Genomic DNA, 204,852 nt, shown 5'->3' with positions numbered 1-204,852 from the left:
CAGATTCTTTACCACTGCAACACGTGGAATCCCTAAAACACATGAAAAACGTTTCAATCCATGCATTCGTTAAGATATTTTTTAAATGCTTATTAATTAACTTTGGAGGATGTTAAAGAACCAAGGCATTATTTTGAAAACTGATACAGAAATTCTATACCCTAATAATCACGTTTAGATATATACCCAAGAAAAATTCTGGATATATGTAACAGGAGACATTCACAGGAATGTTCTGAACAACATTGTTTATAATAGCAATAAACTGACAACCCAAATGGCCACCCTCAGGAGGAATAAATGAAAAACTGTGATATGTTTGCAGAATAGTACACAGTAGTAAAAAATTGAATGAACTATGAAACAGATGAATATTGGTAATGTGTTGAGTGAAAAATGTAAATAACAAAGGACAACAAATAATACCATACTCTCTTACAGTTCAAAACTAAGCAAAAACAAACATCATGTACATATAATTTTTTTTCTTAAAATTTTTTTTATTTAGAAAAATCAAAGGAACAACAAATACAGAATTGTGGATGATGGCACCCTAGACACTGGGATAAGGAGGAGATGAACAGGTGAGGAGCAGGTGGGTAGATGTAAGTTCTGATGCTTTTCCATCCAGCCTCTTGAGTTTTGCAGTGGGTGCACTGGAACTCCTATTAATCTGAAAGGTATACATATCTAAATTTTAAAAGGAGGACCATGCTAGCATCAATGATGATTGTGTCATTAATCAAAGATTATAATTAATCCACTCTTTCTTCCTGACGACTGCCTCCTCAGAAAAAGTAAGGTGCCTTTTCTAATCCGGGGCAGCCACATGAGAAACCGAAATGAGTGGGAGGGGTGGTAACTGTTTTCACTTTTCTCTTCCTGTTTTTTTTGAGCCTGGGAAAGCAAGTCAGAATTTCCAATCTTTTCCAATTCCCACACGATTCCCTAATTTAGAACGAACTTAGAGAAAATAAAAAGCCTTCCTGCATCTGGGGAAGACTGCCGCCAGCCGTGGAGCATCCTCACTGTGGGATGAAAAATCCTCCCGGGGGCGGTGTGTGCTCCAGCCCGACCCCCAACCCGCTCGTACTTGCTTGTACGGGGTTAAACCTTGGGGGACGATACCCTCGGCGAAGAGTCACAGGACGGTTAATCAGTGGAAATGCTTTGAGAAACTCTTGGACCCCAGCAGGAAGCCCTGGGAGGAGGGCCGGGTAAGGGAGTTCAAACGGAACAGAGGTATCAAGCTGCAGAGACAAGCTCCAGAGATTTACCCCTGGGTGACTACCCCTGTCCACCCACTGCCCCCGAGGGTCGGCAGTGTGGATGATCTTAAACCGACGAGCCTGCGGGTACTGCGCGAGCGGACGCGGCGCGGAGCCTCTGATCACGCTAACGTGCAGCAGGCTCCGCGAAGGCCACGATCCGAGTACTGCCAGGTGGGGAGGTCCAGGCCACTTCTCTTTTTCCTCGTTGCATCCAGACTGGGGTGGACGGGAAATTAAAAAGTGCTTATGCGGCAATAACCATCAAGAAGCACTTTTATTGACTAGGAAACCTTGAAGAGTTGAGCCACCTGGCCTTTGCGGGCGAAGCAGGCCGGAGCCTTTCCCTACGCGGGGCGGGCGGTCGAAGCCCGGCAGCCCTGGCTTGGCTCCAGACCGGCTCGGGGTGACATCACCAAACTCCTCCGATCGGCGGGAGGTGGCCCCCGAAATCCCCTAAAAACATAGTGAGTAATCGCAGGCCCCGCCCTCCAGGCGGGGCCCAGACTCGGGAGCGAGCCGAGCTGCCCCGCCAGCCCCCGGAGCGGCCTCCAGGCGAGCTGCCTGTCGGTGCCCCGCGTGGCGCGCACTAGCTCCGGGTCGCCGGCAGCGGCGGCGCAAGCAGGCTGTCCACCCTGCACGCGGCCTGTCTATCCTCCGCGCGGCGCGCGTTCGCCCCTGAATCTCTCCCGGTGGCGGCGGCACCCGCGGCGCAGACGAGGGCGACGGAGTCGCATCGCGCAGGCGCGGTCGGATTCCCGGCAGTGACGCGGCGGCGGGCGCGCGCGGCGCATTTCCGCCTCTGGCGAATGGCTCGACAGTAGCGCGCGCCGCGGGCCCAGCTGCGACCCCGGCCCCGCCCCCGGGACCCCGGCCATGGACGGTGAGGGCGCCCCCTGACCCCGCGGGGTGGCGGCGCTGGGGCCGCGGGGACCGCGGCGGGAGGCCCCTCGCCGCCTTCCGACCCTTCGTACGCAGATGGGCGCTGCGCAGGGAGCGGCCGGCCGGATGGTGGCGCGGGGCGGGGCGGGCATCGGGGGGTCTGACTCAGTTTCCCCCTGGGTGTGGGGTGTTGGGGGGAGCGTTGACTCAGTTTCCCCCCGGGACCCGGGGTGGGGGGGCTTGGGCAGTTCCAACTTAGTTTCCTTGTTAGAGGAGAACGTATCTGACTCAGTTTCCTCTAGGGATGGAGGGGGTGCCCTCCCTTAGTGTAACTTAAAACAGAAAAGGCCGTGACTCAGTTTCCCCTGGTGGAGGGAGGCGGCCATCCCTGGTTTCCCTCAGGAAAAGGGTGCTTCTGGCTCCATTACCCACGCCCCTAGTTTCCCTGAAGGTTCCAGGTAGCAGGCCCTGACTGAGTGTCCTGGAGAAGGAGCCTGGCTCCCTCTCACCTCCGGGAAGCAGGCCTTCCCTGATGAGGACAGGATGTGGGCTCCTGCTGACCCTTGTCTCCCTCTCCTTTCAGACCTCTTCCCCCTCATCTTCCCCGCAGGTAAGTGGACCATCCTTTCTCAGTGGGTCGGGAGGAGCTCCCCAGGGTCAGGGGCGATGGGGTCAGCTGGCTGATGGGCCTGGCCCGCATGTCCCCTGCAGAGCCGGCGCAGGCCTCTGGCCCCTATGTGGAGATCATCGAGCAGCCCAAGCAGCGGGGCATGCGCTTCCGCTACAAGTGCGAGGGCCGCTCAGCTGGCAGCATCCCTGGAGAGAGGAGCACGGACACCACCAAGACCCACCCCACTATCAAGGTCAGCAGAGCCCCAGGGCGGGGGACCCAGAGTCAATAAGGCTGGGACTTGCTTTCAGCCCCCACCCCCCACCCCCCATCCCGAAATCTGTGTCTGGGAGTTGGGTCTGGAATTCCAGCCCTCTAGGGTGCTCTCTGTACTTTGGACAGATCAATGGCTACACAGGGCCAGGGACAGTCCGCATCTCCCTGGTCACCAAGGACCCCCCTCACCGGCCTCACCCCCACGAGCTAGTGGGGAAAGACTGCCGGGATGGCTTCTATGAGGCTGAGCTCTGCCCGGACCGCTGCATCCACAGGTGAGCTTCTTAGGGGTGGCAGGGGGTGGTAGAAGGTGGTGATGAGATGGGAATCAGAAAAGCAGGCAGTTATATTGCTGTTACAATGTTAATCGTTTCTGGACAGAGGGCAGAATTCCTCACTGCTTGCTCCCTCCCCAGCTTTGAAAGCTGATTCTTTTGTTTTGAAATTGCCTGTGTGTCTCCTCTCTCTAGTGGATAGGAGGAGCTCCATGTGAGCTCTGTGGCAAAGGTGTGGGTCCCTAATCACCTCTGAACCCCTAACTCCTGTGGCTGGAGTGTCACATCTCTTCTAGTCAGAATGAAAGCCATTGAACCAACGGTCTTCCCTGAAGGTTATGTACTGGTTGACAGAGGCAGACCATAAATAAATGTACAAATAACTGAACAAGATACTGTTAGAAAGTCATCATTTCAGTGATGAAAATGAAGCAGTAATAGGTTGGAAGAATAGCCTGAGGTGGGAGAGGCGAAGGAGCTGGTCCCATTCCTTTGCACTGGGAGGTCAGAAAGGCTTCTCCAAAGTAAGACCTAAATGTGAGAAAGTAGAGAAGCACGGAAGGGACATGCCCAGCAGAATGAACAGGTGCAAAAGGCTTTGAAATACGAATGAGTGTCATGTCTTTAGAGAGGGTAAAAGAAAGCCCTGGGGCAGAGGGTAGGGAGCTGGCAGGGACTGTGGCTGGGGCCAGGTGGCAGGGCGCAGGGCCTTGTCAGCCAAAGTAAGGAGTGGCTTTCACCATGGCACAGTTGGGTGGGGTGGCATTCAAGGGGGTTAAGAACGGTATGATCACCTGGTGAGTGGGTGGGGGATAAGGGGCAGAATGGGCAAGGCAGGAGGGCCCAGACTCTGCTGGAGACAGTGGAGCTTATGCCTGGGGGGACCTCAGCTTTCAGAACCTGGGGATCCAGTGTGTAAAGAAGCGGGACCTGGAGCAGGCCATCAGCCAGCGCATCCAGACCAACAACAACCCCTTCCAAGGTGAGGGCAGCGACGGCGGAGGCCTGGGCCTGCCTGGAGCACCTCCAGCTGCTGTACGCTTCTGAGGCCACCTTCCCCTCACGTGTCCCTCACCGGCCAAGACGCAGTGCCCGTTCAGTACATACGCCTGTTCAGTACATTTTACCATTGGAGAAACAGACGAGAGCGGGGACATAGGGGACAGGACATCCAGGGTCACAGGTGGAGTCAGTGATGGGTCTAGAACCTTCCCACCGCCCTCCTCTAGGACTCCTGCTTTTCACACACCTTCCAACAGCCCTCCCAGCCCAGAGCTACCCGCACACCCTGCTCCGCCCCAGCTCCATCCCTGGCCCTGGCCCTGGCTCTCCTGACCATCGGTTTTTCTGACAGTTCCCATAGAAGAGCAGCGCGGGGACTACGACCTGAATGCTGTCCGGCTCTGCTTCCAGGTGACAGTGCGGGACCCAGCAGGCAGGCCCCTCCGCCTGGCGCCTGTCCTCTCTCACCCCATCTTTGACAACCGTGAGTGGTCAGGGAGCCGCAGGAAGGGGAGAGGGGTGGGCCTGTGAGGAGGAAGGGAGAGGTGGGGAAGCGTGACCTGCAAGAGTCGCTCTGACTTCGTCCAGTCATCCAGCGTATCAGTCATCCCCTCTGTGCCCAGCGCTGTGCTGCCCAAAGAGACGAGGCAGAGGAGACGCAGAGCTGCCCTTGAGGTGCAGCGTCCAGGCTGGCAGGGAGTCAGATGGCAGACAGGCATTTCCAGCCCATGATGAGAGGTTGCTGCGCCCAGAACTGTACTGATGACTCCAGGAAATGAACTTCCAGGAACGAGATAATGTCAGAAACTAAGAATTCAATGAGGAAAGCTCACAGGAAGCTTACAGATGGATTGGGCTGACGTTGGTCAACTGCAGTTGTAAAGTAGCCAGTAGGATACGTGAAAATAAAAAGGCTTTGGGGCCCCAAGGCCGGAAAACCAGGATGAACCAGTGTGTGGGGGGTTGGGGGGCTCAGGAGGGAAGGATTCATTGCCAAGGCGGGTATGAATGGGTCTTGGATACTGCCTGGGTCAGGTGGAGAAACAGCAGTTGTGATTGCTTTGGTTCTCACAGGACTGTATGCTTCGTGAGGGCAGAGACGTTTACCTTTTGTGTGTGGTTATGTTCTTCAGGCCTAGAGCAGAGCTGGGCACGGAGTAGGTGCTGGTAGATAGAGAGTTGCTGAATTGGTTGGTGTGAGGAGCCAATGGGAATGGTTGAACCTTGGCTGCAGAGGTGTAGTCAGCAAACTCTGGACAACCTTGACCCTAGGCTGGGCAGGAGCCTTCTTTTCCTGCAGGTCAGCCCAGGAGACCGCCGGTGGTTTAGAGATTCCTTCCTTATTCCCACACCCTCAGGCGCCCCCAACACCGCCGAGCTCAAGATCTGCCGGGTGAATCGGAACTCTGGGAGCTGCCTCGGCGGGGATGAGATCTTCCTGCTGTGTGACAAGGTGCAGAAAGGTACACAGCCAGAACGAGGGCTGGACCTAGGAGCAGGAGGCGAGGGGCAAGGCTAAGCAGACACACTAAGTATTAGGGAGCTGGTTTAAGCACTGCCCCCAACTCCTTGGGGACAGCAGGGCCGTGCGTCTCTAGAGGCAAGTATCGGCAGTTGCAGGGGGTGGTGGGCTGGGGGAGCTGAGCACCCATGCGGCCGCCCTGTCTCCTGCAGAGGACATCGAGGTGTATTTCACGGGGCCAGGCTGGGAGGCCCGAGGCTCGTTTTCACAAGCTGACGTGCACCGGCAAGTGGCCATCGTGTTCCGGACGCCGCCCTACGCGGACCCCGGCCTGCAGGCCCCTGTGCGCGTCTCCATGCAGCTGCGGCGGCCTTCCGATCGCGAGCTCAGCGAGCCCATGGAATTCCAGTACTTGCCAGACACAGGTACCCAGCTGGGCAGGGCAGCAGTAGGGCTGTGGGCTCCAGCCAGTGGGAGTGAGGCCGGGCTGGATGACACAGCTGTAGGTGAAGGTCAGAAGCTGGGGTTGGGCAGAGATTTCCATAATAATCAGAGTCTTCTCACCTCATTTAATAGTGATGCCCAAGACTTACTGAGCTCTTGTGACGTGTGGCCCTATTCCAGGCATATCAGTGAATTACCTGATTTTATTCTCTTATGAACCTTTTGAGGTGGGAGATAGCATCTAACTTGCCTGAGGTCACATAGCTAGTGAGTTATAGACCCAGACCTCATTTGAACCCAGGCCGTCTGGCCCAGGGACCTGTTGCCGCACTGTATCTGTACTTATCACCACCACACAGCCATGGTGTGGTCAGGGCTTTCGGGCATCTGCTCAAATAGGAGCAGCCAAAGTGATCCTTTATCTGAAGCCTGTCATCCAGCCTGAAAGTGTGTCCTGCCCTGGGACCTGTCTTAACAGTCTGGAAAACAAGGCCTGAAACGGCCATCAGTTCATTCCACCAGATGAGGACTGAGTGTCCACTTGGCACCAGGCTCTGCGCCAGGTATTCTCAATCCAAAGATGGATAAGACATGTTCCCTGCCCTTTGGGAGCTCGGTCACATGAGGAAGAGACACATGCAAAGCAGAGCCTGCGTTACAGAATGACACGCGAAGCAGCGAGGTGTGTGCAGAATACTGTGGGAACTGGAACCGGCTGCGTGGAGGAGGTAGCATTTAGGTTGGAGAAAGACCCAGAAGCATTCTCTAGGCGGGTGGAGCGGAAGGGCAGGGAGCGGGCACAGCACATTTGGGGACAGCTTTGTGGCAGGAGTTCACATCGTCGGGCAGTGAGCGGCCCTGGCAGAAGGACCTTGAAGGCTGGACTCGCGTTCATCTGGGGTCATATCCTAAGGCCTCGGGAGCCACCAAAGGTTTCTGAACAGAGAAGTGATGTGAGCAGGTCTGGAAGCAGCCAGCAGAGGATCTGAGGGGGGGACACAAGGTGGGGAGGTTTTGGAAGATGTTCCAGTCGTTCCAGGAGAGAGGGTGCTGTGTGAACCTCACAGACGGAACGCACGAGACCGTCTCACCCACCGCCGGCCTCCGAGACCCTGAGCCCCACGGGCCCTTTGTGTCCTCCTGGGGACCTGTGCTCTAGCTGCTGCCTCTGCTCGGAACGCTTGGCCCCCAGATCTTCACGTGGTGGGCTCACACCAGTGCTTCCCTGGACCCCTAAACTAGATTCCTTGACCTTACTTGGGTGCTGTTGCGTCACCCTGGGCCGCCTCCTCAGAGCTCCTGTCGCTTGTGTCAGTGCCCCTCTGTCACTTGGATGTCACAGCTTTGGGGAAAATGAACCTTGTCTGCTTACTCAGGGCCATACCTCCCGTGGCTCGAATGGAGCCTGGCATGCAAGTGCTTGGTGAATGTGTGTCTACAGGGTGAATGGTGGGGAGTGAGAAAGAGGAAGCTGCTGAGGACGTGTCCAAGGTTTGGGAACAGGGCAAAAGAGGTAGGGCGGGAACACCGAAGGGGAGAGAACCAGGGTCAGGTGTTTGAGGTGAGACGGTGAGGTTCGCTTTGGGCTCTTGACGTCGAGTGCTTTGGGCTTATCCAAGTGCTACAGTAGTTAGAGAGTTCGGAAAGCTCCAGACTAAACTTGGAAACCATCAGACAGAAGGTTAAGAGTCTGTTGAAGTCTTAAGCCAGCCTGTCGTGCCCGGGCTGCCCCAGAGAGCAGAGCGCACAGCACCAGGCCTGGTCAGGGCTGGACGGGAGCAGGGACATCAGCGGTGCAGGTGAGAGAAGCCTGAGGTGGGACCCTGCGACAGCTCCTGGCCCCTGACTTGGGGTCACCTGTTTGGCCTTTGGAGGGCAGATTCAGCTAATGGAGGTCTTCTCAAAAAAGTCATGGTGTTCTTATAATTGTGGAGTGTCACAGAGTTGTGCAGCTCTTCTCATTGGCTGAGGTTTAGAGAAAGGGTCTTGGAAAAGTTTGTCCTCTCGCCTACCTCCCGAGGGTCCTTTGGGAGCTTTGGGGGTCCACTGGTACAAGCAGGACCCACTTCCCTCCGTTACTTTCCCAGACGATCGTCACCGGATTGAGGAGAAGCGCAAAAGGACATACGAGACCTTCAAGAGCATCATGAAAAAGAGCCCTTTCAATGGTAAGAGGGGGTGGCGGGAGAATCAGAGAGCAGTGGGCAGGGAGGGGACCCTAGACACCAAGAACTGACCCAGCCTTCACCCCACAGGACCCACCGACCCCCGGCCTCCGACCCGGCGCATCGCTGTGCCTAACCGTGGCTCAGCCTCCATCCCCAAGCCAGGTGAGGATTTCCTTAAGGTCATCACACTGGAACTGTAGGCTCAAATCTGTTCCACCCATGGCTTCGACACCTCTTGGAGGGAGTCGAGCAGTCTCACCAGCAGGTGTCTGAAACCTGCGCTGTTGGGCTCCTGTTTCCCAGGGCCTGAGCCTTGGTGGCCTAAGATCAGAGCCAGCTGGGAAGCGGTGAAGATGCCGATTCCCGGGCCCCTCACAGACCTGGGGAATCAGAGGCTTGGGAGGTGTGCCCCAAGAACCAGCACCCTCCTGGGGATGAGAACCCCTGTGGTGTTGGTTAAACCCACATTGAATGCCTTGAGATGCAGAAGTTTCAAAAATTCAGTCTCTGCTCTCAGTTCTCCATTGAAGTGGGGCAACCAAACAGTCCCCTCTGAAGTAGCAAACAGCAACCTGTAATGCATGTGCTGCTACGTCTCAGAGGAAGAGGAAGAGGCACTGCTCCCTGCCAGCTGCTCGGGCACAAGGTTGTGCCCACTCTGAAAGCATCCTTTTCTCTGAAGGCTGTGAGAGCTTTGTGGGCCAGGGTAGACAGGCAGGGCTCCATGGAGGTGAGCCTGGAACTGGGCCCTACAGGGGAGGCCAGATTGGCTAAGAAGAGGGAGTAGGTTGCCGGCGGTGACACCACAGGGAAGGGCTGAGCCTCAGCACTTGAGGCAGCGGCTGGGGCACAGAGGATGGGGGGGCGAGGCTTTCTCTGACCCCTGCCTCTCTGTTTCTCTTCTCCAGCTCCCCAGCCCTATTCCTTTACGCCATCTCTCAGCACCATCAACTTTGAGGAGTTTTCCCCCATGGTCTTTTCTTCTGGGCAGATCCCAAGCCAGACCTCGGCCTTGGCACCAGCCCCCACCCCGGTCCTGACCCAGACCCAAGTCCTGGCCCCAGCCCCGGCCCCAGCCCCAGGCATGTCATCAACCCTGGCCCAGGCCCTAGCCCCAGGCCTGGCTCAGGCTGTGACCCCGCCTGCCCCCAAGACCAACCAGACCGGGGAAGGGACACTGACAGAGGCCCTGCTGCAGCTGCAGTTTGATACCGATGAAGACCTGGGGGCTCTGCTTGGCAACAACACTGACCCTGCCGTGTTCACAGACCTGGCATCTGTCGACAACTCTGAGTTTCAGCAGTTGCTGAACCAGGGTGTACCCATGGGCCCCCACACAGCTGAGCCCATGCTGATGGAGTACCCTGAGGCTATAACTCGCCTGGTGACAGGGTCCCAAAGGCCCCCTGACCCAGCTCCCACTCCCCTGGGGCCCCCTGGGCTCACCAATGGCCTCCTCTCGGGGGATGAAGACTTCTCCTCCATCGCAGACGTGGACTTCTCAGCCCTTCTGAGTCAGATCAGCTCCTAAAGGGGTGACACCTGCCTTGCCCAGAACAGTGGGTTAGCAAGGGATTGAAGCCCTCCCAAAGCACACAATGACGGATTCTGGGAGGGTGTGCTCCAGTTGCCCCCAGCTGCTTTGGGTGATGTCTTCCTGGGGTGGGGGGGAGGGTGCATTTTATTCTTTTATTGGCAGTATGTATCTCTCTCTCTTTTTGGAGGTGCTTAAGCAGAAGCATTAACTTCTCTGGAAAGGGGAGAGCTGGGAAGAGCTCTTCCATCCCTTATCCTGATGTTCGGCTCCAGGCTCTACAGAAAAATTCTGGGGTCCCCCAACCTCACCCTCCAGCATCTAGTACTCTCCTAGAGAGATGGGCAGGCTGGAGCTATGGCCTTGGAGGCCACAAAGCCTTATTACAAGTGTCTTCCTCAAATCATAGATTCATTTATACCTTGAGGCAAAATAATCCCCGTTATGTGCCCGTCTCTGGTGCGGCATTCTTTGTGCCTAACTACCAGCCTTTGAGGGCCTGGCCTTCCCCGCCCGCGGAGGTCTCTGCCAGCTCTTCCCTTGCTGGGCTGTGGTTGGAGGGGACTGGTGGGGCAGTATTGGCCTTCTCCAGGTTCCAGGGAGGTTCTCTGAGACTGCTCTGTTCCTCCTTTTCTCAAGTGCCTTAATGATAGGGCAAGCTGTTCAGAGTCGGGGAGAGCAGGCTGGCTGCTCTCCAGTCAAGAGGCTCAGTTTTTACTGAAGAATCAAAGCATTTATAGACTATTGCTTTTTCTACTCTGAACTAATAAATTTGTTGCCATGCTGGCTAGAGATTTGTCTTCTTTGAGCACACTCTTTCCTGGTCATTTCAGGCTGGATGTTGGTGATACAGAGTTGGAGGGACACATTTGCTGGAGGAATACATTGCCACTGGGGAGCTTGCAGTCCGCGGACATCCGTGGACACTCCTAGCTACCAGCCAGTGAATGACAGCAGGCGGCTGTGTGGGGGCGAGGGGAGGTCCTAGCCTAGCGAGAGCCCGGTTGGACCCAGGAGTTGTGGGGATGGAGTATTTTCAGGAAGGGCTTCACAAAGGCCATGCTAGCTTCAGGTCTATACAGAGGGGCTAGCCAGCATTTATAGGTAAGCGGGATAAGAGACGATGTTGGAAAGATTAGATGGGTCAGTCTGTAAAAGATGAAGAGGCTCCGCTAAGAGGTTTGGATTTCATCTCTTAAGTGGTTGGGGAGGGAGGTGCCAGGTGAAGGTCTGTCCTTTCATACCCTGCCCTGGGAGGACCAAGGAAATCTTAAATCCTAAGCCGCCTCCTCTCCACCACCGCGCACGGCCCAGGAGTCCTGAACAAAAATCAAGCCATGGCCCAAGGGCTAGAGCCGGACATCCTTCCGTTTTGTCCCGACGCACGCGCAGTAAAGCAGTCAGCCACCGGCCCTAGATAAGCGAGGGCCTGCCTTCCCGAGTGCGCAAGCGCACAGATAGCTTTCTACAACGGGGCGGCCAGGCAGTGCGCTTCGGAAAAAGCCCATCCTGAGGCCGATGGCGTCGCAGGGTTGCGGGAGGGTGAAGGCAGGAGCACTCAGGTATCAGTGAGACGTTGCTGCAAATCTAGCGAGTCCCCTGGGAACACAGGAGGCCCAGGGTGCAGGTTCCTATGGCGTCTACGAGAAAAGATGCCAGCTGGCGGCGGAATGTTGGGGAACCGGAAAGCATCTAGCGACTCGTGCTGCTCTGCGGCGTTTCTGTCGGGGGGCGGGGTCTGAAGCAGGTGTGCCACCCTGGGGCCTGGCCCAGCGGTACTTACGCCCGAGGGGCGGTGCGTGCGGAGGTGAGGTTTGCAGCTGCTGCGCTGCGGGCGGGGCCAGGGCGAGCGCCGGGAAGGACCTGGCGGGGTGGGAAGACTCCTCGCCGGAGGAAACTGATGGCCGAAACTGCCCGCAGTGTCGCCAATTAGTGAGTTCGGGTCCTCCACCTCAGGCTGTGCCTCGCTCTTCTCGGCTTCCCCAGTGTCCTGAAGTGACCTCCCGCGCTCCCCCGAAAACCCTCTCCTGGCCCTTCCCACACTCCCTGAGTGACCTCATCATGACCATGGCTCACCAGTCCCAAATCCTTGTCTCCAGCTCAGACTTCTCTCTCCTATGCGCCCGCACTCTGGACATCTCACCCTGACATCCCTCAGGTCTTTCAAAATCTCGGTGCTCCAAGGGACCCGGCCTGCCCTTTCCCCGCAGTCATGGCCTTACCAGCCTCCAGGGCTCCAGTTGGAAACCTGGCCACCACCGTGGATTCTGCACCTTCTCCCCTAGCAACTCGAGTTCACTTCCTCACTTGGTCCTGGCAGATGTGCCCGGTTATCCCCACCCCCACGGCCATTCCTTAGTTTAAGCAGCCACCTTGCCCACTGGGGCTGCAACTACAGCCACTTCCCTGGCCATATCTTCCCTGTAGGGCTCTGACACCCAAATCTCATCACCCTCCCTTTGAACATCTACCCACCACATCACCAGACCCCCGTTTTCTGCAGACTCACAGCCAGAGAGTAACCAGAGCCCTCCACCCTGCCTGTGAGGGATCCTCACTACAGTCCACCAGGTGAGAGCTGGGACCCAGTGCTGGGAACCCCAGTGCCCCCATTCACAGCCCTTTCTGATTCAGCTCCATCCTCCTCGACCCTGGGTCCCTGCAAAAGCCAGTTCCAGTACAGTAGGCCCCCAACTGGTCCTACCCAGGATACCCTTGACTTCTCTATCTTGTGAACAGGACAGTGAACCTCTGCAACTCACATTACCTCCTCCTGATCCCCTGACCCTGTTTCTCATAGCCTGGCTCATCCTGCCAAAGCCTAAGTCGGTGGCTTGGGTCTCAGCAGGGCTGGACAAGGCATGTGATGCTAGGCAAGTCAGTGCCCTGTCTGGGCCTCAGGTCCTGAAAACAAAGTTTAGACACAATCCAAGTTTGGACCCGCTGATGGACCTGCCACTCATGGGAAAGAGCCCAGCCTGGTGAGGAACAAGGTGTCAGAGGCTGGTGAGGAGGAAAGTGAGTTGGAGACATGGAAACATCTCCCAGGCAGCTAAGGCAGAGAAGCTCCTACCTCTGGAACTGGGCCCTGCAAGATCTGGCCAGGTGACAGGAGTGCCAGGCTTGGGGGCTCAGTGTCTGCAGAGGAGAGGACTTCCTGTACTGGGGTCAGGGCCTTTAAAGGGGGGCATGGCCAGCAGCTTCCTTCCCCTGCCCAGCAGGTCCACGCTCTGCCTCTGATCTCAGCCCCTCGGGTTTGGTTGCAGGGAAAGGGTCTGGCTCCTACAGTTAAGCAGAATCGGTACAGAGTGTGGCGACTTGCTTCCCAACAGACCAAGTAAATGTTTGTGGGACAGAAAACAAGGAATGGCCTAGTCTCAGAGAACCCCCCAGTTTGTGGCAGCCCAACTCTGAACCAATGTCCCCAGGGCTTCCCTAACCAGTCCCGGGAGCTTGGCCGGAGCCTATGGGAGCAAAACCCCTTCCCCCATCACGTCGTGAACACCTGTGTAGACACAAAGAGCAGTGGCTTCTTTATTCCCTGAAGTCCCCTTTTCTCCACAGAATATTTACAAATGGGTGGGGTGAGGGCAACTGTGTCACCGAATAACGGGCCGGGGAGTGGGGCAGTGCTAAGACGCGCCTCGCGCAGGGAGAGTTCCTGAGGAGGGCCCAGTTTGTGCGGCCCAGGGGCCCTGAGCAGCCGGGCAGTTCCAGCAAATGGGCAGCCAGGCTGAGGCCTGCCTGACGGCTCAGGCCAGGTCGGTGGCCAGGGAGCCCAGCTGCTTGGAGGCCAAGAGCAGGCGGGTGGCCGCACTCTCCGACTCGGCCTGCAGCCGCCGGTTGTTGTGCCGCAGGCTCCGCACCTCCTCCTCCAGGGCCGCCCTGTCTGCCTTCTCCTGAGGGGGCGAGAGTTGGGGGAGGCAGGAGTCAGGGTGGCTGGGCCCCCAGCCCCGCTCCCAGGGCACCCCTGTGAGTCCCCGCGACCCGCGGCCGCCATGTCACCTTCTGCAGGTCATCCTGCAGCTTCCTGAGCATGGACTCCAGGTGAGAGACCTTCTCAGACAGGCTCCTGGGTTCTGGCCTGGGAACATGGAAGTCAGGATTCAGGGGGACCGGGGCTGGGGGTGGCACCACGGGCTGGTACCCAGACCCACCCGTGTGAGAGGGGCCCAACCCCCATCTTCTGACTCAGGTGTAGAGCTTCCCTCTAATGCGTGGGCATGAACACTGGGCATAGGGTGAGGGGTAGGTCGGTGGGAGGCTTACTCAGCATCAGACTTCGGAGTTCCCTTGGCATCTCCGCGCTCGGGGATGGGCTGTCCTGTGGGGACCGAGGGACCGTCCGGGCACGTAAAGCGAGAGCGCCCCACTCTGGCTCCCGCGCCCCTGATTCCCACCCCCTACCCCCGGAGCACCCTGGTGGCCTCACCCTCCCGGGAGAGCGACTCCAGGATGGTGTTGCAAGTGGAGGCGATCTCCGAGATGGACTGCCACTCGTCTTCCAGGGTCTCGCTGCCCGCCTCAGACATGACTGTGGGCAGCGGGGCTGGGCTCAGCCAGGGAAGCGCAGGCCAGGCCCCCTCCCACTCTGCTCCTAGACCCCCACACCACCCTTGCTCCAGACTCACTTTTGCTGATAGAGTTCCTCAGAGACAAGGTTCGTGGCAAAAAGGAGGCCCTCAGCTCTGGGGCCGGTTCGTCCTTGTCCTCAAAGCCACCGGGGCTGCCTGGCCCGTCCTGGGGGGCGGAAGTGGGTATAGATGGGGGATGCCCATCATGACCACTGTGCCCACCCCTGCTTGTGGGGCTCCAGAGCCTTGCTTCTGCTCACCTGAGTGGGGGGTGTCTCCCTACCCTCACTGGGTGCTGCCGGCTTGGCTGTGGTGGCGAGGAGGAGGTCTGGGGTGGTGTTGGGCAGGACCGGGGCCTCATCGGACAGGGAGCTGCGAGGGCAGGGACGGCTCAGCACTGGGAGCTGTGCCCGCCTGTGGCCCCTGCTTGCAGAGGCCTCCTGGGGTGCAGGAGAGGGGAGGCTGAGGGGGTACCTGCTGGGTGACGGCGGGTTCTGGCTGTGCAGGAACTCGGTCCTCTCCTCCGCCAGGTCCCCAGGCCCTGGAGGACTACCGCTGTCATTCAGGCACACTTGCAGCAGCTGCTTCGTGTCGGGCAGTAGGGCCTCGGCGGGGGCCTCATCCTGCACCGGCTCTGCAGCCCCCCGCCGGCTAGGCTCCTGCAGAGACAGTGTGTACAGCTCCGAGAAGCTCCTGCGGGGGGAAGAGGGGGTCAGGCGGAGTGTCCAGCACCACCAGCCCCACTCCCAGCTGTGCCGGAGGCTCGCTTCCAGGAGGAAAGCACTCCCAGCTGTCTAACAACAGTGAAAGAAGTCTGCCTGGCTGCTGGCCATTGTTCCCGCGGGCATGTGTGTCCGTGTGTGACACCGCTTCAGTCATGTCTGCCTCTTTGAAACCCCATGGGCTGTAGCCCACCAGGCTCCTCTGTCCATGGGACCTCAGTTCAAATCACAGGGTTGCCCGCGTGTATCCTGAGTACATCACTCTGTATGTCAACTTCTCCAACTGTGAAATGGAGATGATACTGCTGATCTCCTGGCTTGCTGTGAGGGTTTAAATAACATGGGAAAACCACTCAGCGTAGAGATCCACAAAGTACTGCCTGGGCACAAATCCAGCCTCTTGGCTTTTTTTCTGTTTTAGCAGATGTGCCTGTTTCTGGAGTACTGAATACTAAGGATAGGTTTTTACGATCTTAAATGGTTGGGGGAAAAAACACAGAATGTATCAATGGCATGTGAAAGTCATATCAAATTCAAACGTCCGAGTCCACACTCATCATTTATGTGACATCTGTGGATGCTTTTGAGCACCTGTGAGAGAGTTGAGCACCTGCAGCAGGGACCAGATAGCCCAGAAAACCTGAAATATTTTCTGTCTTTCTCTTTACAGGAGAAGCCAGCATGTCCGTACTTTAAAGTAACAGGTAGTCAGTCAATAGTGTGTGTGAGGATGTCTTTGAGAAAGCTAGGGGGGCGCTGCACTACGATCTTTCCCGCAGTGAAGACAGTGCTTAGTTGGCTTCCTTCTACCCATAAGGAACGTGCCGTTCAGAGAAATTAAATAAGGGACGTGGGGTTCTCTAAGGGAAAAGCCTCCACACAAGGTTCCTGTTGCCAGTGGGACACAGTAAGCATAAGCTAAGCGACGCGGTGGCCAAGCTGCCCGGTCCTCCCACCGCCCTGCGTCCCGGCGCCCTGACCTGCGGGGCCGGCCGCTGTCGTCGGGGGGCAGGACGGTGACGCAGACCTTGGGCGCCGAGCGCAGCAGCTGGGCAGCGGCCTCGGGGCAGAGGCTGGGCAGAGTCTGGCCGCACACGCGCAGCAGGCGCGCCCCAGGCCGCAGCCCCGTCGTCTCGGCGAACGTGAAGCGCTCCACGTGCGTGATGAAGCCGGCGGCGTCCACCTCGAAGCCCAGGCGGCCTTGGCCGTCGCGAGGCAGTGCCAGCTCGCGGGTCTCGCAGCCCCGACTCACCAGCTGGGGCGGGGCGGGGCAGGGCGTGAGCGGCGCTGCGCGCGGCCCCAGCGCCAGCCCCGGGACGTCCCAGGTCACACGGACCCTTTCCCACTCCCAGCCCATCCCCCGGGGAGGGCATTAGCAACCACTCCGCGGAAGAGGGCCTGGGGACCCCCAGTTCCAGCTCTACCAGACTCCCGGACTGGGTGTGCCCCCGCCACTCCGACTCTCCCTTTCGCAGGAGAGGCGGCGGAAACGAGGGGTCCCAAAGCAGGCTCCTCCCTGCCGCGCCCCGAACTTAATCCCGCGCCTCACCTGCAGGCGCGCCACGACCTCGCCAACGGCTTGGCCAGGGGGCCCGTCGAACCGCAGCGTGATCGCCTCCCCGCGGCCGTAGTACAGGTCGAGCCGCTGCTCGGAGAAGGTCCAGGCCAGCACGTCGCGACAGGAGCAGTTGAAGACTACCCGGCCATCGCGCGGCGCCACCAATACCAGCGCCTCGGCCGAGATGCCCAGCAGGCAGGGCACCTCGGCGCCGTCGGAACTGCCTGCCTCGGCTCCGGCCGCGCCCCGCGCCCCAGGCGCCGCGCGCACGCCCCACACCAGCGCGCCTGCCGCCTGCAGCTCAGCGCCTGAGCCCCGGGGGGCTGCCCGCCGTCTCCCGCCCAGGGAAGGCAGGCCGAAGCGCGACGCCGAGTCCAGCGACGTGGTGGTCACCTCGTTGGTGGCCAGGTCCTGCAGGTACTGCTGCCGTGTGCGCGTGGCCATGGCGTGGAACTGGCGTGCGTGGCCCGCCGCCTGTTCGCCATTGAGCGCCTTGGCCAGCAGGAGGGCCCGGAAGTCGGCGTTGGCCGCGAAGGGACCTCCGCCAGGCGGCAGAGCTGGCCCGAAGGCCGGCGTGTCCTGGGTGCGGCTCACGGCCACCCTATGGGGAGGGAGGCCATAGTCAGGGGCAAAAGGAAGGTCCAAGAAGAGGCACCGTTGGCAGAACTGGAACCCTGGGGTGCCCACCTGTAGGAGGTGTGCGGAGTGCAGGGCGCCTCCGCCCGTACCACTAGGAATATGTGCTGGAAGTGTGAGCGGATGGTGGTGGGGCAGAAGGGCTTGCTGCCTGGTTCCTGGAACACGATGGTCACAATGTCGTTGCCGATGTGGCGCTTCCGCAGGAGCTGGGGGTTAGGAGGAGGGGCATGTGAGCAGGGCTTCCCCATGTCCCTGCTCATTCAAGCCAGGCAGCGCCTGGGCACCCGTGGCCCCCACCGGCCCCCCCAGTGCAGGCCTGAGATGTCTGTCTTTGGGGAGTCACACTAGCTTGGAGGGAGAAGCTGGGGGTCAGCAGAGCTCAGGCCAAGGTCCCCGCAGCACCCCTCCCTGGTTCCCCAGAGCCCCCGTCACACCTGCTGCTGGTTATTGGGGGTGTACGGCAGCATCGTGGATACGTGGAACATGATCTCATGGTCCTGGTACGTGGTGTAGAGGGAGTGCGTGCCTGTGGAATCCGCTGTGGCCGGGGAGTTGGGGACACCGCGGGAAAGCAAGGGGAATCTGGGTGGCTTGGACCTGTCGTCCCTGCCCACAGGCTGGAGCCTCTGTCCTCCCCAGCCAGCAGGTGGACAACTCCTTCCCACCACCAGCCAAGGTCTAGGCCACGGGCTCCAAGGGCCTCAGCCTTGACTACTCCCCTTTCCCCTCCCCCCCACCACTCCCTCCCACCACAGGATCCAGCCTGGGGTTGGGATGCTGAGACAGAATGAAGACAGAAATGAGAAACCATCTGCTAAGAGAGGCAGGGGCGGATGTCCCAGGAGAGGAGAGATGTTGGCCTAGGCACCAGCATGTGCGGAGCAGCTGAGAGAGGAAGGCAGGAGGTCACCTCCCAGGAACCCCGGGACCTTTCCAACACAACAGGCTGGGGCTGGGCTGGGGCTGTGTTTGGTGGGAGGAAGTGGTGCCCACAAACCCCCATGGCCCAGCTCCGGCAGTAGGGCACCAGGGCTTTGGGGGACAGTCCCAGCCCCTCCTCCCAGCCTTCGCAACCCCTGATGCACATCCTCAGCCTACCCGGAAAACTCTCCACCCCCGGCCCCAGCCCTAGGACAAGATGGGACAGAAAAGTGAGCCGGCAGCTAGTTCTTGGCAAGGCAGCCTGCCCTTCAGCATGGGTCTCCGCCCACCCCACCCCACCCCACCCTGACCCCCTGGGCCTCACTTTTGGTGTCCAGCTGGGCCCGGTAGCTCTCAAAGCCTTTGAGCCGCACCACGTCGCCCAGCAGGGTGAGAAACTGCATGAAGGCGGGTCCTGCCTCCTGGTTGTTGTACATCTCCTCCTCTGAGCCCTGGCCCGCCCGGCAGTACAGGATGCCCACCTTGCGCTGGAAGCTCAGCTGCGGGGGGAGGGCACAGGCGGAAGGCTCAGGCCTCCATCTCCCAGCAACACCCCGGGGGGCCTGGGGCATGGACGGGACACTGGCCTGGGGGTGGGACTGCCTCTGCCCTCTCTAAGCCATGACCCTATCAAGTGGGTTCGGTCTCTCCTGCTCTGGGCGCTCAGGAGGGCAGAGGAGGGCAAGGTGGGAAGGAACCGAGAGGTGGCATGAGACCACAGAGGACGTGGTTCACGGAAAGGACCCTGCACAGAAGGTGCTCGATCCCAATCAGCGTCCACACAGTCATCCTCCTTAGCCCAAGGCCAGCCTGTCTTCCCCTCCCTGGAGTCCCAGGCACCTCGACCGCAGCCTCTGGAGCCCCGCACCACCTCTCACCCTCTGCTCCCAGCTCCTCTGGCTCCTTTGCATCTGGGCTTAACTGTGCACAGCTCAGGGCGCCCTGCCACCGTGCCAACGAGCCCAGGGCCCTCCAGCTCCTGCCTCCCTTCTTCACAGTAAGCCTGTCTACACCCACAGTCCCCACTTTCATCCCTCCTAACCCCTAGAGCCCCACACTTCCACCCCAACTTTTAAACCCTGAGCCCCTCTTAACAACCACAGGCATGGCCTCACCCTGGCATGCTCTCACCCTAGTTGGCACTTGGGACAACAGGAACTTCACTTGGCCTGTGACCCCAGGGACCACCCACTTCGTGTCCGGGCCTCTTCTCCACTCCTGCTCTTTGCCCTCGGTGGCCAAAGCAGCCGTCTCCACGGACGACACTCCCATCTTGGCCTCCAGCACAGCCCCTTTCCCGGCTGCAGCTGCATGGATGTCCTTCTAGCACCTGGCACCTCACCTCCTCCCTGTGACTCTTCCCTCCCAACCATCCTCCAGGGTCCCTGGCTCCACAAAAATACCACTCTCAGGGGCCAAGAAGGAGGGGAATCTCACAACACCCCCACCAGCCACTCTGTCCCTGGACTACCGCCTCTTCACCTCTGCCATCGTCACCACCAGGCCTGGCTTGGACAACTGCAACCACCTTCAGCCTGGCCTCCAGTCCAGCCACCACACTGCAGCCAGAGGGCTGCTTGACCTCTCAGATCTTCCACGGCTTCACAGTGCCCTCGGGACCAAAGGCCAGCCTTTGCCACCCTGTCCCCACTAGCTCCACTCCAGCCACACTGAATGCCCACAGGGTCCTGATGCAACAGTTCTTAGTCTCTAAGCTTCACCCACGTTGTTCCTTCTGCCCAGAACATGCCTGCCCTTCCTGGTTTGAGCTCTTGCATTTCCTCCATGATGCTAACCTCCTGGCCAAGGAAGGCAATCAGCCCCACCCTGGTGTCCCACAGAGCCCTCAGCATCCCCCTTTCACTATTATCCTGCTCATCATTATCCATGATTCTCTGTGGGTCTCTCCCCTACCTGGCTGTGAGCTACTTGAGGACAGAACCTGGTCTAGACAAGTCTCCAGCATCCAGTCTGGAGCCTGGTACCAAGGGATGAGGAAATGTTTGTTCAGTGACTGACATTGAATGACCAAGGAGGAAAGTCAGGGCCAGTGGGTAGTAACTTTCGGCACAGGGGAGGGAAGGACTTCCAGCTGGCTTGGGTGGGCCCACAGTGGAAGGAGCAAGCACCCCAAACTAGCAGGAGACCCAGCAGGGCCTTGCAGGGCAAACTGACAAAGAATGAGAGGGACTTGCAAGAAGAGGGAGTGGCGATCAGACAGTGCTCCTCAGCTGACAGGCACATGGGAATTATCTCGGGATCTCTTCACGTGCAGGGCCTGAGTCAGTAGGTCTGGGTTAGGACCCAGAACCTGCCTTTCTAACAAGCCCCCAGGTGATGTGGATGCTGCTGTTCCTGAGAGGCAAGGTTCCAGATGATCTCTCATGCCCTCCTTTTGAAAAGCTAGCTCTTCTGGGGTCCCCGTCCAGCTCAAGATCAGGGTCAAGGCTGGGTGGCTGGGAGCTGGGCAGACTTGATTCAGACTAGGTTGAGCTCTAGGACAAGGGTATGCCCTGCCCACTCACCACTTGCTCGTCCAGCGTGAGGTCAAGGCTGGGTGGCTGGGAGCTGGGCAGACTGGGTTCAGACCAGGTCTAGCTCTAGGACAGGGGTGCCCTGCCCACTCACCACTTGCTCGTCCAGCGTGAGCAGCGTGCGAGGCACCTTGGGTGAAGCTGAGCCCAGGCGCAGGCAGGTGGGGCTCAGCCGCGGGGCCACATGCTCTAGAAGCTTCCTCGGGGACAGGCCTCGGGGGGGCCCTGGCGGCAGCGCGTCCTCTGAGATGGTGCCTCGGAGGGTCCGGAGCTAAGGATGGGATGTAGGGGCGCTCAGGATACATGCAGGCAGCTCCAGAGGCAGTCCGCGGCCTGGCTCCCATGACCCCGGCCCACCTGCGTGGTCCGCACGATGATGCGGTAGCTGTGCAGAGTGCCCCCTCCGCTGCTGTCCTTCTCCTCCCGCCGCAGGCTCACTGCCACCGGGCCCAGCGCCTCGTCCAGGCCAAAGAAGTTCTGGTGTTCTGCCGGGAGCAGGAGGCAGATGATCAGCCTCGCCCCTCAGCAGTCCCACACTCGCTCAACCACACCCATCACCAAGTCCCCCTCCCAGGTCCCATCACACTAGCTCAGATCATCCCCTCCTCAGCCCCGCCCACCTTTTACCAAGCCAAATCCTGACTTCTGTCCCACCTATTATATGCTTGGGCCCTAAGCCTTGCCCGTATATCTCGCCCCAGATCCAGAGGGCCATGCCTCCCTGCTCCAAAGCCTAGATAGATCCTGCATGGCCTTGCCCAGCATGCCCATATTCTTCCCCAGAATATCCGGGGCTCTCCCGTGTGAACACTGATGATGACAAGGTGCCCAGGTGCAGGGGTTCAGGTTTCAGCTCCCAGCAATAGCCCTAGGAAATCTCTCCCCAGCCCAGAGGAGTACGAACCCGACAGAGGCAGAGGAACATGTCTGGGTGTGAGGGGAGGCCTGGCTTGGCTGCAAGGAGGTGGTTACAGCTGGGCAGCCTTGACCCAGAGACAAAGCCTGACGTTTAACACAGCCAGGGACTCGACAGAGAGGAGAGCGCGCTGCAGGTGACCCTTACCTTTGCCATAGAAGTACTTGCGGTAGTAGCCGGCGCCCAGGTCTGCGTGCTCCAAGCTGTAGGCGGAGGTCCGGTTCTGCGGCTCCTCCAAGACGGACACGGCCGCGTTGGGCAGTGACGGGGGCACAGGTGGAGACACTGGCCCCCCCAGGCCCAGCTCGCCTTCGCCCCCGAGCTCGCTCACAAAGCCAGGCGCCTCGAGCAGCAAGTCCGAGCTAGCAGTCTGGTCCTGAGCCGCGGCGGGGGTCCCAGAGCTGGCCTCCGCCTGCGCCCCTGGTCCCCGGGGCCTTGGAGACCAGTCAAAGAGCAGGCTCTGCACGTCATAGTGGGCGAAGCAGCGCGGCTCAGGCACCGGCGGGAACTCAGGCTCCGGCTCCTCCGCCGGCAGCCCCAACAGTGCCAGCGGGTCGGAGAAGAATCGGGCCGGGGGCGCGGCGGGGCGGCTGGCCTCCTCGTGGCTGTGGGCGCGGGCACGAGGGCTGGCCGGCGTCGGGGGCCTAGCCTCGCCTGCATCGCTGCCGCTGCGCACGAGCGGGCCCCGGGTCGGCCTGGGCTCGAAGGTGTGCGGCGTCAGCGGGGGCCGGGCCGGCTGGCGCAGCTTGCGGGCGAAGAGGTCATCAGTGGGCGCAGGGGCCGGGCCCCGCCGAGGGCTCCCCACGCCGCCGCCGGCCCACATGGGCGCGCCTCGGACCTGGGGACCTGGCTCTCCGGGTGCCGGGCCGCATTGGCGGGCGCGGGTGGTTGGTGCCCAGCCGGCAGGCCGGTTCCTGCCCTGAGGGAAGAGTGGGCTGCTGAGAGGGGCCTGGGGAGAAAACAGGAACCCAGCCCCCAGCCTGGTCCTCCCCACGCGGGTTGGCTTCCGGCCCCCTCCGCGACCATCAAAGCCGCTTCCGCTTTCCTGGCCACTTCCTCGTCTGCCTGGGGCTGAGGTTTCAGCCCCCTCCTCCAGCTCAGCACAGGGCAGGGCCAGGGGCTGGGCTGTGGCTACCTTGGCCCTGAGGGTCTGGGAGCCCCGGGCCGCCCTGGGGCCACCAGGGGTCCCCAGCTCCCACTCACACACCTTGGCTGTGGTCTGGGCCCAGGGTGAGGGTCCCCACCAAGACCTGGCCCAACCAGACAGATGATTTGTCTCCGCTGGGACGGGAAACCCATGGGGCCACTGGTGTCTGGGTCCTGCCCACTTGACAAAGGGAGGACGTCCTGTCCCCAGAGACCTTCCTCCCTGCTCCTCCCACTTCCTCCAGGATCCCAGAGGAACTAAGCACCCAGCGGCTGGGTCTCAATGCCCTGGCCCTCAATGCCTCGATACCTGAAGGACGAAGGGGTTCCCAGGGGGCAGTGGCAGGTCAGCAGGGACAGCAGGAGGACTTCCTTCAGTGCAGGAAGTGGCCCCAGCTCTGGGCCCAGCCCCCTGCCCGGCCCCACATCCTGAGGAAGGTGCTGGGGTCACACCAGCTCAGTCATGGGACCTCGGTCACCCCAACCTGATGGACGGGTCTGGGCTCACCCTCCTGCAGGCTTCTGTGGCCCTGCCTGGGGGGAAGGGAGGGAGTCTTGGTGACCAGGCCCCTCTGCTGGAACTGGGACCTATGGGGACTTCGGCCTACCTGGCCACATTGAGGCTGACAGGGCATTCTGAACCCCACATGACAATCAAACCGAGGTCCCCATAAGGGACTGCTCTTGCCCAGGGCAACTCTGTATCAGCTAGGATCTGAACCTGGGCCTGTCAGTCTGCAGGGCCTAAGCAATGCTGTACTTCCCCACTCCGAGCTCTGTGTGAGTAGGTGTGGGGCAGGTGGGGGGCTGGGCTAAGGCTTGAGTTCTCACAGGATGTACGAGTGAGACACCGAAGGCCCCAGGGACCTGCTAAGTGCGGAAACGTGTCGAGACCAGGGGCAGGTGTAAAAGAAGGGTGGTGTGAGAACGTGAGGCGGCCACCCTCAGATGAACCCAGGATGGAGTGGGTGGCTGGGGCAGGGCTGTGGGTGACCCACTCGGGGTGCAGGCACCTGCTGGCGGGTTTTCATGCGTCAGCTAGGGCTGCCTGGGGCTGGGCTGGGAGGGGGTGGGGGCACACGCTCTGCACCCCTCAGCTAGAGCTCTAGAACCAAGCAAGGGCAGGCCTCCAAGAGCTCAGAGTACCTCCTCCCTTAGCTTCTTCTAGGACAAAGTTCTTGACACTGACCCTGAACCTCTGTTCTCTCATCTCCAAAATGGGGTTAATTAACCCTTCCTGTCCCTTCCCAACCCTGCCAGGAGATTGCAAGCAAAGGGAAGTGAGCGAAGCTGGCCATGTGTTAAGCGTATGGTGGCAGATGCAGGCCCTGGCTCCATGGGCCAAGCTCTGGGGCCTGGGCTGTGGGGTGTGTGTGTGTGTGTGTGTGTGTGTGTGTGAAGTGTGTGTGATGAGGTGGGAGGGGACACGAGGCAGGGGTCTGTGCAGGCCCCCGCTCCGTGCAGGTCGAGCTCTGTGTATGTGTGTGTGAACAGCTGGGGGCTGCTTCTTGCTCTGGCTCAGCAATGGCTGGGCTCTGGCCCTGCCTTGAGGGGTGTTCTTGGGCTCTGCCCCCCACCCAGCAGCTTCACACAGGGTCCATTGAGGCCAGGACATTCCTTGCGGCCTGTGTCACTGGCGAGGAGGGGGCCGGCCCGCTCCCACAGATCCGGAAGGCCTGGCTGCCCCAGGAGGAGGCTCTGGACGCTTCCCAGCACATCTGGAGGTCATGACCCCATTTCTACTGCCAGGGGGCGCAACAGATGTTTCCTCCCAGGCCAGGCGCGGGACTGGGGGGCGGTGTGCAAAAGCTGGGTCGGAGGCCGCCCCGAGAGAAGGGGAGCCCCAGAACAGGGGGTGCCCGGCACACAGCCAGCACACAGCCAGCAGGCAGTCGGACAGTCGCCAGCTCCTCTGAGAGGAGCCGGTAACCGCCGCATCCACTCACTCACCCGCCACAGGCCAGGCCGGGCTGTCCACGCAAAGGAGGTGGGGGCGGCACCAGTCAGAGGCAGGGGACTGGACGTGCTGATGTGGGACTAGAGCCCAGTGGGAGGTTGGGAGGGTGCAGGCGGCGAACTCGGCGAGGACCCCCTACCACCCACACACCACCCTGGCTGACCGGCAGGCCACCTCCTCCCCTGTCCCGCCCGACTCAGTGCCGCCGCTCCCCCGCTCCCGCCAGTACCTCTGGGGCTCCCGCCCGGCCGCCTCCTCCGGCGCTGGGGTCCCGCTGCCTGCTCTCCAGCGGCGGCTCCCGGCGCCGGCTCCGCCTGGGGGCGGGGCCACGCCGGGGGCGGGGCCGGGGAGGAGGGGCGGGGCCGGCCCGGGAGTCCTCCGCGGCGGGAAGCGCTGCGGGAGGGGGACTCGAGGCCTGGCCGCCGTCAGCGCGGAGCGCAGGCGGAGCGCCTGCCCTGAGCCATGCCCGGCCCGGCAAGCTGTTTAACTGTGGGGCTTCCAGCCCTTGGTCGAGAAACCGGAACAAGTGTACCGGCCTTCCAAACCAACTTGGGGGCTAGACCGGGACGCCTAGTGTTGGGCTGCAGCCTGGGCACAGAGACCAAGTGCTCAGGGAATGCCACTATTCATGAGTACTTGTAAGCGCTGCTCTACACATGCAGTCTCGTGTATTCTTAAAAGCCCTTAGGTGTCATCTCTTATTTACAACTGGAGAAACTGAGGCTCAGAGAAAGGCTCTGGCAAGGGTCAGACTGATAATTGCAGGAACGTGCCATTGGAGCTAGAAATCTTTGAACGTTTTGGCGTGAGAAACAGAACTGCACACTTAAGGTCAAAGTTTAAAAAGGGAACAGGCTTGTGGCAAAGAGGATCCAGTCCTACTTGAGTCCCACGCTGGTCTAACCTTGACCTCAGAGCCCAGCCCCACATCCTTCATCCCTCTCTGCTCATCTACCCTGACTTGACTACCTGCTCCACCCTCCACCCAAACACCCCCAGATAGAAGAAACTGCCAACCAAAATCAAAAATAGTGTTATTAATTCTGGTGTCTCCGAAGCACGAAAAAAAAAAAAGAAAAAAAAAGAAAAAGAACCCCCCCTTTCCCACATTTCAGCCCCAAGTCCAAGGCCAAAGGGCCACCCCAGCAGGCAGTGCAGGCCGAGGGGCCAAGTCAGTCCTGGCCATGGGCTTGAAGCGGGACCAGCCCATGGGTTTGGCTCTTAGGGCCCGACTGGGATGCTGCCTGCCTCAGTTTGGGGAGCCCAGGCCGTGGACTAGAGATGAGAGATCAGGGGTCAAGGTCAGAGGTCTGGGCTATTCAGTTCCGGTGCTCTGGCTAAGGCAGCCAGAGGTCAGGGTTCACATGTGGAAGCCAAAGCCACTCGGTTCTGTGGTCCAGCAGAAAGGGCCAGAGGCCAGGGGTCCAAGTTCCCAAATACAAGACTGAGGCCCAGAGGGCGCCAGGCCACTCAGTACTGATGCTCCAGCAGGGGCTGAGCTGCCGGGCTCTCTCGCTCCTCTGCAGGAGCAGGCCAGTCGCCCAGGGCCCCGGTGGGCGTGCCAGTCTCAGGAGCACTGCTGTCCAAGCAAGGAATGTCCTGCACTGTTCTGGGGGGTGAGGCTTCAGTGCTGATGTCCGGGCTGAGGCTGAGGTCTAGAGGCGCCTGAGGGAAGGGAGACAGGTTGGTGGTGGGAGAGCAGACCTGAGCTGCCCAGACCTGACCCCGCTGGAAGAACCTTACCTGAGATTTGGGGGTGGTTCCTTTAGGGCTCCCTGAGGCTGGCTCCCCCTCGGATCCCCCTAGTCCCTTCCGACCCCCCAGGCTCCACTTCCCACTGGGACCCTCAGAACTTAGGAGACCAGGGCCAGGGGGCCTTGAGGGCCTGGGACCCTCAGGGAGAGCCGGTGAAGCGGGGGATGGTCCAGGGAGCCGAGGGGGTGGCCACTGCAGGAGAGGAGGGGGGCGCCCATCACCAGAGCCACTCAAGGAGGGCCTCGGGCCCCAGGCAGGGCCTGGTGGGAGGGGCTGGTCCCCAGCGCCTGTGGGAGACAGATAACAGGGCAGACTTCAGTCGCTAGGCTGCCCTTCCCACTCACGGGCTTAACCGGGCCTTGCCTGCTCACCTGCTGTGTTCTCAGGTGTGGGTTGTGCCAAGGGGGGGTTATTGCTGAGGGAGGTCAAGCCCCCACCTCCGCCACAGTCCGAGTCATCCACGTTCCCGCCGCTGTTGCAGCCGGCACCACAGCCCTTGTGAAGCCTGGGTGAGGGGAAATGGAGACGACGTTGGTGGGAGGAGGAGGGTGCAATGCCCTCACAAGCACAAATCCCCAACCCAAGGCACCTAACATCTCAGATCCTAGTCCTATTTCTAAAAGATTCTGCCATCTACTTTACAGGGTGGTTTTTTTTTTTTTAAGGTTACATTGTGAGGCATGTGGGATCTTAGTTCCTTGCGGTGGAAACATAGTCTTACCCACTGGACAACCAGGGAAGCCCCTATAGAGTTTTTAAAGGTGGCATCATCGATGGTGCTTCAGGCTAAAGGCCACCTTCAGCTCTGGCTGAGAGGGCGGGGTGTGCAGTTGGGTCAGCTTGGGGTTCACCCCTGGCTCCGGCGCTTCCTTAGTCAGACCCCGGAGGGCACCACTTCCTCTCTGTGAACCTCTGCTTCCTCCCCTGTGACCCCGGAGGTGGGGGTCAGAGCTCACCTCTCCCAGCTGCGCAGAAGCCAGTGGGCGATGGCGCCCAGGCTGACGGGGCCGCCCCACAGCGCCCGCAGCTGAGGGTGGCTGCCGGCCAGCGAGGTGGTGAGGGGAGACACGTAGATGGGGTAGCCCAGCGGCTGGTCGCAGGAGGAGTTGATCATGTTGCGGAGCGCCTGCTTGGCGTTCTGGATGCTGCCGCGCTCGGGGTTGCGGTTGCGCAGGAACACCAGCTCCTGCTGCTGCCCGGCCCAGAGGCCGCGCACACACTCGCGGTTCACCTGCGGGGGCCACACGTGTGGGAGAGGGTCAGGAGGCCTCAGCGGGAAGCGGGCGGGAGGGGTGAGCAGCCGGCCCCACCTTGATGACGCGGAAGCTGAGATGGCGCCGGTTGAGCATGATGATCTTGTACTCGTCCGAGGCGTCGTCCAGGACGTGGCGCAGCGCCAGCAGCGAGGGCGTGTTGCTGAGGATGGCACTGCGCCAGGCCGGGTCGCCCTCGTGCGAGATGACCAGCCGCTCCTCGTTGGCCGCGATGGCGTCATACAGGGCGGCTGGCTCCTCATACTCGTCTGGGGATGTGAAGTGGTCCTGCGGGGAGGACGGGAGGGCCGAGGTGGGCTGCCCCTGCCCTGGGCGGCGGGTTCACTGCCTGTCCGCCCTGCCTGGGCACACCTCTGCCTACCTGGTGAAGCTTGAGGGCCATGCGAACCCCGGGCGCCACCACGCGGTGAAGCAGGTCCATGTCGGCAAAGACCCACTCGTCCCGCGGGGACGTGATCCGGAAGTCCCCCTTAAACAGGGCATGCAGGCCGTAGAGGAAGGGCTCCAAGCTGGAGAGGAGGAGGGGGTGAATGCACCGGGCGCGCTGGGGCTCCTCAGCGCTGGCTGTGTGTGTAGGGGTCGGAGGGCAGCCTGCTCTTCACACTGGGCCTGTTTCCCCATCTTGACAAGGAGGTCAGTCCCTGCCCGTGTCCCTCACAGGGCGAAGGTGAGAGGCAGGCGAGGTCCCATGGGGAGAGGAGCCGCACCAAAGGAAGGACTGATGTGGCCCTGGGGGCTGCAGCCAGAGGCCCAGAGCTTGTCAGGAGGTAGAGGAGGGGAGGGCCACAGGCTGGGCTGGGCACTCACCTGGCAGACATGCTGTGCGAGGCGGTCCCCAGGGCCCGGCGGCCCAGCACACACAGGCCAAAACACAGCGTGACCAGCGGCGAGTTCCAATCCTGGTCCACAGGCTGCGGCACAAGGACCCCCGTCCCCAGAGCCCAGCTCAGACCTGGCACAGGGAACCTGGGGCAGGGACTGGGGCCCAGGCCAAGGGAGGCTGAGAATGAGAAGAACCCGCACGGGGAGAGGGGAGGCCGAGGGGGAGAGGGCAGCCCCAGGGTGCTGGTGGCCAGACCTGGCTGCGCCGGGAGGCACAGTACTGGATCCACTCCAGGTGCACGGCGCAGAAGGAGGGCAGCGAGAGGCCGGAGAGGCGAAGGTCATAGTCCTCGTCCACGCTCAGAGAGAAGGTGGGGTCGGAGTCAGCATAGCCAGGTGCCCGCACAGGACGCAGGGCCGTTGCAATGCCTTCGTGGCTCAGCCAGGCCTCCAGCTTTGGAGAGCGGCTCACGTAGTAGATGATACTCTGCGAGGAGAGGGCAGGGGTCAGTCACTGGGGGCACGCCCTCGCCCTGGCCACTAGGAGAGATAGCGTCAGGGTACAGAGACTTCTCCCTGTGAGTTCCCTGGTGGTCCAATGGTTAGGACTCTGCGCTTTCACCGCAGAGGTCCTGGGTTTGATCTCTGGTTGGGGAACTAAGATCTCTCAAGCTATGTGGCCTAACCAAAAAAAAAAGAACCTTCTGCTTTAGACTGCGCTGAAGTCAGCTTCCCAGGACACCCATCCCCTCTCCCATCTCAGCTCCCTGAAGCCACACAGGCCTGTCTGCTCCTTCTCTCAGTCAGGGAAGAGGAAGGGGAAGGGGAAAGCCGACAGGAAGCACCCCTCCTTACGGAGCATCCACTAGAGAGTGCTGCCTGTGGCAGGTGCTCAGGTCACGGGTCCTTCAAGATAGCATGAGTGTGATCACAGGACTTCCCCTCAAAAAAAAGAGGCACAGCATCTGTACCCAAGCCAGGGGCTCCTCGACCCCTTAAGAGAATCTGCTGGGGACTTCAGTGGTTAAGAATCCGCCTTGCAGTACAGGGGACGTGGGTTCCATCTTTGGCTGGGGAACTAAGATCCCACACGCCGCAGGGCAACTAAGCCCACATGCCACAACTAATGAGCCCGTGTACAGCCAGAGAAGCTGCATGCCGCAACGAGGACCCCTCGAGCTGCAACTAAGACCTGACTCGGCCAAGGAAATAATAAAATACGTATTTAAAAAAGAGAGATCCTGCTGGTTTCTAAGCAGGGGCGTGGGCGAATGGAGAAGAGCCTTTGGACAGTATGCGGCTGGTACAGACACGATGGATGGGCGGTCTAAGGCTGACAGTTGGCAGCCAGTCAGGTTGCTGCCCTGGATGGAGCCAAGGCAGGATGGCCTTCTGCCTGGGGGAGGGGTGGGGAACCCAGAGCTGCAGAGGCTGGTACAGCTGGCTGTGAACAGGGGGCATCTCGGCAATAGGAGTCCAGCAGCATGGTAGGACGTGAGGGGCCAAGAACCTGGGCAAAATGGCCACAGTATAAGCTCTTCCCTAGGAGTGAGTGAGGGCATGGGAAAAAACATCTGAGAAGGTAGTTTCTCTGACAAGTGACACAGAGGGGCCATCCACTGGCAGCAAGGGTCAGCTGGGGGACACAGGACCGCCCAAGAGAGAACCTCAGGTGAGCAGGCTCTGAGGACTCCAACAAGCCGCCCACCCCTTCTGGGCCCACGACACGCCTCAGGGCGGATGCTAAGAGAGCACGAGGGGACCTGATCGTGACCCCTAGTCACCCCACTCCTGTAGTGCCCTCCTCATTCCTGCCACCTCACAGAACTGCAAGAATCTCTATTTCTCAAAGAGCTAAACAAAGGCAAAGAAAGCGACATTGCAGGCATCCCAGAACCCAGCCCAGGGCTCCCTTGGGACCCCACACTGTGCCTCCCCAGCCCCCTGCCCCACAACAGGTCTTGACCCCTCAGGCCTGGCTTGGAGGGCCCAGGTTAAGACAGGGAGGCCCAGCCTGGGCCTAGCCAAGCTCCGGCACTTCCTCCTGATGCTGGGGCCTCAGGCAAAGCACTTTCCACATCTAAGGCAGCAGCATGTCTCCTGCAAGGCGTGGTGGGCTTCACCGGCTCAGGAGACGTGCCTGGCAGAGCCCACCCCTTGGCACGCACCACTGCTTGGCAGCTGCTCCTAAAACTGTTAATCCCGCCACAGTTAGCGTCACTGTCCCTGTGCTGGTGGGGCGGGGCTGCTGGTCTGGAAGGTGGTCGTCAGCGATGCCCCTCCCAGGACCGAAGCCCAGAGAGAAGATCTGTGTACGTGCTGCCCACTGGCCCCCAGTACTCACCACCCCACGGGAGCCTCCTGGAGGCGGTGACAGAGGGCCCCCACCCTAGGCCCCCAACGGGCAGAGTCACAGGGCCTCAGAGACCCGCTATCTGGCAGTGACTCTTTGGAAGATGCTTCCACTCTCTGAGGCCCCAGCTTCCCTTGGGCAGAGCAGGCTCCCGGAGACTCCGAAGGTGGCCTTCGGGAAGCTCCTGCCCAGCGAGCCCTGAGTGTGGGGCCCCGGCCACCCAGCCCCACCCTCCTACCCTGACGTAGTAGGTGACGAGGATCTTGCGGAGGTCGAACACCTGCAGCATGGACGCGGCGTTGTTATCGCTGATGCTGTAGCCCTCCAGCACGTACTTGCTGGCCGTCACCTCCCAGGCCAGCCAGCGCTGCCCGAAAGCCGCATTGAAGGACAGGACCCTCGGCAGGTGGCCTGGCTCACAGCAGCAGCAGCCCTCGTCCTCCTCCACGCCCTCGGTGATGGCCTCCACCTCCCGCTGCTGGCAGTATGTACCTGCGGAGACGGGGGGCCAGTCAGGGGACTCGAACCCATCCCCGCCTGCCTCCTCCCCAGAGTGCCCAGGCCCCTCCCCTGGAGGCGACGGGAGCCACCAGCACTTAGTGAACGGATGAACAAACGAGCCCCTTTCTCCTCCTAACTCCCAGTGGCCGTGGTGGGGTGGGACTGGGGTGGCGGTGACAGGACAGACAGGGCCAGATCCCTCACTTATAGACGCAAAGACCGAAGCTCAGGCTCGCGCGGCTCTGAGCTGTGCTTCGAGCCTCTCTGCGCTCAGGGCCTCTTCTGAAGCTGGAACCTGCCAGGTGCATCCTTCCTGAGGGCCAGGGGCTGGCTCACTCCCCAGGGCTTATGCGTGGGCCCCAACCTGGGCCATGCCTGAGTCCACAGAGCAGGCCAGCAGGAGCCCCAGGCCGGAGCTTCCACCAGAGCAGCCTGTTCGCTACAGACCTGCCACAGTCAGGGCAGGGCCAGGGCTGGGCCAAAGAAAGCCTGCCGCCTCGATGCTCAGACTAGGAATCCCAGGCCGTGGGGCCCGTGACGGAGAGTGCCTTGCTCAAGGGCCCCAGCAAACCGGGGTAGAGCAGGGTTAGGGTCCGGCCCTCACACACTGACAGAGGTGGCACCCTCCGCTCACCCCGGAACTCGAGGCCACGCAGCTGGAAGGTGACGAGGCCGTTGCCAACCTCGATGAGGTGGACCAGGGCGTTGAGGTAGTCGGAGGCCAGGACGAAGCAGTCGCCGGGGCCATAGTTGCCCCAGCGGCCCAGCACCAGGTCCCCACACAGTGTGTGCTGCAGCGAGCGGGTCAAGTGCTCGTAGAAGATCGAGTTGAGGTTGTTGTCATCAGCGCCTGGGACCCAGGATGGACGGACAGATGGACATGACAAGTGAGCAAGGCTCCCTCCCCAGGGCGGCCCTGCCCCAAAGCCCCCGATGGCTGGGTACACACCGGGGTTCCGGTCCAGCTGAGTGACCAGGCGGGTGTTGGAATGATCCACGCGTTTAGTGCTGTTCAGAGACAGGGTGACACACAGGTGGCCGAGAGGGCAAGGCTGCCCCAGGCTCAGGTGACAGTTCCCGCCACCCTCCACCACGCCCCTCTGGGCTTGCACCCCGTTCCATGACAGGGGGAGGTTAAGGTTCACGGATGTGAAGGGACTCCCCCAGGAGCACCACACAGCCAGGAAGCCCAGGGTGTGAGCCCCAGGCCTCGGTCTGGCTCAAGCTGTGTTCCTGTGGATCAGCCACCTCAGTGAAGCCCACAGTGCCGTTCCCCACAGCCCAGCCTCCAATCTCCATCTGATCTCCTGGTAACCTGCCCCATTCCACCCGCTCCCCACCAGTCCCCCTCAGGGTCCCACAGGGGATCCGCCTCCTCTCCAGCCCAGGAGACTCACTTGTAGTCACGCTCCCAGAACTTGAGGGGCCGGGCGTAGGACATGATGAAGACAGCGCTGCCCAGCAGTGGGTTGAGAGGCGTGGAAAAGAGTGCCGAGAGCAGGGCCTGAACGAACAGCATGGCCGAGTCTGGGCACGAGTCAAGGAGGTGGCGGGCACGCAGGACCCTCCCCAGCCTCCCTCATGACCCTTCCACCCCTGCCAGCCCGCCTGGAGCCCCCCCATCCGGGCGACAGCCCTCCCTGCACACTCCCAACCGGGCTGCAAGCAGCAGGCTGGGTACGTGGCACGGCAAACGGCTGGGCAAAAGCGTGGAAAGCTGAGCCCCAGGTGATCTGCCAGGGCGCGATGTAGGTCAGCACGAAACGCAACTTGTACAGCAGGTCCCACAGCTGCAGGGGTGGAGGGGAGAAGGTGAGAGATACACAGACTGCTCACAGAGAAGGGGGCCCACCAAGTGCCCACTCAGACCCCTGGGACTTCCGACACCATTAGCAACCCCAGACAAAGCACCCAAGGGGACATTAGCTATTTAATTCATATGATCGTCCTGGGAGCCTCCTATCACTGTCCCACTTCCCAGATGGGAAAACTGAGGTTCAGACGAGGTAGAACAGATACATGATTTGCTCAGGTTATGCCACTCTTGGTGATGCAGCTGTGATACCAAAAGTTAAGAGATAGTCACAGGCCCTGCCCTCAGAGGGGGACACAGTCTTGATCTCCACCATCCTGGGCCAGGCCAGAAACCAGACCAGAATGCTCACGGGAGTGAGATGAAAGCTCAGGCCTGTGCCAGGGTCCCCCGTGGGCACCACTGCAGGCCTCCAGTACAGAGCCAGGGAACAGGCCTTTGTTCAAGTCCCGGCTGACCACCAGCTCTCCAGGAAACCTGAGGCAAATCACTTATGCTCTCTAAACCTCAGCCTGCTCACTGCCCTACGAGGAACTGCTGCCAAGGCCCTCAGAGGAGATACCACGGGACTGGGGTGGGTCTTCCGCACCAAGGCAGGAGAGGCCTGCCCCCAGGGCTGCAGTGCGGCCCCCAGCTCACCTTGCTGCAGAGCAGGGACATGAGGAAGTAGTCGAGCAGGAAGCCCTGGGAGAGGCGCGGGTAGTCGAAGTGAAAGAGCAAGACGGTGAAGGCCAAGGTCAGGTACTGCTGGGGCGGGCAGCAGAAAGCCGAGCGCAGCAGCTTCAGCCCAGCCACGGTCATGAGCAGCGCCCGGCAGCTATGGGCAAGAGGCAGGCTTTAGGGGCCGGGCGGTGGGGGTGGGGGCCCGCCCCTTGCAGGCCCCGGCCTGGGCTCTGCTGGGCAGGGCCCGGCTCTTCTGGGCCAGCAACCTTCATCTCTGCTCCCTGAAGAGGTCACTAACCCCCTCAACTTCAGGTGTACTGGAGGGACATGTCTGCTCCTGAGGAGGCAGGTACTTCACTGGAAAGGGTGTCAGGAGCTGGGGGCCTACTTAAGCTTGCTGGCCAAGGGGACTCAGTTTCCTCCTGGGTTACTCATGCAGGTAGGTGGTGGGATGACCAGGGGGCTGGTGGTCCTCACTAGAGGCAGAACTTGTCTGGGTGGCTGACGACCGTGTGAGCGTCCACCGTGAGGGCGTTGAGCACCACGGCCGGGTAGATGAGGTACTTCTCCACGCACTGCAGGCCTGCATACAGCTTCTCAAACCACATCACCTGGGCAGCACCTGCAACCATGGGCAAGGAGGTGGGACTGCTGAGCTCCGGGCCCTCCACATCTCCTCCTGCTGCTGCAAGGGGGGCAGGTGTGCTCTCCGCAGGGAGCTGGCAGGAGGGCAGAGCCTAGAATGTGGGGGTGCACAATTCTGGGCCCCTAGAATTTCCGAGCAGCTGGGGGTGTTGATCTTCAGCAAATCAAATGAGTGCGATGAGGCCCAGGCAGGGCGTGTTGGGGGCTCAGGGCAGGTGCTCTGCCCATTCGGCTGTCTGAAATAAAGGGTGATGACAACACCCCTGGTGTCCACCGGAGTCAGGACAGGTTGGGTGAGGCCCAAGTTCACAGTGACCCTCAGTCACAGGGACCTTTGGACCGGGCCCGTCACTGGCTCAAGGTGACGTAGCCACATGGAGATGCTGGCCCAGTAAACAAGATCCTTCACTGTCTAAGAAAAACAAGCACACAGACCTTCGCACCACAAATCCAGGTATTTAAATACAAGCGCCAAGGAGTCTGTGTTGCACAATTCATTGTGCACTGCACTGGTCTAGTTCATTAAGAACCAGTCTGTATTTCTCAACAACACCTCCTGGAGTTCTACTTCTATCTCGTCAGGGTCCACAAGGCGGGCAGGGAAAGGGCAGAGCAGGCAGGGCGAGAGTGAGGCAGGGGCTGAGGGTGGCACATGAGAGGGTACAGAGGGCAGTGAAGGGGCCGCAGGGCCCATGCCATCGCAGACAGGGTGGTGTGGACAGAGGCTGCCCCCTGCTGGCACCCTGAGCTGAGAGGTCCGAGCTCGTAAAGGCAGGTCGGTGGAGGGCCCCAGACTGGCCGGAGGCACTCACCTCGCACTTCGTACTGGCTGTACTCCAGCGGCTTCAGTACGGGCTGCGACAGGCAGAACCAGGGCAGCTGCTTGCGGAGCTGCGGCAGCAGGTAATGTGTGAAGAAGCCTACGGCCCCCGCCAGTGCGTACAACACAAAACCTAGCACGGACTGCAAGGAGGAGGGGAGACTCAGCCACGGGCCGCCCGGCACACAGCAACCAGGGCCCGAGAAGGATGTGAGGCCACGGCCGCCTGGCCCTCGGGGCATGTGCGCTCTGGCAAAGACCTGGGCGAGAGGACTGGCCTGTGCCCCACAAACCTTTAGGGCAATGAAGACGGTGCTGGCGCTGATGGCAAAGGTGAGCACGGCGATCACCACACACATCACCAGGTCGGAATGGAGGACCTCACGCTGCAGGGTCGGGAAACACCAGCGTGGGTGCCGCTGCCACCGGTGGCTGAACACACCCTTCCCCACAAGACTGGACTCCGAGACTTCGGGCGCTTACCACTGACTGGCGCATCTTTTCTGGCAGTGGGTCTGGGGGCTCAGCACGGGCGGTCTCCAAGCTCCGCTCCTCCAGCTCAGGGAAGAGCTTGCTCCGGACCAGAGACCTGGGGGGTCGGGCCGTGAGAAGAGTCAGGGGCCTGGGTCTGGGAGGCTGCCCCTCCTCCCACAGGCCCTGGGGTCAGGTGTTGACAGGCACATGTGCAGACCCCGCCCCTCAACCCTTGCCAGGCACAGACACACACAGACAGTCCGCGCAGGCACCCACCAGAGCACGGTGGGGTCGCTGCTCTGCCGGCTCAGGTGGTAGGACAGCGCGACCAGGAGGCCACAGAAGACGGAGAAGATGACAGGGACGTGCTGCTCCGGCCAAGGGCTCTGGAGAGGGAGCCCGTGCCAGTCAGGGCTGCGGGCGCCCCCACCCGGGGCAGAGGCCACTGCGGGCACAACTCACAGCCCCATCTCGCAGCCCCCCGCTCTGGACACCTCCTGGCCCCTCCCAAGTCATCCCTACCTTGATGGCCCCGAGGCAGAAGCCGTAGAGCAGGGCGGCGGCCAGCAGGCTGCGGGAAAGGCTGAAGACGGCTGTCAAGGGGCTGGTGGCAGCTGCGAGGCGAGCGGAGGCAAGTAAAGCCCAGAGCCCACCCACCAGCCCCTGCGGCACTGCCCCTGCTGCCCCTCAACTTCCAGGGGCTAACCTCCCCTGGACTCGGGGCCCAGCCCACTGTTCTCTGCTCCCCCAGCCCAGAGAGGCCTGCAGGGCCTCTTGCATTCTCTGGTTTAAACCACTTGCCTGGGGAGGAGACGGGAGGGGTGGGGAAGGGAAGGGAAGAGATGGGCTCTTAGAATCTTCCATGTAGACCCGGAAAAGCCTCAGGGAAGTGCTAGACCCATAGTTGTATACCCTCATAGCCTCAGACCCACAGGCCTGCACGTCCTCCTTACCCAGGAGCCCTGCCCTGGGCGCCATACCTGTGCCCCCAAAGCCGTGCATGTCTATCTGCTCCAGCAGGTACATGAGGCAGGTGTTCACCTGGGGCAAGAGGCCCAGGAGAAAGACGAACGGGAAGCACAAGGTGAACACTGGCAGGGAGGGGAAGCGGTGGCCCGGTCAGTCTGCCGGCTGCACCCCGGCCCACCCTTAGGGCCTTGCTCCCCCCCACCCCCTTGCAACCTCAACCCTACCCGGCCTTACCAGTGGCCACATCACGGGCACAAAAGAAGAAGGAGGCGGAGAACAGCGTGAGGCCATAGAGGGAGACGGGAGGGAAGGGCTGTGCGGAGCCCAAGGCGTCCAGCAGCCAGATGAGCAGACAGCAGATGCAGAAGTAGACGGGCCGGCTGTACGCAATGACCCAGTTGTGGCCCTGGGGAGAGGGCCTGTGAGGCGTCGCACCTCCCTCACTGAACGCCCTACTCACGAACACATGCTCACGTGCCCCGGGCCCGGCCCTGGGTCCAAGAGAGCTTGGCAGGGTCGGGGCAGAAGGATCAGGGGTCTGGGGGCAACAGGGAATGGTGAGGGTCGCAGGCCCGGGCCTCATGGGAGACACACTCCGCTGTACTCACGTGCATGGGAGAGGCGGCATCTGGCTGCACGCTCTGGAAGAGACAGGAGCTACATGGTGACGAGAGCCTCACCCACGGGAGGGTCAGAGGCCTGGGACCTGTTCAATTCCACTTCTGGGGCGTTATGAGGGACCAGGGCAGGACTCCCCCTTCAACTGTCCTGAGCCTCAGTTCCTTCATTTGTTGGATGGGGGATGATGGTGAACAGGGGACCTGAAGCATCTTATCTGCTTTCTAGCTCGACCCCCTCAAGAGGGGTCGTGGGAGGAGGGGGAGGAGACCCCGGAAGCCAGGCCTGACCTTCAGCAGGGAATACTGGCAGGAGGCGATGACCAGGCAGAACTGGAAGACCCAGATGTCCGTGAAGAAGCCCTTGAGCAGCAGCAGGTAGCCCAGGAAGGCGACGAGGCTGCTCAGGCCGACGCCGAGGATGTTCTCCAGCAGCCCGCGCGTCCTGGAGAGACCGCCGGGTCAGAGCACGCCTACCTCCTCCCGTACTGGCGGGGCAAGGGATTAGGGGGTGGGGGTGGGGGACAGGATCCAGCCACAAAGACCCACATCCAGGCTGGCGCCCATGCCAGCCATCATCTTGAGTATCTGGAGCTATAACCTTGGGCAGGGCCAGGCTGCACCTGCTCCAGGAAGCCAGCCAACCGCTACCCTGCACCCAACCCCAGGCTCTGTCCCCTCTAGACCCAGAGACCTCAGGGGCCACCACCCTGGGATCTGGCCGATCTGCCTCCCGCTTCCCCAAAGCACCGCTCACAGTGCTGGGAGAAATCCAGAGCGCAGGAAGCCACCCAGACAACAAACGTCACCTGCCTTTCTGGGCCTCAGTTTCCTCCCAGAAAAAAAGGAGAGCTGAGACAGATGATTTGCTGGCTTTTTAGGCTATATAGGATTCAATTTAATTGAATCTAACACAGAAGCAGATAAAAAAAATAGAAACACACTATGTAGAAGCCATGTCTCCCTCCAGCAAAATTTTGAGAGAAGAATGACCAGAGCACCCCCAACTAGGCCAACCATTTGCCCCTAGAAGAACCTGAAGCAATCCCACTGCAAATTCCAACCCTCCACGCGCCCTCAGTGACCCAGCGGTTAGGCTCTCTGTGGCCGTGACGGCCTCCACACGTTCCCAGAGTCTGGAAGCCCTGGGGCCAGGAATGACAGAGGACTGGGAGCTGAGGGGCTGAGTGCTCACCGGTCCAGCAGTGCCAGCAGGGCGAGCCGCTCGTAGCGCACAGAGGTCCAGCGGCCAGGAAGAAGCCAGTACTTGTAACTGTGCTGGGCCCGGGGTGGCGCCTCCTCCATTAGCGTCTGCTCCTGGGATTCGTGCAGGGAGTCCTGGTCCAGTAGGTCAAACTGCGGTCCCCACGGCCGCGGCCATCAGCCCCGCCCTCCCACCACAGTGGTCCACGCCACCCCCTGGCACACACTGGCCATCAGCCCTGTCCCCCACCACCGCGGTCCACGCCACCCCCTGGCACACATTGGCCATCAGCTCTGATCCACTCCCGTCCATGCCACCCCCTGGCACACACGAGCTGGTCTACACAGAAAGTCCTTACCATCTAGCAGCCCCACAGCCTGCCCTGACCCTCCACCCCAGGGCCTGCTTCTTTCTCCAGCTTCCCAAGATATGGCTCAATGGCTGTGGGAGCTGCCAAGGGCCAGGGTTACCAGTTCCTGTGTCTGTCTTCCCCACTCAGGAGGCATCTCTGGCCCCTTTCTGGGGTCGGTGAAATCCACCTTAGCATTCGGGAGCCAGTAAAAATGCCACCCTTTGCCCAGACGTGGCCATCAGGGTCACTTCGACCACTCTACCCTGGAGCACAAGGAGGCCTGGCCCTGAGGGCAGGCCTGGGTGCCAATGCCACTGCTGTGAGGCCCTGGGCTGCCTGCTTAACCTCTCTGGGCTTGTGGGTTTTTAAGTCAACAAGTGTTTACGCGATGCATCCATAAACCTATCCTGTGCCAGACTCCAGGCACACAAGGACAGCCACCACAGCACAGCCCCGCCTCTGGAGGAGCCCTCGCCCACGTGAGGACTGCACTGCTCTCCCACGGGACGGGGAAGGAGAACAGGCACATCCGGAAGGGGCACACGCAGCTTCTGGGTGCTGCCCTTGGTCTCTCAGTGGCCCTGGCTGCATGGGCACTACTCTCACGATTGTTCTTTAAGCTCTGAATCTGTGCCTTACACAATCCTAGTATTTTTGTCACTTCCTGACTGATTACATAAGTTGTTGTCCACACCAGGACACTTTCAGGAACAAGAAGAGGTGCTCTTACTAACCCTACTAAAACGGACAAACTCAACCAGCATGCCTCAAGCGACCCATCGCCACTGTCCAGTGATCTCAGCTGTCCCCTTTGCGGGTGCCACTGCACCCTCCCCGCTAACTGCGGGCCCTGCCCAGGTAACGAAGCTATTCCAGACACGTTTACTGAGTAAATAAATAAGCAACTTGAGTCCTTCATGTTCTGTGCACCCTGTGCTGGCCATCAAAGGTCAAGACAGCCACCTTAGGGCCCCTGGAGCCCTCACTCGGAACCACCTGGCCCTCCTGGGGCCCGCGCAAGCGCTTGGTGCTCTGCATCCCCCACCCCTTCCTGCAGGTCCTTCCCCAATGCTGGCTTCTCACCTCCGGGATCTCCAGGGGCACTCGGCGCACCTGCATGCCCTGTAGGACGACGGGCCGCGGCTGCAGCAGGTTCAGGCCGCCGGTGGCCTCTGGGACGTCAGCTGAATGGAAGCTGGAGGAATGCGAGTGGCGGTCCCTGTGGGAACAGCAGAGGTGAGGGTTGGGGCTGTGGGCGAGCCCAGGAATGAAACAGGGTTGAGGCCAAGGCCAGGCCACGACTGGGGGCCTGAGGGGGCTACTCGAGTACCCAGAAGATGTAGAGGGGTGTCAAGAGGAGACAGGTCACAGAGGGCCTCCCTCCCAGACCCTAGGCATCCAAGAAGGCCCTGGAGCCTCGTGCTTGGAAGTCCTGTGGAGCCAGGGAACCAAGGGATCCCTACAGGCTTGCCCCTCTCCCCTCCATGCCCCTCGCTGCCGCCCACCCTCCTCTCCTCCTGGAGGTCTGAGCTACCTCCTGGAGGCCTTTGCTCCTGCCCAAAGAAGGAAGGGAGAAAACCCCCCAGAAATGACAGCCCACTAGCCACAGGGCTGGGAGAGCCTGAGCTTGGAGACTCACCAGGCTCCATTGGCTGCCTGCTCCCCCTGCTGCCCCACGGGGTTCTCATAGCCACCTCCAGCCAGGCCAAAGGTGTAGGAACGCCGCACACCTGGAGCACAGACAGGTGTGGGACACAAGGCAGCCTGTCAGGGACAGGAGCACTGAAGCCCAACCCACCTGAGAAAAACCCTGTGCTGGGTTCTCCAGATGGCAGCCCAGTCCCGGGGCACCAAGGGTGTAATTTCAGGGACGATGACTCTCAGTGAGGGGGGAGAGGCTGGGCCACAGGCTTGGCCACTGGACGCAGGGAGGGGCTCACCGCTCTCGTCGTAGAAGTAGTGCACGGCACCCTCGGAGGTGTCATCGAAGGTGCAGGCCTCGTGCACGTTGGCGCCGGCCCGGGTGAGCAGCAGCGAGGAGGCGAAGTGCAGGGCCGAGGGCAGTGTCAGAGCCCGGGAGTGGGAGGCCGCACGGCCCCGCTGAGCCTCCTGCAGGCTGCTGGGGAGGGGGCAGCCCACGGGCTGTCAGCAGCACTCAGAGCCAGCAGGCCCCCACCCCCCAACCCCAGGCAGCCAGCTGGTGCTCACCTGGGGGGTGAGCCCATGACCGAGGCTGGGGGGGTGGGGTTGCTGCCGGCGTTGTGCCGCCTCCGGATGGCCTGTGCCCGCCTCACGTTGCTTGAGTGGTCCCGCTTGCCAGTCTCCTCGGCACCTGTCCAGAAAGAGGGTCCCCCCCCACCCGAGTGTAAGTGACAAGGAAGTGGACAGAGCCTGGGGGCGGGTGGCAGGGAGATGCAGGTGCTCCTGTGTGAAGCTAAAGATCAGACCTAGTCCAACCATATCCTGGCTCTGTGACCCTGCCAGGTGACCTAACCACTTGGGCCACAATTTCTAAATCTGGGAATAAGGACATGACTTGTTCTGCTCTGCTGGTGGCCCAGGAGAATGAGCATGGCTACAGAGAGACCTCGAAGAAAAGGGGCTCAAGTGCTAACTTTAGGACTGGAGCCAGGTATCTGAGGTCTCTGCCTTAAAGGCCTCCTCTCTGCTCAGCCCTGCTTATCTGAAGCGCCAGCAGACGACCGTCACCAGACAGTCGTGTTCATGTCCACCTGCTGCCGGAGGCTGAGCAGGCCCCCCTCCAGCTGCCCCTTGCCTTGACCCCCGCCCCTCCCCAGCCGGCACTCACCTCCCCCCAGCGCACCTTCCTCCCGCAGCTCCCCGCGCCAGCCAGGCTGGTTGGCAGCAGGTCCCCTGCGGGCCTCGGCGGCCAGCACAGCGGGCTCAGCGGCAGCCAGCTCCACCCCTGCCTGGGCCTCCAGCTCAGCCTTGGAGCCGGCCGGGGGACCCCGCAGGGCATCCCCCCCTGCCCCATCCATGCTCAGCACGCGGGCGTGCGTTTTGGCGCTGGCAGTACTAGGCGTCCGCTGGGTCCCATAGGGCCGCTTGGGGGGCACAGCCATCCCCTCCTCAGCCCCGTGGGGGGCCCGTCGTTTCCGGGCTCCCCCAGCGGCCCCCCGAGAACTCGCGGGGGAATAGCAAGAAGTGGAAGAGGAGCTGTCGGTGCTGTAGCGGCGCTGGGACCGGAGGCTGGAGGCTGGGCTCAGTTCACTGCCCTCGCTGGTGTCGTCATCCTCGAAGAAGCCCCGGCCTTCCAGCAGCGGCCGCCGAGGGGCCCGGCCTGTGGCGGGGGAGTGTCTCCGCACAGGCGGCCGCCGTTTGCTGGGCCGGAGCAGCGCCAAGTCCTTGGGCCGCACAACCAGGAGAGGCTCGGCCGGGCCCGGTGGCGTCCCCGCTCCTACGACTGTGTCAAAGGAGCGCAGCGTGTCATCTGAGGGGACTCCGGCATCAGGGGAGGCGGGCAGCTCTGCCTCCGAGGGGGGGTCTGTATCGCTGCCCTCTGGGGCTTGCCCTCCAGGGGGGCTGTCCAGGTGGGTAGAATTGGTCTTCTCACTCTTGAAGCTGCTCAACGTCTCCCTGTCAGTGCCACTGAAGCAGGAATCTGAGGAGCCAGCTTTCTGGGGTGTGGGGTCCCCTGAGCCCCGCCGGTCCAGGGGCTGGTAGCCGCCTGCTCCCCGGCGCTGTTCCCGTCGACTGCTGGTCCTCACCAGGGCCCGCTCGGGCCGGGTCAGGGTCAGGAAGCTCTTGCTAAGCTCCTGGCTGAGGCTGCCCTTCAGGAGGGGGCTCATGGGAGTGTCAGCCACACTGCCGCCACTCCACGGGGCTCCGTCTCCAGCCAGGGGAGAACGTTCTGAGGAGTCCGTGCTGGGGAGAGAAGGGTCCGGGGCGGCCCCTGGAGGCGTCTGGGGAAGATCTCCAACTGTCAAAAGAGAAGAAGACACAGGACTAGAAAAAGGTGTTCTATATCAAGAACTGATGGCTGAGAGAGTGCTATGGCCCCAAGTTCTGAAAGCCCAGAGGGGCGGGACACTGAAGTCCTATCTCAGAGAACTAAGAGAGCCCCAGGAAGCAAAGGTTAGGGTGACTCAAAGACATGGCAGCTAGATTTCTCCCCAAGCCCTTGCCAATCATGCCCACTCACTCAGCTTCTCCTGTGAGCTTAGCTTCAGCATCTCTCGATCGGCCGAGGTCACGATCACGTTGTTGCTGCCCTGCTCCCGCACCAGCTCCTTGATGTCTACAAGCACAGCCCCAAACGCATTAGCAGTACCTCGAGGCATCGATGTGCCAGGCCCCCGTTCTGCACCGCCACCTCAGTTCTCAACAGCAGCCACCTACCTCTGAGGGGCCCAGAGTCCTCTATCCGGGGCAGCAACTCCTGAGCAGGTAAGAGAAAAGTTTGAAGGGGCCAAGAGGGCAAAAAAGTAGGTGTAGGACATACCCACATGGGGGACAGGCTCCCAGGAGAGGAGTAAGGCAGGCTGAGGGCCGGGACCACTCACCGAGACCTGGTTGAAGCCAAACACGGAATGCTGAGAGCTACAGCGCACGGGGGGTGTGGAACTCACTTTTCGAAATACGGTCATTTCCACTCCAGGGTCTCTAGCAGTGCACAGAAACATCAGCTTCAAGCTAACCTTCCCTCTTCACACAGCACCTCTCCCACCATCCCCATCACGCCTCCCTCCACGTTGATTCCCCTGACAAATCCAGAGCCAATCAAGGAATATTCAACCGCTCTTGGAGGCAATGTTCCCTAAGCCCCTTCTCCATCCTCCAATGCCAAGGCCCAAGCACCAGGAACCCTCCATTTCCAGCACAGGCCCTGCCTTGCCCACCTGGGCAGATTGCTGTCCCCCTGGGCAGGCTCTTCCTCTGGTTCCCCCATGGTAGAGTTGCGCTTCTCCACAATCTCGCCCTGGTCGAACATAGCATGCAGCCGATAGTTCACAGTCTTGATGGTAGCGAAGATGACAGCCACCACAAGGCAGTACACACCAGCCACCATCAAGCTGGGGGGCAGGACCTGGAGGCGGCAGCAAGTCAGGTCCTTCTTCACAGAGCCCTGCTCCCACAAGGGGTGGACCTGCCACCGCCATCAAGATTAGGATTCACAAGTTCACAAGAAGACTTCCTGGCCCCTGCATACAACCAGTACGAAGACCCTGCCTTTACTTAACTAACTGGACAGAGATTAAGTGAGGGGCTCAAGGTCACCCTGGCCAGAAAATTCTGGCCTCTCCTCCACACACTCTGAACTCTGCTTTGAGTCCCCTTCCCACAGCCCGGAGTCCCTGTCAGTTTGCACCCCTCGGTGACATCTGCCCTCCCTTTCCCCGGCGGGAGTTACAGGTGGCGGCAGCGTCTCACCATGTACAGCAAGAAAGGGAAGGTGAGCAGGAAGATCCAGACATAGAGGTGGAAGCAGTTGGAAAAGGTGCTCTGGTGCGGGTCGAAGAACCAACCGCCGGTGAGCGAGGCCCACACCCCCTGGCGTAGGATCTGCAATACCTGCGACCCCATGGCCCCGCCGCTGCTGCGCGCGCCCTCCTCCCGGGACCCTCATGGGGGCGGCCCCTGGCCCATGCCCCGCCTGGCGCCCGAGGGCCCCGGGGCCCGGCCTCGCGCTCACGCCATGGTCTCCCCCAACGGGGGAGAGAGATCGGAGGGGCGAGGGTACGAGCAGGGGGCGGGGCCGGCCCGGAAGTCAGCGGTGTGAGACCCAGGCGCGGGGGTGGAGCCGCATCAGAGGCTGGGTCCTGGCCCCCACTCCCGCCCCAGAACTGCTCCCGAGCGCCGGGTCGGCAGGCAGGCGCGGGGCACGGGCCGGGCACCCGTCGGCGGCATCCAGAGGTGGGCGTGGGGTGGGGACTCCGGGGGTGCAGCGACGGCTCCCTCGGTTCCGGCCCGGGGAAAGCCCCGGGACCCTGAGGTCCACTTCCGGGGTCACAGGTCACTCGCTTTGGGCTCCGCGCTCGCCCCGCTTCTGCGGGAGCCGGCCCAACGGGGAGGCCGGAAGAAGGAGCCGCGAGCCGCCAACCTGCAGTGACGCATGCGCCCAAGGAGCCAAGTTGGGACCCGGAAAAGGAAAACCTGGAGGCTTGAATGCGCAAGCGCAGGGAGGTGGTAGAGCGATAAGAAGCGGGGACCTACGGGCTTGCGCAGAGTCCGGGTCTAAGAGAAGGGACGGGTCGAAAGGCAAAACCCCTTGGGCGCATGCGCACACCTGAAAGTTGCCAGCCTAGCGGAGACTACTGGGCGGAACCCAAGGGATAGTTGAGTTGCCATCGAGTAACGGCGGAGTTAATTGGCGCAAAACTCTCCCAGTGAGTTACAAGAGGCGGGGAAAAGGATGGAGGCGTGGACCTGCCTGAACTAAAGCTACAGTTCGGCGCTACGGGGGCACACCCCCCCTCTAGGTCCAACCTATTCAGTGCGAGACCTCAGACGTCATGAGTGGCTTCTACTTCCGGGTCAGAGCTCATACTTAAGATTGTAGAGAGCGATCCTTCAAAAAGGCAGAAATAGTCGAAGTAGGATAGCGTCGTTTTTCTTAAAGTGACAGGCTCAAGGCAATCAAGGGGTCAATCCTGCGGTTGCGAGCGCGGTTTCGGTATTCTGAATTCAGTCACTGCGCACATTTCAGGACCACAGTCTCAGGTTTCCTCCCCTTCACGGGGAAGAGGCATGACTAAGTGGTTTCCCAGGTGAGGGAAAGGAGGACCTGACAACTCGTTCCAAGAGCTCGAGGTGCAGCCAGTTCCGTCCTCCTCGTCTTAACCCGCCCCCCCACCGCCGCCCATCCCACTAGGTCTGCAAAGCTGAGCTTCTGGCCCCATTTTCAGATGCAAAGCGAATGAGGCACAGAGAGGATGGATCACACAGCCCTGCAGCATCGGGGCCAAGACGAAACTCGGGTTTGTCCCCTTCCCAAGCCAGGTTCTTTGCCCGAGTTTTCCTGATGCGGATGTAGAGGGGAGAGATGGCCCGTTGTTAGCAGAAACCAACTCGACCCTGAACCTGCTGTCATGGGAGGTGGGGGCTACCCTTCCCCTCCGTCGGCCTCTCATTGCCCGCCTACCCAGGAACTCCCCGGCCCAGTCGCCCCGCAGCCTCTGGGAGGGGAGCGGTGCTACCCGCCCGCGTCATCTGATGCTGTTTCCTGCGGGAGGGAGAACAGCGGAAAAAAGTGAAACTCCACCCTCCACCTCTGCCTCCCGCCCCCGGGGCCAAAGTACAAAGGGAGGAGGAAGAAGGGAACGGGGTTGGAGCCCTCGGGTCGAGAGAGCCCAGCCAGGAAGAGACAGCTAGCCGCAGCAAGAGACACTCCAGCCACCCCCTTCGCAAGGAGACCCAACCAGAGTCCAGGCGCTGCCCCTTGCTGGCCCAGCTTACACTTCGCGGGGTGCTGGAGCCAGGCTCCCAGGACTGCTCCAGACTGAGGGACGCCAGGGCCCCTCTTTGCTGGCCATGGTGAGACGCCGGAGGCCCCGGGGGCTCACCCCCCAAGCCTGACCACACTGCCCTGGGTGGCCTTCCTCCGGAAGCCCGAGATGCAGGGGGCCGGGAGGCGACACTCCTGGATCCCCAGAGAGGCGTGGGTCTGGGGCTGAGGGCCAGGGCCCGGATGCCCAGGTTCCGGGACTAGGGCCTCGACGGTCAGCAGGGGTGGGGACCAGGGGCACCCAGGGAAGGTCCCCCACACCCACCAACGCCAGCTCCCAGCCATGGAGCCCTTGAAGAACCTCTTCCTCAAGAGCCCACTGGGGTCATGGAACAGCAGTGGCAGTGGGGGCGGTGGGGGCGGCGGCGGAGGCTGGCCAGAGGGGTCCCCGAAGGCGGCAGCTTATGCTAACCCTGTGTGGACAGCCCTGTTTGACTACGAGCCCAGCGGGCAGGATGAGCTGGCCCTGCGGAAGGGCGACCGTGTGGAGGTGCTATCCCGGGATGCAGCTATCTCAGGCGATGAGGGCTGGTGGGCGGGCCAGGTGGGTGGCCAGGTGGGCATCTTTCCGTCCAACTATGTGTCTCGGGGCGGCGGTCCGCCCCCCTGCGAGATGGCCAGCTTCCAGGAGCTGCGGCTGGAGGAGGTGATTGGCATCGGTGGCTTTGGCAAGGTCTACCGGGGCAGCTGGAGAGGCGAGCTGGTGGCTGTGAAAGCTGCTCGCCAGGACCCCGATGAAGACATCAGCGTGACGGCTGAGAGCGTGCGACAGGAGGCCCGTCTTTTCGCCATGCTGGCGCACCCCAACATCATTGCCCTAAAGGCCGTGTGCCTGGAGGAGCCCAACCTGTGCCTGGTGATGGAGTACGCTGCCGGTGGGCCCCTCAGCCGTGCCCTGGCTGGCCGGCGTGTGCCCCCCCATGTGCTCGTCAACTGGGCCGTGCAAATTGCCCGTGGGATGCACTACCTGCACTGCGAGGCCCTGGTGCCTGTCATCCACCGAGACCTCAAGTCCAACAACAGTGAGTTTTGGGGAGCGTGGTTGGAGGGTGGCATGGCCTGAGCGCACATCTACTGCCAGCTCGCAGCTGAGCCTACCTGGGGATCTACTAGAGACAGGAGCTACTGTTCTAGGAGCATCTCAGATGACCAGGGGTGCCCCTGGGCTCACAATAGCCCCAAAGCAAGAGTCCCAGGCACCCAAGAGTCCTTTACGCCCCAGCCCCAGGAAGAGGCCTTTACCCCAGCTCACAGGTGCCAAGTTAAAAAATTGGAATCTCTCAGAACTGTAAGCAACCTGCCTACCATGGCCACTATGTCAAGGAAGGGCATGCTGGATCCTTGCACCCCTCATCTTCAGGGAGCGCCCACTTGTCCTGCAGGTGCCTCCTGTCTCCTCCGCTTGTGGTGGGCAGCTCCTCCAGAATAGACATCTCAAAGGGAAAAGCCCCTCCCCTCCTCCCCACCCCGCGGTGGTCAAAGCTGGGGTCAGTGATGGAATTCTAACCCCACTCCTTTCCCTGGCTGCACTCTCTCTAGCTGGTTATTTCAACTCAGAGTATCGATTTCACTCTGTAAAAAGGGAGTGATTGGGAGGATGAAAGGGCTTAATCGTTGGGCACCCAATGCCCGGCATGCGGTGGGTTGTCAGCCATGGGTGTGGACATTTGAAGGCTGGATTGCCAGGAGGGCTTTGCCTGGAATCAGCACTTGGAGTGGGCGTGGCAGGGCTAAGAAGACTTGAGGCACTCTATCTCCAGCCATTTCGGGTCTACGCACGGCCTAGCATGGGCCCGAGACAAGCAAGTGACAGATTCACAGGGCTTCCTGAAGCAGGCAAGCTTCACACCTGGCCCAGAGCAGGGCATGTTCAGAGAGACACCCAGTTGGATGTCCTGGCAGGGCCTGATGAGAGCAAAGTCGAGGAGGCAGCACCCAGCACGGTAGTAGGGATGTGGGTGGGCCTGCTGGGGCCCAAGGTGCAGACCGAAGAGCAAGAGGAAGGGCCGGCAGGACCACTGGAGAGCCACGGGTGGCCTGTGGAGGGGTGAGCATGGATACTTTGAGCCTCCCGGCCTGGGCTGACCATGGATCAGAGGCTTGTGGGGAGCAGAACACCAGGGCCCAGTGATACCCAAGTCCTTTCCTGGGCCGGAGGGGCCTCAGGAGGTCTGCCAGCCACCCCACCCACTCCTCTCATCCACAATACGGTGCAGGTCCCAGCGCTCAGCTGCGCTGCTGAGCCCCAGCCATCTAGGGACCCTCACTCCCTGCCCCAGCCTGAGGGGGATTCCCCGAAGGCCTGGGGGGAGGGGACTCCCGTCTACTGTTTTTCCTCCAGTTTTCTTTCCAGAAAAAATGGAACAATAGCCCAGGCCCCTGCTCCCCACCCTCCCCACCGCTTCCTGCGTTTCCTGCTGCCCCTGAGCCGGCTTCCTGCCCCTGCTCCAGCCTCTGCTCTCTCCCCAGCCCAGCTGCCTGCAGGGGAGGAAAGAGTTGGGGGTGGGGGGGTTTGTGGGAGAGGAAGGAGCCAGGGATGGCACCCCCACTACCCCCAGTTCCCTGCTTTCACCCTGAGTCTGGGTGGTGGTGAAGGGCAGGCAGGGTGCCCTTAGCCTCCCTGAGCCTGGGCTCCCACCTCACAGACCCCAGTTCTAGGCCCGGGGTGCTGTCTGTGGCATTGTGGTGGGGGGGAGTCCCTGGGCTGGGGGGGCTCAGGCAGGAAACAATGGCGTGATTTTCCTGGACAATGGGGGCCTTGTGAGGAAGCCTGGAGGGGAGAGGAGGGGGAATTCTCCAGGCCCACGAGTCACAGGACTGACCAGCCAGTCCGGCCTGGGCCTGACCTCCCCCAGTTCTCCCCCAAAGGACTCCCCCCTCCATTGGAGACCTGGGCCAGGCCTCCCAGAAAGGAGAAGTAGGGACCATGGGAGGGAAGCGGAAGAGGTGTGAGCTGCTGAGGCCACTCCCGGGCTCCCCAGAGGCAGTCTAGGGAGGGGGCTGGGGGCCAGGTCCCTTTTCAGGGCCAGGGAGCCCTAACCTAAGGGGGTGCTGGGAGGGGGATCTCTAGCCCCTTCTCTGAGTGACCCCTGATCACCCCATCCCCAAGGTCTATATCAGACACCAGAAGAGCAGCTTGGGTTGGAACAAATTCAAGGCCATTGGAGAAAAGCAGGGCTCATGGAGGGGAGGCTAAGGCTTCACAGGTGTGAGGTCAAGCTGGGGACGGGGTTGGCAGAAAAGTCACCAGTACAAAGGAGTCCTGAGACTCTGAGTGGGTTGCCACCCCTGTCTGGGCTTCAGATGATCTGATTGAAAAAAGGAGGCTGGCCTCCCAGCTTGAGATACTGGTGCAGAAAGTGCTTTACCAGCCCGTGAGGTACCACAGGTGGCTAGAGACCTGACCAAGAAGTAGCAGGGGTTGGTCTTCAAGAGGATGGGTTGGTCCTGGCACCAGAGGAAGTGGGAGTCCCTCCCCAACCCCAGCACATGGACCCCTTTTCCTGGTCCCTCTCCAGCCACCCGCCCCAGCCTGCTGCGATTCTTCTTTGAAACGGATATTCACAGAGCTTACTAAATGGTCTGGTTCTGAGACTCTAGCAGCCAGGCCAGAGGCTGTTGTGAAGCTGCAAATAAGATGTGGTAGCGGATGGAGAGGAGAGTCAACTTGAGATTCACGGCAGCATCTTTGGAACAACTGTCAGATCCTTGTGTGAAAGCTTTAAAAAGGGTGATCTTGTTTAATACTCATGATAACCCTCTGACTTTTGTTGTCATCCTCAGCTTTAACTGTTCAGGAGTCAGCCCCAGTTTAGATCAGAGGAGAGGATAGGTTGCAGGACCATTCTCTGAATTTGGAGACAAGGCAGGAAGATTTGCCAGGCACAGTGGGAGAATGTAGGTGGTTGTTGAGGGCATGGAGACCAGGTAGGGTGACAGCTGGGCAGCTGGACCCACTTCTGAATGAGGGCTCCACATACGGGAGATGCCAGTGAGGAGGGAGCAGCTGGCACCTGGGAGAGGCCAGGACAGCCTGGAGGCAGTAGGCCGACATCAAGGGGAGGCCAGTCTCCGAGAAACACCGGCATTGAAAAGGCTAAGGGTGGGGAGGCCTGAAGGAAACAGCACAAGCAGCCAGAGGCCCTGGGAGCCAAGGACAGCAGGGAGGGGCTGAGTAGCAGTGCCAGATGCCCCCATGAGGCCCAGGGAGCTTGGCCAGCAGCAGGATCAGGAGTTGTGGCTTTAGGCCTAAACAAGTGAATACCCTGGTTGTGCCACCTCCTCTGAGAAGTCTTCCCTGACTCACCTGTACAAGGTGCCTGTCTCCTCTAACCCAACCCCAGAACCCTGCGCTGTCCCCTCCGTGGCACTGTCACCCTGGGCAGGATTGCTGAGAGGTGTGCCCTGAAATGGCAACCGACTCCAGTATTCTTGCGTGGAGAATCCCAGGGACGTAGGAGCCTGGTGGGCTGCCGTCTATGGGGTCGCACAGAGTCGGACACGACTGAAGCGACTTAGCAGCAGCAGCAGTGCCCTGAAAGGATATGTGTTCAGAAATGTCGTTGGCTTGGATGTCCCTTTTGTACAAAACAGTTGACTATGACCAGAAAAGTAGAGAGTCTGCTTCAGACCCTCGAATATTCTCTAACTTTGCCTTCCATTTTTTCTTTTAAAACCTCTCTCCTTTGAGCTATGCTTGTCCTGGTGAGACATTTGCAAGTTGTTGGCTTTCCTGTGTATACAGGGTATGGTGGTCCCATGAGGGACAAAGCCAGGAACCCTTGCCGTGTCCATCCACTCCTACATTTGTCCCAAACTCCTTTCTAGTCAACAACCACCCTTAGACCCCTTCGTCTCTCATCACATCTAGCCACATCAGTGGATATCTTTTGGAATCTTTCTCTCTTCTGGAAATGGCGGTGCTAGCCACAGTGGGACATGGGCACCAGGGGTCTATAGTGCCCGCTGGGCTTCCTTTCTCACCAGGCAGTTCCCTCCTGCTCCCCACCCCCAGGGAGGTTCTAAATCACACTCTTGCCTCGACAAAATGGCAACACACAGGTTTCTTTTGAAATCAAAGTCACGAATGCTGAGAGGCTGCCATATGGCCTATTTCTGTTCTGTGCAGGGTTAGGGGAAAGTTAGAACACTGGCTTTGGAACCACGCATACCAGGCTGTGGGTGATACCTGCTTTGTTTGCTTATGACCTTGGTTAAATCAAATTGTTGCTCAGTTTCCTCTTCTGCAAAATGAGGATAATGATGTCTTTGTTATTGCTGTTTAGTCACTAAGTTGTGTCTAACCCTCTGCAACCCCAAGGATTAGAGCCTCCAGGCTCCTCTGTCCATGGGATTGAACCCCCACCATCACCTAGCTGAAGCCAACTCCTCACTCTGGTCTCAGCTTAAATGGTACTTCCTCTGGAAAATCTTCCCAAATCTTGCAATTTACTTATTTACTTATTGGCTGAGCCAAGGGCATGTGGGATCGTAGTTCCCTGACCACGGATCAAACCTGTTTCCCCTGCAGTGGAAGTACAGAGTCCTAATTACTGAAGTGAAGTGAACTGTTAGTCGCTAAATCGTGCCTGACCCTCTGCAACGCCAAGGACTGGAGCCCACCAGGCTCCTCTGTCCATAGGATTTTCCAGGCAAGAATACTGGAGTGGGTTGCCATTTCCTTCTCCAGGGGATCTTCTCAACCCAGGGATTGAACCTGTGTCTCCTGCACTGGCAGGTGAATTCTTTACCACTGAGCCACCAGGGAATCCCATGATGTTTACCTTACAGATTTGTGTATGTGTGTGTGTGTGCTAACACTGAGTATAAATGCCTAACCTCTAGGAGCCCCTTGGTAAATATGTCCCAGCCTTGTGTTTATTGTCTCATTCTATCCCAACCCCAGATACGAGCTCTGGCAAGGTTGAGACCAAGTCACCTCACTGCCCCCATTACCTAGCCAGGGTGTCCGTCAGATGACAGTTTGCTCCCAGCTCCTCCCCTGTCCCCACCCCCTGAGCCTGGAACCACAGTCCAGCCTCTCTTCCCCAGTTCTGCTGCTGCAGCCCATTGAAGGTGACGACATGGAGCACAAGACCCTGAAGATCACGGACTTCGGTCTGGCCCGTGAGTGGCACAAAACCACGCAAATGAGTGCTGCGGGCACCTATGCCTGGATGGCTCCTGAGGTTATCAAGGCTTCCACCTTCTCCAAAGGCAGCGATGTCTGGAGGTGCGGCTGGGTGGAGTCTAGACAGATATGGGGTCGTGGGGGTGGGAGAGGTGGCAGCCAAAATCTAGGGCTGGATGGATAAGCAGAGGCCAAGGGAAGGACACAGACCACTTAGCTCTTGGTTGCTTTGGGGTGAAATGGCAATGAATGAGTCGAGGCGGGAACCCAGACCCTTTGTCTCACCCACAGCTTTGGGGTCCTGCTGTGGGAACTGCTGACCGGGGAGGTACCCTATCGTGGCATCGACTGCCTTGCTGTAGCCTATGGTGTGGCCGTGAACAAGCTCACACTGCCCATTCCATCCACCTGCCCGGAGCCCTTCGCACAGCTTATGGCTGGTAAGGGGATGGGGCAGGAGGGTGAAGGGTAGAGCTCCTTGGCCCAATAGGACATCCACTCACAGACCCCTTCCCCTGTCCCCCCCACCCCCGTCCCCACTCCGTTTCCCTAGACTGCTGGGCGCAGGACCCCCACCGCAGGCCCGACTTCGCCTCCATCCTTCAGCAGTTGGAGGCGCTGGAGGCACAGGTGCTACGGGAAATGCCGCGGGACTCCTTCCATTCCATGCAGGAAGGCTGGAAGCGCGAGATCCAAGGCCTCTTCGACGAGCTGCGGGCCAAAGAAAAGGTGGGAGGAGTCGCGGTCCCAGGGGTGGAAGGAGACACCGGGAAGGGACGTCTCACGGAGAGTGGGGATGAGCGCCTGGGACCGTACCCGCCTGACGCCACCACCTTCGCTGTCCTGGGCACAGGAACTACTGAGCCGCGAGGAGGAGCTGACCCGCGCGGCGCGTGAGCAGCGCTCACAGGCAGAGCAGCTGCGGCGGCGCGAGCACCTGCTGGCTCAGTGGGAGCTGGAGGTGTTTGAGCGTGAGTTGACGCTGTTACTGCAGCAAGTCGACCGCGAGCGGCCGCACGTTCGCCGCCGACGCGGAACCTTCAAGCGCAGCAAACTCCGCGCGCGCGACGGCGGGGAGCGTATCAGCATGCCCCTCGGTAAGGGGTGGGGCCCCAGCGCGCCGCCCGCCATTGGCTTCGCGGGCGGTGGGGCGGGGCCAGGCGGGTGGCTGACCGCGCTGGGATTGGTCTAGGGCGTCGGTGGGTGGGCCTGTGAGCGGAGGCTGCAAGGGGTGGGATCGGGAGTGTGTTTTTGTCTGTGGGCGGGTTCTGGCGGGAATATTTGCATGTCGGCCTGGGAGTGGCTGCGGCCGGGAAGGGGCGGGGCTCATGAATGTTCTGGGAAGGCCGAGGGCACGGGGTGGGCTCTCTCCGACTTCGCTGCGCTTGCCGGGGTTGGGGATTTCCTTAATCCAGGATCTCAGGAAGCCAGTGAGGCCGGCCCCAGTCACCTAGCCTCCGTGCTAGGCCGGGTTCCAGCACTGCCTGCGTGGCCTCGGCGCTGCCGAGGGGCCCTGCGGGTTAGGATCCTGTCTCTCCTTCACCACAAACGTGCACTCTGCTTCTCTCCCCCCAACCCTAGACTTCAAACACCGCATCACCGTGCAGGCCTCGCCTGGCTTGGACAGGAGGAGGAACGTCTTCGAGGTCGGGGCTGGGGACTCTCCCACCTTTCCCCGGTTCCGGGCCATCCAGTGTAAGCAGCTTCTCCTCTTGCCCACGTCCTTCTCCCCAGATCTCACCCTTTCGTCAAACCTTATCCTTGGAAGTGGATCCCTTGCGCTGCCTCCTCCTCTTCCTCCCTGCTCCCAGGTTCCCTCCCCATCCATCTAAACTGATATCTAAGTTCCCCAAGCAGCAGTCGTTTTACAACTTGTTTTTTTCTAGCAATTGTATGATGCTATGTGCCATTCACTTTCCTAAGTGCTTTGCTAATTATTAGGGTGTCCTCGGTGGCTCAGAGCATAAAAAGAATCTGCCCATAATGCAGGAGACCCAGGTTTGATCCCTGAATTGGGAAGATCCAAGAAGGGAATTGGAGAAGGTATTGGCAACCCACTCCAGTACTCTTGCCTGGAAAATCCCATGGATGGAGGAACCTGTTAGGCTGCAGTCCATGGGGTCGCTAGGAGTTGGACACGACTGAGCGACTTCACTTTCACTTTTCACTTTCATGCATTGGAGAAGGAAATGGCAACCCACTCCAGTGTTCTTGCCTGGAGAATCCCAGGGACGGGGGAGCCTGGTGGGCTGCCGTCTATGGGGTCACACCGAGTTGAACACGACTAAAGCGACTTAGCAGCAGCAGCAGCAAGAAGGGAATGGCAACCCACTCCAGTATTCTCCCTTGAAGAATCCCATGGACAGAGGAGCCTGATAGGCTACCATGGGGTCACAAAGAGTCAGACACGACTGAGTGACTAACAGTTGCTAATATTAATTCCTCACAGTGACCCTGTGAGGTAGATGTCTTTATTATTACCTAGGTTTTACTGATGAGAAAAGTGACAGAAGTAACTACTAATACTGCATAGCTGATAAGTGGCAGGGTCAGAATTCAGACCCAGTCTGCTGCAGTGTCTGTGCTAACTCCTAAGCAGCAAATGCCAGCTGAAGGACTAGAAGAGATGCCCCACTGCCAGTCTCAGGACCCACACTCACCTACCCCACCCCAGTTTGTGCAATTTCTCTGTAAGCCCAAAGCTTACCATGGGAATGGGATGGGGCCCAGCCTGACTATCCGCTCCCCATCCTCCAAGAAGTTGCCCCTGGAGCCCAGTTCTTACGATGGGAGGACAAGGATCAGGGTCCTTGGTCTTGACTCAGACTCCTTCGGTTCCCCCCCTCACCCTACCCACCACAGTGGAGCCTGCAGAGCCAGGGCAGGCATGGGGCCGACAGTCCCCAAGACGTCTAGAGGACTCAAGCAATGGAGAGCGCCGAGCATGCTGGGCCTGGGGTCCCAGCTCCCCCAAGCCTGGAGAAGCCCAGAACGGGAGGTGAGTGCCTGACTGCCACCTACCCAGCAGCTCCTGCCTCCCAGCAGTCCTGAGATTCACGAAGCACAACTCCGCTTCTCATTCCCTCACCAGGAGAAGGTCCCGCATGGATGAAGCCACGTGGTACCTGGATTCAGATGACTCATCCCCCCTAGGATCTCCTTCCACACCCCCAATGCTCAATGGTGAGTGGCCTTGTCTGCCCCCAGCCAACTGTTGCTGCACTCCTATGGGTACTATGGCAAGGCAGGCCATTGCTAGAACCCAGGTCTGACCTATAAGCCCACAACTGATGGAGATCCCACCTAGGCCTCAGGGGGCCCAGAGTGGGCCCATTGTGCAGGGCTGGCCTCCATCAGCTGCTGTGCCCTCAGCAAGCTCTAGGGAGCAAAGGAAGACAAGAAACAGTGGCCCCTGTTTGGGACCCAAAGGAAGTTGGGTGCAGAGAAGGGAAGGAAATTGTGCATGTGGGGGGGAGTTAGAAAAGCGGCTACTGCACTGTGCTTCTCAGAGTCCTTTCTGGGGAGCTTGGAGGTGGAAAAGAGGATAAGAAAGCTGAACGGGTGGGCATCCAGGGCCCCCTCACTGCATCTGGGGCAGTTCTGGGCTCTTCTGTTTTCCATAATGGCAACAGCACTTGCTGTGTATCAGGTATTTCATCCAAGCAACAACCCCATGAGGGATTATTATACCCATCTGAGGCTCTGAGACATAAAGTAATCTATCTAAGTCCCCCAGCTAAGGATCTGAACCCAGGAAAATGTTGACACTCATGCTCATAGTGAGCCTCCCCAGAAGCTTTCACTTAAAGAAGGGGTTTCTCACCTGCAAGCTACTTGGGAAGCTAGGGGATCAGCAGAAAGCAGGGATCCTGGGTCAGAGGGGCATGGCTCATCTAAGCACTGCCCAGCATTGGCAGGGACTAGAAAGTTGCAGCCTCTCTTGCCCAAGGGTCCCTTTACAGCCCCCAGCTGAACCTGCTTCTCAAAGTCAGAATATAGGACCCAGCTGTCATCAGACCAGAGTCCCATTCAGCAAACAAGTTAGACTCACTCCTCTCACCCCACCCAATGCATCACCTCCACCATTACCTAAGCTAGGATTCACAGTAATAACAACAGCAAACATTTATTGGGTCCCTCCTGTGTGCCATTTTATAGAGGAGAAAACTGAGGCACAGACAGGTAAAGTGATTTGAAGTAGGACGCACAGCAGAACAGGGATTTGAGCCCAGGGCTTCCCTGGTGGCTCAGCTGGTAAAGAATCCACCTGCAGTGCGGGAGACCTGGGTTCGATCCCTGGGTTGGGGAAGTCCCCTGGAGACGGGAAAGGCTACCCACTCCAGTATTCTGGCCTGGAGAATTGTATAGTCCATGGAGTCGCAGAACTTTCACTGACTCCAGAGGCAGGGCCCTGGACCCCCATCTGCCATGCCATTTCTTGCTCCAGCAGTTGCATTGCCCCAAGCAGGCTGTGCTACAGGGACTGAACTGAGAATTGGAAGGCCAAGGGGGCTGCTTGGAGTCACCTGCTCTAGAATGCCCCAGGCCAGAAAGTTCAATGAAGAACATGAGGTCCTGTCAAGCTGGATGTGCAGGCCGAAGCAGCCCCTGACCATGGTCTACAGATCCCTTCAGATCCCTTTGGCCTTATCTTCCCTGGGCTCCCAGGAGCAGGGACCTCATCTTTCTCCAGCTTGCCCCCTTACCTGAAAGGGTATCCCTTGTCCCAGCCCAGCTGCTGGCTGAGCATCTGTTTGCACCTGTGCAAGCCCTCAGCCAGCTGTCTTGCCCCACCCACAAGTGAGTGATCTTGACCTCCCAACCACCTACAGAGTCAAAAACCTAGCTAAGAATCAAAGATGTCCCTGAGAGATTGTCCCAGGTGTTAGCCACACCACTGGGGAGTCCCATCTCCCACCCCTTGTCCCTGCCTGGGTGTGCTGGCCCCTGGGGAACTGGTTGTAACGGATTGGTGGGCACGGTCTGCCAGCAACTGCCCCATGAAGCTTTTGCCCTGGAGCCACCAACTACCACATGGCCATGTCCTTTCCATGAGGCCCTGTAGAAGTGATTTCACCTTCATCTCTGAGTCAAGAATGGTTTTTCTGCTTTATCCGTAACAACAGGGTTGCCACCTCTTACTGCCAGGGAGTTCAGAGGTAAATTAAAATTATTGCCAAGTTACCTGGAGCAAGTTTCTGACTTCTGTGAATCTCAGTTTCTCAGGATATCAACCTCAGTAACTTCTTTCCATTCTTAGTTGGTGTGCTGATCTCCAGCGTCACTTTGTTCCATTTTTCTTGCTTGTTTTAAACATGTTTTTCCCCTGTTCTGTTTTAAACTCACTGTAAATGATCAGTTTCCTCACCTGTAAAGTGGGGAACAGCAATCACCTTATGTGGTTGTCACAGGGATTCTAAGAATGGATTCTTCCATCAAACATGTACTGACACATAATGAGCCAGGCATCATCATGCTAGAGATCAGCAGTGCCTTGACCTCTGGGCGGGCCTAGTCTGGTGGAGGAGGCAGGCTCAGAAATAAACAAGTACAGTAGAGAGTAGCATGTGGCTGGCTGAAGGACTGTACAAGGCATAGCATGAGCAAGAACTACATAGGTTAATGGGGGATTCTGAAAAAGCTTCTATTTTGTTTTTTAAACTTTTTTTTTGGTTGCACTGGTCATCATCGTGGCACACGGGCTTCTCTCATTGTGTGCAGGCTTAGTCGACCCACAGCATGTGGGACCTTAGTTCCTCCGCCGGGATCAAACCCCCATCCCCTACATTGGAAGGCAAATTCTTAACCACTGGACCACCAGGGAAGTCCCTGGCAAAGCTTCTACAAGAGGAAAAGTTCTTGTTTTCCTCTGCATTCTATTGCTTCACTTCTGACACCATATGTGTGGAGCTTTTCCCACACCGGCCAATTCTGGGCCACCAGCTGGAAGTCCTACAATCCAATCCAGTTCTGACACCGTCTACCTGGAATTAGCGTCAGACCCCACAGGTTAAGGGTTCAGGATCACAAGACTGTTCCTCTATACTGCAGACACCAGTTGTAAGTCCAGGTTGTCACCTGTGCTCCTCTCCAACCAGCTCTACATCTGAGGTTCCCACGACCCCCCTCCTCAGATTTGATAATTTCCTTGAAGAGGTCATAGAACTCAGGAAAACCATCTACTTCCTAGACTACCAGATTATTATAAAGGATACAGGTCAAGGACATACAGATGGAAGACATGTGGAGGGCAGGGTATGTGGGAGGGGCACACAGCTTCCATGCCCCCTCTAGGCACACACCTCTGCTGGTTCACCAACCCAGAAGTTCTCCAAACCCTTTGGGTTTTTATGGAGGCTTCATTACGTGGATGTGATTGATTAATCATTGGCCATTGGTGACAGGAGTCAATCTCCAGCCCCTCTCTTACCCTGATGCAAGCAGAAGTTGAAAGTTCCAACCCTCTAATCACACAGTTCGTTCCCCTGGCAGACCCCATCCTCCAACAATGACCGCATCAGGGACTTCCCTTGTGGTCCAGTGGTTAAGACTCCATGCTCCTAATGCAGGGGTTATAAGTTTGATCCCTGATCAGGTAACCAAGATCCCTCATGCTGCACAAGGCTGCCAAAATAAAAAGACATCAATATGAACCCAGATATGGAAATTCCAAGGGTTTGGGGAGTTCTGTACCAGGAATGAGATGAAAGCCAAATATGTACTTTTTTATAAACCACTGTCACAGCTTCATAGAAGCTGTGATCTCTCAGCTGGGTCTTAAATGTTAAGTAAGGGACTACTGAGCGCGAGGTGGGAAAGGTGTGCTGAGTGAAGGGAACAGTGTGTGTGTGCAACCGTGGGGCTCACCAGACCTAAGGAAGAGGAATCCTGGTTGGAATTCACTGAAGGAGTTGAGAGCCAGGGACTCACAGGCCTGAAACAGCAGGCTGGGGCCAGTTCAGGAAGGATCTGGAAGTTGGGGGTGGGGGGGAGGTTTAAGCAGAGACTTGTCTTTAGCAGGTTTGCATTTTAGAAGGCAGTGGCCACTGCAGGGGTGGGGTTGGGTAGGAGATAAGAGAGAGATGGGGTGGAGGTGGGGGGTGGAATTCCCTGGCTTTCTGGTGGTTAGGACTTCATGTTCTCACTGTTGAGGGCGTGAGTTAAATCCCTGGTGGGGGAACTAAGATCGCACAGGCCTTGGGGCCGAGCCAAAAAAGAAAGAGATGAGGTAAGAAGGGTTGTGGCTGAGGACCGACCCCAAGCAAAGTCCTGGTTCACTGCAGAAGCTCACGTTTTTCCCAGCTTTGCATTCCTTCCTCTGGACCCCCACCCACTGCTCCACGCCAGGCAGGCCCAAGGAAGACAGAGAGACCCTGAAAGCCCAAGCAAGGAGCTTAGGCTTTTTTCTAGCAGCCGTAGAGAGCCATGGCAGGTTCTAGAGCTGAGGAGGACTTGCCAAAATTGGGGTTTGTGGGGGGCCATCACAGGCTGCCCTACCTCCTCAATGACTGGTTCTCCAGACCCACCCATTTGGTCTAGAATGGAGTCAGATTAACCCTAGGCCCACAGGTTAGGACATATGTCCTTTAATCCAGGGCAGGGTAGCCTTAGCTAAGCCTGGGAACCCCTGGGGCATGAGGCTCAGACAATGTAATGCCCCTAAATCACTCAGCTCAGGCCTGACAAAAACAACTGACCTCTCCGAGCCTTGATTTCCTCATTTCTGGAATAGAGACAGTGTTGTATCCCTTTAGAGCTGTTGTGTACATTGGAATTGGCCTGTGTGCCTTATACAGGTTACCACTGGAGGCCAGAGCAGGCAAGTAGAAGGACCAGGGCTGCCCAACCAGGGAGGAGATGGGCACCGCACAGGTCCCAGCTGTGACTCTGGCCCCTGTGGATATCTTCTGCTGCCCATTGAGGGCACTGAGGCCAGCCCTGCTCTGGCTTGAGCTTGCTTCTTGGTGGACCCCCGGCCTTCCCTCCAGCCAGCCCTCCTTTCATGGGCCCCAGGGCACCTGGCTTAGCTCCTGCTGCTTTCAAAGGTTGCACTGCCCTCCTCCACCCCCAACACTTCTGAAAAGCCAGAATGGGGATGCCAAGGGAGGACTTGGACTGGGGGAGTCAGGGGAGCAGAAGTCAGCCCTTGCTCCAGGGCCGCCGGAAGTCGGCCTAACCTGTGTACCCGCCGCCAGGTAACCTCCCGAGGCCGAGCCCGGAGCCCGAGGAGCCCCGGCGGCCGGGCCCGACCGAACGCGGCAGTGGCTCCGGGACGCCCAAGCTGATCCAACGCGCGCTGTTGCGCGGCACCGCCCTGCTCGCCTCGCTGGGCCTCGGCCGGGACCTGCAACCCCCGGGGGGCTCGGGCCGAGAGCGCGTGGAGCAGCCCTCGCCAACACGGCCCCGCTCGTCGCTGCCCACCCCGTCCCCAACCGAGCCGCCCCCCTCCCCGCTCATCCGCTTCTCCTCCGAGACGCCCGAAACCCCAGCCTCCCCACTGAGCCCCGACGCCTCTGGCCCGCCCGCCCCCGCGCCGCCCCTGCTGCTGGAGCTGGGTGTCCCCGCTGCGGGGCAGCCCTCAGCCAAGAGCCGCCGGCGGGAAGAGGAGAGACGCGGTAAGCGGCCTACTGCCTGGTGACGGGGGAGGAGGGGCTGGTGGGGACCCGCAGGGCAGTGAGCAGGGCTGCAGCTGTCTGCTGGACCTCCAGCTGCGCCCTCCGGGTGTGGGGAGCTGAGTTCTATGTTCAGCCATCGGGGCGGGCCAGGCCGGTTGTGAAATAATAGAAGTAATAAGGACCTCCCTAGTAAACTCCCTGGTGGCTCAGACGGTAACGCGTCTGCCCGCAATGCGGGAGACCCAGATGCGGGAGACCCAGGTTCGATTCCCGAGTCGGGAAGATCCTCTGGAGAAGCTTCTGACAATCCACTCCAGCACCCTTGCCTAGAAAATCCCTTGGACGGAGGAGCCTGATAGGCTACAGTCCATGGGGTCGCAAAGAGTCGGACTTGACTGAGCGATGTCACTTCTTAGCAAACTCCTACTGGCTGTTTACCTGGGCCAGGTACTATTTCTAGTCTTTTAGAAAGGTCGCTTCATTCAATTCTGATAACAGTGCTATGAACTAGGCACTCCGGTTAGACCCATTTTTTGGTTGACATGTAAGGCACAGAGAGATGAAGGGACTCAAACTAATCAGCTGCTGAGCTGGGTTGATCAAGACCTGCTCCCGAGGCTTCCTCACTCTTAACTGCTAAATCGCAGCACCATAGAGCAGGAAGGGTTATGGAAGTCTTGAATCCCAGAGCTCACTGCCATGAGCAAACTGAGGCCCAGAGCAGGGCAGTTCCCCCTGGGAACACCCAGGAGCTGGTGACTGCCTGACCTGGGCCCCCTCCCCTTCGTCGAATAGCCAGTGCCGTCTCACCACCGCCGGGGATATCACGCTCTGCTCCTGGCACCCCAGGGACCCCGCGCTCACCGCCTCTGGGCCTCATCAGTCGACCTCGGCCCTCACCCCTCCGCAGCCGCATCGACCCGTGGAGCTTTGTGTCCGCTGGGCCACGGCCTTCACCCCTGCCCTCGCCACAGCCTGCGCCCCGACGGGCACCCTGGACCTTGTTCCCAGACTCAGACCCTTTCTGGGACTCTCCGCCTGCCAACCCCTTCCGAGGGGCCCCTCAGGACTGCAGGGTGCAGACCAAAGACGTGGGTGCCCAGGCCCCGTGGGCACCAGAGGCAGGGCCCTGAGCAGGCCGGCTGCTCGCCCACCGCCCTGGAGGAGCCTCAGCATACACTGGAATAGGAGCCAGGCCAGTCTCTCCAGCTGCCTTGGTCTCGCCCAGGGACGCCGCCCCCTCTGGGGGTCAGGAACACTACACTGCACAGGAAGCCTTCACACTGGATGGGGGGCCTGCACCCCACACACACACCTGCAACGGGTGGGTCCCCCGACTTACCCGCCCCACTGGGGCCCGACACTGTACCCAGCTGGTTGGGAGGACCAGGGCCTGTCTCAGGGAATTGCCCCCCAGGGGCGGTGCAGGGAAGCGGGGAGGTGCAGGGGAGAGGGGCCAGCCTTAGCTGTCACCAGCACTTTTGACCAAATCCTACTACTGTGTCCCCTGCCCCTGGGCTTAGTGCCTGGGCCCCCCTGCCCTGGGGGTCATCTGGGGCCAGGGCTCTCCGGGTGCCTTCCTGCTGCCCTGGCCAGGGCTGGGGCCATGGCCTCAGGATCCAATGAAGCCAAATAAACTCCCCAAGCTGTCTCCCCAAGCACAGCCTGTCAGTGTTCTTGGAGATAACTGGGGGATCCAGACCATCCCATGACCCTGGTGACCTCAGGCCCCCAGCAGAATGGCAGGTGGCCTGGGCCAAGGTTGGGATCCTCTGGACCGCATCTCTCTCCCGGGATCAAGTTCAGTTGATCATCAGGTGTTACAAGGCCCTTCTTAGCCTCCCTGACATCCACACAGTTGGGCCTTACTTGCCTGTTCCCACCCTGGCCGGGCCTTTCCCATCATTTCAAGCGACTGTTTGCCCTGATTGTTCCTGTTGCGGGGTGGTCCCCACTTATCCTCAGGGCCCACAACAACACCACCTCCCCTGGGGCCCCTTCCTGGCCATGCTGCACCCACTCCAGGCAGCTTGCTGAACTCAGGAGCCCACAGTTCTCTGGGCAGCATCTTAGGGGTTTGTCCAGGGTTTGTTTTTATCCTGAGGCCTGGACACAGAAGAGGGTCATCCACCCTGACACCTGGCTCCACTCACAGGTCTCTTAAGAAGGCATGGGGGTTCTGCAGATCACCCCTCCCATGCCACGCCCTAGGACAGGGGCTCCTGGGCTCATCCCCCAGTGGTTTGTGGGAGTCGTGGTCCAGGCTCCCTCTCCCCCTCCCCTTTGCACCCCACCGCATCCAGGTCTACTGTGTTCAGCAGGGCGGGGACTTGGGAGAGCACAAAAGTTTCTCAGGAAGGATTGGGAATGGCGGAAGCCTCACCTCTCCAGAGCGCCCAGCGTCCTCCACACCTGTACTGCCCGCCCCATCCCAAGTCCCACCATCCCTCTTCCCATTCTTCTGCCCAGGCCACCACCTTCTCATCTGGGGTACCTGCCGTAGCCCTGTCCATAGGTCCCCATTTTTCTCACCACCCAACCTCCTTCCCACCTGGCCTGGCCTCTTCTCTTCCCCAGCTGAACTGTCGCTCTCCGAAGGGAGCTTTTCAGGCGAAGTTCCCCTCCCCCAGAACGCTCTCCCATCATCCAGGGCGTTTCCTTCAGGGATTTTATGACAATGTGAACTCGCCCTGCCTTCTTGCAAACAGGTTTCTCCTGGGAACACTGGGAGGGCAGGGACCTGCCTCTGTCCTCTCCTCTAGGGTCCTCAGGGTCTGGGGACCTGCTGACCAGTGAATGGGGTCTGTGACTGGGTGAGCTCACATGAACCACCACTGTGGGAGGGGGAACTGGTCAATCGCCTTGCCTTCACCTGATCCTGACCGCCCACCACTCAACCACCCAGCTTTGGGGACCTGGGTGGGAAACTTGTTGCTCCCAGAAACAGAGGAATGACCCAGCTCCCTCCCAAGCCTGAGCCACCTCCTCACCTCCCCTCCTGGCCCCACTCACCCCAGCTCCATCCCAGGCTTCCTTCCCTCTCCAGCCACCCACACAGCCCCTCCCCCTAGCCCCACCCTGCCCAGCCCCTCCCAGGTGCCTGTGGTGGAGAGTTGGCTCCCAGGGCACCTCTGACGGACTCCGGTGGCATACCATGGGGGCTCTAAGGCCCTGGGCCCGATACGGGCTACTGGCTGTGGCCCACCTGCTGGTCCTGGGCCTTGGGGCCACAGTGCTCCAGGCCCTGGAGGGGCCTCCAGCCCTTCGGCTCCAGGCCAACCTCAGGGCCGAGCTGGCCACCTTTCAGGCAGAGTTTGGGGCCTGCCTGCCAGCTGGGGCGCTGGAAGAGCTGCTGGGCACCGCCCTGGTAGCCCAGGCCCATGGGGTTTCCAGCCTGGGCAATGGCTCCGAGGCCAGGAACTGGGATCTGCCCTCAGCCCTGCTCTTCACCGCCAGCCTCCTCACCACCACGGGTAAGGCGGCCGGTGGGGCGGCAGGAAGGCGCTCTCAAGGCGGTCCCTACCCAGGGTTCCTGAGGGTGCAGCCCTCCCCCAGCCCCAAACTGCTAGACAGAACCCAGGCCTCATTAGGCCTGTCATCAGGGCTGGGGCTCCCCCCACCAACACACCCCAACTGGTGCCTCAACTTCAGGTGCCAGGGAGGCGTGGCCTTCTCAGCCCCACCCCCAGGCAGCTGTGAGACCCAGGGGAGGTGCCCAGACCCCACTGGCCTGAGGCGACACTGGGGAGCCTGTGCGGTGGGATGGATTCTTGGATGGAGGGAAATGGAGTGAACCCAGGGACCACCAACCCAGGAGGAGTGTGGGGGGAGGATGTTAGCTAATGAGATGTTAGCCCAGGCAAGAGGGCACAGAGACAGACATGAAGAAATTCCTGGGAGAGGAAACAAGTGTGAGGGCCCAGAGCCCAGGAAGTGGGGGTGGGGGGTGGGAGTGCGGTGTTTGCCCTGTGAAGTGTGTGAAATTCATTTATTTATCTAGGCTGCACTGGGTCTTAGTTGCAACACCCAGGAGGATCTTGGATCTTCATCCTGGTATCTTTAGTTGTGGCACGTGGGGTCTGGTTCCCTGACCAGGGATTGAACCCGGCCTCCTGCATTGGGATCACAGAGTCTTAGTCATCAGACCACGAATGAAGTCCTGAATATTTTTTGAAGTCCCATTTTCCACCTTCTTTTGGAGAAACTTGTAAACCTACTTGCGCTGAGCCAGAAGCCCCTGTTGGAGAACAGGGCCCGCCCTTGGGACAGTGTGCGTGCTCTCCAGCCCACCTCTGTCCCCACCACTCCCTTTTGGCTCACTTCTGACTCCTCGAGGCATCTGTGTTTTACAGCCCTGGACCAGCTGATCCTGTTCCCCCAGCAGGCCCTGATCTTTCACCTGCCCTGCCATTGCACATGCCTTTCCACCCTTGAAAAGCACACTGCCTCTTTTGCAACCCTCCATATCTGGTGTCTTGACTGATTTTCCTGCCCACCTCCCATCTGAACCTGAGGAGACTTAGGTTCCAGCACAGGGCCTGGCACCCAGGGTAACTTGATATGCCTTTGGGGAATGAATGAAAGACTGGGTAACATTTCACCTGGTGAACTGGGAAGTGTGGATCAAAGACAGACTGAGGAATCTCTCAGGTCAGGCTGCCTCGGGGTAGGACGGCAGCTCTCAGAATTACCCCAGCTACAAGAGGCCTGAGGGGATTCTTCTCTTTTCATCCTTTCATGTTCCAGAATGTAAAAGAGTGATCCAGAGAGGTTCAGGGACTTGACCAAGACCCCCAGTGAACAAGGGGAAGAGCCCACAGAGAACAGGCCCTGAATAGTTCTGGCTGTGTTGGCCACCAGAGGGCAGCCTTCTGCAGGGGCGAGGCTCGGGGAAACGGGAACCAGCAGCCCCACCAGGGTCTTCATTACCCGTGGCTCTCTCCTCTCCAGGTTACGGCCACATGGCTCCGCTATCAACTGGTGGAAAGGCCTTCTGTGTGGCCTATGCGGCCCTGGGGCTGCCGGCCTCCTTAGCCCTTGTGGCTGCCCTGCGCCACTGCCTGGTGCCTCTGCTCAGCCGCCCCGGGGCCTGGGTAGCCACCTGCTGGCAGCTGACGCCGCCCAGGGCTGCGCTGCTGCAGGCAGTTGCACTGGGCCTGCTAGTGGTTGGCGTCTTCGTGCTGCTTCCAGCACTGGTGCTGTGGGGTGTGCAGGGCAACTGCAGCCTGCTGGAGGCCATCTACTTCTGCTTCAGCTCCCTCAGCACCATCGGCCTGGGGGACCTGCTGCCGGGCCGCGGCAGTGGCCTGCATCCGGTGCTTTACCACCTCTGCCAGTTTGCGCTTCTGGGTGAGTCCGGCTGCTAAGGAGGATGGGGTAGAGGGGAGGAGAGGCGGGAAGAAGATCCTGGACTACAACTCCCATAAGCCCCCGGGGGAGGCTGAGCCTCACAGGTTGGAAGGCCCCTGCCCCAGGGCATGGTGCAGAGCCTTAATTGGCAGTGGGAAGAGAATTGTGTGGGTGGGAGGTGGGTGGGAGCATAAGAGCTGCCCTAGTAACCTCCCCTCCCCAGGTTACTTGCTCCTGGGGCTCCTGGCCATGCTGCTGACTGTGGAGACCTTCTCGGAGCTGCCCCAGGTCCGTGCCATGGTGAAGTTCTTCGGGTCCAGCGGCCCTGTGAACGCTGAGGACGAAGGTGCCATCCTAGGCCAGGACGAACTGGCTCTGAGCACCATGCCACCCTCAGCAGCGGCCCCAGCACAGGCCCCAGCTTGCTGACAGGTGTCGGACATGGAACTGCGCTCCTTTCAGGTGGAGAAGCCTGAGGAGCCCTAGGGAGTGGCTGGGGAAGGATCCGGAGGAGGGAAGGGAAGGCATGGATGTGAGAACCTCGGGAAATAATGTGTTAATAAAAAAAACAGGTAACAGAGCCAGCTGTTCTCGTCTCTTCTGTCGAAACGGGACTTCCCTACAGCCATCAACAACCCAAACTCCATCATCCTTTAAAGGCAGAGGTCAGGCCTCTGGTCCCGCCTCGGCTGGCATCCGAAAACCTCCCCATTCCTGCACAGTCCCAGTGAGGATCGCAGACCGCCTTATCGGCCGAGGCCCCACCCCCTTCCGTCTATTGAAAGCCCCGGTCACCATGAGAAAGCCCAGGCGCCCTGGCGTGGCCTTTTCCAACTTTATTGCTCGCGAGGAACAGGAAGGGGGGCGGGGTGTTGAGCGCGGCAGATCACCAGCCGTCCCTCCCACCCCCTGGAGCTCGCCGGCCGGATCCGGCCATCGGGTACGGGCTCCGGGTGGGCACGCCTGGGACCCTCAGTCCACCACGAGCACACACGCACACTCACTCACACGGACTAATAAATACGGCCCGGACGGCGCGGCCGCCCAGCCAGCCGCCCTTGTCCGTCGGGGCCCGAAAGGCTGCGCTTCCTTTCCCGGTAAAGGGTCACGGCGGCCCCTACTGGTCGCGTCGGGTCCGGTCCTCCCGAGCGCAGGCCCAAAGCGGCGATCCGGCGCGGCGGCGAGAAAGGCTGCGGTCTGGGCGGACCGGGAGGGACGAAGGCGTCTGGGCCCGCGTGGCCTCAGCTCAGCACGCAGCGTTCACGCCGGCTCAGCTGCCGGCTCAGCTTGCGGCGCCGCTGCTCCAGGCCGCGCTCCAGGCGCTCATCCTCCTCCAGGGCGCTGGGAGGGAACGGGTTCCGGTCAGCCCCAGCGGCGTCAGGGCCCACATGCTGGCCGCCGCCCGGGGCCCAGACCGAGCAGTCCTCCTTGACCTCCCCCACAGCGCCTCCCCAGCTCCCGGGGCATCCCGGCCCCACTCACGTCCGCTCCTTCTGGTCCAGGTTCCGGACCAGCTCGTCTCTCTGGTTCACCAGCGACACCAGCTCCTCCAGCAAGAGTTGCTCTCGGCGCTGCTGCGCAGCCGTTTTCAGCCAGTCTGCGAGCAGAGGAGGCTGAGGGTCAGGAGGCGCCTGCCCATGTCCCGTCCTGGTCCCCGGTCCTACGGTCCCATCTCCCACCTTCAATGGCCAGCATCGCCCGTAGCTCCCGGCTCAGCAGCTCAAATCTCCGCTCCAAGTCCTGCTCTTCGATGCTGGGGGGTGGGGTGCCAGGTCAGGGAAAGGGGAATGGCCGGGAGTGTCCAGGGTTCTGACCACTCCCTGGCCCCCACCCCACCTCACCATCAGTTCCCACAAAGCCATAGGCAGGCAGAGCTATACCCCAGTCCCCACTTGGAATTATCGCCTTCGTTTCTGTTTTTTTTTAAGCGACATATAGGATCTTAGTTCCCCCATCAGGGATATGGAACCTGCACACCTTAGAGGAAGCAGGGAGTCTTAACCACTGGACGGCCAGGGAAGTAACTCTTCTGTTTCACTGTTCCCCATCATATAGTCTCCTCCCCCCACCCCACCCCTTTTTAAAAAATAAGAAACAACTCAGGATTGTTTGGATGAATATTATTCATAAATGGCAAATATTAGACTAAAATTTATTCTGAAAAATGACCCAAGATGCAAAAAGGAGGCAAAACCACCTTCACCATGCAGGACTATAAAGGCAATGATGCCCAGGGAATTGCTTCTGACCCCACTCAGGAACTCGGCTCAGCTGTCTCTAGGCCTCAGTGTTCCTTACTGTAAAGGAATGGGGTCAAACTGGGGCGCTCAGCACTGACCTGCCAGTTTTCTTTGGGCCTCGATTTTCTCATTCATAAAAATAATACCAATTTAAGAAGTATACACTTTACACAGGAAATTATGAAAAAACATTAAGATGGCTGAGCTATTTCTCAAAAAAAAAAAAAAAAAAGGAAGGAAAGAAACCACAACTTTGTGGAAAGAAAAAAGCAGTGAAGAGTCTAATCAAGGTAATTAAGTTTGCATTTGCTCTGCCCAGGTAACACTAGTGGTAAAAAATCCCTCCTGTCAACGCAGAAGACGTAAAACACATGGGTTCACTCCCTGGATCAGGAAGAACCCCTGGAGCAGGGCATGGCAACCCACTCCAGTATTCTTGCCTGGAGAATCCCATGGACAGAGGAGCCTGGCGGGCTTCAGTCCATGGGGTCAAAAAGAGTCAAACAGGACTGAAGCAACTTAGCACGCACACACTGCTCTGCCAGCCCTGGGTGGGCAGAGGCAGGGCCTGAATGGGGAGGACCAGCACTCACAGCAGCTGCAGCTGGTCCTGCCTCCGGATGAGAGCGTTCTTCTTGTTGACCAGAGTGAACCACTCTTGGATCAGTACCTCCTCCTGCAGCCTGTTGGTACCTGAATCAGGCCAGGACAGTCACCAGGCCGGCCCCTGACCCCTATGTCAGGAGCAGGGAGGTGGCGGCAGGGGGTGGGGTGGGGGGTTGGGGCGTGGTTTCCCTTGAATATCCCAGAAACCAGAGCTGTGTGCCTCCAGCAAGCTGCTTCCAGGCTGCAGCCTCAGTGTGCCCAGCTGTAAATGGGGATGGTGACCCCAGCCTCCATCCTCCCAACTCCTCCCAGGGTCAGAAAGAGCTGCAGAGCGGGCCAGATGCGGTGGCACGTGCTGGCAAGTAGACTCTGGACGCCTGTCCCACCTGACTCCATGAGGCTCCTTAGCTGCTTCTCCACCTCGGCTGCCCGCCCATCTATCTGCCTCTGTTCCTGTTCCAAGGCTTGAAGCTCCGCGCACACGTACTGACTTGTGTCCTGGAACCGTTGCTGGGGTGCAAAGCAGGAGCAAGGGACAGGGTGGGTTTGGCCCAAGCCCTGCCTAGGAAACCCACCCATCAGCTCCTCCCACTCCCACTTCCCACCCATCACTCCTCCCTCCTTACCAGCCCAGCATCCTCCCCTGGGCTTGGGGGCGGTTCTTCCGCCGGAGGAGTCCCACCTGCAGAGAGAGACCAGGCTGAGGGACCCCACAACTGACAGCTGCCCCCAGAGGGGCCCCAGCTCAGGATCTGTGAGCTGGCTGAGTTGAGCTGAGTCACCACCCCTTCAAAGCTACTCACCAGAGGGCTGCTGTGGGGCTGAGGCTGCAGGAAGGCCAGGGGCAGGGCTGGGGTCAGGACTTGTGCCTTCCTGTGGAGGAAGAGGCCAGTAAGGGCTTGGAGGGGCTCCCCTGACAGCAGGCCCAGGGGCCAGCCAGAGCCCCACTCACATGGGGAGGGGGGACCTCCCTGCCCCAGCAGCTTCTCAGTCCAGCATGCACAGAACCCCACCTCCACCCCTTCTGGAGAAGCGCCTCCTGGAGCAAAGGCTGTGGCCTTCACCACCCCGGGCCCTGTGGTCAGGCCAGTCCACTCCCGCTGGCCGAGCCTCCTAGTCCCCGTTCCTGGGGCCCCACAGGGCTTTTGTGAGTCGGAGGTGAAAGGCTGTGAGGGGCGCAGCTGGGGCCTCTCCTTCCCCCTCCCGCCCCCTCCTCCGTGGAGCTGTCTCAGGCCTCCTCAGACTCCGTCACCTAGCGCCAGCATCTCCGATCATGGCCGGGGCCCCACACAGGCTGAACGTGGCCATCATGAGCCACTGCCTCCAACTCCCGGCCAAAACAGGTTCCTCTCCCACCTTCTCAATCCCCACACCTGAAGGATGTGTCACATGACCGTCAGTACAGAACAGGCGGCAGGACCGACCGATTTTAGCCCGGAAGGGCAGCTGGCCCCTCAGGTGCCCTGCCCCAGCAACTTTCTGGCACTGTCAGCCCTGGGGGCCCCCAACTTTCAGCTCAGCTGATAGCCTGGCCCCCTCAAGGGCTCCTGCTCTGGCCACCTTTCCAAGTCACAAGGTGAGGAGAAAGCGCCGAGCCACCCCGCTGTCCACCCGACCCGGCACCTCTCTGAGACGCAGCCCTGGAAGTGCCCTGCTCAGGGGACATCCTCTCTGGCCTGGGCAGGTGGCAGCCTCCTTACCAGCCGCCCCCTCCCTGCCACATGCCCCGCCTGCTGACTTTACCCTCAGGCCACAGCTGAGGGGGCTCTCCCTAAACCTTCACCCCGATAGTGTCAGTCTCCTCACTCGCCTTCTCAGTCCCCAGTCTCACTGCCAAGGCCCGTTGGCAGTTCCAACAGTAACTCCTACTGCCCCGAACCCCATCCGGACGCCATGCGCCAGCCCCAGGGGTGGACTTTCACTTCCCCAAATCGTTTCCTCAGTCTGGAGCACCCTCTCTCTTGAGCGGCTGGATGTCAACTCACCCTTCATGACCCAGCTCAGCCCCACCTCCTCCAGAGGCTCCTTCACCCGCCTTCTTCCTCCCTCCCTGACTTTCATGCCTCCTGAAGCCTCCTCAAACCCCAGCACAGCCCCCAGGGCCTCTCCCATTACACCTCCAACGCCACTCCCACCCCACCATGGCTGCTGGCTACTCCTGTCTCCTTAGGCAGAGGCTGGGGTCAGGAGGACACACTCAGGGCACAGCACGTAACAGTAATGGCAGGCTGTGCATCAAGCATCTGTGTGTTGGATGCTGTGGGTGCCCTGACTCATTTCATCTTCCCATCAGCACTGTGAGGCAGGGACCCTTACCTTCCCCATTTTACAGATGAGGAAACTAAGGGTCAGAGATGACACTCAAACAGGGCCTGGCTTGGGCCCCACTGTCTAATCCAACAGTCTGTTCCCAAGCTTGGCCACCAATTTGCTGTCTGCCTCTGGGCCAGTCATACCCACCTGGCCTGTTTGTGTCCTTGTCCGTAAAGGACATACAAGCCCCGGGGGGTTGCAGGGCTCCAGACATGCATGTGAGGAAAAAACACAGTTCCCCCCCTTTTTTTGACAACACCCTGCAGTGGTTCCTTAAAACCACTTTGCAAAAAAACGTTCATGTCTTTGCTTCTCATCTTCAGGAAAAGAGCACAGAGATGTGGCTTGTCCAAGGTCACGCAGCCAGTGCAGACTGCTGGGCCCAGTAGAGGGCGCCATTGGAGAGTTCCGTCTCAGTGGACCTGGGGGTTCACACCCAGAACTGACTCCCTTTACACTTCACATCCCTGAGCCTCGACATTCCTACTTGCAAAACGGGGTAACATTGCCCCCCCAGAAGGGGCACTGTAGGAGTCGATGAGGAGTTGATGATGTGCAGGCAGGGCAGGCCAGGCAGGAAGCAAGTGCTCAACCAACAGGGCAGGCAGAGGCGGGCAAGTGGAGAAACCCCAACCTCAGCAGCAACTGAGCTTACTCACAGCTGCTCTGATGGGAATTCCAGCACTTCCTCACGTCTGCAAATTCCCCTTTCTGCAGTCTCCTGTGTGGCCCCCTCCTCCAGAAAGCCCTTGCAGAGCCACACCAGAGGCACTCGGGCCTCCTGGCTTCAGCCTCGCCCCAGCTTCAAGCTGCCTGACTTCATCCTATCCAGGGGCAGGCCCTTCCTCCTCTACAGCATACACAGGGTGGGGGATGGGAGTGGCCAAGAAGGAAGCGGGCCCCTGCAGCCCCAAATATCTCCTGTGGGACAAGGGCTGGAGGGGGGGCCTGGCTTGGAAGGACCAGACACTGGGACTTGGGCCCAGAAAAATCGAGCTTTCCTTTTTTCTTTTTCCACTGCTCATGGATGTGTATTTTAATAAGAATAATTGTGTCCAAATACAACAGGAGTTTTTCATCTCTCAAGTACAATGTAACAGAGCCTTCCCTTTTAAGATATAAAGAGCCATTGACGCACATTGAGGGGGCTTTGGCCACAGGCCAACACAGCCCAGGATAGCTGTCCAGCACAGCTCCTCTGGGTGTCTCTGATGCTGTCCCTGTTTCTCATACATAGGGTCAATGCTGCACCTCCGACCCCACACTCAGGGCTCCTGCTCTCCAGGCCAGCCTCATCACTGCCCACGGGAGGTGACCCTACAGGAGGTGACCTTATGGGAGGTGACCGGCAGTTCCCTAAGTAAGACCCAAGCTTTCCTGCAACCACACGTTTACTTGTGAGGTCCCACCTGTTGAGAACCACCCCTCGGATTCTTCACCTGGGAAAAACTGCCCATTTTATTAGCCTGGCTCAAGTGGCTGCTTCTTCCAAAAAGTCTTTCCCAGTTTGTTCCCTCTTTTCCTTAGAACTCAGGGGTCATCCCTGGGCAGCTGAAGGCTTGAAGCAGCCTGACAGAGCTAGCCCTGCTGTCCAGGTTGGTGCTGCTGGAGAGTCCAGGGCTTGGACGTTGGCAGCTGTGAGTCCCTGAGCAAACCCTTGACCCCTCTGGAATAGTCTCCCTTTTAGCATAGTGACCACAAGACTCCCTGGTGGCTCAGTTGGTAAAGAATCCTCCTGCAAGGCAGGAGACCTGGGTTCCATCCCTGAGTTGAGAAGATCCCCTGGAGAAGGGAATGGCAACCCACTCCAGCAATCTTGCCTGGGAAATCTCGGACAGAGGAGTCTGGCAGGTTACAGTCCATGGGGTAACAAACAGAGTCAAACACAACTGAGCAACTAAACCACCACTGCAAGACACCCTGGGAAGCTGACCTGAGACCTGCAAGGGATGGGGGGAACATGGGCACCCACCAGGGTCTCCCATCTCCAACTTTCCCTCATCAGAAAAGAGAGGAAACTGGTCTCCAGCGCTGGAGTTAAAGATCCAAGTCGGAGAGTCTTGGAGCAGGGAGGCCCTGGAGAGCTCCCTTGAGCACAGAAACCCTGTTCCCAGCTTACAGGGAGGTGGTGGGCACCTCCAGCCAAAGAAAGGCCCCAGCCCACTTGACAGTTGATGAAGAGCCTGCGCTGAGTGCTGACTCCCGGAGCCTTCTGGGAACTTCCTATTACAGCCTGACTCCACTGAGTGCCAGCCCAAGGCTGGCAGCAAAAGCCAGCGGCTCCGGGCCGGGCGGGCCTTGGGCACGGGCGCACCTGTTGAGGAGCTCGCAGGGGACTCCTCCGTGGCACCGGTGCCTCGGCGTCCAGCAGAGGCCGGTCACCCCTCACCCCCGCGCCGCCTCGCTCTTCCGACCCCGCGCCGACGGAGGTCACTCACCGCCGCCGCTCCAGCCGCTCCCGAGTCGGGCTCGTCCCCGGAGAAGGAGCTGCTGTTCCGGAGCCGCGAACGCCTCTTCTTCAGCAGGTCCGCGTCGCGCACATGCGAGAAGGAGCCGTGCGCGCGGGGCGGGGGCACCGGCCCGGCCTCCGCGTTGACCGACGGCCGCCGCAGCCTCACGCCGCCCGCGGCGCCCGGGGCCCCTACCCCGTTCACCAGCCCCTCTGCCGGGGGCACGGACGCCCGGGCTCCAGGGCCGTCGGCCGGGGCCTCGGCGGAGCGCGCCTCCTGGGCGGCTACGGCCCCGCGGTCCTTGGAGGCCGCCTCGGGGGCCGCCCCGTCCACGCGGGTCGCGGCCTCCTGGGGCTGCTGGGGCGCCTCGGCCCGGTGCTCGCGCAGCCGCTGCGCCAGGCCCCCGGTGTCCAGGTCGTCGGGCGGGCTCGGCTGGGCGCTGGCCACGCGGTACGTGCCTGCGCCGCCGCCGCCCTCCAGCTGCACCAGCTGCAGCTCCTGCCCCGTGCAGAAGGCACGGATCTGGCACAGGTAGGTCATGACGATCAGCTTGTCGGGCACCGACAGCAGCACCATGTCCGCCGGCTCCAGCAGCCGCGACACGCCCAGGGCCGCGAAGCCATCGAAGGCCTAGGGAGCATGCCGGAGGGTTACCCAGCGACGCGGCTGCCCCGCCCCGGCCCGCCGCGGGGGTCCCCGCGACTGGCACGCCCGGGTTTGCCCGCAGCGCCCTCGCCCTCCTATTGGGAGAAATCTAGCAACAGGATCCGCCCCCGCGTTACCCAGCAACAGCACACCAAAAGGGTGGTTTCAGGGAAAACCATCTGGTGGAAATATGCTTTAAAAAAAAACATAACTAAACTCAGAAAAACGAACAGTTTAAAGACCAAAAGGGTAATAAGTGGCAGAACCTCCAAAAGCCAGTGCTGGGGGCCTGAAGCCCACAGATTACTCTCCTACACACAGATAGGATCCCAGATCTCAGCTTGGGCCTGGCCGGGGACCCTTCTTCCCTCCAAGCACCAGCCCTGCCCCTTCTCACCTGCTTGTTGTTCTGTTTGATGTTCAGGGGGTCAAGGGAGGCAAAGTCTCTGCAGGGAGAGCACTGATCAGAGGCTGGATTCCTACCACCCTCCCCTCCTCTGCAGGCTTCCCCATTCACTGCCACCCCCTCCAGCCGCTCACATCTTGTCTGGGTAGAATCGGTGCAGGATGGCACAGAAGGCCAAACCGTTGCGCCAGGACGTGGTGAAGTTGGTGACGCGCACGCCGCGGTAGCCGGCAGTGACTTCCTGGCACCACTCCAGCAGGGACTGGCTGAAGCTGACCTGGGCAGGTGGTGCCTGGGGACACAGGGATGGGCTCAGGGAATGCGGACGTGGGACCTGCACCCTCTGCCCCTTGGACACAAAACAGCACCAGCTCTGGGTCTGCAGGAGTCACCGCACACCACTGGCCAGGGCCTTAGCATCAGGCAAAGGGTTTCCAGCTCCAGGGTTATCTATCAAGGTCACCTAAAAGGTCAGTGGCCCCCAGGCAAGAACAGAAGTCACCAGCAGGCACACCTCCAGGTCAGCCCAGAAAATCAGCTTTGGCGGGGGTGGGGGTCCTACTCCATGCAGCCCAGGGAAGACAGGGTTGGGGAGCCAGGGCATCCTGAGAGGGGAGGAGGCGAGGGGCTCCTGGGAGCTGAGCCCCTGTCCCACCCCACCCCAGTCGGCCAGGTGGGTCCATGCAGAGCCGCCGTTCGCTCAGCCCAGGTTAGTGGGAAGCAGCAGACTGGGCCCTCGGCAGCCCCCATCCCTACCTGGCTGCCCGGCAGCCTCCTGTCCTCTTCAGGCTCCTCTGGGGAAGAGGCCCCGGAGGGCCTGGACACCCCAGCCCCTGCCCCACTGGCCACCTGCACCTCCATCAGGCTGGCCTCTGGGAGGTTTCCCTCAGCTTCTTTTCCCTTCTCGGCTCCTGAGACCCCAGCCTCTGCTTCCTGGCCCTCAAAAATACCAGATGGGTTCTCTGAAGCCCCTGAAACTTCCATCTCTGCTTCCCTGGCCCCCCAAACCCCAGACTTGGCCTCTGAAACCCCCCAAATCCCAGTCTCCGCCTCCTGGCCCCTTGAAACTGTAGTTTCTGCCTCTGTTCCCTGGGATTCTAAAACTTCATGCTTTACAACTGGGACCCCTAAAGCCTCATATTTGAGGGTCTCCCCAAGTCCAGTCTCTGCCTCCTGGACCCCGGAAGTCCGAGCCTTTCCCTTCTCAGCCTCTAAAACTGTAGTTTCTCTCTGTTGACTCCCTAGTCCCTCAGCCTCTGCCATTCCAGCCTCTGACCCTGAGAACCCTGAATCTCCCACCTCTGTCTCCTGGGTCCTCAATGTCTCAGTCTCCATCTCTGGGGCCCCTGAGCCCCCTACCTCTGTCTCCTGGATCCTCAGGGTCTCAGTCTCCAACTCTGGGGCCCCTGAGCACCCTACCTCTGTCTCCTGGATCCTCAGGGTCTCAGTCTCCATCTCTGGGGCCCCTGAGCACCCTACCTCTGTCTCCTGGATCCTCAGGGTCTCAGTCTCCATCTCTGGGGCCCCTGAGCCCCGTACCTCTGTCTCCTGGATCCTCAGGGTCTCAGTCTCCATCTCTGGGGCCCCTGAGCCCCCTACCTCTGTCTCCTGGGTCTTCAATGTCTCAGTCTCCATCTCTGGGGCCCCTGAGCCCCCTACCTCTGTCTCCTGGATCCTCAGGGTCTCAGTCTCCATCTCTGGGGCCCCTGAGCCCCTTACCTCTGTCTCCTGGGTCCTCAGGGTCTCAGTCTCCATCTCTGGGGCCCCTGAACCCCCAGCTTCGATCTCCTGGATCTCCAGTATCTCAGCTTTTGCTACCTCAGTCTCTGTCCCTGGGACCCCTGAACTCCCTACCTCTGTCTCCTGGCTCCCTGTTATCTTGGATTTTATCTCTGAGACCCCTGAACACCCCAATTCTGTGTCCTGGGCCCCAAGTATTTCAGACTCTGCTGTCTCAGTTTCCCTTCTCAGTATCCCTGAGCACCCAGATATCTCCTGGGTCCCTAACATCTTAGTTTCCAACATCCCAGTCTTTGTCCCCAGAACTCCTGAACCCCCAGCCTCTGTTTCCTGGGTCCCCAGTGCCTTACACTCTGCCATCCCACCCTCTGTCCCTGAGGCCCCTGAAATGCTTACCACTGTTTTCTGGGTCCCTAGATCCTCAGACTCTGCCATCTCAGCAGCCTCTGACTCTAGGACCCCCGATCTCACTGCCTCTGTCTCCTGGGTCCCCAAGGTCTTTGCTTCTGCTGCCTCAGACACTATCTCTGGGGACCCTGAGATCTCCTGGGTCCCCAATAACTCTAACTCTGCCACCCCAGGCTCTGTTCCCAAGACCCTCAAATCCCCAGTTTCTACCTCCCAGACCCTCAGATCCCTGGACATCACCCCTTGTTCAGCTGCTGGTGGGGCCCCCTGGTACCAGCTCACCTGGGGCCCAGCGCTTGGTGCTCCAGCAGAGGGCCCCTGCTCCAGGCCTGTCCCCCCAACACCAGAGGTTCCGCCCCTCACCTCTGCACACTCTCTCTCCTGGCCTGCAGAAGCCCTGGCCACCTTGAGGTCACCAAGATGCCCGGAATGCCCCACAGGCTCTGCTGGTGTTGGGCTCAGGACTCTGGGAGCTTCATCCCTGGTCTTGACCCCTGTCCTCCCCTGAGAGCCCCTTGGAGGAGCCTCGGGAGTCCCCTTGAATCTTGCCTCAGATGTCACCTCTGTGGCCTCTGGTCCCTTAGTGTCCACAGGTTTCACCTTTGATCTCTGCTCCGCATCCACGTGACCGATCTCTAAACTCTCTTCAGCCTCCCCAGCTCTGACCACTGACCTCTGACTGTTCACCTCTCTGACTCCTGGCCTATGCTCAGTGTCCACCCCACTAGCCTCTGCCCTGTCTCCAGCGCCCCCCTCCTCAACCTTGGGTTTCTGCCCTTCCAAAGAGTTGCTGGAGTCTCTGTTCTCAATGCCTGGGCCCAGCCCAGCTCCCTGGGCCTCTGTCCCTTCCTGAGGGCTTGCCCGCGCCTGGGACTCCACAGCAGAATCCATTCCTGCTGGGGGAGCCCCGGAGGCTTTGGGGGCCTCATCCTCTCCTTGGTGGACTGGGGGCCAGGGGGCATCAGAGCCTTTCTGGAGCTGAGGGGCTGGAGTGGGGGCCACGTCCTGGCCTGGCTGTCTTGAGGGCCTGTGGAGAGAGCAGAGAAGGATGCACTGCAGGAGCTCAGTTGTCCCCCACCCCAGCTCCCCTCCCCACCTACCAGACTCCTGGACCCTGGAAAGGCACGGTGGCGCGGGGTGTACAACTTCTGAAGAGCAGACGGGGGAGAGGGGCTGGAGCTGATTCCAAAGCTCACCTTGTCTCTGGCAGGGTTCCGGGGGGCCTTGGGGCCTTGAGCCCCACCTGGCCCCCTGCTACAGTAGCTGGTTCTGAGCCCTGGCCCCGGGAGGCCCTGGCTGGGGGCGCAGGGGCACTCACAGGGGCTGGGCTGGTATCCTCAGCACTAGAAGGGCTGGCAGCTGCAGGGAGGAGGAAGGGAGAGGATGCTGAGGCTTGGGACCTGGGACTGGAAGTCACAGTCCCCCTGCCCCGGGCCCGCCCCAACCCCAGCCTGGGCCTCACCTGCCTGCCGGGGCTGCAATCGGCCCTCTTCCTCCTCCTCACAAAGTGTCTTCAGCTCCCGAGGGGTCTCTGGGGGTGGGGTGTTGGGGGGGCACGGTCAGCACCAGGAAGGGCCCTGCAGGTCTGACCCGCCCCCTTCCCCCAACTAGAATGCTGGGCCTACCTGGGAAATGCCCCAGCCTCAGGGCACCGCCCCGGCCTAGGAGAAGAGACAGGCCCACAGATGCAGAGAAAAAGAGAGAAATGGACAGACAGAAAAAAAAAAAAAAGCCTTAACAACCAAAAGAGAGGGACGAGGTTGTGTGGTGAGGGGTGGAAAGCCCAGACCGCAGCCCCTCTCTGTGCTTTGGGCCCAGCTGTCTCCCAGCAGGTTTGTGGGCAGGTGCACACTCAGGGCGAGAAGAGGGCAGGGGCACGGCGGCGGGGGGCACTGCGAACCCATCTTGCAGGACACTCAGGGCTGCTGGGCAGGCTGGGAGCCCTGGCAGCAGTGAGCTCCCTCCACTGGCCCTGCCCCAAAACAGCAAGAGGATTTTTGGCCTGGGTGATCCCCCACCCTCTCGAGGTCTTGGTGATCTCAACCTCCAGCTGGGAGCCCACCTGGCTGGGGCACACGTGCCCGTGCCTCCAGGGCTCCTGGGCCATTGGCCTCCTCCTCGTCGCTCTCGGCAAAGTCATCCAAGTTGCCCACGTCACTAGGTTTCATGCTCATGAGGCTCGCAAGGCTCTGCATGTCATCATCCCTGCGAATCGGAGACCAGGGATGAGGGCTGGCGTCAGAGGTTGTGGACTAGGACCCAGGAGGGCGGGCAGGCACTCACGTGGCACGGCCCTCCCGCAGCAGCACCCCGGACAGAGTGAGGCTTAGCTCGGCCTGTACCACCTTCACCGACTTGGGCTTCAGCCGCAGCCGCAGCGGGACCTGGGTAGGCACAGGCCCTGCGTGGCGGGCCAGGTCCACCTCGGCCGTGGCCAGCACCTTCCGCTGCCCCTTGGACTCCTGGAGGCAGGGGAAGGAGCATCAGTGCTGCCCCGGAGTCCCCAAGACCCCAGGTTCCCGCCCACCCCAGCCACTCACATTCTCAATGATGAACGTCCACTCTTTGGCCTCATACTGATCCACATGGGGGTCCTGCGGAGGAGGGGCACCAGTGAGTACAGGGGCTGCTGGGTTGGGGGCAGGACAGGGAGGAGAGCCTGCGCTAGTTCAGGAGGAGGTGTTTGTTTGGGGCCTTCAGAAAGGCTGGCCTCTCCTGGCAGGTATGTGCTGCAGCTCCTGATCCCAGCTCTCCCTCACGTGGTAGGTAAGTGCCACCTCCTCCAAGGAGACTTCCTGGGCCACTCAGGCTGGGTAGGCCCCCTGCCATGATTCTCAGTCTCGCCCTCTGTTCTTTTCTATTTGGATGGATAATCCATCTCCCGTGGCCCCTGGGGTTGCAATCGCCCGCTCACTGCCCCTCTGTGCAGGAGGGCTAGAGACTCACCCGGTACAGGGTCACAGAGATGTCCACATTCTCAGGTACCATCCACACCACGGTGCCCCGGTATGGGTTCTGGATGCCTGGCTGCCAGCTGTGGGCCTACAGGAGCCATTTGAGTCCTCCCTCCATCCTAATGCTCCCCTTCACCCCTTGTCCTCGTCTCCAACCTTGACCCCATCTTTTTCTCTCTTCGATAGATTTTGATCTGAATCCAACTCCAGTCCCCCAACAGCCCTCCCCCACTCGCCCCATCCCCCAACTGGCCCCACCCCCAATCTGGACCCCCAGCTGACATCCTCCCCACCTTGGAGCAGATGCGTCGGTTTCGCCGGGTCCACACTACCACCAGCTTATCCGGTTGCCTGGGAGGTGAGGGGCGGGGAGAGGGGGCCACTCAGTCAGGCCCACCCAGCCTCTCCATCTCTTCCACAGTCTTCCTTCTGCCCGCATCCCCCTCCCCCAGGACAGGGGCTGAACAGCCCCCTTATCTGGGGCCACAAGGAGCAGGGTGGGGCTGCCAAGGCAGGGTGAGGCCTGGGCCAGAGGGCAAAGGCCTGTGGGTTGACAAGGATTATGAAGAAAGTCATACAGAGAGACAGGCACATACAGGGACAAAGACAGCCACCTAACAAGGACCTGCAAGACACAGACTCTGAGACAGCGGAAGAGACAAACTTGGAGTAAAAGGGGTCCATTCACTCACAAATATCTGTAGAGTGCACACTATAACCCCAGTCCACGCCAAGGAGAGGCTAGACCCTGCTGGAGCAGGAAATGGGTCGTGTGAGGGTCTGGAGAAGGTAGGCTCCAGGCAGAGGGGACGGCAAGTGCCAGGGTCTGAGGATGGGGGTAGGTGTAGGGTCGGGTAGGGGGGCAGAGGCTGGGAAACAGAGAGGCATAGGGTCAGCTTGTCATTGGATACCCTCCCAGGACCTTCCACGCCCAGCCCTTCTCTTTGCAGGGACCCCCATTCCCACAAGGGAAATCAGGGAGGACTTCTAGAAGGTGACATCTAAGCTGAACAGCATAAGCTGGGGCAGAGGCAAAGAGATGCGGGGAGACAGAGACAGAGCCAGAGGAGAGAGTCACCAGGCACGTGGCTGGGCCTGGGATGGAGGGGCCGAGTGCTGCCCAAGAGGGTGGGGAGGGCTCAGGGGTCATCAGGCAGAGGGGGCAACACAAGAGCCCTCCGTGCCTGCACCCAGTCCCGTGCCAGGACGCTCAGGTTCACCCAGCTCACAGCCCCTCTGGAGGCTGAGCCAGGATAACTGGTTCTCCAGTCATCTTCCAGGGGATGCTGAGACCAGAGAGGTTAGGGGCCGGGCAAGGGCACACACCTGAGTCTAGTGCCCCTCCTGGACCCGACACTGCAGGCAACGGCCAAGGGCAGCCATGGGGCCTTCCCAGAAAGGGGAAGCCGACTGTGGGAGCCTGGGGAGGGCGGGGCCTGGTCGGGCAGCCTGACTCAGGTGGGGCACACCCTCCCGGGGAGCTGTGACCCGGGCAGGGGCAGCTTCCTAGCCGGGGCTCCAGGCAAGAAAGTCCAGGAGGCCCTGCCCGCCCGTTGTGACTCAGACACGTTGACACTGCCCACACCCTCAGCCAGCTCTCTGCCATAATGCCCAGCATCCCCCTGGCTTCACCCAGGATGCTGGGGCAGAAGACAGAAGCCACAGGTCAGAGTTCAAGTCCCAGCCCGGTGCTGTGTTACCTCAGCCAGCTCCTGGGCCTTTCTGGGCCTCACTGAATGGTGTGAACCACACTCTGGCTGGCCCAGTCAAGATCAGGGATATGACAGCTGCCCAAGGGACCCCAGGCCTCCTGCTCACTCCCCTCCCTTTGGACCCTCTAGTCCCTTCCTGTCCCTCCTCTTGGGAGCCTAAATTTAGCCCCGCCTGGCGGGTGAGGCCCCCACAGCTGTGCTCTAATCCAGCCAAGGGAAGCTGACACCAAGGAGCACGTATATTTAGGGTGTGACGCAGGGGCCCGGGCAGCTGCGGGTGGGGGCATGTGAACCAGACGCCCCCAGGCCCTTTGGTAGTCCAGGTCAGGGTCCTGCATCCCCTGACACATCTCCCCCCACCCCACCACCTTGCCTTCTCCAGGCTCTCTCCTCTGGGACCCACAACTTCCTAAACCCTCGGGCCCCTTTAAGCTGCTGCCTGCCTCCCTCCTCATCACTCCCAGCGCTCAGTTTCCCCTTTTAAGGATATTATGGAGATGAGTCCAGCCGCCCAGGGCCCACTACAGCTGAAGGGGCGGGTGGTTCCTCTGGTTCTACAAACAGGCAGGGGAGGAGGGGGCAGCATCCTTGTTCTGAGCTGTACTGAGGTCATGGAGTTGGTTGTCCCAGGCCCTCCACCCACGGATCTGAAAACTTGACCCCTTTTCTGATGTTCCACCTTGAACCACTCCTCTGGCCAGAAATATGAGGCCTCCCTTCACCCAGCTCTGAGCGCAGCTGAGAAAAGTGTGGGCCCACACAGATCCTCAGGCCTGGAACTCCTGACCTCCACTCCCCAAAGGCTGCCCACAGTCCCCCAACTCTGGGGATCCCCCAGAGTCGCCAGGGCCCTTCTCTGTGTCTGGGTCCCCAGGGCCCTGGCTGGAGTGGGCGGTCTCTTTGGCCATTGAACGGAGGTCAGGGTTCTCAGGCCCCCGGATGGGGTCCCAGCCAGTCTGGGGAGTCCCCCAGGCTTCCCTCCCACTCACCATTTCTTGGTGCACTCCACTACCAGCTCGTGGTAACAGGCCACAAACTGGAATTTGGCGGCCCGCTTGCCCACGCGCTGCAAGCGCTTCCACACCGAGGTCATGGCCCCGCCGCCTCCGCCGCCCGCTCCTCAGACCCGGGACTCCCGCTAGTCCGCGACCGCTGGCCCGGCCCAGGTCCCCATGGCCTCCAGGATCCTATCGGCGCCGCCCGCCCCGTCCGTGCGGAGGGGTCCAAGGCGCAGGATCAGGGGCCGCTCTTTCCGCCGCCGCCGCCGCGGGGGCCCGCCGGTGATCTGGCCGCCTCGGCGGGGTCGTCTGGGGCGCGTCGGGTCGCTGGAGCGCTGAGCGGCGAGCGCGCCGTTTCCTGGAGCCGCACCCCCGTCGGAAGGCGGGCGGGGCTCCGGCGGGAGGCGGGGGCCGGGGCGGGAGCGCGGGGGCGGGGGCGGGGCGGCCCGGCTTCCGGGGCCTCGCGCGGGAGGGAGAGCGGGGTCTAGGGGGACGTCTAGACCGCAGCGTCCGCCTGTTGCGAGCCGAGGCGGTGAGGAGGCGCGGGTAGGGTAAGGGGGCGCGCGGGCCGGGGCAGGGGGCCACCAGCAATTGGTGCCGCCCGCGAAAGCGCTGCCCGGCCGCCTCCCTTCCTGCCCGCAGCCCTGCGAGGTACGTACTGGTGGCCCCATTTCACAGGCTGGGGAAATAGAGACCAGAAAGGAGAAGAGACGTGAAGGGTCTCAGTGCGCTGAGCCAGAGCCAGCTGGGGAGAGACTCCTGTTGCGACCCACGTGTTAACCAGAGGAGGAAGGAGCAGGGTCAGGGGCCAACCCCAGTGGCCCTATGGTGAGCAGCACCCACTTGCCAGCCTCCAGACCTGGCTCTCCAGCTGTCAAGTGGGAAAGCAGTCCCAACACCCCCCAAGCAGCTGACCTCCACAAGTGTGTGACCTTGGGCAAAGTACCAACGCTCTGAGCCTCAGTTTTTATCTCTGCAAAATAGGGATAATTATAGTTGCACCTTTTACAACATCACTGAGAATGAAACCTTGGAAAGCATTTAGTGTGGAACCTGCCTCTTTTTTGCCAGGTCTTACTAAATGAAATCCGTTATCGTGGAGAGTAAAAGTGTGTGTTTACTCTCCCTCCCCTGGAAAGCCTGCCTCGGGGCGTTAACCGCTGCATTCACACCTAGATTAGAGCCCTTATCGCCAGCCTGCCTGCTGGGTCATGAACCGCTGCAGGTGTCAGGCCGAGTTAGGAGACAGCCGTAGAGCAGCACACTGGCCTGTTCCCTCTCTCTGTCAGTGCAAACGCTCTGCTAGGTTTGTGAATGGACAGAAGCCTGGTCCTTGATAAATGCTCGGTCTGAACAGGACGTCTGACTGCCAGGAGTGTCAGCTGAGTTCTCTTCAGGGCGCAAATGACTGTGCAGCGGACGTGGGGACAGGCAGCCAGCCGGTAAGCCTAACTGCGCAACTTCGAGGTCCTCTGTTCTTTGTTTCAGGAAGTTGTGGGGTATTGTGTGCGCGAAAGCCTTAGCACCCACCACTCGCAAATGTGCAGACTTAACTGGGGGACGAGGTAAAGAAGCTGACACCCCGGTTTAGCTGCAAGACCCAGCCTCGTGGCTCTCCACTGTAAAAGAAAGCCTTTTACGTACAACTCTAAAGGTCTCAGGTGCTGTAGAGGGGGAGCCAGGCAGAGAATGGGGGTGTTTGGCCGCTGGGAATATGTCTCAGGCATCGAAACCCAGAGCCCCATCACCCCTCCAGGGCTTGCCTGGACTCTAGGGGGGCCTCGGGCACTGAGGTTCCATCCCTTTCTGCCTCTGCAACTCTTTCCTCCCGCCCATTGGTCACTCGTTCCCGGCCCTTCCAGGAGGCGCTTTCCCCTCTCACGCCTAGGGCCCCTCGGTCCGGCCCGCCTGCCCGGGCCCACCCATTTCCTGTGCCGCTTCAACTCCGCCCCAACTTGGGGTGGAAAGTTTCTCTCCTCGAGATGGGCGGCTGCTTCTCCTTCCTTCCCGGCCGGCCAGGAAAGCCCGAAGCGAGTGGGTAGGCTGGTTGGGCTCCAGGCCTCCAGCCAGAGAGGGGAAGTGACTCGCCCGCAATCACACAACCGCGAGACCACGCCAAGCCAGCTTGGAACGATGGGCTGGCAACTCTGCCCGGGGAGCGACGTTTCGCACCCGGCCGCAGCCGAGCCTCTTCCAACTCGGGTCTCGGGCGCCACCCGCTGGCGGAGCGCGGGGCAGCACCTGTCAGAATCACCGCTATCTTCCCGCCCCAGAGCCAAGCAGTCAGAACACACCAATGCTGAGACAGTATTTATTTATCTATGAGCCAAAGAGGCTGACCCCTAAACTTAAATATCCAGCACGGAGCCTTGGCCGTCCTGACCTTGGATGGTGCAGGAATGGGTCCTGGAGAGCCCCTGTCTAGGGCAGTGGAACCCAGGGGCCAGAGGTGGGATGCCCCTGAGCCAGCAGCTGCCAACAGCAGCGAAGGTGAAGAGACAGGAGCCAGGCCACTCAATCCCAGTCCCAGAGATGCCAAGGGAAGTGCTTTGGACCCCACTGCCAGACTGAAGGTCAGCCACGCTGGAGGTCCCACAGGTGGGACAAGTGGAGGAGCAGTGCCATGGGCAGAGGCTATAGCCCAGGTACCCGCCCCAGTGCCAGCTAACCCAAGACACGAGAGGGTAGGCAGCTTTGCCTCCATGGGGCCCAGACCTTGCCCTCCTGTGAGGTGAGGTGGTATGGGGGAAAGCAGGCACTATAGTCTGAGTACTTGCTGAGGGGTGAGTTTCTGAGCCTTTTTCATGGGTGCATGCCCCCACCCTCCCAGCTCTCAGAGGCTGATGTGGAAGGCATCCTGCAGCCACTGGTCCCGGACATTGTGTGTCTGGGGCACAGTGAGGGGTGGCGGGTCTGGGGGCAGGCTAGCATCTGGAGGCTCCTCGTCATCAGACAGGCCAGCGTCGGGTGGGTAGGAGCTGTCTGAGTGCAGGGAGGACGACAGGTCCTGGCACAGGCTCAAGTCTTGGCACAGGTGCTTATAGTCCTGGATCGACTCATACAGGCCCCACAGCTGGCACAGCAGGGACATGTCCAGCTGCCGCAGGCCCACCTGCAAAAGACTGAAAGTGGGCTGGGGTTGCAGTGCCAGCCACCCCTCCGCCCAAGCCAATCTTCCCAAGCACAGGTTTCTGTGGACAGCTTTGAATCTTTAGGCAAGTCAGTAACCCTTATCTGCAAGACAGGGACAAGACAGCAGAATGGAAAGAAATAACACTAGTAAAGCATTTAAAAATACATGGTAACTATTGCCAATAAACATAGCTATAATTATTACCGTATCCCCTCTGACCCAGCTGGCTTCTGTCGTTCCTCTAGACCCAGACCGCGTTGCCTGTGGACCCCACCCCGCCTGCGCCTGGACTCTCTAGCTTGGTGGCTGCCCCGTCGCCCCCCAACGCCTAGCTGACCGAGGCCCAGCTACTCACCATTTCCTTGCGCAGCGCCGCTAGCGCCGAGTCGAGGTTGACAGGGCGACGCGAGCCAGGAGGACCCGCAGCAGTTCCCGCGTTGGCGGCGCCGGTGGCTTGGCGGGGCCCGTCCGGGACGCGGGCGGCTCGGCTCAGCTCATCGTGGATGCGGCTGCGCTGACTGTAGACGCGCTCTAGCTCCCTCCACGAGCCCCCGCTCGCGTTGAGAAGACCGCTGAGGCCGCGCGGTAACGGCGGGAGACCAGCCAGGGCGCAGCCCGCGCCGCTCGGCGCCTCGGCAGAGGGCAGCCCATTCATGGCCGGGCGGGTACCAGAGGATGATGCCGCCTCTTTTCTCCAACGCTCCGCCCGGGCCGCCGCCCGCAGGCCCGGTACCCCGTGGCCCCGCCAGCAGAGCCCAGCCGCCGCCCGCAGGCCGTGCTTTGTTCCCACCCGGACTCCTCCGACTCCGCCCCTGCCCCACCCCCTCCGCGTGGGCGGGGCCTGTCTTAAAAGGGCAACGGCTCTGTGCGACCACGTTGCCCCAGGAGACCAGAGAAAAGGGAATTGGCCACCGATAGAAGGGAAGCAGGTAAAAAGGAGGAGGGAAGAGGTTAAAAGCGGAGGGTGCGGTTCCTCCCCCTCCCCAACACTGTTTATTCTGGCCAATTACAACTCTCAAGGAAAAGGATCTAAAAGGGGTGGGGTGTGGTCAGGAGACAGGTTAAGACCATCCTTGATCCCTACCTGACTACATCCTGTCAGTATCTGAGTACCTGGTCTGGGCCTGAGGTGGGACAGGATGATGGTGTCTGGATGCTTGGGGGAAGAAAGGGAAGCTACCGAGGGGACTGGAACCCCAAATCTCTCTCAAGGGTGGGGAACAGCGCTGGATGGCTGGGGAGGTTCCAGGATTCCTTCAGAGATCCAGGCCTCCTGTTTCTGCTTTTGAGGTTGGGGCCTCCTCACCAGAAAAAAAAAAAAAAAAAAAAATAGCACATAGTCCTCTGCCACCTCATCCTTTGAGTGGGGATACTGAGCAGAAACAAGCCCCACTCATTTCTCAGGGCATCAAGGAAACCAGACTGTGATACCATGAAAGACCAAAAGTAGGGAAAAGACGAGTGGAGCTGGGACTTGCATGCACACTCAGAACCAAAAAAAGAACAAACCACACAAGAGGAACAGCTGTTTTTCTACAGGGTTTTTCTCAGGAGGGGTTTTTTAGTGTTGCAGCTGCTGCAGACTACGCAGGGCTTCAGCACACGCCCGGATAAGGCTACACAGCTGGATGCTAGTCTCCAGGGAGGTGCTAGAGCCCAGCTCAGCTGAGGCCCAGGTCAGCTTCTGCAGGAGAGCCTCCTGTGTGCAGGCCACCACATCTGCATTTGGAAGCACAGCAGGAGGGGGTGGCCCCTGGACTGCCTTAAGCCCTGCCGCAGCTCCCTCACAGTGTTCCGGACGGGGTACTGGGGGCTGAGGGGCAGGCCGAGAGCTCAAGGGGGGCTCCGAGGCAGAGGCCAGCTGGTGCTCCCGAGCTTGGGAGAGGGCAGCCTGCGCATTCAGAGCTAAAAAAGGAGAAAGCCAGTGGAATGATCAGGATATACCTGGCCCCACCTCAGCCCTGAGACACTTCCCTACCCTTCACTGTTCTGTACTTGAGATGTATTCCCTGCCCCAGTATAAGGGAACACATCCATTTTCTTTTTTGTATCAGAGGTATTTACGCCCTTGCTCAAACAGCATAAGGCCTTCTCTCATCAGAACTATGCCTAATAAGCTCAGGCTCTGGTGTCTGGCACACAGTAGGTGCTTAGTGCTCTTACTGAATGAATGGTCCTTTCTAGGAGAAAGGAGAACGCAACTCACCCTTGCCCCACCCACAAATACCACTCTCACCTCCCAACTACTGTTCCTGAGCCTCTATCACTAAGCACCCTCGACCCCTCACCCGGGTTATCTTTATCCACGTCTGAGTCGAGCTCCTGACAAGCCACGCAGTAGATTTTCCGCTGTTTGTCTTGGAGTAGGATCGTCTAGGGCCCAGAAAGCACAGGGAGCAGGGGTGAGACGGGCGATGGGGTTCAGAGGGGAGAGATGGGGAAAGGGCCGTGTGGCCTGGTCCGCGGCCCCATACTGGATCCCACGTCCCGAGTTATCTCCTCACCCCGCAGTCAGCGCAGGTCTCGCCCAGCATGCGGTAACCACGAAGCAGGTAGTCGCCCATGAGCCGGGAAATGCGATCCTGTCGCTCCCGCCGCGCTTGCAGCACCTTCGTCTCCGCTTCGGTCGGGGGCTCCCAGGAGAAGTCGTCAACTTCTGGGGGAAGAGAGGCACAAGGGGCCGGAAGGTCTTGCTGAAGCAAGGTGCCGCCCGAACCGCGAAGCCACAGGCCCCCGCAATCCATGTCCTCACCAGCGCCGTTTAGGGCCATGTTGCCGTTGTCGCCGCTAGACTCACCGGAAGTGACGCACAAGCAGCGCGCCTTCTGCTTGCCCCGCCTTTCCCTGTCGGGCCGAGAGTGAGGGCGGAAATGACGCTCTCTCTGCTCTTCTGACGTCGAGATGCCCAGAGTGGGGCGTGTCTGCTGCAGTCTGGACCCTGTCCCACTGGCACGCCCCTCGGTGGGATTCTGTGGACAAAAACTTTTCGACTGGCTGGGCGTCAGGAGGGGCGTCTCCGTGATAATGCCACTCAGGTCTCTGGACCCGAAAGTGACAGTACAGGGTCTCTTTTCCCGCCGCAGTTGGAGGAGATCGCTTGGCTTGAGAAATCTCCGCTGGCCTCCGCCTCCCTGGTGTTTTCCTTTCCGCACTGGCAGGATCCGGGACAGGCGGGGCGGTTGGCATCATCACAACACCACTCTTGATAATAACAAACGGCCCCTTCCGCGTGCGTGGAGCCTCCTCGGGCCTCACTCGTTCGCCATTCAACTAGGAAAGCAGGCCAGGCAACGAAAGTTCTCCCCGTCAGTTGTTCAGTCTCCAAGTCGTGTCCGACTCTTTAGGACTCCAGGGACTGCAGCACGCTAGGCTCCCCTGTCCTTCACTATCTCCCAGAGTTTTCTGAAACTCATGTCCATTGAGTCAGTGATGCCGTCCAACCATCTCATGCTCTGTTGCCCGCTTCTCCTTTTGCCTTCAATATTTTCCCGGCGTCAGGGTCTTTTCGAATGAGTCGACTTTTCGCATCAGGTGGCCGAAGTATTGGAGCTTCAGCATCATTTCTTCCAATGAATATTCAGGGCTGATTTCCTTTAGGATTAAATGGTTTGATCTCCTTGCTGTCCAAAGGACCACAGTTCAAAAGCATCAATTCCGCCCTTAGCCTTTTTTATGGTCCAACTCTCATATCCCTACGTAACTATGGGAAAACCATAGCTTTGACTATACATACGGACCTTTGTCTGCAAAGTCTATACCTTTCAGCTTATTTCAAGACCCCTCCCCTTCTGCATGTTCGGTGTTTCAGTGTGCCCACCCCACCACCCCCTCCATCCCCATGCAAAGGCCTGGGACTGATGCAAAGTCAGCACCTAAGCAGGTTTTTCTATTTTGTTGAAGTTGGCGCGCTCAAAAAGCCAGCTGATGGAGGTGGGGGTCGGGTGGGGTGGTGGTGGCAATCGCTGTGCTGGGCATGTGCTGTTTCGATCCCAGCCGCATGCTGGAGAGTAGGGGTGAGGGGTTTGTTATGCATGCCTGTGACCCTTATGGGGGTTCCCAGGTGGTGAAGTGGTAAAGAATCTTCAGGCAACACAGGGGAGAGTGGATTCGATCTCTGCTGCCTCTGCTGCTAAGTCGTTTCAGTTGTGTCTGACTCAGTGAGACCCCATAGACGGCAGCCCACCAGGCTCCCCCGTCCCTGGGATTCTTCAGGCAAGAACACTGGAGTGGGTTGCCATTTCCTTCTCCAATGCATGAAAGTGAAAAATGAAAGTCAAGTTGCTCAGTCGTGTCCAGCTCCATGGACTATATAGCCTACCAGGCTCCTCCGTCCATGGGAGTTTCCAGGCAAGAGTATTGGAGTGGGGTGCCATTGCCTTCTCCAGGATTCGGTCTCTAGGTGGGGTAAATCCCCTAAAGGAGGAAATGACAATCCACTCCAGGATTCTTGCCTGAAAAATCCCATGGGCAGAAGAGCCTGGTAAACTACAACCTGTGGGGTCGCAAAGAATCAGACATGACTGAGCACGCACATGACCGTCATGCTCTTCTTGAGTGGATTGCTGTTAAAATAACTTGGGCTTCCTAAACATTGGCCCCAGTGGGGTTTTTGTTTGGTTTCTCCTCTCTTTTTTACCCCATACACATTCTCTACCTTAGTAGGTTTGGAGAAGCCAGGTGGAGCAGGCAGCAGTCCCCCCGACGTGCAGCCTGCAGGCCCTCAAGGCTGTATTCCAGGGAAGTGGAGGCACAAGGACTTAGATTCCCACTTCAGCAGTCTGTCTCAGACTGGCAGAACGTGCTTTCATAGTTTTACCTGCAGCTAGTATGGCCTCCTTGTGGCCCCATCTTCCTCCTACAGAGACTCCCTGGACCTTCCATTTTTGGACACTTGCTGCCTCCTGCTTCCTTGGAGGGCCCTGGGTCTCGAGTCACTCTGTCCAACTACCAGCAGGCTCTTGGGAGCAGTGTATTTGACGCAGGACCCGACGCCAGGTTGGCTCTGCCAAACTGACTAGAGGGCCTCCTGGGCTCTAGCCCACATGCGCAGTCCCTCCAGGTCCTTGCTGTCTTCAGCTCTCAGCTCCTCCTTACCCCCAGGTTCCTCGATGCATCCTTCTGTGTCATCATAATGACCGATATCCACTTGACAGCTTATCCTACCAGGCCTCAACTAAGACCCTTACATTCATCTTCCCATTTACTCCCTTTAATTTATTCCTCATGACAACTCCTCTCTCCTGGGTGGGGTTGAGGAGTAGAAACAGCTCACAGAAATTCACTACTGCTATGGACAAAAACAAATAGATGAACCACTAGAACTTTGCTGGCTCACTTGGGAGATGAGGGGTAGGGCAAGTGATGCTTGGTAAGATAGCTGGGCCATCTTACAGCTCAGCCCTCTCTACAGGCTATCTGCCAATCTTAAATCCATTCTGAGATGACAGCAAAAGCTCTCAGCCCCTCCATCCCCAGCCCGCACCCCACAGTGGGTCCTGGCTACTGTAAGGGAGCTTTGTCCCTCTTAGGAGAATTTCCTTGAGACAGACAAACTCCCATAGGAAACTAGAGATGAGGCAGTGATTACTGCTTGGGCTTGTATTGTTTGAGTTTATAGTACTGACTGCTACAGGTGACACAAAGAAATCTAGATAAATTCTTGTGATCAGCTCCCGCTAGAAAACTCTCCTAGTCCTTCTATTAAAACAAGGCAGAAATAACATGTTATTATGAGAGTGGGACAGAAATACCCACTATTAAGGCAGTCTCCTTTAAAAGAAAGATCACAGCTGTCAAGCCCAAGTCCTGACAGACATCTATAAAACACTCATGCCAACAACAGCAGAAGTCATATTCTTAAATATACTTGGAACATTCTCCAGGATAGACTGTAGGTTAGACCATAAAACAAGTCTTAATACATTTATTTTAAAAATTTGTTTATTCAGCTGTATTAGGTCTTAGTTGTGGCACATGGGATCTTTCATTGCAGCCCACAGACTCTCCAGTTGTGTGTGGCTTAGTTGCTCTGCAGCATGTGGGACCTTAGTCCCCTGACCAGGGATCAAACCTGAGCCCCCTGCACTGCAAGGCAGACTCTTATCCACTCGACCACCAGGGATGTCCCTGAAAACACTTTTTAAAAAGGGTTAAAATCATACAAAATATGTTCTCAGATCACACTGGAATGAAATTAGCAATCAATAACAAGGAAATTTGGGAAATTCACAAATATGTGGACATTAACACCCTCTTGAATAAGTAATGGGTCATAGAAGAAATCACACAGGAAGTTAGAAACTACTTTGAGATTAATGAAAACACAGTGTACCCAAACTTGTGAGCTAGAGCCACAGCAGTGCTTAGAGGTAAATTTATAGTTGTGTTACTTTTTTTCTTCTTTTTTTCTTTTGGCTGCACTGTAGGGCTCATATGATCTTAGTTCTCCAACCCAGGATTGAACCTCAAACCCGAGGCTTCAGCAATGAAAGCAGCAAGTCCTAACCACTGGTCCGCCAGGGAATTCCCTGTACATTCTTATATTTAAAAGAAAAAAAAGTCTCAAGTCAGTAACGTAATCTACTAACTTAAGAAACTAGAAAAAGTAGAGCAAACTAAATCCAAAGAAAACAGAAGGAAAGCTAGAAAAAAGATTCAGTTCAGTTCAGTCCCTCAGTCGTGTCCGACTCTTTGCGACCGCATGAATCGCAGCACGCCAGGCCTCCCTGTCCATCACCAACTCCCGGAGTTCACCCAGACTCACGTCCATCGAGTCAGTGATGCCATCCAGCCATCTCATCCTCTGTCGTCCCCTTCTCCTCCTGCCCCAAATCCCTCCCAGCATCAGAGTCTTTTCCAATGAGTCCACTCTTCGCATGAGGCGGCCAAAGTACCGGAGTTTCAGCTTTAGCATCATTCCTTCCAAAGAAATCCCAGGGCTGATCTCCTTCAGAATGGACTGGTTGGATCTCCTTGCAGTCCAAGGGACTCTCAAGAGTCTTCTCCAACACCACAGTTCAAAAGCATCAATTCTTCAGCGCTCAGCCTTCTTCACAGTCCAACTCTCACATCCATACATGACCACAGGAAAAACCGTAGCTTTGACTAGATGAACCTTTGTTGGCAAAGTAATGTCTCTATTTTTGAATATGCTATCTAGGTTGGTCATAACTTTCCTTCCAAGGAGTAAGCGTCTTTTAATTTCATGGCTGCAGTCACCATCTGCAGTGATTTTGGAGCCCCCAAAAATAAAGTCTGACACTGTTTCCTCTGTTTCCCCATCTATTTCCCATGAAGTAATGGGACCGGATGCCATGATCTTCGTTTTCTGAATGTTGAGCTCTAAGCAAAAGATTAGAGAAAATCAACTCACCTACAATTTAGTTCTTAAGAACAGGGGTCTCGACTCCCTGTCCACAGCCTGTTAGAAATCGGGCTGCACGGCCAAAGGTGAGCGGCAGGTGAGCCAGTGAAGCTTCATCTGTACTTACAGTGACTCCCCATCATTCCCATTACTGCCTGAGCTCCGGCTCCTGTCAGATCACTGGCAGTGTGACATTCTCATAGGAGCACGAAGCCTTCTATTAACTGCACATAGGAAGGATCTAGGCTGCTCACTCCTTATGAGAATCTAGTGCCTGATGATCTGAAGTGGAGCTGAGGTTGTGATGCTAGCATTGGGGATCAGCTGCAAATATAGATGATCATTGGCACAATAAATGTAATGCTCTTAAATCATCCCCAAACCACCTTACCCACCCCTGGCTGTGGAAAAATTGTCTTCCACAAAACTGGTTCCCAGTGCCAGAAAGGTTGGGGACCACTGCTTTAGAAGATCAACAAAATTGCCAAACCTTTAGCAAGAGTGACCAACTCAAGACCAGGTCAGCCAAATGGTGTGAACCTTTCAGCTCCAGCTGGAATGCAGTGTGGCTGTGGTTGCTGAGTCAAGGAGTCCCCAGACATGAAACAGATAATGTCACGATCCTGTTGCCTGTAGAGGGCTTTGGACCACAGTGTTCTCAGCTAGTTGTGGAAACAAGTCATGGCTGATCAAACCATCTAGATCACTTATGCAGATACCCCTGCTGAGGATCCATTCTCCGATGATATGACAGGAATCAAGCTGTGGATCGAGCCCGAAATGCCCAGATTGTCTCCACTTCTGCCCGGACCCATCGTCATACCAGATACAGCGGCATGTCCACCATCACAGGGTGGACACAAAGTGTAGGATTCTGTGCCTCTGATGCAGAGGCCACCACTTCATGCCAGATTTGTGATTCCAGCCAAAATTCTTCGTCCTGCGAAGAGGGAGTCTACAGTGTATAAGGCATTGTCCCTGCCCACTCCTGAGAGATTGAAGGCACCTTGACTCCTTCTTGGGGCTATGGATGGTGCTTCATAGTTTTTCAGTTTACAGTGGTACTGTTTCAGATCAATCAGTCAAGTTTGGTCACACCATTGTGGTTCTTGAGACTAATCCATGTAATGTTTTTGGCTTTCTGGACCAACTGAAGTCTAACAATGGTGTACCCTTCATCTCAAAAGCCACCCAACAATGGGCTGATAGTCTAGGTATCTGGCGGTCCTTCATTCTCCCTAATCATCCACAAGCATGAAGTACTGTTGAGTGTTCAAACAGCTCCTCAGAAATTAGCTCAAAGAGGTTTCTGGCTCCTCCTCCTGGTCCACATACCTCAGTACAGCGGTTTAGTCACTATGGGACCACCTCCTCTAGGCCATGTCCTTCATAATGATCAAGATGAGAGGGGTGGGGTTTACATAGACCAGCTTTGGAATTTTAGGGCTCACCGTTCACCATTCCTGGACATAATGCTTCTTTCTTTCCCTTAACAGAAACTCCAGGTCAGCGGGGTTGGTGAACGCTGGGTTAAAGTCCGGTCAGAAAGGGGCCTTGAGACTTCGCTGGTGGTCCAGTGATTAAGAATCCGCCTTCCAGTGTGGTTCGATACCTGCTCTGGGAACTAAGATCGAACATGCAAACTAACTTCACACGTTGCAGCTACAGAATCTGCACACTACAGCTAGAGAGAAGCCCGCGCACTGCAACGAAGAGCCCGCATGCTGTAAGGACAATCTCGTGTGCCATAACCAAGACCCCGTGCGGCCAAAAAATACACTTTAAAAACCAAAAATAAATAAAGGAGGGGACTGCGGGGATTCTCACTATATTATGGTTCAACCACCTTGATTCTCTTGTTTGGCTGACATGGGTCTAGATCATGAGAATCCCTAGAGGGCTTGGTGTGCACTTCCCTCTCCCCGTGAGTCCCCCTGACAGTGGCCCACATGTGGAGTGGTAGACATTGTGGGTCTCTGTATATTTTATAAAAATGTCCCGGTCCTTCTTGCACCCAATATTCCAGATGTAAAGTATAGGCAGGAGAGACTGCGGAAAAGGTGGCGCAGTCAAGGAGTCCCCAGACGTGAAACAGATAATGTCACAATCCTGCTGCCTGTAGAGGGCTTTGGACCGCAGTGTTCTCAGCTAATTGTGGAAACAAGTCATGGCTGATCTACTAGGGGAGTAGAGCATGCTGACTTTGTGACAGTGGAGGGAGAATAGCAAGCTTGGCACCTGGGGAGGGGATACCTCAGACCCTGGGAGAGAGGGGGAAGAAAGATACTAACATTCCTGTCTTTCTAAACCACCTGGAACCTTCTGCACTGAGGATAACATCTTGGTCAAACTCTTTCAAGTGGTTTAAATTTGACTGGTAGCTCTGCCATACTCCACTAGACAGTTCTGACCTTGACTTGACTGCCATTCTGCTTAACTTTACCAAGAGATAGGAAAGAGCAGGAGGTAGCCTCAGCTCTTCTTGTTGTTCAGTTGCTAAGTCGTGTCCAACTCTTTGCGACCCCATGGACTGCAGTGCACCAGGCTTCCCTGTCCTTCACCATCTCCTGGAGTTTGCTCAAACGCATGTTCATTGAGTCGGTGATGACATCCAACCATCTCATCCTGTCTCCCCCTTCTCCTCCTGCCCTCAAGTACTTCCCACATAAAATACCTGTCAACACCATCACCTCCAGATAAAGTCCCCAGGCCCAATCCTGTAGCCATCACCACTCAGTCATGCCATCAAGTGGATAAATGCCATCTGGCCGGTGGCCTAGACAAACAGGACTAACTGCCCTGAGCCAAGCCTTCCAAAAGAAAAGACTAGACTCAGTTATTTGAATTGGGCTGGGAGTCCTAAGGCCTACCAACCCGAGAGGAGGCACTGTCAACCTGGGACCCCCTGACTGATGTAGGTCCAACTGGGGGGCACCATGTTTCTTCCCAGAAGTACCATGTGTACCCTTGAGACTATATGGCTGATGTGGAAGTCATATATTAATGTGCCTCTCTCTAGAAAACAGTGATTTGAAATTTCTCCTTGACTTTAGCCTACTTGCAAATTAACATGTGAGCCTGCCACAGGTTCTTGCTTGCTAGCAGAAGACAGAAGACTCCTGGGGGTCAAAGACAAAGAACTGTCTCACTCATGACTGAAAGCATTAATCCAGGTACAGAGGATATATATATATATATGTGTGTGTGTGTGTGTGTGTATATATATATGTACACACACATATATATGTATATTTTTTTTCCCTCTAATACTTATTCGGGCTTCCCTGGTGGCTCAAATGGTAAAGAGTTTGCCTGCAATGCAGGAGACCTGGGCTCAATCCCTGGGTCACTAAGATCCCCTGGAGAAGGAAATGGCAACCCACTCCAGAATTCTTGCCTGGAGAACCCTATGGACAGAGGAGCCTAGTGGGCCACAGTCCATGGGATCAGGAAGAGTCAGACACGACTGAGCGACTACCACTCAATACTTACTTATTTGGCGGTGCCAGGTCTTAGCTGCAGCATTCTGATCTTCAGTCTTCACGGTGGCATGTGGGAATCTTAGTTGCAGCATGTGGGATCTAGTTCCCTGACCAGGGATTGAACCTGGGCCCCCTGCCTTGGGAGTGTGGAGTCTTAGCCACTGGACCACAAGCAAAGTCCTCCAGAAGATATATTAATTGCACAGATTCTGGCCTTCAGGGAAGAAGTCCGGAAGAAATCTATCATCCATAGCAACCTTGCTCGGTGAACTGAGTGAGACTGTCCTGAATGCCTTCTGGGCCAAGGTGGAAAGGGTAATGCAAAGAACTAAGGAGCGAGCCACCTGGCTTTCTGAGGTAGATCTATTGTTTTCTGGATTTGTTCAGCTGGGAAAGCATGGCTGAGGTCAGAAGTGCAAGTTGGCTTTATCCTGCTGCTTGCAGTCCTATTGATAGTAGCTTTAATTAAATGCTGTATGTGACAAATTGAACAGGCTTGGTCCTAGCTTCTGTCGATCAGATTTGCCAACAGAGTGGTGAACTCATGGGAAAATTCACCAAAAGCCAAGACAATGTAGAAATGGGGGGTGGATATTATTGTAACACAATTCTCCAGGGATCCTTTTGAGTTTATGCACGTTTTGCAAGACAGGCACTGACTGCCTTTGTCCCGGACTCTCTTCTTAAGGATGTTGTGAACAGCCATGAAAGACGGAGATAGATGTTCCCTCTAGAGCAAAGAGCACCCATTAGCAAAGACCTGGGAGGACTTCCCTGGTGGTTGAGTGGTTAAGAACCCACCTTGCAGTGCTGAGGACTCAGATGCAATCCCCGGTCAGGGAACTAAGACCCCACATGCCATAGAGCAGCTAAGCTCATGCCACACAGCTACTGAGCCTGCGCACTCCGGAGCCCATGTGCCACAACTAGAGAGTCTATGTGCCCCAGTGGAAGGTACCACATGATGCAATGAAGATCCTGCATACCGCAACTGAGACCCAAAAAGTAACCAAATACATAAAAATACAGAAACAAACAAACAAGAATTGTTAAAAAAAAAAAAAAAAACTTGAAAAAACAAAAAAGACATAAGTCCTTAAATTTAGGGCCTGCTCCCATACCACAATCCACTGCGTGCAGTCATCTACCCAGGCCACTGGCGCCATCCCACAGGACTTGGGGACCAGAAGACTGATGTCAATATGCTGATGATTGTGCTATTTACTATGCCATGAATAACGAGGTCCTTTGTCTCTGACCCAGGAATCTCCTGTCTTCTGCCAGCATCCACGAACCTGTGGCAGGCTCACTTGTATTTGCTGGTACGGTAGAACCGCAGACCCATCACAGTCCTTGACACGAGGAAAGCACACAGGTCTCAGGAGTGCTGGTGGTAAAGCCAATTCAGAGCAGGCACGGTGGGCAGCCCAGCTGTTTGGGAAGCAGTGGGACCCTTTCCTACCCTCTCGTGGCCAAGCCCAGCATTTGTCCTTTCTGTGGCACAGTGGGCATGGTAGTAGCTAGGCCTGACCCTGAGTGACAGCACACCCACCAGGGCACATACACACACGGCTCAGTTGTAAGCTCCTCAACTGCCGCATTTGATGGATCAGGTTCTCGTGCCAACAGGTGGCCTATGTTTTGTAGCCACGGCTCTGAGCATTGTAACTGGCGTTATTGTATCATCAGGCTAACAGGCGTCCAAAAGACGTTGACTTTTCTTCTTGTTTTTCACCGCAGTGTGAATTGGCCTGACATTTCCGGAGAAACAAGAAAGGGCTAGATGATACAGTAATAAAACTAATAATACTCGGACTTTCCTGGTGGTCCAGGGATTAAGAATCCACCTGCCAGTGCAGGGGACATGGATTTGATCCCTGGTCCAGGAAGATCCTGGGCCTCCCAGTGGCGCTAGTGGTAAAGAACCTGCCTGCCAGTGCAGGAGAAGTAAGAGACATGGGATCGATCCCTGGGTCGGGAAGATCCTCTGAAGAAGGGCATGGCAACCCACTCCATTCTTGCCTGGAGAATCCCATGGACAGAGGAGCCTGGCAGGCTACAGTTCATGGAGTCGCACAGAGTCAGACACGACTGAAGTGACTTAGCACACACGCACACCAGGAAGATCTCACGTGCTATGGGGCAACTAAGCTTGTGTATCACAACTACTGAGCCCAGGGTCTAGAGCCCGTGCTCCACAACAAGAGAAGCCACCTCAGTGAGAAGTCCACACACCAGAAGAAGGAGTAGTTCCAGTTCACTGCAACTAGCAAAAACCCGAGTGCAGCAATGAAGACCCAGTGCAGCAAAAAAGAAATAAATAATACATAAATAAAAATGTAAATATATATATAATTTAATTGAGTTAAGATGAATGAAATAGCCTAATAAAAAATAATAATACTCAACTTTTGGTGTATTTTTTTTCAAACACAACAGAAATTGTATTTCCACAATCCATGTGAGATTTCTGAACCTGTGCCAAAGAGGCAAGACCAGACCTTTTCTCTCAGGCCTGTAACTGACATGTAAATAAACACAAATGCAAGTCCAACATACACACTGTTGACAAGTAACTCCTAGTCCCTGTTTTAGTACCATCATCACAGGGGGATGCTCAAAGGGCAGTCGGTGTCAGCAGCCCCTCAGAGGAACTTCTGGTGTATTTTATCTTGGGGCCAGGCACTGTGCTAACAACTTGAATTACCCTCCTTTAAGCCTCAGGACAGCGCCGTGAATTGTGTCTTATCATCCCCAAAGTGCAGATGGAGAAGCTGAAGCCTGGACAGGTTAAGAGATTTCTTCACAATCACCCTGCTGGGAGGTGGCAGGGCTGGGCCTCCACCCAGGCCGCGCTTGTCTCAAGTCAGATTCTCCCCGGTGGACTTTTCCTGGATTCAGAAGGTGGAGACAAGGGGCGGGGCTGAAGATCCTCTGGCTGCTCAAGCATGAAGACAGATTCATTTCGTTTTCCAGTCCCATCTCTCATGCTCTTCATCACTATGGGGACACATCAGAAGGATTCAGGGACGGCCATCCCACATCACTTGGAGAGAGATGCTTCAGGGCAGAACTGTCCCCTCCAGGCCTCTGAAACTTCCAACCGTCACCTTTAGAACCTACCACCCCTAGAGCCGTTTCTTTCTTCAGAGCCTAGAGGCTTCCCAAAGACATTCAGAACTCAGGGAGGTGTCACAGAGCCTGACACACAGTCAGCCCTCTTTCAGAGGTATTCTCCCCGTCCTCCCAGGCAGCCAGCTCCCACCTGCAGCCCATTTTGGAGCCCAGTGTGTGCGCTCAGTTGTTTCAGTCGTGTCCAACTCTTTGCGACCCCATGGACCGCAGCCCACCAGGCTCCTCTGTCCATGGGATTTTCCCAGCAAGACCATTTTGGACCGCAGGCCCAGATAATAATGAAAAGAGCTAACATAGGGACTTCCCTGGTGGTCCAGTGGTTGAAACTCCACGTTCCCAATGCAGGGGGTCCGGGTTGGATTCCTAGTCAGGGAACTAGTTCCCACGTGCTGCAACTACGAGTTTTCATGCCAAAACTAAAAAAGATCCCACGTGCTGCAACTAAGACCTAGCGCAGCCAAATAAAAAAGAGTGTCTTTTTAGAAAGATAGAAAGAAAAGAAAAAAGGGGTAACATATACTGAGGGCTTACCGTGTGGCCAGCATCTACTGAGGGTTTCATGAATGTCGGCTGCTTTACTTCCTTGTCTGAAAATGAGGAAGGAGGCATAGAGAAGATGAAGAATTTTCCCAATGCTCACAGCAGGTATTCCAGAAAACTACTACTGTGGTATGCTGCCTCCTGAAACCTAACTTCCGTTAGGTGGCTGGGGCCACCCTGTCCAGCCAGTGTCCCTAAGGAAGCATCAGGAACCCTAGGTTTGAGTCCTGGTATGTCCGACTCTTTGTGACTCTATGGACTGCAGCCCACCAGGCCGCTCTGTCCATGGGATTCTCCAGGGAAGAATACTGGAGTGGGTTGCCATACCTTGCTCCAGGGGATCTTTCCGACCCAGGGATCGAACCCGCATCTCTTGTGTCTCCTGCATTGGCAGGCGGGTTCTTTACCACCAGTGCCTGGGAAGACCCAATAACGTAACCTTGGCCAAGTCCCTGCCATCTCTGGGCCTCAAGAACCTCTCTGCACAAAGGCGCCCTTCCCTGATGTTGTGGCAGACAGACCATTCCTCGGGCTGAAAGCCCCTTATTGCTCTCAGGGCCCCGCCCTCCTATTTGTAGACTGTCTGTGGGACTCCTCTCCTTCCTCCTCCCAGGAACGCCCTGTGGGTTTTGGATCAGGCCAGCCTACATTCAATCCCCACATCTTACTCGCCAGATGAGCCGAGTCTAACTGTTTCATCTTTCACAGCCTCGTGGTCTCAGTCCATCCAATCAGTCAACAAACATCAGTGCCCTTTGCCCGCCAGGTCACGATGTGCTAAGAGCTGGAGGCGAGGTTGTGCTTCCTAGGAGGGCGGTGAGATGGACAATATGTAATCAAACCCATAGAGAAGAATGCTTCAGGCTGTGAGGAGGACCAGCAGGAGATAAACACGGGATGTGACTCAAAGGGCTGGGGGTAGCTGTTTTAGAGAAATGCCTCCTGGAGGCAGGAACTAGAGACATGCAGGACTAGGTCCACGGGGAGGCACAGAGGACCTTGCAGGCCAGGTGAGCAGAGGGAAGCTGCTGGAGGTTTTGTAAACTGAGAAGGAGCTCAGTTGCAATTAGGTTTTTGTTTTTGCTTTTGGCCATGCCTTGCATTGTGTAGGATCTTAGTTCCCTGACCAGGGATTAAACCCGGCCTCCTGGGGTGGAAGTACGGAGTCTTTACCAGTGGGCTGCCAGGGAAGCCCTCTGAAATCAGTGTTTTTTTGGCTGTGCTGCGTCTTCACTGCAGCATGTGGGCTTCCCACACGGGCTCTAACTGCGTGGGCTTCAGTAGTTGTGGCTCTCAGGCTCAAGAGCACAGGCTCAGTAATCGTGGCCCACGGGCTTAGCTGCTCAGTGGCATGAGGAATCTTCCCAGGCCACAGATCGAAACTGTGTCCCCCGCATTGGCAGGTGGATCCTTTTTTTTTCTCCCCAGTCTGGATAAGATAGGAAGCCCACCAGACTCCTCTGCCCATCGGATTTTTCAGGCAAGAATACTGGAGTACAGGCAGGTGGAGTCTTAACCACTGGACCAGCAGGGAAGTCCTGGAATGAGGTTTTAAAAGGTGAGTCCTGTACCAGGTGGAGGAGGGATGGGACTAGGCAGCAATGGCAGTGTGGAGACCCATTAGGTGGCCGAAGTGATCCGCACTGAGCACAAAGGTCATGGCCTCTTTGGACTTATAGAAGAACTTCCATCTGGGAGACATGCTGGTAGACTCCAAGAACCTGGGCTGCCTGGGTGTGGTGACACAGGAGATGCAGACAGAAAAGGCGGACAAGCTACGGACACTCCCTGGTTGGGCCGTTGCAGTGAGCCCTGCGGATCCACTCTGCATCTGTGTCCTCCAGGCCTCATGCCCCGAGGCCAACCCTGCCTGCCCTGTGCCCTCCCCAGCCCCGCTGCCCACAGACTTCCTTTGGGGTTTGGCACCTGGGAGGCTGGGCTGGACAGGAGGAATATGATTTCCAGAGTTCCCTCCCTGCTGGCTGCAGGAGGACAGGTACTGTCAGTGTCTATAGAAAGCCGAGGCTCCCGAGGGCAGGCTCCCCCCACCCCGCACTTCAGCTCCAGCTTCTGCGCCTTCGGGCTTCGGTTAATGTTCATAACCCACGTGACAGTGCCGACTGCTTCCAGCTGGGCCCCTGATAAACTTAAGTGAAACTGAAAGTTGCTCAGTCATGTCCAACTCTTTGTGACCCCATGGACTGTAACAGTCCATGGCATTCTCCAGGCCAGAATAATGGAGTGGGTAGCCTTTCCCTTCTCCAGGGGATCTTCCCAACCCAGGGATCGAACCCAGGTCTCCCGCATTGCAAGTGGATTCTTTACCAACTGAGCTATCAGGGAAGCCCAAGAATACTGGAGTGGGTAGCCTATCCCTTCTCCAGCGGATCTTCCTGACCCAGGAATCAAACCGGGGTCTCCTGCATTGCAGGCAGATTCTTTACCAACTGAGCTATCAGGGAAGCCCTGATGAGCTTAAGGACTCTGGTAATGACAGTAAGTAAATGTATGGAGCACTCACTGCATGCCAAGCATGGGGCTGGGCGCTGGCCCTCATGGCTCCCAGTCACACAGCCCCCTCAGCGGTCCCGGAACAGAGGCTGCCTTACCTCCATCCTCCTGTCAGCAGCATTAGACACCCTTGGCCATGCTCTCCTCCCAAAACACTTGCTTCTCTGGGCTCTCCGACATCACACTCCTGGTTTTCTTCCCTCAGCTTCCTCCAGCTGCTCCTCTGAGTCACATCAGACTCTGCCTCCTCTCTCTGACCTGGGGGAGGAGACCTCCCTGTTTCTCCCTGACCCTCTTCTCCCCAGCGGAGCCCCTCCTTTCCCGTGGCTGTAAATGCCCGTGTGTGCTGAGGACACCAAGCCCATGTCTCCAGGGCAGGCATCCTGGCTGAGCTCCACATATCTGGATTGAGACGTCTCCACTTGGATGACACAAGCATCTCAAACTCTCAGTCATGTCCAATCTCAAACGCTCAGTCACGTCCAACTCTTTGTGAGCCCATGGACTGTAGCCTACCAGACTCCTCCATCCATGGGATTTTCCAGGCAAGAATACTGGAGCAGGTTGCCATTTCCTTCTCCAGGGGATCTTCCCGACTCAGGGATCGAACCCCGGTCTCCTGCATTGCAGGCAGACGCTTTACCATCTGAGCCACCAGGGAGGCTCTATCTCAAACTCAGCAAGTTGCAAACAGAACCCACACTCCTTTGTGGGTCTCCCTCTCCCCTGCCACACTCCTCACCCACCTGGGGGGCTCAGGCAGACACCTGGGAAGCATTCACACCACCTGCCTCTCCGGTACCCTCCACTTCACCTAGTCTCTGGATTCCACCCCCAAACACATCTCCACCACGTCCAGGTTGTATCATCTCTCCTGGGAAGATAGCAAGAACACCCTTCTTGTTCTGATACAGTTCCACTGCGATGAAAATAAAACTCAAGACTCCTCACCGTGGCCTCCCGCCTCCGCCTCCGGATGCTCTCTCTCTCTCTCTGCCTCCCCACCCTGTTGCTCCGCTGGCCATGTCTCAGCTCCTGGAAGAAATGAATCTTTTTCCTACCCCCAACCCCGGCATGACAGTGTCAACTGTCCCCTCCGAAATTCCCCTCAATCCCTCAGGCCTCCGACAGCCTTCCCCCCACGCTGGGCGGACTGTACACCCATTAACTCCTGCTCCTCCTCCAGCTCCTGGCTTAAAAGTCCCTTTGTCAGGGGGGCTTCCTGGACTTCAGGTCTCATCACTGCTCTGGCTCCCAGCTCCCTCTTCTTCTCTGTCTTAGCACCGACCTCTGGCACAGCCTCAGTCAGGTGTGAGTTGATCTGTCGCGTGTCTGTCTCCTCCAGGACAGAAGCTCCAGGAAAGCAGCGATTGGTTCTACCTGTTAACAAGTGCATGTTGGGGACTTCCCTGGGCCAGTTGTTAAGATTCCACGCTCCCAATGCGCAGGGCCTGAGTTTGATCCCTGGGCAGGGAACTAGACCCCACATGCTGCAACTCAAAGTTCCCTGCTGCAACTAGGACCCGGCGAAGCCTAATTAATTAGTTTTTTAAAAAGAGCATGCAAGAGGTTCCTTGTTTGTCGAATGACTAGATCCCCATTTTACAGGTCAAAAAACAGGCTCGGAGATGAGGACTCTAACCCTAGTCTGTTTATGCTGTGTTCCAAGGTGAGTCACATCTTACTGTAGGCAGAGGAGGGTCAGGTTCAGATGAGTATGAGGGAAAAATGACCAGAAAATGCTTAGCCCTATGCCTGGCAGGTGGTGAGCATCAGTACCACTCCCGGCCTCAATGTGTGACCAGAGACCCCCCTGAGGGAGTGTGGGGGCTGTCCATACTACATACCCTCCTATCTCCCCTGGGGACACGGGACTGCCCCGATCTTACTCCTCCAACACCTGTCTATCTGAACAGGGCCTGAGCCCACTGAGCAATTTGGGCAGGGGTCCACTAAAAAGTCTCCCTCGGTCACCCCAAATAAGCCCACCCTCAAAGTTAAAGCCATGAGTTACTTACACAGGTGTACCTCAAGTCACGTACCTGAACCCCCTTTCCTTCAGACTGCAACCCCTGTTCCCCCCGGAGAGAGGGTATCACCCTGTCTTGGCTGTGACCTGCTCCGGAGGTACCTTGGTCATACTCACCCCCTGCTGAGTTCTGTGAGTCAGAGACTGAATCGGGGGTCTCCCCTGGCCAGGTACCCAGTGATATGGCCTGGGCACCAGGCCACTGCAGCCCTCGAGGGCCTCCCTTCCAGACCAGTGGGCAGGCCTGGCTTCTCTCCAGCCTTGGCCCAACTCAGGGCCCTTCCCCAGTCCCTGCCAGCCCCTGCCCTGGGGCCCGGCTGTGCCCCTCCCCAGCCCCAGGCCCTCAGGCATCACTCCCCTCCTCCCGGCTGTTAGCCTGGGAAGGGGGCCAGGCCCTGAGCTCAGACCTTGGCGATTCCAGAGTGTCTGAGGCCCAGAGCCAGCCCAGCCAGCCCGTCCAGACAAGGCGGAGGGGCGGGGGCAGGGTGGGCACCGGGAAGCCATTTACTGGGGGTTGGCAGGCAAGCTGGATTTCAAACTTTGCTCTATCTACTCTTCTTCAGGACCCCAAGGACTTCTTCCTGGGACCCCCACTGAGGGCCTGGTGAAGGGGTACCCCCTCCTTGAGTCCTAGTGGGCAGCGGTGGACCGGTACTCATGAGAAGTGACTGAGGGGTGGTGAGACCCCCGCATGTGCAAAGGAGGCTGGGCCAGGGCTGGGAGCCCTGGGTTCCAGCCCCACCTGGCCTCCTACCCGCCGAGCAACCCCCGGGCCCGGCCCATCTTCCGCCTCCAGCCTCGGTTTCCCACTTGGATGCTGCGGGGCGGAGGTGGGCGCGGGCCTCCCGGCCCCGCCCGGAGGAATCCGGCGGGGCGGCCAGCGGTCCCAGGTGAGGGCTCGCTGGAGCGGGCCCAGCGCGGCGGCGGCGGGTTCCGGCGGGGCGGGCATCTGGGGCGGGGACCGCCCCCCCTAGCCTCCACCCGCCCGCACACCCTCGCTCCCCCAGGCGGCAGCGACGACGCTTTAAACAGAAAAAAATTGTCTCCCTGGCCCGGGGCCAGCGTCCCAGCCCCCCTCGCCGCCGCCGCGCCGCGCTCCAGCCAGGGAAAACAACTGCTCACTTCTCCCTGCGTCCGCCCCGCGCGCTCCCTGCTTCCCGGCGGCCGCGGGAGCCCAGCCCGGCCGGGGGAGGCGCGGAGCGGGCCGGCCGCCCGGCCTTCCTCTCCCCTCGCTCCTCCTCTCCACCTCAACTTGCTCCGGCCTCCTCGCTCCGGCCTCACGTTTGGGCCTCCGCAGGCCCCCGGCCCCGGCTCGTGGCTGGGCTCCTTCCCGGGGCGGTGGAAGTTTCTGGGCTCCCCGCGGTCCAGCCTCCATCTCTCTGCCTCTCACTGGGCCCGCGCCCGCGCCTGCAGTCCCCTCCCCGCGCGCTTCCTCCCATCCTGTCCCTCGCTGCCCTCTCTGCGCCTCTCCCGGGGCTCCCGGCTTGCTTATCCCCCTCGGGCGTCGGGACCATCGCCCCCGCCCGGGCGCGCCCCCCCGGGTCCTGCGGCCCCGGATGCCCGGGCCCCGTGGGGCTGCTGGCGGCCTGGCCCCTGAGATGCGCGGGGCGGGGGCGGCGGGGCTGCTGGCGCTGCTGCTGCTGCTGCTGGGCCCGGGCGGCGGGGCCGAGGGGGGGCCGGCGGGCGAGAGGGGCGCTGGCGGGGGCGGGGCGCTGGCCCGCGAGCGCTTCAAGGTGGTCTTTGCGCCGGTGATCTGCAAGCGGACCTGTCTCAAGGGCCAGTGTCGGGACAGTTGTCAGAAGGGCTCCAACATGACGCTCATCGGAGAGAACGGCCACAGCACCGACACGCTCACGGGCTCCGGCTTCCGCGTGGGTGAGGGCCGGGGGCGCGGGCGGGGGGCGCGGGGAAGGCCAGCTCCCGGAGCCCACGTGGGAGACATGGCAGCGGAGGCCTTGTGACCCTGGCGACCGTGGGTTCAGAGAGCGAACCGGAGGGCCGCGGGCCCCAGGGGCTTCAGGGGTCTTGGGAGGCTGGAGTGCTGCGGCCGGGGTTGGGAGGGCTGCGTGGAAGCCTGGACTTCACAGCTTCGGGTTGGGGTTGAGGCCTAAGGTGTGGGGTCATGCTGGTGCCCTGGATGGCACAGGCTTCTAGGAAAGTGCTGGGTTCTGAGAGGGAGTCGAGGTCGACAGGCAGGGGCTTTTGCGGGCATGCCAGCTGGCGCAGGTCTCAGAGAAGGGTTAAGTATTCCCCCTAGAAACAGACTCAGTGGAAGAAACAGGAAAAGTCTTTAAAAAATGTCTCAAGTAGGGCCTGCCAGCGGTAGACACCTGCATTCCCTGGGAGGAGGAGCCAAGCTCAGGCTGGGAGTGAGGGAATTAGTTACTGGCGAGGTCTTAGAGGGGAGGGGCATTGAGGCCTAACAAGTGGGGCGCAGGCCTGGAGGTAGGGGCTGGCTTGGATCCTCGGTCTCTCCTTTTCCTGATGCCCCATCTGTGCTTCCCCCAGAAGCTCTGAAGAGTTCTGCCTCAGAGTCTACCCCCAACTCCCCAAACCCTGAAAACTCCCCCTGGTCCTGGAGCCCACCCCTCTCCCAACATCGCTCTTCAAAGGGCCAGGCCTGGGGCTCAGCGCTCCTCCCCCAGGGCCCTGTGGGCCAGGCTGGGGGAGGTGTCCCAGCAGTAATTACCCTCCCGGACAGGGTAATTAGGCTAGGCCCACGATGGCACCAGCAAAACAGCCCCTCTCACACACTCCTATACTCACATAGCCACTACAGATCTGAGGAACCCCACAGATGTGGCTCACGCTTCTCATGAGATGTGTGCACGCGTGCTTGCACATGGCATACACGCAGGGGTATGCCCGGGCTTTGGGCTGGCACACTGGGCTCAAGTACAGGTTTCTTTGTGTTATCTTGGGTGCACGTCTGCAGTGACTATGGGAGTGTTTATGTAAGCCTGTGTTGGTGTCAGAATGAGTCTGTGCATGTGTGTGTGTGATGAGATGACTGTGCATGTGAGCGTCCCTGGGCCCGGCCTCCCAAGCCCCCGGCCATCCTGCCCAGGCTGCTGTCTCCATCCGTGCTGCCCACATCCCTCAGGCTCGGTGCCCAGGCCACAGTGGGCGGGTGTCACTGGGAGGTCACCCTCACCGCTGTGGGTGACTCACTGGGAGGCAGGAAGGAGAGGATCCTGCCTCCCCCAGCCCAGGACACACCCCTTCTGCCCTGAGAGTCTGGCCCCCAGAGGCCAAGCAGGATGGGCTGGGCTGGGCTGGGATGCTCATAGCCAGGCCCCGGTGGCCTTGCATGTGGGCCATCCCTCTGAGGCCCTCCAGGTGTCCAGGGGGCAGCACCCCTACTTCCCCATCCTGGCAAGTGAGGGCAGTCCTGGGGGAGGGCCCGGAGAGGGGCTGGGCTTGGTGCACGAGCGCAGGTCCCCAAGGCTGGATTTCAGATGTGAGTGTGTGACAGACAGACAGACATCCCATCAGCTCCCTGAATTCACTCCTTCATTCATTCCCCCAGCACCTCCTCTGGCACCCAGAGCTGAGGCAGAGGGTGGGTGGGATGTGAGGAAGGGCTCTCCTCCTGGGGGAGGGGCTGGAAGGATATGATGTGAATATGCACAGATGGGGACTAGGCTCTGAGTGGGCAGAAATGGCATGGGTCAAGGCAGGGAAGCAGAAGACGTGGCACATTTGTGGGAAACAGGAGATGAGTCCTGGAGCGTAGGGTGCACATGGAAAGAGCAGACGGGGATGGGCCGAAAGAAGGTTCCTTCTGGGCCACGGAGAGCAGGCAGGGAAGCTAGCTGGGAGCAGGGCTGTGACTGAGCCGGAGCTTTGCCCGAGGCAAGTTTCTCTGAGGGTGCTTGGGATGTGGACAGGCAGGGGAGGGGCAGGGGGCATGGGGAGGAGGGAAGATGGATTATGAGACATTACAGAGGCCAGAACTGGCTGGGGTGGGAGCAGGGGAGACTGGAGCCTCAAGACTCAGTTATGAATGACCGGGCAGGCAGGGATCCCAGTGGTGGTCCAAGGGCAAGAAGAGGTGGGGAGGCAGAATGCTGATTTCTGACAGGGTCCCCTGGGTGGAGTTGCTTAAGAGAGGTCCCAGCGGAGTACAGCTCAAGTTGGCAGCGGTGAGGTGCGGGCCCTGGGATGGCTGAACAGAGGGAGGGAGAGCCCAGAGAGGGCTGAGTCAGGGGAAGGACTGAGGGGCAAGGAGGAGGCACCAGATAGACTGGGTGTCCAGGAAAGGCCCAAGGGGAGGGAAAGGCTAGTCCATCACCATCATCAGCTGCTGCTGCTGCTTATTAAACACCCTCTGTGCACTAGCATTGTGCAGAGTTTTGGACAGGCCTTGCTTCATTTAATAGATGGGATCACCCTACAGATGAGGACACTGAGGCCTGGGAGGGGAAGTCAGTCGCTCAGGGTTATGCAGCTGGCACAGGGTCTCCTAGCTAGGATGCAAGTTCAAGATGCCAGTGGCCCCTAGGGTATAAGGATGTTGGGGGACCTAGAGGGTAGCATGTGTGTGTATCTGATGTGTTACTAAGGCCAGCTTCCCAGGGAGGACAGAACCAGTGGGTGGCTTGGAAGTAGGGAGGAGGGGAAGGAAGAGACAGGATGTGGGTGAGAGACTGGGTCTGGGCGCTGGCCACAGGGGTCTGCCTGGGCCCTGACCCACCTCTCTTCCCCAGTGGTGTGCCCCCTGCCCTGTATGAACGGCGGCCAGTGCTCCTCGCGAAACCAGTGCCTGTGTCCCCCGGACTTCACGGGTCGCTTCTGCCAGGTGCCGGCTGGAGGAGCTGGCGGAGGCGCTGGCGGCTCAGGCCCTGGGCTTGGCCGGGCCGGGGCCCTGTCCACGGGCGCGCTGCCGCCCCTGGCTCCAGAGGGCGAGTCTGTGGCCAGCAAGCACGCCATGTACGCGGTCCAGGTGATCGCCGATCCGCCAGGGCCCGGGGAGGGGCCTCCTGCCCAGCATGCGACCTTCCTGGTGCCCCTCGGGCCAGGACAGATCTCAGCGGAAGGTACCAGGCAACGGGCAGACCCCGGGAGGCCGAGGTGGGCGGGCACTGGCCGGGGTGGGCAGGACCCGGGCGGGGCCAGCCCTGGAGGATCTCCTCGCCGCCACCTGCCATCCGGCGCTGCGGGGCAGCCCTGAAGCCGCCGTGCCCCGCCCCCCAGTGCAGGCCCCGCCCCCCGTGGTGAATGTGCGCGTCCACCACCCGCCCGAGGCCTCAGTCCAAGTGCACCGCATTGAAGGACCCAACGCCGAGGGCCCGGCCCCCTCCCAGCACCTGCTGCCGCACCCCAAGCCCGCGCATCCCCGGCCACCCACCCAGAAGCCCCTGGGCCGTTGCTTCCAGGACACGCTGCCCAAGCAACCAGTGAGTGAACCCACAGACGCCTCTCAGGGCCGCCCTGTTCCAATCCACCGGGTTTGCTAAAAACTGGAGGGTGTCCTGTAGGTTGAGTGGGGGGAGGAGGAAAAGGGCCCGAGGAGGGAGGCCAGGTGAGGGCTGGGCAGCCTGTCACCCCTGTACACACTCCTCTCCCTAGTGTGGCAGCAACCCCCTCCCGGGCCTCACCAAGCAGGAAGACTGCTGCGGGAGCATCGGCACCGCTTGGGGCCAGAGCAAGTGCCACAAGTGCCCCCAGCTGCAGTGTGAGTGCCCTGGCTCGGTGAGATCTCTGCCCCTCCCCACGGGGCACACCCTCCCCCAGTCCCTCCCATCCCTGCAGCTGGATCCCACCCGAATCCCCTCAGTACCCCACTCCCCCACCCAGTGCGGTCCCTTCCCTCTCTGCAGCCCCTGTGTCCTCTCCTGCCATGCTCTCCTCTCTCCACAGACACAGGGGTGCAGAAGCCAGGGCCTGTACGTGGGGAGATGGGCACTGACTGCCCCCAGGGCTACAAGAGGCTCAACAGCACACACTGCCAGGGTATGGGCCAGTTGTCACTGGGGAGGGGGGGGCAGGGAGGAGGCGGGGCTGGGGTAGAATCCTGAGGTTCCTGGAGCAGGTGGCTGTCACCTTGTGGCCCCAGCCTGGAGGGACCAAACTCTCACTTATTACCGCAGACATCAATGAGTGCGCGATGCCAGGCATGTGTCGCCATGGTGACTGCCTCAACAACCCTGGTTCCTATCGCTGTGTCTGCCCACCTGGCCATAGTTTGGGCCCCTCCCGCACACAGTGCATTGGTGAGACTCGGGGGTCCTTGGAGGTCACCAAGTATGGGTGGAGGGTAAGGCTCCAAACAGTAAGGATCAGAGGTCACAGAGGTCAGAGTGGGGTCAAGGGTTGACTGCTAGAGGAGCAAGATCTAGAACAGATGGGGTCAGGGATCAGTGGGTTCAGGAGTTGCATGAGATCTGGAGTAAGAGGTCACATGGGGTCAGGGGTTATGAGAAGGCAGTGTCATATGAGACCAGGGGCTTGATGAGTGGGAGGGATCAAGTCTAGAGCAGCTAGAATCAGGGATCAATGGGTTCAGAGGTCACAGAAGTTTCAGGTATTACATGAGGTCAGAATAATACAGGTTTCAGGGGTCAAATGAATTCAGGGTCAGGGGCCACACGAGAATCAAGGCCTCCTGTGCCAGAGAGGTGAGGTCTGGAGCAGCTGGGAAGAGGGGCGTGGGCAGCGTTCAGGCCCAGATGCCCATGCCCATCACTGGCCCCTGCAGCAGACAAGCCGGAGGAGAAGAGCCTGTGTTTCCGCCTGGTGAGCCCTGAACACCAGTGCCAGCACCCCCTGACCACACGCCTCACCCGCCAACTCTGCTGCTGCAGTGTCGGCAAGGCCTGGGGGGCCAGGTGCCAGCGCTGCCCAGCTGATGGCACTGGTGAGCCAGGGGCCTTGGAGGCTGGGGGGCTGTCTGTGAGCCTGCTTCCCCAGGAAGGGCTCACTTGCCTGCCTCTTGCTCTGGCCACAGCTGCCTTCAAGGAGATCTGCCCAGCTGGGAAGGGGTACCACATCCTCACCTCCCACCAGACGCTCACCATTCAGGGCGAAAGTGACTTTTCCCTTTTCCTGCACCCCGATGGGCCACCCAAGCCCCAGCAGCTGCCCGAGAGCCCCAGCCGGGCACCACCACCTGAGGACACAGAGGAAGAGAGAGGTCTGGCCCGATCCCTCCTGTTTCCTGACAGTTGCAGAACCCCTAGGTCTGACACCTTGACCCTTGACTCACAGTTAGGACCTGAGTCTAACCTCTAGCTCCTGATCCCAGACTAGCACTGGCCCCCGGAGCTGACACTCTGACCCCTAACCAGTGTTGTAACTAAGCCCAGGATGTCACCCCTGAGCCACGGGATTTGATCATTTATTGCCCTCCAGGTTCAATCCTCTGACACCAGGACACTTTTGATTTCCAGATCAGGACACTAATGCAGCTCAAATGCTGCCTCTAGATCTGACCCTCTGACCCCTGACTCAGGGATTTGACCCTGGCTATAACCTCCCAAGCTGAGGACCTTGTCCAGCCATCGCTTCACTGACCTGTGATGAAAACATTCCCAGACATCAGGATCTAATCCTTGATGCTTGACCCAGAGACATGATCGTTGAACTCTTAGGGACTCTGACCACACATGTCCAACTGCCAATCCCAGACTTGACTCCCTTCTCCCAGCCCAACACTTAATGGCCCCATCTTCTTCCCTTCTAGGGGTGAGCACAGACTCAGTGAGTATGAGAACCCAGGTGGGAGGGGCGGGGAGGCCGAGGAGACACAGAGAGTTCACACTGCTGTCGCCCGCAGCCAGTGATTGAAGAGCAGTCAGCGCAGCAGAGCCACCCGACTGTCACCGTATCTCCTGCCCGGCCCTACCCGGGTGAGCTGGGCACTGTAGGGACCAGTCCTCAAGGGCTGTCACTGACGGGGAAGTTCACAGCTTAGGCACCAGGGGGCGGTGCAGCTGGGTGTGGAGTTGCCGGCCCCCTGACCTGCGGGGAGAGGGGCGGCTCTCTCAGCCTCCTCACCCGCTGATGGTCGTGTGCTGCTGCCCGCAGAGCTGATCTCCTGGCCCCCGCCGCCCCAGTTCCTGCCCGACTTGCCCCCGTCCCGCAGTGCGGTGGAAATCGCCCCTACTCAAGTCACAGGTAAGACCCGCCCACCTAGGTCACGCCCCAGGTAAGCCACGCCCCCAACTTAGGGTTTCTCCTCCCTCACCCCTTCCAATCCTTCCGGAGGGCTGACACCGTCAAGGGCGTACTGTATGCCAGACCCTGGGCTGGGGGCTGGGGAAGCCTCGGCGTGCAACACTCTGAGACGCCACTCTGCCCTCAGCTGATCCGGGTGGTGTGATGGTCAGGCCAGTCTGAAGGCATTCACAGTCAATGAATATTTATGGAGCACCTACTATGCGCAGGCACTGTTTAGGTGCTGGGGACACAGTAGTAAACAAAACAGACAAAAATTCCCTGTCCTTGTGGAATAGACAGACAGCAAACAGATCAATGAGTCCAAATCTAGTGTGTCTCATAAGGGCTGTGCAAAAGTAAATCAAAGAAGAAGGAAGGAAGTCTGGGTGTTGTGATCATATGTAGAATGGCGATGAGAGAAGCCTTTCTGAACACAGCTTTTAAGAGTGTTAGAAATTAACGACAAAATGTGGGAAAGAAATGGGCTAGCAGGTTGGGGAAAAGGACATTCCAGTTTGGGCAGAAGTTTGGGCAAAGGCATGGAAACATGAAACCCTGGTTTCATGGAGAAGAGAGAAACCACACATGGATCAGTGTTTCTGAACTAGGAGAGGGCCAGCTCAGGGAGCTTTAAGAGGCTTGGATTTGATCCCAAAGGCTGTGGGAAGTGTCTGCATGATTTGGGGCATCATAATAATTGCTAGCTATGGCTGAACAGTTGCCCTGGACCAGGCACTGACTGGAGATTTTTACATACTAAATACCATTTAACTTTCTTGTTCTCTGTGAAGTGGGCACGGTTAGCCTCATTTTCCAGATGAGAAAACTGAGGCTAAGAGAGGTTCAGTAGCTGATCCCAGGTCACACAGTTGAGCCGGATTCAAGCCCATGTCTGGTTGGACTCCAGCCACAAGGAAGCCACCAACCCAATTGAAAACTGGAGGCTAGATGAGCTCCTAGTGGAAGGTGGCTGCCCAGGAAATCTGCACAGGCTGGGATAACCCAGTGACAGCCTGGGGGCTGTGGGAATGTGGAGAAAGAGGCACTTGGGGACACTTATCAGAGGACGGGGTGTTAAGGAGACTAGGGAGAGTCACACTAAGCAGAGAGAACAGCCTGCAAGAGCCCACTGGCCAGGTGTGTTTGGGAGGGAGTGGAGTTCAGCCGCCAGGGCTGCCTGGGGCTTCCTGGGGCAGGGTTCAGGGGAGGGGCCACAAGGAGGAAGAGGTGGGAGGCAGGGAGTACTGTGAATCCTAGTAAAGAAGGTAAGGAGGTTTCCTGAGTCTGATCACCTGTTCCAGCCAGGGTTCCCAGGAAACTAGCTCCTGCCTGCCTTGAGAGGGGGAGGAAAACTTCTGGAATGGGGGGGAGGTGGGCAGGTCTCTAAGGCAAGGGGTGTTGGTTCGCTTGTCTGGAGGATATTGGTGTGATTGAGGCTACAGAGTTTGAGGTGTTGAGGTGACTGGAGTCAGAGTATAGTAAGTGGAGAGAGAAGTATCAAGGGTCCTAAACTTGAGGAGATGGGGATGCCAGGGACCTGAGATCATGGTTTGGGGCTACTTGGGGTTGTGATGTTGCGGTTATCTGTGATGGAGGTGTAGGGAATCCTAGGATGGGGGGCATGGCTGTACGGAGATCTGAACTCATAGTGCGACCAGGCTCAGTTATCGGCGTCGAGAGTGATGGGGTGTCCAGTTCTTCCCTGGGAATGTGGCAGAAAGTGACTGCTCCCTGCCTGCCCCCTCTGATCTGCCGCCCTTTTTCCCCGGGCGCCCCCCGCAGAGACGGACGAGTGCCGACTGAACCAGAACATCTGTGGCCACGGAGAGTGCGTCCCGGGACCCTCGGACTATTCCTGCCATTGCAATCCCGGCTACCGGTCGCATCCGCAGCACCGCTACTGCGTGGGTGAGCGTGGAGAGTGGGTGGCGCGGCGGCGGCCCTGGCTCCCGACCGTCGTGTGACGTCTCCCCACCCGCGCGCCCTTCTCAGACGTGAACGAATGCGAGGCGGAGCCTTGCGGCGCCGGGCGGGGCATCTGCATGAACACCGGCGGTTCCTACAACTGCCACTGCAACCGAGGCTACCGCCTGCACGTCGGCGCCGGGGGGCGCTCTTGCGTGGGTGAGCACGGAGTGGCCGGGGGCGTGGCCGGGGCCGGGGGTGGGCCCGGGGATCGGCGGACCCGAGGGGCTCTCCCGACCGCATGTCATCCCCTCCGCCGCCTTGCATTCCCCTCGCGCCCCCTTCCTCCCGCTCAGACCTGAACGAGTGCGCCAAGCCCCACCTGTGCGGCGACGGCGGCTTCTGCATCAACTTTCCGGGACACTACAAATGCAACTGCTACCCCGGCTACCGGCTTAAAGCCTCCAGACCGCCCGTGTGCGAAGGTGGGAAGGACCCATCCGGACCGACGCGGGTCCTCAGCGGTGCCTCGGCCTAGGGTGGGGGCGGAGGGCCTCACTCCCGTCTCTGCCCACCCCTGGGCCTCTCGGAGGTTTCAGACTGGAACCCAGAGGGCCCGCTTCGCCTGGTCGATCCGTGACAGAGGGAGGCCCTGCCGAGGCCCCTGAGCACCTGGCCGGCAACGTTGTCCCCAGACAAGTCTTCTTCCTTCCTACTGCGCAGACATCGACGAGTGCCGAGACCCTAGCACCTGCCCGGATAGCAAATGCGAGAACAAACCTGGGAGCTTCAAGTGCATTGCCTGTCTGCCAGGCTACCGCAGCCAGGGGGGCGGGGCCTGCCGCGGTGAGCGTGAGGCAGGGGCCCGGGTGGGGCGGGGCTTCGATCACAAGAGGGCGGGGCCCTTCGGGAGTTGCCCCGGTGATGGGGCGGGGCTATTGGCGTGGGAGTCGGCTCCAGAACCCGGCTTCCACCCCTCCCCCCAATTCTGGAAGGAGGGTCTCCCATCCCCTCACAGTACCTCGTCCAGTGGGGCGGGGTCCGAGGCGAGCCTTCTCCGCCGCAGATGTGAACGAGTGCGCTGAGGGCAACCCCTGCTCTCCGGGCTGGTGCGAGAACCTTCCGGGCTCTTTCCGCTGCACGTGCGCCCAGGGCTATGCGCCCGCGCAGGACGGCCGCAGTTGCCTGGGTGAGCGACAGCCCTCCCCGCCCTACGTCCCGCCACCTACTCGAGCGTCGAAGTTGGGGACCGGGTTACCCCATCTGTCGGCCGGGAGACAGCTAATTCGCAGGCACCTTCCCTTCACTGACCCACTCACTCACTTTCTCTGCAACCTGACGGAGGAGGGGGCCGCGGAATTTCTAGGTAGGAAGGATCTTAGGAGGCAAGGCTTGAAGCTGCGTTTGCAAAGCAGTTACTTGAATATGGAGTGGAAAAGATATTAAAAAAAGGGGGTGTCAGTAGTCCTCTCCCCCCACCGACAATAATGTTTCTTATGCATCAGGAGATGGGCTGAGGGGTAAGAGTCAGAGAAACTGGAGAACCATGGACACCGACTGTGGAGCGCAGGGCTGTCGGCCTCAATGGAGTCTGGGTGTTTCTGGGAAACCTCAGGGGGACTGGGAGAAGAGGAGGCGTGAGTTGTCTTAAAGGATCAACAGGAGTTAGCCAAGCACAGAAAGGAGAGAGGGAAGAGTGTGCCAGGCTCTGTGAACACCAGCACAGAGTGCACAGGGAAAGTAAGGTGTAAGTAGGGGGTGGGGCTGAGGCTGGCTGGTGAGGGGCAGGCCCCCACCTCCTGAAGGGCCCACCGAAGCCCTGCCCAGGAGGTTGAGCTTCACCCTGAAGGTATTAGGAGGCACCTGAAGCATTTTAAGGGGAAGAATGAATTTGCTATTTGTTCTAGAAAGTTCCCTGATGCCCATTGTGCAGAGGGACTGGAGGTCTGGGGGAGACTCAGGACAGAGACAGTGGTGGATGTGATAATAGTGGCCTCAAAGATGGTCATGAGACTATGTGATATTAGAGAAATATTAAAGCGAGTTACCTGGGCTTGTTAACTGGATGTCAAGGCGAAGGAGAGAGAGGAGTAAGGGGTCTCCAGGTTTCTAGTTTGGGTGACTCAGTGGGTGCTGTTCACTGGGATAGAGTCCCTGGGGTGAGGCGTGTTTGAGAAGGAAGACATTAAGTTTCCTGTTGGACAGTTGAGTGTGTGGTCCCTGTGGGTCTCTCAGCTGATGATTCCCACAGAGGACGGGCGGTATAGATTGGAAGCCTTGGGCCAGACACACCCACTTGCGACTGTGGGCTGTGGAGCCGTGGGGTGCACACTAGGGGAGCTGTGGAGCCTCGGGGTGCACACTAGGGGGAGCTGTGGAGCCTCGGGGTGTACACTAGGGGAGCTGTGGAGCCTCGGGGTGCACACTAGGGGAGCTGTGGAGCCTCGGGGTGCACACTAGGGGGAGCTGTGGAGCCTCGGGGTGTACACTAGGGGAGCTGTGGAGCCTCGGGGTGTACACTAGGGGGAGCTGTGGAACCTCCGGGTGCACACTAGGGGGAGCTGTGGAGCCATGGGGTGCACACTAGGGGAGCTGTGGAGCCTCAGGGTGCACACTAGGGGGAGCTGTGGAGCCTCGGGGTGCACACTAGGGGGAGCTGTGGAGCCTCGGGGTGTACACTAGGGGGAGCTGTGGAGCCTCGGGGTGTACACTAGGGGAGCTGTGGAGCCTCGGGGTGTACACTAGGGGAGCTGTGGAGCCTCAGGGTGCACACTAGGGGGAGCTGTGGAGCCTCGGGGTGTACACTAGGGGAGCTGTGGAGCCTCGGGGTGCACACTAGGGGGAGCTGTGGAACCTCCGGGTGCACACTAGGGGGAGCTGTGGCGCCTCGGGGTGCACACTAGGGGAGCTGTGGAGCCTCGGGGTGCACACTAGGGGGAGCTGTGGAGCCTCCGGGTGTACACTAGGGGGAGCTGTGGCGCCTCGGGGTGCACACTAGAAGGTGCTGTGGAGCCTTGGGGTGCACACTAGGGGCGCTGTGGAGCCGTGGGGTGCACACTAGGCGAGCTATGGAGCCGTGGGGTGCAGTCAAGGAGGGTGAGTCCAGTGAGCAGAGCATGGTGGACACTGCCAGGTCGGCAGAAGGCAGGGGGATAGGAGCGGGAGACGGGGGAACGGGGGGCCTGGGGGGCCAGTTGGGGAGAGCAGGCATCGAGGGCAGAGGAGGATGCGCTAAATGCAGTAGAGAGGTCCTTGTAACTAAGAACTAACCGGGGAGACGAGAAGGCAGCCTTGGCAGGGTAGCTTCTGTGTCCTGAGGAGAGGCCAGAAGACGGAGGCAGCAGGTGAGGAAGAGCAAGTGGGGTGGAGGCTGTGGGCTGAGGAGAACGGCACAAGTTTGGACCTGCTGAAGGGCACGGGGCTCCCTAGGCCTCCCCGGTGTCAAGTCCTGAGAGGAGGAGGAGAGGGTGGTGCGGCCACGCAGAGGCTCTAGCCCAGCTGAAGGCCACAGGGAGTGGAGCGGCCCGGGGTGCTCCGCGTGGTGGCGGGCCTCAGCCGCACTCAGCACCCGGCATCCTGAGAAGCAGGCGAGGGCTCTGGCTTTGCCAGAGCAGAGGGGAGGCAGGAGAGGTATTCAGGGGCCCTTGGGGAGAGGAGGTGAGGAGGGGCCTGGAGAGGAGCAGCGGAGGCAGTGCGAAAGGAACCAAGTTTGAGACGCCCGGGCCTGGGGATGGCGGGGCAGCTCCCAGTCCCTTGTACTGAGAGCGAGTGGCTGGCGTTGAAGTGGAGGTCGCAGACGCTGAGGGAAGGATTGTTGGATCAGAAGCTGGGCCTGCTGGCCAAATGGATGTTGAAAACGCCCAGGATGGAGAGGGAGAGGGAAAGGGAGAGCACTAGGAAGCTGGGTGCTGATGGCAATAGAGAGGTAGGAGGCTGGGGTGGGATTCAGGTGTCCTTCAGGAAGTGTGGGGTTTGGAAGGGATCTGGGATGTGGGCGACTACCAGCTCCCCCCAGAAAGGACTGCACAGAAGTGTGCTCTCAGAGCCAAGTCCCTTTACTGCACAAGCGGGAGAAATTATTCTGTGAGACTGAAGATATAGGGGAGCTTACTTATAAAGGGAGCCCTGGCAGTGGGGGAGGGGCGGGAGCAGCCACCAGAGCAGCTGGGGCCATGAACCCGGGGCAGAAGGGGAGGATTGTTTGGTGAGAGTGGACGAAGGATGGGGAGGTCTGAGCTCTTTGGAACCAGAAATGGCCCAGGGTTCCTGCCAGCACCTGGCCTGGTCATTAGGGCACGGTGTGCCACATAGGGACGGGGTGAGGGGCCCATGCTTGTCTCCAGCTCCACCTGCCTCAGTTCTGGTGCTCCAGGCCGTGGGCAGGAGTGGGAAGAGGGGAGCAGAGACACAGGACCACCCCGTCCTAGCCCTCTGATGGCCCCTGTGCCCCACAGATGTGGACGAGTGTGAGGCTGGGGACGTGTGCGACAACGGCATCTGTGCCAACACGCCAGGCTCCTTCCAGTGTCAGTGCCTCTCTGGCTACCATCTGTCAAGGGACCGGAGCCGCTGCGAGGGTGAGGGGAGACCTAAAGCTGGGGGGCTGGCCTGTTCCTCCCTGTCCCAGACCTTCACTGCCCAGGCCCCAACCCCAGGGCCTACTGTGAGCAAGCCCACCACTCCATGGCCAGCCCCCATCCAGATCCAAGATAGGCCATGGGGTGTGGGCCCTACCCAGGGCTCTTCGGAAGCTTTAGGCTGTGAGAGTGGGCTTTGTCCCTGAGATTCTCCACCCCTTTGATTCCCTACAGACATCAATGAGTGTGACTTCCCTGCAGCCTGCATTGGGGGTGATTGCATCAACACCAATGGCTCCTATCGATGTCTCTGTCCCCAGGGGCATCGGCTGGTAGGCGGCCGGAAATGCCAAGGTATGGGGGGATTGGCTGAGAACTCCCAAGGAGCAATGGCAGCAAGCAGTTATCTCCTAGACACACTGTTGATCTGTCTTTCCATCCATCCATCCACTTATTCATCTTACTCTTTCACAGAAAATAATATAACAGTAATAATGACAGTAATTAGATGATGCTTATTACTATGTGCCAACTCACCCCTCAATGCATTCATCCAACAAGAGTTTCAGTTCAGTTCAGTTCAGTCGCTCAGTCGTGTTCGACTCTTTGCAACCCCATGAATCGCAGCACGCCAGGCCTCCCTGTCCATCACCAACTCCCGGAGTTCACTCAAACTCATGTCCATCGAGTTGGTGATGCCATCCAGCCATCTCATCCTCTGTTGTCCCCTTCTCCTGCCCCCAATCCCTCCCAGCATCAGAATCTTTCCCAATGAGTCAGCTCTTTGCATGAGGTGGCCAAAGTATTGGAGTTTCAGCTTTAGCATCAGTCCTTCCAAAGAACACCCAGGACTGATCTCCTTTACAATGGACTGGTTGGATCTCCTCGCAGTCCAAGGGACTTTCAAGAGTCTTCTCCAACACCACAGTTCAAAAGCATCAGTTCTTCACAGTCCAACTCTCACATCCATACATGACCACAGGAAAAGCCATAGCCTTGACTAGATGGACCTTTGTTGGCAAAGTAATGTCTCTGCTTTTGAATATGCTATCTAGGTTGGTCATAACTTTCCTTCCAAGGAGTAAGCGTCTTTTAATTTCATGGCTGCAGTCACCATTTGCAGTGATTTTGGAGCTCAAAAAAATAAAGTCTGACACTGTTTCCACTGTTTCCCCATCTATTTCCCAAGAAGTGATGGGACCAGATGCCATGATCTTCGTTTTCTGAATGTTGAGCTTTAAGCTAACTTTTTCACTTTCCTCTTTTACTTTCATCAAGAGGCTTTTGAGTTCCTCTTCACTTTCTGCCATAAGGGTGGTGTCATCTGCATATCTGAGGTTATTGATATTTCTCCTGGCAATCTTGATTCCAGCTTGTGCTTCTTCCAGCCCAGCATTTCTCATGATGTACTCTGCATATAAGTTGAATAAGCAGGGTGACAATATACAGCCTTGACGTACTCCTTTTCCTATTTGGAACCAGTCTGTTGTTCCATGTCCAGTTCTAACTATTGCTTCCTGACCTGCATATAGGTTTCTCAAGAAGCAGGTCAGGTGGTCTGGTATTCCCATCTCTTTCAGAATTTTCCACAGTTTATTGTGATCCACACAGTCAAAGGCTTTGGCATAGTCAATAAAGCAGAAATAGATGTTTTTCTGGAACTCTCTTGCTTTTTCCATGATCCAGCAGATGTTGGAAATTTGATCTCTGGTTCCTCTGCCTTTTCTAAAACCAGCTTGAACATCTGGAAGTTCACGGTTCACATATTGCTGAAGCCTGGCTTGGAGAATTTTGAGCATTACTTTACTAGTATGTGAGATGAGTACAATTGTGCGGTAGTTTGAGCATTCTTTGGTATTGCCTTTCTTTGGGATTGGAATGAAAACTGACCTTTTCCAGTCCTGTGGCCACTGCTGAGTTTTCCAAATTTGCTGACATATTGAGTGCAGCACTTTCACAGCATCATCTTTCAGGATTTGAAATAGCTCAACTGGAATTCCATCACCTCCACTAGCTTTATTTGTAGTGATGCTTTCTAAGGCCCACTTGACTTCACATTCCAGGATATCTGGATCTAGGTGAGTGATCACACCATCATGATTATCTTGGTCGTGAAGATCTTTTTCGTACAGTTCTTCTGTGTATTCTTGCCATCTCTTCTTAATATCTTCTGCTTCTGTTAGGTCCATACCATTTCTGTCCTTTATCAAGCCCATCTTTGCATGAAATGTTCCCTTGGTATCTCTAATTTTCTTGAAGAGATCTCTAGTCTTTCCCATTCTGTTGTTTTCCTCTATTTCTTTGCATTGATCGCTGAGGAAGGCTTTCTTATCTCTCCTTGCTATTCTTTGGAACTCTGCATTCAGATGCTTATATCTTCCCTTTTCTCCTTTGCTTTTCGCTTCTCTTCTTTTCACAGCTATTTGTAAGGCCTCCCCAGACAGTCATTTTGCTTTTTTGCGTTTCTTTTCCATGGGGATGGTCTTGATCCCTGTCTCCTGTACAATGTCACGAATCTCCATCCATAGTTCATCAGGCACTCTATCAGATCTAGTCACTTAAATCTATTTCTCATTTCCATTGTATAATCATAAGGGATTTGATGTAGGTCATACCTGAATGGTCTAGTGGTTTTCCTTATTTTCTTCAATTTAAGTCTGAATTTGGCAATAAGGAGTTCATGATCTGAGCCAGTCAGCTCCCGGTCTTGTTTTTGTTGACTGTATAGAGCTTCTCCATCTTTGGCTGCAAAGAATATAATCAATCTGATTTCAGTGTTGACCATCTGGTGATGTCCATGTGTAGAGTCTTCTCTTGTGTTGTTGGAAGAGGGTGTTTGCTATGACCAATTTACTGAACACCTAATATTTGCCAGGTTCTATGCTATATGCTAGATACTGAGCAAAACCCAGGGTTCCTTGCTAGGAAGACAGTCTCCCCTAGGAAGGAGCCCTGGGTAAATTGATTCTTACAATTCAGAGTGCTAGGTGCCAAAAGAGGTCTGGACTAGTGATTAATTGCAACCGAGAAGTGACAGTTGTATTGGAACTTGAAGTATAAACAGGCTTCCCTAAAGCATAAGTAGATTCCCTAAGCAGAGAAAAACAAAGGATAGTATTTACCAGGCCCAAAGAAGAGTATTTGCAAAGCACAGAGATCAGGAAGCAGAGCTAGTTGTGTTTTTAGGGAGAGTAGATACCTTGGCCTAGACATAGAGCTGAGGCTGTTAGTGGTTTAGAGCAAAGGGTGATGAGACAAAGATACTGGGAGACCAAACTGAAACCCCAGATGCTGAGCTGAGAGCTAGGGCTTCATTCTGTTAGCGTTTGTGAAGAACAGTGCACTGAATGTGTGCACATCAACCCCTGTGCACAGACCCACATGAGTGGCTTTCCTGTTGTGTGTGCTTTGAAGTCAAAGTGGAAATTCAGGTTCTCGGCTTGTGTGAGGCCCTTGAGGCCCACCCCCAGGGAGAGAGAGGCTGGTTTCCCTCTGAGTGATTCTTTCTGCTCTTCTCCCCCCGAAGACATAGATGAGTGCAGCCAGGACCCAGGCCTGTGCCTTCCCCACGGGGCCTGCGAGAACCTGCAGGGCTCCTACGTTTGCATCTGTGATGACGGCTTCACACCCACCCAGGACCAACACGGCTGTGAGGGTGAGTGCCCTCTCGGCTCCCTCCTCAATCTAGACGCTGCGGTTGGGACTCAGAGTTGGACCTGGTCCCACCCTCTGGAATATGAGGAACAGGAAGAAATTTCTTTTGCCTGGGAGACCCCGGTGGGACCACACCTGTCAGGCGGCCCCTGAATGCCACACTGAGGATGGAGCTTGGCTTTCACGTGGCAGCTCCAGGAGCCAGGCGATGTGGGGGCACAGAGGGCAGAGGTTGGTGGGCAGTGTGGACAGGCAAAGACACGGTGCCAGATCCTGAGCTGCTATCCCCTCCCCTCAGAGGTGGAGCAGCCCCACCACAAGAAGGAGTGCTACCTTAACTTCGATGATACCGTGTTCTGTGACAGTGTTCTGGCCACCAACGTCACCCAGCAGGAGTGCTGCTGCTCGCTGGGGGCTGGCTGGGGAGACCACTGCGAGATCTATCCCTGCCCAGTCTACAGCTCAGGTCAGGAGCCGGGCAGGTCTTTCCCCTTTCCAGAACCTCTGTTTCTTCATTTGGGACCGGACTGGGGAAGAGGGCCCCTTCCTGAGTTGGTGGGAAATGAGGCCAGAGCTCCGGCCCTATGGCCAGGACGCACGTGCTCAATCCTGCTCCTTTCCTTCCCCACGGCCACTGTCTCCCCGTAGCTGAGTTCCACAGCCTCTGCCCAGACGGGAAGGGCTATACCCAGGACAACAACATTGTCAACTATGGCATCCCAGCCCACCGTGGTAAGCCCCAACGTGGCTCCGCCCACCTGGCTCGCCCTGCTCCGCCCTCTGGTTTGGACCTCCCGGATCCCTCCAGTGCTTGCTTGTTAATTGGGGGTACTGGGGTAAGGCCCGCCCACTCTCTCACCGACTGCCCCGCCCCTCTTCCAAGCCCCGCCCCATCGCCTTAAGTAGGCGTTGGGAAAAGGCCATAGCAGACTTTTCCGCTTTTCCACGGTAAGCGCCCACCCCCACGTCCTCTGCTGCGGGGCCTCAGAGGCCCGGCAGGTAGAGGGTGCGGGCGCCCACGGCCTGTCGCTCTGCAGACATCGATGAATGCATATTGTTTGGGGCGGAGATATGCAAGGAGGGCAAGTGCGTGAACACGCAGCCCGGCTACGAGTGCTATTGCCAGCACGGCTTCTACTACGACTCAAACCTGCTGGAATGCGTGGGTGAGTGCAGCTGCCCCCGTGGCCGTGGGAAAGCAGCCAGGAGACACGCAAAACCACCCGACTCCAGGCCGGTTCCTACCACTCGCGCTTTTCCTCCCTTCAGACGTGGACGAGTGTTTGGACGAGTCTAATTGCCGGAACGGAGTGTGTGAGAATACGCGCGGTGGTTACCGCTGTGCCTGCACTCCCCCGGCCGAGTACAGCCCGGTGCAGCGCCAGTGTCTGAGCCCAGAAGAGATGGGTGAGGCCCGGGTCGGTCCTCTGGAGAAACGGGAGAGAGGCTAGCCGAGCCAAGCTGTGACTTCCACCCCGACCCATCCACTTGCTGCCCGCAGACGTGGACGAGTGCCAGGACCCCACAGCCTGCCGCCCTGGCCGCTGCGTCAACCTGCCCGGCTCCTACCGCTGCGAGTGCCGCCCGCCCTGGGTACCTGGACCCTCAGGCCGCGACTGCCAGCGCCCCGAGAGCCCGGCCGGTGAGGGGGAGGGTCATCTTGGGCTCTCCAGAATACTGTGTGCCGCGTGGAGGCCCGGGGCCGCCGTTCCCACGAGGGTGGATTGGAGCGGGGGAGGGCGGCCCCTGCTTCGGGCTCTTCCCTGACGCCGGGTTCCCCTCCGCAGAGCGTGCCCCGGAGCGGCGGGACGTGTGCTGGGGCCAGCGCGGAGACGACGGCATGTGTGCGGGGCCCCTGGCCGGGCCCGCCCTCACCTTCGATGACTGCTGCTGTCGCCAGGGTCGAGGTTGGGGAGCCCAGTGCCGTCCGTGCCCGCCGCGCGGCGCTGGTGAGCATGCCCGAGAGGGGTTGGCCCGGAGGGAATTTGGGGGCCCAGCCGAAGTGAATCAAAGCCATTGACTGCTGACCGCCCCCTGCCCCTCTCAGGGTCCCAGTGCCCGACGTCGCAGAGTGAGAGTAATTCTTTCTGGGACACGAGCCCCCTGCTGCTGGGGAAGCCCGCCAGAGGTGAGTGTAGCTGGAGGGACAGAGGCGGGTCCGCGGCCATCGCCGGGGGCAGTGTTGACGTCTCATTCTCTCGGCCCGCGCAGAAGAGGACAGCTCAGAGGAGGATTCGGACGAGTGTCGCTGCGTGAGCGGCCGCTGTGTGCCGCGGCCGGGTGGTGCAGTGTGCGAGTGTCCCGGCGGTTTCCAGCTGGACGCGTCCCGCGCCCGCTGTGTCGGTGAGCCGCGCCGAGGGGCCGGGGCCAGAGCCAGAGGGCATGTGGGCGGGGTCAGGCCCTGCAGAAGCTCGGCTCGGACCAGAAACCAAGGGGTCGCACAGCTTTGGCGCCCTCTTTAAGTCCTCACTTGTCACCCCCACTTCCAGACATCGATGAGTGCCGAGAGCTGAACCAGCGCGGGTTACTATGTAAGACCGAGCGCTGCGTGAACACGAGCGGTTCCTACCGCTGCGTCTGCAAAGCTGGCTTCGCGCGCAGCCGCACGCATGGAGCCTGCGTGCCCCAGCGCCGCCGCTGACACCACCCACGGTCTGGACCTTCGCAATCACCGAGGGGTTTCCACCCAGCAATTGGGGCGAGCTCGGCCTCTCGCTGGTGCCCCGACTCGGGGCTCGGACCCAGGGACCCTTCGGGCCCGTAGACCCCTTCCCCGCGCCCCATGTTCCAAGGGCGCCCCTGCCGGTTCCGCCTGGCTCACAGGCAGATGTTGGGTCTGTCTGGCGCTGCCGGCCTTCCTTCCAGAGGGCATTTCCCCAGAAACTGATAAATCAGATCGTTTCTCTTTACTCTTGGTTTTCGAAGTAAATTGATGTTCATGTCCGTGATGGGCGCAGACTCCAAAGGGCAGCGCCAGACTCCAGCCTCCTTGGAGGTGCTGGACTGAGCCCAGCACAACAGGTGTGAAATAGAATTTATTGTGGCTCTGATTATGTACATGTGAGATGTGCCTGGACAGGCTGACCGGGCTCGCATGGTTTGTACAATAAATACATCTGTGGGGCCTCCGAGGCTGGGAAGGGCCCACACCTGCAGTTCAGTCCAGCTTCCGGGTTCCCAGCTTCATGGGGCCCTTGGCTGCCTTTTTCTCAGCGCGTTTTGCCTCCATCTCCCTCCTTCGCTCCTCGCGCTTTTTCCGGGCTAGCTCCGCCTTCGCCTGTCCTGGGAACAAGAAGGGGAGGGCTGAAGGTGTCAGGACAACCTGGGTCTCCGCTTCCCTTCCCATGCCTGCCCCGGTGGAAGGTAGGCCCAGGCCATCAGCCAGCTGGCTGGGGAGAAACACTTACTGCTCTCGGTCTCCAGGCCTTCCCAGTTGTCATCACCCCATGAGTCTCGCCTCGACTGAAAAGGGAGGTGTGGGCTGGAGTGGAGACCTACTCTCAGCTGAGGTCCACCCCAGGTCTGCACCCTCCCACTGGAAAGGCACCAGTACCTGCACCCCAGCCTCCCGATGCACTGACAGGGCAGCAAAAGGGTCGCCTTTGTCACTAGGCTCCGGTCCACCCCAGTTATACTCGCTGGCCAGCCGTGTGCCCTCAGAGGGTGGCGCCAGGGGGCTTGGCTCCTGCCAGTCTTGCTCCCACGAGCCCTCGGCTTCCCAACTGCTCCAGTCTGACTCCTGAGATCTGTGGCCAGGGTTGCTGGCCTGCAGAAGAGGTGGCGGAGACAGTGCTAGAGAAGGGGAGGGAGGAGCAGGGGCACCCCGCTCCCCCATACACACACTCTGTCCCGCCCAGCTCACCTGCCCAGCCCGGCTGGCTTGGTTCCCAGTACTCCAGTCATCCCGCTGAGCCAACACAGATTCAGCCTCCTGCTGCAGGATGGGGAGGAAAGCACGACCATAGAGCCCTCGTGCTCCACCCGAAAGGCCAAGGAAGCCCCCCAGTCTCTGCCTAGCTATGGGCTCCGCCCTTTCTTCTTTTGTCTTCCATCTCATTTTCTCCTCAGCCCTGTGTCCCATCAATAAACTGGACACGCTGAACCAGGCCTGTTGTCACTCCTCTGTGAGGTGGGGAACGAGATCCTGAGTTCCACACCCCTGCCTGCGGCCTCAGGGGCAGAGACTGCTGGCAGCCGGAGCTCTGCCCACCCCGTTCCCTTTAGGACAGCCCCACTCTGGCCTCAGCCCATCCTGAGCCCACCCTCAGGGAGGACAGGTTGGTTGTAGGCCTGGGTGTAACCTCTCTCTGCTGATCACAGGGCAGGGCGGGCCCCAGAAAGGCCATAGAAGGGATGGGCCGTGGAGGGGAGCAAGGAAGAGGAATGGGCAGACCCAACCATCAGCTTGGCCTCTCATTTCTGGAGTTGAGATGGGGCTCAGCTGTTGGCTCCAACCCACAATGGCTGCTCCGTGACTCCTGCTTAGGATACTTGCAGATGAGGAAAGATCTGACTCCGGCCAAGCCCACGAGAGCTCCCCAAATGGCAGTCTGTGGCCCTGCAGCTGGGTCCCTGTGGGAGTCCTCGGCCCCTCACCTCCAGGCTGCCCCAGTCCTCATCATCCCATCTGTCAGCGGCACTGCTGTCCTCTTCCGTGTCCTTGCTCTCCTCCTGGGTCTCCCAGGGGCCTGAGGTCGTAGGTGTGGCAGGCACAGGGATAGGAGCTGGGGCAGGAAGTCCTGGGGAGCAGAGGCTCACTGAGTTCCCGCCCACTAAGCCCCAGGAAGGCCTCAGCACAGGGCAGAGGTTGCTGGGGCTGAGGGTGTCCCCATCACCATCCTGGGGGGAACTCCAAGCCCTCTCAGTCCAGGACCCTCACCCTCAGGCGCAGGTCTCTGGGGGACGTTGGTCTCGGCCGGGGCAGCCGTGGGATGTGCCCGGATCAGCTTAGAGGTGAGCGAGGAGACCCCCGTCACGGCCCAGCCTGCCCAGCTGGCTGCGGCTCCTCCCATCCCAGGGCTGGAGGCTGCGTGGACATCCTTCTCTGGGCAGGGACAGGAGCGACAGGTACAGACACCTCAGGCCTCCGTGGGGAGGGCGACAGGACGGCACTAACTGAAGCAGAGCGACCTAGAGTGGACGCCCTCCTCCCCAGGCCTGCACTCTCCCAGCTGTGAAATGGGAGGTAGAAGAGTGCGCAACAGTCTGTCCCCTGGGGCTCTGCAGACACTCCAGCGAGGCAGACGGGGGCCACAACAGGCCAGTCAGGAAAGTGGCAAGAGGAACAGGGAACATGAGCGTGGGCCACTCACCCACTTCGGCCAGCTGTGTGGGGTCCTCTGACACAGACTCCAGTTTGGACAGGAAGCTTCGAATGGCCTTGAAGGCCTGTGGGGCAGCAAGGGGCAGAGCTGGAGCCTCCAAGGTTCCTGTGAGCCCGCCAGGCCAGCTGGGGCCCAGGTACCGCCGGACCCCCAGCCCCAGGGCCCAGCCCCAGCAACACCTCACCTGGTCTCGCACGGATTTCTCAGGATCCACAGTGAGGCCGCAGAGCACAGGCAGGATCTTGTGGGCGCAGTCGTTCATCGAGTAGAGGTTGTGGGTAGCGGCAAAACCCAAAACGCCCGCGACCCGGGATGGTGCAAATGGGTCCTTTGTGGCCCGGCTAAAGGCGGAGGTGAGGACCCTGTGTCTGGTCTGGGGCAGGAAGAGGGCTCCTGGGTATAGGGTCCGTCCTGGGGTCCAGAACTGCCACAACAGAGGCCAACCACAGGGCCTCCAGAGTCTAACAAGTGTGAGTTAATCACTAATGACAACTCTGGATCTTGGCTTGTCCTTCCAGATCACCAGCCCACGGCTCAGAGTGACAGGGGCCAGAGCAGAAGCTGCCCCGGGGCCGGGCCACGCCTCCCTGCCTGCCTGCCCTGCTGACCCATTCAATCATTCCTGCTAAGTGCCCGGGGGCTGCAGTGTCTGCATTCACAGACCCTGAGGGGGCAGCCAGACCTAGGTTCGGTTCCAGCAGCCACCACCTACTGGCTGTGTGACCTGGCACAACTTACTCTGTCCCTCAGACATAGGGACTGGAGCACCCAGGGCCTGGATCTGTATGTGTGTGTATGTGTGGGGTGACAGCCCCCACACAAGGGGACCTGGCCCTGGGGGATGTGGCTGTGACGCTGACAGAACTCCTGCCACGTGTGCGGGGCACTCACACTGGCACTGAGGTAGGAGCCGATCTTGCCCAGACACACGGTGGTGTTGCAGCGGATGGGGCCCTGCTCGTCCTTGGCCTGCAGCCGCGCAAAGTGCTTCATCAGCTCCACGTTGAGGTTGGTCTCGTTCAGTTTTGGGGCCAGAAGCAGCATGGACTGCAGGGCGGGAGACCGGAGAGTGTGGGCCGGAGTGGGCAGGGTGCCACACATGGGAGGGGCCTCCTGGGAGGGCACCAGTGACCCTGGGTGCTGAGGAGACCTGCCAGAGCCCTCCAACCTGCTCCTGGGCCTTACCCAGAAGGCTTTGGAAGGGGAACCCCCGTCTGTACTCCTGTCTCATGAATGTCTGTTGCACTCAGGACTATTAGCCATACCCACCCTCTTCCCCCACCACCTGCAGTGCTACACCCGCAGCCAGGACCCACATGCAGACAGTGCCTGCCTGCCTCTCCCATATCCTGTTTGAGCCACAGACCAAAACCAAGGCCTCTGTGTCCTCTGATGAGCGCCTCTGAGCCTTAGAAAACCAGTGGTGGCCCCTTTGGGCCTGGGCATACCCACCTTGACTGTCTGCTCCCGGATGGCAGGGTTGGTGTCCAGGAAACCGTGCACAACGTGGGGAAAGATCTGGGTGTTGACTGTTGGCTCATCAAGGTACTGGATGAACTGCTCCATCTGCGGCCCAGGTTGGGGCATGAGAACACGGTGAGGCCTTCCACCCCTCACCAGAGCCAGGGGGCCACCCTTGGCATGGTTTCTCTACCCAGCAGGCACTGGCTGGCCAGGGAGTCTCCTGAGCCCCACACCGTGCCTCTGGTCTCAGGCCCACATGGAATGGAGAGGGTGCTGGGGGCGAGGGACGGGGCTGAGAAGAACCAGGGACTGGGTGCTGGAGAGCCGGAATGGTCACACCCCCTCTCGGAGCCTCCCAACCTTTTCTATAAAAAGGGTATAACCCCTGCGTAGAGGAGTGCTGGGAGGAGGCTGGAGTGTTTGGAGTTGGAGAAGGACTGATACCTGGATACCTAGCGCAGTGGCCCCCCATCCCCGATCCCATCAACCCTGTCCAATGCTCCCAACTGCCTGGGGGTCAGCAAGAGAGACGCTATCCCCCCTCAAGAGGAAATCAACCCTGAATAGTCATTGGAAGGACTGATCCTGAAGCTCCAATACTTTGGCCACCTAATGTGAAGCACCGACTCTTTGGAAAAGACCCTGATGCTGGGAAAGATTAAGGGCAGGAGGAAAAGTGGGTGGCAGAGGATGAGGTGGTTGAATGGCATCACTGACTCAATGGACATGAGTTTGAGAAAACTCTGTGAGATAGTGAAAGACAGGGAAGTCTGGCATGCTGCAGTCCACGGGGTCAGAGTTGGATGTGACTTAGCGACTGAACAACAGAACAACAGGTTCAACCCGGGAGACTGGGCAGCACAGGGAGAAACGTTTGAGCCATGCAGCCTGGGTGGGGGCGTTCCCTAAGCCTCCAATGAGCCCAGTGATTATCTTGACTTCCTGAGAGCACAGCCTCACTGGTCCCTCACCTGTGTGTGTTTCGAGGAGGGGTTTCTGGGGCCCCCATGCAGCCAAAGCAACAGCTCAAGGTATCTGCCTGGGGCTGGAGGTCAGACAGGGGCCTCCCCTGCAGCAAGGGTGAGGTCTGGGTGGAGTAGAAGTGGGCAGGCTCTCCCCACGGCCCCTACCTGCTGCAGGAGGCGAATGCGCATGGCCCGGTCAGTTGAGGAGAACATTTTGACCACGACAGGGATGATCTTCTGCTGATACTCCTCGGCATTGAGGAACTTACCCACCTGAGAAGGAGCAGGAAGAGGGGCTCAGCCACGTCCACACGAGTGGGATGATGTCCCTGGGCTCAGTGAACTTCCTCAGGCTCCCTGCTGATTTCTCGGGGTGGGAACAGGGTGATCGTGGTGGGATGAAGCAGGCATTTCCTCAGCAGCCCCTCTGCCCAGACTCCATGTCAAGTTAGCCCCACCCTTGCCCTTTCTAAGTCAGGCCTCTCTTAGGAGGCTCGCAGAAGCTCTGGGCCTTTCCCTGTAATCAGGCACTAGATCCCATGTGCACACAGGATTCTGCCTGTAACTTCTGGGGGTTCCCAGCTACACAGGATGTACTTGCTGTCTTCCCCACCTCCCCCCACACCAAGTTCCTTTGGGGAAGGGGTTCTCCCACTGAGCAGGGAATGGCAGATGTCCAGCTACTGGCAGGCTGGGATCTGAGGAGGGAGAGAAGATCCAGCCCCAAGAAGCCAAGACAGCTAAGTGCTGAACGGTCAGGAGGGAGGAAGGAAAGCGAGGCGGTGAGCAGCTGACCCCTGGGCACCAGAGTGTCCAGGTCAGACTGGGGAGACTGTCCTGAGGAAATGGAGGAAGGGCTGTAGGCTGTGAGCAAGGGGTCTTTGGAAAAAGAATTTTGGAGGCATAAATTTTCCCTTCACCAAGGACAGGAGGTCCCCATGTCTCCCTGACAGCTGGTCACGTGGCCATGGCCTGCTGAACCGCTGGATGTCAGAGCTCCTCAAGTGGGCTTGGGGCCCCCTGACCAGGCTCCCCTCCCAGGATGTTGGCAAGGCTGGCCCCACCCACAGCCCTCTCTTCTGCCCTTCAGGCCACCCAGCCAGTCTCTGGGCCCCACAGGTACTGAGGCTCCAGGCCCCACTCACCTTGAATAGGGGTGTGAGGACCACGGCCCCCGCATTGCCAAACTCGAAGGCAGTCAGCAGCTGGGGCAGCACCTTGTGCCGGCAGAAATCCTCAGGGAACGAGTCCAGGCTTTTGCTCAGCTCTTGGAAGAACTTTTGCTTCTCAGCTGGCTCTTTGATCTGGGGGAGAGTGGGCAGGAGGCAGGGAACAAGAAATCAGCCTGGTCACGGTCCCTTCAGCCAAGGGCCAGGATACGGGGTCACCTCCAACCCGAAGGAAAACAAGCTTGCAGAGCCAGACTGCCTGGGTTCAAAGCCCAACTCTCCCACTTATTAGCCATGTGACTTTAGGGGGCTTTAAGTGGTAAGGAATCCTCCTGCCAATGCAGGAGACGTGGGTTCGATCCCTGGGTTGGGAAGGTCCCCTGGAGAAAGAAATGGCAATCTGCTCCAGTATTCCTGCCTGGAAAATCCCATGGACAGAGCAGCCTGGTGGGCCACAGTCCATCGGACATGACTGAGTGACTGACAGTTTCACTTTCACTAGCAAGTGTGAGACTGAGCAACCAAACAACGTAACCTTAGGCAAGTTCCTCGTGTGAAATGGGGTAATAACTGTACTGCCTCCTAACTTCTGAGGATTCAACCAGAAAAGGCACACAAATGCTGCCAGCGCAGCGCCTGGCACACTGGAGGCGCCCAGTCAGTGGCACTGCCACCTGACCTGCTGCTATGAAAGCGGCCACTAGGGGGATCAAGCCCTTTATCACTATTGCCTCAGCTCCTCAGGACCGCAAAAGAGACCACTAACCCAGGAGTACCATTAAACGTATGGTACAAGGAAACAGGGAATAAGGGCTTACTCTGCCACCTGGCCCTGTTAGCTTGGGCTCACCGGCAGCTCTGCGGTAGAGGCCGTGGCAGGCTGTCGGAAGGCAGGGATGAGGTGCGTTTACCCCCAGATCTGGTCCTCTCACTGAGCCGAGACAGGCCACACCATCAGCTCAATGGTCTCCCTCCATCCTTCTAACCTCCCCGAGGCTGTCCTATCCACAACTCACATTTCCTGAGCATAGACCACATGGCCAGGCAGGATTATATTCTTAAACCATTACACAGATGAAATGATCCAAGGAAGCTGAGGCACAGAAAGGGCAAGGAGCTTATCCAAAGTCACACAGCTAAGCAGCAGTCAAGGAAGGGTGTGGGGACTTCTCTGGTGGTCTGCTGGTTAAGAATCCACCTTGTAATGCAGGGGATGCGGGTTTGATTCCTGGTTGGGAAACTAAGATCCCACATGCTGTGAAGCAACTGAGCTCACGCACAACTAGAGAGTCCGTGCTCCTCAACAAAAGATCCTGCATGATGCAATGAAGATCCTGTATATCGCAACTAAGACTGGACACAGACAAATAAACAGAAATAAATAAAAAGGAAGGGCGTGGCCCAGTGGCGTGGCACTTCTGCTGTGTTGCACCCTGTGAAGAAGTACTCTTACTCCCCCATTTACAAAGGAAGAGGCTTGAGGTTCAAGGTCACCAGGCAAGAGTCCGGGCATGTGTTACAGCCCCGTCCGGTACGCTTCCACAGTCCCTGTGCTCTTGGTTGTACCCTCATGGCCACAGCCACTGCCTGACCCAGAAATGACCTCTAACTCGGTTTGGGGAGGACCTGATTGGGCTGCAGCAGCTGAGTCTGACATGGCAGGCAGGCTTGGTGCTCTGACACAGGGTTTGGGGGAGCACAGTCCCAGAGAGAGGCCAAGCCACATCCAAGGCTGCCCCCTGACAGTCACAGCTGGGCTCCTCCACCGCTCTGCTCTCTGATGGGAAGGGGGGCCTCCAGGCACGGCCCTCCCACATTCTCCTCGGGACCCTCCAGAAACAGCTTGTTTCCTAAGGGGCGCACATTAAGGAGAAGGGCAGCCCGGCGGAGCCAGCTGTGTGAGAACGCCATGTAACAGAGCTCCTGCTGCCCATACTGCCCGGGGGCGGCAAGGCTCAACTTCTCCAGCACCTTCTCCTTCGGCGCAGGTTCCCATCCTCTGACGGCCCCCCAGCCCCATCTGAGTCAAGACTCCACAGACCAAGGAGGGCCATAGAAACCCTGTCACTCCTCCCATTCCAGACTCTCATCACCTCTCTGTGCCCCACACAAGGCTGGGGCAGGGGACAGAGCCTCCCTTCTGCATCCCCTACAACAACCCTGTGGGTCAGCAGACACCGCCATTATCCTCACCACACAGATAAGGAAACTGAGGTTCAGTGAGGTTAAGCTGCGGGCTCCCTCCTCACAAAGAGGTTCCCTCTGCCTGGAACTCTCTTCCCCAGTTACCATCCCCATGACTCCCACCTTCACACCCTTCAGGTCACAGTTCAAACGTCACCCTTGAGAACTCTTCCCCAGGCACCACCCTCACTCTTTTCCTTCCGGCACTTATCCAGGAAGCACGTTTCCTCATTTACGTGTTTTCTGTCCCTTTTCCCCAATGACAGTCCCCAAGGGTGGACACCTGAATCATTGACCCCATGCTAGAGCCTTGAGGGCAGGGGTCTGGGTCTGACTCTTCCTCGCCACCCTGCAGCCAACATCAGGGCCAGGGCTGGAATGTATGTGTGCAGTTAACAGAGTGCCAGGTGCACTCACGAAGCACCCACTATGTGCCAGACACTGTACTGTGCACTTCAGACTCAATGACTGCTCACCCGGCTCCTCTGAAGCAGGTACTATTAATAGGACTGAACTTCAGCCGAGGAAAGTCGCACATAAATAATAACTAGAGGGACTTTCCTGATGGTCCAGTGGCTAAGACTCTGAGCTCCCAATGCAGGGGGCTAGAGTTTGATCCCTGGTCAAGGAACGATATCCCACATGCCACAACTAAAGATCTGGCATGCTACAATGAAGATGGAAGATCCTGCAAGATACAACTGAGACCCGGCCCAGCCAAATAAATAGATAGATCAATATTTTAAATAAGCAATAGTTGGAGCCAGGGTATGAACCCAAAGAGCCTAGCTCCATCATCTGTGCACAGAGGTGAGGAATGTAGGGCCAGAGCCCAGGGTGGCACAAGGGGCTCACCTGAATCTCTTCCAGGAAGAGGTTGGTCTCCACGAAGCGGTTGTTCATGAAGCCACCAGGCGCCCGGCAGTTCTGCAGGAAGCGGGCTGGGTTGGGACGCACCTTGGGGTTGGCTCCGACCAGTTCGCAGTAATGGGGCACCAGTGATTTGGGGATCTGCGGGAGAAGGGTCAGGGCAGTGGCTGGTGGGCTGGGGGAGAGGGGCTGGGGTGCAGGTGGAATCGGACACTCACCTTCCCAGGGTTTCGCAGGGCTGCCGCTCGAGGTAGGGGCCCATTGAAGACTTCCCAGATGAGGCAGCCCAAACGCCACATGTCAGCTGACCTGAGACAGTGACCAGAGCTGCTCAGGACTCTGCCACCTGCCAGCACAGGCCTCCAACCTACCCTGGGCACCAGGCACTCACTGCATGGCAAACCCTGGGCTGTGTTCCTTAGCTGATCATCCCATCAGCCTCAAGAAGCAGGTTTCATTAGCCCCAATAGACAGATCAGGAAACTGAGGCTCAGAGAAACAAGGACATCCATCCCAGGTGACATAACATTCAAATTCAGAACCACCTAACCCCAAAGCCTGTGTTTACCCTGCCCTTCCTCCCTGAGGATCCTGGGAGCGAGGAGTGGGCTCCACCCTGAGGACCCTGGTTCCCTCCCCAGCCAAGCAGCAGGGGATGGAGGGAGTGCCAGCTAGTCTAGGGGTCCTGAGACTACAGGAGGCTTCCAGAATAGGGCAGGATGGGGCATACTCCCCCTAGTCACCCACCATTTCTCTCTGACCGCTCTGCCACTACCATCAGCCAACTCCGGGGGATCATACTGCTCAAGCTCAGGGATCCCCTTGCGGGGAGGTCCCCCACCATTGCCCTGGGCTGAATACATGTAGTCCAGGCCCCCAAGCTTCCACTCGCCAGCGCGGTCCACGAACACAGCGGCCATGCAGACATTGTTGTGGATGAGGCTGCAGTCGTTGACCAGGAAGCTGAGGGCTTTCTAGGGGCAGAAGGACCCATCACAGCCCAGTAGCTGCAGCCCCTCCACCCCTGCTCTCATCCCCACTGCCCCCCCACCTCACCACAATCTGGTGTAGCCCCCAGGAGAGCTCCAGCTCCTTCAGGCCACCGGCCTCCGCTCGCGCCTTGAGGTATACTCCCAGCGGGGTCACAGCCTCTGTCACTACGTGGAGGCATTTGTCTGTCTGAAGAAGGGAGCACGGGGTATCAGGGAGGGATGGGGGAGAGCAAGAAGCGATGAGAGACATGATGGGGACAGGGGCAGAGAAGGGGAAGTCAAATCTGGGGGGGTGGGGCGCGGGCGCAGAAGGGCTGGAAATCCACAGGAATACAGAAGACAGGACTGGAAGAAAGTGAGGGACAGAGGTGGGGTAGACTGAGCAGCTGGTAGGTACCTCCAGCCCATCGATGTAGGCAAGGATATTGGGGTGCCGGAGAGTTTTGAGGCGCTTGAAGGCAGCTTTGGCCACCTGGGTCTGCTCTTCGGCACCGGGCTTCACGTCATACACGAAGATGGACACCGGGCTCCCTGTGGCCTGGGGGAGGGCAGAGGGGCCTCAGGTTGCTGACCACTCCACCTCCGAGATAAGTCCCCGGAGTTGGTTCAGTGCCGGAAGAGAAGGGCCGCCGGCCGGGTCTCTCCCCAAGTTCCCTCGGAGATTGAACCCGGCCCACGTAACCCTGGTTGGGTCCGCCTGTGGGTCCCTCGGTCCTTCCGCCCGCCACGTCGACACTGCCCGTCCCCCTCCCTCGGCCCGTAGTCCTAGAGGCCCCGCAGCCACGTCAGGCGGGCGCGACGCGGCGGAGCCGGCGGCGCTGGCTAGGCGAGACCGAGGTCGGCCGAGGCCTGCAGAGCGGGGCCGCTCTCACCTTCTTGCGGCCGCGGTGCAGGACCCAGGGTCCCGGCGGGCTGCCCTCGGGGGGTTCCGGGCTGAGCTCGAACGGGAAATCCCGGACCGGGTCCCGGGCAAAGAACCACATCGTCCCCGCCGCCTCGGCGGCCTCGGGTGCCTGAGCTCCTGGTCCTCCGGCAGCCCGAGCCGGGGCGGGGCGGGGCGAGGGCGGGGCATAACCGGACGGGCGGGGCTTTTGGTCGGTGGGCGTGGTCGGCGGGCGGAGTAGGAGTCGGAGGGTGACTGGGAGACCAACCTTCGGCGCAACTGCTCGGGCGCAGCCAGTTACCAGGTCTGCCCCTCTAGCAGGTCCCCTAAACTCTCAGCCCCTCTGTGTCCTTATATCTAAAATGTGGATGGTAATAGAGTCCACCTCCCAGCGTTATATAAGGATGAGACCTTGAGAAGAAACAGAGGATAGGGAAACCGAGGCAAGGAAGCAGAGAGACAGACAAATGGAAGAGGAAGTCGATAGACAGATATGAAAGGATGCAGTGTTCAGTGGGAAAAAACTTGGGGAGGGCGACTGTCCCCAAGCCAGACTCTCGCACCCACCTGCCGGTGGGCACCTCTAGGATCCAGTGAGGCATCGTGTTGGTGGAATGATGGAGTGACCAGGGGAGAGAGGCATAAGGAAGCAGAACCTCTGAAAAGGAGCGTGTTTGGGGAGCAGAGTGAAGCAAAGGTCCTGGGAAGGTCTAGGAACCCTGGGACAAGGGAGGGAGCCTGGGGAGGGAAAAGGCAGTGAACCTAGGAAAGGAGAAGGGTAGAGGAGGGGCAGCCCAGCAAGTCCAGAAGAAGCCAGGGGGTCAAGAGGGCCCCCTGCTTCCTTGAGCCCAGCAGACTTGGCTCTCTGTCTCTAGGGCCAGCATTCCCTCCAGGTCCCCCAGTGTCTGTGCAGAGAGGGTCTGTCAGCAGCTCAAATGCCTTTCACACTGATGGAGACCTGGCCCCTTAGCTGGACAGAGTCCAGTGTCCAAGAGTGACTGGGCTGGCAAGGGGCTCCTCCAGAAGTAAGGTCTCAGGGGACTCAAGGTTGGGGACAGACCTGCAGCCACACCTGATGGAGCCTGGATGAGAGTTCTGAGATTATGAAACGTCTGGTTGGGACGCCCTTGGGAGCAGATTCAAGGGGAAAGGATGCCAGAGTCAGTAGGTGTTGCTCAGATGGTAAGTCATGTCCGACTCTTTTCAACCCCGTGGACTATAGCCTGCCTGTCCATGGAATTCTCCAGGCAAGAATACTGGAGTGGGTTGCCATCTCTTCTCCAGGGGATCTTCCCAACCCAGGGATTGAACCCAGGTCTCCTGCATTGCAGACAGGTTCTTTACCCTCTGAGCCACCAGGGACACACCCCTTAAAGTCAGTCGATTAAAAAAAAAAAAAAAAAACCTGATCAAAATTAGTCACTTAGTCGTGTATGACTCTTTATGAACCCATGGACTGTAGCCCACCAACTTCCACTGTCTATGGAATTCTCCAGGCAAGAGTACTGGAGTGGATTGCCATTTCCTGGGTTCAACTCCTGGCCCAGCCCCCATCACTGCCTGTGGGAACTCACATTATCTGGGAGCCTCAGTTCCCCCATCTATAAACTGGGGTGCCTTACCTGACACAGAGCAGCTGCTCAGCAGAGACTTGTCCCTTTTCTCATCCAACTACTTGTGCAGGGCACTCAGAGGGACAATCAGACAGTGCTGGCCGCTTCGGGCAGAATAGAAATATTAACTAGAGAATCTTCTGACTTCCCTGGGAAGATGGGGACAACATTGTGAATATGGACTTGGTGGTGTTGGGGGTGGGGAGCATCTTGTCATGAAAAGGGAGAAAGTAGGGGGCTTGAATACCAGAATACAGAGTCTGGAACTTTGCCCTACTGAAGCCTGAACTGTGTTTGTGGGATGATGGAGTGTGGCAGGCTGGGGTGGAGTGATGCTTTAGGGTAGAGATCACAGTTGGAGAGGAGGATTTAACAACACAGGGGCCCGGCGGTGTTGTTTAGTTAGTGGCACATTCTCTTAGCACCTGCCAAACATCAGTCCTGTGCCATGCATGGGGCCTCACCTAGAGAGGAAACCAGAGCAGGAAGGGCAGGGCCACTGAGCTGGGGCAGGGGTGGGGGGCATCTGAAAGTCCCAGTGCACAGAAGAACAGCGAGGAGATACAACAGGATGGACAGGGGACACCAGGAAGAGTTACAAAAGAAGAGCCAGATAAAGGATTGGCCTCCCAGATTCTGTAACTCTGCTTCTCCAGCTGAGCTTGGCATACAGAGGCTAGCAGCCTAGGAAGGGAACAGCCTGACCTCACAGTGTGACCCCTCCATTTCATCGATTACAAAATGGGGATGATACCAACTCCTCATTACTGGCCTATGAGGGGGACCAGTGTTGTTCCCATCTTACAGATGAGGAAACTGAGGCTCTGAAGGCTCACACAGTAGGAAGTAGCAGGGCCTGACTGTTGCTGGCTGCCTTCGTCACCTGCCAGGACAAGTGCAAGCAGCCCTGCAAGCTTGGCCATGACCCAGAGAAGTCCCAGGGTAGGCAGGCCTGGGGTTCAAGGGCACACCAGGCCATTTGCTCCCGAGGAGACACAGTAGGATCAGGAGCATCTTTAGGCAGATGCCTGTTTGAATCCCATTTCTGTGGGAACTTGAACCTATCACTTCACTCCTTTTCCTCATCTGTAAAATGAAGACTCTAAAAGTAACTATATTAAGTGTTTGCCTTTGGAGTTAGTGAAGTATTTGGTCCCATACACTGGGAAGGAAAATGGAAAACCTTGAAAAGCAAGCTGTAAATAACACATGTGGCATGGATGCAAGATAAAGAAGGGTGATTGGACTTCCCTGGTGGTCAAGGGGTTAAAATTCCGTGTTTCAACTTCAGGAGCCACAGGTTCCATCCTCCAGGTAACTAAGACCCTCCATGCCACCAGTGTGACCCCGCCCCCCAAAAGGGAGTGATTGAAAAGGCTCAGTGAAGGAAGTGATTTATTACCCAGAGATCTTTAGGAGATGACATGGGAGATGAAAACAGCCCATTTAGGTGGAAAATAAAACTCTCAGAAGCAGCGCTTCTGACAAGGTAGAACGTTCAGGTCTTGGTGAAGACAGGAAGCTGGTCTTCATGATCAGTGTTAGGACAGTGTTTGCAGTCTTACAGTATGTTAAGGTAACGAAATGATTTTCGTTTCTCCAGGAAATCGATGCTTCTTTATTCCAACTGTAATTTTTTGGTTACTATTAGCTAAGGAACGTTCCTCTCCTCTCATGAAGAGAAACACTTTTCAGTCCCTAAGTTGATAAGAAGCAGTAAAAATCCTTTGATTTTGTGTGTTCAAGTAACAGTCTGACCCTAGAGCATCAAGAGTTGGGTAACAGCTCAGGATTTCAGGCACTGCTGGTGGGAAATAATTGGCACAGCTGTCGTGAAGGAAGAATTGGAAATAACTGTTAAACGATTTGCCCAGTCATTCCACTTCTAGAAATATATTCTACACAAGTGCTTATACAGGTATGCGAAGATTTATAACAAAGCTATGTAATCCTTAGAGCTTGGATTATCAAGCCAGATTGCCTGTATCCTAACTCTGCTGCTTATGAACTCGGTGACTTTGGGTAAGTTAATTATTCTCCTTGTTCCTCGGTTTTCTCACCTGTCAAATGAGTGGAATAGTAGTATCAAGGTCATAGGTGTGGGAGGCTGAATAATGCCCACTCAAAGATATCCACATCCTGATCCCTGGAACCCATGAATATGTTCCCTTATACAATCAAAGGGACTTTACTGTTTTGATTAAGTTAAGGGCCTTGCGATGGCGAGAGTATACTGGATTATCTGGGCCGGCCTGATGCAGTTACAAGGGTTCTTGTAAGAGGGAGGCAGGAGGATCACAGTGAGTAGTCGGATCAAGAAGGTGGAGTGATGGGAGGAAGAGGTCATGAGCCAAGGAAGGCAGGTGGCCTCTAGAAGCTGAAAAAGACAAGGAAACAAATTCTCTTGTGCAGCTTTCAGAAGGACACAGCCCTACCCACACCTTCATTTTAGATTTCTGACATCCAGACTGTAAGATAATAAATATGTGTTGTTTTAAGCCACGAAGATTGTGGCAATTCGTTACAGCAGCCATGGGAGCTAATACACTAGGCATGTTGTAAGGATTCCTGAGTTAATATGTGTAACTACTGCAGCTCAATAAATGATAGCTCTTCTGTGCAGCAATCACAGGGCTGTTTGTAGTCATGGAAAACTGGAATAATCCCAATTCCATCAGGAATGGTGTGATTCACAACTCCATCCATACTATAGAAGCACAACAATAGTTGCTAAGAAAGAGGCTGCTCTACAGGTACTGACATAGAGAAATGATGATTGTGGTAGAGATATTACAACTGTTTTCTGAGTGCTCACTGCCCCACAGGCACTGAGCTAGGAGCTCTCCCTGCAGGATCTCGTCTCATCTTTGTAACAATGTATGGGACCTGTGCCAGTCAGGGGGAAAAAAAAAGTTATTTTAATAGGGAAAGTCTAATATAAAGAATCATTAACTGTTTATATTAGCCTTAAAGTCTAATATAAGAATTATTTGGGCTTCCCTGGTAGCTCAGCTGGTTAAGAATCTGCTTGCAATGCAGGAGACCCCAGTTCAACTCTTAGGTTGGGAAGATCTGCTGGAGAAGGGATAGGCTACCCACTCCAGTATTTTTGGGCTTCCCAGGTGGCTCAGCTGGTAAAGAATCTGCCTGAAATTTGACCTTTATAACAGTGTAGGGGATCTGTGCCAGAGAAAAACCACAAAGTGATTTGAACAGGAAAAGTCTAATATAAAGAATTATTAACTGTTTATATTATACATATTAAAGTCTAATATAAGAATTACTTATATTTTATAAATATATTTATTTAAAATAAATATATTTATATTTTTATAAATGTATATTATTTATACTCTGTGACCCCATGGACTATACAATCCATGGAATTCTCCAGGCCAGAATACTGGAGTAGACTTTCCCTTCTCCAGGGGATCTTCCCAACCCAGAGATCGAACCCAGGTCTCACACATTGCAGGCTGATTCTTTACCACCTGAGCCACAAGGGAAGCCCGTATAAGACTTATATTAAAGTCTAATATAAAAATTATTTACAGGGGGTTGGGATAACCAGGAACTGACTAGTAAGAAGTAAAGAGAACTCTAAAGGGCACAGGAATAGCAAATATAAGTAGCAGCTCCCATCCCCAGGGCTGGGCTGAGATCCAGACCTGTTGGAGAGGGAATGGCTGGGGCTCATTGGATAGTAGAGAAGTTACTCAAATGCTGTGCACACCCCGTGAAACTTGCTGGAAAACCACCCCCTACTATGCTGGGAAAAACTGTTCACGAAGAGTCTCCCTAGAGGCGTTCCACTCCTCCCAGGTTGCGGGCTAAGGGCTGCTGGCCACCTGCACTGCAGAGACCCAGGGCTGCAAAAGCTGCCTCAGGAAGCTGAGCTGGGGAGGCTGGGTCCCCTGCGGAAGTCCGCCGAGATGCTCATCAAAACCCGGAAGTAAAACCTTTTCCTCAAGCAGTGTCTGTTTGCGCCCTCTACTGGCAAAATTTAACATTCTGCCATCTGGCAAAGGAAAAAAAATGTAAAGGGCCTGGATTCATATTCACAGAGAAGGCAAACATGATAAATTTGGAGCTGAGAGTCAATAAATTAATAACTGGAACGGAATCATTAGTTTGACTTTTACAAGTAAGGAAACTGAGGCTCCAGCGAAGGGAAACGGCACAACCAGAGCTAGCATTTGCTTTGCTCTTGTTCAGGGGCCAAGTCGTGTCTGACTCTTTGCGACCCCAAGGACTGTATCCCACCAGGCTTCTCTGTTCTCCGCTATCTCCCAGAGTTAGCTCAAATTCATATCCATTGAGTGGGTGATGCTGCCTAACCATCTCATCCTCTGCCACCCCCTTTTCTTTTTGCCTTCAAACTTTCCCAGTATTAGGGTCTTTTCCAATGAGTTGGCTCTTTGCATCAGGTGGCCAAAGTATTGGAGCTCCAACATCAGCTACAGTCCTTGCAATGAATATTGCTTTGTTCTACAAGGTGATTAAAAAGCAAATTGCAAAATTATCCACATTATATCATTGTGGTGATAAGTCCACTAGCCTTAAACGCGCACAGACATACTCCCCAGCAGGAAGGAATGTATACTGAACGCCAGTGGTTTCCTCTAGGATGCAGGGATTACAGGGCGTCCTCCTATATATTCTTAGGTTGACGGTAGAAAATTGCTGTCTTTAGAAGAACTAAAGAGCCTCGTGATGAAAGTGAAAGAGGAGAGTGAAAAAGTTGGCTTAAAGCTCAACATTCAGAAAACTAAGATCATTGCATCCAGTCCCATCACTTCATGGCACATAGATGGGGAAACAGTGGGAAAAGTGGCTGACTTTATTTTTCTGGGCTCCAAAATCACTGCAGATGGCGAATGCAGCAATGAAATTAAAAGATGCTTATGCCGTGGAAGGAAAGTTATGACCAACCTAGACAGCATATTAAAAAGCAGAGACATTACTTTGCCAACAAAGGTACGTCTAGTCAAGGCTATGGTTTTTCCAGTGGTCATGTATGGATATGAGAGTTGGACTATAAAGAAAGCTGAGTGCCAAAGAATTGATGCTTTTGAACTGTAGTGTTGGAGAAGACTCTCAACAGTCCCTTGGACTGCAAGGAGATCCAACCAGTCCATCCTAAAGGAGATCAGTCCTGGTTATTCATTGGAAGGACTGATGTTGAGGCTGAAACTCCAATACTTTGGCCACCTGATGCGAAGAGCTAACTCATTGGAAAAGACCCTGATGCTGGGAAAGATTGAGGGCAGGAGGAGAAGGGGACAACAGAGGATGAGATGGTTGGATGACATCATCAACTCGATGGACATGGGTTTGGGTGGACTCCAGGAGTTGGTGATAGACAGGGAGGCCTGGCGTGCTGCAGTTCATGGGGTTGCAGAGTCGGATGCTACTGAGTGACTGAACTGAACTGAATTTATCAAAAAATAGTGAAATATTGGCAAATTTATAAGTGCAACATAATATTTATTTCTGAGATGTGATGTTTGAAGTTTTCACAATGTGTGAATTCCTTTTGCAAACAGGAAATTATGTATATATGTATATGTACATTTATACTTACATACATATGTGTATACATATAATTTCATTGTATATGTGTAATTATATATTTTTCATTATAAAAACATATATAACGTGAAAGTGAAAGTCACTCAGTTGTATCTGACTCTCTGCGACCCCATGGACTATAGAGTCCATGGAATTCTCCATGCCAGAATACTGGAGTGGGTAGCCTTTCCCTTCTCCAGGGGATCTTCCCCGCCCAGGGATGGAACCCAGGTCTACCACATTGCAGGTGGATTCTTTACCAGCTGATGTAAAAGAACATATTATGCATACATGTAGGTTTCGGAAAGTCTCCCCTCCAACTGTCTCTCTCTTTTCTTTTTTTTTAATTTTAAAAACGTATTTATTTATTTAGTTTTGGTTGCATGGGGCCTTCATTCCTGTGCGTGAGCTTTCTCTAGTTGCGGCTAGCGGGGGCTACCCTTTGTCGTGGTGTGTGGACTTCTCATTGAACTGGTTTCTCCTGTAGTGGAGCACAGGCTCTCGAGCGCGGCTTCAGTAGCTGTGCTGCATGGGCTTAATTGCTCCACAGACATGTAGGATTTTCCCAGATCAGGGATCGAACCCATGTCCCCTGCATTGGCAGGCAGATTGCTATCGGCTGCACCACCAGGGAAATCCAACTGTCTTTTGCCAGTAGTAGTATCTTCCCCTACAATACAGTAGAAACTTTAACTAACAGAGATCCAAAGACTTCAGAGGAAACTATTTCTCGTTCAGTTCACCGCAAGATCCCAAGAGCTACTTGCTAATGGTCCATGCTTTGTTTCTTGATGACTTACCACAGGATAAAACCATCAGTTGTGTTTTTTCTACTTATTTTATGAGATGTAAGTCATGAAACAGAAAAAAAATGCTATTAAACAACGGTGGGTTTTTTGTGGCAGTTACCCAAATGTCATTTTAGAAAGTATTTCAATTGTGCTTTGTATTAAGTCTAAAAATTGATAATTAAAGAAAGCATTTAGGGACTTCCCTGGTGGTTCAGTGGTTAAGACTCCATGCTTCTACTGCAGGAAGCATAGGTTTGATCCATGAATGGGGAACTAAAGATCCCACATGCCATGCTGCTACTGCTGCTAAGTCACTTCAGTCGTGTCCGACTCTGTGCGACCCCATAGACGGCAGCCCACCAGGCTCCCCCGTCCCTGGGATTCTCCAGGCAAGAACACTGGAGTGGGTTGCCATTTCCTCCTCCAAAGCATGAAAGTGAAAAGTGAAAGTGAAGTCGCTCAGTCGTGCCCGACTCTTAGCGACCCCATGGACTGCAGCCTACCAGGCTCCTCCGTCCATGGGATTTTCCAGGCAAGAGTACTGGAGTGGGTTGCCATTGCCTTCTCCAAACATGCCATGTGGCATATCCAAAAAAAAAGTTAATTTACTCACTCAAAAGAGAAGAAGAAGAAGAAATATCTCATATCAATAACTTAAACGTCTATCTTAAGACATCAGATAAAGAGAAAACTAAGCCTACAGCAAGTGGAAGGAAGGAAACAATAAAGATGAAAGTGGGAATTGGGAGTGGGAAAATTGATTGAAGGGGGTCAAAAGGTACAAATTTCCAGTTATAAAATTAACAAGCTATGGGGAGATACTGTAGAGCATGGTGACTATAGTTTATAATACTGTATGGCATATTTGAAAGTCTGTAAGAGAATGGATCTTGAAACTTCTTGTCTCAAGAAAAAAATGGTTTGCAATCCCAATGAAAAATAAATGCAAGAAGGTAAATTGGTTGTCTGAGCAGTCTTTACAAATAGCTGATACCACTTTAAAGACAGACTGTGAAGAGGAACTAAGTGCCTCTTGATGAGGGTGAAAGAGGAGAATGAAAAAGCTTCCTTGAAACTCAACATTAAAGAAACAAAGATCATGGCATTCAGTCCCATCATTTTGTGGCAAATAGAAGGAGTAAAAGTGGAAGCAGTGACAGATGTTATTTTGTTGGGCACCAAAATCACTGGGGACAGTGACTCCAGCAATGAAATTAAAAGACGCCTGCTCCTTGGAAGGGAAGTGATGACAAACCTAAGCAGCATATTAAAAAGCAGAGACGTCACTTTGCGGACAAAGGTCCATATGGTCAAAGCTGTGGTTTTTCCGGTAGTCATGTACAGATGTGAGAGTTGGGCCCTAAAGAAGGCTGAGCAGCAAAGAATTGATGCTTTCAAATTGTGGGGCTGGAAGAGATGCTTGAGAGTCCCTTGGACAGCAAAGGAGGTCAAACCAGTCAATCCTAAAGGAAATCAACCCTGAATATTCATTAGAAGGACTGATGCTGAAGCTGAAGCTCCAATACTTTGGTCACTTGATGTGGAGAGTCGATTCATTGGAAAAGACCCTGATCCTGGGAAGGATTGAAGGCAGGAGGAGCAGGGAGCAGCAGAGAATGAGATGGATGGTATCACCAACTCAATGGACTTGAATTTGAGCAAATTCCAGGAGACAGTGGAGGACAGAGGAACCTGGTGCGCCAAAGTCCATGGGGTCACAGAGTCAGACACGACTTAGCAACTGAATAACAATGGTAATGGATGATAACTGAACTATTTTGGTGATCATTTTGCTCTCTCTCTGTATATAATTGTTATGTTGTACATCTGAAACAAAAAATTAAGTCTATTTCTCAATAAAACTAGAAAAAGATTTTAAATTTTTAACTTTTTTTTTAAAAAGTGGAAATTAATGAAATAGAAAATAGAAAAACAAAAGAGAAAAATTAACGAAACCAAAATCTAGTTCTTTGAAGATATCAGTAAATTTGAAAAACCTTTAGCTGGGTTGACTAAGAAAAAAGAAGATTCAAGTTAATAGAATCAAAAGTGGAAAAAGGGACTGTATTAATGACTTTATAGAAATTAAAAAAAGATTATAAAGGAATACTATAAGTAATTTATGTCAATAGACTAGATAACTCAGGTGAAATGGACAAATTTTTAGATGATACAAACTCCCAAAATTGACTCAAGAAGAAATGTGTGCACACATGCTAAGTTGCTTCAGTTACATCCAACTCTGTGAGCCTATGGACCCACCAGGCTCCTCTGTCCGTGGGATTCTCCAGGCAAGAATACTGGGTTGGTATCCTCCTCCGGGGATCTTCCCGACCCAGAGATTGAACCCAAATCTCTGTCTCTCCTGCATTGGCAGGTGGGTTCTTTACCATTAGTGCCACCTGGGAAGCCCCCAAGACAAAATAAACAATGTGAATAGATCTGTAACAAGTAGAGATTGAATTAATAATCAAAACCAATTCCCTGGCAGTCCAGTGGGTAGGACTCCACACTTTCACTGCTGGGGTCCCAGGTTTGATCCTGATCAGGGAACTAAGATCCCACAAGCTGCCTGCGTGGTGTGGTCAAAAAACAAAAAAAAAAAAAACCTGCACACACAGAAAAATCCAGGCCCAGATGATTTAATTGGTAACTTTCATCAAACATTTAAAAAAGAAGATCAATTCTTCACAAATACACAATCTCAACCAGAATTCCATAGGGCTTCTTTGCAGAAATTAACAAGCTGATTTTAAAATTCACATGTGATTGCAAGGGATTCAAAGTAGCCAAAACAATCTCGAAAAAGAACAAAGTTGGAGGATTCACTCTTCCTGATTTCAGAACTTACTCCAAGGCAATAGTAAGCAAAAAAGTGTGGTGTCATAAGGATAAACATACAGAGAAATGGAATAGAATTTAGAGTTCTGAAAAACCTTGAATGTGGTGGTAGTTACACAGGTAATTTGTCAGAGCTCATCAACCTACATCCTTAAAAGACATGAATTTTATTGTATGTAAACATAGAGTTGAGCTAAAAAAAAAAAAAAAATGCCTCCTGGTTCAAAGAAGAAACCAAAATACAATACAGTGTTCAGCATTTCACCCAGCCAGAGGGGTTTTACATTTACCCACAATAGACTGTGGTGTTTGACAAAGTGCCAATGTAGCTGCTTTTGGCTTATCTGATGCTGTTTGTCTGCAGATAAAATTGTTTCCCAACTGCTTCCTGTGGGAGACTTGGAAGGAGTCCTTGGTTTGAGGTGGGGAAGATGGAACCAGGAAGTGAGAACGGGCAATCACGGAAGGCCCCTCAGTCAGGTGATGGAGCTTGACTCTGGGAGAAAACGAGGTGGGTGGCAGGATCAGATTTGCACATTAGAAGCATCTATCAGGCCACAGCCTGGGAAAGGACTGGAAGGGGTAAAATTATCATGTAGAGAATTCTCAGGAAGGGTTGTAGATGTGAGTACAGGGAGCTGGTGGCTGGACCAGGGCAGAGGCAGTGGGCAGTCGGAGGCATGGGTGATGCTGAAGCGGGGCAGGAGGTGGAGAGTCAGGAGGAAGAAGGGAATCTGGGGTGGGGAGCAGGAGAGGGGAGAGTCACACAGGAGGAGAGAGGCCCAAGGACCGCATGGGGCAGAGAGGTGGGGTACTTTGTGAGCAGGGTAATGGTGTTGTAGCCACATGTTCTGGGAAACAAACTCACTCAGAAGGACAATGCAGATAGTGGAGTGCAGTTTATTATACCAGTGGGCCCATGGCAGAGTCTCCTCTTAGCCAAGGAGCCCGACCAGTTTTTGTGAAAACCTTATGTACCCAAAGTGTACATGCCCAAACCCACTTCCCCAAATTCCCTGAAACTAGTCTGAACAAAGGAAAAGAAAGATACAATCAAAGTTAACCCGTGATTCATATGCCTTCAGCCTAGGTAGTTAACAGTGGACAGTTATCAACAGGCCTGTGGTCATACCCCAATAAGCATAATAAAATTTATGGTTCTATTGGGTTACACAGATGTACGAGCCCTGGGGCTCTTCCATCAGGGGGGTCTGGTTTTCCAGTTGGTATTGTTAGGTAGGCAGAATAGGGAAAAGGAGTCCAAAATGGCGGTGGCTAAAAGACAAGGAAGGGAAAAGCCCTCGAAAATAGAACAAAAGAAGGTCCGAGGACCGAGGACCGAGGACCGGAGTGAGGACCTCAGGTAAAACAAACAGCACTCCTGGGTGGCCCAGTTTACATAGGACAGGCCCAGGGAGAGATAAACATTTAAAAAGAGGAGACAAAGGTAGCCCTCGAGCTCACGCATTGCCCTGGGGCGTTCTTCTCTTCAAGTCTTAGGATCTACATGCCCTCACACATCAGAGATGGATTTTCCTGCTATCTTCTAAATAAAATAGAGCTGTAACACTGATATGTCTAAGAGCTATAACATGGTCCTTTCGAGACCTGAGAGCTGTGACATGCTGAGGGGGCTTTAATGTCCGTCACTCCAAATCTTTGTTGTGACGAGACAAAGAACCGAGGAACATACATTCACGTGACAGTACGTCATTTCCACAGATACTAGGCATATAGCTCAAAGTCCACAGTCCGGCCCAAGAAGGAGTCCTGCTTTCAAGATGGAGCCTGTTCTGCCTGTCTCCTCCTTCAGTGGCAGACAGCTCTGAGGACTGAAACTGGGGCAATGTAGGATGCCAAGAGCTTCATCCTTGGGAGATTCCCATCTGGAGATTCCTCAAATGGCCCAGAGGAACCAGAAGCAACTTGTGAGGACTCAGGGTCCAAGAAGGCAGAATGTGGGACAGAGGCAGTTTCTGAAAAGCAACAACTGAATCCAGACAACATCTTCAGGTGCTGAGAAGTGAGGGCTACCGAAAGTGCCATTCCAGCTCAACTGGCTGTGAAAGCAGACAGTGAAATAAAGATGTTTCAAACAAAGGCTCTAAGTATTTACCGCTCAGAAATCCTTGCTGAGAGAACTTCCAGAACCTTAGGAAGAAGGACCTTGGGACTTGGTGGTCCAGTGGCTAAGACTCCATGCTCCCAAGGCAGGGGTCCTGGGTTCAATCCCTGGGCAGGGAACTAGATCCCACAAGCCACAACTCAGAGTTTGCATGCCACAACTAGTACAGACCTCATGCAGCCAAACAAATATTTTTAAGAAAAGGACCTTGAGCCCAGAAGGAAGAAATAGGATCCAAGAAAGCAATGGGGAGCTGAGCAGCTGGGGCACAAGTAGGCCAGTGTGAAAAATCAGCATCCTGGGTACAAATGTATCAAGTGAAGTGAAAGTTGCTCAGTTGTGTCCAACTCTTTGCAACCCTCTGGACTCTACAGTCCATGGAATTCTCCAGGCCAGAATACTGGAGTGGGTAGCTATTCCCATTCTCTAGGGGATCTTCCCAACATAGGGATCAAACCCAGGTCTCCCGAATTGCAGGCAGATTCTTTTTTTTTTTTTTTTTGTCTTTTTAAAATAATTTTTTGTTGTTGTTGCAGGTGGATTCTTTACCAGCTGAGCCACAAGGGTAGCCTACTCCAGCAGATCCCTTCTCCAGCAAATCTTCCCAACCTAGGAATTGAACTGGTCTCTCCTGCATTGCAGGCAGATTCTTTACCAGCTGAGCTCCCAGGGAAGCCCTTGTATGCTGCTGCTGCTGCTGCTAAGTCGCTTCAGTCGTGTCTGACTCTGTGCGACCCCATAGACGGCAGCCCACCAGGCTGCGCCATCCCTGGGATTCTCCAGGCAAGAGTACTGGAGTGGGGTGCCATTGCCTTCTCCAAGCCCTTGTATGAGTGACACCAAAAGATTAGAAATAAGTGCAAGTTGTGAAAAGTGAAAGTATTAGTCGCTCAGTCATGCCCATGTCTTTGTGACCCCGTGGATTGTAGCCTGCCTAGCCCCTCTGTCCATGGAATTCTCCAGGCAAGAATTCCAGAGTGGGTTGCCATTCTCTTCTCCAGGGGATCTTCCCAACCCAGGGATCGAACCCAGGTCTCCTGAATTGCAGGCAGATTCTTTACTGTCTGAGCCACCAGGGAAGCCCTGAAGCTTTGGAAGGAGAGGAAAAAAGAAATCAAGAGAAAGTGAATGTTGGGGAGGCCCAAGAAAAGATCTGGAGTGGGGATTGGGGTGGGGCGGTCCCCACAGCTCAGGGGTGACATAGAGTAGGTTGGGAACCATGATCACCTGGAATTGAGGATGTAACTCCACGGACAGACAGACTTTCAGCCTCCTGTCTTGGCTCTCCCTTGGGCTGACGTTCCCCCTGTCCTCCCAACATTTTGTCGAGATTGAATTCAGATGCCTGCTTCTCCAGGAAGCCTACCCTCCTCCCAGCCCTGAGGCTCCTGGCCTGACCCTAAGGGCCTGTGCACCTAGCGTTAGTGAGCATGTCAGGGCTGATGGTGTTAGGGCCCATGCCTACTCTGTCACCAGGCCCAGGCCCAGCTGGCTGGTGAATGTGTGCTGAGAATGTGAGTTGAGTGTGTGCCAGGCTGCCTGGGTTCAAACCTCAGTGCAGTGACTACTGATGGTGTGGATGACTGTTATGAGTGGGTGAGTGCAAGCAGGATGGGACAGTCTAGTGAGGCAAAGGGATGAAGGGACTGCACTGTCTCCAGGTGGCCTGGCTCCACGTGGGCAGAAATGGGTGCAGCTTGAGCCACCTGTTTGGCTGTCAGTTGCCTGAGCCAGGGAATGCCTGGTTCCCAGTAACACCATTTCAGCACTGGCCTGGGAACCTGTCAGCTTCTGCCACCACCCTCGCCCTCCCCCAGCATCACTTCTCTGGGGAAAGTGGCCCAGGTCAGATGAGGGTGAGACACTCCCATCCCCCTCTGCTCTACATGCTCGCATCTTCCTTCCCAGGTTTGTTGGCCGCCTACCACCCTGTACTCCCACTGCCATTGTTTCAGGTTCCAGGTAGAGCCCTTTTGACTCCACTTTCTCTGGTGGCTCAGACGGTAAAGAATCTGCCTACAACACAGGAGACCGGGGTTCAATCCCTGGGTTGGGAAGATGCCCTGAAAAAGGAAAAGGCAACCCACTCCAGTATTCTTGCCTGGAAAATCCCATGGACAGAGGAGCCTGGCAGGCTACAGTCCACAGGGTCGCAAAGAGTTGGACATGACTGAGCGACTAATGATGCCCTTTCGGGGCACTTGGGCTGCCAGGAGGCCTGGTGTGGTTTCTTTCCCTGGTGGGAAGAGGAGGGGATGACCACACTGTGTGCTGGGTATTGGCAGTGTCCGTATGACAGGTTTGTGATGCTGAATCCCAGTGGTGCCTTCAGAGTTCCCATCCCTGGTCACAGGCGCCAAGGTGGGCTGGGGGGAGGGTGGCTTCCAGGGAAGAATTTTAGGCTGAGGAACTAAGGCCAGGCAGCTGGTCTGGCCAGGGCAAGTCATCCCAGGTCATCTCATGGAGTTTGGGGTTTTAAATGCCATCTACATCCCTCACCACAGTGGGGACCCTCCCCTTTGCCCAGCCCAGATGTCTAACAGACTCCTTAAACAGCTCTCCATGTCCCCAGCTAGCTCAGCAACTCCACCCTTCCAGGCCAGAAGCCAAGGTAACCCCAACGCTTCTGCTCCCATCCCCGAAGGCCACCAGCATGGGGACTGGGGCTCCAGTCACCTGGCACCGCCACCTCCGCTGCCCCTCCCCCAGCCACAGGGCACCAGCCTCTCTTGCTGGGTCCTAAGGCAACTGATGTCCCCTGCAAGCCCCTGTTCTCCAGCCCCTAGAGAGATCTTTAGAGAAGGTAAGGCAGGTCACCTGACTCCACTGCTCAAGACCCTCCAACAGTTCCCACTTCACTTAGCATCCTGCCTTAGGCCTGCAAGTCTAGGACCACCCGTTCTGTTTCCATTCTGCCCACTCTCAGGCTTGGCAGGATTGCCGTCCAAAGCTGAGTGCTCTCGGCTCAACCAAATCTGATCCATGATTCCATTTGTTCCAGATTGTTCCAAACTGTTGTGTTGAGTTCAGTAATGAGTCTCTTTCCTTGGATGTTGAATTAGTTGTTGATGTTGTAATGTTGTAAGAGTGTGTCGATTTGATGTGTTTCTTGGTTAAAAAAAAAAGTCACTATATCTCGCTGTAATATTTTTGCAATTTTTCTATAAGTCTAAAAGCAGTATAAAACAAAAAGTTTATGAAGATAAAAAAGAAAGGGGATTTTCTGGCGGCCCCATGGTTACGACCCCATGCTCTCAATGCCAGGAACCTGGGTTCAAGCCCCGATGGGGGAACTGAGATCCCACAAGCTGCATGGTGCAGCCAAAAAATAGTCACTGTCAAAAACTTCCTTAATTTTGTAAGAGCTGCTCTGGCAAGTGTGCAACAACACCAGGGGCTGCGACCAGGGCTCTCACGTGCACACGTGTACATGCACATCTGTTCAGGACGGTGTGGTCCTCCTGTTTTAGTGGAGTGAGCCAGAGCATGGTCCTGGGTCGGTGCCCAGGTAGGGCTTGGATGGGAACCAAGACACAGGCTCCAGGAGGTTGGGGATCATGCGTGATGGGGGCTCCAGGCAAGACGGCCCAGATGAGGGATGAGGGAGGGGGCTGAACCTCGAAGGAGTGGGATTCACCCTGGAGATTGGTGAGGGCAGAGAGTATTCTAGAAAGGGGGAAAGGCATGAGGGAAGGCCAGAGACAGGACGGGAGAAGATGTGTGTGGGTGTGAGTGGTTCCTGTAAGGGGAAGGAAAGACTGCCAGTCAAGTGGGGTGTGGGTATCAGAGGTTGGGTGGAGGCCAGTGAGGTGGGCACAGCTGGAATCGGCAAGGGAACCCTAACGGAATCTGTGAAAGCAGAGGAGCAAGGAGCAGAGATGGGCCTGGAACACACCCCAACCTTGGGGAAGTGACAAGGAGGACTCTACTTCAAGTCTTGAGCTGCTCAAGACAGTCCACTCTTGCTCTTTGCATCCCCAGCATCTGGTCAGTGTTTGGCACATAATAAGTGAATGAGAAATGCTAGTTCACGTGTGTGCACTTTATTTTACAGTTTATCAATGTACAATAAACTGCAAGTAACTGAAGTACATAATTGGAGAACTTCTGACATAAATGTACGTCCTTGAAACCCAGATCTAGGCCATGAACATCTTCATTACTCCCAGGGTTTCCCTGTGCTCCTTTGTAACTCCTAGTCAGCTGTTTTATTTTTTTAATCATTTCTCTTATGCTTTTCGGTTGCACTGGGTCTTTGTTGCTATGTGAGGGCTTTGTCTCCACTTTGCATAAGTGGAGGCTACTCTTCGTTGTGGTGCAAGGCTTCTCACCATGGGGGCTTCTCTCCTTACGAAGCACAGGCTCTGGGCTCACGGGCTTTAGTGGTCGCAGCCCCTGGGCTCAGTAGTTGTGGCACATGGGCTTAGTTGCTCAGCGGCATGTGGGATCTTCCCGAATCAGAGATTGAAACTGTGTCCCCTGCATTGGCAGGCAGATTCTTACCCACTGTACCACCAGGGAATTCCTTGGCTGTTATTTTAGATTAGTTTTTATTTTTGAAAAATTTTGTATACATGGAACCAGACTGTATGTACTTTTTTTTTTTGACTTTGCAGGATCTTAGTTTCCCAACCAGTGATTGAAACTTCATCCTTGTCAGTGAAAGGTCCTAACCAGTGGACTGCCAGGGAATTCCCTGTATGTATTTTTTTTTTAACTGGCTTCTTCTTCACAATGTAATTATTTTGAAATTTCTCCATGTTACTGTACACATTAGTGATTCATTGAAGATTTAAAACTTCTACTCTGAAAACACAGGCTTCCCTCGTAGCTCAGTTGGTAAAGAATCTGCCTGCAATGCAGGAGACCTGGGTTCAATTCCTGGGTCAGGAAGATCCCCTGGAGAAGGAAATGGCAACCCACTTCAGTGTTCTTGCCTGGAAAATTCCACGGACAGAGGAGCACGGCCGGCTCCAGTGCATGGAGTTCCAAGAGTTGGACACAACTTAGCAACTAAACCACTACCACTCTGAAAAGACAGTTACAAAAAAATGAAAAGTCAAGGCACATACTGAAAGAAAATATATTCAAAATATACATTGACAAAGAACTTGAACCTGATAAATGTAAAAGCTCTTACAATTCAGCAATAAAAAGATAAACATCCCAATAACACTGGCAAAAAAACCTGAATAGACGCTGCTGCTGCTGCTGCTAAGTCACTTCAGTCGTGTCCGACTCTGTGCATCCCCATAGACGGCAGCCCACCAGGCTCCCCCGTCCCTGGGATTCTCCAGGCAAGAACACTGGAGTGGGTTGCCATTTCCTTCTCCAATGCATGAAAGTGAAAAGTGAAAGTGAAGTCGCTCAGTCATGTCCTACTCCTAGCAACCCCATGGACTGCAGCCCACCAGTCTCCTCCGTCCATGGGATTTTCCAGTCAAGAGTGCTGAAGTGAGGTGCCATTGCCTTCTCCATGAATAGACACTACACCTAAGAAAATATATAAATGGCAAGTAAGCACACGAAAAAATTCTAAACATCATTAGTCGTGCTGTCGTTCACTGCTAACTCATGTCCAGCTCTTTGCTACACCATGCACTACAGCACACCAGGCTCCTGTGTCCTCCACTATCTCCCAGAATTTGTTCAAATTCATGTGCATTGAGTCGGTGATGCTATCCAGCCATCTCATCCTCTGTCGTCCCATTCTCCTCCTGCTTCAATCTTTCCCAGCATTAGAGTCTTTTCCAATGAGCCAGTTCTTTGCATCAGGTGACCAAAGTATTGGAGTTTCAGCTTCAGCATCAGTCCTTCCAATGAATATTCAGGAGTGATTTCATTTAGGATTGACTGATTTGATCTCCTTTCAGTCCAAGGGACTTTCAAGAATCTTCTTCAGCACCACAGTTCAAAACCATAAACTCTTTGGTGCTCAGCCTTCTTTATGGTCCAACTCTCACATCTGTACACAACTACTGGAAAAACCCTAGCTTTGACTATATGTTCTCTGTTGGCAAAATGATGTCTCTGCATTTTAATATGCTGTCTAGGTTTGTCATAGCATCCCTTCCAATAAGCAAGAGTCAGAATGCAAATTAAAATCACAATGAGATATCACTACGTATTCATGAGAATAGCTAAAATTTAAAGATATGATCAAACCATATGATGGTGAATATGGAGCAATTGGAACTTTCATACACTATTGGTGAGGATCCAAAACGGTACAACCACTTTGGAAAATAGTTTGGAAATTTCTTAAAAACTACTTATATACCTACCATACAACATACCAAGAAAAAGGAACATTTATATCCACAGAGACTTGTACTCAACGTTCATAACATCTTTAGTCATAATTAGAAAAAATGGGAAAAGACTCAAATTATGATATCCATGCAATGGAATACTGTTGCTATTGTTCAGTCGCTCCATCATGTCCAACTCTTTGTGACCCTATGGACTGCTGCACGCCAGGCTTCGCTGTCCTTCACCATCTCCTGGAGCTTGCTCAAATTCATGTCCACTTGAGTCTGTGATGCTACCCAACCATTTCATCCTCTGTCATCCCCTTCTCCTCCTGCCTTCAGTCTTTCCCAGCATCAAGGTCTTTTCCAATGAGTTGGCTCTTTGCATCAGGTGGCCAAAGTATTGGAGTTTCAGCTTCAGCATCAGTCCTTCCAATGAATATTCAGGAGTGATTTCCTTTAGGATTGACTGGTTGGATCTCCTTGCAGTCCAAGGGACTCTCAAGAGTCTTCTCCAGCACCACAGTTCAAAAGCATCAATTCTTTGGTGCTCAGCCTTCTTTATGGTCCAACTGTCACATCCATACATGACTACTGGGAAAACAATAGCTTTGACTGCCGGGAGCCAGCATGGGAGATCCCACCCATGACAAGGTCATGCGGAAGAGACCTGACAGGCAAGGTAGATCAGGACTCAAGGGACTCACTGTACCTGCTTGAGCATCTACCCCGAAACCAAAGTCTGTCTGTCTACTGTTTACTATGTTATGCCTTTCACCAACTCTTCTGACATTAGCAGGGGGCTATCCCTGACCACCTTTCTCTGAAAAAAATCAACTTAGGGCTCTAATTAATAAGTCTCCTGGGCATGAAAGGAGTATCTCAATTCATTTTAGCTTGCTTGACAGGTTTATCCATACTCTTGCAACTAACGCAAATAATTGCTCACAACTCCCCAACCATGAAAGGCACGGGAAGCCTAAGCATTCTAAAAGTCCTAATGAGCATAGAGCCCTTTGAGAGATGCAAAATTATTAGATAGTACTAATGAAGGGCTTCATTGTTGAGCCAATGCTTGCTGCCAAGTCTCCACATCCCTTACCCGTTGTGTACCTGAGAGTGCATTAATTAATATAGTTGAAATGTAGGAAAAACAAGTAGTAGCCTTGACATTAGCAACATAAGACCCTGAGTTAATGAGCTCTTTCTTTGTTGTAACCCACTATACCTTTGCTCTATGAAATGTAACTTTTAGTACTTTTTTGAGGGTGATGCAGATTGGAAAAATAAAGAAACAACACTTTAAAAGAGAAAATAAGTTTTCTGGTTGACCAACCTTTATCAGGAAAGAGGCATAAAATGTTGGCAGGCCACAGGGCCAGAAGATAATGTACATAACACAACTACTACTACTACTAAGTCGCTTCAGTCGTGTCCGACTCTGTGCAACCCCATGGACTGCAGCCCACCAGGCTTCTCCATCCATGGGATTCTCCAGGCAAGAACACTGGAGTGGGTTGCCATTTCCTTCTCCAATGCATGCAAGTGAAAAGTGAAAGTGAAGTCGCTCAGTCGTGTCTGACTCTTAGCGACCCCATGGACTGCAGCCTACCAGGCTCCTCCATCCATGGGATTTTTCGGGCAACAGTACTGGAGTGGGGTGCCATTGCCTTCTCCCACATAACACAAAGACCCTTGTAAATGAAAAGGTATGCAGAAAACATCCTAGTCCCGAAGAAGGTCAAACTGATGTAATGTTGAGCTGACTCTGCATGACTTTGCGTCTTTCACTTCTGGAAATATGTAACTCAGGGTATAAAAGCTCCTTTTGAAAATAAAGCTGCAGATCCCATTTCACCAGAGCTCTGGTCTCTGTGTCTTTCTTTCTCTCTCTCTCCTTTTTTTTTCAGGCTGATTCCCTGTAGCACAGAGGCTCTCTGAGTTCACTTTTTTGCCTGGGCTTCTAAGACCCAATCGAGAAAGCACTCTGCGCCTTCGCCCCATCGAGACGGTGCCTGAGGCCTCCGTGAACAGAGCAAGTCCCATGTCAGGGGCTTTATTGGCTTTCTGTGTAAACCAAGGAATATCAACTTCTTTCTTTCTTCTTTATTTTTTCTTCTTTATTCTCTATCATTCAATCCTGGACCATCAGGTTCCAGTCCATTATAAGACCCGTGTCATCTCTCTCACCGACGCCGTCCATCCTGAGGGTATCCTTGGATCCTGCTGGGGCTGGACCCTGGCATTTGACTATACAGATTTTTTTGCAAAGTAATGAATGTCTCTGCTTTTAAATACACTGTCTAAGTTTGTCATAGCTTTTCTTCCAAGGACCAAGCGTCTTTTAATTTCATGGCTGCAGTCACCATCTGCAGTGATCTTGGAGCCCAACAGAAGAAAATCTGTCACTGTTTCCATTGTTTCCCCATCTATTTGCCATGAAGTGATGGGACTAGATGCCATGATCTTCATTTTTTGAATGTAGAGTTTTAAGCCCGCTTTTTCACTTTCCTCTTTCACTTTCATCAAGAGGCTGTAGCTCATCTTCACTTTCTGCCATAAGTGAATCTGCATATCTGAGGTTATTGATATTTCTCCCGGCAATCTTGATTCCGGCTTGTGCTTCTTCCAGCCCAGCATTTCACGTGATGTACTCTGCATATAAGTTAAATAAGCAGGGTCACAATATACAGCCTTGACGTACTACTTTTCCAATTCTGAACCAGTCTGTTATTCCATGTCTGGTTCTAACCGTTGCTTCTTGCCCTGCATACAGGTTTCTCAGGAGGCAGGTAAGGTGGTCTGGTATTCCCATCTCTTTAAGAATCTTCCACAGTTTGTTGTGAGCCACACAGTCAAAGGCTTTAGCGTAGTCATGAAGCAGAAGTAAATGTTTGTCTGGAATTCTCTTGTTTTTTCTGTGAGCCAATGGATGTTGGCAATTTTATCTCTGGTTCCTCTGCGTTTTCTAAATCCAGCTTGTACATCTGGAAGTTCTTGGTTCACATACTGTTAAAGCCTAGCTTGAAAGATTTTTGAGCATTACCTTGCTAGCATGTGAAATGAGTACAATTGTGCACTTGTTTGAACATTCCTTGGCATTGCCCTTCTTAGGGATTGGGATGAAAACTGACCTTTTTCAGACCTGTGGCCCCAGTTGAGTTTTCCAAATTTGCTGGCATATTGAGTGCAGCACTTTCACAGCATCATCTTTTAGGATTTGAAATAGCTCAGCTGGAATTCCATCACCTCCACTAGCTTTGTTTGTAGTGATGCTTCCTAAGGCCCATGTGACTTCACACTCCAGGATGTCTGACTCTAGGTGAGTGATCACACCAGCGTGGTTATCTGGGTCGTGAAGATCTTTTTTGTATAGTTCTATGTGTGTTCTTGCTTCCCTGGTGGCTCAGAGGTAAAGCCTCTGCCTGCAATGTGGGAGACCGGGTTTGATCCCTGGGTCAGGAAGATTCCCTGGAGAAGGAAATGGCAACCCACTCTAGTCCTCTTGCCTGGAAAATTCCATGGGCTACAATCCATGGGGTCGCAAAGTGTTGGACACGACTGAGCGACTTCACTTTCACTTTCTTATCTCTCCTTGCTATTCTTTCGAACTCTGCATTCAGATGGGTATATCTTTCCTTTTCACTTCTCTTCTTTTCTCAGCTATTTGTAAGGCCTCCTCGGACAACCATTTTGCCTTTTTGCATTCCTTTTTCTTGCGGATGGTTTTGATCACCATGTCCTGTACAGTGTCCTGAATTTTTGGTCATAGTTCTTCAGGCACTCTATCAGATATAATCCTTTGAATCTATTTGTCACTTCCACTGTATAATCGTAAGGGAGTTGATTTAGGTCATACCTGAATGGTCAGCAATAAAAATAAACATTTGTTGAACAAACAAGGGTAGCATTAAGAAACACTCCACCGACAGGATGTGCAATACCGTTGTAGTCCACTAGATGGTGGCAAAGCACACTCATTGCCAGTTCCATAAATTTGCATCTGTGGCTAGCTGTCCTTACCATAGCAGATAGGCAGGACATTATCTCCATTTAACCAGCAGGAAAGCAAGGACCTGGAAAGGACACATGACATCCCGGGTTGCCAACTTGTCAGAGCCAGCCAAGACACCAGGATCTGACTCACGTCTCCTAGATTTTCAGAGCGTCTGAATCAGCAACCCAGCTAGATACTCCCATTTTTCACTTTCCGTATACCCTGCCCTCTCTCCAAGTCTCATTCTCCTAGTTGCACCCTTTGACTGAGGTCAGAAATCTATTTCCCAAGTCCAGACCAACTAGCCCTGGACCTGGGAGACTTCAGGACAAGTTTGGAGAGGTTACGAAATGGAGCTATCTCACTCACTGCTGCTGCTGCTGCTGCGTCGCTTCAGTCGTGTCCGCCTCTGTGCGACCCCATAGACGGCAGCCCACCAGGCTCCTCCGTCCCTGGGATTCTCCAGGCAAGAACACTGGAGTGGGTTGCCATTTCCTTCTCCAATACTCATGTTTATTAGGCACCCACAGAACTACTGGAATTATCAGGATAATGAAATCCCAAAAAGCCCAGTGTGAAAGCCCTTGGTACAGCTGAAGGGGTATATAAAGGACTTGCCTGGGGGTTCATTTATATTATTGAGACCTAGCCCCTTGACTTGGATATAGCCTTCAGAAAAGTTTTATGCTGGCCTCCTTCTGTATTCTTTTTGTGCCAAGGAGGAAATGACTTCCGGCCTGCTTCTCCGGCCCTTCTTATTGCTGACCCTGGCACTGACATTTCCTGATCCTGGCCAATTTTGAGCCTAAGCAGTGCCAGGAACCATGTAGCCCCTGGTGAATCCATAGCCGCTCTTCTTTCTCCTTTGCTCTCCAGGGAAGTCCTTCCAGGGAGTAATACAGCTCTGGAAGAACAAAGACTTCTCCATAAGGTACTGGAATGGCATCAATTCAGAATAGGTACTTACCAAGCCCAGGGACCATCGTGTTGGAGATTAGATTGCTGCTGACCCACTGGACTGTTATTTTTTTAATTCAAGTATATTTGGTTTACAATGTTGTGCTTAAGGTGAACAGCAAGTGAAGATTATATATATGTGTATATAAATTGCATATACATTATATACTTTTTCAGATTCTTTTCCATTTTAGGTTGTTACAAGATATTGCCTAGTTCCCTGTGCTATATAAGCTAGGTCCTCGTTAGGTATAGTTGGACAGTTGATTCTTTAAGAAAAATTATTTTTGGTTGTGCTGAGTCATTGCTACCCGCCGGCTTTCTCTAGTTGCAGCCAGTAGGGGCTACTGTTCTTTGAGGTGCATGAGCTGCTTCTTACAGTGGGCTCTAGGTGCACAGGCTTCTGCAGTTGTGACTTTTGGGCTCAAGAGTGTAGGCTGTTGCTCTCCACAGCATGTGGAATCTTCCTGCACCAGGGATTGAACCCATGTCCCCTGCATTAGCCGACCAATTTATATCCACTGCACCACCAGGGAAGTCCCTGGATAATTACATGAGGACATTCGTGCACTTACATAGACCATAGAGTTGAAGTGTTGGAGGCTAGGGTTCAAATTCCAGCACTCCCGCCTTGCCAGTGTCCCAGAGCTTGCTTCTGCATTTGCAACACATAACTTGAGTTGAGAAGTACAGGACAGAAATTCATTTGCTAAAGCCTCTGCCCACTTCAGTATCCCTTCCTGGAGAATTCCGTGGGCAGAGATGCCTGGTGGGCTAGTGCAGTCAGAAACAACAGAGTAACTTAACACTGCCCTCCACTGGGCCGAGGGTATAGCCAAGGCTGGGTGACCTGTAGACCTGTAACTCGGTTTCACTGGCCAGGTTTACTAGGAGCCTTTTACCTACCTATGCAGGCAATACAATCTGAGCTGGGACATTTTAGGGATTTAGAGAATGGGTGGGACCATGAGGGTATTTCACTTGCAAATAAGATATTATCTGCTGGTATACAGGCCATTTTTGGCCACCTGATATGAAGAGCCAGCTCACTAGAAAAGACCCTGATACTGGGGAAAAATGAAGGCAGAAGGGGAGAGGACGAGATGGTCGGATGGCATCACTGACTCAATGGAGTTTTTGAGCAAACTCGGGGAAACGGTGAGGAACAGAGAAGCCTGGCGTGCTGCAGTCCATGGGGTTGCAAAGAGTTGGGGACGACTTGGCAACTGAATATACAGGCATTCCACAGGACACGTGACCACATACTCAACTTGTAGCTTGGGAATTGACAACTTTAAAAGATTGTGTCTGAGTCACCTACTGTCAGAGCTCTTAGATTGGCCTTACTTTGATACAATCAATGGTAACACCTCTCCTCCCCATGTTCCCCAGTTGTTTCTCTTCAACCCAACCCAGCTCACAGGCAACTGCTAAGCAGCAGAAAGTAGGCTTCTTTAAACAGGTGTCTTTCAGGTCACTCACCCATTTCACCCCTTTCCTCCCTAGATTCCTGCTGTTCCTGGAGATGGGGCTGCATGACAGAACCATATACTTATACAGGAACCAGGCAGAACACCCACAAAACATCCATTTTCTCTTCATGAACAGAAGTTTGGTATATACATAAATGAATCACACCAGTGAAGTTTTTTCCATTTTTATTAATATGTGTAATCAAGTTTTCAAAATAGGCTTCTCCAAACACTAGTTGCGTGAGGAATATCTGCAAATTACATGCATGGTAGTTACATTACGTTCTCATGTAAACACAAATGCAGAGTTTGACACTATTATCTTCCACCTCCCCTACTTCTAAGGTCTAGCACCTGAGAGACAGGAAGTAGAGTCTGGAGAGTAGAAGTCAAGCAAAGACGCCACAGGGATTTGAACCCCGTCCTGGAAACCAGGAGTGCCAACCACCAGCATCTTTTGCTTTTTTTTTTAAGATAAGAAAAGGCAAAAAAGCAAAACCTGAGAAAACAAAAAAGATTTTGTTTTCTCAGGAAAAGAAAAACCTTTATAAATAACCCTATTGAAGAGCACTGGAGAATCTGCTTCAGCTAAGGTGCTAGCTTGGTCAAGTCTGTTATGTTCACCTGAAAAAGTCTTAGCAGAGAATTTTTGCAATCCCACCCAACAGCCCTCTCAACTGCCAAAACACTTTTCAGTTCTTAAGTGTACTCTCCCACCCAATATGACAGTTCTTAGATGCTGTTTCTCCACTTACTGGTTTGAAATGTTTTTTTAGTCATTGGATAATGCCACACATTTAAAACACTTTAAGAGCTTTTTAGTTGTGGTCTAAATATTACCTGTTCACAGGTAAATTAATGGTCTTTTCTAGTAGTGCAACCCACCGGAAGACCTTGGCAATTACCTTTAAAGCGATTATGGATCATGCCCACAAGGATCCAAGCTACCAGCAGCATCGAGGTGAGGGGTGAAGGGTCTGCGCTAGGCCAAAGGCACAGGGTGGCGATGTGGCAGAGAAGTCACTTGTGGGGAGACCTTGCTTTTTTAACAGGCTTCTGGAAAAGCTAGGGAAAAGTGGTTGCCCGCTTTCCCCCTTTCCCTCCCCTTCAAGCATCACTTGAAGTTCGGTCTTCATTAACAGCTGCTATGAAAACAGCCAAATTAAATATTAGGACAAGCACAGGGATATATATATATATACACAAGGTACTCAAGCATTCCTTTAAATGCTCGCTCCCCCAAAGAGCCTCAATGCACATTGTCAAGGGGGTTAAGTCAAGTCCTCATTTCTAACAGAAGATGGGGCTGTGAGGCCGACACCATTTTGATTGACCTTAGTTAATAGTGCTTTGTTGTCTCTCTTGCCACAGGAAGACTCCATGGTTGTCCTACTTTAAGCCTTTGGTGCCTTTAGTGAGGGGTACCTGAAAAATCTTAAAAAAAAGGCTTAGCGCCCACCTCACCCCTCCACCCCCAGGCCAACAAACAACTTGCTCATGCTGTTGACTCCAGCGTAAAGCTGAAAGGTCATTTAACACTGAATTGTTTACTCATAACAGATCTGACTTGGTATGTAGATACAGAAAAAGCTTGTTCACCTGTTGTCCTCATTTTGTCCACTGGTGAATTCAACTGGAAGCTCCTTCTATAGTCTGAAGAATACCATCTGAAAGAACTAGTGGTTCCCAATCCCCACATTTAAAATGCAATGTTTGGTTTATTATTTTAAAAGTAAATAAGCTATTTTTCCTTACTGGGTCTGGCTTCTCTGGCCTTTCGCATACGTCTGTTGTTTTGAATGTTCCTGTATATGAAATTAAGACCAGGGGAGGAGAGAGAGACACCCAAACAAAAACAAATGCACTAAGACCACTGAACTGTTGGTAAACATTTCCACTTGCCAGTTAAATTTCTTGAAGACTGCTGCTCGTTTGGAATTATTTCTTGTCACTGATTTTAAAGTTGCATCTGGAAAAGACTAAAGGCTTCAGTGCCCTCCCCACCCCCTTACCAGAAGTGAACAAAAAGCATTTTACCTAAAAAAAGCACAGCAAAAGGGACTCCGCTCCAATCACAAACATGAATGCTTAAAAAGCTGCAGAAATTTCCTCAACACTCAGCCTTTTATCACTCAGCTGGATTTTCTTTTTAACAATCACTACTCCACTCCAAGCATTGGGGGAAACACAACTTTGACTCATACTCCAGTCGTTTCAAAATGCATTCTAATAGCAGCGGATCAGAACAGTACTGTATTACTTGCCAAGAGAACAGACAGACCTGAGGTCAAGACAACTGCGTTCTGTGTAGTCTGTAAAAAAAAAAGCTAAAACAAGTCAGCCCCACCCTCTCCTCCCTTTCCCTCCAAATTCAAGGGGAAAAAAGTTTATACTTAAATATGCCGATAAACTCACTCCAAGGTCTGACACACTCCCTAGGAGAACAGAAGGCAGAGCCAAGCGTTTACATGAAAGCCAAAATCCTGAAAAGCTTCACGAAGGATGAAATGAAGCCTCTGCAAAGGAAAATTCTTTAAAAAAACCCAACCGCCCCCCCACCAGGTATCTAAAAAGTAGGCCAACAGTGTGAACACTGGCTAACACCAGATGAGATGACTAAGCAAAGTTAACATGCAAACTGGAAATGTGGACAGTACATTCCATTACTCTAGTTTAACCACTAGACAGACTCCTGACTTTCTGTAAACATTGTAGAAGTTACCTGTTCTTCTGATCATAATCTCCCACCTGTCTAAGAGGTATTTATTCCTTATTTAGAGGGCCTCTATTGCCATGTGCCTGGAATTATTAAATGCTCATCACTTTTACGAAGGATAAAATTTTTTCCTGCCTTAAATTAAATTCGTTCTTCTGCTCAATTTCCTGATCTTGTCCATTAAGAGTGTTCGCAGACAAAGTTTCTGAAAGATGAGAAGAAACCCCCCCCAGATTGCCCCAACACTAACTACAGACAAACAATGTTTTATTTAAATAAGGAGACAGCTTCCTAAAAGCATACATTCTCTAAAAATAAAAGTATTTTATTTTGAATGATTTAATGGTTTTCTGCACAATACACGTTAACATTTAAATTTTAGCAAAATTAACAAAATCTGAATTCTTAACAGTACAATACTATCCCTTAAATAGGGCTGCAGATTCAAAGCTAAACAAATGTTCTTAGTTTTATAAACATTATCTTTGCTAATCTCAAGAGGCTTTAAGGAATTACTTGCCTCTTGAATGAAATGTGCTGTCCCATCATCGAAGCCCACAGGAACGCTGTCCTGTCTAATTTTAAAAGGCTGGATGGGATGATGCTTCACAATCCTGAATCCCTTAGGTAAGGGACCTAGGACTTCCACAGCTCTTCACAAAGGTTAAGCACTTATTCCTAACATGCAATACTGCAGATGCAAGTTAAACTTATCTGTTAACAGCTGCCTGCTGTTTTCTGCTCCCAGATGAAATGAAGCAACTCTTCTGATAATGAAGAAAAACCTGTCTGAGGCAAACGAAAGATTGGCAAACAGCACAGCCTCTTCCTCCTCTCCTTTCACTTGATCCCACTCATTTCAATTATTTCAGCTTCTTTTTTTTCCAGGATTAATATGTAGCACTATTTTCATTTCGCTTTTTTAATTCTGCTTTTATAAAAGCAGTATTGAGATGGACATTTTGATCTTCACTGTATCGTTATTTTTCATTATTTTATTTTTCATCATTATTTTTGTGGATACAGCTTGGTAAGCCATTAACTTTAAAGTAGTAGATTCCATTAACTTTAAATTGGTAGTTTTCCTTTGCTTTTTTTTTTTTGCATGTGCAGACAATGTGTTCATCAGAAGAATGAATCTCAGGGTTATGCTTTTTCCCCAATGTAGGTATGAAATACAATCTTTTCTGCCTTTACTTATCATTCACCAAGGAGCTGTTCCCCTCTCCATCTAGGCCATCAGATTGCCAGGCTGGTTATGACTCAGAAGATGTTATCTGAAAAAAGTCTACAGAAAAAAAGGTTTCCCCTCCCTCATCAACAAAAGCCCACCCCCTCTTATCAGTTATGATTTACAAGGCTTAGATGTAAATTCAAAATACAATTAACAATAATTTTGAAGCATACCTTAACAACAAACTTTTCCTACGCTAAAAAAGAAAAAAATAAACCAAACAATCTTGCTTATATACAGCCGAAAAAAGAATCTTACTTGATAATACAAAAGCTACCACCAGAAGAAATCCCTTCAGGATCATTAAGCCACCTCCTTTGCTCTGAAGCTCCTACAGTAGTATTAAGTTTTATTAAATCACCTGAAAAATATTCCAAGAGAGAACCACACACTACTATATCTGAACAACTTCACCATTTAAAAAAAATTCCCCAAGTTTTTATCTAAGTCAGCGCAGAGGGCCAGACCAACCCCCAGTCATTTTCCTTTCCCAAGCCCTACTCTTTTAAATCCAGTGAATCTTCATGAACTTCCCCATCTGTTAAATTCAAAAATTGGGGCAAAACAGAACCAGAGGATTGCGAGTTACTTGCCAACTTGGAAGTTGAGATTTCTTTAGTTTTTCCATCTTAAGTATTTAAGTTCTCTGGCATGAGTTTATCTGTAATCAAAAACTAAACAATTACCTAAACCCACGCCCCCCCATCCCAATCATCACAAGCCACTGCCAACTACAAATCGTCAAAATCTGCCCCTCCCCTTTAATAAAGGTATCTTAAAAATCGTTATTTGATAACTTAACTTCAACATTTGGCCTAGTCAAGCTCTTCTGAAGTTCTCCTGAGATGACTGAATATGAACCAAAGCTGCACTGTGCTGCACATTTCAGCTTCACTGGGAATACTCTTCCAAGGAAAAAAGCTGCTCCAATCCCTGAAGGTGTTGGTGCCAAACAGCGTAGAAGTACAATCCTTCTCTAACTCAGTTTGTCAATAGTACTATAGAATCTGTGGAAAATCTTAGAAAAAAAAAGTTTCTCCCCCACCCTCTTCCCTGTTCACACCACCCCAAAATATTTAAGTAAAAATAACCAGTTACGTACTTTATAAAAATATTTAATAAAGGGGTGGGAGAAAAAAGAATAAACTACCAGCCATTACTCCAATGGACAGCTGCGCCACAGACCTCAAAGTGAAAGCTGCTTGTGCTAGAGTTTCTATAAACTGTAAACCTGCAGTGTTCTGATTATCCTGATATTGGGCTTTCTTTTCGCCTGTTACCTCGAGTCATTTGCCTTTGGAATTCTAGACAGACCTAAAGGGAAAAGAACTCAAAACATTTTGCTCCCCCCCAAAAAAAAACTCCCCCCGCCCAGAATTATACACCGAAACTACATATTTAGAAGACTTTTAAAATACAGGGTGAGGAAAGAAAAGTTAAGCCCTCTACTCACAAAACTGAAATGCTTCATTACCCCCAAACTGAATATAAAACCTGTTTACAAAGCTTGCTGAAGTTGTCTCACAGTTGTTCTATCAAATTCAGGATCTCCCTCATATTGGTTAAAAACAAGAACACTTGCCATCTACCATTCCTCCGGGCCTTGAAGTCTGCCCTCAAAAGCTCCAGACAAGATGCATGAGAAAATAGGCCTGAAAAAGAGAAACCTACGACACCCGAAAACCGGCCTACATCCCCGTAATAAAATCCCCTTTATGCTCAAGTACACAACTCCCCCATTACTATTAGGAAAATTTAATAATATTACCATACTGAGTTACAGGAGGAAAAAAACCCCACGATAGTGCCGACCTCACCGATTTTTACCACACCACTGGCTCTCCCTGCGGGGTCTTACACTGGGCTGCTGCTCTAGGATCCTCTATCTATCCTCCACTCCGCCTGCTCGCCGCCTCCTCGTGGTTGCCAAGACAAGCCGCACGCTAGCTTCACCACACCGCACTGGCTTCCTCCTTCCAGGAATCCTCTCCTAGCTTCACCTCCAAATCGTTAGGACTCGCTCCTTCTTCCTAGCTTCCTTCACCAAGTCGCACTGGCTCCCGGGCTTCTCTTTCCTATCTTCACGAACTGCCGCTGGCTCCTCAGTCCTAGTTTTCACCAACACTGGCTCCGAATCCTGTCTGCCGCTCCTGTCTTCCTAGCTTCACTGAATCCACTTCTGCGTAGGCACCTGCGTCAGCTGTTAATTAGCGCCTAGTCCTCAGAATTTAAACATTCATCTTAGGTCAAAGTCCAATAACTCGATGGTTATTCTTGCTCTTCAATTTAATTCACTTATAAAGTCCTTTACATTTTCCAAAGGAAACTACGCTACCGCATTTAAGGCCTTTCAAATTTTTAACTCTTCCAATTACATTCTTAGGTTTTAAGTTACTTCAATCCCTTTAAGTAACTTTTTGCTGAGATTTTAAACTGACTCTCCTTCTAGTTTCCGGATTTTCTTCTAAGTTGGTCCTGGTCTACAGCAGCTTTAAAAAAACCCTCATCTTCTGAGATCTAACTTTTGCACCACCAGAAATAAGTTGATGGGCTTTTACAATAAATTCTTATTGGCTATAAAAATTTCCTTAGTTTTTATTCCTGTAATTTATCCAACATTATTGATTTTAAACTATCTTCTCAGTTTTTGGACGTCTATCTTGTATGTTTGCGTCCAATAGCTTTCTTTTCATTCTATCTTAAGCACTCGCCCGTATTTTCAATTTTCTCCTAGATTTGTCTTTTTCTTCTGCCTACTTACTAGGCTCAGGTTTTCTGTCTTCTAAAACGTGTATCTCTATCTTCTCTAGTTTTTTCTTCACCTTCCTGTACTTCTGTCTTCCGAATTTTCCACTTCAAACTTCCAATTTTCTTTCCTACCATTCCTAATATTTCCGTCTACTTTAGCGAAACAAAGCCTTAATATCAAGAAGGCTTCAAATGACGCCATTTTTACTGCGCCGTGAATTTGAAGGCATTATTTCTGAAACCACCTTCAGTTAAATCTTAAGTTGGCCTTTATAGTATTCTAATCATCTACAACTCAACCTTTTAAAACGTTTAGGTTCGATTTACGTAACCAAACGTTTTAATGTTAAGGTAAAAGGTTGCCCTTCAACTTAAGGCTTTTTTAAAAAAAAAAAAAAACCCAGACTTTGCAGTCCTAGCTCATCAATTCTCTTAAATTTTTCACTCCATGAAAAAATTTCAGCTCTTAACCTCCATCAGGTTCTAAAATTATTTTTTCTTCCCTCTTCCTTTCTCCAACTACTCTTTAAGTCTTCATATTTTCCCTAAAATTTATCGAAGAACTTAATGCAAAGCAGTATCTCCGTATTCTCACTACTTACAATCCCTAAAGAAATACACTAATGCCTATCTTTTTTAACAGAAAAACTTATCTGCGGGCTCCTCAAGCAGCATCTCCACCCCTAAAGCCGTCTCTGCGCTCGCTGCCTCAATGCCTGTCGCTCAGCCCGCAGCGGAGTATTTATAGAACAAGGACAGCTCACACCTCCGGTATTCAATACTCCTCCGCCGCCTTTGTAAGGAAAGCAAAAATAGTCCCTCTGAAGAGGTAAAAATAGAATCTCAGTTACAAAACTTTCTGGACTTTTCCTAACAGTTTATCTAACCTGCTTGCAAGCCCTGTACCTTGTGCTGAAAATTTGGGCAAAAACAATGAAAATCACATCTAGATAAACATCGAATAGCTCATAAAATCTAAGCGCCATTACGTGGGAATGTTTCTAGTAGGTTTTAACATCCTTTTCGTGTTTTCTTGGAGTACATTGGGTACAAGTCAGTGGTTTTGGAAAGAAGGTTAAGTTTCCTGACGGCCTTCCTTTTCATTATGCAACCGAACTTCAGCCTCACAACTGCAGACCGCAGCCCTTTTAGAAGCCGTCAAGTTTGGGGAGGCACCCCCCCCCCCAAAAAAAACGGTCTCAGGTCCTGCGAGGTGGTTTTGATGTTTATACCTCACCCGGCTCATTTGGCCTTTTATTCGTAAAATACAGCTACTCCGGGTTATCCACTTAACAATTCTACTAATTGTAGAAATCCACTTCCGGAAAAGATCTCAGCAGTCACCGTTTACTCTTGTCCCCTGCAAGAGAGCTGGACCCATCTGAAAGGCTTAACACAAGGGTGGGCTTGTTACTTTTGTTGTTGATTTTGTCTTTACTAAATACCAGCTAGACTCCTACACTTTTGGTAGTCTTGTTTAGACATAGCCTGGACTTTTTGTTCTTTCCAAACGTGTGCTGTTTCAAGTATCCGGAAAAGCCAACGGTTTCACTGTCAAAGACAGACCTTCGGCTACCACTCGCGGAAGGAACGTGTTCTAAAATGTTTATGAACCTTTACTTAAGCGTTTACTAGGTTTTTGTGGTGCCCCCTCCCCAAATTTTGTATTATCTCCAGTTTGATTCCCTTAAGACTTTTAAAAGTAGAGCACAAAGGGAAATAACTTTTTCCCAAACCCAAAGCCTTTTCTTTGTCCAGGTTAATCAGTAGTCCATCTTAAAAACACGTTCTCTGGACTACCAAAAGGGAAATCCGAGGGAAGCACCGGGAAAGGAGAACTGCTGCGTCTCCGACGTTTGAAGACATGCCTCAGTTCTCCCGACTGCAAGGGGGACCTGTCTCACGGGCGAGGGCTGAGGATTTAGAAAAGACAATGGCGCCGGTGGTTTCCAGACACGCCTTCCACGCAGCTAAAGCGACTGCGGCGACAAGAAACCAGGAAGAGGCCAAGCGGGACAGGTACAACCTCCAGAACCCTCGGCCAGTGAGTCCGGGGGTGGGGGTGGGGCTCGATCCCCACACCCCAAGCCGGCACGGCGCAGGGATATGCTGGCCGTGAGCCGCCTCCCTTTGTGAGGCGTCGACTCGCGGGCGGTGTTGCCGGTTCTAACCGGCTCCAACCGGTCCCGGCCGCCTCCGGGGGCGGGGGCGGTGGCGGTGGCTGTTGACGCAGCGCGCCACTGCGCACGCGCGCCCCACCCCAAAGGCCGATGCCTAGCCTAGAGAAATGCGTGGGGGAGGGTGGCAGCTGTCCCTGGTTGGGGGTTTATTGGTCGCCGCTCCAACTTTTCACCACGCTTGGGCTCCTCTTCTCTTCCAGGAGATGCTGCCTTTCTTTTCAGCCCGGATGGCCTAACCTTCACGTCTTCCGTCTTTTGTCATTGCATTATCGCAAAGTCATCCATTAACTAAAAATTTTCGCACATCATCCTTCCTCTTTAATTGTTCATTGTAACAGCCCTTGAGTGTTTGTACGTCACCAGATTTTGTTAATCTAGGTTGCTTGAAACAGAAGGGGTCTCAGAGATTGACCTAACACAGCTGCCTGTTTTTGTTTGTTTTTTTTTGGAAGGGGGTGTTAGTTGTTTTTTGAGGAGAGCAGTGGTGAGATAAAGTGGAACGCTGCAGGGCACATGGTGATTTAAAACCTAGACCCCAGGACAGGGTGGCCCCACTCTCTGACCCTCTCTTAACTCCAGAGTTTTTAATTCTAGAACGTGTGCAGATGTTTACGCAGTACATTCCAAAAGGAGTAAATGGAGTCCATTGGCACGGTATAGGTTAGGATGGCCTCTTAAAGACTCTAATCTGTATTTTTAAAACCCCTTTGGTTCTTAAAAATGGCACTGGTTGTGAAAGGGTGAGGGAGCAAGCTTGGGGGCCTTTAGCAAGTGAGGGTTCTGTACCCTGTGCTAACCTCATAACTTTACTAACCGCCCCCCCTTCCCCGATAAAGCAAGGCTAGCTTAAGCAGCTAATTAAAGTGATGTTGGTGAAGCTGTACTTTTTTAATCAATCTTTCTCCCTGTAAGAGTGGAATATTACAGAGAAGCCGATGGTTCCCCTCAGACGCAGTTTTGATATTTGCTCAGGCACTGGAAAATTTTTAGTAGATTTTTAGGACTGGAAGGAGGAAAAACTGAGTTGGGTCACCTCATTTTACAAATGGGAATTTGGGGGCCTGGGGAGTTTGGGATTTGCTTAAAATCAGACACAGCTAATTAGTATCTGAAGTTATTCTTGAATCTAAGAATTCCAATCTCATGGCACTTGCCTTTCTCTCCCACTCCCTCTTACTACTAACCCCCCTTCTTCCAGGGCTTCTGTCAATCTCCTCGACTGCCCTTCTCTAGGGCTTGGTGGGAATGGGAGACCTAGGCCCCCATCTTGTCTGCGATCTCTCGCCCACTCTCTCTCTTCAGGAGCCACTGAAATAAGAGCCCTGAAGTGCTTTAAGTAGCTGTTAACATAGTTAACATCACCGACTCAATGGACATGAGTTTGGGTGAACTCTGGGAGTTGGTGATGGACAGGGAGCCCTGGCGTGATGCAATTCATGGGGTCACAAAGAGTCAGACACGACTGAGGAACTGAACTGAACTGGACATAGCTAACTAGTCATTTCCATTCTCCTTACACACAGGTGTAGCATTTTGCTTATACTGTGAGAATGGCTGTGTTGTATTTGGCTAATTCCCCCTGAATTTGGGGAAAGAGATTTGAATGAAGCTCAGCAGTCAGGAAACTTCGGTGAGAGGTATGGCTTGCCAAAGAGACAATTCTTACCTTTTTTTCCCCAGTTGGTAAGTAAAAAATATTTTAGAGGTTATGAACACTGACCCTCTTTTTTACTATTTAGGCCTGAAGGTTTACTGCCCTCATCTCTCCTAGCTTTTGCTTCACAAAATTAGCCGTCTCCAAAATACTCCTTAGCAAAATACTAATTCCTTCTTCTTCTTCTTGATATGGTGAGTCTCTTTTTTTCTGTAAGATATTTAAACAAGATGGCCTAAATTTGCCATTTTCTTTGGTGAGGAGATAGATAATACATTTGATTATGAGCCTTTCTCTCAATTCTTTTGAACCAAGGCTCTCTTTAACACAAAACTAAATTTTCTTCAAGGCATCTTTTGTCTGGCCCTCGTTCATGTTCCTTTTACTTCATAACATTCTAAGGCAGCTGGTCTCAAAACCCTGTTTATTCCCCTCTACCTCAGTCTGAAACCTGGTCTTTATTTGGGCCTAAGGGCACAGGTATAAGAGGGCTAATCCATTTCAGCTGATGGGTCACCTTGTGCTCCCACCGCACCCTCAAAATGCCCAGGCTAAAAATAGGAGGCTCTTGGTTCTGGTTTCTGGCAATTACTCTCCTGACAGCATGTGACCTTGGGTACTAACCCAAATAGCTTCTCAGTGGTAATTTTCTTACGTGTAAAATGAGGAGATTAGAGGAAAGGAATGATGATGCGGAGTCTATAAAATGCAGTAAACAGAGATGAGACGGGAACATGGAAGATTTTAGGCCTCCTGGCTGTAGCTCCAAGGAGGTGGGGCACTGAAAAGGACTAAAGTAGCAAACATTTAGGATCCGGCATCTACAGCGTCTGTCACCTAATCCTTCAGAATCACATCAGGCCAGAAACCTCCAAGAATGCTAGAATCTGCTCCACCTCCTCTTTTTAATAAGGCCAGTGGGGCTTAGTCAAGAGAAGTTTCTGAGGCCTTTCCTTTCTGGGTTTAAGGTTCAGAGGCCAGTCTGAGTGGGTCTTCAGGGATATCTGGGAACCCCCCACACCTCTTTTCTTGTATTTCCTCTAAGCTTGTGCTGTTTAGCTAATCCTTTGTTGCCAGAGACAGTTTTGGAAATGCTGGTCAGCAATAAAGTGAAGTGAAGTCGCTCAGTCGTGTCCGACTCTTTGCGACCCCATGGACTGTAACCTACCAGGTTCCTCCGTCCACTTTTCCAGGCAAGAGTACTGGAGTGGGTTGTCATTTCCTTCTCCAGGGGATCTTCCCGACTGAGGGACTGAACCTGGGTCTCCTGCATTATAGGCAGACACTTTACCATCTGAGCCACCAGGGAAGTGTGGTCAGCAAAAAAAGGCAAGGGGGATCCACCCAACCCCCATCCCGGAGAACAACTTTCTTGTTTTCTAAAGACTCAAGAAATTTGCAGTTCCCAGCGCCGTTCTGCTGCCCACCTTCCCCAAGCTGATCTCTGGAATGATGACTGCACAAAAGTTAGCTCCCTCCTCTCTGCACAGCAGACAACTCACACTGTAGGAAAATCCCACAGAGGTGGATGCAGCTCAGAGCTCCATTATGCAAAAGAGAGGTCATTCTTTTCTAGGGGATTTTGGACAGCTAAAAACGTACCCAGAGAAAATCTAAAATCAACCACTGAAATCCACCAGACACATAGTTTACCTCACAGAGAACTGTGGGCAATTCTAGCAAAAACAGGTTACAGAAACTAAAAATGGCTGTGTCATCAGCCTTCCCCAAACTATTGTTGGGAAGAGACAGCCTGAGCCTCTCTCAGGCACTGAACATAACTAGGCTGAAGAGTAAGGGAAACATTCTCCTCTTATCTTCCCCCGAAAAGCAGCCATCTTAAAGGAACAAAATTGTGACATTTGCAGAGATGTGACTGGACATACAGACTGTCATACAGGGTGAAGTAAAAAAGAGAAATACAGTGGAACCTAGAAAAATGGTACAGATGATCTTTTTTGCAAAGCAGAAATAGAGACACAAATGTAGAGAACAAACGTATGGATACCAAGGGAAAAAGAGGGGTGAGAGGGTGGGATGAACTGGGAGTTTGGATTGACAAATATACACTGTTACACTATGTGCAAAATGGATAATTAGTAAACTATTGTATGACATAGGAAACTCTTCTCAATGCCCAGTGGTGAACTAACTACATGGGAAGGAAATCCAAAAAAGAAGGCATATATATGTAAACACGTAGCTGATTCACTTTGCTGTACCGCAGAAACTCACACACGTTGTAAAGCAATTATACTTCAATAAAAGTTAATAAAAAGAATCCAGGGACTCCCCTGGTGGTCCAGTGGCTAGGACTCTGTGCTCCCAACGCAGAGGGCTTAAGTTTGATCTCTGGTCAGGGAACTAGATCCCACATGCTGCAACTAAGGCCCAGCACAGCCAAATAAATAAATAAATAATTAAAAAAAAAAAGAAAAGAATCCATCTTTAAGTGTAGGACGTAGTGGAAGAGTTCTGTGTAGATAGAATCCTCTTTCTAGGGGAGAATATAGGCGAAAGTATCTTGAAAAAGAGGTTTCTCATCTCCAGTCCAAGAACATGCTGCTAGTTCCCTCTTTATTTGCCACATAATGTTCTTGGCCCTGGGCCCTGCAGCCTATTTGTGGATCTTTCTGGAAGGCCAATCTGTAGCATCATGAGATGTAGGAGGACAGAATGACAACAAGAGGCAGAAGGCAGCTCTGTTTCACCCTGTTTCTCCCCAGTTTAAGGGCCCTTCACCGGCTTCACCCAGAACTTCCAGACCTTCCTTTCCTAGGCTGTGCGCCCTCCCTGTGGCCTCTGCTCTTGTCCTGGCTAGCCTTGAGTGGAGACGGTCTACTGACCCCCTCCCTAGGCAGAGAACAGGGTCTCCCAGCTTTCTTCAATCCCTTCATTGTGCCTGGTGCACCTGCAGGACAGGAAATCTAGTGGCAGCTTTATTTTCTGTAATATTTATTGAGCACTGTGCCATATGCATTCCGTGGACCGTCTCTTTTCAGTTCTCACGATCACCCTGTGAGGGAGATGCTGTTGTTAACCCCTTGGATGGATGAGAAAACTGAGGCCAAGGCTGTCTCTCTTGGCATCACTAGGGCCTGGCACAGACTAGAAGCTCAAAATGTGTCTATTAAATAATAATTAAATGAATACATTGGAATAGTATCTCTTTTGAAAGTGAAAGTGAAGTCGATCAGTCGTGTCTTGACTCGTTGCAACCCTATGGACTGTAGCCCGTCAGGCCCTTCTGTCCATGGGATTTTCCAGGCAAGAATACTGTAGTGGGTTGCCATTTCCTTCTCCAGGGGATCTTCCTGACCCAGGGATCGAATTCAGGTCTCCCACATTGCAGGCAGACTCCTTATCCCCTGAGCCACCAGGGAATCCTTAAATTAAAAAAACAGAATAGTTTTTTTTAACACAGTAGATGCCCAGTAAGTGCAGTGATTGGTAACCCAGCCAGGGAGGGGCTGTGAAAGGATAACTTGGCCCCCATCTAGGAATGTCCAGTCCAGGGACACTTTTGTAAAGTGAACTCAGTGGTTCTCTGAAGTTTCCAGCACTTTGTTGTACTGTGTAAGTATTGGAGGGTGGTGGTGAGGAAGAAGGCAGTGATTAGACAAAAGCTTGATGTGCTTTGATAGGAACAAAATGCTTTCAGATGTGACACAAACATGATCGCCCAGCAGGCTGGAGTAAAATAGCACTGAGCTGTACTGGGCAAGAAACTGCAGAACTTCTAGACAAACTGATCCACAGCGGTGGGGGAAGGGCGGCACCGGAAGGCTGTCTTCAGTATCCATGGAGCTCTGGCCTCCAGAGCGGAGGGCAGGTCTCACTCTCGCTTCACTGGAGGACTCACTGTAGGAGTTGCTGTGTCTAGCCCTGACCTGTGCTGGGGGCACTCTGGTTACTCACCCTCTGAGGCCTGAGAGCAAACCTTCCAAAATAGCCTGGAGGGACTGTAAAGCTTCCCAGTGGGCAGCATGCATGTGTTCAGTCACCCGCTGAGGTCCAGACGGATGCTGTGTTAGCATCACACACCCAGCACAAGGCTAGAAAACACTCCTCCCCTCCTACAAACACACACACTCACACTCACACACACACACAGGTGTCCATTCTTTCTCCACACAGCTGTGGCCCACATCCAGCAGAGACCAGTCTCATGGAATAGGGGTAGAGGTCACGAAGCTCTAGGAACCTTGCCTGCGTGCCTGTGTGCATGCTCAGTCATGTATTCCTCAGCACATGCCAGATAAAAACTGAAGCCCATGGCACCATGGGTCTTTCTCCAGGGCTGGTGTAATAGTAGAGGCTTGCAGCAATTGAGGCGGAATGGACCTTAAAGCCCTTTAGGTGATGGGAGCTCACTAGAAACCAAGAGGAGCAGGCAGGGAGACAGAAGCGAGGTCTGGGAGGACTTGAGTTACCTGGAGAGGGAGTTGAGACTCGACTCTTTGCACAGAAGGATGGCTTTTGAGCTGGGAGAGGCCCTGGCTTTGGGTGGTATTGTGTAGCTGCTCTTTGCAAGGTGGCTGAGTTGGGAGAGGCCACAGAGTGGAGGGCACCAGAGTCCATCGTCCCAGCCTGGGCCAGACGTCATGGAGGCTTGGATTGGGGTGGATGGTCGCATGGGACAAGAGAAACAAGACAGGTATAGGTCTGCAGAGGCTCTCTGGGCTCCCCACACTGGCCTCCTCCTCAGCACCCTTTCCAGACTCATGTTCTTTCCTCCTTTTTTTGGCCACACTGTGTGGCATATGGGATCTTGGTTTTCCATCCAGGAATGGAATCTGTGCTCCCTATGGTGGAAATGCTGTAACCATTGGACCCCCAGGGAAGTCCCCCCACTTTTTTAAGCATTCATATTCATCTTTATTTATTTATTTTTGTGGGGGACCAAACCCAGGTCTCCCGCATTGCAGGCAGATTCTTTACCAGCCGAGCCACCAAGAATACTGGAGTACCCACTCTCCAGGGGATCTTCTTGACCCAGGAATCAAACCAGGGTCTTCTGCATTGCAGGCAGATTCTCTATCAGCTGAGCTATCAGGGAAGCCCAGGTACTCAATAGATGTTTATTAAAAGAAAGATTCTTTAAATTCTATAGTGCTTTACAATTTTCAAGTTTCACATGGGGTTTTTCCTTGTGGTCCAGTGGCTAAGACTCCGAGTTCCTGATGCAGGGGGCCTGGGTTTGATCTCTAGTTAGAGAACTGGATCCCACATGCTGCAATTAACAGCTCTCACAAGCCACAACTAAGACCTGACACAGCTAAATAAATAGTTAATTTTTTAACAATTTCACACATGTGACTTCATATAATCCCATAATAACCCTTTCCCTCCACCTTTGTATTGCCCCTCTCCCTTCCCTCTCCCCACAGGTAACCACTAGTTTGTTTCTATGTCTGTGAGTCCAGACGCCTGTTCCTTACTCGCAGTGACACAACTGCCTGGAACGCCCCTCCCCTTCTCTTCAGATGACATTCTCATCACCCTGCCCAGACGTCACTCCTGGGAAAGGGCCTCTCTGACCAGCGCATCTGAAGTCATCCTGTATCACCACCCCGCAGTAACTCTGTCACAACACAGCCTATATTTTCCTGCTTGAGTATGTGTTTGGTAACACGTCCCCCTCTCTTCAGAGGGTCAAAGGGCCTCCAGGGTTTGCAGTCTGGTTGGCAGGGAGGATGGGATGTCACTGCTGGAGGCTGAAGGGGACAGAGGAGCCTCGGGCTCATTCTTCATAGATACAGGAGAGATGGGTCTGTGCCATCCTTCCTACAAGTCCCGGCTGTGGACAAAGGGAGGGAACTCCACAGAGATGTCCCTTGGCTTCTTTTGAAAACTTGTTTCTCTAAGGCCAGAGCTCATTCTGGCCCCTGCATTCCCAGCTGCTGCTGCTGGGGAGCAGCTAACCTGAGATGGGGCGCAGCTTAGAATCCAGAGGAGGGAAGTGGGGGAGGGGAGAAGGAAGAGAGAACTTCCCGTGTCTTCCCCGCTCCCCACAGACGTCACTTCTGCTTGTGAGTTCCAGAAATGGACAAACAAAATACTGCCCCCAAGAAATCAGAGCATCCAGATAATTTCTGGGGAGCGGAAGTGGTGCACCCCCACTACTTAGGTGCCCCTGGGCTTGTTTCAGCCCTGCTGCCCTGTAATCCAGGGGCGTGGCGGGAGGAACCGGGGCGGGGCGGGGGTGGGGGTGGCGGAGCATGCCCTACAGAGTGACTTGGCTCAAGAACCATAAAACGGTGATAGAAGCTGTCATTCCTCTCCTTTTGCCTTCCCCCAAGGCAGGAATCCTGGGGCTCCTGGGAACATCGGTTGGGGGCCAGCCCTGGCGTCCCATGGCAGCACAGTGCCCAGCATGACTGTAGTTCTGACGTGTCCACACCAGACGGGCCTTTGGTGTCACCAAGTCTCAGGCTGCCTCAGGCCTCTTCAGCCTGCAGCCTGCAAAAACCCAAGAACTTTAGACACAGCAGAGCTTGGGAAGAAGGTGGAGCCAAGAACAGCACTGGGAAAAGTATATGGGTGGAAATTTCCATGACTCTTCTGCCAAAGCAAAGACTTCAGCTGAGGCCCAATACAGAGACAGACCTGGGAGCTAGAAACCATCAAGGTCACAAAGGGTCACCCTTCCTCATTCTCCCAGATCTTTGTCACCAGCTGCCCCACCCTGAACCTGGGCCATAAAACTCAAATCAGTTGTGTCCCCTCTATTCCAGCCCCACTTGATATCAGTCTCCTAGTTTCATGAGACATCCCACCACCTCTCCCTCAAGGACACGGGCCAACCTCCCGGCCAGTGGAAGCCCCTGCTTTAGGAGCCACATCAAGGCCCCTTGCCTCCTGCAGGAAGCCTTCCCTGCTGAATGGCCCATCCGTCCTTCGGTCACCCGTGGCCATCATTGTCCAGTGACCTCCCCAGCACTCTTGTGATCATGCCCTTTGCTCAGTGACTCATCTGTTACCCTCAGCCATGGTCTATGACTTTTATTGCTGTTTATCACTTATCCTTGAAAGCACAGTCCAAGTCTTCCTATAGCCCTGCCTCAGCTCAAAATAGTGGTGCACACAGCTTGTACAGCATCCACACAGACCATCCTGTATGTCCTCCAGCTGGTGAGACTCTGAGAGGCTCACCCCAGGTTCCAACTGCTGGTCCCCAGGATCCACCCCCAGCCCAAGCCTGCACTTCCCCAGCAGGAGTCCAGTACAAATATTTACAGGCTTGACCTCTTTCCCCACTCCACCCCCACCCCGGTCTGAATCCCAGAGAGGATGAATGATGGGGACTCAGCCCGGGATCCTGGCCACAGCCTTCCCTGGGGCCTGTGCAGCCATGCCCACCAGCCCTCAGCCCCAACCCAGCAACATGGGTGTCCTGGAGCCAAGCAGGTGTCTCCTCCCTGTTCTTCCACTCAGTCGAAAGTCACCTTCCCTCAGTCCCCCAGAAGATCATGAATCTCTCCCCCTCTGCACCCCATCTGGTTCTAAAACTCTTTGGCCTTTATAGAGGGGTCATGGAGAGAGTGGCCTTGAGAGTCCCACACACTTGGTCTCAGCCTGGCTCCCCCATTGCTGGCTATGCCCTGTTATGTGGCAAGTAAGTTAACCTCTCTGAATCAAGTTTATTCCTCAGTGAAATAGGGGTGATCTGTGTAGTACCCCCTTCTCAGAGTTGTGAGGATGTCCAGAGCTTAGTATAGTGCCTGGCTCAAATGATCCACCCTGTAAATGGTGGCCGTCACCACCTTCCTTCCCCCAACTCCTGTACTAAGTAGGTAGCCCCTCCCAGACTCCCAGGTCTGACTGGAGCCAGGCACATCTCAGGAAGGGGTTAAACACTGCAATGACTTCATCCTTGCCTTGGAGGAGGAAGGAGGCAGAGAAAATAACAAAATCAGGCCAGAGACTGGGTGGAATTTTCCAGTGTTCATAAACAGGGCCATCTGGGTTGCTAACTGTGGTCACCATGGAGACGGTCACGTGTGCCTGCTTTCTGGTTATTCCAACCTGGCTCAAGGCCTATGACACAAGCTCCAGGCCTCTTCATTGGCTGCCACATTCTCTTGCCACCAAAATCTAGCAGGAGATTGGCCAAGTGCAGTTACTGGGCTGGAGTTAGACCTTCCCCACGCCACTGCTGGAACCTGCTGGAAGCTGTTGTTTTGAACCAGAGGAAGATGGAAAATAGGCTGCCAGAGATGTTGCCATAGCAACTCCTTTCCTTTCTGCTCTCTTAGGAGTTGATAGTTGACTTCTTTGTAGTTGAAGTACTTTTCCAAAGGCAGAAGGAGTGGCGGCCATTTTACACTGACTTAAGCATCTTCTTTGAAGGGGAATACTCTCATCATCCACAGTAGTCAAGGAATTTCTGAGCCTCTACTTATGGCTTTGGTTACCAGTCCACCCTGCTTTCTTTTTGTGAAATGGAGTATTCATTCAGGACACCCTATCTTCTAGGGCTGGAGTAAGTTTGCAAATGGGCTTCCCTAGTAGCTCAGTGCTAAAGAATCCACCTGCTAATGCAGGAGATGCAGGTTTGATTCTTGGTCCAGGAAGATCCCTTGGAGACTGAAATGGCAACCCACTCCTGTGTTCTTGCCTGGGACATCCCATGGTCAGAGGAGCCTGGTAGGTTACAGTCCATAGGGTCACAAAGAGTCAGACACAACTTAGTGATTCTTTTTTTTAAGTTTGCAAATGCTCACTGTAAACTGTAAAGCTCTGTGCACTCACCATGTGTCTCTAATTGATGAGCGTTGACATTAGTGTAGGGTGGAACAACCCTATGAAGTGGAGTTGGGGGCCCTACTGACTTGTTTAGCAAAGCCCAGAGCCTTGGGACCCAGGGGCCCCTTGGAAGTCCACTTACTGTTCTGTCACTGGGACCATCAGCAGTTCACATAGCTTCCCAGGGACTCCCTTTCTCTTTCTGTAAAAGAATTCTGTAGAGGACCTTGGAAGGCCCATTCTAGCTCTGACATCTTACGAATCTAAGTTAAAGGCCTGCCTGCTTGTTGCAGTGAAAAGGAAAAAAGAGGAATGAGTTTTTCTCTTTCTCTTTCCCAAGAACAAAATAGATAAAGAAAAGTGTGAGCAGGCCTGAACATTCCTAGTTGTTTTTTGTTTTTGTTTTTTTTTTGCTTTAACTGCTCCTAACTCTACATGTCTATAACTAAGTTTGCTTTTCTGCTCCCTAACTCTGCAGGAGCTATAATTCAGTTTTTCCTTTGACTCCATGCTAAATACATCCTGTATCTGGTGTTTACCCTTAAAACACCTTTCCCCTTGTAGAAAGGAGGCTGTAGAGCCACTGAACTACCAGACTCAATCACTAGGTTACTGACACCAGACTATGACTGTCTTAGAAAGAATGCAAGGGGAAGAAATCAAGATCTTATCACCTTTGTTCTTCATCACCGAATCCTGACTTTGAGCCCTTGCCTTATATAAGCCCCTAGACTCCTTATTCGGAGAAGGCAATGGCACCCCACTCCAGTACTCTTGCCTGGAAAAATCCCATGGATGGAGGAGCCTGGTAGGCTGCAGTCCATGGGGTCGTGAAGAGTCAGACACGACTGAGTAACTTCACTTTCACTTTTCACTTTCATGCATTATAGAAGGAAATGGCAACCCACTCCAGTGTTCTTGCCTGGAGAATCCCAGGGACGGGGGAGCCTGGTGGGCTGCCGTCTATGGGGTCACACAGAGTCGGACATGACTGAAGCGACTTAGCAGCAGCAGCCCCAGACTCCTTATGGGGGGGGGGAGGGCACAGTTCTTGAGGCATGAACCCTTCTGTGTTCCTCTCTCTGGCAGCTGAGAATTAAAGCCATCTTTCTATTTCCTCCAAATTCTATTTTTTATTCGGCTTCAGTGGGTAGAGAAAGCCAAGATTTTGGCCAGCAACATGTTCTCCACACTAAATCTGTGGACCTCATCATCCCCACAGGAGGTAAAAACATAGGCAACTGTCGTACACCGAGCACTGTTCTCTGTGGCAGGCACTGCTCATGCCCAGTTCAATCTTCACTGCAGCCTTAGAAGACAGGATCATTATTACAGTTCCCACTCATTTTCAGATGAGGAAACTGAGGCCCTGAGAAGATAGGTAGACCCAAGGTCACACAGTAGCAGGTGGTAAGATTTAAAGCCTGGTGGTTTGGTAGCAAGTCCATGTAGCTATCTTCCCAGGCACCAGCTGCAATGAAGACAAAGACAACGTGAGTCAATCAAAGAAGGTAAAACAGTGGGTGGAGGGGACACTGGCATAGGAATCAAAAGTCCTGGGTTCAACTGTGGGCTCTGCTATTAGGTCATTCTGTCTTGTGTAACCTCTAGCAAGTCACTTTTGCTCTCTTGGCCTCAGTTTTCCCATCTGTAAAAATAAGAGGTTAAACCAGATCTCTGAGGGCCTTTCTAGGTTAAATACACAGATTCTTTGAGAAATTGACCAAGAGGAAACAGGTGACAACCTTCCCAAGACACAGAGCAGACAAGTCCAGCTCCAATGGACTGTCCACTGGCTTAGACCTCAACTTTTGAAAAACACAAGGTTTGGGAGGGATTGGTTGAAGCTGGAGCCCACTGCCCAGCACTGGTCCATGGTAGTGTCTGCTGTGATTTTTGCAGAAAGCAAAATACATTCCGTCTTGATTGGCCTTTATCAGAGATCCAGCCTTTCCTGCATCTTTGATTTGATAAAGTCCTTCTTCTTATGAAATAATGATAGCAGATGGTAGCTATTTTGTTGTCATGTTCTTATTTGGTAAAAGTTGGCTAACTGACAAAAGGCTAACCTTTTGTCAACATATCCAAATTTTTTGGCTACTCTGGGTCTTTGTCGCTGTGTTCAGGCTTTCTCTAACTGCGGCAAGCAGGGGCTCCTCTCTAGTTGCAGTGCTTGGGCTTCTCTTATTGCTAAGCACAAGCTCTAGGGCTCTCGGGCTTCGGTTGTTGCAGCAAGGCGGCTCAGTAGCTATGGCGCACGGGATTAATTGCCCCACAGCATGTGGGGTCTTCCTGGGCCAGGGATTGAACTGGTGTCCCCTGCAATGCAAGGCAGAATCTTAACCACTGGACCGCCAGGGAAGCCCAACATATCCAATTTTTAAAAATGTTTTTCAGCTTTTTGTTTTTTTGGTGCACCACACAGCTTACAGGAACTCAGTTCCCTGACCAGAGGTCGAACCTGGGTGGGCCATGGCAGTGAAAGCCCGGAATTTAAACCACTACACCACCAGGGAACTCCCTAAACATGTTTTATTATGAAAAATTTCAAACATGCAAAAAACTAATATGAATAGTTTAAAGAATCCCTGGGTTAGGCAGGTTCAATATTACTAACTGCTTGCCACTTTTGTCTCCCAGTAACATGTACCCTGGGTTATTCTAGAACAAATCACAGACATCAAATAAATTCATATGTAAAAAATAAAAAAAGATCTTTTAATATAACCAGATGAGCATTTCCACACTTTAAAAAATAATGTACTTTTTAAATATTAGTCTTCAGATATATAATTTATCTCTCTCTGTTTTGCAGTTTGTTCATTCAGTTACATGTTGTACAGGAGGCAGTAATTCAAGACCATCCCCAAGAAAAAGAAATGCAAAAAGACAAAATGGTTGTCTGAGGAGGCCTTACAAATAGCTGTGAAAAGAAGGCAAGTGAAAAGCAAAGGAGAAAAGGAAAGATATAAGCATCTGAATGCAGAGTTCCAAAGAATAGCAAGGAGAGATAAGAAAGCCTTCCTCAGTGATCAATGCAAAGAAATAGAGGAAAACAATAGAGTGGGAAAGACTAGAGATCTCTTCAAGAAAATTAGAGATACCAAGGGAAATTTCATGCAAAGATGGGCACAATAAAGGACAGAAATGGCATGGACCTAACAGAAGCAGAAGATATTAAGAAGAGGTGATTAGAATACACAGAAGAGCTATACAAAAAAGATTATCTGATGATTATCATCACCAGATAATCAAGATGGTGTGATCACCAACCTAGAGCCAGACATCCTGGAATGAGAAGTCAAATAGGCCTTAGGAAGCATCACTAGAAACAAAGCTAGTGGGGGTGATGGAATTCCAGTTGAGCTATTTCAAATCCTAAAAGATGATGCTCTGAAAGTGCTGCACTCAATATGGCAGCAAATTTGGAAAACTCAGCAGTGGCCACAGGACTGGAAAAGGTCAGTTTTCATTCCAATCCCTAAGAAAGACAATGCCAAGGAATGTTCAAGCTACCACATAATTGCACTCATCTCACATGCTAGCAAAGTAATGCTCAAAATTCTCCAAGCCAGGCTTCAACAGTATGTGAACCGTGAATTTCCAGATGTTCAAGCTGGATTTAGAAAAGGCAGAGGAACCAGAGATCATATTGCCAACATCTGTTGGCATTATGTTGGATCATTGAAAAAGTAAGAGAGTTCCAGAAAAACATCTATTTATTCTTTATTGACTATGCCAAAGCCTTTGACTATGTGGATCACACACAGAAACTGTGGGAAATTCTTAAAGAGATGGAAATACTAAACCACCTGACCTGCCCCCTGAGAAATCTGTATGCAGGTCAAGAAGCAGGTTAGAACTGGACATGGAAGAACAGACTGGTTCCAAATCGGAAAAGGAGTCAAGGCTGTGTATTGTCACCCTGCTTATTTAACTTATATGCAGAGTACATCATGAGAAACACTGGGCTGGAAGAAGCACAAGCTGGAATCAAGATTGCTGGGAGAAATATCAATAACCTCAGATATGCAGATGACACCACACTTATGGCAGAAAGCGAAGAACTAAAGAGCCTCTTGAGGAAAGTGAAAAAGTTGGCTTAAAACTCAGCATTCAGAAAACTAAGATCATGGCATCTGGTCCCATCACTTCATGGCAAATAGATGGGGAAACAATGGAAACAGTGACAGACTTTATTTTGGGGGGCTCCAAAATCACTGCAAATGGTGACTGCAGCCATGAAATTAAGAGACACTTGCTCCTTGGAAGAAAAGTTATGACCAACCTAGACAGCATATTAAAAAGCAGAGACATTACTTTACCAACAAAGGTCCGTCTAATCAAAGCTATGGTTTTTCCAGTGGTCATGTATGGATGTGAGAGTTGGACTATAAAGAAAGCTGAGCACCGAAGAATTGATGCTTTTGAACTGAGGTATTCAAGACTCTTGAGAGTCCCTTGGACTGCAAGGAGATCCAACCAGTTCATCCTAAAGGAACTCAGTCCTGAATATTCGTTGGAAGGACTGATGCTGAAGCTGAAATTCCAATACTTTGGCCACCTGATGCAAAGAACTGACTCATTGGAAAAGACCCTGATGCTGGGAAAGATTGAAGGCGGGAGGAGAAGGGGACAACAGAGGATGAGCCAGTTGGATGGCATCTCCGACTCAATGGACATGAGTTTGAGTAAGCTCTGGGAGTTGGTGATGGACAGGGAGGCCTGGTGTGCTGTGGTCCATGGGTTCGCAAAGAGTCAGACATGACTGAGTGAGTGACTGAACTGAACTGAACTGAGTTCAATTAAGATCTTAACAGAGTCCAAACATTTCCTTTGATTATGTCTCTTAAGACTCTCTTTATATTCTATAGGTTTCCCTTCCCCACTTTTTTTTTTCCCCTTGTAGTTTATTTGGTGAGGAATCTAGGTTGTTGGCCCTTGGAATTTTCCACATTGTAGATTTTGCTGATTATACCCCTGTGGTATGGTGAGACATATTCTTCTGTCTCTTCTGCAGTTTTTGTAAAAAGGGGATTAGATCTTGATCCAATTTGGGTTCCTTTTTTTTTTTTTTTAAACAGGAATATTTTATTGATATCACTAGCAATATTGGTGTTGAAAACATCCAATTTGAAAATAAAATTATTGACCGTGTAAGCCCAAAAACTGAGAGCCACACTGTTTGGAAAGGAATTGTGTCCCTCCATCCCTCTTTGATTCGAGGTCTCACACCCCCTCTCCCGGGTCTAGCCAGAGCCCCAGAAAATCCCTTTGTCCACACTGCAGCACTGCATGTGCTGAGTCGTTCTTGGCACCCAGCTCACTGCTGATGCTGCAATGCTCTGTGAACAAGGCCTTCAGCTCGAAACGCTGCTGTCGAGAGCATCCCCATCTGAAGGCCTATGTGAGAAACTTCTTAGATATTAACTACCCGCAAAAAGTTTGCTTTCCCTGAGGATCTGGGAAACTCTTAATAGACAAGATAAATCATGTAATAAATACTGTTCCCTTTTCCTTTAGCTCTCAGGAAGCTCAAAGCCACAAGTGAGGCACAAATTTGGCAATGATAAAGGACTCTAAGGCCTTTACCCTGGTCTTTTAAACCTGCCTGAACTTTCTCTGCTTGATTTTTCAATCTAGCTACCTATCTATCTCAGGCTCACTGTATATTTAAAAGCTGACTCCAGTCCTTTGTGTAAAAAGTAGGTATAAAGAGAAAATTTTAAATATTTACTTGTTTGGCTGTGCTGGGTCTTAGTTGTGACACTCAGGATCTACGGTCCTTATTGTGGTCTGAGGGGTCTTTAGCTGCAGCATGTGAGCTCTTAGTTGCGGCATGTGGGATCTGGTTCCCTGACCAGGGATCGAACCCAGGCCTCCTGCATTGTGCAGTATGCGGAATGGGAGTGCAGAATCTTAGCCACTGGATCACCAGGGAAGTCCCCAAGATAAATTTAAAAATTAGTATCAGAACAGGATTTGGTTTTCCCTGACTTCTAGTTTCATTCTTTTTATGATTCTAGAACAGAACTTCATTCGTTCAACAAATACCCTCTATGCAAGGCACATCTAACGGGAATAAGGCAGATGAAAGGCAAGGTTTCTACCTTTAGGGAGCTTATTTTCTAGCGGAGGAGTGAGGCAACAATCCCAGTGAGTAGCAGCAGTGTAAGTGTTCTGAAAAAGGTAAAGTGATGGGATAAAGGGAACCAGAGGAGGGAACCAATTTTAGATAGGGTAGACCAGGAAGGTGACATCTGAGAAGCAAGTCAAAGGATGAGAATGAACTGGCCTTGAGGAGAGATAGAGGAATTTCAGCCATAAGGAAGAACAAGGGTGGACAGAGGAAGTCAGGCTCACAGAGATGTAGCTCTGGGAGATGGGCTGTTCCGCAATATGGAGAGGGGCTTCCTTCCCCTCACCCCTGGGGAAGTCTCCCAGCACGGCCATCTGAAGCTCCAGTACTTTGGCCACCTGATGCCAACAGCAGACTCATTGGACAAGACCCTGACCCTGATGCTGGGAAAGATTGAAGGCAGGAAGAGAAGGGGATGAGAGAGGATGAGATGGTTGAATGATTCCACAGACTCAATGCATATGAATTTGAGCAAACTCCAGGAGATGGTGAAGGACAGGGAAGCCTGGCATCTGCGGTCCACGGGGTCACAAAGAGTCAGACATGACTGAGCGACTGAACAACGACATAGCTATCTGCCCTTGGCCAATGAATGTGAAATATGCAGCCACCCTCCCTGCTCCTAGATTCCAACCACCACCTGTGTGAAAACACATGCTCACCTCCTTGTTTGTGGGTAGGGGCCCCAGGCTTTTTGACCTGTGGGCTTCACCTCAGACAGGCAACCCCTGCAATCCTGGCTTCCTGTACCACATGTTTGTCAGGATACCTGCTCTAGGGTCTGTGCTTCAAGGCAAGACCCGGTTTCCCCTGGACAGCCTACTCCAGAGCACAAAGCTGGAAGCTGTGGGGATTTCTCAAAGCTCAGGATTCAGCTCTCACCAGGCGTTGGTGCATCAGTCATCACTAAACACCTTGGTCAAGTCCAAACCAGAAGAGGCTCTGCCTTCTCCGGGTTAAGGAGGTGGAGGTCTGGTGGGTGCTGATGAAGGGGGAGGCTGGGGCTACTAGAGCGAAGAAGAGGGGCTTAACTCAGAGGGCAGAGCTAGGAGGGCTTCCAGGGGGAAGCAACCCACACAGTCAGAAGAATCCTGGAACATCAACCACAAGGCTCTATTTTATCAGGGCTAAATTAATCCTCATTATCTAAACCAGTGCCCAGCCTCTGCCACACAGTAGGTGCTTGGTAAATATCTGTGGCGTGAATGAATGGGCAGGGGTTGTTAAGATCTTTCTTAGCAGTGATAGTTAGTGAGCTCCTTATTACTGGGAGGAACCCGCTGGCCCTGTTGGATGGCCACTGGTCTGGGGTCCCACCTTGGGGACTGGTGAGGACCTAGGACAGCCTTCTATCCCAGGGCGGTGTGAGGTTAACTTTGAATAACCTGGGGTAGGGAAGTCAAGTCCAACAAAGCAATACACACGGAGACTGCTGGCTCAGTCCCCTAGACCCCTCTGCATCCCCGCAGCCGCCAGAGTCGTTCACGCAGTCATCCCTCCCGGGCCCCCAGACTTGAGAAGCGCCCACCCCTGCGCCTCCCCGGGGCGGAGCTCAGGCTGAAGACCCGCGTCGGCAGGGCGGCGGAGCTGACGCAGCTGCGGGCGTGCTCGCCCGCTTGGTTCCGAGGCGGGGGCCGCGGGGGCCGCAGTTGGAGCACGCGCGTCACTGCAGCCGAGTGAGCTCAGCCCACGGCTGCCATCCAAGCCCCGAGGGGAGAAGGGGTGGAAGGGAAGGAGGGGAGGAGGGGAGGAGGGAGGGGAGGAGGGGAGAAGGGAGGGGAGGGGGGGAGGGGGGAGGGGGAGGGGAGAGGGGGGAGGGGGAGGGGAGAGGAGGGGGGAGGGGAGGAGGGGGGAGGAGGGGAGGGGAGGAGGGGGGAGGAGGGGAGGAGGGGGAGGAAGACCGGAGAGAGGAGGAGGGGAGAGAGGAGAGAAGAGGGGAAGAGTAGGGGAAGGAGGACCGGAGAGGGGAGGAGGGGGAGGGGAAGAGGGGGAGAGGAGGAGGGGAGAGAGGAGAGAAGGGGGGAAGAGGAGGGGAAGGAGGAGGAGGGGAGGGGAGGAGGAGGACGGGAGGAGGGAGCGCAGGCACTAGCCTGGTTTGCAGTTCTGCTACCACCACCACCCCCACCCCCACCCCAACCTGGGGCGGGCAGAGCCCCAGAGCACCACACCCCTCCTTCCTTCCAACACTGTCCCCCCTCCACGCCGCCCAGAGTCCCTTGACACCCGATTCCCAGAGGGCGAGTGACCCACCCATTCACCCGGAGCCCCGTGCGGTTCCCCAGCCCCAAAGCCTTTTCGCAGCAAGTGACAGACCCCGCGCACGCGCTTGGGTCCCCCCGTCTGAGGGAGGTCTGAAAGTGAGGCTGAGAGTGGAGCTGGTGGTAGAGGCTCGCAGAGAAGGCATTCCGGAGGGTGTGGTGCTCTGTAGCTGAGTGTAGCGCTGGCTCCAGCGTTCACCAAGGCGAGAAGGGTTTGGGGGAGGGCAGTGCACGGGCAAAGGCACCAGCTTTCCCAATCTGTAAGGCCCAGGCAGAGACCCTGGGCAGAGAAGGGGCCTGGGCTCCTCCCACCCCACCCAGCCTGGGGATCTCCGGGCGGGGAGAGACACACTGTCCGCAGATTAGCCAGGCCCCCACCCCACCAGATCCTCCGGTGGTTCAGTCAGAGTGGCTCCTCCCTTGACTGTCCCAGTAAATATCCACTGGACGGCTTCTAGGAGTCCCTGGTGGTGGTGGTGGTGGTGGTTTAGTCGCTAAGTCGTGTCTGACTCTTTGCGACCCTTTGGACTGTAGCCTTCCAGGCTCCTGTCCCTGGGATTTCCCAGGCAAGAATATTGGAGTGGGTTGCCAGGGGATCTTCTCCAAGAGATCTTTCCCAGGGATGGAACCCACAGACCCACATCTCCTGCATTGCAGGCAGATTCTTGACCTCTGAGCCTCCGGAAAATCTACTGTCGTGTCTAACCTGCCTCTGCAAGCTGGGGCTGAGACAGGCACCAGCAGGGCGGGCCCCCTCTGAACTGCATGGTCCCCTTGCCTCTGTTCCTTGGTCTGCCACTTGCTGGTGGCCCCATGTCTGAAGCCTGGCCAGTATCTGAGTTGGCTGGGAAGGAGGGGCTTATGGGGAGGGAACTCTGGGTCCCAGTGGGCCTGGGCCTTTGAGAACCGCTTTTCCTATCGGCTTGGCCCATCTTGGTGTCTGCACAGTGTCGGGCAGGTACTGTGGTCCTTGATCCAAAGGCGCGGTAACGTGATTGGGGCAGGAGCACAGGGGCCAAAGGGTTCTCGAAGGACCCTAGAGCTGGGCCTCTTTCTGAGCGGTGCAGGAAGGCCCCAGGGTGAGGCAGGGCTGCCCTCTGTCAGCCTGAGGTCCCCTGCTTCCTCACTTGAGCCTCACCTGCTGAGTCGGCCTCCTCCACAGTCCCCTTCCCTGCACCCACAAGGGGCCTCCTCCCCAGGCCAGGGCCTCTCCCTTGTACCGCGTACCTCCTCCCCAGAGCCCCGGGTCATCTGCCTTCAGGAAACTTGATGAACCAGTCTTTGGTCCTGTCCCACCCCAGCCTTCCTGAGTAAACCCTGGCTTCTCTGGGTTTATTCTCCTTGTGTTCCTGGCTCACCCAGTTGCCCCCTGCCCCAGTCCTGGTGAATTCTAGTTTGTCCTTGAGTCTCAGCTCAGCCCTGCAGCCTCCTTGAAGACATGAGTGTGAGAGTCCTGCTGCAGGGCTCCCTGACCTTAGGCAGAGAGCTGCCTGGTTCCTGCTCTCTCAAGACAGGAGCTCCAGTGGCCCAGACCTAGAGTAGCCTAGAGTGCTGCCACCAAGTGTGGACACTTCACTCTCCACCCAGCGCAGACCAGTAGCTCTGAGAAAACTTGCGATCCACAGAGGTTTGCAGCAACACTGCAGTTAAGAAAAAAATTCAGAATTTGAAAAGGCAAAAGGATGACTGTCAGCTCCAGCTCGGTGTTAAGCAGACTGCGAAGCTGTAAATAACTCTAGCAGGTAGAGAAGGTGACCCCAAGGTAACAGTGACCCCTGTAGGTCATTAGCCAGTTTGTGTGTAACCCAGCAACCTTACTCCAGCACTTTTGCTTTTGGTGCCTCTCAATACTTCCGTCTCGCCAATTCTCTTTGAACTAGCTCTTCCACCATACCGGTTCCTTCCTTAAGGCATTAAGTAATCTTTGACACATACCCTGTATTGAGAGTCATGCTTTTAACTTTGAAAATTATATACTGTGACTCTTCCAGAAACTGTCTAACCAAGATGTCCAACCGGACTCAGCTGCCAGGGCCAATTAAACTTTGTTGAAGTGTCTCATGGGCTTAGCTGAAATGATGCCTCTCCCACCTCAGGCTTCCTGATTGCATCCTGTGATGTATTTGTATTATTATTTATTTAGAAATATCCACCACTTTATTGTTACAAAATTTAAATAGTGCTGTCAAAGCCCCTTGAACCATTGTGTCCCCCTCAACCTGTCCTAAAGTTGACAACTGTTTATATATATGATATATAGATATCATATATATAACACAAATATATCAGTGTGAAGAATATATATATACTCTTGTTTGGGTATATATACAGACATACATATATTAATGTACTGTGTATATATATATATACACACACATATATGTATATATAGCTATACAAATATATATACACCCTACTTGATACATGTGTATATCACATATATACAAATGTAATATCATTTTAATGGCTGGAGATTTTCTTCTATAAAAGGTATTATTCTAAAAAAAAAAAAGTATTATTCTGAAGAAATTATTTTGCAGCCTGCTTTTTCTCAAAAATAGAATTGAAAATCTCTTTTGGCACATAAGACCTACCTTATTCTTTTTTTTTATTTTATTTTATTTTTAAACTTTACAATATTGTATTGGTTTTGCCAAATATTGAAATGAATCCGCCACAGGCATACATGTGTTCCCCATCCTGAACCCTCCTCCCTCCTCCCTCCCCATACCATCCCTCTGGGTCGTCCCAGTGCACCAGCCCCAAGCATCCAGTATCGTGCATCGAACCTGGACTGGCAACTCGTTTCATATATGATATTATACATGTTTCAATGCCATTCTCCCAAATCATCCCACCCTCTCCCTCTCCCACAGAGTCCATAAGACTGTTCTATACATCAGTGTATCTTTTGCTGTCTCGTATACAGGGTTATTGTTACCATCTTTCTAAATTCCATATATATGCGTTAGTATACTGTATTGGTGTTTTTCTTTCTGGCTTACTTCACTCTGTATAATAGGCTCCAGTTTCATCCACCTTATTAGAACTGATTCAAATGTATTCTTTTTAATGGCTGAGTAATACTCCATTGTGTATATGTACCACAGCTTTCTTATCCATTCATCTGCTGATGGACACCTAGGTTGCTTCCATGTCCTGGCTATTATAAACAGTGCTGCGATGAACATTGGGGTACATACCTTATTCTTTTTAAGTGCTAACATGGCAACACAAACCATAAAATACCTAGGAATACATTTAAGAAGTATGTGACATTTCATGTAGAATGTTATTAAAGATGTTGTTTTCTGACAAATTCAAGGGTTGTAATATTTACAGCCTTGTAATATTGATAATTTTATAAACGATGAAATGTATGAAGCAAAGAGTAAAAGTACACACACACCCCCTACCGAAGGCCACAACATTGTTTTTTCCCAGGTTTCTTTACCTTCCTAAGCATATTTCTAGAACTTGCTTTTGGGGGTTGAGTCGGTTTCCTTCCAGGGAGTTGAAGACATCTATAAATAGTTGTGATGTGCATGGGCCTGCCAACACTGTAACTGAGGCACCCAGCGCATTGGGAACCTGCGTCAGGGAGATAGTCATGGTCACGAGTTTGGAAGAGGCTTCCAAGAGTGGGTGGCGCTTTAATTAGGCCAGGAAGGATGAGCTGGTGAATAAGTTGGGCAGGACGCTGCAGGCAGGGAACTTGATTTGCAGGTGGGAAAATAATTTCTAAATAGCAGAACCAAGGCCCACGGAGGCTGGGGGGAGTGGGAGGTGGGGGTGCGGGGAGCCATGGTCAGAACCACCAGACTGTGGCTCAAGTTCTAGCCCCAAGGAACCAGCAAGGTCCAGTTTGTGAATCTCCTGTGCTCCTCAGAGCGGGGGCCACGGAGGAGCCCCTCTTTGCTGCACAGAGGAAAAGTCTGAACCCTGAAGGGGCTTCCCAGTGTGCTGGCGCTGGGGACAGGCAGTCACAGAGATGAGTGGGAGCTAGTAGGCAAGGCAGCCTGGCCTCCCCTGCCTCTCCCATCTCGTCAGTTGGCAGTGGATGTATCTGTTCTGAGTCACGAGTCCGAGTTCTGACCCCAAGAGTCCCCTGACTCTTGTGCACTCCCCTCTGAGGAGCAGGTGGCTGAGGTGCAGCTGGCAGCCTGGGCAGGGGATATGGAGGCCGAGCCTTCACTCCCTCAGCCTCTCCACAGCCTTGGGAAACACAGGCCCAGAGACAGCTCAGTGAGGAAGTAGAAGAAGCCAGTCTAGAGTTCACGTTTCCTGCCCCACAGCAGGTCAGATCTGCTGCTGCTGCTGCTAAGTCGCTTCAGTCATGTCCGACTCTGTGCGACCCCATAGATGGCAGCCCACCAGGCTCCCCCGTCCCTGGGATTCTCCAGGCAAGAACACTGGAGTGGGTTGCCATTTCCTTCTCCCATGCATGAAAGTGAAAAGTGAAAGTGAAGTCGCTCAGTCGTGTCCGACTCTTCACTATCCCATGGACTGCAGCCCACCAGGCTCCTCCGTCCATGGGATTTTCCAGGCAAGAGTACTGGAGTGGGGTGCCATCGCCTTCTCCGAGGTCAGGTCTAGGACTGGTCTTTTTTCTCCCCTCGAGAGACACACCCTCATCCCGTTATTACGTGCCTGACGTCGCACACCCGAGGCATGTCAGCGCTAGCGCACTAGGCCCACGTCAAGGTCTCCCGGACCTCCTTGAGTTTCACCTGAAACTTCCACACCAGCTGAAGAGGCGCTAAGCAGAAAAGGGTATTTATTGTATTAGGTTATTGAAAAACGCACAGGTGGTCTCCGCCTGGGGCAGAGCTGGCCCCAGGGCTCTCCAAGGCTCCCCACTGTGAGGCTCTGCTGTCCTCCAGGAGACTTCCTTCTCCGACCAGCCTTCTCACATCACTTAGCAGTGGTTTGTATTGTACAGAAGGAACAGGAAACGCTTGTTAAACTGGCTGAACAAGGATGTTCACTGTGATTTCCTCCTGCTGTGGAATGCTACACCTGGAAGGATGCTAAAGGAGGTATTTCAAAGCTATCCAAGTACTGGATTCATCAGACCCCAGGAGAGTGGAAGGGAGAAGCTGATGTCAGACTTCTTTGGTGGTTGAGGGGTTAAGAATCTGCCTGCCAATGCAGAGAACATGCGTTTAATCCCTGGTCCAGGAAGACTCCCCATGCTTCGGGGCAACTAAGGCCGTGCACCACTACCTAGCCTGAGCTCAGAGTGCCCGTGCTTGGCAACAAGAGAAGCCACAATGAGAGGCTCTCACAGTGCGACGAGAGTAGCCTCTGCTCACCACAACTGGAGAAAGCCCGCGAGTAGGAGCAAAGATCCAGAGCAGCCAGTAAATCAATAAACGAAAAGCTGGTGTCAGGGTCAAAGCAAAGCAGAGTCAGGCCAGGCCAGAAGAAATGCAGAGGAGGGTCAGAGGGCAAGGAGAGAGGCCCCAGGAATCTGGGTGTTGAAGTTCAGTGTGAGTTTAGGAGATGAAGGCTGGAGTGGGAGGAAACAGCAAGCAGGCTCTCGGCCCAGCCCAGCTCTCAGCCCTCGCTAGAGATGGGGACAGAGTGACCTTGACTTGTTTTCCAAGCTCTGTGACAGGAGGGCTGGCAGCACACAGGCCCAGCGTGTGGGTGACAGGGGGCTTTTCTGCAGCTGGCTCTGTTCATGTGCCTCATGTTTGTATAGTGTGTCTGGTTCTAGCGTGTTCATTTGCCTGCTGAGCCCTGCTGAATTATAAATGTAGGGAGTTCCCTGGTGGCCCAGGGGCTAACACTGTGCTCCCAATGCAGGGGGCCTGGATGTGATGCCTGGTCAGGGAACTAGATCTTACACGTTGCAATTAAGAGTTCCCATGCCACAACAAAAAGAAAGATCAAAGGTCCCGAGGGACAAAACTAAGAGCTGGTACAGCCAAATAAATAAATAAAATAAACATTTTAAAAAGAGACATTTCTATTGTACCCTGAGGTTCCCTGTGCCCCTTGCTGTCAATCTACCCACTACCACCCAGCCAGGCAACCACGGGTCTGCTTTCTGTTACTTTAGCTGCGACTTTCTAGAATTTCTATAAATAAGATAATAAAAAGTAGGCAAGTCTTTTGTGTCTGGCTTGTTTTTCAATATTTTTGAGATTCATCCATGTTGTTACATGTGTCAGTAGTTCTCTCCTTTTTGTTGCTGAGTAATATTCCATTGTATGGACATACGGAAATTTGTTTATGTATTCATCTGTGATGGATATTTAGGATGTCCATTTGGGGGTTTTTATGAATAAGACCACTCTGAACATTCTTTGTGTGTAAAACTCTTTGTGTGGATATATGTTTTCATTGCTAAGTCATATGGTGATTATATGTTTAACTATAAGAAACGGCAAAATCATTCTCCATTGTGTTATTTTACAGTCTCGCCAGCAGAGCATGAGAATTTTTGTGGCTTCACATGTTTGCCTGTGCTTGGTATCGTTCCAACTTATTTTTTTTTGGCTACAAAATGCAGCTTGTGGGATCTCATTTCCCCATCAGGGATTCTACCTGGGCCAAGGTAGTAAAAGCCAGGAAGCTTAACCACTAGGCCACCAAGGAACTCCTGACCTACTGATTCTGTCATTTGTTGCTAGATCCAGCTGAACCTGAAGATGGAGGTTGCCTTTCGTCTTTTATGAAGGCCTAGTTGCTGCCCTTTTCTGGCAGTGTACTTTTGAAAAGCTAGTTATTTCCTCTGTATTCTTTTTTTCTTTAATTAATAAAACTATACCAAAAATGAGATGGCTCTTTGCATCAGGTGGCCAAAGTATTGGAGCTTCAGCTCCAGCATCAGTCCTTCTAGTGAATATTCAGGGTTGATTTCCTTTAGGATTGACTGGTTTGATCTCCTTGCTGTCCAGAGGACTCTCAAGAGCCAACTCATTGGAAAAGACCCCAGTGCTGCAAAGATTGCAGGCAGGAGGAGAAGGGGATGACAGAGGATGAGATGGTTGGATGGCATCATCGACTCAATGGATGAGCAACCTCTGGGAGATAGTGAAGGACAGGGAAGCCTGGTGTGCTGCAGTTCATAGGTTTGCAAAGAGTCAGACACGACTTAGTAACTGAACAACAATACCAATAATAGCTACACTAAGGGGTATTTTTTTGGGGGGGAGTGAAAGCACAGAAGCAAAGCATCAGTACTTAGCACAAAGTAGGTGGTCAATAAACATTAGACTCTTTCTGTTTTCTCATGTACCTTGTCCAGTGTCTTATAATAACCCCTGTATTTATGCTGCATTTTAACTGTATATATACAGTGAATTTTTTTTCTAATTAATAGGCAGAACAAAGGTTAATATTTCTAATCAAAAACTAAAAGACTGAGGACAAGTTCAGTGACTCCCTGAAGGTCACACAGCGAGACTGTGACAGTAGACAGGCCAGGCCCTCCGGTGGTGGTTTGTGGATTCCCCAGTCTCGACCTCATCAGCCCCTGGTGAAGTGTGCCAGGCTGCTCGTCCTTCACTAAGTGGCCTCTGCAGTTGTACCTTTGGAATTCTTCTTTTTAATTTCTCCCTGTTTTGAGTCTGGCAGCCCGTTGCCCACCTGCAGCAATCCTGCTACTCATGGTAATTTGTTGTTTCTTAGTGGCTCTGGCAGGCTTCCTTGGTAGCTCTGCTGGTAAAGAATCTGCCTGCAAAATGCAGGAGACCCTGGTTTGATTCCTGGGTTGGGAAGAACCCCTGGAGAAAGCATGGCAAGCCACTCCAGTATTCTTGCCTGGAGAATCCCTATGGACAGAGGTACCTGGCAGGCTACAGTCCATGGGGTTGCAAAGAGTCAGACATGACTGAGTGACTAAGCACGTGCACACACACACACACATACACACACACGCACAGTGGCTCTGGCTTTGGAGGGAATCAGACCCCACTTGATACAAATATACATAAAATAGAAATCAGGAAGCTGTGAGGTGGGGATTCCAAGAGCTATGTTCTTGCTTATTTTATTTTTACTTTATTTGGCCACACCACGCAGCTTGCAGGATCTTAGTTCCCCGACCAGAGGCTGAACCCAGGCTATAGCAATGAAAGCAGTGAGTCCTAACTTCTGGTTGTTGTTATTGTTTAGTCACTCAGTCATATCCAACTCTTTGTGACCCTATGGACCGCAGCACGCCAGGCTTCCCTGGCCTTCAGCATCTGCTGGAGTTTGCTCAAACTCATGTCCATTGAGTTGGTAATGCCGTCCAACCATCTCATCCTTGTCATCCTCTTCTCCTCCTGCCCTCAATCTTTACCAGCATCAGGGTCTTTTCCAATAAGTGGGCTCTTCGCATCAGGTGGCCAAAGGATTGGCGTTTCAGCGTCAGCATCAGTCCTTCCAATGAATATTCAGGGTTGATTTCCTTTAGGATCGACTGGTTTGACCTCCTTGCTCTCCAAGGGACTCTCAAGAGTCTTCTCCAGCACTACAATTTGAAAGCATCAATTCTTTGATGCTCAGCCTTCTTTATGGTCCAACTCTCATATCCTTACGTGACTACTGGAAAAACCATAACTTTGACTATATGGACCTTTGTCAGCAAAGTCATGTCTGCTTTTTAATACTCTAATCTGGACCACCAGGGAATTCCCTATTAATTTTAACTGCTCAGAGGCCTTCAAGACTCCCTTTTGGGATGCAGGAAGCCCCCTACTGGGTATGTAGTACCCTGCCCGCCTGCCTGATCCAAGCACAATCTTACCACAGCAGTGGACCAGTCAATGCCTACTGAATAAATAGTCTAAAAGTTCGGAGAAAGTGTCAGCTTTGATGTTGCCCTTAAATAACACCACCAAAGGGCTCTCTCCAAGGTCACTAGGGATTCTAGTCTCTAAACCCAGGGGACAAGTTTCAATGGCTGTGGGCTATGGAGAAGAAGGGAACCAAGGAGAAGGCCAGGGTCTTCAGTCTGAGCAGTAGGAATACCAGAACCACCATCAACCACAGCAGGAGATTTTGAAGAGAAAAAGCAGCAGCTCTGTTTTGGAGTTAGGAAAGAGAGGTCTAGCAGGAGGTACAACTTTGGGAAGTAGGAGCACATTAACACCCATTTAAAACCAGGAGAACAAGAGGAATGTGCATCAGGGGAGGGAGTGTGAATGAAAAAGAACAGAGCCTGAGGAGCTATAACATTTAGAATTTGGGAAGTGACAAAGAATCAGAAAGGAGGCTGAGAAAGAGTTGCCAATGATTTGGACATGTTTTTGGAGGAGGGAGACATCAACTGTGTCAGATTCCGTTATTAACCCCCCCAAAGACTGCCATGCTGGAGAGCTCATGTATAGCCAACTGGAGCTCCCAGCTTAAACCAGGACCACAGCTGCTTTGCCATCATGAACATCCAGCCCAGCTAAGCCTCCAGACTGACTGCAGCCCCAGCTGACAGCTGACTGCAACCACGGGGAAAACCTTCACTGTATTTTCTGCAGGAAGGAATGGGCAAGGCAGAACGGCTGGGTTTAGTATTGGTAACTCGGAATAATTTCATCAGGCTCTGAGTCACAGGGCCTATCTGACGCCTGGCCTTGAAGTGATTAGGATATACGGACAGTGGCCTAGAGTGTGAGAGCCTGACAAAGGAGGTGGTTGTGGGTATAGGCTCTGATTGGTTAGTTTATATCCCTTGGGATTGGCTAATCTTAGGGTCAGAACGGCCCCAGATGTTAGAGCATTAGAACACAGAAAATAAAATACATGATAAATAAAGTGACCAACAGAATAAGACAGAAGCGATGGTGTGTCGCTTTCAAGATCAGGTTATAAAGATACTGTATCTTTCTCTTTCACACCATTTGCTTCAGGAAAGTCAGCCACCATGCTGTGAGCAGCCCTACAGATAGGCCCAGGTAGCCAAGGACAGAGGCTGAGGCCTCTTGCCAACAGCCATGTGTGTGTGCCGTCTTGGATGCAGATCCTCTCATCCTGCTAAAGCCTTCAGAGAACTGCAGGCTCAGGGGACAATTTGATTGCAAACTCTTAAGAGACCCTCAGCTGAAACCACCCTGCTAAGCCACTCCCAGATTCCTGACCTAGAAATACCAGTATGATAATATTTGTTGTTTTAAGCCATTTCACACTGATATAACTTGAATGCAGTAACAGAAAACTAATATGTGCAGTAATAGCCTCATTTTATGAATAAAGGTAAAGCTCAAAGGGACAAGGTAACCAGATCGAGGTCAAGGAATGAACAAAAGACAGAACTGACTTGCACTCAGAGCAGGGCCTTGCATATAGTATATTGCCAACAAATATTTGTTGAATTGGCTCAATCATTTTTTTTTCCTCTTATCAAATTAGTTTAGGGAATTCCCCGGCAGCCCAATGGTTAGGGTTTCATGCTTTCACTGGCATGGCTTGGGTTCATTCCCTAATTGGAGATGTAGGATCCTGAAAGATATGTGGCATAGCCAAAAAAAAAAAAAAAAATAGCTTAAAGTTGAGGTACAATAGTTATCAGTTAAAACCAACTATTATAAATATAATTAAGAGTCTGCCTAATTAAGTGTTACGGGTCCCAGGGACATCTGCTTTTTGTTAGGTGACTTGCTGACTCAAGTAAAGGCAAAGACAAAGGCAAAGGCCTCTTTGTTGCCCAGAACCCAGTCTTATTTGGGGGGAATCCCAAGACAGATAAGAAAAAATAGGGTCTGAGTCTGTCAGGGTGCAATCAGGAGAAAGAAAACACACAGTAACTTGAACAGGGACAATTTAATATAAAGAATTAACTACAATGGGCCTAAGAAAAACTCTAAAGAAAGAGCAGGTCCAAGAAGCAGCCACCACCCCCAGGGCTGAAATAGGTGCCCAAGGAAGAAGTTTCCCCCTGCAGGGCTAAAATTCACACTTAGTTGGATAGGGTATGGTTCAGGCTTATGGAATAACAGAGAAATAGCTTCTATGTCAAGTGAAAGAATTTGCTGGAAATCTGCCCTCTAGGGTACTAGGGAAAGCTGTTCAGGGGGAAGTGTCTCAGCAGAAGGATTCAATTATGTAATTGCTGGAAGCAGGGGGAGCTGCTGGTTCCTGGGGGCTGCTGACTGCTGGGCACTGCAGGAGCCTGGTACCTGCCATCCGTCACCCATACTGCAGGAACCTGCCAAGTGAGCAGACCAGAAAGGAAAACTCCTTTCTTTGGCAATGCGTATCCAGTGCCCTCTACCGACAAAGCTTAACATCATGCCAGGTGTCAAAGGAAAGATATTTAAAGGCCCAGATCCATTTTTGGAGAGCAGACAATGAAGGATAAATCTGGGGCTGAGAGGCAAAAATTGATAACAGCCACAATTTCATTCAAACAGCCACAGAAATTCTACAACTCAGGTACGTTTTGCTCAAGGTGTGAGACCAGTAGGAAAACACAAAAAATAAGTGTGGTAACTTAATTTTTTTATTAAACACAGTATAAGCACATAACATACAAAATTTATAATACCAGATATTTCAAAGATAAAATTTAGAAATACACATTTTAAAATAGAGATCTTATAATTATTAAACATTTCTTTCATTATCTTTTACTCCTTTGACTTGGAACCAGAAACCTGACACCTTTTTTTTCTGCACCAAGATATCAATGTCTGGTAAATTTAGTTATACTCAATTTCATGACAGAAAATAGCTGTTCACAGATATAGGTGCTTCCAAACATGGACAGAATCTTTGCACAATGGTTTCTATACCTAGGGGAACTCTTGCTCAGGTATCTGTAGAATTCTGGTACCCCAATGTCATCATATTTAGTCTTCAGTACTGTATCACACTGCAGTTCAATAACTTCCATTTGTAATTCTTCGTTAAAGCTATCAATGTTAAGAAAGGTGAGCTAAACAATGTGAGCTCATTTTCATAATGTTTGAAATCAAAAGAATCTTTTTTGGGATGCAATGCTCAACTCTACAATTTTGGAGATGTAGATTAAACCATAACTTTCATTTCTGTAAACTAATCTAAATGTGAGCCAGATTGTTTACTCCAAATGAGTATCCCAAGGTTTCAGTTTTACTAGGAAAGAGCAAACTATCATACATTTGTGTAACTATTTGGTGAACGTCTTTGCAGAAAAGTATTCAAAATGCTTAGATGGTTTGTAATGTCACCCAAAAAGGCCAGACCTCTGATCCAATCTTCACTGGTGAGCTGGGGAAGGGATTTGCCCTTGGATGACATGAACAAATCTATCTCCTTCATAAATTCAAAAAATCTCTTCAATACCATGCCAGACTAAGCCACCTTACCTTTGTATAGTAAAGGAGATTATCATATTGTATATTCAATTCCTCAAGCAAAACACTGAATTATCTATGACTGGAGCCATGAGAGTGTATCCAGTTCACTGTGTTAATGACTACATCCATGACATGTTCTAGTTTTAACTTCTTAGTATAAAATAATTCCTGGGGAATAATGCAGTGAATGGATTTAAGTTCTGCATCCTTGCAAAAACATTTTGACCTTGCATTAAAGTTTTACAGCAAGTCCGGTGTTATCACAGACCATCACACGGGGACCATTATGATCACACTTACTAATTTTGACTAGTCAACATCAAACTTTTTGAGACTTTTCTAAACATGCAAAAATAAGTCATCTTCAGATGCTGAGTAAGTCATAAAGTACCATGTCCAAAAGTTCTTCAGTGATGTTAAAATTCTCAACACTGCAGATAAATATAATTAATTGGCTCATATTATTTATGTATGTGCTGTCATCAACTGCAATAGAAAATGTCACAAATGATTTATTTAACTTTTTCTCACAACTTATCCTGTAAGTTCTCAGCCATATCTTTTACTCGCTGAGCAACAGTGTTTCCATGTAGAACTTATGTTTGCAAATGCTTCTGTTCAGGTCGCATGATTTCAGCTGCACTGGATAGACAATCTTTTATAAACTCACCATCTGTGAAAGGTTTTGATGCCTGGGCAATTTTTTCGCTTATGTAACTGCACTTTATAGCAGCATCACTTATTTTATCTGTATTTGATGATAAACGCTGTAGAAAGTTTAGTCTTTTTTTTGAGTTCATGAAGTTTTTTATCATGTATCTTTTCTGCATACCAGTCAAAATTCTTACTATGGTTTGTTTCATAATGGTGTCTTAAGTTGTATTCTTTTGACACAAGGTTTGGTTGCATATTAAACACACGGGGCTATTCTTTACTTCCAAAAAAAAAAAATAGGCTCCTTCCCACTTTTCTTGAAACATGCAATGCCCTGGATCCATCTTTCATTGTCCCACTTTTGCTAGAGATACAAAAAGAGAGCTCATTTTTCTTTTCTCTGAGAGAAGCAGCAGCACAAACCTGCTGAAAAATGGTAACTGACACCGTCTTGAGGAGTAACAGGGAGGAGGAGAGACTGTAGCAAACTGGAGAGCCTTCCAAAGGGAGCAGCCCTTAGTCAGGTAGGGCAGACCCTTGGTATTTGATAACACAGGTTATTGTCACCAGATCTTCCCAATTTTTGAAGCCAGATATTGCATTTTATCCAGAGAAGGCAATGGCAACCCACTCCAGTACTCTTGCCTGGACAATCCCATGTACAGAGGAGCCTTATAGGCTGCAGTCCATGGGGTCACTAAGAGTCCGACACGACTGAGCGACTTCACTTTCACTTTTCACTTTCATACATTAGAGAAGGAAATGGCAACCCACTCCAGTGTTCTTGCCTTGAGAATCCTGGGGACAGGGGAGCCTGGTGGGCTGCTGTCTATGGGGTCGCACAGGGTCAGACACGACTGAAGCGACTTAGCAGCAGCAGCATTGCATTTTATCACAAAATGAGCTGGCTCATTAAGATATTGTAAATTTAAAAATGTTAGACGCTGTGCAGGGCAAACAAAATAAACCTAAGGGTCACAAACACCCTCTGGGCACCAGTCTGGGGCCTCTGTAGCTCCACTCACCTCCTAGCATGCGGCCCACCACTTCCAGGGTAGTCAGGGCTTCTACCCACACTGGCCCAGGGCGGCTTCATTCTGAGGGGAAATCTGC

General features: G+C 54.6%; 10 protein-coding genes and 3 long non-coding RNA genes across 38 annotated transcripts; 5 read left to right on the top strand and 8 right to left on the bottom strand.

The window, feature by feature from the left end:
- The first annotated feature begins 1,548 nt into the window (after positions 1 to 1,548).
- RELA (RELA proto-oncogene, NF-kB subunit) lies at positions 1,549 to 10,713 on the top strand. Its single transcript, XM_006056460.4, has 11 exons — positions 1,549 to 2,151; positions 2,734 to 2,760; positions 2,862 to 3,013; positions 3,163 to 3,311; positions 4,202 to 4,293; positions 4,666 to 4,797; positions 5,672 to 5,776; positions 5,988 to 6,200; positions 8,307 to 8,387; positions 8,475 to 8,549; positions 9,296 to 10,713. The coding sequence occupies exons 1-11, from the start codon at positions 2,145 to 2,147 to the stop codon at positions 9,916 to 9,918; spliced, it is 1,656 nt and encodes a 551-aa protein (XP_006056522.1). The 5' UTR covers positions 1,549 to 2,144; the 3' UTR covers positions 9,919 to 10,713.
- A 2,718-nt stretch (positions 10,714 to 13,431) lies between these two features.
- SIPA1 (signal-induced proliferation-associated 1) lies at positions 13,432 to 25,236 on the bottom strand. Of its 3 annotated transcripts, XM_006056461.4 has the most exons (17): positions 25,118 to 25,212; positions 23,242 to 23,465; positions 21,933 to 22,704; positions 21,227 to 21,354; positions 20,964 to 21,140; positions 18,661 to 18,835; positions 17,849 to 17,952; positions 17,463 to 17,620; positions 16,767 to 17,376; positions 16,198 to 16,472; positions 14,970 to 15,188; positions 14,756 to 14,867; positions 14,553 to 14,661; positions 14,354 to 14,455; positions 14,191 to 14,245; positions 13,927 to 14,005; positions 13,432 to 13,820 (listed from the first exon to the last, which is right to left on the bottom strand). In XM_006056461.4, the coding sequence occupies exons 3-17, from the start codon at positions 22,606 to 22,608 to the stop codon at positions 13,674 to 13,676; spliced, it is 3,126 nt and encodes a 1,041-aa protein (XP_006056523.1). In that variant the 5' UTR covers positions 22,609 to 22,704; positions 23,242 to 23,465; positions 25,118 to 25,212; the 3' UTR covers positions 13,432 to 13,673. The 3 variants fall into 3 exon arrangements, with proteins under 3 accessions (XP_006056523.1, XP_006056524.1, XP_025142460.1); XM_006056462.4 differs by lacking the exon at positions 23,242 to 23,465 and having other exon boundaries at positions 25,118 to 25,236; XM_025286675.3 differs by lacking the exons at positions 23,242 to 23,465; positions 25,118 to 25,212 and adding an exon at positions 22,993 to 23,123.
- A 669-nt stretch (positions 25,237 to 25,905) lies between these two features.
- On the bottom strand, positions 25,906 to 45,214 carry PCNX3 (pecanex 3). 6 transcript variants are annotated; one of them, XM_044943705.2, is made up of 35 exons: positions 44,542 to 45,214; positions 44,010 to 44,197; positions 43,674 to 43,773; positions 43,510 to 43,549; positions 43,313 to 43,408; positions 41,975 to 43,090; positions 41,359 to 41,482; positions 41,091 to 41,266; positions 40,790 to 40,880; positions 40,234 to 40,369; positions 38,790 to 38,950; positions 37,886 to 38,039; positions 37,586 to 37,618; positions 37,212 to 37,383; positions 36,989 to 37,099; positions 36,531 to 36,622; positions 36,285 to 36,394; positions 36,018 to 36,123; positions 35,828 to 35,920; positions 35,527 to 35,677; positions 34,547 to 34,691; positions 34,046 to 34,223; positions 33,275 to 33,383; positions 32,991 to 33,120; positions 32,543 to 32,601; positions 32,228 to 32,443; positions 31,331 to 31,584; positions 28,996 to 29,226; positions 28,725 to 28,828; positions 28,279 to 28,426; positions 27,954 to 28,184; positions 27,600 to 27,874; positions 27,015 to 27,148; positions 26,632 to 26,930; positions 25,906 to 26,553 (listed from the first exon to the last, which is right to left on the bottom strand). In XM_044943705.2, the coding sequence occupies exons 1-35, from the start codon at positions 44,692 to 44,694 to the stop codon at positions 26,359 to 26,361; spliced, it is 6,111 nt and encodes a 2,036-aa protein (XP_044799640.2). In that variant the 5' UTR covers positions 44,695 to 45,214; the 3' UTR covers positions 25,906 to 26,358. The 6 variants fall into 6 exon arrangements, with proteins under 6 accessions (XP_044799640.2, XP_025142443.3, XP_025142446.3 ...); XM_025286658.3 differs by having other exon boundaries at positions 41,091 to 41,269; positions 41,960 to 43,090; positions 44,542 to 45,213; XM_025286661.3 differs by having other exon boundaries at positions 38,790 to 38,932; positions 41,091 to 41,269; positions 41,960 to 43,090; positions 44,542 to 45,213.
- Positions 45,215 to 45,298: 84 nt separating this feature from the next.
- MAP3K11 (mitogen-activated protein kinase kinase kinase 11) lies at positions 45,299 to 63,018 on the top strand. Its single transcript, XM_006056464.4, has 10 exons — positions 45,299 to 47,637; positions 52,667 to 52,847; positions 53,037 to 53,185; positions 53,299 to 53,474; positions 53,599 to 53,842; positions 54,327 to 54,440; positions 55,608 to 55,743; positions 55,837 to 55,928; positions 60,941 to 61,360; positions 62,156 to 63,018. Exons 1-10 carry the CDS (start codon positions 46,899 to 46,901, stop codon positions 62,491 to 62,493), a joined length of 2,589 nt encoding a protein of 862 aa, XP_006056526.3. The 5' UTR covers positions 45,299 to 46,898; the 3' UTR covers positions 62,494 to 63,018.
- Positions 63,019 to 63,162: 144 nt separating this feature from the next.
- On the top strand, positions 63,163 to 67,426 carry KCNK7 (potassium two pore domain channel subfamily K member 7). Its single transcript, XM_006056463.4, has 3 exons — positions 63,163 to 64,833; positions 66,311 to 66,709; positions 66,933 to 67,426. Exons 1-3 carry the CDS (start codon positions 64,515 to 64,517, stop codon positions 67,136 to 67,138), a joined length of 924 nt encoding a protein of 307 aa, XP_006056525.4. The 5' UTR covers positions 63,163 to 64,514; the 3' UTR covers positions 67,139 to 67,426.
- A 99-nt stretch (positions 67,427 to 67,525) lies between these two features.
- EHBP1L1 (EH domain binding protein 1 like 1) lies at positions 67,526 to 83,535 on the bottom strand. Of its 11 annotated transcripts, none has more exons than XM_025286665.3 (21): positions 83,173 to 83,533; positions 80,765 to 80,822; positions 80,464 to 80,559; positions 80,058 to 80,111; positions 79,801 to 79,979; positions 79,580 to 79,722; positions 79,143 to 79,178; positions 78,980 to 79,048; positions 78,714 to 78,876; positions 77,800 to 78,544; positions 76,126 to 76,308; positions 75,504 to 75,661; positions 75,361 to 75,409; positions 74,307 to 74,948; positions 70,359 to 70,428; positions 70,182 to 70,237; positions 69,942 to 70,065; positions 69,543 to 69,642; positions 68,389 to 68,462; positions 68,192 to 68,306; positions 67,526 to 68,050 (listed from the first exon to the last, which is right to left on the bottom strand). In XM_025286665.3, the coding sequence occupies exons 1-21, from the start codon at positions 83,274 to 83,276 to the stop codon at positions 67,951 to 67,953; spliced, it is 3,318 nt and encodes a 1,105-aa protein (XP_025142450.3). In that variant the 5' UTR covers positions 83,277 to 83,533; the 3' UTR covers positions 67,526 to 67,950. The 11 variants fall into 11 exon arrangements, with proteins under 11 accessions (XP_025142450.3, XP_025142452.3, XP_025142448.3 ...); XM_025286667.3 differs by having other exon boundaries at positions 76,126 to 76,302; XM_025286663.3 differs by having other exon boundaries at positions 76,126 to 78,544; positions 83,173 to 83,535.
- Positions 83,536 to 85,478: 1,943 nt separating this feature from the next.
- Positions 85,479 to 87,830, bottom strand: FAM89B (family with sequence similarity 89 member B). 2 transcript variants are annotated; one of them, XM_006056467.4, is made up of 2 exons: positions 86,670 to 87,830; positions 85,479 to 86,293 (listed from the first exon to the last, which is right to left on the bottom strand). In XM_006056467.4, the coding sequence occupies exons 1-2, from the start codon at positions 86,967 to 86,969 to the stop codon at positions 86,015 to 86,017; spliced, it is 579 nt and encodes a 192-aa protein (XP_006056529.3). In that variant the 5' UTR covers positions 86,970 to 87,830; the 3' UTR covers positions 85,479 to 86,014. The 2 variants fall into 2 exon arrangements, with proteins under 2 accessions (XP_006056529.3, XP_025142461.3); XM_025286676.3 differs by having other exon boundaries at positions 86,047 to 86,415; positions 86,670 to 87,694.
- A 10-nt stretch (positions 87,831 to 87,840) lies between these two features.
- ZNRD2 (zinc ribbon domain containing 2) lies at positions 87,841 to 89,208 on the bottom strand. The gene is made up of 4 exons (XM_006056466.3): positions 89,067 to 89,208; positions 88,819 to 88,970; positions 88,603 to 88,687; positions 87,841 to 88,219 (listed from the first exon to the last, which is right to left on the bottom strand). Exons 1-4 carry the CDS (start codon positions 89,083 to 89,085, stop codon positions 87,876 to 87,878), a joined length of 600 nt encoding a protein of 199 aa, XP_006056528.1. The 5' UTR covers positions 89,086 to 89,208; the 3' UTR covers positions 87,841 to 87,875.
- A 10,283-nt stretch (positions 89,209 to 99,491) lies between these two features.
- On the bottom strand, positions 99,492 to 106,412 carry LOC102400529. Of its 3 annotated transcripts, none has more exons than XR_003109663.3 (7): positions 105,388 to 106,412; positions 104,634 to 104,725; positions 104,297 to 104,380; positions 103,444 to 103,603; positions 101,503 to 101,639; positions 100,826 to 100,881; positions 99,492 to 100,159 (listed from the first exon to the last, which is right to left on the bottom strand). It is a non-coding gene; the product is annotated as an uncharacterized LOC102400529 (long non-coding RNA). The 3 variants fall into 3 exon arrangements; XR_003109664.3 differs by having other exon boundaries at positions 105,492 to 106,412; XR_327386.4 differs by having other exon boundaries at positions 104,634 to 106,412.
- A 110-nt stretch (positions 106,413 to 106,522) lies between these two features.
- Positions 106,523 to 126,579, top strand: LTBP3 (latent transforming growth factor beta binding protein 3). Of its 2 annotated transcripts, XM_006056476.4 has the most exons (28): positions 106,523 to 107,249; positions 110,084 to 110,413; positions 110,571 to 110,773; positions 110,946 to 111,051; positions 111,237 to 111,329; positions 111,467 to 111,589; positions 112,075 to 112,233; positions 112,324 to 112,509; positions 113,059 to 113,075; positions 113,152 to 113,224; positions 113,403 to 113,492; positions 115,317 to 115,442; positions 115,527 to 115,658; positions 115,796 to 115,924; positions 116,163 to 116,285; positions 116,506 to 116,628; positions 119,894 to 120,016; positions 120,251 to 120,370; positions 123,543 to 123,671; positions 123,969 to 124,136; positions 124,319 to 124,402; positions 124,708 to 124,836; positions 124,940 to 125,077; positions 125,172 to 125,312; positions 125,458 to 125,619; positions 125,718 to 125,798; positions 125,882 to 126,013; positions 126,160 to 126,579. In XM_006056476.4, the coding sequence occupies exons 1-28, from the start codon at positions 106,931 to 106,933 to the stop codon at positions 126,309 to 126,311; spliced, it is 3,891 nt and encodes a 1,296-aa protein (XP_006056538.3). In that variant the 5' UTR covers positions 106,523 to 106,930; the 3' UTR covers positions 126,312 to 126,579. The 2 variants fall into 2 exon arrangements, with proteins under 2 accessions (XP_006056538.3, XP_006056537.3); XM_006056475.4 differs by lacking the exon at positions 113,059 to 113,075 and having other exon boundaries at positions 112,324 to 112,510; positions 113,151 to 113,224.
- Positions 126,580 to 126,692: 113 nt separating this feature from the next.
- On the bottom strand, positions 126,693 to 137,707 carry SCYL1 (SCY1 like pseudokinase 1). 5 transcript variants are annotated; one of them, XM_006056471.4, is made up of 18 exons: positions 137,511 to 137,706; positions 137,036 to 137,176; positions 136,703 to 136,825; positions 136,394 to 136,620; positions 135,865 to 135,955; positions 135,632 to 135,787; positions 132,569 to 132,727; positions 131,589 to 131,696; positions 130,447 to 130,560; positions 129,886 to 130,041; positions 129,179 to 129,367; positions 128,983 to 129,058; positions 128,550 to 128,714; positions 128,267 to 128,409; positions 127,533 to 127,604; positions 127,224 to 127,436; positions 127,078 to 127,132; positions 126,693 to 126,952 (listed from the first exon to the last, which is right to left on the bottom strand). In XM_006056471.4, exons 1-18 carry the CDS (start codon positions 137,619 to 137,621, stop codon positions 126,828 to 126,830), a joined length of 2,424 nt encoding a protein of 807 aa, XP_006056533.4. In that variant the 5' UTR covers positions 137,622 to 137,706; the 3' UTR covers positions 126,693 to 126,827. The 5 variants fall into 5 exon arrangements, with proteins under 5 accessions (XP_006056533.4, XP_006056534.4, XP_025142441.3 ...); XM_006056472.4 differs by having other exon boundaries at positions 127,533 to 127,601; XM_025286656.3 differs by lacking the exon at positions 127,224 to 127,436 and having other exon boundaries at positions 137,511 to 137,707.
- A 32,999-nt stretch (positions 137,708 to 170,706) lies between these two features.
- On the top strand, positions 170,707 to 173,124 carry LOC112585215. The gene is made up of 2 exons (XR_003109660.3): positions 170,707 to 171,856; positions 172,218 to 173,124. It is a non-coding gene; the product is annotated as an uncharacterized LOC112585215 (long non-coding RNA).
- Positions 173,125 to 183,536: 10,412 nt separating this feature from the next.
- On the bottom strand, positions 183,537 to 191,325 carry LOC123333818. The gene is made up of 2 exons (XR_006551412.2): positions 190,809 to 191,325; positions 183,537 to 183,890 (listed from the first exon to the last, which is right to left on the bottom strand). It is a non-coding gene; the product is annotated as an uncharacterized LOC123333818 (long non-coding RNA).
- Between the last annotated feature and the right edge of the window lie 13,527 nt (positions 191,326 to 204,852).

This window comes from Bubalus bubalis, chromosome 5 (genome assembly GCF_019923935.1).
Source record: "Bubalus bubalis isolate 160015118507 breed Murrah chromosome 5, NDDB_SH_1, whole genome shotgun sequence".
Lineage (NCBI taxonomy): Eukaryota > Metazoa > Chordata > Mammalia > Artiodactyla > Bovidae > Bubalus > Bubalus bubalis.
The sequence above is the reverse complement of the archived record's forward strand: the minus strand, read 5'-3'. Positions and strand labels throughout refer to the sequence as shown.

Excerpts from the sequence above, each read along its gene's own strand:
- RELA (XM_006056460.4), top strand. Across the intron at positions 3,014-3,162 it reads AGACCCACCCCACTATCAAG|ATCAATGGCTACACAGGGCC; the intron begins GTCAGCAGAGCC and ends TACTTTGGACAG. Across the intron at positions 4,798-5,671 it reads TCACCCCATCTTTGACAACC|GCGCCCCCAACACCGCCGAG; the intron begins GTGAGTGGTCAG and ends CCACACCCTCAG.
- SIPA1 (XM_006056462.4), bottom strand. The coding sequence starts at position 22,608 with ATGTGGGCCGGCGGCGGCGTGGGGAGCCCTCGGCGGGGCCCGGCCCCT. Across the intron at positions 16,473-16,766 it reads AGGTCGTGGCGCGCCTGCAG|CTGGTGAGTCGGGGCTGCGA; the intron begins GTGAGGCGCGGG and ends GCCCCGCCCCAG. Across the intron at positions 14,006-14,190 it reads ACTCCGAAGTCTGATGCTGA|GCCAGAACCCAGGAGCCTGT; the intron begins GTAAGCCTCCCA and ends CCATGTTCCCAG.
- PCNX3 (XM_025286658.3), bottom strand. The coding sequence starts at position 44,694 with ATGGGGTCGCAGGTATTGCAGATCCTACGCCAGGGGGTGTGGGCCTCG. Across the intron at positions 32,444-32,542 it reads TCAGCTGGACCGGAACCCCG|GCGCTGATGACAACAACCTC; the intron begins GTGTGTACCCAG and ends CCTGGGTCCCAG. Across the intron at positions 28,829-28,995 it reads GTGCCTCCCGGCGCAGCCAG|CCTGTGGACCAGGATTGGAA; the intron begins GTCTGGCCACCA and ends CTTGTGCCGCAG.
- MAP3K11 (XM_006056464.4), top strand. The coding sequence starts at position 46,899 with ATGGAGCCCTTGAAGAACCTCTTCCTCAAGAGCCCACTGGGGTCATGG. Across the intron at positions 52,848-53,036 it reads AAAGGCAGCGATGTCTGGAG|CTTTGGGGTCCTGCTGTGGG; the intron begins GTGCGGCTGGGT and ends TCTCACCCACAG. Across the intron at positions 54,441-55,607 it reads CCGGTTCCGGGCCATCCAGT|TGGAGCCTGCAGAGCCAGGG; the intron begins GTAAGCAGCTTC and ends TACCCACCACAG.
- KCNK7 (XM_006056463.4), top strand. The coding sequence starts at position 64,515 with ATGGGGGCTCTAAGGCCCTGGGCCCGATACGGGCTACTGGCTGTGGCC. Across the intron at positions 64,834-66,310 it reads CAGCCTCCTCACCACCACGG|GTTACGGCCACATGGCTCCG; the intron begins GTAAGGCGGCCG and ends TCTCCTCTCCAG. Across the intron at positions 66,710-66,932 it reads CTGCCAGTTTGCGCTTCTGG|GTTACTTGCTCCTGGGGCTC; the intron begins GTGAGTCCGGCT and ends TCCCCTCCCCAG.
- EHBP1L1 (XM_025286663.3), bottom strand. The coding sequence starts at position 83,276 with ATGACCTCGGTGTGGAAGCGCTTGCAGCGCGTGGGCAAGCGGGCCGCC. Across the intron at positions 79,179-79,579 it reads GGCACGTGTGCCCCAGCCAG|GCCGGGGCGGTGCCCTGAGG; the intron begins GTGGGCTCCCAG and ends CTCTTCTCCTAG. Across the intron at positions 70,066-70,181 it reads CAGGGGAGGATGCTGGGCTG|CAACGGTTCCAGGACACAAG; the intron begins GTAAGGAGGGAG and ends TTTGCACCCCAG.
- FAM89B (XM_006056467.4), bottom strand. The coding sequence starts at position 86,969 with ATGAATGGGCTGCCCTCTGCCGAGGCGCCGAGCGGCGCGGGCTGCGCC. Across the intron at positions 86,294-86,669 it reads CGGCGCTGCGCAAGGAAATG|GTGGGCCTGCGGCAGCTGGA; the intron begins GTGAGTAGCTGG and ends AGTCTTTTGCAG.
- ZNRD2 (XM_006056466.3), bottom strand. Across the intron at positions 88,688-88,818 it reads AGACCTGCGCTGACTGCGGG|ACGATCCTACTCCAAGACAA; the intron begins GTGAGGAGATAA and ends TCTGGGCCCTAG. Across the intron at positions 88,220-88,602 it reads CGTGGATAAAGATAACCCGG|CTCTGAATGCGCAGGCTGCC; the intron begins GTGAGGGGTCGA and ends CTCCTTTTTTAG.
- LTBP3 (XM_006056476.4), top strand. The coding sequence starts at position 106,931 with ATGCCCGGGCCCCGTGGGGCTGCTGGCGGCCTGGCCCCTGAGATGCGC. Across the intron at positions 113,493-115,316 it reads CGCCCCTACTCAAGTCACAG|AGACGGACGAGTGCCGACTG; the intron begins GTAAGACCCGCC and ends CGCCCCCCGCAG. Across the intron at positions 120,017-120,250 it reads GGACCGGAGCCGCTGCGAGG|ACATCAATGAGTGTGACTTC; the intron begins GTGAGGGGAGAC and ends GATTCCCTACAG.
- SCYL1 (XM_006056471.4), bottom strand. The coding sequence starts at position 137,621 with ATGTGGTTCTTTGCCCGGGACCCGGTCCGGGATTTCCCGTTCGAGCTC. Across the intron at positions 132,728-135,631 it reads TCTTCCTGGAAGAGATTCAG|ATCAAAGAGCCAGCTGAGAA; the intron begins GTGAGCCCCTTG and ends ACTCTCCCCCAG. Across the intron at positions 127,605-128,266 it reads AGGACTGGGGCAGCCTGGAG|CAGGAGGCTGAATCTGTGTT; the intron begins GTGAGGGGCCGA and ends CCCATCCTGCAG.